The sequence below is a fragment of the Pinus tabuliformis genome, chromosome 8 (assembly GCF_031772625.1).
Source record: "Pinus tabuliformis cultivar Carrire ecotype Pingquan chromosome 8, CPIR1, whole genome shotgun sequence".
Lineage (NCBI taxonomy): Eukaryota > Viridiplantae > Streptophyta > Pinopsida > Pinales > Pinaceae > Pinus > Pinus tabuliformis.
In genome coordinates this window covers 963,672,733-963,961,090 of record NC_142294.1, presented here as the reverse complement: position 1 = coordinate 963,961,090, position 288,358 = coordinate 963,672,733, and the positions used below count along the sequence as shown (strand labels likewise).

Below are 288,358 nucleotides of genomic sequence, written 5' to 3'. Positions count from 1 at the left end.
AAGAGAAAGGAAAACTCCTCTTTCTCTCATTCTTATACCTTGTTTTAAGATATGGATCATAATAGAAATGATCCAATTCTCCTTGTTTAAACCATTTTTCCCCAACTTTTGGGATCCCAGAGGAAGCTGATATTATAGCAAGAGATACAGTGAAGGTAACACCAACAAGGGTTACTTGGTTGTCATGGAGGTTGGTGATGAATAATCTGGTCAACACAGGATGATGTTGGATCCTTTGTACTTTCTCACAAAACTCAAAACAGCCCACATGCTTAAAGCCTGTCACAGTGATGGGAGATGCCATGAGTTCTCTGGTATTGGTTGGCTCATGTTTAATGATAGTTCCTACTCTCTTACATAGCCTCCTCTCCTGTCTATCTTCCTCACTATGGCTTCTTTGCTCTTCTTCTGCCATGAGTTATTAGAGTCAAACCCTAGGGAAATGATGAAATGGAATGTAGGTGTAGAAATGGTGTGAGGAAATTGAGGAGATGAAAAATGGGGATGTGTGATATGAGGGAGGTAACAGGGGGTAGTTTTGAAATGTAGGAATGGTAGGGGGATGCTAGAAAATGAAATTTAGGAATGGGATTATGTTACTAGGGTTTTGAATTTAGTAGGACACCAAAACACAATGAACCACCATATAATTCAACTGTGGAAGAGAGGAGTGATATGATTTCAACCTACTTGTTTGTTGGAGCATGATGGTGGCACATTTTGAAGCTTGGAGATGATGTAGTGCTCTTTGGGCGATCTCTGGACATTTTTGGGAAAACACGCAACAATCTAGTCAAATATACCCTCTCTTAACAGGCGCGCAACGCCCTTAGAAAACACACAAGTTTTGAGGCAAACACGCAACACCAGTTCAAAATGTGCCCTCTAGTTTCAAAACACGCCCTCTGCCCCTGTTTTGCCCAATTTCTCGAAACTTCCCTTTTGTTGAGGATGCTTTGAGAGTGTAGGAGTACAAATGAATGTTGAATTGATGTCCTTGAGGGCTTTTATATTTGAATGGGTTTAATTTATGCTTTGAAAACCCATTTTCTAATGTTTCATGTCACTTTTCAAATTTTCACACTAATGCTCTTTGACTTCTGACTTTTTCCTTTGACAGGTGGATGATGCTAAGCTTTTGGCAATGGAATTGAGTAAACAGCTAAAATGGTGACTTATTACATATGATAACATAAAATTACATAAATAAAATAAAAAATATTACATTTCTCTTTTGAAATAAAGTTACAAACTGGAATGAAATTCTTGCTTAAAATCAAATTTGGAACTTCAACAACCATGGTTACATACTTGTAAACCCTTATTTGACCCAAAAAGGGATATTATTTGTTTTACTCTCATACTTTGTTGGCCTTATGCAGTGATATAGTGCTTTATTGGACCTTGGGAAAATGAAACCTAGGTAACCTAATGGAACCTTGAATGACAGGAATTCAGGTGGACTTGACTAACATAAAACATGATGAAATGAGCCTTTATAGTCAATGGATGCTCAGCAAAACACATGAAGGTGGGCCAGCAAATACAAATTTTTTGAGAGGGGAGTGTGATTTTTTATTTTGGGCTACCATGAGTGAGTAAATTTTTACATGATGACCTAGGTGGATAGATAAAAATTTCAAGTGGGACACTAATGTGATATAAAAGAGGAGTTTTGATAACTGATGGCAGTATGCAAATACTAACTCTAACACTGCTATCATTTATAGCTTCATAATTAACTCAAGACAGATAATTAATTAATTGTTATTAGCTATTCTTTATAGTTTCTCTTATAATTTTATCATTAATGCTTTGTGGAGATATTTTTGCTTTCATTTTCATTGCACAGAGGCATTGCTAAAACAGTTGAAATCAAAATAACCAATTTAAAAAATCAAATGGTTGAAGAGTGTGTGTTGGCATCGAAAAGGGGCATAGAGTTAGTAGTGTGTGGAGAATTGCTTGTGCAAAGCTTTCGAGAAAGCTCTGCACACGAGGTACTTTTTCGCAACTTCACCAAAAGAAAAAAACATTAATGGGGGAGAATTAATAGCTATAATTAAATGCATAATAGTTTATTAATAGTAAAGCTAATAGTAGTTAAATTTAATAGTTATTTCAATGCGAAGTTTAATTCATTAGTTATTAACTATTAATGAAAATGTGAACATTTTTGTTGAATAATAATATTTCTGTGTTTTAATTGTGAGGAAAAGTTATCCATGTAAAATAACTATGAAAATCAAAAAACATTAATGCGAAATAATTAATAGCTATAATTAAATGCACAATAGTTTATTAATAGCGAAGTTAATAATATCAAATGTAATACCTATTTCAGTGTGGACTTCAACTCATTAAAAACAATATTATAGCTTTTTGTGTGGCTTTGTGCTATTGAAATGTGTGGGGCCATGGGCTATAAGACTCACATTTATCAAGTGAAATGTTTTCACATTAATGAAGTATTCATTTTCCAATAATAAAATAAAATAAATAGCTCGGCACAATCCAACTTATGGTTTATATGAATAGTAGTAATATTTGTGTTTTTGTTGTGCAAAAGTGAGAATTTAATAGTAATATTTGTGCTTTCGGTGTGCGAAAAAGTTGTACATGTAAAATAATTATCAAAAATAGAAAGCATTAATGTGAGAGAATTAATAGCTATAATTAAATGCACAATATTTTATTAATAGTCAGATTAATAATAGTTATTGCAATGCAGAGTTTAACTAATTAATTATTAACTATTAATAAGAAAAGTTAATAGTTATACTATTATAATAGTTTTCCATGTAAAATAATTATTAAAAGAAAACATTAATGACAAATAATTAATAACTATAATCAAATGCATAATAGTCTATTAATAGTCAAGTTAATAATAGTTAAATGTAATAGTTATTGTAGTGTGGAGTTTAACTCATTAATTATTAACTATTAATGAAAATAATTAATCACTATAGTATTATAGGTTAGTAGGTTTCCTTGTAATAGCTACAATATTATAAAAATGTAATAGTTTCAGGAAGCTATTGTTGTTGTTTAATTATTATAGTTATTAATAGTTATAGTTCATTTTGCTATCACTATTGTGTTGTTATAATTTATATTTTTTTTGGTAAACATGATGGGACTACATCTTCATCATGTCCAATGTATCACTGAGATTGGAGCGGGGAATTAAACTGATAAATTCACATCAGGGAATGTCTTAACAAAGCACCTAATCACTGTCTATCCAAGACCCCATGGACACTATCATTTATAGTTTCATAATTAACTCTAGACAACTAAATAATTAATAGTTGTTATCTATTCTTTATGATTTCATATATATTTTTATCGTTAATGCTTTGTGTGGAGATGTTTTCTTTCATTTTCATTGTGTGGAGGCACTGCTAGAATAGTTGAAATCGAAATAACCAGTTTAAAAAGTCAAACATGTCAAGCATAGGCATCTCTCTAAAGAGTGAAAGCTTTCTGCACAAGTTTCAACAATAGTTTAATTAACATGAAATGTTCTACGAAATTTTCAAGGGTATGCTTTTGGAAATTGCAATAGTCTTAGCGATATTGTTTGCAGTAGTAGTGCAAAGAAGTTGATTGTGTGGAGAAATGTGTTTTCTCCTCACTCCTGCACAACCATTCACTCACTATGAAATTAAGTTTTTAAAAATTTGAATATATAGTTTAAAGTTGGATTGAGTTACAAGAAATTTAGAAACAATTACGTTTTTAATAATATGAATATATAGTTTTATTTATGTTTTCAAAATTAAAAAACATTATAAAGAAACGATTTCCCATGTCAAGCATAGGAATAATAATAGATAATATATGAATAAGATATAAGGTATCATTTGCAGTAGTAGTGCAAAGAAGTTGATTGTGTGAAGAAATGTGTTTGTGCAAAGAAGTTTATTATGTGAAGAAATGTGTTTTCTCCACACTCTCGCACAACCATTCACTCATGTTGTGCAATTAAGTTTTTAATAATTTAAATATATAGTTTAAACTTGGATTGAGCTACAATTATGTTTTATCAATTTGAATATATATTTTTATTTATGTTTTTGAAATTTAAAAAAATAAATAAATATGTTATTAATAATTTGAATGTAAAGTTGTATTCATGTTTTCGAAATTAAAAACATCATAAAGGAACGATTTCTCACATGAAGCTTAGGCATAATAAAGGATACGATATAGTTTGCAGTAGTAATGCGAAGAAGTTGTGTGTGCGGAGAAATGTGTTTTCTCTACACACTAGGACAAACATTCACTTGTTGTGCAATCAAATAATAATTTTTTAACAATTTGAATATATAGTTTAAAGCTGAATTGAGTTACAATTACGTTTTTAATAATTTGAATATATAGTTTTCAATTGTAATGTGCAAGAAAAAACTTTGTGTTCTAAGTTAATATTTGGAGGCTTTTAATTGTTAGTATGTCTTCGCACAAACTCGGGAGTTTTGAGAATGGTATTGTGCAGGGATGAAAAAGTTGTCTAAAACTAGTTTGTGTAGAGAATTGTAATGTGTGAGAAGCCAATGTGCAAAGCTTTGCTCTTCAGCAGTGTGCAGAGCTTTTCCCCACCCCCCGCCCACGTAAGGGACCTACAACATTGGGAAGAGCATAGAAATGTCAGGAATAGAAGGTTCAGGCATAACAATGTCAGTGCCAAAGCACTCACTGATGGGCTAGCCACTAAGAGAATTAGTTTTTTTTGTATTTTTTTTGTTTTTTGTTTTAAATGAATTGTCAGTGACTGATAAATACCGAAAATAAAATTCTCTCCACCAGGGGAATTATGTCCTATCAAAGTTTGTTGATCCAATAAAAAATTAGAAATAAAATTTCCATCAAATTGCAAAATTATTTTTGAATTTACAGAAAAACAGAAATATTGAACATTTTCATGACAATTTAGTTAAAAGTAAAAAAAGAAAAAGAAAAAGAAGAAGAAGCAAATTATGCAGACTCAATGCACTTTAACCACGAGGGGAATGCTAGAGTACCTAACAAGGTAGGGACTAATAAGAGTGTTACAATGGAAATCATTTTTAAGCTCTTCAAGCATATTTCAGTTCATTTAGGGTTGCCAAAAAATATTGATTTTGATAGGAAAGTGGGTTCCTTGGTATTATTTGGTCCATGATGGACACCAAATAAACCAAGTTGACTACACTCCATGTTATCAACCATGCACCTAAAAAATTACAAGAAACCATAATCAAAGTGCACTTTGAGGGGAAAATGATCTAAAGTTATGCAAGAACGAAATGAAATACAAACTGAAATAGAAACGCATAGCCACAATGAAAATTGAACTTCAATGCATCAATAACAAAATATTGAGAATTGTTTACATGCGTAATGGAAGTAAACTAGCTTAGGTGATGGTACCTTATATTTGAGAAGAGATGTGAAGGCTATATGTCCTTGAACTATGTTACAATGAGGCTCGAAGGCCTTTTTATTAATGAGAAACAAGGGAAAACCCTAAAAATCCAAAAACCTAACCTTAGGAGATTAAGCAGCAAACTTTTGTGGGCCCTGTGAGGGTTCGTTTGTACACCAAATTCTGGGGCCATAAATTTAGCATACAATCTTTGATTGATGCGTACGATACCTTGTTAGAAAGATTTATTCGTGGAATATAACTTTTGACTGTGAACCCCTACTATTAACATTGGGTTTGCTCATTTTCCAAAAACAAAAACGTCTTTTAGCGCTTCAAAATGGCTCTGGAAGTTTATGTCCTAAAATACTGCCAAAAATAGTAAATTGTGCTACAATTAAGGAAACTAAAAGAAATAGCGTTGGGGGTCCATTTGGAATAGGAGGGTGACCATTAATATCTATATATATATTAGAAAAACTCCTTTTACAAGGAATATAATGTATGAGACAAGATAAGATGATCCTAAGACTAGCTTTCCATGGTGTGTGTGTGTGTGTCTATTATACGTGTGTGAGAAAAAGGGTACAGTTAGAACTACAATTACAATTATAGGAAACTTCCTTTAAATAATATAAACAATTGGTGTTTATTAGAGCCTTAATATAGGGGCCCAAGGGCATTAACATAGCCCCCACTCCTTCAAAAAATCTTTTCCCTCAAACCTTGCAATTGATTTGTTTCTCCATGAAATGCTAATTTTCCCATGTATCTTCGTCTAGAGACATATTATTTCACTTGATTATGTACTCCATAATAGTTCTCTTCTGAAGAGATAACAAAAATCAATCCATAATTTTTTTGGGTTTAAGAATTAACTTCCTTTTTTCATTTAATTCTAGAAGTTCTGTTTGCACTAACATAGTTTATTTCACAATCGTTTTTAGGAAAGATACATGAAAACCTTATGAATGCGATAAGAAGGTATGTCTAACTCATACACTACTCCAAAAACCCTATGAATGTGAGCTTGAAGGTAAATATAACTCACACAATACTTAAATATCTTACAAAATTTTGAATATCTTTATTCATTTGTTCCAAAATAATAATAATAATAATTGATCGTTTGATATGTTTTAAGGAACCTTGCATGTCCTCCCATCGCAAATTCACTGAACTGTCTTAACATTTCTTGCTTCAACTTTAATTGGGGGTATAAAAATATTCTACCCTTGTAGAAAAGTATATCTCCTTTCCATTCCCAATGTTCCTAGAGTTCATTCCTTCCTTTATGCATTATATTTTTTGTTTAGTATTGTTGTCATTTTTCTAGTCATGGTGAGCTTCTTCCACCATATTGGAATAGAATATATAATAAAACATAAACTTGAGGCTTCTATTCTAGAAAATGACATCAAATACCACATTGTACTCCTTCCCCTTCTTATAGATTATTTCAAAATCAAACCATTGCATTTTTTGTACCCATTTTTGTTGCTTTTCTAAGGACATACTTTTCTTCAAAAAATACTTTAGGCTTCTATGGTCTATGTAATAACTTTAAGGTGTCTCCCAATGAGACACTATTGGGATTTTTTTATTTCATGTAAAATAATTGCTTCCATACCTTTTTCATATGTTGATTTCACCAAATATTTCCCCTTGAATTGTTTTCTTTCAAAAACTATTGGTCTCCCTTCTTGTGTCAATCCTCTAATTCCTTATCTTGATGCATCACATTCTACTATGAATGTTTTTCCTAAAATCATGTATTCTCAATATTGGTGTAGAGAAAATGACATCCTTTAATAGAGATGCAAGTGGGACTATAATGCATGCATAAGTCTTAAAGAATTTAAAATAATATCTTGTAAGTCCCAGAAATCCTCAAAGGCTCCTATGTTATTATGAATAGGCCATTTTTTAATATCTTGGATCTTTTGAGGGTTGACGTTAACTCCTTCATTTGAAACAATATGACACAAATAATTTACGTTTTGTTTCCTAAAATCAAATTTGGATATTTTTACATATAATTGCTCAGTAAATGAAGAACTTTATCTACATGTTTAATGTGATATTCTCATGATTTGCTACAGGAAGAATATCATTAAAGAAAGATAACACAATTTTTCTATGACAGGGTAAAAAAATTGTGTTCATAATGCTTTGAAAGGTAGAAGGAGAATTATTCAACCCAAAATGCATGACCAAGAATTTATAGTTCCCTTCATGTGTTCTAAAAGTTATCTTGGAATGCCTTGTTTTCTTAATTTGGTCTAGTGGTATGCTACTTTAAGATCAATCTCTGTAGAATAAGTCACTCCACAAATTTCATCTAGTAGTTTGGGATAGGGGATTTATCCTTAATGATTATTTTGTTTAGATCTTTATAATTAGGACATAACCTCCAAGAATTATCTTTTTCTCATTATCACTATTGGAGTTGAAAATGAACTCCTAATATGTTGAATAATACACAAATCTATAATGTCTTGTACCATTTCTCAATCTCCCCTTTTCGCTGGTGAGGATATCTATAAGGCCTTTTATTAGGAGTACTACTTCCAGATATTAATTCAATTTTTTGTTCATGACCTCTAGATGAAGGTTTACCTTTAGGAATTTCTTGGAAGACCCTAAAATGCTTTTCCAAGGTGTTTTTAATTCATTCTTTCATCTTTTTTTCTTAGCTTCCATAGAATATAATATAACCAAAACTCCCTTTTTAAATTTTTAAAATATATTTTCCATTCTATGAGAGATGATGACTTGAGAAGGTCCACATTCCTAATTCAAATCTCATGAATAATTCATTATAGTATGTAAAAATTGTACCCAATGTTCTCAACCATTGAATCCATATAACATCTACACCTCCAATTGGAATGGCATACATTGGTCGCTCCAAATTATATTCTCCCATATTTAGTTTAATGTTGTGAAATTTTCCCACATAATCGTTACTCTCTCCATTGGGAACTAAAACATGAAAATTTGATACTGGATATATAAAATAATTGAGGTGCTTTGTTAATATTTATAAATAAAATTATGGATATGTTGTGGATGCCGCAACACTCTCCAAAATTTTGGCTTGTACTCAAATTTTGGATCCTTCCTTGGTCATTTCCTTGATTGTTGTAAACACTTAAGCTCATTTTAGGAGCTTTCTTGAAGCTTTTTGGCCCCTTTTACATGATGAATTAACTATCGTCTTTGGAAATGTTTGACTATTGTATGATGTTTGTGAGTCTTTTTTTGTAGTTTCAAAGGTTGGTCTTTCTATATATGAGTTGTCCCAGCCTTGTAAACATCTATCACATTCATACACAAAGTCTTGAGCGATGTCGCACAAGTATCATCACGGTCATCCTAAATTCTATCTTAAGTGTCTCATTTGTCGCATCTTGTCATGAGGAAGTCACGCATAGGGGAATGCTTTGTTTATATGTTCTGATTCTCTACGTACTCATGTCACCAAAGTATGATAAGTGTGTGATCACAGTTCAAGTTCATCACGAGCCCACCTGTCTTCCAGCACTTAGCCATTTTCGGAAAATCTTCCCGATCGGGAAACTTAGCTTCACCGGGCCTTGACTGAGCTTCACACTATGGAATATTGACCCTCTTGGATGTGACCTTTCTAGCTGGACATGTGCAGTGTGCAGTCTTTGCCTTTCGGGCTGTTGTTCTGCGTAATTCCTAAGTTCAACAACCTCCCTTAACCTCCATAATTGTGTATGTTCTTCCTCCCAGTTTGTCTTGAACTGAACACTTCGCATATTCAACCCTCAAGCCTTTTACTTACCTTCTGGGACTGTGAAATTCATGGAAATCCCAGCCTCCCTTGGCCTTCAAATCTGCACAGAGACTTCCTCTAGTGTCCTCCCCCTAGACGGAGCTCACTGCCTCCAGAAACTACGCAGTTTTTATCTCCAAGCCTCCTAGCTTCCCAGTCCCCCTTGCCTATTTAAAATGAAAAATCTATCCTCCCAAGGATCCATCCCATAGTCTCCATTGTCTGACTTGAACTACGCAATTTTTCTCCTCAATGAGGCTTGTGCACAAAGATACCTCATCCTAAACTGAGTTCCACTTTACGCAGTCTCAATGATCAGAATATCTTCCCGTCTCCTCGAACTACACAATACGCAGTCATTGGGCCCTATCTCAAAGTCTATGACTTGACCCTGGCTTAGTTCATGGATTATAATGCATCATCTTAGACTAGAAAGTTTTTGGATTGATGTCATACCATCATGAGTTAATTGCAAGAACAGGTACACTGTCAATTCATGGCTAGATGATGAAGAAGGAGAAGGAGGAAGGAAGCATGCGTAAAGACTCTCTTGTAGATGAATTCACAAGTGGACCTATCAAGAGCAAGCAAAGGGACACAAATTTGCAACTACCATCCAAGACTTAAGATCATTGAAGACCCCACATCACCAATCTATGCAGAGGAGAAGAGAAAGCATATCTACGAAGACATCTAGCACTCAACAACAAGAGAGACTTAGCATTTCCACATCATCAATCCAATCCATGTTAGTAGTGTCATTTCAAGTCGTGTCATGAGTTGTCATATGCCACATTACTATTGTGGACCATGTGTATTGTATTCAAATGTATTGTAAAGTGGAATTCCAAGGGACACACATGAATATGAGGAGTCATGTAAGTTGGAAATTCATAGGAAGTTGAACAATCATGAGCGTAGTCAAAGAGTCACAAGGGGGAAGCATCACCCCTTGTTTATATATACCCCCTCATTGTATGAGAAAAGGAATTTTCACCTTGGATCCTCCCACAAGGCATCATAAATATCAACTAGTTCTTTGAGGAGTAAGGTGTGGCTCTAATGTCCAACTATTGTGGCTAGTGATGTACATTGTAAACATGTTTCATGGAACTTTTTATTAATAAACAGAAGTCATTTAAGGCCAACACGTTCTTCATGCATGGACTATGAATGTTTGTAACATTATTTTGTGGACGTTTGTATTTCATGTTTTCTTTCACATGTACTAAAATAGTTGAACTATTTTAGTTACTTTAGTGCTTATCTTATTTAGAATGTGTGGTAATGGTTATTATCATTGTCCCATCCTTGTGGATTATTCTGCGGGATACTAGACAAATATTTCCTTGTTTTTTAGTTGTAACGATCATCGCATCCACTATGGACTATTCTGCTTGATGTTAGATGGGTCCTTTTAGTTCATATGTGTCTCTTCCTAGGTGGTACTATTACCTCTCACTTAGAGGCTCACGTTTCTATTCCCCTTTATAGTAGAAGAACCTCAACACAGTTGCACTGCACATTCACCAAGAACACTCCCCTTTCTTTTTGAAGATACCATTGCATCACTCTCTTGTGTTGACAGCTAAAGCCAAGGAAAATCTTTAAGAATTCAATAACCGAGCCTTTATACCAGATGGGACTCCTACACCAAATAGTGTGAGGTTTGATTGGGACTTCATATCGAGGGGATCCCTTTAATGTTGTCGGATCCAGTACCGTCAACATTTCTGGTGCTAGAAGGAGGGCATCCATTGTTTTATGGTTGTTAGATCCACCGACCCCATCATTCCATTATTTGGTTAAGACAACAACTCTAATTCCACCTCCCCTACTCGTGCTTCTGAAGTTGGTGACTCTTCTCAGCCCAAGCATGAATGTGAAATTCCATATACTCATATCCAGGCCATCCACCCCATCACCCGTCAATTTACAAAAGTTGTTGGATTGATTATTGGAGTCATCCTTCTTCCATATTCTCTAGAGAAGAAAAAGGTATCCCCTATAGGGATATTCGTCTCATCCGTTGAGGAATTGGTTCTTGCCACTTTTGAAGAATTAGCAGACTCTGTGGAAAAGGAAGAAGAGCCTCCACTTTGTCAAGAAGGTAATGGAGGAACATCTTACTCCCTAGTGCAGCTTTCAGCAAGATAGGCAGGGAAGAAGAAGAAGAGGAAGAAGAACCATCAGACACTGACAAAGAGGAGGAGGGTAGTGAAGAAGAATACATGGCAGACCAAACTATCGATTGAATGACTCAGGACCCACTTGCACTTCTGGGTGTCTTGCATAAGATACCAAAGCATTCAGAGAAGTTGTTAACAAAATATGAACATGAGAAGACAGTGAAAGTTGAAGACCATTTGGATAACTTTTACCTAAATCTGCAAACCCTTGAGGTGTGTTACGATGATGTTGCATGCTAACTTTTCCCATGTACCTTGGATGGTAGAGCAGTTGTATGGTATCACAACCTTCTCCCAAACTCCATCCAGAATAAGAGGGGGTTCAAAAATAGATTTCTTGAAAAATTTGTCGATGACAAGACCACTGCCATGTTATTAAAAGAGATGGGTAATCTTAATATGGAGAAGAAGTAAAAAGCGAAATATTTCAACCAGAGGTTCAATCACATCTTGAACAAATTTCTGGAAAACACAAAACCTCATGACTCCTTCACCATAGATTACTACACCTCGGCCTTGCCAAAAAGTATTGCGTAGTTTTTCAAGCAAACTGTGAAACATACTAACAAAAAATTACGAAGAGGTTATCATTTTTTAGGAGAAATTGCACGCTACTGGAGTCATCTTAATGATGAACCAGCAAAAGACTCCAAGGACATGGGTAAGAGGTCTCAGGCCTCTGTGAGCAGGGCTAAAGAGAAAGAACCAAATGATCTGAAAAACCTAACTCATCTCGTCAAGTCCCTGACCACTGAAATGGAAGAACTCAAACAAAGGACAAGCAAGAATTCTATGAGAAACAAACCTCCCAAGTACCTGTTAAAAAGGAATACAACTTTTGTCAGTAGTAGTAACCAGCAGACAAAATTTACGTAGAGTCACAATGTTGTCTTGGATATTGGGAAAATAAGCATGGATTCATATTGCATTTTTCATGAAGAGAAACATTTAGAAAAGATGTGTCCATATTTGAACCAAATCATGAGAAGGATGATTGTGCAACTTTTTGATTCATTCATGGTTAAGGAGCAGACTGGGCCTAATCAAGAGAAGGAAGAAGCTACTGCAGTTGATGAAGCTCCAAGTGTTGGGCATGCAGTAAACATGTTTAACTATGTTCTCACAACCCAAAAGAGTAATGTCGATAAGCAACCTCCAAGTGATGGTCCAATCCAGAAGCAGAACAACCAATATAACTTAAGAAGCCAAGGTTCAACCATTGTCATTGATTTACTGAAACAAAAAATCAAAGAAAACCTATTAAGGAAAATCAGCCCACCGACTAACTCAGTGCAGAACACTCAGAGCGAGTCCGAGAAAGTAGTTTCAATGAAATTGTTTCCGACAGCAGTAAGGACAAGACCATCCCTCTAGAAACCATGGACCAATTTCCATCCCCGGACACCTCGGTCAGTATTCCCACTGTGGAGTATAACATTTTCGATGATATGAAGAAGGTTTATGCAAACATCTCTATGTTCAAACTCACAAAGTTCATGAGCCAGCTGGACATCCTTCTATGGGCACTTGTGTAAACCTCTCCAAGTAATACTTCTTCTTCAAACAAGGGATCTAATAAGACTCTTGATACTCTCGCATCTATACTTAATTCGCTCACAATTGATGCAAACACAATTTGCCCACCGTTCTTGTTAATGTTTGAAATCTTAAATTTAAATGTACATAATTTCTTGGTTGATTCAGGTGCATCAGTGAATGTCATGCCATTGTCCATTGCTATGAAAATCAATGCTAAATGGGTAAGGACAAATGCACAGATTATTCAGCTGGACATAACTCATGTCCAGGCAATTGGTGAACTCAGGAGTGGCATCATTCGCTTATCATCTGACGTGTGAGTTAACTAATGCATCAACATAGTGATTTTGGACACTCCTGAAGCATACAGAGTGTTACTGAGCAGAGACTAGTATAGAAAGATTCAAGGGTACTTTTCCACATGCTAGTCACACTTATGGCTTCCATATAAGGGCTATAATAATCAAATCTAGGTAGAATCAGAGAGATATATGAAACACATGGTTACTCCCTTGAATGAACATAACGAGCCAATGGTTTTCACAGAAATGTTATTTGGAAATTAGTTTTTGGAAACTTAGCTGGGGTGTTATCTTGCCGAGCCATCCCCATTCCCACCATATGCACAATTGGATCTCCTTCCTTGTCGAACTATCGATAATGAACTTTGTACAGTTAGTAGTAGTAGTAGTAGTAGTGCAGTTCACATTCCTTGTACATATGATGTTTGGACTATGTATTTAAATGATTAAAAAACACAGAAGGGTCTGGAGCTAGTTGTGTTTTATTAGACTAGCTACAGAGAAAACATTTGATCTCTAGCCTCTTGGAATTCGAGTGCACGAATAACACTACAGAGTATGAAGCACTCGTCTTGGGCTTATAGAAGGCCATTAACCTCAACGTTACCAATCTGAAAGTGGTAGGTAATTCAGAAATCCTGGTGCAATAGGTATGTAACACCATACATTGTGTGTCACCACATCTTAAAAGTTATCAACAAGAGGTATGGCGTCTCATCTCACATTTCCAATATTTTAGTATTATTTTTGTTCCAAGAATGCGAAATATAGTTGCATATGCCTTGGAAAATGCTGCTGTTAGGATGTCACCCTTAAGGGACAATTTTTCTATTGAAATTTTTTATAAACCTTATGTCCCAGATAATATCACCAATTTACGTGTTTTTTATGACGAACAACAAATATTGTATTTTATGGTGAATGATGACGTATTCAAAGACGCAATGATCGATGAGGACGAGAACAAAAGGGCATTGCAGGATACAACCAATGCAAGTAAAGGGAACCTCATCCCTAAGGGTGTGGTATCATTAGAGAAGTTGTATGATCTACATAACCACTCCCAGGGACCCGTCAATTCCAATAGCCACAGTTCCACTCTGTCACATGAGTAGATCAACTTAGGAACTCAGAAGGTTCCGAAATATGTCAATCTCTGTACTTTTTGTACACCACAAGAGAGGAAAGCCTTCACCCTCTTAATCAAACATCACCCTGATGTCTTCACCTGGATGTACAATGAACTCAAGACATATGACACACAAATCATCCCGCATGTAATACCAATCAAGGAAGGGGCCAAGCCATTTTAACGAAAATTGAGGAAAGTTCATCCAATGCTTGAACCTCTCATATAGAAGGAGTTGATAAAAATATTGGATTCTTGGATCATATACAGAGTATGACACTCGACGTGGATGTCAAATTTGGCTCCTATGAGGAAGAAGTTGAGAGAGATTTCTTGTCTGTAGATTTACGGAATCTCAACGGAACCTCAGACAAGGATAATTACCTCGTGTCATCCATGGAGAAAATATTGCAAACAATATTGGGGTCTAAAATGTTTTCTTTTCTTAATGGATATTCAGGATACAACCAGGTTCTGGTTTTGGCATCTTAACAGACTTAAAACAACATTCAGAATGAAGTTGGGCACGTTCGTGTTTCTATGAATGTCGTTTGGGTTGATCAATGCTTGTACAACATTCCAACATGCCATGGAAATCTCCTTCCACGGCTTCATTGGTCAGTGCATAGCAATCTATCTTGATGGCGTAACAATATTCTCCAAACAAAGATCAGACCACCTACGCCCCTTGAAGAAGATTTTTGAGCGATGTAGCAAGTACGGGATATCCTTGAAACCTAAGAATAGTATCTTTGCAGTGTCTAAGGGTAACCTCTTGGGAAAAATCATTGCTAAAAGTGGGATCAAGGTAGACCTGGATAGGGTCAAGACTATCACGCAGATTCCCTTCCTAGTGAATAAGAAATACACGTAATATTTCTTCGAGAATATCAACTTCCTCCGCAAGTTCATCTCTGACTATGCCTAAATTGTTAACCAATATAGGAGATGGTGAAGAAGGATGTTGCTTACAAACGGGATAGGAGGGAAAAGGACACATTCACCCATATTAAACAGACCATAGCAGAAGCACCTGCATTGTACAATCCATATTTCAGTACAGGCTTCTTGCTCTACACATTTGCTTCTGATACCTCTCTTGTTGTTGTACTCACTGAGAAGGATAAACTTAACAACAAATGACCTATCTCCTTCATGAGAAAAATTCTAGAACGACTAGAGATTAATTACCCTACCATGGAAAAACAAGCTTATGCAGCGTACAAGGTAGTAAAGAACTTCAGACCCTTATTATATACCATTATTCCAATACCTCATAAAAATTCAAGTCCCTTTCTATAAAAATGTGGGTTTACCTACTTGCTATATTCCTACCAGTGCAGGTGGCAATCATATGTATGATTATCAGACACCTCCACTTAATACAAGAATTATTAGCGCAAGTGTGAGTTATGGATACTCAATTCCTCGATGGCTACAAGGGGAAAATTGGACTCAACATATGGAAACAATCCAACACATCCTAATAAACCATTATTAGGTATTCCAACCTACTTGGCTCAAGCAGGGAACTCAACAAGTTTGGGCACTAGAGATTTTGGAGGCCATCAAGAATAGGGTTGTCATATGTTTTTTGTTGTAACCACATTATGATGTGGATTTTGGATGGATTGACTCTTTTTATTGTCACATGAGGATTTTGGCTTATAATATAGATAATTTTATTCCATATTGTTTGTGACATTGTAATCAAAAGCCATTTTAGAAGCAACATTCATAGTTTATTAGAATGGAGAAATCCTAGTTGAGAATGCAAATGGAATTTTTGGTTTGCCTTTACATACCAAATGATTTACAACAACACATTTTTCTTTGAGTTGTTAAATAAATGACAAATGAGAGAATAATGAAATCTTGAACAACTCAATCTTAATAATTTGAAAACTCCATAAAACAATGAACAATAATAGTAAACAATTTTGGTCTATGCAAACATCATGACTCCATTTATTTTGATGGTCATTTTCAACCTCCTAATTTTTCCCTCGCTATTACAAATTGAAAATGCATTCAATTCCAATTGACTATGCTTACAGGGGATAACTCTACTTCCATTGCAATTGGATTAATTAGAACTTATTCCAAGCACATATATATTCCAAGCACAAACCCTCATTTCTGCAAACAAACACAACAAACCAAATTCAATATTATTATTTTCCATTTTATTTAAATTTTATGGATCGAAGATTATGGTTGATAATAAATTGACAAAAACCAATTAAATGTAGGATGGAAAGCATGTAGTTTATCCATAGTGGAATTTTTCATCCCCAATCATCCAACACTAACACTCCATATGCCTAATGATGGATTAAATCTGTGTGTCAAGTCGAGATTACATTGTTGAGCACAATTTTACATCACATTAAGGCACACTCTACAATGGAAACTTTCATCAGTTGAGCATAATTTGGCATTTCTTAGTGATTTAACATGTTCAATTTTATCTAATTGAAGGGATATAATATACTTAGTCACAAACACAACATTGCAACAATGCCAAAAGAAATGTTGAGCTAACTAAATTCTACATGTATTCAATCGATGCAAACACCATGACTCCATTGAATCAAACAATTCAAAACTTTTTAATCAAACAAATTCACAATTGTTTTGTTATAAGCAGAGAATAAATTGTGATGAAAATGCAGTGGATGACAAGAAATAATACCATACAATCAATTTAAAAAGTTGATCTGTCATGACTCCATTGAATCAAACAAATTAAAAAAAAAAAAAAAAAAATTGATCAAACAAATTCACAATTGTCCTGTTATGACCAGAGAAGAAAATGTGAGCAAGACGCAGTGGATGACAAGAAATAATACTACATAATCAATTAAAAAATTTTATTTGTCAAGACTCCATTGAATCAAACAAATTAAAACAAATTCACAACTATCTTGTTATGATCAGAGAAGAAAATGTGAGCCAAACGCAGTGGATGACAAATAAAGAATCCTAGAAGCATTTGGGCATGTTTAAAAGTCACAAACTCAAAATGGAACTCATCCTCAACTTCCTTAGTATTACAAATTCTGCAAATTTGTTTATCCCACGGTGGTTTTAACTCCACAACTCATGTAAATACTTAATAGTTAACTAAATTGTATATCAAGATTCAAAATAGAAACAAACAATAGAAATCAAAATAGTTTAAATGCTCCAAAAATTATATAAAAAAATAAATTAAATATATAAAGTCCTAATGCTATGGAAGATACATTATGGCTTACATGATGAATCATGGAGTGGAATCCCATAAAATGCTAAAATCACTCTCAATCTCATTATGTGGTTCATTCAAAGTAACCCCCTTGCCCCTGTTAGTGCTATTGAGTCTATATTCAAGAATGTCTATTCAAATATTGACACTAAACAGTGATAAAATGTTCACAAATTGGTGCACAATAGTTGTACTTTAGATTTATCCTAGGTGGACATTGACATTTGTACCATCCAAAGGATGGAATATCAACCAAGTTATTAAGGAAGAACCAATGATGCTAGTAATTGGAAACTACTATGGACAAGAAGAAATTACATAGGTTTAGAGATGGTGTGAGAGTGTCGTGACCTATTTATAATCATTTCATATGAATGAAGATTGAATTAAAACATGGCACAAAACCTTCAAGAAGAGACTAGTCTACTTGAACCTAAGGTAGAAGGGGAAGTATAGAGAGAGTTTGACACAATATTGAATGCAAGCCTTGTAATTCTAGTGGAATATTTAGAAGAGTTCAGTGCTAATTCACAAAACAACACTAGATGTTTAAGGATATGTGTAGATTCACACTTTGAATGAAGCTCACGTAATTGATCATTTCCCAAAATGAAATATTGTTATTTGAAGAGAGGTGTACCAAACACTTTTCTTCCCAGAATAAATGAGTATTGCAGGGGGCAGGTTTAGTGAATTAAGATGAACACACATGGGTATGGGTTTAGTGACTCAGGATGAACAGGAAGGGGTGCAGATTCAGTGATTTACTAGTTTATAAAAAATCGTAAGCAAAATTTACAAAACCATTAAGAAAAAATTACAAAAACCCTAGGCAAAATTTTCAGTGAACTGTACTCAAAATTTACAAAAACTCTAATTTCTGACTATCCATAACACCATTTTCCAAAAACCCTAAGTTAATTTACAAAAACCTTATGAAAATTTATAAAAATCCCCTAATTTTCCTCATTTAAGACTACTGCTTACAAAGTTTCCCATAATTTTCAGGGAACTCATCCTCAATTTCCTTAGTATCAAATTCATCGTGACCTTGTGCAAGAACCCTAATAAAAATTTCATTTACAAAAAACCTAAGAAAAATTTACAAAAACCCTAATTTGTGACTATCCATAACACGATTTTCCAAAAAACATGAGTTCATTTACAAAAACCTTATGCAAATTTACAAAAAAACCAAACATGAAATTGTAAATAGAAAGAGCACAAACTCAGTGAATTGTAAGAAAAAATTACAAAAACCCTAATTTATGACTGTCCATAACACCATTTTCCAAAATCTTTGAGTTAATTTACACAAACCTTATGCAAATTTACAAAAAAATCCTAATTTTTAATTGTCCACAAACATGAAATTACAATCAAAAAGATCACATACTCATAATAACACCGAATAGCACAAAGTTCCCATGGTTTAAATGTGTTTACAAACACAAAATTTTCAGCTAGTAGGATTGAAAATCCTACCAGAAAACCATCAACGAAGCCAACATCGATGAATCCATCAAGTTGCACAAACCCTATTGCACTAATGTTGAAGACCCCACCTCCTTTCCATACTTAAAATACAAACCCAATGGAGCTTTCACGCAACACAAATCACAAAAATGTCAAAAAAATTGCAAAAAAACCATCAACCCAAGTGGGAATGCATGAAAAAATTAATGACAAGAGAACTTTCCCTTATGAAACTAGAGCACGAAACCTCCATGTCCATCATTGAACCAATTGAAATTTGGTAGAGGGTCAAAAGCGTACAACTGTACCAAGCACTAGTGCACCACAAGCATGGAGCAACGAGTCATGAAAAACTAAGCCATGAACCACCACAGACGAACCCCTAAACCCCCCACAAACCAGTTATCACAACAAAGAAACCAATGTAGTGTAATGGTCAAGCATTGGGTGACTAACATTACAGTGTCAGGCGAACAATAGTCAGGGCAATATAACTCCCACACAAAGGCCCCAAGCAAAATAGCACTACCTTCCTCGCAAACTTATGGAGAAACCCTAATCGAAGACCAAAAACACTTAAATCGAAGCGAGATTTAATTCCTAATCTACCATGACAGGTGGGAGGGTGAGTCTATTATGAAACCAGCTCGCAAAAAGATAGAAAAGATAGATCAACGCCTTAGAATTTAGCCTCTTTTAGGGGGAAACCTCCTTTACATTACACAAATGAACAATTCTTGGATGATACAAATGAAAAGACCTCCTTTCTATATATAGGAGTCTGAGGGGTCATAATATAATCAAAGCCGACATAACAATAATAATGTAAGGGCACAATAATAACAATAGTGGGTTTCTATGGGGCACAATAGTAACAATATGGTCACTACATGGGTACATCAATATAATAAGGGGGTTGTAATAATAACAATAAGGGGTTACACTAGTAGTATAGGGCCCTAACATGCCCCTCTCCTTCAAAAAGTGTTGTCCTCAACGCTTGAGTAGTTCTTGATGCTTCTGTATAAAATTCTTGTCCTCCCATGTGGAATCTTCAGCGGGTAAGTTCTTCCACTTGATGAGATACTCTAAAATTGATCGATTTCATAGCTGTCGAGTTCTTGTTTCTATGATTGCTCCAGGTTCCAATATGATTTTTCCTTCCTTTTCAATTTCTGGCAATATTATTTGAATTGAGATCTTTTGCAACTTTTGAATAAGTGGCCATACTTCTTCGTCCTTCTTCCATTCATCCCTTCCTTCATTTATCCAATCTGATCGGATAATAGAAATAGCACAAAACAATGCTTCCACATCCTCATCCTTTCTTGAGAGTACATCTGCAACAAAATTTTGCTTCCATTTTCTATAGATGATGTTAAAGTCATAACCCAACAAATTTGTGACACATTTTTTCTGTTCTTCTAAAGATAATAGTTGTTCTAAAAATTATTTAAGATTATCATGATCCATTTTTACCTTGAAGTGTCTTCCCATTCGGTAAGGTCGCCATTTCTTAAGTGCATGTAATATTGCCAACATTTCCTTCTCATAAATAGCTTGCTTGAGATGTAGTTGGTAAAAATACCCAATCACCTACATCAAAACATTTTTCACTATGATGTTGATCTACCTGTTGTTTCATTCAATTTTGCACCAAAGTGGCATTATCCTTTAAAAGTTGGAGAACTTGTTGTTGATGCTCGATGTGATCTTTCACTGCTTGAACCTTTTTCTTCTTGATATGTCCTTCTATCTTTTGAGTTTGAGGAGTGTTAATTTCTTCCAATCCTTTACAAGATATGGTCGGATTCATTTCTTGATGCTCGATATGATCTTTCACTTCTTGAACATTTTTCTTCTTGATATGTCCTTCTATCTTGATAGTTTCAGGAGTGGTAATTCCAGCCAATGAATTACAAGATATGGTTGTATTCATTTCTTCTTTCTCGATGTGATCTTTCACTTCTTGCACCTTTTTCTTCTTGATATGTCCTTCTATCTTGAGAGTTTGAGGAGTGGTAATTCTTGCCAATACTTTACAAGATATGGTCTGATTCATTTCTTCTTTCTCTGGGGTTGGGTCCTGGTGTATATCCTCTTCTTTTGATGTTTCTTGATCATTTTCTTCCTCCTCTTCATACTCTATGTAAAATAATTTATTCTCGGCACACTTATGACCTTTAGTGCATTTGCTATCACAATTGTAACAAAGCCCTTTTTCTCTTTTTTCTTCCAATTGTTGTGGTGTAACCCTTGTAGGTTATGGAAGGCTAGGAGAAACAACACTTCCATCTTTATAGTTGTGAGGCGTAGACTTCCTTGTTGCCATAATTTTACTTTCCACTACGTAACAAAGCCCTTTTACTCTTTCCAATTGTTATGGTGTTGCTCTAACGAAGGTGTTTCTCTTTGTATCCTCATAATGTGCTATCATTTCCTCCGTGAAAATTAACCATGTAACAAGTTATTTACGAGAACAAAGCCCTTTATACCATAAAAATTGATCTGGTTCTAAATATGAAGATGCAATACATACCTTTTGTAACAGTGGTACACCGTGTAGATCAAAATATTGCTCCATCTAAAGTATCCAATTTACCAGATCCTTGCCATCAAACTTGCTCATATCACCTTTTCTTGATTTTAGGAGCTAGATATTGAAATGACTATAACTCTGTAATTTCGGTTCTTCTAGTTCTAAAATTGTGACTAGGACCAATCTGATCGAATTTAGATTCTCCAAGAAAGGGTTATGCACAATCTCCCAAGATGACCTGATTATATACCTTTTCAGAAGAGCGAATTTGTAAGAAGTGCCACATATCACTATTTTGACCTTAGGATCTGAAAAATATACACAGGAAACTACAATCCGTCCTCTTTCTGTAACTTCTTACGAAATTTCAATCTGATGCTCAAAACAAAAGTTATGACTATTTTCCCCAGGTCACCTGTTTGGAATGTAATCCGGGAGTCTGCAAAAATTCCAACTTCCTCAGATCATATCTCCGCAAATATAGTGCAAAAATCTCTGAAATTCGGACCTACAATTCAGAACGATTTCGGCCCAAATGGGCTTTTTTCAGCGTCTAAAATGTCGCAGAAAAAAGATAGCAAAAATGCCACGATGACCTGTTTGGAGTAGCGAAACCCTATAATTCAAAGCTCTGATACCAAATGTTATGAAACCAGCTCACAAAAAGACAGAAAATATAGATCAATGCCTTAGAATTCAGCCTCTTTGAGGGGCAACCTCCTTTACATTACAAAAATGAACAATTCTTGGATTATACAAATGAAAAGACCTCCTTTCTATATATAGGAGTCTAAGGGGTCATAATATAATCAAAGCCAACATAACAATAATAATGTAAGGGCACAATAATAACAATAGTGGGCTTCTATGGGGCACAATAGTAACAATATGGGCACTACATGGGTACATCAATATAATAAGGGGGTTGTACTAATAACAATAAGGGGTTACACTAGTAGTATAGGGGCCTAACAGAATCAACCATGTGTTGTACAAGCAATAAGGCGATTTGGTGGAAATTTGTGGACATAGAAAGGAGAACACGCAACAACTGGCATCCCTCCCCTATATCCCTTAGGTTCCATTAATACAACTAGTCACAAATGGAACATGGAATACAATTTATATAAAACTTTGAAAATGACACACCACGCCTCCACCTACATTTTTCATGATTCCAACTACTTCATCGAATATCATATCTCTTTATATAAATCACAATGTGTTGGTCCAGGTACTTGCCCAACCATTTCATTATGCATTTGTTGCTTTGCACAAGCTAAACCCTTGGTGGCACTCTATTCTGGTAGCTTGAATTGAATTCCATACCTCGATCTCCCCACTAGCCATCGTAAGGGTAATGACAGATGTCAGACCTAACACACATTTTATAGACTTCAAGTTGCAATAGTTTTCCGATGACAATTTAGATAATGAGGGTTAATGTCTGTCTCTATAAATAGAGATAGAGAGGTGGGATCAACCAACCACGTAAGTAGGTTATGAGAATGTGTAATTGGGATAAATAAATAGGCACGAAATGATAGGAAACAATGATACCACAAATTAGAACTGAGATATACTCACCTATGTTATTGTATTGTTTTTCCTTCAAGTTGATTCAAAACATAAATATACCCAATAGACTAGAGCAGATGATACCCTTTGGTCGATCTTGTTGCCAGTTGATCTTCACTCGCCGTGAATTTTATTGTCAACACAATAGTTATTGTGCTTCTGTATCATCATGTAATGCATTGGAAGGAATCAAGTTTGTGACCCAGTTATCCTACCCCAATCAGCTCCCCACATCACCTCTATCCTTAAATAGAGAAACATTGGACATTTAATATTGTGCATCTCATTGCCAAGAACCAGACAGAAAAAATCTTCTTGCAACTCATTATTGTTGTTGAATATGAAGTAGTTGTAAATTTATAGGAGATTACGTAGATGTTCATTTCTGAAATTTGGAACATCGATGCTCATTACCTGCTCCAAGCGATCCTAGTCGTATTCAAAAGGCTCTTGGTGGTGACATTCTAAATGAATTCTTTGTTACACATATTAAGGCTATGTCAAAAGAATGGTAATTGCACCTTCCAGTGTAAAGGGACCATAATACTTCATCATAATAAGGTTTGTTGAATTGTGAATCGTCATCCATAGGCATCTCGATGGAGGCATGCACCATGGCATAAAATAATTGAATGCCTTGTTATCTATGTATGACGTGGGTCTTCCAAGTTGAAAGTTCTTGATCCTCTCTTTTTTGTATATTTCTTACTCTGGTTTCTTTGTGCAAAGTTATTTTCACTCAAGTAAGATTAAACACATCATCAATGTCGAACACCACATCAATATTCTTTCTTATAGGTTTTTCCTAAGACACATATTATTTCAACATTTGTTCGGGAAACATCCAAGAGCATCCATTTATGATATTTCTTCTTGTAGGCATGTCCTTAGTCAAGCAACATTATCACGATCAATTTTCTAAGCAGCAAAATTTTTCTTTGGAAACATCTTTTCCACAAATCTTCAAGTCGCAGATTCTTGATCTTTTTGTAGATTAATCCTTGTAGTTTTTTTCTTCTTGTACGTTCAACACATTCGCTCATTTGCTACTATTGTTATCTGACCAAATGATGGATACAACTATGCCACATGTTGTAAGCTTATATTACGCTTGCATACAAGAACGTGCTACATCATAACAATAACATGAACACATATAAATATACACAAAGAAGAAAAGGAATTTCAACAATTGTGTTTTGGTTGTTGTTGCTAGATTCTCAAAGATGGAAATTTTGCATCATACAATAAGAGGAATAGCTGCAATGCAACGTAGTCCCTGCTTCTACGACTGTTTTAATTGATTTGTTTTACATTGTGTTTTCTCGCTAATTAAGTATTCATTTTCCAATAATAAAATAAAATAAATAGTTGCTCACAATGAGCTAAGTTCCATAAAATAAACTATAAACTCCGAACAATGAGCTAAGTTCTACACAATGAGCTAAGTTCCATGAAATAAACTATAAACTCCAAACAATGAGCTAATTTCTACACAATCGGCTAAGTTTCTCGCTTCTGCACAATATACTAAGTTTTTTACATAAAAGTTACTAGTTGTTTCCTTGGTAATTATGTATTTTCTTTCCAATAATAAAAAATAATAAAAACAACATTAATAAATTTTGGAGCTCTGCTATTGAAATGTGTGAGTTTGTGGGCTATAAGTCTCACAATTATTGAGTACAGTGTTTTCTTGGAAGTGACGTATTTGACATTTTGTGCAGAAGTGTGGACATTTTTATTGAATAGAAATATTTGTGTTTTCTTTTTGCCAAAGTGTGAACATTTTTTTTAATAGTAATATTTGTGCTTTTGTTGTGCATAAAATTTTTCCATGTAAAATAATTATCAAAATAAAAAACCATTAATGCAAGAGAATTAATAGTTATAATTAAATGCACAATAGTCTATTAATAGTCAAATTAATAATAGTTAAATGCAATAATTATTGTAGTGTGAAGTTTAACTCAATAATTATTAACTATTAATAAAAAAGTTAATAGCTATAGTATTATAGTAGTTGTCCACGTAAAATAATTATCAAATGAAAGCATTATTGACCAAGAATTAATAAATATAATAAAATGCACGGTATTCTATTAATAGTCAAATTAATTGATGTCGTCGATTAACAGCAAGCACTCGTCTCTCAACCTTATAGGTTCCAGACCCCTTTAACATTTTTTTTTGGAACGTTTCAGCACAAGAGCTCACCCTTTGCCCTTCACCGATACTTTCTATCGGGACCCTTCAGTCCCTTGAGAACCCTCTCAGGCCCGCATATAGGTGTCTGCCCCTCTTTCCTTTGGTTTGTTGGGTTTAGTGTATAAATCCTTCAAATCGATGCTTTTATGTTCATAAGGCCTTTACAAAGGATTTAAGCACAAACATGCGTAAAATCCAATCACCCCGCCGAATCCCTAGGCCTGGCATAGTTCTCGAGATTTCACTTTATTGCAGTCGGGTGTTGGCCCTTTCACGAGTCACAATACCCAAGCCTTCAACTTTCCCGACGTGCGATTACACTGTCGGGATTCCACAAGCGGGTCATTTTCACTAAAGTTGGTTCCCTTTGTTATATCGGGAATTTAGGAAAACACGGGAATACAAAGAAAATCCCGCTCCAACCGGACCTCAAATTTTATATAGCGGGGCCTATAAGTATCGTCGGGTCCACCTTTCGCCTGCGCCAATTGAATCTTCGTCGTTGATCTTACCGACAGATCCAACGGTCTACATTCAATCGCGATATCACAGTCGACGATCGCCTGAGGGCAGGGTTATTACACCTGTTGATCCAGTCCTACTGATTTAATCTCCGCCGTTGATCTTTCCACAGATCCAACAGTCCATATTCCATTGCTTGATCGCAATCGGCATTTGCCCGAGGTCGGGGTTATGTTGCTCGCCGATTTTCAATTCCACTGATTTAATCTCCACCATCGGTTTGTTGGACCCAACAGCCCCTGAGTGTCACCTCCTTAGCCTTGCGTTCCTCTGTCTTCAGGCCTTTTTCACGCTTTTTCTACATTGTGAGCAAGTTTCTTCTATGGATGTTTGCGCCTCCTTGGTCACGCCGAATTCACCTGCAAGTATATATATATATATATATATATATATATATATATATATATATATATATATATATATATATATATATATATATATATATATATATACAGAGAAGCTATGATTCATATTAATCCCAGTCTTTCAACCATTTGAAACACAGACACACAGATTCTAAATTGGACTTTGCACATAAAAAAAAACAACGAAAATATTTTGAGACTCTATCTCTCTCTATGGTCTGCTCGCCTTACACCAATGTCCTTCTTTACAATCTACCCATAGGCTTACAACGCTTCTCAATTCGGCTAACCTCTGTAACCTTAATTCTTGTTTTCTTTTTAATACATCAAAGGCAATTCCTTTTACAGTTCGAAGAACTATTTTCTCAGTTATGAGACAATTTCTTCAAACTAATTTCCATCTAATCCTATCTTGGCTAATTCAAAAAATAACAATGGTTGATTCAGCCTTCATTTACAATAACACAAAATGAAACTAGAATAAAATAGAAATTAGAGATTTTTTTCTCTCCACTTGTCAAAATAGAACAAGAAAAATAAAAAGAAACAAGAACCAACTCCCATCTGTCACCTCTTCATTCAGGTGCTCCTGCATCAGGCTCCTTGGGTAAATGAAATTCATGGCTCCTATCCATGAGCTCTTAAATAGAGTACCCGGCATTCTGAATCTAGCCAGCATCCAACCAAGAACTATCTTCAATAGGATGACCCTTCCACTTGACTAGGTACTGCAAATATTCCTTCCATCAAGTCCATCTAGCCACCTGGGTATCTAGGATTTGTTCGATCTCTAGAGGCTTTGTTGGGGGCATTTGTTTAATCCACGTATCACTCTCTTCCTGGGTGTCCCGTGTTCGTCTTTCCAAACTGTCTTCATCCTCTACCACAATGTAGTGGTACAGGTCTGATACATTGAAAATGGGTGAAATTCCAATACTTGGGGGTAACTGCAATTCGTAAGCATTTGCAGAAAATTTCTGAAGAATCCTACAAGGCCCAATCTTTTTCCATTTCAACTTGTTGTACTCACCTTTAGGAAACCTCTCTTTGCGTAGGTGTGCTAATACCAGGTCTCCTACGTTGAATTTCACCTCCCACCTTTTCAAATCTACCTTCTACTTGTATCTTTGGCTGTTGTTCTGTAATTTTAATTTCACCTGTTCATGAAGATCGTTGATTTCCTTTGCGAAGTCTTCACCATCAGCACTCCTGCGCTCCAACTATCCCAAATCCTATAACTCATGTACTCCACGTGGGTGCATTCCGTATAGGATCTGGAAAGGACTACTGCCTGTACTCCGGTTGGGCGAATCATTATAAGCAAATTTTGCTTATGCAAGCACACGATCCCACTGTCAAGAATTTTCTCCAACCAAACTCCTCAACAAATTTCCTAGACTTCGGTTCACCACTTCGGTTTGGCCATCGGTCTATGGATGATAAGCTAAGCTGAAGTTTAGTTTGGTGTCTAACTTCTTCCATAAGGTTCACCAAAAATGTCCTGTAAATTTAACATCTCGATCTGAAACAATAGACTTTGGCAAGCCATGTAATCTGACTATCTTGGTAAAGAAAAAATGTGCTACATGTGTGGCATCATTGGTTTTCCTGCATGGAATGAAATGTGCCATTTTAGTGAAATGATCCACCACCACCATGATGGAATTAAGTCCCCGTTGTGTCTTCGGCAAACCTAAGACAAAGTCTAAACTAACTGATTCCCAAGGTCTACTCAGAATGGGTAAGGGTGTATACAACCCTGTGTTTTGGTTGTGTCCCTTTTCAAGCTGACACATTTTGCATCTAGTTACAAATCTTTGTACATCTATGTGCATCTTCGGCCAATAGTAAAAGTGGCTCAACCGATCCAAGGTCTTATCTATGCCAAAATGCCCGGCTAAACCTCCACTATGCTTTTCCTGGATTAAGTTCTCTCTCATAGAACATTCTGGAATACATAATTGCCCTCCTTTGAACAGCAATCCTTCCTGCATGTTATAGTCCAACCATGAACTGTTATCTCTCAACAATGGATTTTGGCAAGCTTCGTAAGCTTCCTTAAAATTTGCATCTGCCCCATACAAATCCTTAAGATGTTCGAATCCTAACACTTGTATGGTACTTTCATGTAGGATCAGATTCCTCCTGCGTAACGCATCTGCCACTCTGTTGGCTTGACCGCTGATATGTTTCAACACAAATGTAAAACTCTGCAAGTAATCCACCCACTTCGCATGTTTAAGGTTTAGCTTATGTTGCTGCATAATATACTGCAACGCAGAATTGTCTGAAATGAGACAAATTCATTGGCCAACAGATAATGTCTCCAATGCTTTAGTGCTTGAACCACAGCATAAAATTCATTGTCATAGGACGTGTATTTTTTCCTACTTTCATTTAGTTTCTCACTGAAATAGGCTACCGGCTTGTCCTCTTGGCTGAGTACTGCACCAATGGCTGTCCCACTAGCATCACAATGAACTTGGAAAAGTTTGTTAAAGTCCAGTAATCTCAAAATTGGTCTTTCGGTAATTTTCTTTTTGAGCAACTAAAAGCTCTTCTCTACCATTTTTGTCCAATGGAAAGGCTGATTTGTTTTCTTAATGGTGTCCAACATAGGTGCACAAATCCCACTGAAATTTTTAATAAATTTCCGATAAAAACTCACCAATCCATGAAAACTCTGTACCTCAAACAAACTTTTGGGGGATGGCCAGCTAACTATAGCTACAACCTTTTCCGGATCCATTTTTAGTTCATTCTCAGTAATCACAAATCCTAAATAAATTAAGTCTTTCTTGAAAAAATAACATTTCTTCAAATTTATCAGTAATTTATTATGCTGCAATCTTTCTAATACATACCTCACGTGCCGAAAATGTTCTTCCTTCATCTTACTGAATATAAGTATATCATCTAGATACACAATCACAAATTTTCCAATGAATTCCTTGAGCATCTCGTTCATCAACACATGAACGTACTAGGAGCATTGCTCAATCCAAAAAACATAACCAACATTCGTACAAGCCTTCATTAGTCTTGAAAGATGTCTTCCACTCATCGCCTTCTTGAATTCTGATTTGGTGGTAGCCGCTTTTCAAGTCTATCTTTGAAAAGTACGCTGCTCCACTCAGACAATCGATCATATCATCCATCCGAGGTAATGGAAATCTGTATCTGATAGTAATCTTATTAATGGCCCGGGAATCCATGCACATTCTCCACTCACCTCCTTTCTTGGGAGCTAAAACGGTCGAAACTGTACAAGGGCTTATACTCTCTCAAATCATTGCTTTATCGAACAACTCCTACACCTGCTTCCGGATTTCTTCATTATCCTTTGGACTCATCCGGTAGGCAGCCTTGCTTAGCAAACTGGCTCCCAAAATAAAATCAATATGGTGACTAATGCTCCTCTTCGGTGGTAATTTGTCTGGTAGATCATCTACCACAATATCATTAAATTCTTGCAGCATGTTTTGTATCTCTTCTAGTAAATCAGTAAGGTTAGTATGTACTAACACTGCTCTTGGTCTTCTCACAACTGCATAACCCATTTCACTCTCCTCAATCTGTCATAGAAACTCCTTTCCTCCTAGCAGTAATGCTTTTGTTCCACTTGTTTCTGTTGTCTCCTCTCCTTCCTTGGCTTCCTTCATGGGTACCAAGGTATGCTTTATCCCATCTTTGACAAACCTGTAACAATTTTCCACTCCATCATGGACTACCTTTCTATCATACTACCATGGTCTGCCCAACAAAATATGGCACACATCCATCGACATTATGTCGCAAGTCACTTTATCCTTGTACTTGCCTATCTGAAAATCTACCTCACATTGTTCATCAACTAACAAGTGGTGTCCCTTCTATAACGATGACACCCTGTATGGATTTGGGTGTCTTACTCTCTTCAAACCCAGTTTCTCCACCATCTTCATGGCTACCAAATTATCGGTATTCCCATTGTCAATAATCAATTTGCAGCATTTTCCATGTGACTTACATACAATCCGGAACAATGCTTTCCTCTGTGTCAGATCAGCGACTTCCTTGGCTAGTTTTAATAATGCCTTGTTCAACACCAAGGCTTCCCCAGTTTCTGGCATATTCTCCACCTCCTGTGGTGGTGCCTCCGCTTCATTTGGCTAAGCAATATATGCTCCCCTCTACCCAGTTTATTCGTTTTCAGGACATTCAAAGGACCTATGTCCCCACTTGTGACACTTGTAACACTGGTAAGCATTTCCTCTGCCTCTGCCATTACCTCTCCCTTGCTGGTATGGCCTTCCTCCTCTGATGTTACCTTCCCTTTCACTTTGTCCTGAAGTCTTCGAACTGCTACCCTCTTCATTGCTGCTGGCAGTCTTACCTCTGCCAAAGGTCTATCCTTGACCTCTACCAGAACCACGTCCCCTCCTAGCATTTTGTTTCCTAGCAATCTTTTCCTCTGCCTTCAAAGCACTCTGATAAGCTTCTTCTATGGTTTTAGGGGAAATAATGTTAATTTTGTCTAGAATCTCCATCCATAGGCCATTTAAAAACCTCGTTGTCTTCTCAAGGGTTTCTTCAACATACCAGCTCTCAGGTTAATTTTATAAAATTCTTTTGGATATTCCTTCACAGTCATCATTCTCTGTTTCAGGCTCTGTACTGATTTCAATAGCTTAATTTCCAGTCCTTCATCATCTGACCCATCTGTCATGACCACGTTTTCCTCCTCACTATCATCTCCATCTTCCAACTCTCTACACCTCCCTGCTTTCAATGCTGCCAAGTGTGAAGTTAAGTTTCTAATCTCTTCTCTTAATCCTTCATATGTTCCTCTTCTAACGACTCTTCCACGACCCCTTCTTCCTACCTCCATATTTACTAAGAGAAAGGAAAAACCTACTCTGATACCAAAATGATGTCGCCAATTAATAGCAAGCACTGGTCTCCCAACCTTATAGGTTACGGCCCCCTTTAACAGTTGTTGTGGAATGTTTCAGCACAAGAGCTCAACCTTTGCCCTTCACCGATACTTTCTATCGGGACACTTCAGTCCCTTGAGAACCCTCTCAGGCCCGCATACAGGTGTCTGCCCCTCTTTCCTTTGGTTTGATGGGTTTAGTGTATAAATCCTTCAAATCATTGCTTTTATGGTTGTAAGGCCTTTACAAAGGATTTACATGCAAACACGCATAAAATCCAATCACCCCGCAAAATCCCTAGGCCTGGAATAGTTCTCAAGATTTCATTTTATCGCAGTAGGGCGTTGGCCCTTCCGCGAGTCACAAAACCCAAGCCTTCAACTTTCCCGACGTGCGATTACACTGTCGGGATTCCATAAGTGGGTCGTTTGCACTAAAATTCCACTCCCTTTGTTATATCGGGAATTTAAGAAAACACAAGAATACAAAGAAAACCCCACTCCAGCCGGACCTCAAATTTTATATATCGAGGCCTATAAGTATCGTCGGGTCTGCCTTTCGCCTGCGCCAATTGAATCTTCGCCATTGATCTTACCGACAGATCCAACGGTCCACGTTCAATCGCAATATCACAATCGACGATTGCCCGAGGGCAGGGTTATTACACCCGTCGATCTAGTCCCGCCAATGTAATCTCTGCCATTGATCTTTCCACAGATCCAACGGTCCATATTCTGTCGCTTGATCGCAATCAGCGTTTGCCCGAGGTCGGGGTTTTCACTCGCCAATTTTCAATTCCACCGATTTAATCTCCACCGTCGATCTGTTGGATCCAACAGCCCCTAATTGTCACCTCCTTAGCCTTGCGTTCCTCTATCTTTAGGCCTTTTTCACGCTTCCGCTGCGTTGCGAGCAAGTTTCTTCTATGGATGCTTACACCTCCTTAGTCACGCTGAATTCACCTGCAAGTATATCTATATAGAGAAGCTATGATTAATTAATCCCAGTCTTTTAACCATTCGAAACACAAACACACGGATTCTAAATTGGAATTTTCTCATAACAAAAAAAAAAAGAAAGTATTTTGAGACTCTGTCTCTCTCTGTGGTCTACTCGCCTTACACCAGTGGCCTTCCTTACAGTCTACCCGTAGGCTTACAACCCTTCTCAATTCAGCTAACCTTTGTAGCCTTCATTCTTGTTTTCTTTTTAATACATCAGAGGCAGTTCCTCTTACAGTTCGAGGAACTGTTTTCTTAGTTATGAGATAGTTTCTTCAAACTAATTTCCATCTAATCCTATCTTGGCTAATTCAAAAACTAACAATGGCTGATTCAGCCTTCATTTACAATAACACAAAATGAAACTAAATAAAATAGAAATTGGAGATGTTTTTCTCTCCACTTGTCAAAATAGAACGAGAAAAATAAAAAGAAACAAGAACCAACTCCCAGTTGTCACCTCTTCATTCGGGTGCTCTAGCATCATTAATAATAGTTAAATGTAATAGCTATTTCACTGCATAGTTTAACTCATTAATTATGGCTTAGTCTAACTTATAAATGGAATGAATTTTTTCACAACCATTTAATTTGAGTTTAAATTATTTAATCTAAATATTGGAGTGCTCCAGGGGTTTTCAATGGTGTTGAATCCATTTATGCATTCAAAAATGTATTTTAAACAACAAAAAATCCTTGAATTGTACAGTCGTATTTTCGTAAATTCTGGTGAAAAATGTTATTTCGTCTATAAGTTAGACTATGTCATTAATTATTAACTATTAATGAAAAGAGTTAATCGCTATAATATTATCGGTTAGTAGGTTTCCTTGTAATAATTATAGTATTATAAAAATGCAATAGTTTTAAGAAACTATTGTTGTTGTTTAATTATTACAGTGATTAATAGTTATAGTTCATTTTGCTATTACTATTGTGCTGCTATCATTTATAGCTTCATAATTAATTCGAGACAACTAATTAATTAATAGTTATTAGCTATTCTTTATACTTTCGCTTATAATTTTATCATTAATGCTTTGTGGAGAGGTTTTTGCTTTCATTTTCATTGCATAGAGGCATTGCTAAAACAATTGAAATCAAAATAACCAATTTAAAAAATTGAATGGTTGAAGAGTGTGTGTTGGCATCAAAAAGGGGCATAGAGTTAGCAGTGTGTGGATCATTGCTTGTGCAAAGCTTTAGGGAAATCTCTACACAAGAGGTACTTTTTCGCAACTTTACCAAAAACTGAAAACATTAATGCGGGAGAACTAATAGCTATAATTAAATGCATAATAGTTTATTAATATTCAAGTTAATAATAGTTAAATGTAACATCTATTGCAATGCAAAGTTTAATTCATTAGTTATTAACTATTAATGAAAATGTGAACATTTCTGTTGAATATTAATATTTCTGTTTTCGTTGTGGGGAAAAGTTGTCCATGTAAAACAATTATCAAAAGCAAAAAACGTTAATGCAAAAGAATTAATAGCTATAATTAAATGCACAATAGTTTATTAATAGCAAAATTAATAATATCAAATGTAATACCTATTGCAGTGTGGACTTCAACTCATTAAAAACAATATTATAGCTTATTGTGCGGAGCTGTGCTATTGAAATGTGTGGGTCCATGGGCTATAAGACTCACATTTATCAAGTGCAATGTTTTCTCATTAATGACATATTCATTTTCCAATAATAAAATAAAATAAATAGCTTCGCACAATCCAACTTATGGTTTATATGAATAGTAGTAATATTTGTGTTTTTGTTGTGCAAGAAATGTGGGGCCATGGGCTATAAGACTCACATTTATCAAGTGCAATGTTTTCTCATTAATGACGTATTCATTTTCCAATAATAAAATAGAATAAATAGCTCTGCACAATCCAACTTATGGTTTATATGAATAGTAGTAATATTTGTGTTTTTGTTGTGCAAGAAATGTGTGGAGCCATGGGCTATAAGACTCACATTTATCAAGTGCAATGTTTTCTCATTAATGATATATTCATTTTCCAATAGTAAAATAAAATAAATAGCTCCGCACAATCCAACTTATGGTTTATATGAATAGTAGCAATATTTGTGTTTTTGTTGTGCAAAAGTGAGAACATTTTTGTTTAATAGTAATATTTGTGCTTTCCTTGTGCAAAAAAGTTGTCCATGTAAAATAATTATCAAAAGTAGAAAGCATTAATGTGAGAGAATTAATAGCTATAATTAATGCCCAATATTCTATTAATAGTTGGATTAATAATAGTTAAATGTAATAGCTATTGCAATGCAAAGTTTAACTAATTAATTATTAACTATTAATAAGAAAAGTTAGTAGCTATACTATTATAATAGTTTTCCATGTAAAATAATTATTAAAAGAAAACATTAATGACTGATAATTAATAACTATAATCAAATGCACAATAGTCTATTAAGAGTCAAGTTAATAATAGTTAAATGTAATAGCTATTGTAGTGTGGAGTTTAATTCATTAATTATTAACTATTAATGAAAATAATTAATCATTATAGTATTACAGGTTAGTAGGTTTCCTTGTAATAGCTAAAGTATTATAAAAATGTAATAGTTTCAGAAAACTATTGTTGTTGTTTAATTATTATAGTTATTAATAGTTATGGTTCATTTTTCTATTACTATTGTGTTGTTATAATTTATAGCTTTTTTTTGTAAGCTTGGTGGGACTATATCTTCATCATGTCCAATATATCACTGAGATTGGGGTGGGGAATTAAACCGATGAATTCACATCAAGGAATGCCTTAACAAAGCACCTGATCACTGTCTATCCAAGACCCAATGAGCATTATCATTTAGTTTCATAATTAACTCTAGACAACTAATTAATTAATAGCTATTATCAATTTTTTATGATTTCATATATATTTTTATCGTTAATGCTTTGTGTGGAGATGTTTTCTTTCATTTTCATTGTGTGGAGGCACTAATAAAATTGTTGAAATCGAAATAACCAATTTAAAAAGTCAAACATGTCAAGCATAGGCATCTCTCTACAGAGTGAAAGCTTTCTGCACAAGTTTCAACAATAGTTTAATTGACATGAAATGTTCTACGAAATTTTCGAGGGTATGCTTTTGGAAATTATGATAGTCTTAGAGATATTGTTTGCAGTAGTAGTGCAAAGAAGTTGATTGTGTGGATAAATGTGTTTTCTCCTCACTCCCGCACAACCATTCACTCATTGTGCAACTAAGTTTTTAATAATTTGAATATATAGTTTAAAGTTGGATTGAATTACAAGAAATTTAAAAACAACTATGTTTTTAATAATATGAATATATAGTTTTATTTATGTTTTCAAAATTAAAAAACATTATAAAGAAACGATTTCCCACATCAAGCATAGAAATAATAATAGATAATATATCAATAAGAGATAAGGTGTCATTTGTAGTAGTAGTGCAAAGAAGTTGATTGTGTGAAGAAATGTGTTTTCTCCACACTCTCGCACAACCATTTATTCATGTTGTGCAATTAAGTTTTTAATAATTTAAATATATAGTTTAAAGTTGGATTGAGTTACAATTATGTTTTATTAATTTGAATATATATTTTTATTTATGTTTTCGAAGTAAAAAAAAAAAAAAAAAAAAAAAAAAAAAAAAAAAAAAAAAAAATTATGTTTTTAATAATTTGAATGTAAAGTTGTATTCACGTTTTCGAAATTAAAAACATCATAAAGGAACGATTTCTTAGGTGAAGCTTAGGCATTGTTATACAGCAAATTGACCCCCTCATCAGCTCAAAGGGGAAAGACATGATAGCTTAAGCAAAGACCAAGATCACATGCCTTGTTTCCACACTAACGTTGGTTATACACTGACAACTTGCTTTATAAAGCTTCTCAGTAAGCCTAAGGGTGTGTTAGTGGCCCTATTAACTCTAGTTGTTAGTTTGGGAAAAGAATTAGTGGATCATAATGAAGTTCTAAAGGTCAAAGGAGCGAATTGACTCATAAATATCTAGATATTTTCTCCTAAATCTACTCAAGAAAAGCAAGGAAACATCTCAAGTTCGACCTATTTAGGGGATTTCTAATCCTAATGGAGCAGGCAAATGGGAAAGAGTTGAAAAGCATGGTGACTTCATTGCTTTTACCCTAAGGAACTCATGGAAAAACTAGGCAACCCTAACTCAATTTCTACATAAGCAAAGCTAGGGCTATGGTGATAGATGTCAGATCATTTGAAAGGATAGCATACTTGATTTTCGAGCATTGTCTCAAATCAGAAGAAGTTGGTAAGAAGGCAGAGAGAGAGAGAGAGAAGCTGGAGGGGTAAGGGAAGGCTGATGCAACAAATGGTTGTAATCACTCTTCCGACATTAATATAGAATTGTAGTTGTACTGTCTACTCCGCGGTGTTGGTATTATCATTCATTTACTTGTTTTTCCAATGCCTTTTAGCGTGAGTAGCTTAGTTATGCGTAAATATATGTTCTTTTATGTATTCATGTATTAGTTATCAAGGTTGTATGTTGTGATTATGCTTGTCTCTTCTATGTGTAGGACTTGATCTGGAGCTGGCTCAGGGGACTTCCACCTAGCTGCATTGTGCTCTCCAGCAAATCTACACGGAGGCTTGAGGTAATCTATTTGTCCTACTTTGATAGTTAGTTATTGTTTATGAACATGCATGTAACTTTGTGACGATTGCAGATAATCTTACAGTCTGCCAAAGGTCCCGAGAAGACCTTTGAGGGTATTCCCATTCTCCATACACAGTGCATTTTATCCTATAGCAAAGTCTACAATATGATGGGCGGGTAAAGCTTTGAACCATTTCTTAACATCCCCAGTTAATGTTTGGGCAAACAACCTCATTTGGACATCTGATTCATCTATCTCATGCAACTCAAAATAGTTAGTCATCTTGTTCACATGTTGTTGGGTAGTGTGCTGACCAGTAGCATCAAACAAAAATATTTTGCTTTGATAATCTTGGGGCATGGCGTGGAGTTGGGTAGGTAAAACTAGAGGTGCGTATTAGTCTACCATGGCTGAGATTCTAGTTTGACTAGGGGGTAAATAAGTGGTGCTTGAGGAAGGGCTCGAACTTAATGGAGATGAACTAGATGAGGATGAGGATGGTTGATGAATTACTGGTTTAGGGGAATGGATTGTGGTAAAAGAAGGTGTACTTACAGTGAGTGAAGATTGTGCAGAAATTTTAATGGCAGCAGCAGTGAGGGCAGCTAGTTCAACAAATTGTTGAAGGTAAGCATCATCTATATGGCTTATCAATGTAGAAGTCAAAGCTTCTAACTTGTCAAAAGTCTCCAAAACAAATTTATCTAAATATAGATGGATAATCACCCTTTTTAATTCAATGAGTTGAATAAACTTAGGGTCTAACACTGTTTCATGGATGGAATTCTCTGATTTAGTTCTAAATAATGAGAGGTCAAATGACAAATCAAAAGGGATTTCCTCTAAAGTTGACAACTCCTCAAAGAGTGAATTTTCTTTGACTAACTAGTTACTACTTGCCTGAGTTTCTACCTTTTTAGGTTTTCTTAAAATTCTGTATGGGTCATCAACTATGGTAGCAGGGTTTGGATCTGGATTTACCCTGGTATAGTGAGTCTTTCGGGGAGGCAGAATTTTAACTTTTTTAACTGTTTTTTGGAAACTTTTCAAGAACAACTTTCGAAAATGACCTTAAAGGGCTTAAGATTAAATTTAAGGTTTCCTTAAAGTTTTATAAGACTGAGGGTCGAAGTCCCTAGTATGGTTTCCAATGATGTTATCACTCCAAAATTTCTTGTAAGTTGTTCAGAAAAAGAAATGATAGAGGTAACCACAAACCAACTTTGGAGATCAGGATCTAGCCTTCCTAATCTCAGAGAGGGCTCTCTCTTTATGATTTAACTTTGTTTTAGTTAATTGATTTTAGGCTAGTTATGATTGTGCTGGGGTTTTTGATTTGAATTTGGGTGGTGGGATCACTTACTTAGATGAACAGAGGTTTGCTTTTACCATTGGGCTATGGGGTCAAATGTTAGACAAACTGGACTGGATCAAGCTTTAAAAACAATGTCTATAGGGCAAGATAGGTGAGTTATTACAGATCTCAAAGGCTGGATGGTGAAATGGTTTCTAATCAGATCCAAGGAGCAATTAAGGGTTCCTTAGGCTGGATTATGAAGAGAATGAAAGAGGTCAACTAGGATGGGAGAGCAATTAAGGGTTCTCAAATCCAGATATCAGAGGAAAACATATAAATGACTAATTGTGCAAAACAAAGTGTACTTAAACAAGTTCTAAGTGATATTTCCAGTTAATTCATTCAAATTTGAATAACATTTAAGTTTATGAAATACATAAGAAAGTAACAAAATCATACAAAGAAGATACTTCACTGCAAATAGCTCATCTCATGAATCCTGTAGTGCAATCTTTTTATTACTTGCTCCAGTCTATTGACTTGAAAATTGGTACAATAACCCTTAGGTTTAAGATCAAAATAACTCTATAAATGTATAGCAATCCACCCTCAATACTTCGAATTATGAAGTATTTATACAAAAAGAATTTAAAAAATATCTCAAACTGCATTGAGAACTAATCTAGGAAAAGGAAATATCCACATGCAAGAAGATAGAGACAACTATTGAACTGTTGTTTGTTGTCCCTGTTATTTAGGTTCTGTTGTCCTTTAGTCTTTGACCTTTTACCCTTTAAGCTACTTGGTTGTTTGGTCTTCACGTTGGATGTCATATTTACTCATGACCTTTCATCTGATACTCTTTGACCTTTTTGTCCTGTCAATACCATTTTACTGTGATTTCTTACTTTTTACTGCACTTTTTTACTTTTTACTATACATTTCATATTTTAACTGTGTATTCCTACAGTAAATCATTGAGTTTTTCCCATGTTTCAGCATCTGGTAATTGGATATTGAGCATTTTTCTATATATCTCATCTGCCTCTGTATACTCAGCAAAAGTTGTATTATTAATAAAAAGGTGTTTTACCTCACGTTGGAGGTAAAACAAATTCTCAAATGTTTGATACAATACTTTCCCTGTTGGTATGCCCTTCGTGGATGAAGTTTTTACCTGATCTCTGGACACTTCCCTGATCTTCTTATTGTAATCCTTCTATGTCATTAGCTTATCATTTATAACTAAGGGATTTGGTAATCCATTTTGCCTCAAAAGTTAGAACTTAACCATGAACCTGGAAATGGCCAGTTGCATGGTTTGACACTTATCCTCCAAGTTCAACATCAATTTCCTCTTAGTGAGGACTCTTTTAACTTCCAAAATTGTACCTGTCCTGTCAAGTATCTCTAATTCTTGCAGCTCATACTTGTTCTTGGAGTTGAGGAAATGAATGATCCTTGTTGCCTCCTCTGGCATATCTCCAAGTTCTTCTTTGACTCTCTGAATGGCTTCTGTAGCCTTCTTTATCAAATCAATTTGTTCAAAAATGACCTGGATGGATGGCCAAATATCATTGATAGAGTTAGTGATATTGGCCCACAATTTCTCCTTAACCTGACCTAGAGGTTCATTTAGTGTCAGTTCCTTTTCTAGGCTTTTGATTCTTTTAGTGATCCTTGTGGCCTTTTGTTGTTCTTCTCTTTGAATGATTTGGGCCAACTTGTAATCGTTTTCCAGGCTAGTGACTTTCTCCTTAAGTCTGTTCATCTCAGTGGTCTGAATGGACATTTCTTCCATTTCTTTGACCAACCTGTTTGCTTCATCACCTATGGAGCCTGTTGTTGTCGATCCTATTGCTGATGTAGTTGGTGTAGATGTCGGTAGTGCAGTGGCCATTGAAGCAGTGGGAGCTAAGGATGCTTCCAAAGTAGAAGGTACAGTAGTGGTAACTGTTGGGATGACAGTTGTAGGAGCATCATCCAAACTAGCTTGTTTAAGATGCATCAAGATTTCCAATTCTTTCTCCATCTCCTTTAATTGATCATTCAGTTGCAGCACTAGGTCCATCATCTCTTCATGATTGTTCTAACTTTCCAAGACCTCCTTTGTCTGTGGGTGTTGTAAATGAGGCAGCTTCAATTGTTTCTTGAGGGTTGTTATGTCCTCGTTCTTCTTTTTGATTAATTTATCTGTGGCCTTAATATAATTTGGGTCATGGCCCAGTGCAATGACCAATTCCTCCAAGGACTTTTTTCTGTTGTCTTTGGCCTGTGAGGAGACCTTCTCCAATTTGTATTGGGCTGTCACATTATCCAATGAATATTGTAGCTTATAGGCAACCATGGCCTTTCCTGTGAGGGTGGAGTAAATCATTTCTCCAGCCTGCTTATGGAACTCTATCTGATCAATGGGATGAATATCCTTGGCCAACACCTCAAAATTAGTTTTCTTGTAGTCTACTGAGGTCTTTGATTACTGTACAGTGGGCTACAAAAATGACACCTGCATTTTTCCTGCTTTGATGTCAAAGGCTAACATCAATCTGCTCTGGTTTGGTGGAGTATGCTTGAAGTATTGGGAATATGTCTTTGCCTTCAACTTCTCATTCCTCATCTTTATCTCTTTGAATCTGTCTTTGATATCCTTTTCCCTGTCAGCTGGCTTGACAAAGGAAGAAACCTCAACACTCTGTTGTCTCTCTATCATTTGTGTGTTGGAGGTTGATGGTTGTTGTGTTTCACCTGATGCAGCTGCTTCTTTACTTCTCTACCCCATTGTCTCAATGTCAGTTATTTCCTCTGATGCAATGTTCTCCTCCTGTTCAGACACAGGATTCAACTTGGGCCTCTTTCTTAGCTCAAACAGCTCATCTGTAGTGTCCATGGCAGAGTTGGATGCCTCCTCCCTGTTCCTCTTTGGATTCTTTTCTTCATTGGCTGGGATCTGTAACACAGGATGAACATTCATTGGTTGTCCTAGTTCTGGAACCTGCGGAAAAGAGTTGTGGTCAAATTACTTTTCTAAATCAATTAGTGTGTTCTCAACATCCACAATTGTGTTGTCCATATCAATCAATGTATTCTCCACCCACTCAGATTGGTTAGCAAACTGTTCAATGTTAGGTCTCGGGTGGTGGATGTATGGTCCCAACTTGACCTTGAGTCTAAGTTTATTTATAACCCCATGAGGGTCATACTGCCACATGAAGTTGTTGCTGAATTTCATCTATTGTAGTAATCTGTTGGCCTCTAGTCCAACCTCTCTATTGTTGCAAATGAATGGGCCCAATTGGTTTTTCACCTTGAACTAGGTTTTGTTCCTAGCAGATAGGAAGTGGACCTCATCAGAATTGATTATTTGTCTGAAATATTCAAGGGAAAATATCCTCATAGGGAGGTATTTTGGCAATTTATAAGGGGCTAACTCGCAGCCATAAACTCTGATCTCAGTTTGGTTCTGGTATAGGTACCAGTCTCCCACCTTATTTTTCTTTGCTAATTGTAGCACTCTCTTGATGTCTTGGCTGATTTTAGGCTGAGTATTAGAAGTCAACATGTTCATGACAGGGTATACAAAGGAATCTATGAAGTCTTTTTAGGTGAATGTTGTGGAAACTTCTGGACCAAGGGTGTCCAGTAGACCACTGATCTCTCCTTGCCCTTGGTGTCCAACTTCTAGATGCTCACAGGGAACTTATATATCTAGTAATACAAAAACATATAAAACAACACTGAAGAGTATTTGAAAACCCTTTCAGTGGGTAGTTTGGTGCATTGTTCATGCATTTTGTCTGTAATGAACTGAGAATAATCATATATGATAGAAAGAGGCTTGCCTGGAGTGAAAATGGACAAGAAGACCGGGATGACCTCATCCACATGCTCATTTGATGTGTATCCTAGGTTGCATGAGAGCATGGTGATTATGTGTCTGCAGTTTCTGAGAAAATGGTGGCAACATAGGGTGGGGTATCTGTAGGAGTATGGCGGTCTTCAATGATAAAATTCTGTAAGATTTGCTTGATTTTCACCTGGTCTAATGTGATGTATAGGTCCAATAGGTTTCCAATGGATAGAGGGGTCTGATTAGGGCTAGATTGGATTTGTAGCATTTGGTTGATTGACTCAGGTGTAATGGTGAATAACAACTGCTGATTTGGGGCAACAATAGCCCTTTGGCTAGGGATATAACATGCATGACAAAAATGTACAATATCTGGGAATGGGTGAACTTCTGGGAATATGTATTTGGGTAAATTAGATTCCCAAAGGTGTATGTCATATACATGGTTTAGAAACCTATCCTTACTCTAATAGGGGAGCTTCAAAAGGTGTGTTGGAGTTGCAGTGTCTTTTATTTGGAAATCCCCGCCTGCTAGATCCAAACGGTCAATGTCCAGGTGAGGGGATGACACAGGTCTGACATCCAAAGAGACCTGGGTAGCCATCTTTAGGATAAAATGTGAGAATTAGGCTTATACAGGTTGTGGAAGTGAAGCTTTGACAACTCTGGTGGAGTGAAAGGGTTGTTTGCAGGTCGAAAAATAGGGGTTTGTGTATTTCAGGGGGGGGAATACTCTCAATTTAAGGGAAATATTAATTAAATTTAATTAATTAATGTTTGAATTGACTGTACGGTTTCAAAGTGAGATGGTCGTTCTGGTATTTTGTCAAAATACCTAGAAATGGTGGTATAGGCTGCTAACTGGTTTCAATGGTAGCTACAGAGGGTACTGTGGCTTCAATTGTGCACTGGATGGCTAAATTAGGCGTCCTGAGCATGTTCGGGAGGTTGGCGATGAAATTCTGTTACAGAGGCTCAGAGTGGCGCAGGAAGGCTTAGGCAACTTTCACAGTGCGAATGAGTGAAAAGAGTGAAAATGAGCGTCTTCGGCCTTTTAACCAGCAAAGGTTAGAATTTGGCGCAGAATTCATAATGAGTAGTGTGTGGTTTTGGCTTTTGGTGGGGAGGCAGTTTCAGGGGCCATCGCACCACTTTTGGCAATCAAGTGGTATTTCCTTGAGAGCACGCGAGTTCACCTAAAGATGCCATGTAACTGAAAGGGGCCCAAGAAAAACCATGAATGTCTGGTTGAGATAATTTCTCACCAGACACACACCAATATAGGAGTTACCTAAACTAACTCCTATCTTAGAGGAACAACCCAAGAGTTAGGCACAAATTCCTAACTTGGAATATTTAATTAATTTATTTATTTTTGGATTTATTATTGTTTTATGAGAGAGTCTAACATCCCCCCCCCTCAATGATAAATCCAAAATAAGAACGAGGAACCATCTTCCAAGTTCTCATGTTGATCCTCAAAAACATTGCCTGAAAAAACCGCCAAAACTGGATGCTGGAAAAAAACTCAAATCTGAAGAGAACATGAATCAGCTGCATGCCTGATTCATCTCTGAATTTTGCTTGACAACTCCATCACGCGCCAAGCCGCAAAAGGATCCAACTGTCCTTTGGTTGAAAACAAGCACAATGGTCTCATCAACAAATTGAGAATGGTTGGCTGATAAATGGAGTAAATCGTAAACCTGGAAGACAACCACTGTTGTGTTCAAATTCAAGCCACTTACTCATAGTTTTGGCTACCAAAATGTAGAGGAAGGGAGATAATGGGGCACCCTTGGCGCAACCTGCTAAAGGCTTGAAAGAATATGGACACTCTGCCATTCACAAGGGGGGAAATCCAAAGAGAACTAACGCAAAGAAAGATCCATTTACTAAAGATATTGTCAAATCCCAATTTGCTCAAACTTTTGCAAAGAAAGTTGTCCCTAACTTTGTCAAAGGCATGAATCATGTCTAGTTTGATGGCCATCCCGTTATTCCCTCGCACTTTGCTAGAGAAAATAACTTCCTGAACCAAAATAATGTCGTTGAATATTTGTCACCCTAGAATAAAGACTCCTTGGTTCTATGATATAACAGCAGGAAGAAGCAATTTTAGTCTTTCAACAAAAATTTTCGATGTTACTTTGTAAGAGACATACACAATGAAATGGGTTGGAATAAGAAACAATTTTAGTCTTTCAACAAGGATTTTCAATGTTACTTTGTAAGAGACAAACACAATGAAATGGGTTGGAATCTGTTAAGGGAGGAGGGATTGTTTTCTTTAGGACTCAGAGCGAGGAAAGACGAGTTGATCCCACCACCCAGGAAAATATTCTTCAGGGAATAACCAATCATTCTACAAAAATCTCACTTGATTAGCTCCCAAAAATATTGATAAAAATGTGCAGAGAAACCTTCAGGGCTCGAGGCTTTCTCTAGGTAAGAAGAGAAAACGATTCTGCGAATTTATTCTTCAGTAGGGAGGAGAGTATTTGTCTATTCATGCCTTCAGTGATAATTTGTTGAATGTGATTTAACATATAAATTTAGGTATGAGGGAGGCTCTTGCTGGGAATAGAGTTTACTATAGAAAGTTTATGCTTCTTCCTCAATTTGTTGGAAATCTCCCACTTCAGTACCATTTACCACAATTTCCTGAATAGTTTTTTTTCCTCTCCCTATTTTTGGCTTCCTTATGGAAGAATTTAATGTTTTTATATCCTCCTTAGGGCCACATACTTCGAGACTTATGTCTCCAATATTCTTCCCCATATTTCAACAACAAAAGGTACTTATCAAACAAGAGTCCATCTTATCTCAGCATTTCCTCTTATACGTGTCAACAGTTACACATGGAAGACATGAATTGGAAAACAACACAAGACGAGCTCATAGGTGCGGATCACCAAGAGCTCCTACAAGAAAATATGTTGCTTGGGCTTCACATTAAACTTCATTAATAAATAGATACACTTAGTTAGGGATGGTAAATCAAAACCCTGAATGATAGGAACTGAATGTCCAAGAAAAGCACAATCATAACTATGTAACAATAATCACCTAATCTCCATTAATTCTAACACTCCCCCTTAATAGAGAAAGGGTTCTTAAACACACCTAATATGTCCCTAAACAAATCAAACTTCAATCTTCCCAGAGGCTTAGTAAATATATCAGCCATATTATCACAAGAATTACAATATTCAACACAAATCTCTTTGGACTGCACCTTTTCCCTGACAAAATGAAATTGAGTGTCTATGTGCTTAGTGTTTTTATGAAACATAGGATTGTAGGCCAGTTTGATGGAACTTTGATTATCACAATTGATAACCGTAGCTTTTGTCTGTTCTTCTCCTGCATCTTGGAGAAGTTTGCGCAACCAAACTGCCTCACATGCTACTGCACACATAGCTTGATATTCTACTTCTGTTGAGGATAAGGCTACAGTATGTTGCTTCTTGTTGCACCAAGAGATGACCCCAGACCCAATGCTAAAGGTGTAACCTGTAATTGATCTTCTATCATCTAAATTTCCCACCCAAAAAGAATCTGTATAACCTGTCAATCTAGCATCAAATGAATCAGAATACAAAATACCAAAGTATGAAGTTCCTTGTAGATACCTCAGCACTCCTTTCACTGCAATCCAATGGTTCTCATGAGGTCGAGTCATGAACTGACTCAAAACACTCACTGCATAGGCTAGATCTGGTCTCGTTGTAGTTAAATAGACAAGACTACTAACCAACTATCTATACAGTGTTGCATCTGCATATTTCGAACCACATCCACCTGAAGTTTGTTGTTCTGTTGTACAGGCATAAATGCAGCCTTGCACTCATCCATTTTAAATTTAGTCAACAAACTCTTAGCATACTTACCCTAGGACAAGAAAGTTTGGTTTGAATCTCTCCAAACTTCTAGACCCAAACAGTAATGCATGTCTCCAAAGTCCTTCATCTCAAATTTCTATGATAATTGCTACTTGATTTCTTCAATGAGATTGTTTGCACTCCCTGTCATGATCAGATCATCTACATATAAAGAAATCAACACTATTTGTCCCTCATCATTAAACACAGTATACAAATTAGGATCATTTTTGCTCTGTTTATAACCATGCATGAGGAAAAATGAATCAATTTTTTCGTATTAGGATCTAGGAGCCTGCTTTAAACCATATAAAGCTTTATTTAATCTACATACTAAGTGCTCCTCTCTCTTATTAATAAACCCCTCAGGCTGCACTAATTATACTTCTTCTTTTAAATCGCCATTTAAGAAAGAAGATTTAACATCTAATTGATGTATTTTCCAATGATGCTTAGTGGCTAAAGCAATAATCAATCTAATGGTATTTAGTTTTGCAACAGGGGAAAATGTTTCCTCAAAATCAATACCTTCTTTCTGGGAATACCCCTTTGCAACCAACCTTGCTTTATGCTTATCAATAGACCCATCTGCTTTAAATTTCAATTTAAATAACCATCTGCAACCTATGGGTTGTTTACCATGAGGAAGATTTACTAGATCCCAAGTATTGTTCTTAATAATATATTCATATTACTCTTTTATTACTTCCTTCCATTCAGAACTCTTACTAGCTTCATAAAAATTAGAAGGTTCTGCAATGTTTAACATACCAGTCATGAGCACACAATCCCTATATCGAGTTGGTAACTATTTCGGCCTACTAGATCTCCTGAGCGGTGGGGGTTCAACTATTCTGTTTTGTTCTCTCTTTGTGGAGTGAACTCGATTTCTTCCTCTTTATCCTATTGTTGTTGTTGTTGTTGTTGCTGCTACTATTTTTGTTGTTGTTTTTGTTGTTGTTTTTGCTATTGCTGTTGTTGTTGCTGATTGATCCCTATTTCAATATACTCATCTGAAAGTAAGGGTACATGTCATTCTTCATTGTTTTGAACAGGATTTCCATCATCAACTTGTTCATGGAATACTACATCTCTACTAACGAACACCTTGTGAGTAGAAGGATCAAACATTTTATAAGCCTTATACTCACTGCAGTACCCAATGAAGGTACATTTAATGGCCTTTGAATACTCACTGCAGTACCCAATGAAGGTACATTTAATGGCCTTTGAATCTAACTTCTTCCTGTTCTCTTTGGGAACATGTGCAAAATATTTACAACCAAATACTCTAAGGTGACTTACTGCATGCTTGAAGCCAAACAATGCTTCAAAAGGAGTTTTATAATCAAGACTTCTAGCGGGACTCTTAGTCTTCAAATACACTGCAGTATTAACAACTTCTGCCAAAAAACCATTAGTTAGATTCTTACCTTTCAACATACTGCGAGCACACTCCACCAGTGTTATGTTTTTCCTCTCGGATACTCCATTATGTTGAGGAGTGTAAGGTGTTGTAAACTGTTGGTGTATCCCATGCTCTTTACAGCATTTGATGAAAACCCCTTTCTTGAATTCTCCACCTTGATCTGATCGAAGAATCTTGATGAACTTTCCTGTCTGCTTCTCAATCATGTTTTTGAATTGCTTGAAATACTCAAAATCGTGACTCTTCTGTTTAAGAAAATATACCCATGTGAATCTTGTACAATCATCAACAAAGATTAAAAAGTAGTAGGCCCCACCTAACGATCTTGTCTGCATCGGGCCACATAGATTAGTGTGTACAAGTTCGAGTATATCCCTCTATTTCCTATGTTGTTTACCGAATGCACATGCTTCATAATCAATATGCAACTTTTTCAAAATAGGAAGACCATCTACCATACCTTTGTTTTGCAACAGAAGAAGGTCACTGAAATTTATGTGCCCAAGTCGCTGATGCCACAAATTTTCAGCAGACTTACCTGATGACATCAATGCTTGTTGTGGTGTAATTTTCATATCCAGTTTGTAGAGTCCTCTTATGCGAATACCTATAGCAATAGGCTTCATCTAGTCCAACAAGTCTTTAATAATACAATGAGATTTAAATAATTCTACCTTGAGATCCTGATATGTAATCTTTGATACAAAAATCATGTTCTTCTTAATACCGAGAACATACCACACATCAGATATATTCCTGATCTTTCCATCAGGCAGAGTAACAAGAACATCTCCATGTCCCTGGATCTCATACCCTCTATTATCTCCAAGGTATACTTTTACTCCAGTGTTGGATCCTCTAAAATTTTTGAACCGTTGCTTTTTAATTGTCATATATGAGGAGGCTCCAAAATCTACAAACCAAATATCTGATTCATCCTCCTAGGTAGCTAAAGAAGTATCAGCCTCAACCATAAACAATCTAACAGCCTGATTATGATTTGCATCTGCGTCAGCCAAATGACCTGCATGTCTCTTCTACTTGTACCTCTCCCCATCTGCCTTTTTTTTATGGAAAAATTTAGCAATATGGCCTATCTTACCATAATAAAAGCATTTAGGAGCAGAGTCATGTTTATGCGAGGTCATACCTTGTGGTGTCCTTTTTCGTGATGCGCTACCTCTCCTATGATCAGCCACTGCTTTCCCCTTTGGCTTAAACTTTGTCATCAATGCAAGATCTAGATTTTGAGGTTTGAGAGACAACATCCTTTCCTCTTCTTATAGCAAAATCCTAGTGAGATCTTCAAAGCCTGGAGGCTTTTCTCTTGCATTCAATCTTGTTACAAACATCTGATACTCATTCGTCATGCCGTTCATGGTAATTGTCACCAGATCATAATTTTCCACGGTGTGATTGATATTAGTTAGTTTATATTTAACTTCCTTTATCTGGGATATGAATGAAGAAACATACTCATTCTCCTCCATCTTGATTGAGAGAATCTTCTTCTTGAGGTACAAGGTTCGACTGGTGTTCTTGATCTCATACTTCTCTTTGAGAATCGTCCAGATGTCATTAGTTGTCTTGCAGTCCTGAACGTGAGGGATGATGCAATCCTTGACTAATAACCTAAGTAGCACCTTTGCCTTCATCTCCCTTTTCTCCCGGTCTTGAATTGTTGTATTCGATCCACCAGTGGCAGTAGTCGGCTTGACTTCATCACCGATGGCAATGCCATAGGCATTCTTCCCCTTAAGCAGAGTTTGAAGCTTAAATTTCCAATTTGTGTAATTAGAACCATCAAGCTTATTACTCTCATTGAGATAAGCTTCAACGATTTGATTATTCATCTTGAATGAATAAAATCTTCAACAATTTAACAGCCCTTGAAAAATACCCTGATCACTGAGAATTTCCTTCACAAAAACAATCGCCCTGAATGATAATAATTCCTCAAATTTCAAAGGAACTCCAGATCTTCTTTTTTTTTTTTTAAAGATCACTCCGAATTTTCTTAAAAGAAAAAATACGCACCCCCTTTCTTTTTATTAAAATAAATAAGAAGCCCTCTAATAATTAACAAAAAACCCACATAATTTTTTTTTTTAAAATTAAATCTTTGAAAAAAACTTCAATTAAAAAATAATTATCTAAACGATAGGTCCATCCCATGCAACAACATTGGGCGAACTCCTCTCTGCCTCGCGGCCTTACGAATGTTGCTGCAGCCTACTCCTTGTTGCTTTGTTGGCATTACTTTTCGACGCAGGTCCAGCGCTCACTGCTTCCACATAGGATCCAGCGCCTTCCTCCACACAGCAAAATGATAGAGCCTCCTTTGCTTCACCACACAGGTCCAAAGGCACGCTTGGTTGCACGCATCCACCACACAGTCCTCTCACGTAGCAACTGGGAGATTCAACCTCCATGCATCTACGCAGCCAACAAAAAACATGTAGACTCCTTCTCGACGCAAGCCTCCTACACGGGTGCAAGCTCTTTTCACCCTAGCAAACTACACAACAAGGTTGGGCTCCCTGGCTAGCTCCTTCACATGGTAGCAAGGCTGGTGCAATCTCCCCCTTCTACAGGGAACCTCCTCAAAATAAAATGCAGCCACCGTTTTCCACACAGCTTCCAAGCACACGCAGCCAGAAAAAAAAAAAAAAAAAAACAACTAGCACAATCATCACAGCTATTGACCTCAGATCCGTAACTAGTCACTAATGTACACCAAAATCTAGCGACGATGTAGAAAATAAAAAATGAGTGTAGTCTCCACGAGTATCAGAGCAATTACTCTTCAGTCCCCACATGACGATGTCGCGTTCCTCAACTTATCGTACAAGCCTCTCCTTCCTACAGCTCTAATACCATGTCAATAGTTGCACATGGAAGACATGAATTGGCCAACAACACAAGAGGAGCTCACAGGTGTGGATCACCAGGAGCTCCTACAAGCAAATATGTTGCTTGGGCTTACATTAAAGTTCAATAATAAATATATACACTTAGTTAGGGATAGTAAATCAAATCCCTGAATGATAGGAACTGAATGTCCAAGAAAAGCACAATCATACTATGTAACAATAATCACCTAATCTCCATTAATTCTAACAATACGAACTCCTTATCTAATGTGGAATGAAGTTGACTGATATTTTGTTCCATTTCCTGATGTAGGTTTTAACCCCGTACATAAATTACTTGCATACGAATTCTAAAACACAGAAAATAAACATTGCGAGAGCATAACACATTAAACACATATACAGAGGTTTCCATTAGATCCCAAAACCGGGACTACCAGATTGATTTTTCATTATGTTCCTCTCAATGTTACAATACATATTTATACATGTCGAAGCATCCAATACCATGGACCGAAAAACCATCGCACCCAAAGCCATGTGCGAAAGCCATGCACAAAACCATAGGTATGTCCACCCAACCTAATATAGGGTCCAAAAAAAATTTCCTTAGGGTGTTGCCCTAGACCTCGTAGAGGGGGCCTACCCGCCCCCCTCAAACCCCTGGAAAGGGGGGGTTGTCGCCCCCCCACTGCGCAATTTTCACAACGAAGGAGGGGCTCCGCCCCCCTCTAACCCCCCGGTTAACTAGGAGGGCTAGTTGTGGAAAGAATATAGCACAACCCAACATTCTCCCACTTGTTGTTTTCTTTCCACAGGGGGCCACAGGACAGCTTAGTCATTTATCCAGCCCTGCAACACCCATTGTTTCTCTACACCAAGACAACTTCTCAGAGCTCGCAGATTTTGTCAATGCATTTACAATATTCTTCAAAGTGTCCACCTTTACCAGCAACACCTTTTTGTCTTCTATCATATCCCTCACAAAGTGATATTGAACATCAATGTGCTTTGTCTTTGAATGGTAAGTAGGTTTCTTTGCCAAGAAAATTGCACTTTGGCTATCACAGTCTATCCTTATAGCTCCCTATACTAACCCCATACTTGAGCACAATCTCTGCAACCAAACTACTTCCTTGCTTGCATGAGTGGCTGCCATGTATTCTGCCTCTGTAGTTGATAATGCAATTAACTAACTGCACTATCCAAATAGGTTAAACACATACCCACTTGTAGATCTTCTCTGATCTAGATATCCAGCCCAGTCTGCATCAACAAAACCACGAATATCCAAAACTCTGTCCAATATTGGTCTTCCTTGGTAGCACAAACCATAATCACTAGTGCCACGCAAATACCTGAAAACCCACTTCTCTGTTTTCTAATGCTCCTTCCCTGGTTTTGACATAAACCTGCTCAATACTCTCATTGCATGTGCAATGTCTGGTCTAGTACAGAGCATCGCATATGTTGGGTATTGAAAATTTCATTCATTTCCATTACACTTTCACTATTATGTCCATTATATCACCTCCATTTCACTACTATTGTCACCACATTCATCCCACTTCCATTATCATTGGGTCACATTTATGTTTTTCCAAACTTTATTAATTCTAAGCCTTTTTAAGTGAATTTGTGGTTAAAAATTAGAAAATAATGTGCATGTGCTTATACTTAACAAGTGGGTTGAAATTGTTGACATGTGTAGGTTAAAAGGAGGCTTCTAGAAGACCTTTATGTGGCACTCTAAGGCCAAATTCGAATTCGAGTGGAAAGAATCATGGGATCATGAACATATGTGTCACAACTCCTAATTGTATTGAAACTCTAAGAAGACATGTGTGTTATCAGTTTCTATTTTGATTAGGACACAAGAAGTAGAGGGAGAGAATCATGGACTCTCATTAATGAGATGGCTTCTCATCTTTTTGTATAAATAGGAGATCTCTCTCTTTCATTTGTTAGCTTGTTAGTCTTAGCTTAGCTTGGCTTTTAGTTCTTTAGCTTGGAGTTTGTAGTTCTTCATTGATGGCTTTGGAAAGCTTTGGAGAGCTTTGTTGTACTTTGCAATTTTGAAGAATTTGAATAAAGCTTTGATATTCTCAACTTGGAAGGAGATGTGAAGTAGATGTCATGGAGCATATTAGAATGTAAGGTAGAGTAGATTTTATTTTGTAATTTTGCTTTGATTTCATTTATGTATGTCATTTTATTGCTTTCAAGTTTGATAGTTTAGATTTTTCATTCATGCAATTTTAATTCATGCAAGTGTGTTCAACCGGTTGATTGTAGATTAGTTTTTCTTTACATGTTTTTGCATCAAATAGTGACATGAGATTTGCCTCTCTGCTGAACTTTTTCTTAAGCTTTTCAATTTCAGTTATGCTTTGATTTCGGTCTTATTTATTTGATGTTGTTAGTTAGTGTAGATATCAAATTCTTCATGTCATTTGACGTTATCTCCAGAGCCATGGCTTAACCCCCGAAAAGCTACTTGGCGAGCTATCGGATTATGAGTGAAGTGATTTGATTTTACTTTCATCTCTACAATTAGATATCAAGGTCTTCATGTTATTGATGTTATCTCCAGAGCCATGGCTTAACCCCGAAAAGCTACTTGGCAAGCTATCGGATTATAAGTGAAGTGACTTGATTTTACTTTCATTTGCATGTAGGTAATTTAGATATCAGGTTCTTCATGTTATTGACATTATCTCCAAAGTCATGGCTTAACCCTGAAAAGCTACTTGACGAGCTATCGGATTATAAGTGAAGTGACTTGATTTTACTTTCATTTGCAAGTAGGTAATTTAGATATCAATTCTTCATGTTATTGACGTTATCTCCGGAGCCATGGCTTAACCCGGAAAAGCTACTTGGTGAGCTAGCCAATTATAAGTGAAGTAAATTGATCTTGCTTTCGTTAGTCTACAATTTTTGGTTTGTTTGAGTGCAATAGTTTAGATTTTATTTCTGTAATTAGATGGGCAGCAGAGATGGTGATTTCATGATCAGTATTTCATCTTTTGTTTGATTTAAGTAGCTGCATATTTACATTCATGTTCAAGTATTAATTTTATCAATAGCATGTTTTGAGATCTTTTGAAGTACTAAGTTTTAGAAGTTACCATCAGGGACATAAACCTTGTCTTGAAATCTACATCCATACTTGACCTTTAAAAGTATTCTTAAGACCTTAGAATAGGATTTCCATTTGCATTAGACACTTTAGGAGATCAACAAGAACAAAACCTCAAAACAAGATAAAAACTATAAAACAACAAAGTAAGAAAAAAGGTTAACTAAGCACATATGATGCACCACACTTCATCAGTTTACGATACCCGGATTGATAATTTATGTAGAGAAATTTAAGACGTTAAATTGACTAGACACTTTGGCGTCGTTGCTGGGGAAGTGTAATTAGGAAACTTTATTTCTTACATCTAAAAAAAATTAATAATTCTTGAGTATGCTCTCCTCCTGCACTTTATGTGATCTGGAGGATCAGAAAAAGAATTGTTATGTAAAAAAAAAAAAGGGGAGACAAAATAAACTTCATCATTTCAATTGATTCAATAAAAAATAAAAATAAAAAAAATGAAACCCAACTGCTTTGATAGGTTCAACTGTCCAAGATTGACTGGTTATGGTTTGTAGTGGTCCTCAAAACACTGTGTCCTATTTTAATAAGATTTTGCAAATTAGTTGTGGAATGCAGTCTGATTCCGCAGCTAATTGTGAATTCCGCAGCTAATTTCAAGGTTTAATAGGTTACAGGCATCCAATGAAGAAACCGACCATATGGGCATCTCCAGAATTGTCCCGACATAGATCCTATTCTAGTCACCCAGCCCAAATTGATAAAAAATCAGCTTAAAACCTCAGTCAAAGTCCTGTTTTTAGTATATTTTACTTGAAGTCTTTGCTGCCTGAAATTGAATATTATTAATCTTTCTTATAAATGTTTTCAATTTCAGAAGAAAAAAAAATAATAATAATAATTCAATGGCTATCCCCAATTCCAGTTTCCATTGTGGCCTCAGTAGAAAATCTCCATCCCTGTTCAAGCTTTGGCCTTAAAACAAACCTACAAAAACATTTAAAAAAAAAAAAAAAAATCTGTAAAAGCCTTCACTTCTCTAGTTGTTTGCTTGACTCTTGTAATCAACAGCAGGCCAATGTTAGTGAAAATCTTCAGCCCTTTGTAAGCAACCCATTTGCATTCATCTGGATCATGTATCTTACTCATATGGAGAGCTTTCAATGGATTACAGAAATTGCTAAACAAAACTAATAGGAAGATTGTTGCTAAGGTGCAAGACGGCCTGCCAAGCCACAAAGAAATCACTGTTATTTTTCTTCCAGATTTATCTACATGCTTTCTTTCTTCAGGAGAGTTGGAAGGGTCAGTGTTTAGAGCATGAAAAGGTTAGAATTGAGAGAGAGTGTGAAGCTGCACTGCAAGTGAAACTTCTGTTTTTTCTTTCTTTTTTTCAATCTGGTATTTCTATGCGGATAGTTAACAGAGCAGAGAGAAAAAAAAAAACCGGTGTGTTATTTAGGAAAAGTCTAACGGACAATTGCTATCTCCGAGCGCATAAAATCAATGCAAAGCTCCATGTGATAGGTTTTTCACTATGGCTATTCATAATACTTCTCCAAGAATTTTCCAAAACGCTCATGAACCTGCAAATAAAAAAAAATCAAACACAGTAATCCACAAAAACGCAAAATAGAGAAAAATGTCAAAATTTGAATGCATGATCTGGCCAAACGGAGGCGAACTTGGAAAAAATAAAATATGGGATTTTTCGGCAATATGGTCAATCAGATAACCCAGAAATTGTTTTAAGAAATTTGAAGCGGTTTGGGATATTTTCATAGTTCTTTAAAGCCCATTTTTGCAGGCCGCGAGAGGAAAAAACGAAATTTGAAATAATAAACTGGCAATTTGATTTAATTTGGCTGCCTTGGGAAGGGAATTCCAATTAGGAATCAATTGTGTGCTAGCATTTAAACATGATTAAACGTCTTCCACTTTTTTCCACCTGTCTGTACCTGTTATGTTACTTCCCATTTAACAACATGATCGAACACGACAACGGTTAATGTGAACAAGTTGAATATGGCTCTTCACAGCCGATGGACGGACATGGAAAAGCATTCAATGCCAGGAGTTAAGAATATTAAGCACGGTTACGTGGCATCTAGCAAAGAAAACTGCCAACTTTACCGCACAGGTTATTAGTATGAATCTAGTTATGCCTCTGTGTTGGATTGCCACACTTGCCACATTGTCGTCAAGTTTAAACCTTTGTTGAGTATCCTCCATTGGGTCATTTTGCAGTGAGTGATATGTATCAAATGATTGCTGTAGGAGTCATCAAAGTTGTTGAAAATATCATACATTTCCATTACTCTGATATATTTTCATCACTAAAACTATTTTGCTTCATATACTATTTACAAAGTTTTTTTCAGGCAAACAATGAAGAAAATTAAAAAAAATATATAGCAAATCATGAATAATTGGTCTTGTGCACCAGCTGTGATTTTAGGATCTCTGTCTCTGATACTTGGCTGCATAAAATATCTTTTCCAATAACTTAAATCAGAAAATTGATGGTTGACTGTCTTTTAGCTATGGAATGCAGCCTAATTCCGTAGCTAACTAGCAATTCCGCAACCATTTTCATACTTCTATAGGTTATAGGTGTCAAGAGACGAAACAAACCACATGGGTAGCTGGGAAAATGTCAGTACATGGATGGTGTCCTATTCATTTGATCCAAGTCGATGAGAAAGACCTCGGTCAAAGGGAATTCAAGGTGTGTGTTATCACTAAGTCGCCACACTAAGTCGCCGCATGTCAAGAAAAAAAAAATATATAATTTTGAATCAATGAAATGAATAAGTTATTTACTCACTTTTCTGAAGGAATTGATTAATTTTGGGCTGATGATGAAAGATGAATGGCTAAATTTTTATTCAAGATTTTTAGCTACAGAAACTGTGCACATTCCGCAGCTAAACATCAATTTGCAGCTGAAAAACCTCATTGTTCAAATCAGCCTATCTTTCTCATACAAAATCAGATTTTGATGATTCAAGTACCATTGGAAAGATCTCAAAAAAATCTACAAAATGAGAAATCCATCATTAGAGTTTGAAATGGAAAATAATGAAATAAATTGCTGAAAAGAAGCAACATTCAACTTGGGGCACCAATTCCAAAGCAGGTATAAATTCTTTTGATTTTTCCTTTGAGAACTTGTTTCATTAATACAAATTCTTAGTTTTGTGTGTAAATATCATAACTAGATAGATTGATCACCTCTCTCCTTTGATAATCTTACATTCCATTATAGAAGAAGTATTAGTTTTTTTGCAGGTTTTAGAAGGAAGGACAAATGACTACAAGAGAATGGTGTCTCCCTAAGAGACCAATTTGTTTCATAAGAGGATGATCAGCAACAAAGAGGAAATATGTTGATGTAAAATCAGATCCAAACACTTGAAAAACTTTCAGATACTATTGTCTCCATCACATCCATACCTCATAATAAACCATTCACCTCATTTCACTTCATATTTTCCATTTACATTCACATACACTTTCCATCTCTTTTTGTCCATTCATAATCCACAAATAAAAGCAAGAGGCTCATTCACATGCTTATTGCCCATTGCCATTTCTGCTCTCCATTGCCATCTTCCATTTTCATCTTTCATTTCCTGTCATTTTCATTTCGCAAATAAGCCATGCTTCAATGCAAATTATTGAGTCCATAGTCCTTTGAGTCTAAGTTATTTGTAAAAACACCTTGAGGCTTGCATGCCTTAATGGCAAGTCCTCATGCTGACAAACAATGGGAATACATTAATGTCCCTTGTTCATTAGATCTTCTAGGTGACTCGACATCGGCAAATTCATTCGTACCTAGCAAGATGTGTTTGGGCATCTTCACTCTCATTGTCATCAATGGTGAGAGTTCTCGTGTTGATTAAGTGGCATCCATCAATGGCAACTAAGTCAACAATTTCTTGCTATGTTCGACATCAGAACATCTTTTCACATAGTAAGAATTGTGCCAACGTTTCGAAGACTATTATTTTCAGCATTTTGGAGCAGATTCAGCAAGTTTTAGTAGAAGTAATAAAGAGTCATCTTAACTCTTTATCCATGAATCCTCTTATTCAGCCACTTGAAGAAGAATATGATCATAATTTTGCAGCCACCACACATACAACTCATCCATTCCAAAGGGTAAGTTAAGGTACGTCATTTTCTAACTTTTGACCATATAATTCCATAAAAAGCTAGAATGATAATTGTTGGAAAAACATTTCTCTTCCTTATTTCATAAAATTTCCAATACCATCAGTTGGGGGGGGGGGAATAAATTCATATTCATATCTTGCCATGTCCATATCATATTAAGGAGCCCACATACTTCCAACATATATTAACTATTACATTGTTATTATGAGCATACAATGGCTTTTCAAAAAATGCTTAAAGGATAAATTGGATACAAACAAAATCATGGTTGTCCCACAAGAATCAACCATCATGCAATCCAATAAAGATATACTTTGCAACAATAATCAAAATATCATTATGCAAAGTTCAAAGATCAAAATGCAACAACAAGAAATTGGTTGTAACACAAGAACCAACCATGTTGCAATTCAAGTAAAACACTTTGAAAAAATATGAAGTTATCAAATGATATCATGCAAAGTCAAGCCAAAGCTCAAGGATCAAAAGAGTTAATGTAATATATATCGCATAAGGACATGCAATAACTTCAGTTGAAGGGTATGTTGGATCCTGAAAATGTCATTCATTTCCATTACACTTTCACTATTATGTCCATTATATCACCTCCATTTCACTACTATGTCACCACATTCATCCCACTTCCATTATCATTGGGCCACATTTATGTTTTTCTAAACTTTATTAATTCTAAGCCTTTTTAAGTGAATTTGTGGTTAAAAATTAGAAAATAATGTGCATATGCTTATACCTAACAAGTGGGTTGAGATTGTTGACATGTGTAGGTTAAAAGGAGGCTTCTCGAAGACCTTTATGTAGCACTCTAAGGCCAAATTCGAATTTAAGTGGAAAGAATCATGGGATCGTGAGGATATGTGTCACATCTTCTATTTGTATTGAAACTCTGAGAAGACATGTGTGTTATCAGTTCCTATTTTGATTAGGACTCTAGAGGTAGAGGGAGAGATTCATGGACTCTCATTAATGAGATGGCTTCTCATCTTTTTGTATAAATAGGAGATCTCTCTCTTTCATTTTTTAGCTTGTTAGTCTTAGCTTAGCTTGGCTTTTAGTTCTTTAGCTTGGAGTTTGTAGTTCTTCATTAATGACTTTGGAAAGCTTTGGAGAGCTTTGTTGTACTTTGCAATTTTGAAAAATTTGAATAAAGCTTTGATGTTATCAACATGGAAAGAGATGTGAAGTAGATGTCATGGAGCATATTAGAATGTAAGGTAGAGTAGATTTTATTTTGTCATTTTGCTTTGATTTCATTTATGTATGTCATTTTATTGCTTTCAAGTTTGATAGTTTAGATTTTTCATTCATGCAATTTTAATTTATGCAAGTGTGTTCAACCAGTTGATTGTAGATTAGTTTTTCTTTACATGTTTTTGCATCAAATAGTGACATGAGATTTGCCCCTCTGCTGAACTTTTTCTTAAGCTTTTCAATTTCAGTTATGCTTTGATTTCAGTCTTATTTATTTGTTGTTGTTATTTGGTTTAAATATCAAATTCTTCATGTCATTTAACGTTATCTCCAGAGCCATGGCTTAACCCCCGAAAAGCTACTTGGCGAGCTATCAGATTATGAGTGAAGTGATTTGATTTTACTTTCATCTCTGCAATTAGATATCAGGTTCTTCATGTTATTGACGTTATCTCCAGAGCCATGGCTTAAACCCGAAAAGCTACTTGGCAAGCTATCGGATTATAAATGAAGTGACTTGATTTTACTTTCATTTGCACGTAGGTAATTTAGATATCAAGTTCTTCATGTTATTGACGTTATCTCTAGAGCCATGGCTTAACTCCGAAAAGCTACTTGGCGAGCTATCGGATTATAAGTGAAGTGACTTGATTTTACTTTTATTTGAAAGTAGATAATTTAGATATCAATTCTTCATGTTATTAACGTTATCTCTGAAGCCATGGCTTAATCCGGAAAAGCTACTTGGCGAGCTATCGAATTATAAGTGAAGTAAATTGATCTTGCTTTTGTTAGTCTGCAATTTTTTGTTTGTTTGAGTGCAATAGTTTAGATTTTATTTCTGTAATTAGATGGGCAGCAGAGACGGTGATTTCATGATCAGTGTTTCATCTTTTGTTTGAATTAAGTAGCTACATATTTACATTCTTGTTCAAGTATTAATTTTATCAATAGCATGTTTTGAGATCTTTTGAAGTGCTAAGTTTTGGAAGTTACCATAAGGGACATAAACCTTGTCTTGAAATCTACATCCATACTTGACCTTTAAAAGTATTCTTAAGACCTTAGAATAGGATTTCCATTTGCATTAGACACTTTAGGAGATCAACAAGAACAAAACCCCAAAACAAGATAAAAACTATAAAACAACGAAGTAAGAAAAAAGGTTAACTAAGCACATATGGTGCACCACACTTCATCAGTTTACAATACCCGGATTGATAATTTATGTAGAGCAATTTAAGACGTTAAATTGACTATATAGCATACATCAAGCTACCAACTGCACGTGAATATGGAACATGGGACATGTCCTCTTCCTCTTCTTGTGTCTTGGGACACTGTTCAACAAATAACTTTACACCTACAGGAATAGGAACCTTCACCGGTTTACTATCCTGCATATTAAACCTCTGCAATATTGTCTCAACATACTTCCTCTGGTTTAACCAAAGCTTCCTCTTTGCCCACTCTCTTTTAATTTCCATGTCCAAAATATAGTTTGTAGCACCAAGATCTTTCATGTCGAATTTGGAGGACAATTGGGTCTTCAAATCCTAGATAATTTCTTTGTCATTTCCAACTAGCAACATGTCATCCACATACAAGACCAGATAAATAACATGGTCACCAATTAATTTAAGATACACATAGTCATCTTCTTTGTTTCTGGTGAAGCCAAGTCCCCATATAAATGTATCAAATTTCTAATACCAAATCTTTGGTGACTATTTTAGCCCATACATAGACTTCTTTAACTTGCATACTCGCTCTTTCTTACCCTTCACCACAAAGCCTTCAGGTTTCTTCATGTAGATCTCCTCTTCCAGATCCCCGTGGAGAAATGTTGTCTTCACATCCATCTGTTCTACCTCAAAATAAAAAATAGCAGCAACAGATAAAAGTAATCTAATAGAAGTTACCTTAGCAATAGGAGAAAAAATATCACCAAAATCAATTCCCAACACCTCAGAATAACCTTTTTCTACCAACCGAGATTTGTATTTCTCCAGTTTTCCTTCTGCATCTGTCTTCTTCTTGAACACTTTTTCTGCCAATGGATTTCCTTCCAGCAGGCAACTCCACCAGATCCCATGCCTCATTTTTGTGAAAAGATGTCATTTCATCAACCATGGCCTCTTTCCAGAGTTATCCATCCTCTAAAGCCATTGCTTCCTTCACAGTTCTGGGATCATCATCAGTAATAGATAAAGCAAAATTTGAACAGAAAGCAGATGGACTATACCTTTCTAGTTGCCTTCTTTCTCGAACTGATCTTCTCACAACTGGAGTTTGTGGCTATTCATCTTTTGATTCCTCTTCTGCTGTAGAGTTTGATTCTTCCTCCTTTAGCTCAAACTCTATCTTCTCATCTTCCTTTGATGGGACTTCATGTTTAATAACATTTTTCACCTCTCTGAACACCACATCTCGATTGTACACAACCTTCCTTGTTACTGGGTTCCAAAGCTTATAACCCGTTAAACCATCCTTATACCCAATAAAGATGAACTTTTCAAATTTTACTATCCAACTTTGTTATTTTCTCATTTGGAACATGTACATATGCATCACATCGAAATACCCTCAGACGTGAAAGAGAGAGTTGCTTACCAGTCCATACCTCTTATGGAGTCTTATCCTCCAACGCTGATGAAGGTGATCTGTTGACTAGGTAATATGTTGTCTCCACCGCCTCTGCCCATAATTCCTATTCTAGCTCGGAACCACTGAGCATGCTTCTTTCCCTTTCCGTTAACGTCTTGTTCATTCTTTCTGCAACTCCATTTTGCTCAAGTGTGTATGGAGTAGTCTTCTGTCGTGCTATACCACACTTCTTACAAAATTCTTCAAATTCCTTGCTGCAAAACTCTCCACTGTTATCCGTCCTCAGCACCTTTATCTTCTTCTCTGTCTGGTTTTCCACCAGAGCCTTAAATTCTTAAAACCTGTCAAAGATTTCATATTTCTTCTTGAGGAAATGTATCCATGTATTCCTTGAGAAGTAATCTATAAATGATATATAGTACACAAACTTACCCAGTGATGGAACCTTCACAAGTCCAAACACATCATTGTGCACAAGCTCTAATATCTGTTTTGTCCTCTTACGACCAAAGGGGAAACTCACCCGATTTTGCTTCCCATATACACAATTTTCACAGAAATCAAAATCCAAATATCTATTAGTCATACCTTCTACCATCCCTTTACCATGAAATATTCGAAGACCCTTCTCTCCAATATGTCCAAACCTTTGATGCCATAGCATGGTATTTTCTCCTGAGACCACTAGATTTTTTGCTCCACTTTCAGGAACCACAGAACTATTGCACCCATCAATAATAGTGCTACCTTGCAGCTTGTACAGAGTTCCAATCCGAACTCCCCGCATCAATACCAGTGCTCCCCGAACCATCTTGTAGGTATCTTTCTCGAACACTATTTTTACACTTGCATCATCCAGCTTGCTTACAAAAATCAGATTTCTGGCCAATGCAGAAATATGCAGAACACCTAGAAGTGTTCTAACCCTTCCACCTTGCAACTTCAACTTTACTTTTTTGCGACCAATGATTCTAGCCTTCCTATCATCCCCTAAGAAGACATCACCACCATCACATTTCTCATACTCACAGAACCACACTCTGTGGGAAGTGAAGTGAAAGGATGCACCTGAGTCAATCAACCATGCCTCATGATCTACATGTGTACTTGAAGAAGCCAAGTATACATCCCCACCTTCATCTGAGGTGGTTTTTGCCTCTGCAAAAGGATCATCATCAGATCCCTTTCCTTTGTCAGAAGCTTTAGATTTACAGTCCCTTTTGTAGTGCTCTTCCTTTCTGCATTTCCAACACACCTTTACAGGTTTTCCTGGAGATTTAAATCTCCCTCTAGATTTAGATCTCCCACTTGATGGCTTATTTTTGTTTCTATTTTGGGACTGTCCTCGTATAGACAAGGCATCACCATTCTGGCTCTCCATATTTTTCTGTCTCATCTCCTCCGTCAACAAGGATGACACTATTTCATCAAACTGTAAGGCAGTTGCATTGCTACCTATTGCAATAACCAGGCTATCCCACGAATCTGGTAGAGAACACAACAAATGGATCCACTTATCTTCATCTGAAAGTCTAATATCAATAGATAATAACTGACGTACCACAGTATTAAATGCGTTCAGATGCTTTGTCACCAAGTCTCCATCTTTCATCCTCAGGTTATACAATTTTTTTCGTAAGAACAGTTTATTCACCAGGTACTTAGATTGGTACAAAATCCCTAACTTGACCTACAAAGCCTTAGCCGTAGCTTCCCCTGATAGATTCAACAATACTAAATCTGAGACACAAAATCGTATTGTTCTCTTTGCCTTTCGATCCAACTTCTTCCATTCTTCATCGGATGCTCCTGTTGGTTTAGTACCCGGATCTACCGTGATCCACTACTCTTTATCTACCAACAGATCCTCCATCTTGAGTTTCCATAACTCAAAACTCTGACCATTAAATTTCTCAATCTCTATCTTTTCACTGCTCGCCATCTTCTTTCAACACCAGAATCGATCCAGCAGATCTCCCACTGAACAGGGTCTACCACAGGCTCGAATGAAAACCCTCAGCAACAAAGGCATCCCCTTGAAGCCAAAACAGCTCTGACACCAAATGTAGGTTTTAACCCCATACATAAATTACCTGCATATGAATTCTAAAACACAAAAAATAAACAATGCGAGAGAATAATACATAAAACACATATACACAAAGATTTTCCCCTGGATCCCAAAACCGGGACTACCAGATTGATTTTACATTATGTTCCTTTCAATGTTACAATACATATTTATACATGCCAAAGCATACAATACCATGGCCCGAAAAACCATCGCGCCCAAAACCATGTGCAAAAACCATGCACAAAACCATAGGTAGGTCCGCCCAACCTAATATAGGGTCCAAAAAAAATTTCCCTAGGGTGTTGCCCCAAACCCCGTAGAGGGGGGCTACCCGTTCCCCTCAAACCCCCTGTGACACCCCCGCTGCACAATCAGCACAACGAAGAGGGGGCTCTATCCCCCCTCTAACCCTCCGGTTAACTAGGGAGGCTAGTTGTGGAAAGAATATAACACAACCCAACACCTGAATAGCGACCTAGCTAATTGACTATGTGGATCTTTCTCGGGATTTAATGCAAGACTTTAACCTTTTTATCCTTTTCTCCCATATCCGTGTAGGGTTACCTTCCACCTAGGGATGCCATGATTAAGAGGGCCCTTCATCGAAATTAGGGGGTTGGATCCAAATAGGTTTGAATACAAAAGGGATGGGGCTGAAGTTGATAGGGGGAGGATATCCAATCTGATATGGCGGTGGTTAGAACCGTTCCAAGGAAGAATAGAGGATTTTATGGAGACATTGCAACAAATAAAGTCGCCAGAGATTATAAAACACTCCAATCTGGTGGCAATATGATTTGGGCCCACTCTTTTGTTATTCTAGGTGTATTTGACGATAGTGGGTTTAATATCCATTAATTTGGCCAGATATATAAAATATTCCATTTGATCTTTGAAAGGGTCTTTGATATGTGATCCCCCTTTTTTCTCCCAACTAAATAAAGTGGTGTTGAAATCACCACCAATTATGCAAAAAGCCCCAAATTCATAATCTACAAAGTTTCAGAGTGAAGCACAACATTCATGTTTTTCTTTAAAGTGAACAGGCATGTAAATGTTAACAATGAATCATACCTGGTGTGAAGAGAGAACAAGAAAGGATGTAGCAAGTCAGTGAACATTTTTATGAGAATTGAGGAGTTGGACCTAAGATGGGTCCCAAAGAGTACATAGGCCATAGGATGCACCTCTAGCATTGACTAAAGATATGCCATTACCATTCCGCGCCTGAAACTATTGCGCTATTATTTCTCATTCATCTAGTTTGGTCTCCTGAAGTAGAACAATTGAGGGCCTTTCTTTCTTGATTAAGGATTTCACTTCTGATCTCCTTTTTTCAGACCCTAACCCTCTACAAGTACAATAGATAACTATCACTATTTACTTTTGGAGTGAGGGGCCCCTTTGGGTGGGGCAGATCTAGAGATTTTCTTGTTTCCTTTGCTTCCCATGTCTCCCAATTGAATATATTTTCGGATAAACTAATGTCCCAACTCTTTCTCCTTTTTTGTTTGTTCAATCCTTATTTCTTGTTTGGTCCTTATTCTGGAGCAACAGGTGTAGTGATCTTTCTCATTGGCTTTGTCTACTTCCAACTCCTCATCTAGTGAACTTGCAAAAGGAGCATTAGTCGTACCATCCCTTGGTGATAGGAAATATTCATCTTGTTCTAAGGATTCATCTTGAGGAGGTTTTGGATCTTCACTAGTTCTTACCACTTTGGTAACAAGCGCAAGGCTTTGAGAAACCAATTGATTAGAGGGCGAATCTATGATTAGGGAATCTTGATGAGGGATCTCCCCTTCTTCATGGATTGCCAGAGCTTAATACCTATTTTTGAGTCTCCGAGATTGATTGATTTACTCATTCCTTCCCCATTCACAGTAGCTTTGTTCTTGGGGGAGGATGGCCTAGATTCATTAGTGGGGCCTTGCTTCTGCTACTGATTTGAGGGAGGAAACTGCTTTTGAGGTCCTTTTTTCTTTTTATCTTGTTGCCATTGATCTCCTGATTCACCTTGCTTCTCAGGATCTCCTAGTCTCTTAGGCCAATTTCTAACTAAATACCCATAATCATGACAGACTTTGCATTTGAATGGTAGTTGATCGTAGTCCATCTCTTGAATGTGCGACCAACTATTCAAATTTAAATTGATTGCGACCGAGAGCCTCTTTTCCAAATCAGCCTCTACACAGATTCTTGCAGAGGAGAACAAACCATCACGAGGTTCAACATAGTCAATGTATTTCCCCAAAGCATTTCCTATCTTCCTGAAGATGGTTCATTCCAACAATGCAGAGGGAGAAAAGGAAGTTTCACCCATACGAGAGCAGTGGGAGGAACGTTGCATTCCATATTGAATTTGGGGTTCCAACGATCCAAGTAAAGCCCTTGAGACTCCATTGGTTTCGTCTTAAAGAATAAGGTGAAAATGCCCTTGCCATAAAAGGAAGAGGTAACTTCACCATTTATCAAGGGTTTCCAGTTGTTCAAAACCCAATGGTGGATAGTTTTTGGGGAGGGTCATAGTCCCATAAACTGTCCCACGAGGCCCCAATATGCTAACTGAAGGGCACAAATTCCGGCTTGCAGGGCAAAGATCTCAACCTTGGGGATCTTATCAAGCTTTTTGATGAAACGGGAGGGAGAAACCTTCTGAAACTTGGGGAAATTCGATACCAAGGAGTTAAATGTTGTAATCTCTTGGCAGAGCAAAGGGGGAGGCTAGATTAGTCATGGTTGACCACCTAACCAAAAGGAGGACATACATGACAGAGGAAAGCAAAGGCAAGAATGATGGAAAATGGATTGAATGGGGGCAAGGTGAAGGGAAATGAAGGAATAACGATTAGAGTGTCAGTCAAGAAGGTAGGTCCCTCGCACTCAGCAAAGTAGGCGGGGCGTGTCAAGGGAGCTCAGGGTCACAAGGCTGCATAGCTATACAGTGGGGAGCATGGAATGTAAATGTCTAACCACCAAGTAAGTTCGATTTTAATTTTGTTTATATCATGCATTTCATTTGTTGGGGATTTGTTTGCATATATCTAATTTTTGTGGGTAAATTAGTTTAACAATGATCATTAATCATTACTATTTATGATCAAATTCATATGATATTTTAGAACAGTGATTTTTTCAATCCAATGTGAGATTTGTAGTCTAGTCTACAAAGTTTTTTCCTTCGAGTCCCTTGTTATTCCTTGCCTCTGTCAAGGACTATAACAATCATTAGGAGAATTTTAAGGCCAAAAATGAGCCTCCTAAGGAGAATATAAAATAATAGTGGAAATTAAGATTAGATTACATCATCAAATTTTAGAGGGAAAAAAAGAAAAAACTAATTTTTCAACTCATATTTTCAACTTATCTCTCTATGGGTTTACTCAAAATTCGAGTGGAAACACTCGTTGGATGCAAAATTTAATTCATCATCCAAAGATTACCCATGTTTCATACTTTCAATGGACTCTGCTAAACGAAAAATGAGAAATACATGAAAAAATGTGATAACAATCACGTTTTTTATGTATTTATCATTTTTTGTGTAGCGGGGTCCATCGAAAGTATGCAACATGGGTACTCATTAGATAATGAATTAAATTTGGCACTCAACGAGTACTCCCATTCGAAATTTGAGTAAAACCTTAGGGAGATACGTTAAAAATACAAATTGAAAAAGTAGTTTTATTATTTGTTAATATTTTTACTCCAAAAGTGGTGAATCATCCCCATGGTTGACATCATCATTTTAAATTCTATTGATTCTTATAAAATTTATTTTGGTTGTACATTTTTCTTAGGAGGTTCATTTTAGACCTCAAAAGTCCCCTAATGCTCCTTGCGGTCAAAGTCCCTTGATCGTGGATTAATTTGTTGAGTTTTTGTAACTTTAACAAAAGTTTTCGGAAAATGCTAAATATTTTCATTTTTCTGTAAATTGAAAAATATTTTTCTAATTTTTTAAAATGTTATTTCTAATTTTCCATTAGCTGATGAAATGCATTTTTATTTTCCTAGTTCACGATAAATCATAAAAGAAAATACTAATTTTATAAATGGTGATTGAATGCTTTTACATTGACATACATTATTATGCCTAACACTGCTAGTCCTTTATGTGAGCCTGCGAGGGAGCATCTAGTATCGTGGTGAGATGTCTAAATCAAGTGCAAAATAGTTGTGCAAAACAATAAGTGTATGGAGCTAGAAATGTTTGTGGAAAAATAGATTTATGCGAGAGAATGAGTGTGGAGAGAATGTAATAAAGTTAGTGCAGAAAAACTGCAACTTGAGCTAGGGTTGGAGGTGGCACTAGGGTTTTGACTTAGGGTACCATGGCGGGACACTCAAGGGGGAGTGCCACTCCCTCATACAGTCAGGTAGTCATAGAGGGAAGTAAGGACGCGGGAAAGAATCATTTCAAAAAACCTCTGGAGAAGGTTTCAGAAGCAAGAATCAAGGGAACATTTGGAAGAAACAGACTTCAGGATCAGGAAGGGGATCAACAGGAAACAAGTAAAGAAAAGGAGAATGGAGGCAGCAGTGGAAAACCGACTTCCATAAGGACAACTGGGGTCTGCAAACCGAAGTTGAGCATTATTCCTCGGGTCATATTGAGCGATCCAACGATTCAAGCACATAGGGATCATATGATGGAACATGCGATCATATGCAAGTTCATGGGATTATGGCTGACGGAGAGGGTGTTACACGTCTGGATAAGGAGCCATTGGAAGCCAAAGGGAGAAATACACTTACATCTAGGTTGTAAGGGCTTCTTCACAGTGGTGTTCACAAGCCTAGAGGAAAAGACAGAGTGTTCGAAGGAGGTCCTTATTTCTATGCTGCGGCAAGACTCTACATGTGGCCATGGATGGTGAACTTCGTCCTGGAACGTGAAACATTCACATCAGTACCAGTTTGGATCAGACTATACTCCCTTCCTCTGGATTATTGGCTACCAGAATCTTTGAAAACCATAGGCAACAAGCTGGGGCATTTTCTAAAGATCTCAGAGGCAACTCTGAAAGGAAAATATACCTCCTTCGCCCGAATATGTGTGGAAATGGACCTATCTAGAGCCCTTCCAGAAGCGATAATTTTAGAAGTATATGGACCTATTTGGAGCCCTTTCGGAAGCGATAATTTTAGAAGTATATGATGAAGAATGGGTGCAGACTATGGACTATGAGCACATACCATTTAGGTGCCGCAAATGCCATGAACATGGGCATCTATTTAGAGACTGCCCAACAATCAATATGGAAGGTAATGGGAAAACTATTGTGGATAGAGATCACGAGGGTTTCACCAAGGTTGGGGGCAAAGGGAAAGGGGGTAAATGTCCACACAAGAAGATAAATGAGGATAGACATACATGACACAACAGTTTCATGATCCTAGAGGAAGAAGAGGGGAACAAGGAGACAGTGAAAGTCATGGAGAATGTAACCAAGGAGCAGAATAAAGAGGCTGAAATGGAGGATATCACAATAGAAAACTAGCAAAAGGATGATCTACCAAGTTGTATGGAGATCAGTAGGGACCATGAGATGACTCCAAGTGAAGCGGGAATGGAGGACCATGAACTACAGGAGATTCTAGATAGGGAAAATCTAGATCTAGAGAAATTTCTGGAACAAGTAAAGAACATAGGAGTGGACTCCCTACCAAAAGAGGACTATGACAGAGTACAACAGCTCTTTCTATGGAGGTCACAACTGAAGGGAGCTGGAGTCAAAAGAAATCATTAAAGCCAGGAGCTAAGTGGGGTCAAAATGATGGAGAATTCACAGGCACAATCTCCAAAGAACTCAGGTAGGAAAATAGGAAGAAAAAGATAGAATGAGATGCTAAACGAATGTGGAAAACTATTGATCAACTCAGGTAAGATGAAAAATCTCACCAGCTATTCCTTTACTAACAATTCTTAATGAAGCTCAGGTACTTAGGTAGGAAAATAGGAAGAAAAAGATAGAATGAGATGTTGAACGAATGTGGAAAACTATTGATCAACTCAAGTAAGATGAAATATCTCACCAACTATTCCTTTACTAACAATTCTTAATGAAGCTCACAACCTGGAATATTAGAGGCATAGGGAATAGAAGGAAACAAAGGAATCTAAGTAACAGAATGAAAGAAGAAAAACCAGATATGGTTTTTGTTCAAGAGACAAAATGTTTGATGGATAAGATAAGAGAAATTCATAATAAGTGGTTAATCAAGTATGAGTCTCTAGAAGTTAAGGCAAATAACTCGGAGGGGGGGATTCTCACGCTGTGGGATCCACAAAAATTTGGAATCCTGGATGCTTATTTCTGTGGTATGTCAACCTGTAGGTGATAAGGAGATATACATGATTACAAATGTTTATGGACCTCAAAAGCAAGCAAATAAACTTAGGCTTCTCACCTCCCTAGAGGGTCTAAGAGCAAGACATCCCAATATGCCCCGGATTATTGCAGGAGATTTCAATATGATAACATCTCTTTCAGAGAAAAAAGGAGGCACTAGACAGCTAGGCAGAGACTCCATGGCCTTCCAGAACTTCATTATGAACATGGGACTAGTGGACACTGAAACAATAAATGGAACCTTCACATGGAACAACAAAAGGGGAGGGGCTTCTCAAGTTGCTTCCAAACTTGATAGATTTATTATTTCAGAGGACCTCCTTCTCACAGGACCCGCCATGACAGCTTCCATTCTTCCCTTTGGAGGATCGGATCACTGGCCTGTACAGTTGGAAGCCACCTTTATGGGCACACCGAAAAAAAAACCTTTCGGGTTCAAAAATCCCTGGCTCTCACATCCTAAATTCACTAGTAACATTGATAAATGGTGGAGAGAGGAGTTGAACATTCAGGGCACTAAAATGTTCATGCTCCAGCAGAAGCTTAAACATTTCAAATCCAGACTTAAAGTTTGGAACAAAAAGGAATTTGGTGATATCTTCAAGGCCAAAAGAGAAACTGAGCAGAAGCTCCAGGAGATCAATCAGATCAACATCACAGACGGCTTCACCGAAGAGTGGCAAAAACTAACTGACTCTTTGCAGGAAGAATGGGAGGATCGATGCTTACAAGAGGAAATTTTCTGGAGGCGGAAATCAACTGGATACAATGGATTAGAGAGGGAGAAAGAAATACAAAGTTCTTTCATAAATCCACTAAGGCGCACAGGGCACACAACAAAATCACAAAGATCAAAGATTCTCAAGGTATTGAGCATGTCTCTCACAATGATATGGAATCGGTCCTTGTACAACACTTCTTCAATATTGCAAAGGAGCCATGAGAGGATAGATCTAGGTTCATTGACCATTTCACTCAGTATATCCCTCAACTGATTACCAGAGAGGACAACCACAATCTTAATAGGCCAGTATCGGAAGAGGAGGTTAGTGAAGTGATTAATGAAATGCAAAATGGAAAAGCACCAGGCCCGTATGGATTCAATGTAGACTTCTTCAAAGCCTGCTGGGAAATAGTCAAACAGGATATCCTCGAGGTTAGGGAAGACTCGAGAAAATCCAAAAAGGTTCTAAAGGCTCTTAATGCTTCCTTCATAGTTCTGATCCCAAAGCAGGAAAATGCCATGACTCCAAATGGTTTCCGACCCATAGCCTTATGTAATGTGGTGTATAAAATCATTTCCAAATTGATAGCCAATAGAATCAAACCCCTTCTACCTTCTCTCATCTCAGAGGAGCAAACAGGCTATGTGGAAGGAAGACAAATCCTCAGCAATATCATCCAAGCTCATGAGGTGGTACACTCTCTCAAAAGCAACAAAAAAGCTGGTATGATCATTTAGTTGGACCTAGCAAAAGCCTATGACAAACTAAGCTGGTCTTACATAAGAGCAATTCTAAAAGCCTATGGCTTTGACCAAAATTGGATAAGATGGGTTATGGCACTAGTCACCATGACCAATTTTTCCATACTACTTAATGGAGCTCCATCAAGAACCTTCACACCCTCCAGAGGACTTAGACAAGGAGATCCACTCTCACCTTTCCTCTTCGTCCTCATGATGGAAGGGCTAGGTAGAGCAATCAAAATGGCAAATGCTGAAGGACGAATCCAGGGTATCAAACTCACCTTGGATGGAGCAGCAAACACTCATCAACAATTTGTGGATGATACAATGTTGCAGGGCATACCCACAGTCAGGGAAGCCAGAGCAATAAAAAACATCTTAAATGACTTTGATATGGCAGCAGGCACAGAGGTAAGCCTCAACAAGTCCAAAGTCTTTTTCTTTAACACTAATATTGCTATTCAGAGAAACATTACCAGAATTCTTGGATTTCAAAGGGAACAGTTACCTTCCAAATATCTTGGCATTCCTCTTACTAACAAACCTCTAAGCAAGAAAGAGTGGGAGCCAATTTTAAATAAACTTTAGGACAAGGTCAGAAAATGGACATGCAGGTCACTAAATTTGGCAGGGTGCCTTGTGCTCACACAGGCGGTCTTGCAGGCCATTCCCATTTTCATTTTTTCAGCTCTTCCTGCTCCTCAAGGCATTAAGCAGTAGATAAGGAGTATACAAAGGGACTTTCTGTGGGGCAGAGGGGAAGAGAAAAAGAAGTGGGCTTTAGTAGCCTCGGACAATCTCTGCAAGCCCAAAAGCCATGGCGACTTGGGGCTTCATGATCCTGAGACCCTTAGCAGAGTTTCGGGAGCTAAGCTTTGGTAGAGATGGATCAAGGAGTCGAATGCCCCCTGGGCTAAGCTTTGGAAACAAAAGTATGCAAAGTATTGGCAGGAGAAGGATCACATTAGAATCTCAGGGAAAATCAGGGGCTCCCATATTCAGAACCTTGCTTGGAAGAATAAAAGTATTGTTCAGCAACACTGTTTCTGGGAAATCCGAGTAGGGGACCTTGCTCGTTTTTGGGAGGACAGCTGGCAACAGGAACCCATCCTTTATAGGGATGATTTAGCAACTCTCAAGTGTGACACAGATAGCAAAGGTCTGGTTTTGGTAAAAGATTTCTGGGACCAGGAAAGGAATAATGGAAAATGGAGGAATTGGAAGGATCTAAGATACAATGATGAGAGTCCTCTGAAGGCCAAGGCGGACGCTCTCCCCATTATCTAAAGCATAGAAGGATTATGGTTTCCTCCTCACCTGACCAATTAAGATGGGGAAAGAATACCAAAGGTAACTGTAACCTCAAAGAGGCTAAACAGGAAGTTACAGGATTTAACTTTGCGAATGTTGATCAAGTCTGGAAGAAACTATGGCAAAGCCCCCACTGGATGAAAATAAAGTTATTCATTTGGCTACTGCATCAAAAGAAGATCTTAACTTGGGAGAATCTCCTAAAGAAAGGCTTCATTGGTCCTTCCAAATGTTACCTCTGTGGCTCACAAGAGGAGACGATAGAACACCTTCTCAACCTCTGTCCTTTCACATCCAAGGTGTGGGACTGGGTGGCCTCAATCTTCAGACAAACTGATAGGGATAGTCTCAGCCTATCCAACACTTTGAAGAGCTAGAGGAAGAACTTTTCAGAGAATGAGATTATTAATAAAGCCTGGATTCTGGTTCCAGGCTTTGTCATTTGGAATGTTTGGAAAGAGCGCAATAGTCAGATCTTCAAAAACAAAACAAGTGAGCCCTAACACATAATTGATCAAATTCTAAGGCAGCTTAAAGACACAGTAAGAAGCTTGTTGAGAACACTTCCTAAGGATCCTCCTCTGCCCCAAGAGGAGAGTATTTTACTTCATTTGGGTCTCCAGTCCATAAGTCCTCAAGGAATAATAAAGGGAGTGAGCCTAATAAATACAGGTGTTAACATTTGGAAGCCCCCTCCTTATGGTTTCTTAAAGGCTAACATTGATGGAGCTTCTAAGGGCAACCCAGGATCAGTTGGCTTTGGAGGTGCCATAAGAGATGATCAGGGGCAGATAAAGAAAATCTTTCATGGCCACTTGGGGAAGGCCACTAATAACATGGCTGAGCTCATGGCACTAGAGCAATGCTTGGAAATCTTAGTGGATTCTAATTCACATAATGGTATAATTGAAGAAGATTCGGAATTTATTATTAGAGTGGCCAAGAAAATATGCAATGGAACCACCCCAGATAAAGTGTCGAAGCATTGGAAGCTTTTGCAAGTCTTTCACCATATCTACTCCCACCTGCAAACCCTTAAAACTATCAGATTTTTCCATGTGAAAAGGAAAGCTAACATGTTAGCGGATCAGTTGGCGAACGAAGGAGTCACCAATAGGGACAGGGACTCTCGGTATGCTTGGGATTCGTTACCTACAGGCAAACTGTGGGAGGACTGTCTCTACCAGGCGACCAAAGATATGGAACTATGGATTAACAGGATGGATCGAAGGGACTCAGGAGATAGGCGGGAGGGTGGAGAACCCTAAACCGTCTGACCCTCTTTGGTTTTGACTGCTTTCCAAAGCTCTGATTACTTTCGGTTGGATGGTGAAAGTACTGACTCGAGTAGTACCACAGGTTTGGTCGTCCATTTTCATTTTGCTTAGATGGGGTTTGACAGAGAATCTTGGAGGAAGGCTCAAGAATTTCCCGTTGGACTGGACTGATGATCATCGCTTGGCGGCAGAGCGTGCTTGCTTTTCCGCAAAACAACCGATTAAAAACCACAAGTGGTATATCGGGCGGGGTCTAAATGGTTTTTTATTTTTTGAAGTTGGCCCCTGATTCCACTCTTCGTGCGACATGTTGCAGTGAGAGGTGAGAGAAAACCGCCCTCATCGGGTGGTTAACCCTCGCGCTTCTCATCCACCCAATATCCACGAAGGTCGTTGGATCTAAGTCAGGTTGTCAACGGTGGCGATTTGTTCGTGCAAGTTGATTGGATGTTTCGGACCCAAAAAAGTTTAGAATGCTAAGCCTATAGTTTTCGTTGAGTTCGTAAGATAGTTTTATAAGTGGTTTGTTGTGGATTTTCTTGTGGACCCTCGGCAGGTCTTTAGTGGCTTTTTGTGGGCCTCGGTTCGGTGGACTCGTCTTCCAAGGAGTTCAAGGTTTCTTTTGGCTTCTCATGGTTTTGGGTGCGTGGCTTGGTTCCGTCCTGTTCTGCTGACTGTTGAACTCTCACAGAGCGGGTGCGGCTTCGTGTAAATTATGTATTATTGGCTAGCTTGATAGAGAGTCCTACTTTTACTTAATAAAAAAAAAGAATGTGGAGAGAATGTATATGCAAAGCAAGGACACGAAGTTTCTTTCACAAACCTGAAATGATTTTAAATTTAAATAGAAATATTAGATTATTCGGAATTTAATATAAAGATGTTAATTTTTTTTATTTAATCTGAAAATAGAGTATCGTATCTTATTCCACTACATTGGGGTAAGGAAGCCTTTTATGTCCGCTCCCAACGTTAAACTTTATCTATAAGAGTATTCTAGTTGGAAATTTTGGAAACAGCTAACCAGCCATATATTGGGTCATTAATGCCCTCAGAGCAGCACGCGACTTAACGCGATAACACGGGAGCGGGCAAATTCGGCATTAAATAATATTTGCCCGCTCCCGTGTTATCGGGCTAAGTGGCGTGCTGCTCTGAAGGCATTAATGACCCAATATATGGCTGATTAGCGATTTCCGGAAATTTTTATGGTGAACTATCCGAAGCTTAGAACGCTGTAGATTTTTACGGTGAACTTCCAGAATCGAGCGGTTATTCATGATCTACAAATAAATGGGTGTCGTTTCACGAAATTTCATATTCGGTCGTTCAAATTGAAAATCAGTGGGAAGGTAATATCGTTGAATTGGGGATGGATTTGCGCCTGAAACTATTAAATGTTTTGGTGGAAAAGTTTCCTTAGCCCTCGGGAAATTAATCGCCTACAGCCTTCTCCAGTTTCGAACCATAGCTACCCATTCTTCATAAGCTTCGAATTTATTGCACGATTTCATAGAGTCAAGATCAGATTGTCCCACTCTGGTTTCTAGTGGATATATATATATATAAAAGCATACCCTACTTCATTTGTGCAATTTATTTCTGGGCGTGTGCTTTTCATACTTCGATATATTTATTTAGATTTTATTGTGGTACAGTTTAGTATTAAAGATATGTGTCTGGCTCATTTTACAGTCTAGTATGTGAGAGATGTCTAACTTTGTTGGTCAGTTTATTCTCTTTAAAACAAAAATAAAAAGTTAAAAATTATGTAGTAGAGTAATTAGAAGTAAAAAAAACTTTGAGTTTATAACTTGGTTATTGAAACCCCAAGGGCTAGGTTAATCAGTCAAGATGGGGCCTCGCCAGATAGGAGGTCACAGGGTCAATTCCCAAAAGCTCTTGGGGTCAGGTCTTGAGGCGTCAAGCCCAAATTTAAATTTTTCTAGTGGACATAGCGCCACCCGTTGACCGAAGGTGTCCGTGAACTGCACAAAAAAAAAAAAAAAAAACAAACAAACAAACAAACAAAACAAAACAAAACAAATAAACAAACAAACATGGTTATTGATAAAATATTTTAATACTAACTAATATGGACATAAATATGTTAATAATAAAAAACTATTTTAATTTGCGTATGACCTGTTGTGTCTTGGCCAGATTTCCTGTTGTGTCTTGGCCAGATTTTTCCAGTGTACATAGCGCCACTCTACAAAAATAAAAAAAATAAAAAAATAACAAACAAACAAACAAACATGGTTATTGATCAAATATTTTAATACTAATTAATATGGACATATACTTAAAAATATGTTAATAATAAAAAACTATTTTAATTTGCGTCAGGTGAAACCCACGAGATGAAGGTTCAAATCTCATTGAGTATATATATGACTTGTTGTGTCTTGGCTAGAAGAGTAGGCAACCCCAGAGCGAACGTCTCGGCTCTTGTTGAGGCATAAGTTAATTGCTATTGTGTGGCTTGTAGGCTGTTGCACCTAGCCTAGGTTTATAGTGGCAGCTAGTTGGATTTGATCCTGGGTCTATTCAGGATAACTCTCACCAGTTAATTTGCGTCATAAATGTATGGATGTACATGTTAATGTCAATTGCCTATATTATATCATTTTTTAAAATTATGTATATATCATGAAAAAATTGAAGTTTTATGGTTAAAATGTTTATTTAGTGCTATTTCTATTTAGCATTCAAAATACAATTTCAACAATAAAAAAATAACACGTTGTATTTTACACTCTAAACATGTTTGCACATGAAGAAATTTGATCCATGGATGTACATGTTAATGTCAATTGCCTATATATTATATATCATTTTTTAAAATTATGTATATATCATGAAAAAATTGAACTTTTATGGTTAAAATGTTTATTTAGTGCTATTTCTATTTAACATTCAAATTCAAAATACAATTTCAACAATAAAAAATAACACGTTGTATTTTACACTCTAAACATGTTTGCATGTGAAGAAATTTGATCCATCTCTAATATCGATGAAATTTGATCCCTCTTAACTTATATTAGATCCCTACTTATAAATCTATACTGGTTTTATATCCATATACAAACTAATAAATCATCATTTATGTAAATTATTAGTGTAAATCCTTCTTAATGCACTCATTAATTCAAATCGAGTGAGGGTCTATGGTTTTATAGTTGATTCCGCAACTTTTTTTTAACTTTTACTCAATGTACAGCGAACAAATCTGATGCGAAAGAATTGAGTATTTACACTCTGAACTACCAAACAAAAAAATATACAATAATGCAATAGCCACAAGTTACTATCCAAGGAGTGGTGATTAGACCAAGAAAACTGGTGTGCTTTGATGCTTCTAGTCAGCTAGGGTTGGAAAATTTCGTTAATTGGTGTGAACCTTTCCAAATTTTTAGAGATGGAAATGGTCCTCCTTCACCCACCTATTTTGGTAGATCTGATCACGACAAAGATGAATATGCAGTTATAAGGCCAATTGTTTTATCATATGATTTAATATATCCTTGAGCATGTACGATTAGATAAACATATAAAAGATAGCAAATCTACTGTTGTTTCAACCAACCAAATAACCTCTGGAACTACTTTAATTTTATTAGAGTTAGAAACGACACTGGAATGGATTGTGTAAAGATTGCAATAAAGCATCCCAGAAATGGATTGTGTAAAGATTGCAATAAAGCATCCCAGAAATGGTGGATGGAATGAAAACAATTTAAAATGCGACGTACAAATGTTTATCTATTTATTAATTTGAGAGAATTTATATTTATGCACCAATGTTTATTATATTAGGTTCCTTATATCGTTATAAGGAGAAAATGATTGGTAGCACTTTAAAAAAAAATTGGCACCTTTGATGAATAATATAGTCATGGATCGATTTTACATGTTCTTAATTTGATGAAGGTTTTGTTATAGTTCAAGTTTCTTGAACTTGATTCTTACCTAATGTTTATTAGATAATTATATGGACAAAATGATTTGTAGCATTTCAAAATGTTTTGGGCATTTTTGAAGCACGTTATTCTCAACTAATGTTGAGAATCAATCTTACCTAATGTTTATTAGATAATTATATGGACAAAATGATTTGTAGCATTTCAAAATGTTTTGGGCATTTTTGAAGCACGTTATTCTCAACTAATGTTGAGAATCAATTGATTTCAATTGGTTTTACATGTTTTTTTTTAATTTGATGAAGGTTTTGTTAAAGGTCAAGTTCCTTGAATTGTATTCTCCATTCAAATTTTTAATTTTTGTTACGAATAAATTTATAGAAATGGGTTGATGTTGGACTTTAAGTAAACCCTTGGTATAAATATATCATCAACTCTTATGGAAACATAAAATATACAACATTTTTCCAATAATTGCACTAATTTCTTTTCGTGTTTGCACTGAGATTATTTGAAGCTATGATTATGTTGAATGAGATAGAAAGATGGTATATTGAGAAAATTTTTGCTTATAATTAGATTTATGGAGCAACCAATCCTCCTGGTTATTTCCAAAATTCATTCCACATAGGTTGGTCATGAGGAAGATTAGATATCCCAATACCATAATGATTTCAATGTGGCTTTAAGTAAGGCTCATAAAGAGTCTTACTTTGCTCACCCCTTGAATGCATGGACTTGATTATGCCATATTTGTTGAAATGGAAGTGGATGCTACTTAGTAACACTATTTTAGAAACGGAGGTTCAAAAGTCATAATACAACATCTATGACAGAATCACATTGTAAAGAAGTTTTATTCAATTGCCCATATAAGCATGAACATTTTCATGAGGAGAAAGCATTACAAGAAGCCATGACTTAAAAGTAGGTGCAACAAAAGATAGTTCAAATATAGAATTCTAAAATTGAAGATGAAGCAAACATAAGAGTTGAAGCTATTCCTAAAGTAGCTAAATTATAGAGTGAAATTGAGGAAGTTCATCTAATGGTTGTTGAAGTACTTGGATACAAAGAGAAGCAAATGAGATAGATGAACAAGATAAATTAGTAGCTAAAGTGATTTCTCTAAACAAAGTTACCAACTTAATAGGAAATATGACCTCAAAATGGAAACTATAGCCCTAAGAACTCATATTTTTACATAAAAAAAACATGAAAAAATAGCCTTAAATCAAAAAGTGGTGCTATTGGTAACATCATTTTTTATAGTGTTGAAATTCGAACAATTTTCATCCATGACATTAAAAACCAAATATCATGACTATGAAAATCTTAAAAATTGACACATAAATCAAAGAGTAGTTGAACTAACAACAAATTTTCGCCTTCTCTTTTTTACTTTTTTAATTGCGCTAAGAGGCACTCTCCAACCTAGTATGGAAGAAATGTTGTAATATCCTGTTATGTTATGTTAATATTTTGAATCAATCAAATTACATAAAAATAAATATAAAATAATAATAATAATCTTGCATGATAGCTTGTAGTTTTTTGCTTTATAATTCAGCAATAGATACTTTAATTGTATTAAAGCCCTAACATTGTTAGAATTTCGGATAAATTACTTTATTTGTAGGTGGTAAAAAACATCTATTTTCTCACTAGGAAGATTGAGGCCACCTATAGAAGAACACGTTTAAATTGGTTGGTCAAAAACATCTATTTTCTCACTAGGAAGATTGAGGCCACCTACAAAAGAACATGTTTAAAGTGGTTGGTTGTCTCATGTATTTGGTTGACATGATTTTGTAATGAAATACAACTTTAACTTCAAAAATAATAATAATAATTTACCTTTGGTGGTTTTGGGGCTCTAGGTTTTGACAAACCATGGTTTTTTAGCATGAATATTTTCACAGGTCCATAACAAGATATAGATGAAAAATTTTGGTAAACTATGTGTTGTGTTCGTTGATATGCCTGACATTTCGGGTGAACACTTCACTCATCTTCGAGGACTTGAAAGCTTTTATGATGATGTGAAGAGTGCTATACCAAGTTAAATCGAGAATGGATTAAGAATATAACCGTTAGTGTAGGTGAAAATGACGTGACCGTTGATTAAATAATTAATATTGACTAAAATAATAGAAATTCAATAGGTGCTTAGCTCAAGTGGTAGGGATGGTGGTTTGACATCCCATCCACTCGAGTTCAAGTCCCAGAGACATGGCCCGTCATAGTAAGGATGGAAGAATGGGTAGCTCGTTGGAGTTTTGGATCCCGACTCTAGTTATGGTGGTCTCCCAACATCTCGATCGTAGGTTGAGATATGAGTTCCTGATATATGTGGCTTGTCATCTATTACATATATCTAAGGAGGTTGTTAGTTGAACTAAATAAATTAATTTGAAAAGTCAAATGGGTAAAATAATATTAAATGACTAAAAGGCTAAAATGAAAGAAGGTCAAATAATCAAATATTTAAAATTAAATTAGTTTGTTAACAAACGAGAATAATAAGCAAAAACATATATTGATTTATTATTAGATTGAATGAAATTTTAATGGATTCATAAATTATATTTAATTAAGGGATAAGATTAGAATGTATTATAATAATAATTAAACTGATTTTGATTTGGTAAAATTAGAATTAATTATTTAGAATATGTCAATATAAAGCTAAGGTAGTATTAATGAATTAGTATTATTATTATTATCCAATTTGATTTGGTAAAATTAGAATTAATTATTTAGAATAGGTCAATATAAAGCTAAGGTAGTATTAATGAATTAGTATTATTATTATTATCCAATTTTAAGGTCACAGCCAAGCCAAACACCAAATTGATGTATGAGACCCCCTTGTTTGTGGGATAAGTGACCCACCTCTGCATAGTGATTTGACTTTTAATTCTACGAAGGCTCACATACTCTACCCCCTCTGGTTTTGAACATGTGACCTCTTAGGAGGAAATACATGCCCTTAACCATTAGGCCCACTCAAGATATATATATATAGATAGGTCAATATAAAGTTAAGGTAGTATTAATGAATTAGTATTATTATTATTAGCCAATTTTAAGGTCACGGTCAAGTCAAACACCAAATTGGCGTATGAGACCCCTTGTTTGTAGGACAAGGGACCCACCTCTGCGTAGTGATTTGACTGCTAAGTCTACGAAGGCATACATACTCTACCCCCTCTGGTTTTGAACCTGTGACCTCTTAGGAGGAAATACATGCTCTTAACCATTAGGCCCACTCAAGCTATATATATATATATATATATATATATATATATATATATATATATATATATATATATATATATATATATATATATATATAACCAGCCTAGATCCATCTTAACTCTAGATCTATCAAGTGTAAGTGTTGAGAGGGATTAAATCTCTCAAAGTGCAAACATTTCCTCAATTATTGCACTCAAAAATAGGTTTAAACCTTGAGAGATTTGATCCCTCTCGGTGTATGATAGATTCAAAGTTAAGATGGATCTAGGTTGGTTTTAATTTTAAAGTTAAATTTATATCTTATTTGGAATCTTAGCATAAGACAATGAGCATCATAGCAATCAAAATTTAAAAACCAACCAATCATAACATTACAACATGTTTTGACTATGGTCTAGAAAATTATCATTAATATAAACTATATATATATATATATATAAAACTGTGATTTTAAATTAAATATATATATATATATATATATATATATATATATATATATTATTAAAAACATTTTTTTCAAAATAATAATTAAAAAATCAAGAGAATTCAAAGTAAAACTAAAATTTTAATATATATATATATATATATAAATTAAAAGAATAAAATAATGAAAATGAAGAAAACATCTCATCACGTGGCATTGCCTTAACTTCTCCATTCTGCTACCCTTGGCCCCAATTTGCCCATGTGAAAACAAGGTTGTCCACATAGAAAAGTGGAGCCACCCCTCTACACAACAAGCCCAATTCACGTTGTTATTGTCGCCTAGTCATGTCAGGAGTTGGAGGCATGCTCCACATCACCTTCCCATCATATATTTTTTTCTTTCAAAGATTATTATTTTTAAATTGTATAAAAAATTTAATTTGTTTATATTATATTTTATAATGGTTTTAGTTTTAAATTTTTTGATAAAAACATATTTATTTATTTATTACATCAAGGATTACAATTGGTCGGTTCATCTCTCACATGGGAGACCAGAACATATAAAAAAATAAATCCTCCTTAAAGAGAAGATAAACAACCGAAAGTAAATAACACCAAAAATATCCAAGATGAAACTGATACACGTGCCTAACTGACCTTGTACAAGAGTAACAAAACTAAGGAAAGCAGTAAGTTTATCCATATCACATCATGCTAAGGGGTTTCATTCCAAGCCTACAATCTAAATGGTCTCATGTGGAACATTTGGAGGTCTTCTTGCCACTAGGGGAATGCCTAGATGGTGCTTAATCCTCTTCAGCCTTCAATCTAGATCTTAGAAGTGCTTATGCAGATGCTCCAATGATTGGAGAATATCCAAGCGAGATTCATGATGATGCCAGATAGTCCTCCCAAAATAGAAACTTCATTTTCTAGTAAAGATCCATTGTCTACATATATTGGTTGAACTTGCCCTTTGTATGACCTATATTTGGGATCCAATCCACCCACTCAGTCAAGGCCTATGTATCTAAGAGGGAGAATGTCAAGGAAATATTCATGATGATCCAAGATAGTCCTCCTCAATAGAATCTTCATTTTCTAGTACAAGTTCATCATCTGCATATATTGGTTGAACCCACCCCTTGTATGAAATGTATTTGAAATTTAATCCATCCATTCAGTCAAGGCATTTGTATCTAAGAGAGAGGCCCTATGAGAGGAGGCCTCACCTTCCACCTAATTGAGTTCTTCCTATATATGGTCAAGAGTTAGTTCCTAGTATCAAGAAGAAAATCCCTCTCTGTAGTGATGCATCCATGTATGTCCTCATTCATCCCTCTCCTGGTAATAGGCTCCCCCCACTCCCCATATAACTCAATACCTCTCTCTTGGAATGACTGACCAACTAGTTGAAATCCTTGACACGAAACATGACTCCACCAATCTAGGCAGACCATGGTAGAAAAGAAAACACCCCAAATTACACAAACTCAAGAGAGGGCTAAAAAAGGAGTAGTGGCATGCCTAGATGAACTTTTCCACAAACAACTGTAGGGGAATATTTGAACCCAATTTCCCCTCACCACCACTCTTCAGCCCCACTCGGGCCCACCGGCCCATAGAAGAACCCCCAAACCTACCAAGAAGGTATCCAATAAAAAATTAGTAGAGGATTAGGAACATAAAACCACTCTTGGATTAAAACAACACCACCCACGATAGAGTTGCAATCCCTCAACCCCCAAAAAACTAACCACATGTTATTTTTTGCAGCATAGATGTGTTCTAGCCTTGAAATTTTGTGGAGAGGCTATAATACATGAGATCTTCAAAACCCAAAAATCGTTTCTTGAAATTCCGCCTAGAAATGAATTAATTAGATTATTAGTCAGTTTTTAAATATTTGATAAGTCTAAACTTATGGAATATGACTAATTAATCAGAATTAGTTAAGTCAAGGTGTGAATGGTCTATAAACTCACACAGATCAACTTCAAGTTAATCCTTGCCATTGATTAAGATATAATATTGGTCGTTGAAGTCTCAACAAAGGATTATAAGAAGATGTCGATGGGGCTTGGAGAATACACTTGAGCAGTTTAATTTCATGATCAAATCGATTTCCTGAGTAGGAGAAATCAGTTGTTGGAGAGAGAGTTAGTGAGATAGAACTAGTGAGCGAGGGGCAGAGATTTTTGAACTGAAGGAAATATTTTCCGAATCCGAGGAATCAACAGCAAGTGAATTGAATTATCCCAAAGAGGTGACGTTGAGGGACTGCACAATGCTTCAGTCAAGAAAATCGATTTGGAGAGAAGGAAATTCGTTCTCAATTCTAGAGGTCGATAAGGAATCCCAAAGGGTCAGAGAGACAATTTTCTCAACATTTGGAGGCAGAACGATTTCATCTGAGCCCAGTCTAAATCAAGTCATCTAGCCAGCTATGCAGAGCAGTGCAAAGGCTGACACAGTGCTCCAGGAGGCCGAGTTTTTGATAGAGAAAGTATAGCTAGAGATTTCCTTTGGGAGAAGGGTAATTCCCTTTAGTATTTTACTCATATTTTATTGTTGTTTGGATTTCCAATTGGGCATCCATAAATGTTCTCAAATTTCATTGATGCATAATAAAGAAAACCCTCACTACTGCACTAATTTTCCCAAGTTGGGTTTTTTCGGGGACATTGGTCAAAAAATAAATGTGTAAATTTATGTGTGTGTGCTAGCAATTGTTCCAGAATTTGTTTCTTCCGCAGTTTTATTTGTGTAGGTTGTAGTGAGATCAATTCATTATTTGATGTAGCAAACAATAAATAAATTGTTAAAATTAATTTAACAATTAGGAGAATTATTTCCAGGTACTGCAATAGGATTCAAGTTTATGAATTTTCACACGGTATCAGAGTGCAGATGATTAACTGGAAAGCTCAGTAGAGAGGAAAGAAGGAGTTTCATTGTTCAGTGTGGGCAGCAAATTGAAGCCCCTGAGGTAACGCAAACACCTTGCCAAGAGGCCAATTTTTTTGAGGAGATTTACTTTTTCTGAGTGTGGGATAGAAAAATTTGGTCTCTCTAGATCGAGGGATTCCAGAGGCAGAAGGAGAAACCCAGTATTTTCGTAGATAAGATCTCTAGATAGACGCAGTAATTTTGCAACAGTTTGCTAGAGGAGAGTTAGCGTCGCGTGGAAGAAGAGCACACACTAAGGGAAAATTTTCCTCAGGGAACTTCTAGTCTCAAAAAGTTTGATTTCCTTTGCATACCAGGAGTTGTTGTGTGCAGATTTTCTTACTCCATAAGGGAATGTGAATAGTTGAGCAACAACTTAGTAGAAGGGAAGAGGATATTTTCAACATTTGTTAAGATGGCCACTGTTGGGCTTCAAGATCTGGACAGGTTGGATGGTGCTTCCAACTTTGTCGTCTGGAAGGCAATGATGTCCTTCCTTCTAGATGATTTTGGCCTAAATACATATATTTATGCAATGGTAGCAGTGACCTAGGATGCAGATCAGCTGACGGCGTACAGAAAGGAGATGGCACGGGTAAAGAGGTTGATCCTATATGGAGTCCCCGATCACATTGTTTCACACATAGCTGGCAAAGGTACTTCCAGAGAGATGTGGGAGAATCTCTCCATGTTGTACCAAGGCACTTTCAAGCAACGGAATATGTACTTAAAGGAGAATTTGAGGCTCATCTGGATGAAGAAGGGTGAAGGCATAGATCCCTTCCTCACTAGGATTTAGGAGGTCTGAGACCAGTTGTTAGTTGTTGGGGCAACACCTCAACCTACAGAGCTTGTGAGATTGGCACTCAACAATGTCTTTGAGGAATGGCAGGTCTTTGTCCAAAGCATATTGGGCAGAGACAAGTTACCAGAATGGCACAAAATTTGGGTTGACTTGTAGCAGGAGGAATTGAGGTGAGCTCTTCTAAATAGCTCCAAGAGTCGCAGTAGTAGCGGACAGAAGCAAGTGAAGGAGGAGAAGAATGTAGCCCTCGCATCTAAGGGTCCTAGTCACGGGCAGGGGGAGAAGCAAAAGAAGAAGAAGGAACTGTCAAGGGTCAAGTGCTTCAGATGTGGTGAGATCGGTCACTACAGTACCCAATGTCCTCTCAGGAAGAAGGACAAGGAGGAGAAGCAGGACCAGTATCCAACATCAACAGAGATCGATAGGTTTTCCTCCAAGTTGGAGGAAGACTTCACCATGTTTGTTGACATACCTCCAGGAGTGAGGTGGGGATATTTGGTGTTGTATCCCAAGAGTGCTAAAGATGGGATGGATCCTTGAGGAAGTCCACCTATTGGATCAATACCTGGATACGGGGGCCCACAATATTCAGTAGTAGGATGGATCATTGGCAGTTGAAGTAGTCAGATGCCAGAGTGACAGATGCAGAGTCTAGTAGCAGTCAGATCTTGGGGAGCACAGTGCAGAGTTGGCAGCAGTGCAGAGTTAGTAGCAGCGCAGATTCCTCAGCGACAATGCAGATACTAGGAGTAGTCAGAGACTCGGGAGACAGATGCATCATATTGATCACAATTGATTCAATATTTAGGATGCTTTTCAGTTGCAGATGTTGCAATTGCAGCAACAACAGATAGAGAGGGAGTTGTAGTGTTGGTAGTAGTTCAGCAAGGTCAGCAGTCACACAAATGCAACACATATCAGATTTACACAGTATTTGGTGGGAAACAACAACCAAACATCAACAACGTGACAGGAGATGATGCAGAGATAGGGTGTGGTCACAGGATGTGCAATAAAGCACTAGAACATAATCCTCGCTAAGAGCGAGTGTTAGTTTCTGTAGCATCAGAACTGTTCTAGCCTTGAAATTTTGTGGAGAGGTTATAATACATGAGATATCCAAAACCCAGAAATTGTTTCTGAAATTTCTGCCTAGAAATGACTTAACTAGATTATTAGTCAGTTCTTAAATATTTCCTAAGTCTAAACTTAGGTATGACTAATTAATCCGAATTAATTAAGTCAAGGTGTGAATGTTCTAGAAAATCATATGTATTAACTTCAAGTTAATCCTAGCCATCGATTAAGATCTAATCTTGGTTGTTGAATTCTCAATAAAGGATTATAAGAAGAAGTCGATGGGGCTTGGAGAATACACTTGAGCAGTTCGATCTCCTGAGTAGCAATAATCAGTTGCTGGAGAGAGAGCCAGTGAGATTGAAGTAGTGAGTGAGGGGCAGAGATAATGAATCGGAGGAAATATTTTCCATATCTAGGGAGGCAGCAGCAAGTGATTCGAATTCTACCAGAGAGGTATCGTTGAGGTACTGCACAGTATTTTAGTCAGGTAGATCGATTTGGAGAGAAGGAAATCCATTCTTAGTTCCAGAGGTCGGGAAGGAGTCCTAGAGGGTCGAAGAGATGATTTTATCAACATCCAAAGGTAGAACGACTTCATCTGAGCCCAGTCTGAAGCAAGTCATCCAACTAGCTACCTAAAGAAACGCAAAGGCTGACGCAGTGCTCCAAGAGACCGAGTTTTTGATAGGGAAAGTCCAACCAGAGATTGCCGATGGAAGAAGGGTAATTCCCTTCAGAATTGTACTCATATTTTCTTGTTGTTTGGATTTCTAGTTGGGCATCCATAGATGTACTCATATTTCACTACTTTATAATAAATAAAAACCTCATTGTTGTGCCAGTTTTCCCAAGTTGGGTTTTTTCGAGGACATTGGTCCAAAAATAATTGTGTAAATTTATGTGTGAGTGCTAACATTTTTTCTAATGTTTGTTTCTTCCCTAGTTTTATTTGTGTAGGTTGTAGTGAGATCAATTCGGTATTTGGTGTATCAAGCAGTAAATAAATTGTTAAAATTAATTTAACAATTAGGAGAATTATTTCTAGTTGCTGCAATAGGATTCAGGTTTATAAATTTTCACACCACCACCCAACCACACAAAGAAAAGAATCAACAATATAGACAACGTAACCATAACCCAAAGCCAACAAGATAAAACAGAGAGGGAGTCACTAACTGAAAATGAAATGCACCACCAAAACTACCACTTAACAATCTCACCACCAATAATTTGCCCAACCCCACACCAAAGAATTACAAAGACCCCCCCCCCCCACCCCCTAAATTACCATGCAATTACAGTAACAACCTGAAAAAGAGAATAATATTCACGACACTAATAGAAAAATCCAAACATATTTCTCCGTGGATAAAGGAAACCAAGAACAATACCTCTATTTTCAGTCAAGGAAAGTGCCAAAATCCACATCAAACACCAAAAAGGGGAGGTTGTTGACAAATACCAAGAGTAAGAAGGAAAATTTGTAGGTTTTTTTCACACTTGATTTCCCCTCTCATTCTCTTATAAGTTAACCAATTAAGTTGAAAGAAAATTAATAATAAGATGTCATTTTTTACCTTTTGGCAGTTGAATCCACCAAATCTTGGCACTGGCTGCAACCTCTCCTGGGTATATCCTATGTTGGACTAATTGCTCCCGCGTTCTAATTCCTTGTAGAAATTTGCATCCTGAGACCTTTCAAGGCTAGTTAGTTCCTTGAAATATCACAAACATGTCTCACATTAGTAATCATTTACTAGTACAGTATCCATTGTATACTCTTAGACATGAAACATCAAACGAATATGCTTAATGAACACACACTCCACACTCTTCATCTCCTTGAACATACCACAAATGCCATGTCATTGCCCCTTCATCTGCACATAATGTTCGCTCGTAATGGCCACACAAGCTTTCATGTATGTTCATTCGGGGTGTGTTGCTTCATCCCCTAACTCATTATCTAAGTGGGGTAGTGGCAACCACCCTCCCCCTTCATTATCACATGTCATCCCATCTAGGGAAATTATTTAATTTGATTATTATTGATATTATTAATATATAATTTTGAATCATGTATTTATTTTTATTTTTTTATTTTTATATTTGGGTTAAGCTTTATTATTGTATTTTATTAATGTTTCTAAGAGTTTTCCCTTTTAATTGTTTTTCCTTCATTAAAAAAATAAAATAAAAATAAATAAATGGTGTTTGCATATATATATATATATATATATATATATATATATATATAATCTTGAAAAGAACTTTATGTATGTATATATAATCTTGAAAAAAACTATATATATATATATATATATATATATATATATAATCTTGAAAAAAACCTTTAAAAATCAATATTTAAAAAACAAATACAGATACTTAATATATAAGAAGATTTAAAATGTCAAAAAATAGCTTAAAAAAGGGTGCTACTTTTCAAACGAAGGTAAAAATCATAATTAAATGTGACTTGTTTAAAAAAACTCAATAAGTTTATCATTTAGTTGGTAACTTTGTTTCAACTCTTTGCTAAAAAGGAATATGAAGAAGATAGGAAGAAATTCCAAAAGACTAACTTAAACAAAAAAACAAAAAAAGAGGTGAGGCAATGCCAAAGTTGAGAAAAGGAAAAAGAATCTATTAGAAAATTTGAAAAAGATCAAGCAATTGGAGAAGTATGACATTTTATAGCTTTGTAATAGTAGGCTCATTCAAAATGATAACAAGAGGTGATTTACCTTTTCCCATGTCCATTGATGTTGTAGACATAAATAATTTTACTTTTGATCAAGAAACTAAGCAAATTGTAAGGCAATCCCATAAAAGAAAGAAAATTATAGTTGAAAAGGAAATTGTATTGACATCCCAAGTAGTTGTATTAAAATTAACGATACTAGAATAGAACCACTAAGCTCCACATGGTTTGCATTTGGAGAAGCAATTGTAGATGTTATCAGTTTTTTTGTGAAGTTACAACAAAAGAAAATAAAAAATGGGACAATGAAGCGAATTAATATTAGGCCACTCACTTTGTTCCTTTTAATTTTGTGAATTATTCTTTTATGATTTAAGATTAATTGAATTTTTTTCAAAGGAATTTTTATGAATGAGTGCAGGTATTCTAGGGGCACATTGATACCATGGTCGTCCTTGAGTGACCTCTTCTATCATGGAATATTTAATGAGGAAAAATCTAACTGCATTTTGACTATATCACAAGATGGTAGGACTTAGCAAAGGATTTTGATATTGATATTGTTTTCTTGATTGAAAAAGAAATTGTTGCTAGTGATTATGGTCTAGATTATTGGAAAAACCTAGCCCAAAAACCTTGTGAGAATAGGGATTTTGAATTGGATAGAGCAACCAAGATATAGAACTTGGTAGAAAAAAATTATTTTGATGTAATCTCCCTAACCTAGGTTCTATCAATGAATTATTTGAATGAGAACATGTATTGATGGCATTAGAGGACACTATTGTTGATGACAAACAATATCTTCGTGTTTTTTATACTATCAAAAAACTCATGGAACCTGTTGAAGTTCTTGTAAATGATAGTTCTCTATTGAATTCCACTTTACACAAAGTGGACAAATATATTAAGAAGTTGAAGAGAAACATTGTGTTGTTGAAGGTGCCAATCGACCAACATTGATTTCTATAAATCGATCACATTAATGACACATTTGAAGCTTGGAAGTTTTATAACAATTAAGATAAGGCTAAGAGACAATAAGCAATTAATGAAATAGAAAGCCCAAGTGGTTAGTAAAAGAATCATTTCAGTTTTCTATTTATTGTATTTGGTATGGATGAAGATGATATTGTTAAGGATTTTTGAGACAATGATATAGAACTAATTTTTAATTTTTTAATCGTGGAAACATGCTTGCCATTTTTTGGAGAAATCAATTTGATATGTATATAAACGTTTAGATTTATTTTTTTATTTTTTATTTTCTTCCTATGAAATTGGATTAATATGCTATAGACTATTCTTATGCTATTTATCTTGTCTTGCTTATTCTAAATTAAATTGATGTCAAAAAAAGGGATAGAAGTTCATATCTTATCATTTCAATATTAGGCTAGCATACATTCACACTAAGCTACATGTAACTTACGTACATTAATTCTAGTGAACTATTTCATGGTTATGATTACATATATTTTAGTGAACTTTAGATCCATTTTTTTAACCCTTAACCTAGCCAAGAGTCATAGATTGGGATTGCATTTGCATATTGCATTCATAGATAGATTTAAATATTTTTCTTTTGTTTTTCATTTCATCAAATTTATAAAAGTAACCAAGCTATACTCAAGTAAACTCCATATTATAAATGCATTGGAGTCTAATTAGGACTTTTCTTTGTGTGAACTCTTATAGTTGACAAGGGATAATAACCCATGTCAATTTTTTGGGACTAGAAGGAGGATTGCTTGTATGGATGAATGTGGTATTGATTCTCTCCCATGGGATTTTTATTGTAAGTAAAACAAACTTAGTCATAATCTAAGCAACTTTTTCTTTCTATTAGCTAACTTGACTTTGAAGGTGAACTAAAACCCATTCCTAAACAAAATTTCCAAGATCCCAAATTTGAAATTGAAAATACAGAAATTTCTCATCTCATTTAGACATTGAATACAAAGCCATTTGTATTGTTCTATAGTTTGAATATTATGGCATATGCTTGAGAGATTGGATAAAAACTTCCCTTTTGCAGCAACTATCTAGGAGTACTAGAGATCACTGAAAGAATGCTCAAACAACTTAGTTTTGAGTCTAGACAATTTGGTTTATATTTCTATAGAAGAAAACATTGAACCTCTAAACCAAAATCCTCCTCCCATTTCATATTTGAAACCCAACTTGTGAGAAACTAAATCCATAGATGAGGTTGACCATAAAAATATGGTTGAAAATTAGTAGCCTGGTTGGCTTACCCATGACGTTTTGGCTTTGCTAGGACAACTACATAACTTACCCAGACATCTTGAAATACTATTATGTAAATTAGACCTTGATAAGTTTGGTCTATCTAAATTCTTATTAAATATTTTAAATTAGTAGTTGGATTAATGAATTCCAAACATGAGGATGTTATTTTTCACCTTTTTTCATACAATTCTAGATATAAAGCTTTTACATGGTATTCTACTCTAGCAACATGATCTATTATTATTTGGGAATAATTTGAAAATGCATACTTAACTAAATTTGGTGATGAATCAACTCTAGCCATATTGGTTTTATACTTATCAAGAATGAAAATGGATAGCAAACATATTAAAGATTTCAACCAATGGTTCACTATGATTTTGAATAACATACCAAAGTCCTCTAGACCTTTTATTGATATTCAATATGAATTTTATGCATCTTCATTGTTTTATTGCATTGCTATGTTTGTTAAACACGCCATAAAGAATACCTTGGCCAAATTGTTTCTTGGAAGCAGTGAGTGTGGAAAAGGATATGATTAGTCACAAACTAATTCTTGGATTCGATGATAAGAAAACATCACCCACCACTAAAAAAAATGTCTGGCTAGCTAAACCATTATGAAATAAGAAAAAAGATTTCATATATATGGAAAGTTTCTAATGCACTATGAAGAAAATCTACACTAATATGTCTTGTGACTTTTGATAGGAGGGAATCATCAAATCCATTTGGGGGATCAAATTTGACAAAGTGCTAGGGCATTTTATTTATCTTCTCATATCCTTCAGCTCAAGATTTTCCAATATTATGAAGAAAATCAATCCAAAGATAGAATGCATGTACCCTCGTACTCAATATTCCTATTGAAGTAGATTCAATAGCAACTAGATCCAAAGGAAATTTGTGAGTATTATGTTAATGCATTGACAAGTATGTCATATTTATTGACAAGTATGTATATTCAATGATTATGTTGTATTTGTTGATTGAATGAAATAGTTGGTCTTAAGAAAAATGTACTGAAGAAACTTCTTCTAAAAAGCCATTCAGACAAAAGAAAATCTCAACACCTCATAAAACTCCTATAGACCTCAACAATTTCAAATTTGAACATAAGAGAGATTGTTATGGACAATTTTTTGTGTGGCACACATGACTAAACATTTGGTAGACTTGTATTCAATCTAATATTATGTTTAAATTATTTGTTTCCTCACACAAACCATATAATGATCCATCCTAGGAGGATGAACAAAAAATGAGGATGAAGGAAGTGAACAACCAAAAGAAACAACAATGTTGTTATATGATGTCCTCCTTGATCAAGGAAATGAAGGTGATGAGGATTATGATATTGCATAAGAGACTCATACTACCCCTTTTCCATCTAATATTTATAATTTGAGGATTAAAGGAATCATTTCCTAAACAACAACACCATCTATTTTGACACTTGACTAGAAAATATTTTCCGCTTGTCTAAAAATACAATTATTTCCTCTCCCAAACTTGAATTTGAATACATTATCATTGAAGATGAAAAGAAAATGGAAAAAATATCATAATGTGTGATATTTTTAATATGAGTAAACAAAAAGAATTATTTTTAAAAACCCTTCATGACAAAACAAAAAATATATAGAAGTCAACTACATTTTGCTAACCAATAAAAGCCCCCAACTAGCACTATTAACACCAAATATAGATCACAACTTCTGTAGTGATAATTAGCAAGAAATATGTATCTTAAACCCAATTTTTCTTTTGAATTTGAAACTTTTAATTGAAATACTCAACCTCATAAAATGTGACTCAATATTCTAAATGTAGAAAATTAAATGTAGAACTAAGTAGATCTTCTACTCATATAACCTAATTAACTCAATTAGAAGTAAATTAATTGATGAATTAAAAAATGTTCTTTCATATTAACTTCAAATCCCAAAGTCCACCAATTAATTGGTATTATTGTTAATATTCTTAATGCATATGGATTGTTATTGAGTAGAGATTGGTCTCAAAAGCTACAAGGATATTTCACAATAAATTAGTCGATGTGTAGTTTCTTTAGAAGGGCTAACAAAACAAAATTAGGATAGATCCAAAAAAATACATGAAGCATATTGTTAACAACCATGAGGATAAGAAGCGACCAGTGTTGCTTACATATTTGTTCTTCGAAATTACATTTTAAAATATAATTTTGGAAAAATTTGGCGAATATTTCACCTTTCAATTCTAAAAAATAACATGAACTTATTATATCCATATTGGTAAACCCCATGGCAAAAAAATAGCATGAACTTATTATATTCATATTGGCAAGCCCCATGGCAAATTAGCATAAGTAGATAAAATTGCCCTCACAATGGTTTCTAACCTTCGGTTGTTTTATTTTAATAATTCTAATTTAAGGAAGGAGTATGAAGGGGCAATATCCTTATTGATCCTACAATATCTTTTTTATTTCCTATAGATTGAAATTTGAATGTACCAACAACATGGTTAAGTATGAAGCTTTAATGTGTAGCCTCAATAAAGCTATAGACTTAAAATTCAATATATCAAAGTTATTGGCGTTTCCAAAATCATAATAATATAAGTAAGAAATTCTATACATTAGGCGTTTTCAAAATCATAGTAATATAGGTAAGGAATTCTATACATTATTTTTTTTCTTAATTGAAAAAATGCCAACACAAGTACGAACAATGTAAATTTTGAAATGGGAACTGATACGATTACCTGTTTTTTTGAAGTAGCAAAAAAATCAACCCATTTTGAAAAGTGGTGATGCAAAATACACACACACACATATATAGCATAGTTTTTGACACTTCAATTTTTTTTACGTACATTATTTTTTAGAATATTAGTGACTTGCATGTTGATTTTAAAAAGTGTTGATTCTGCTTTTTTTTAGAGGCTTATTTTTTGACTTCATATTTTCTAATGTATTAAATGTGAATAATTATTTTTAAATTTAACAATTTTTGAAGTAGTCTTCTTCTTCATATTTTCTTGTTTTTCTTAAAAAAAATGTAGTGAGGTCCTTTTTTTTTGCATAGTTAAATAAAAAGGTTGATATTTTAAAGTTTCAATATTCTACATATTTATATATAGTTAATTAATTTTTCAATGCACATCAAATAATTGTCTCTAAAAAACAATAATTTTTAACAATTGACATAAAAATAAACATTTTGAACATAAATATAACAAAAAAAATTACACATTTTGATATTTTTTTTGTTAGAAATGACATGTCAAAATCACAAAAATTTAACAAAAAATAGTTAAATAATAGTTTTTTTTATGAATTTCATGTCAAAAAATAATAATAATCACAATTTTTTTCAAAAAGTAATGATTCACAAAAATTGAAGGAAAAATCACATAATTACAAATATTGAATATATAATAACTTTAACTGAATACTTATTCTTCTTATAAAATGTCAAAATCAAAACATTACATGTATAACTAATTAATAGTTACAAAAATTGAGTTTGGTTTCCACGCATAACTTAAATTTAATCAATAATATCACATAATCCAAACTCTTCATCCTTTAGAGTTTCATCATTGTCTTCTTCCACAATATTTTCTACTTCAGTTTGCTCATTTTCCTCTTCTGATTGATCTTTGATGTCTGCGAATCTCCCAATGTATGCTTTTCTAAGCATTCCATCTAATGGTGGTTGAGGTTCCTTTGCCTCTTTTGCCACACGTGATTCATTAAAATCCCCTTTCCTCAACCTAATTTCTTGCATTGCATCCGGAAGAAATTAAAGATCATTAATTATTTGCTTAATAAATTTGCACTGTACTGTGTCTTTTTCAATGGCAATGCAATTTCTTCTTTTTTGTAGGCAACATGCTAGTATTGTACCTCATTATCAAGCACAAAAGAAATAATGAAGTAAATTAGTATAATGACATATAAATTAAGAAATACGATATTGAAATTCAACTCTATATAATAAAACTTACCTGAGCCTGAGAATAAATCCAAAACTCAATCTCCTTCATTTGAACATAATCCTATAAGATAGTTAATCAATGACTGTGGTTTTTGATAAATGCTAATTATCTCTCATTTTGCTTCTTTATCTTCATATGTTAGTTTTTTTACAACAGCATTATAAACCAGTACTTGATTATGACTCTTTCCATTTGCCCGATTAAGAAGCATTATAGTTATCATCTTTTGTCTAACTTTCAATATGGGTGAACTCACAATCACTTATAATTGGTTGAACTTCACAATTAATAAGATTTGACTTTTGCTTGTAACATAAAATAGTAAAAGTTCAATTAACTTGTACATAAATGAATTTATTAACATTAATCAAACATACAATTTCAATTTCAATAACATTGCCAATTATGTGTCTGAATGAAATGTCACAAATCTTCATAATGGTGATGACGTGACTTCTACAAATCTTGCAACCAATTTACTAAGAGCTTGATAAGTATAACGGTCACTATCATAGTTAGTGTTTGGGATATTGAAACCATAGGAAATATCTACAATAACTAGGGAATAATCTCTTTTAGGTATGAGTTTAGCAATGTCTTCACAGTCACCTTGTATTATTTGATATTGAATAGTGTCAAGTTCATTCCAAATGAAATGAGTAAGAGTTGGATCAAGTTCAACATTACTAATATGTTTCTTTCTCAGTCTTTCGATCTTAATTTTTTCAATAAAGCTTCTAAAACTATCTGGTGCTCCATTCACATCCTTCTTCATGTTTAATAAAATAAACAAATATATGTGTAAGTTATTATATAGATAAATAAAAATGAATGTATAAATCAACATACCTTTTTAAATGCAAAATTAAAAATCTTTTAGTTTTGATGTAGAACTTGAATCTGGGCAGTTACATACAACGTCATCCCAACTATCTTTATTCAACAATTTAACCATTTGTTCTTGTATTTTCATGTAAACCTTGTGACTGAATAAATAAAGTAAAAAAAATTAATATAATGGTATGTATAACAAATACTACCAACAACAATATGTTATATTTAAAAGAAAATTGTAATCTAGAAATAAGTAAAAATAATTCAACAAACTTACTTTTGAAATTCCTCACACATTTCGTCCAATGATAATTCTCTTGACTTCAAACGAGATAATATTGTTTTGACGAGTTTTTCATCCTTCACTCATTGCAATGCTCTCCAAGGTGTGATAGTCATATCTTTTAGAAGTTGCTTCATTTCAGGACCTAATTTACTACTGTTACATGTAAAAATTCCTGCAAATTCTCTACAAATCTACCTATGAGATCTATGTAGAAAATCTAACTGTAGATTAACTCGATAATGAAATATACCAAAGCAAAATACTATAATCTACTTCTACTATCAATTTGCGGAATCTTAAAGATTGAGCAAGATCGAGTTGAACTCGTATAATCAGAAGAAGAATCAATGCACATGAAACACAGAAGAATACTCTGGGAAAGCCTCAGCTAAAAACCCCACTATTTGTATTATCATATAAGGTGGAAATATCTCAGAATTACACAAAGATTTAGCTCTTACAGCTAGCCAGCTCTCAGTACAATCCTCCTCGATGCTCACAGACAACCAAATCTTCTCACAAGCCTTCTCCTTTGCCCTCCAAGCTCCTATTTCCTTGCGCAATTTCTCCTGGGTGATCTTATTGTTACCAAGTGTAACATTGGTCACTCACACTAATCTCACACCCTATAAAACTGTGCAATCCTCAAGGAACCTTATTCCTTCTACATGGATGAGTTTCCTTTATTGGAAAATTCCTCCAACTTATAGTAAAATGTCCCTGTCTTTAATCTCAACTGGGTATTTCTCCAAATAGACATGCATGAGTTATTTATGAGAGAATCCTCAATTATCTGGAGTACACTAGTTTCATGCATGCATGCATTAACAGAATGAACTCACAATTAGTTCCTCAAATAGTTTGGAACTAATTTAACTGGACTTAACTTAGTTAATTGAGCTAACTAATTACAACTCAAATACAACTCATCCTTAATTTAAGGGATAACTGTTGCATGACTTCACAAAGACTTCTAGCTTGAATTTCTCCAACTAATTAACTCAAGATGAATTAATTAATTATTTTTTCGAGCAGCTGGTGAGACTAAATTCAAATTTTACTTCTCAATTTTAATTTGAGGACAAATCAAAATTGGAATATTCTAAATGCTATTTTTAACATTTCTTGTTTCTATTTTCAACACTACATATCAATGGTTTAGACTTTTTGACCTTCTGGTTTTTAATGCCAATGTTCTCCCGCATGCTAAAAATCTCATTAATCAATTCCCATATCTCTCCAATTCTAAATGCCAACTGGAAAATGTTATCAATACTTCTGAATATATCATAATGTACTTTTCCGCCTTTTGAATTGATTTTTTCCTCAGTTTGATAACTTATTTTCATACAACATTCCTTCCGAAATTCTAGACTAATCTTTTCCTTATCCCCACCACATTTTTCTTCAAATTCATTATGAATAAATCTAACTCTTTTGATGAAATCCATAGCCATCATATACTCATTATATGTATTACTATCCCATGCCAATAACTTTGTCTATGTATCTCATAAACTAGTGTAAATGATACATTTCATTATTTCAAAACTTGGGTTATTGGGATATTCCTCCATCAATTGCATTTGAGCTTCTACATAATGATTCCCCCCAAGCACATAATAATTGTATTCAAAACATTTTGACTTATCAAATGCTTCTTTGTTGAGAACTTGAACTGGATCAACAAGAAGCACATAATCGACCACATGAGCATATGGATTGTACATCATCAATGTCTTCAAGTTGTGAACATGCAAGTGGTGTGGCTTTCTGAATTGATATTTAAATTGTCCTTCACTTGGCTTATATATTTTTTTGACATTAAGCTGAAATGTACGACCACCCTCAATTAAGTTTGTCTTTTTCATGTGATGTCGAATGACATTTTGTTTTGTTTTAACAATGCCATCCTCTAAATCAACTCCTAGTGTAATGATTTCCCTGCTTTCTTTTGAATTTTCACTAGGATATTCACTATTGGCCTTGACTATTTGAGAATGATCAACTTTTATTTTCTTCTTCCTCTTTTATTCTAGATAAGTAACATCCTCATCATCAACTAGAACAGAGACATTCTTCGACATTTTTACTTTTGTTCTTTTATGGCTCCTTTCTAACATCAGTTCTAATGTCATCCTCAGTAATGATGACATATTCTTCAACATCGGTTTCAACTTCCTCATCTTCAAAAGTAACATGTCTACCTTTGTTAGATTTATCCACTATAGGCATTCTTTGTCGATCCCTTGGATGTTTTTTTGTAGTATCATGACTTACTATTTTTTTCTTGTTTGCCATATCTTCTTCTGGCCCTAAGTAGAAACTGCTGACAACATTCATAATATCTTGCTCTATAAAATAAATGTCTCCCAACATAATTGAAAGGTTTTCAATAAAATTCTGTCAAACAAAATATCATATGTCAATAAAAATTAAGTTATAAAAAATATAATGATACAGTTACAATAACCAAAACACATAAATATAAATAACAATACTTACGAGATCTTGTGAAATCTCATTTATGGTTTCTTTACACATCTTTGTATATTCATCTATCGTGTCATACATTGACAATGCAAACTGATATAAAATCTTGTCATGTGACTTGGGTAGTTTTGTAAGTACTTAAACAACTTCAATGTCAAGTATCAAACACATGTGTTGTACTTTTCCCAACACCTCATAACTTCCACTATCGTTAGGGATATCAACATATAGATATATCTACAGATGCTTTTCGCCTTCTCTATATTTCAAAAACCATATATTTGTTCTGTATGCTTCACTTCTTGTGGTTTCTTCCAATAAGAAATCAACTTCTTATCCTTTGAGACACTTGATTGATTTGTAGTTATTAACTCAGGTTTGGTTCATTCAACAATATTTTTTGAGGATCCACCTCTAGTTTTAGCAGTCTTTGGTCCAGAAATATTCAAAGAAATCTTCATTGATGCCATTTTCCTACAAAAAATATACTCATATATATAAATCAGTAAATTACAAAAAAACCAATAGCTTAAGTAAACAAACAAAATGAAACAAAATCTCAAAACAAAAAAAGACCAAAAACATGCACATCAACCCCCATGACAAGTTGGATGTTAGGTTCATAGCAGGTTGATTGGATTTTTTTTCTTGCTAGGGGGTCTAAGCACGCCCGCCGGTGGTACCCACCCTTGTGGCCTAGTTCGCCGAGGGTGAGGGTTGATTCTCAGAATCGGTCCTCAACTTTGGTGGGTTGGGTCGCGGGGAACAAAACGAAACAAAATATAAAAACGAAAAAAGAACAAAAACATGCACATCGACCCCCATGACAAGTTGGATGTTAGGTTCATAGCAGGATGAGTGGATTTTTCTTTTGTTTCCTGCTAGGGGGTGTGGACACGCCCACCGGCAACACCCACCCCCGCGGCCCAGCCCGCCAAGGGTGAGGGATGATTCTGAGAATCAGCCCTTACCCTTGGCGAGCTGGGCTTCGGGGGTGGGTGTCCTTGGCGGGCGCACCTGGCCTTAGGCGGGCACAGCCGCAGTGATGCATGCCCGCCTATAGGCTTGGCTTGTGGGTGGGCGCACCCGGCCGTGGGTGTGGCCACCCGTGGCAATGCAATGTGCTTCACGTCGCCCTGTTGTGGGCGGATGCGCCCACCCACAGGTTTCAGGCATGTCCGCTAATGACACACACCCCTGTGGCCCAGCCCGCCAAGGGTGAGGGCCGATTCTTAGAATCGGCCCTCACCCTTGGCGGGTTGGGCCGCGATGGTGGGTGTCGTCGACAGTGTGCCCATGACACTGCTTGTAGGCAAGCGTGCCCTCCCGCAGCAAAATGGCCTCAAGGTAGGCCAACGGGGGCGATTCTGAGAATCGGCTCCCTAGCCTACAAGGGGGTTGCTTTGCCTAGGGCAGGCACACCCACAACCAGGAAGCCCACGACTGGGCCAACCACACCCACTACTGACATAATGGCCTCCTTCCTACCAGGGGGTTGTCGGGTAAGCCTACTCATGTCAATTTTTAATTTCTAAAAGAAATCTAAATTTCATTAATAAAAAGTTAAATATTATTTTACTAGAATGTGTTTTTTGTTTGGTATTTTACGCGAAGATAACAACCCAACTAACACATAACTACTAGTAAACCTATGGGAGTTTAAGACCTGCACTCAACAAATGAGAAACTAACTTTTCAAATGCGATAATATTCCATTGAATGTGTTGCCAATAACAATGTAGTTGCTCCACAAATTGCTCCAAGTCTTTTAACGAACCTCGAAAAGTCTTGATGTAACGTGAGGAATAGTGATAATGAAATTTATGATATAGCGGAAATTACAGAATTGTTTTACCACATGGTGAATGTGGTATTACTTTTTTTTTATAAAAACTTATAATATAAATCGTGTTATGGCAATATATTAATTTATTTTAAATGTGTGATAAAAGATATAATAAAATTTAAAAAATATATATTCAATTGTCCAGTAAATACTATATAGTTTAAGTAAAAATTTAATTTAGCTAAAAGATTTAGTTTACAATTTTAATTTAAAGATTTAGTTTAAAATGTTAATTTCATAAGAAATTTTAGTTAAAAAATTTCAGTAAATTGTAGAAGAAAATTTTGGAAGGAAATAAATGAAACAAAATTTTTGGAGGGAAATTTTCGGTGAAAAATTTTAGAGGGAAATTTTCATTCTTTAAGGTATATATTATCATTAGGAGAGACTGAATTTGTATCATTCAACCTCTTATGTTTGGAAGACATAGATTCTTTTGATAGTGAAGTTTTGCTTTGTGAAGCATCAACATCATCGTCGTGTAACAACTCTATTCATATTGATGAATATAATGCAAATTATTTCACTATGAATAGAGAGTCAAATCTTCCACTTAGTCCTAATCCTAAGGACTATAAGAGAAGCACTGATGAAGATCAAGATGAAAATTTTCAAATAATAAAGAGTCACAGTTTCCACTTAGTCGTAATTCTATGGACTATGATAGTAGTAGTGATGAAAAGCATGATGAAGAATTTCAAATAAATAAAGAGTCATGGTTTCCACTTAATCCTAATCCTATGGACTATGAGAGCAGCAGTGATGAAGATCATGATGAAAAATTTCAAATAAATAGAGAGTCACGGTTTCCACTTAGTCCTAATCCTATGGACTATGAGAGCAGTAGTGATGAAGGCCAGGATGAAGAATTTCCAATAAATCGAGAGTCACAGTTTCCACTTAGTCATAATCCAATGGACTATGAGAACAACAGTGTTGAAGGCCAGGATGAAGAATTTTCAATAAATTGAGAGTCATAGTTTCCACTTAATTATAATCCTAAGGACTATGAGAGAAGCAATGATGAAGGTCGGGATGAAGAATTTTCAATAAATCGAGAGTCATAGTTTACACTTAGTCCTAATCCTATGGACTATGAGAGAAACAGTGATGAAGGTCGGGATGAAAAATTTCCAATAAATTGAGAGTCACATTTTCCACTTAGTCCTAATTCTAAGGACTGTGAGAGCAGTAGTGACGAAGGGTAGGATGATGAATTTCCAGTAAATAGAGAGTTACATTCTCCACCTAGTCTTAATCCTAAGGACTATGAGAGTAGTAGTGATGAAGGGCAGGATGAAGCACTTAGTCTGAATCCTAAGAACTATGAGAGAAACAGTGACGAAAGGCAAGATGAAGCACTTAGTCATAATCCTAAGGACTATGAGAGCAACAGTGAGGAAGGGAAGGATGAAGAATTTTCAGTAAGTAAAGAGTCACATTTTCCATGTATTCCTAATCCTATGGACTATGAGAGCAGCACTGACAATGAAAATGATGAAGAATATCCAATAAACATCGAGTCAAATTTTCCATTTAGTCTTAATTCTAAGGACTATGAGGGTAGCACTTAGGAAGGGCAAGATGAAGAATATTCTCCAAGTCAGTATTTCAAAAGCACAGATGATCATAATGAGGATAATATTCCTCCTAATGATGATGAAATTGCTTATACAGATGATGATTCAATAATGGAGACGTTGCCAACAAATATTGTATTGAGGAGTAGGAGCATAGCTTTCGTATCAATCCAAGATGTTCCAGTTATACAAGGGGTAGCGCAGAATACCTCACAAGAAGAATTTCTATCAGTGCTCTCATTTCAAGTGAATTTTGTCAAAAGGATTGCTTGAAACATATGGATTTCAAGTTTGCATTGGAGAAAAGGAAGAGATAATTGTCAATGAATAAAAGCATGCAAAATTCATATTTAGTGGGGTGCATGCAATCTACAGTGTCAGGTTATGATTATCATATTGGATCTTTATTTATCTATAGAAATACTTTCAAAATGTTTCATTCAATGGGTAATTTTGGTCTGTCAAGAATCCAAGAAAATTTGGAAAAGGATCCCACATTTTATTCAGAAGTACGTCATAAACGACAGTTTGGGCCATTACCAAATATTGCAATGTCATGGATGAAAGACTTCTTTTCAAAGCTTAGAGAGTGTATGCCAAATAGAGAGACAATACATATTCCAGATAATTTCTCGAGATGAGAAATCTAAAACTTATACAAAGAATATGCAGAAGGTGTTGAAGGAAATGGTTGATTTATTACATATCAATATTTTGCGAAGACATGGAAGAAAGAATTCAACAATGTCTGTATTCCTAAGAAGATAAGGATGGGGGTTTGCAATACATGTGCTTTTCTTAAATAAAAAAGCGATAAATGTAAAGGGCCAAAAAGAGGTAAGCATTCATAACATTAATTTTTTAAATTGTATAGTCATCAACTATGAAAACGTATTTATTAATGACTTTCTTTCATGTTATGTAGATTCCATTGTCAAAGCGCTTCAAGAGCATCAAGAACAAAAAACATGTCCGACTTTCGAATAGCCTATGTAACCATATTCTATCACTACTGACTCTACATATACAAAGGGCAACATCTCCATATTAGATCTACTAAAAGGAAAAAGTTGTACAAGCATCAAAAGAAGTGTTATGATAATCCAAATAAATATTTGGGTTTGATAATTGATGGTATGGACCAGAAGAAAACACTTCTACCACATTTTGTTCGCACACCCAAAAATTTATAGGAGGAAAATTTTATTCAATATCACTTGGTCGGTTGTATGGTCTTCAATGGTAAAATGTTGCCAAGCGTATACTTCACAGCTCCAAATATTCATAATGATGCAAATTTGACAATAACCATAATTCATGATGTGCTTTCTCATTGGTCTAGTAATCTTCCTGAAGTTTTGTATCTACAATTGGACAACACTCGTCGTGAAAACAAAAATCAGATTGTTTTGGATATCTAAACATGCTTGTTGAATTGAGAATTTTTCAGCAGGTAAAGGTTGGTTTCCTTCTTGTTGAGCACACTCATGGCCATATTGATCATAGGTTCAGTTGTTTTTCAGTCACATTGAAGAGGAAGGACGTTGGGAGTTTTCCATCATTAATTGATTGTATTAAGAAATCATACATGCCATAGCCTATTTTTGATGTGTTGGAAGAAACTGTTGACATGAGAAGGTTTATTCTGGGATCGCATGGTGAGGAGAAATGCATTGAACAACTTAATGACATTAACTTCTAATATCAATTTCGTATCAAAAAAATTGATGGAAAAACACTAATATAGGGCAAGAAGTATTCAACTATTGCAGAACGGGTGTCGTCATCAAGTTTGGCATTTTAGAAGTTCATTTCAAATCATCCAATATTTGAGTCAAATATATTGTTATTACAACTAGTCGTTGAATTTCATAATGCACGCAGGCAGAATAGAGATATAAATTATTCTGATTGCCTGGAAGAAATTAAAAAATGTATTAGATATACATATGAGTACTTTGATATTGTTGATTCAGTTTTGTGGGAGTCTTTTTTCAATAATCAAAGTGATATCATTTGAAGAACAACAAATCAAGATATACCTTTGAAAACTCCATTTATTTGGCCACAAAATGTGTCAAATGAACATGAGGAAAGAAACATTGTTGAACAACAACAATCTCAATGTATTATTAATTCTTCACGGGTAGAGGAAAGAGAAATGTATATTGGTTCCAGAATATCTCGTGCACAACGTGAATCCATGAAAGACCTTTATAGGGGTTTAGTACAGGATATTAAGGAGGGTTGCAGGATCGTAGTGCTAGCAGATGGAGATGCCAATGGCTATCCATTCTGGGTTGCTAAGGTTATAAAGGTCATTATAGAAAATGAAGATGTTGCAGGTGTTGAAGTACATTGGTATGCTACAAATACACACCCATTTAATGGTGTGTACAAGCCAAAGATGGTAGTTAATAAAAAAAATCGCAGAAAGAGAAAAAGAAAGGGTACAAATATAAATCGTCACCGCATAAACCTCTTAATATTGGAGGATGTTGACATATTTGTTTATGAATTCAATATAACAAAGAGAGAAACTCTTCACTTCAAGACAACGAAGATTCTGAAGAGGTTGTTACCAGAAGAAACAATGTTGAGATAGGAGTCTGTTGAAACTAGTTGTGGATCCAAAAGAATTTTGAAACCTGAAATTGTAAGCATGCATGTGGACTTAGATGGGACACTAGTTGAAGAAAGAGCAATATGGAACATCTTCATCTGCATCCAATCATTCATCTGAAGATGTGAATTCTGATGATGATGATGATGGTTCACGTCCACTGAGACCAAATTGGTCTATCAGACCTATAATTTTCTTAGTTTTTAATTATCTAGCTCCTCGTCTTTCTTGGCGAGATTGGTGTTGTAGCTTTCTTTTTTTCTCTACGGTCTTCCAGCTTCCTTTATCTTGCATCTCCTTCATCTCTTCTGGTTCTTGGGACATTGCTGTCTTAGCTTCGCGATCCATTATGTTCGTCCTTTTGAAGGTAGTCGGATAAGAAGTTTGGTCTAGGAGATCTGCTTTGATGTTAAATGAAGATTTATTTTGTGCGGTATTCGAATCCTCACAACTGTTGATGCTTGAGGGGTTGTCGAGTTCACTTTTTTGTTGTTGGGCGGGGCTTTCTCCCTGCTTGTCTTGAGAGTTGTTTCTTTCTTGCCCGATTTCTTGTGATTCGGAGTTTTCTCTAGAGTGTTCTTCTTTGATGACAGTATAGTGTTCTTTTTGTGCTCCTTCCCACCATGTAGATCTGTGGTGGTTTTTTCTAGCAGAATTTTTCTTAGAGGCTTTTGGGCAATTTTTGGCTAGATGGCATGTCTCAAAGCAGGATCGACATCTGAAGAGGACACTTTCATAATCGAGTTTTTGGTTCCACACATAGTCTTTACTTGTTAGGTTTATTTCAGCTGGGAATCCGGCATTGAAGTCCATTTCCACACAGATGTGTGCATAGGTGGTTCTGGCATATTCCTCTGTTTCTGGGCACCTGCAGTAAAATTGCCCGATTGCATTTCCAATGGCTTTTAGCGAGGAGAGATTCCAGAGATGCAAGGGTAGACTTGGAAATCTCACCCAAACTGGTGCTGAGGTTATGATTGTTGTTGACAGATCGAATGATGGGTTCCATGGCTTCATGAATAGGCTTGATTTATCCCAAAACCAAGGGCTGGAATCTAGAATGCATTTTTTGCTTTCAGGATTTTCAAAATCTACTATAAAGAAACCCCTAGCACAGGGATAGCTATTAATTTCATCAGAAATGACAGGCTTCCATACCTCCGAGATCCAATTATGGAGAGCTGTCAGCCACTGCCAAAAACCATTGAACCGGAAGATTAGGGCACTTTCAGAAAACTTCAAAGCCTCATCGAGTGAGGCCTGGGCCACCTGGACAGTGGGAGCTGGGGCTTCACTGACGATATGGGTAGGAGCTTTCCCTCCAAAAGCAGACGGAAATGAGCCAGCAGCTATTTTCGCGAAGCTGGGAGCCATATTTTACTTGCCCATAGAACTCAACCACAGAGAAATAAATCAGAAGATAAGATTAGATCTAGATCTAGCCGCAAAGAAGATTAAATCTAGAACCTAGCCGCAAAAAAGATTAGATCTAGATCTAGATCTAGCCACAGAAGATTAGATCTAAAACCCAGCGTTAGAATCTTAGTAAACCTTTTAATCTGCAAAAAACCCTTAGCATATTTTGATTGCATGACCCATAGACAGATCTATGGATCTCAACAAGCACTTGTTTCCAGTCCTGCTGAGGAGGTTACCGTAGCAGAGAAAACAGTCGATCAAAATCAAAACCCCGGTGCAGATCAGCCACAGAAGTACCGCAGATCAGCCGCAGAACAAACGAGGGAACCAAAATTACACAGGCTCAAAGTTTTAAATAAATTATTTTTGAATCATCTTTTTGAATTGATATGATGGTGTGCAAGAAAAAATGAGTGATTTTGAATAATTATCTAAGATAGTTTATATCACTGATATAAACCCCGGTGCAGATCAGCCACAGAAGTACCACAGATCAGCCGCAGAACAAACGAGGGAACCATAATTACACCGGCTCAAAATTTTAAATAAATTATTTTTGAATCATCTTTTTGAATTGATATGATGGTGTGCAAGAAAATATGACTGATTTTGAATAATTATCTAAGATAGTTTATATAACTGATGTTTGCATTGTATCTTGAAATAAAAAAAAAATTATTTCCATATGATGTTAAATGAAGTTATGAGTCATTTTTATGTTTGTTGGATTATATGTTTTAATTATGATGAGTTTTATTATTTAGAATATCTACAATGCAACAATAACTGAGAGATATAATTGATGTTTCAGTCAATCTACAAGTATTGACATTTTGATTAATTTAATCATGTAATTTGTTCATAATGTCATGGTTTAAATGTGTTGAAAACTTATAGTTTTTTAATTCTATCATGTAAATTTTCCAATTTTTTTTATCTTTAATGTTATGGTTGAAAACAATTAGAATTTTAGAGATCTTTAGTGTCATGTTATCATATGTTTGACAACATGGATCAAAACTGATTGAATTTTAATGTGTTTCAGATCCCATTATTTTATCTTTATCATCATTACTAAAAAATGTTGAAATTATAAATGGGAAAGAAAAATGTTATTCTACCAAAAACATTAGCGTGTTTTTTTCATTTATTCTGCACAAAAAAAATTGGTTTTACTGCCATTTTTTAAATATGTTGAAAATTAACCCTAAAAAAAAATCATTCCAAAATACACACTTTTCGTTTTTAGCATTGTTTTTCATGTTTTTTGGGGGCTTTTTGGCTAGAGTTCCCATTTTGAGTTTATAGTTCTCGTTTCAAATTTTATGTTGTTTACAGAATTTGGTTGAAAAATTTGAAGAATTTAGTATAATTTCCATAACTCGAATTCAAAAATAAGAATTGGGGGCTTCAACTAATGTTGCTTCTCATCTAAGCCTAATAGTTATATAACTAAAAGGTTTCCTATTGATGTGATTTACAAGACCTTTGTCCTTCATAATATTACAAACCTTGGACTCTTCAATTATGATAAACATATTATTGATTTTATAACTTACGGGGATAGTTTTCAAGGAGATGTTATTGATGATGAGGAACGTGAAAAGAATTTGGACCCATGTTAGGAAGAAATGGGAATATTAAGTCAAACAAAATTCATAAGTACTTGTTAACTCTCAAGGAGTTGTGTTCTCTAAAATATAGATTGAAAAATGTAGAAATTTCACCCGTAAAACAAATTGTTATATGCAATGTCCTAAAGCATAATACTTGTTCTACTTCTACAAAACATTAAGCGGAAGCATAATCAAATTCATGAGCAACATTAAGTAGAAACATGCATAACTGATCAAGAGAAATAATCACACATAACACAAGAGATATCCAGGGGAAAGCACCAGCATAAAACCCCAACCATGTATTATCAATCAAGTGGAAATCCTCTTCACAATACAAAAAGACTCTCGAGCTATTCAGTTCTCAATGAACTATGAAGATATGAAGATATGTCTCATGAACCAACCAAGCCCTGTTTATATAGGTTTTACCTATGGTCCTTGCATAGTTTGCTTAGGAAATAATAGCAAAAGCATATGCTATTAATTCCAACATACCAAAATTAACCAATGGTCCAACTACGCAATCCTTGAGGACACTAGTTCCTCAACCATGCAAAAACTACTTACTAGAAATAGTCAAGCATCCGATAGTACACTATCCCACATCTGATCTCAACTGGGTCTCTGACAGAACTGACATGCAACAGTTATCCATGAGTGAATCTTCAGTTATCTAAAATAATGGTTGTCACATGCATGCAAGCATTAACAAACTATATTTTATTATTTTAACAACTAATTAAAATAATCTAACTGGACTTGACTAGTTAGAACTAAGTCAACTGATTCTCTCATTATAGAACTCATACTTATTCCCTCAATCAGTGGAGGAAATTAAGGATAAATTCCTCAATCAGTGGGACAACTCATGTGCATGTTCACAAAGACTTCAAATTCGAATTTCCTTAACTAATTAACTCAACTGAATTAATTAATTAATATTTCCAACTGTTGTTAAGACCAAAATTAATTTTACTTCCTATAGATAGACTAGAGACTGCTATAAATAGGAAGGGACCCAGAAATAGTATTTTTAGAACTTTCTATTTTTAGAAGTTTCACCTCTCACCCAATATGGCCAATGACCTCACTGGCCAAACTGTTATTTTTAAACATGTTATTTCTAGCATGTCTATTTTTAGCACATTCTAAATTTAACATTTCTTGTTGCACATTTTTCAACACTCCCTCTCAACAAGAAAGACTTCCTCTCGAACCCGATCCTGTAACTCTAGAATGTTCTACATGCAACACATCTACCCGGTCCACTTGCTCCAACAACACTTGGAACAAAAACACTCCCAACTGACCACTATGTTGGGCTAGGAACATGCTCTGATGCTGAAGCTCTACTTGTCGTTGACAACTGCTCCCTCTCTGACATATGCACTACTGCAACATCTTCATGCATCTCGCACCATTGCACACCTCTCTGTGCCACCTAGCACTGTGCAAAACACTTGTGCCTCTCGCATTGCTACAACCTGCTAGCTATGCGTTGTCCTGGGATTCCCTGCACTATTGCTCTTTCTGCCGCTCCGTCCGCATCTGTCTCTACCCAATCAGTGAGTTCCTGCTACTCCACATCGGGGCTCTTGTAGCAAGGTCTCATCCAAGAGGTTGGGCACCTCAAGGATCCTGCCCCTCCTCCTTGGGACGATCACTCTATATCGCCCCACCTCCTACCTGGGGGTATGGCTGCATGTGATCCCTCAGCCCACCTGGCTTGAAGTTTCCCCCTACTGGATGTCTTTGCATGAATAGATGTCTCTACTCAATCTCCACTCAGCTTCCCCTGTTGTGGCTGCTCCACAACCATCTGAGACTGCTTCTGGCTCTGCATGTTGAGAGGTAATATACTCTCTCTCTCAACCACCAAGTCTCCATCAGTTGCCTTGCTGTTCAAGGCTTTGCATGCATCTTGAACCTCAAGAGCATACAGGTTCTTGACCCGTGAACCAATCTACTTCACCTGTCTAGTGATGATGTGTCTAAGGAAAACCTTTCCCTTACTGAAGACTACATCATAGCCTATGTCTTCCAGCATCGCGATTGACACCAAGTTTCTCTTTAGTCCTAGTACATACTTGACATCGGTCAAGGTAAGGTGAGCTCCATGCTCCCTCTGAAAAATAACCGTGCCTACACCTGAGACACTATACTTCTCATCATTACCCATCACTATGAGTATCTAGAGATCTTGCTCCTCCAAAGTACTGAACAAACTCTTGTCGTCGGTCATGTGGAAAGAAGCTCCACTGTCAAGAAACCAACCACTTCCCACCATGGATTAAACCATGCATGCGAAGAGTGTGAAATCCAACTCAAACTGTGAAGCCAGTGCCTCACCTTCAGATCCTTCCCCGGGTCCCTTCTTGGATTTCCTCCGTGGACAATTTGCAGCATAATGGCCCACCTCATGACAACGAAAGCATTGCACTTTCGATTTTTCAACCTTCTTTCCATCATTGGAAGAACTGGATTCAGAAAGAGAAACCTTCTCCTTCCCCTTCTTCGCCTTACTCGCTAAGGCACAGTTCTCCTCATCATACATGGATGAAGAACTGTCTCTAGTGCTCCGTTTGATCTCCCCCTGCATCAAATCCAACCATAGTCGTTCCCAATCTGGTAGTTTCTCCCTTCCATTCACCGAGTCCTGGTAGCTATGCTAGCTCTTAGGAAGGCCAAGGAGTGCTAGACTCACCATTTGATCATCTGATGTCACGACCCCTACACTTGCAAGCTCATCCTTGCATGTGATGAGCTTGGTCATATACATAGAGATCGTCTCATCCCTTTCACACTTGATCTTTCGAAGTTTGTCCTTCAGTGCCAGCTTCCTCTTATCACTGTTATTTTGATATAAATCTTTCAATGTTTTCCACATTGCATGCGAAGTCTCCTTCCCATGGAGGCTCGAGACAATGTGATCTTGCACTCCCTCCAAGAGAATTCTCCTAGCTTTAGCCACACACTTCCTCCATTCCACCTGCTTAGTCTTGTCAGTAGGCTTAGGAATTTCTTGATCAATGAAATCATTAAGGCCATTATCTTCCAAAACTGCCTCCATGCAATCCTTCCAAGCTATATAGTTTGAGCTGCCATCAAGGGCATACTCAAGCCTCAAACCATAGAACACCATTAATGAAATAGATGTGATAAGAATTTGAGATCTATATCAAGAATAAGAAAATTCGAATTCCTCCTACTAGTATACTGTTCTTGCTTGATCACCTGTGCTCTGATACCATGTAGAATTTTTCTACAGATCAGCTAGCTCTGATACCATGTAGAAATTTCACCTGTAGAACAAACCAATATATGAAATGTCCTAAAGCATGATACTTGTTCTACTTCTACAAAACATTAAGCGGAAGCATAATCGAATTCATGAGCAAAATCAAGTAGAAACATGCATAACTGATCAAGAGAAATAATCACACATAACACAAGATATATCCAGGGGAAAGCACCAGCATAAAACCCCAACCATGTATTATCAATCAAGTGGAAATCCTCTTCACAATACAAAAAGAATTAGCTCTCAAGCTATTCAGTTCTCAATGAACTATGAAGATATGTCTCATGAACCAACCAAGCCCTGTTTATATAGGCTTTACTTATGGTCCTTGCGTGTTTTGCTTAGGAAATAATAGCAAAAGCATATGCTATTAATTCCAACATACCAAAATTAACCAATGGTCCAACTATGCAATCCTTGAGGACACTAGTTCCACAACCATGCAAAAACTACTTACTAGAAATAGTCAAGCATTTGACAGTACACTGTCCCACATCTGATCTCAACTGGGTCTCTGACAGAACTGACATGCAACATTTATCCATGAGTGAATCCTCAGTTATCTAAAATAATAGTTGTCACATGCATGCAAGCATTAACAAACTATATTTTATTATTTTAACAACTTGTTAAAATAATCTAACTGGACTTGACTAATTAGAACTAAGTCAACTGATTCTCTCATTATAGAACTCATACTTATTCCCTCAATCAGTGGATGAAATTAAGGATAAATTCCTCAATCAGTGGGACAACTCATGTGCATGCTCACAAAGACTTCAAATTCGAATTTCCTTTACTAATTAACTCAACTGAATTAATCAATTAATATTTCCAACTGTTGTTAAGACCAAATTTAATTTTACTTCCTATAGATAGAATAGGGACTGTTATAAATAGGAAGGGACCCAGAAATCCTATTTTTAGAACTTTTTATTTTTAACAGTTTCACCTCTCACCCAATGTGGCCAATGACCTCATTGGCCAAACTGCTATTTTTAGACATGCTATTTTTAGCAGGTCTATTTTTAGCACATTCTAAATTTAACATTTCTTGTTGCACATTTTTCAACAAAAAAGATTGCCAATGTTAAGAACAATAGCTTTTTTAATGAAATATGAAGTGATAAATCTTGGTATTGAAAAATATTTCAGAAGTGTAATTTGGGATCTTGTTGTATATAATTTGAAAAGCAATCTTACATAAAAAATTCAAGAGATACTAAGAAGTTTTTGTTGGGACATGTAGCAATTTAAAAAATATGGCTAAGGTCATTCAACATATCATTCCCTTAAAACATGATGCCAAGCTTATCCACAAAAAATAAGGAAGATTCATCCAACATTACAACCTTTGATATAAAAGGAACTGAAAAAATACCTTGATGATGGAATTATTTTTCATGTATGGTATTCTTCGTGGGTAGTCAATTTGTTCATAGTACAAAAGAAAAATGAAGATATTTGTCTTTGTATAGCTTCTAGAAACTTGAATAGATTATTTGAAAAGGATAACTACCCTATACAATGGAATGAATTTTGTGGTTAGTAATAGCATTAGAGAAGCCATCTTTGTTGGATTTTTTTCAAGTTACAATCAAGTGTGAGTTATCGATTGAGACAATTTGAAGACTACATTTTGTACTAAATGGGAAACCTTCACACATAAAAAATAATTCTTTTCAGATTTATTAATGCCATAGCTACTTTCAATGGCTATGGACGTTGCTTCTAGAGGTTTAGTCAAGCATAGAGTAGTGTTCTATTTGGATGCTGTTACTATATCTTTCAAGAAATGATATGAATCATTATTCAACATTTTAGACAAGAAGTTTTGAAATATATAGGAAATATGGGATTTCTTTGGACCCAAAAAAGAGCATCTTTGTAGTGATTGATGGTAAAATGGTTGGTGATATTGTCTCTAAGGATACTATATTGATTGGTAGATTGTTAACAAACTAACACTATGGACATTACTTTTAGAGGTTTATTCAATCATAGTGCAGCGTTCAATTGGTTGTTGTTACTATATCTTTAAAGAAATGATATGAATCATTATTCAACATCTTAAACAATAAGTTTTTCAATGTGTAGGGTATATGGGATTTCTTAGAACCCCAAAAAGAGTACCTTTGTAGTAATTGATGAAAAACTGCTTCATCATATTGTCTATAAAGATGCTATATTAGTATGATCATAAAAGAGCTAAGGATACTAGTCATATTCCTGTGCTCAACAATAAGAAATCGATGTAATCTTTCTTTGGTAAATGTATTTTTATAAATCATGTTGTCTAAGATTTTGGAGATGTTGTTACACCCTTATGTTGGGAATCACGATTGTCGTTAGACCAAAACCCGCAGGTGTTAGTCAACGATCACATTGCCAGAGATAAGGATCCATGAGAGGTGGTTATTCCATGTCATGAAACACATGGGGAGCGTCGATTTATCCAATGTCCGATAATCTCCCCCCAACCAAGTCGGGTGTGTATCGAACTCGTGACCTACGCTCTGATACCACTTTTGGGAATCACAATTGTTGGTATACCAAAACCCGTAGGTGTTAGTTAACGATCACATTGCCAGAGATAAGGATCCACCAAAGGCAGTTAGTCCATGTTGCGAAACACACGGGGAGTGGTGATTTATTGAGTGTCCAACACCTTATAGAAAATTATTAAGAAGACACAATTTTTAAATGTACTCAAATTGAAAATGAAGCTTTCGAGAAGAGAAAGGCTATAATCATTATTTAACCATTGTTAAGTAGTCTAGATTGTGACAAACATAAGCAATCCCTACCTATTGTGCTCACTCAAAAGGATCGTAAGGGAAATTATTTCATACTTAATTTATGACTCTGAGTTTATAAGGTTGGTGGTGACCAATTATCTAATGATTGAAAATCAATTCCACAATGTATTTGTGACTTATTTGAATCACTGAAATAATTTGAGCCTTATATTTTGAAAATACACACTAATATAGTAGTCCCTCACTTCATTGTTAGATCCCTTTTTGTTAAAAAAGAACTTGGTGAAAGGAGAGCAAATTGGATGGACTACTATCCAAGAGTGTAATCTAGAGTTCAAGCTAGTCATTATGGTCTCAAGCCAAAGGATTTACAAATTAGTAGTTGACACATAGGATCAGGTTTGATGTGGATGAAACAATATGAGAAAATGAGATTTCCATGTATAATAATGATGTATGTTACATCTATACTACCACTAACTCATGGTATGGTGATTTAAAACAATATTTTCCATATGGATCATATCCTAGATACAAGGAAGAAAATAGCTCTGAGACTCAATTCTATAAAATACAATCTCATCAACGATATTTTTTTCATGAAAATTGCGAGGGAATACAAGTTAGATGTTTGGGAAAGGATGGTATTTAGAAACTATTGAAGGATATGTTTGATGGGCCACTGGAATTTATCAAGAGATACCACTGATCATAATATTCTTCATTCAACATGGTTATTAGTGGTCCACATTAATCAGGGATGCATACACACACATGTTAAAATGTAAGATCTGCCAATCGTGTGTTGGGAAATATATAAATCTGCTTGACTTTATTAGTGAGTGATTATAAAATAAAAAAAAAAAATTAGCAATGGGTATTGGACATAATTGGATAAATCAGCCCCAATTTCTCTAAGGAGATACCACTGATCATAATATTCTTCATTCAACATGGTTATTAGTGGTCCACATTAATCAAGGATGCATACACACACATGTTAAAATGTAAGATCTGCCAATTATGTGTTGGGAAATATATAAATCTGCTTGACTTTATTAGTGAGTGATTATAAAAAAAAACCTTTTCAGCAATGGGGATTGGACATAATTGGATAAATCAGCCCCAATTTCTCTAAGCAATAGAAGTATATATTTACTATCATATATTTTATCACTAGGTGGGCCATATATTATACACTTACTAGCAAATGAACATATTGTAGTTCAATTCTTTGAATGACATTTAATAACCAAGTTCGATATACCTTCTATGCTAGTTTTTGATAATGCTAATCATTTCTCTTCACTAAAACTTAGTTTGGTAGCTTTAGAAAGGGAAATATACTAAAATGCACTGCTAGTTACATACCCTCAAGGTAATGGTGTAGTTGAATCTATAAATAAAAAATTGATCTGAATTCTTGAGAAAAGTATAGTTGATCACCATTGGAATTGACATAAGGTCCTCTCAAATTTCATATGCATAGGCATAGTCACACTTAAGGCTACCTTAGGTATTTTCTTATGGTTCATGGGAAGGAAACTTCTCCCTTCAAGTATCTTTTAACCTTCTCTACAACTTTCTCAATCCTCCAGGGGAAAAAAATCATCAATTATTCAAAATTGAATTAATACATCATTGAAATTAGACACAGATTAAAAATTTACTAGCAAAATATTAAATTATGGTTTGACAATGATTAATCAAGTAATAAATATTTTGTAGTTGGAGGCCTGGTTTCAAAATGGACAAGGAAAATGAACCCAAAGGAAAACATACAAAATTTTAATAGTTTTAGCTAGAACCACTTTAGGTCGTCAAAAAAGGGTTTGGCAAGTACATATTGTAAGCCTTAGAGGGATAAATTGAAATAATTTCTAAGATGCTAATTCTCAAAAATATTGGAATTTTAGGCATGGGTATTTCTGGGACCCCTCTCTACTTTCCTTCAATACCAAGACTAGAAATGCCTAGCCCTCCTCATCAAGGATATCTTCAGTCACAAATATCAATTCTTATGTGCCATGCCCCGCCTTGGGATGACAAAGATGATCACTTCATAAATTCATGTTGATCCATCATATTAGAGTAACAAGTGATTGAAAATTTCTAGAGCACACTAGTGCAATATGTATAAGCTCGCCATTACTTACATTGGGATCCTTATCATTAGTACCACCCTTTGCCTCTACCTCAATCCTCTATGGATATCAAACAATACCACCCAATTTTGATGAAACTACCGAATTCAAGCTTTAAAATATGATATGAAAAGTGTAGCATGCTTGATCAATGATTTTGGTTCGAGTAAGGTTACATTTTGATAAGGAAATGACAGAGGATTCCAACAAGTAATAACACTAACATTGAGGCACATAAAGGAATTGGTGCTCTTGATTAACTACCAATTCCGTACCTTCATACATGATAGAATCTAATGAAAATAAACCTAATTTTTTGAATATTGTTATGTCTGTTGAATTTTGAATAGGATATGAATTTCTACTTTCTCCATATGAAGATCGATGAGCTTAGAAATACTCTTAAACATCCTGAAGCAAAAAATGGTAATATTAAAAAATTAATTGGAAGTGACATTTCTTTTTGTTAAATTATGGTATGTTCTATTCTTAGAGAAGTTTACTTCTTTTCTTCTTATTAGCCACAAATTAGCAATCACATATACATTAAGTAAAGTGCAGATAGAACATTAAACGATCAACAAAAAACAAGCCAAGACAAGAGACACGAGATGTGGCGGCTAGCCAATGACAAACCCCAATGCGGGGAAACCCTTTGATCAAATCTTCTTTTATCTTCAATAGTTCAGCAGAGAGAAATAATACAAATTAGAATTCTATAATTTTATATCAGCAGCAACAAACCCTAGATCAGCAAAGTCAAACTTGGTCAAACAAGTTGAAATTGACCTCCAATATGCTTGGTTAATTTCCGATCAACTAACCCTTGAACAACCTGAAGAAACAACCCTTGAACAACCCCAAAAACACAGTCAAACTGCTATTGACTGAAGTCAACCTGCTGCCCAAAACTAGGGCAGTGAACGCTGGTCAAACCAGAGGTCAGATTCCCTCGGTTTCTGCGCCAAAAACTGCAGCCTGCCTAGGAGAGGCAGCCACACCAAAACCGCACCCTTGATGAGTCAATGCTTGGTCAACACAGGTTAAAGATGCCTTCTGCTACCTCAGTCAAACTCGGTCAAGGCAGTCAACAATTTTTGCGTCCTCTTTTAGTCTACATCTTTTTGCTTCCCACGTGTGAGAGATCCTCTTCCTTGTGTATACCCAATCATACACAGACAGAGAAAAGAATGAGAGATGATGAGATGATTTGAAATGAATCAACCTTACTTGTATGTATATGATTTGTGCCACACATTTAGTTGTTGGCCGACCTTGACAATTTGTCAAGTAATTACAAATAAATCCATATCTCCATAAATACTTGTCGAAATCGGATGATCTTTAGATCAATCCTACACCTCTCGACAAGAGGAATCTAGGAAAAATATAAGCTTCCATAAATGAGGTGACCCACATGGAGTTTGGACCTAGTTGCCAATTTTAACATTCCATCTCAACTAGAGGGAACTCCATCTGCAATCCATCTAACCGTCGCTACTATCCCAACCATCAAATGCACTGCCCTGCACTGCTTGGCCTTGCTCTGCTCGAACTATGAAGAAGAAGAAATGATCGAGGATGTATCATACCATCCTCCACTAACCCGAAGTCAGTCTCAGAGTGTGTCATACCACTCTCACTGATCCCAGATCAATAGAGGTCATACTAGAATAGGGAGTATGGTAGATACAACAATGCGTCCATCAATAGTACTACTAATGGTCCCTAACCTCATTTCCCTACTCATTGATCAGATGAGAGGTACTTCCCATGAGTCCCAGACTGCATGGGTAGGATGCCTTGACAGGAAAACTAATCATCATGTCCACAGGAGAACGAATCATCCTGTCCAATGGTCGCCACAGGAGAACTAATCATCATGTTCCATAGTCGCCACGGAGAACTAATCATCCTGGCCCACAGGAGAACTAATCATCATGTCCTATAGTCGCCACGGGGTGTCACAGGGGAAGGTTGAACCTTTCACCCTGTACATAGTGCACCACTAGAGGATGGTGAGTCACCCTGTGGTTGCATGTCGCTCCAAGAAGTACCACTACATACATCATACTCGACCCTCATAAGAGGGTTTCTGAACGACACAAAGTCGTTCTCGGAAATTCAAGAATTTGACCTTTGCCAGGGGCTCCGTCAAAATGTCGGCGACCTGTTCATCTATACCGATATGTTGGAGCCTTATTGCTCATCGTTGCACCATATCCCGAATATAGTGGTACCTAGTATCAATACGCTTGGAGCGATCATGAAATACAGGATTCTCTGATAAACGAATCCCACTCTGGCTGTCACACAGGATCATGGTGGCATCCAATGTAAATCCAAACATCTCACTGAAGAGCTTTTGCAACCAGACCACCTCACAAGAGGCCATACTAGCAGCAATATACTCTGCCTCTGCAGTGCTCAAAGCCACCGACTTCTGCTTCCTGCTCATCCAGGATATCGAGGCAGATCCAAAAGAGAAACAGCACCCGGAAGTGCTCTTTCGGTCCACCACATTGCCTTCCCAATCAACATCGGTATATCCATGTAGTCTCACATCTCCCGCAGTGTATCTCAACCCATGAGTGATTGTGCCACGAAGATATCTCAACAAATTCTTGGCACCAATCCAATTTGAGTGGTGAGGCTCAACCATATGTTGACTCAACATGTTGACTACAAAACATATATTCGGACGAGAGTTCACCAAGAACATCAATGCTCCGATGAGTTGACGATACTCAATAGCATTTCGTAAAACGAGTCCGGCTGCACTACCACTTAACTCCTTGAAGTCAAGCTCCATCGAGGTAGTCACAGGGTTGTAGTCCACCATACCGAATCTCTCCAATATCTTCACCACAAATTTTCCTTGAGATAGGAAAATCTCCCCTGGCTTCTGCCAAACTTATATTCCTAGGAAGTAGTGCATCAGTCCTAGGTCCTTCATCTCAAATTCAGAAGCCAACTCCCTCTTACGTTTGTGAATGATAGGGTCTGCACCTGTTAGAAAGAGGTCGTTAATGTATAGCATCAGTATGAGAGGATTGTCATCTTCAACCTTAAAGTAAAGGTTAGGGTCAGCTTCACTCCTAGTGAATCCTAGCTTCATCAAGTAGCTATCGATCCTCTCATACCACGCTCAGGGTGCTTGCTTCAGCCCATAGAGGGCCTTCTTCAACCTGCACACATGAGATTCTCGATCATGAATCTCGAATCCTTCAAGTTGCTCCACATAGACCTCCTCCTTGATCGAACCATGCAAGAACACGATCTTGACATCCATTTGATGTAGGTTCCATCCTTGCGAAGCAACAAGGGCTATGATCGAGCAGATGGTGGTATATCGGGCAACAGGTGCAAATATATCGTCATAGTCTATACCTTCCTTCTAAAAAATGCCACAAGCGAAAAAACGAGCTTTATACTTTTCCACACTTCCATCAACTGCATGTTTTATCTTGTAAAGCTATTTCGAAGTGACAACTGCTTTGTCCTGGGGTCTATGGACCACATCCCAGACATCGTTTTTCATGATGGACTCATATTCCTCAGTCATAACATCCTTCCACACTCGATGCTTGACAGCTTCTATGAATGACGAAGGCTCATTTTGGATGATCGTGCTCATGATGGTCAAGTATCCCTGATACCTGGTCGACTTCTTACTTCCCCGAAAGGTTCCCCTGGATGCAACATGCCCTTTAGCATCATCAAGTGTCCCCCCTAAGCCATGAAGGCCTCTTCCTAGAAGAGGAAGGCTCTTATGGAGGGGGATCAATAGGATCCATAAGTTCTTCCACATCGGGCATCGTCTCATCTTCCTTTTCGTTTGGTTCCCTGGGGTCAGCTTCTTTAGATCCCCTTTGAGTAGGAAGATTGTCAACTTTGCTAAGAGCCATATCTTCGTCAAAGGTGACATCATGGCTAATCTCGATTTCCCTTTGTCCAGCCACATAGATTCTATAGCCCATAGTGTTTTTGCTATAGCTCACGAAGATTATTTTCTTTCCAGATGCACCCAATTTATTCCTCTTCTCCTTCAGCACATTAAAATATACCGGACTTCCAAAAATTCTAAAATGAGATACATCATGTTTCTTACTAGTGAACATCTCTTCGGGAGTCTTGGAACCCAATGCTTGACGAGGGCATCGGTTTTGCACATATACGATAGTATTCGCAGCTTCGGCCCATAGAAACTTTGGAAGTCTTTGATCGTGAAGCATAGCATGGACAACTTCCACAATTGTACGATTCTTCCTTTCCGCGACACCATTCTGCTCAGGAGTATATGGTGTTGTAGTCTCCCTCTTAATGCCCACCTCTTTGCAAAAGTCATGGAACTCATTGGATTCATACTCAGTCCCATTATTAGTCCTTAAGATCTTGATCTTCTTTTCGGTTTGATTCTCGATCAAGGCTTTGAAGTGATGAAACCAAGTGAACACTTCATCCTTCTTTTTCAAGAAGTATATCCAAGTCTTGCGAGAATAATCATCTGTAAAAGTGAGGTAATATAAATATCCTCCCAAAGAGTTCACAGGCATCATATCAGATATGTCTGAGTGAACCAATTGCAATATATCGTAGGTCTTGCTTTGGCTTGAGGGGAATGGTCCCCTTTTGAGCTTTCCTTCGACACATCCAAGACATACACCTTCTTGTTCTACTCGGAACTCGAGCATCCCTGTCACCATTTGTCTTGCATTGGGTAGAGCTTTATAATGAGGGTGAGCAAACCTTCGATGACATAGTTCGGACTGAAGTGATGTGTCACAAGACATGACACCCAGGGGACTTCCTTCGACCTGATATAATGAATCGACTTGAAACCCAAGAGTGAAAGCTTCCTTAAAATTATTTTTCCATACACGTACCTTACCATTGATGAAGGTTACCTTGTATCCTTTGTCTTCTATTGCCGAAACAGACACCAAGTTCTTTTTGAGATCAGGTACATATAGGACTTCTTACAAATGAATTGTATTACCTTGATTCAATTGAAGAGTAACATTCCCTACGCTTTTCATGGGATATTTTGCATTTTCCCCAAGAACAATTTCCAAGTTGGTCTCCTTTTCTATTAGATTGGAGAGAGCTTCTTTGTAACCAGTGAAGTGCCTTGAGGCACCACTATCAATAAGCCAATTTCCCAGCGAGTTTGGGGGAGCAGTAGTAGAGAGGGCCGCTGGTAGACAATATTCATCTTGCTTATTGTTAACAACATTAGATTCGTACTTGGAGTTTCTTGCCTTCTTGAAGGGTTGTCCTCTTCCTTGATTTTCGGCCTTTTGCTTCTGCCATTGGACCTGCCATTCCTTTGATTACCTTGAGAGTGATTTTGGTCATTGTCATGGTGTGAATCCCTTTTATCAAGGAACTCCCTCACATAGTGGCCCATTTTATTGCAATTGTAACATCGACCTTTTCTTCCACCCTTTGGTCTAGCATTTCCTTTGGATTTAGCCCCAAAATTGTTTCTTCTTTTTGCATGAGAAGAAAAGGCAGAGGGGTGGCCTTTAAGTGCGGGCATTTCTTGCTCTTCCATCCTTATCTCTTCTTGAATACATCTAGTCATCAATTCCTCAAATCCTGGGATGACATTATTGTTGAGAAGAGTAGTCATGAATATATACCATTCAAGTGGCAGTCCTCCAAGAGTTTTGATAGTCATTTCCCTATCAGGGACTACTTCCCCAATAGATAGGAGATCATTCTTGATCTTGGTGATCCTTAAGAAATATTCTTGCATACTCTCATCTTTTCCCTTCTTAATTTCCTTCAGCTTATTTCTAAGGAATAGAACTTGATTTGCATCATTAACTTTAAATAACCTCACCAGTCTATCGTAGATTTCCTTGGAGGTTGTCAGCTCGGAAACATAGGCCACCAAGTGCTTGTCAATAGAGTCCCGGATGATCTTCCTTGCTTTGACTTCTCCCTTGGACCACTTGCTTTTGGCAGCAGCGGATGCATTCGATGGAGGGGTAACAATATTGCCTCTCACATGGTCCAACACCTCCTGATCTTCTAAAGTCAGATCGAGAGACATCTTCCATCCGTGATAGTCAGACTTATCACAGAGCTTGTCTTCGACGGGGTAGAGTGTTGAGGACCCCATGAATTTTTTAGGATAGCCTTGCCAACCTTCTCTTCAATGATTGCTCTTGCTCTTGCTCTTGCTTGGGCTTCATCTTCACCTCAGCTCTGATACCATGCTAAATTATGGTATGTTCTATGCTTAGAGCAGTTTACTTCATTTCTTCTTATTAGCCAAAGATTAACAATCACATATACATTAAGTAAAGTGTAGATAGAACATTAAATGATCAATAGAAAACAAGCCAAGGCAAGAGACACAAGATGTAGCGGCTAACCAGGGACAAACCCCAATGTGGAGAAACCCTTTGATCAAATCTTCTTTTATCTTCAATAGTTCAACAGAGAGAAATAGTACAAAATCATAATTCTGTAATTTTATATCAGCAGCAGCAAACCCTAGATCAGCAAAGTCAAACTTGGTCAAATGAATTGAAATTGACCTCCAATATGCTTGGTCAATTTCCGGTCAACTAGCCCTCGAATAGCCTGAAGAAACAACCCCAAAAACACAGTAAATTGTTGCTCACTAAAGTCAACCTGCTGCCCAAAACTAGGGTTGTCAACGCCAGTCAAACCAGAGGTCAGATTGCCTCAGTTTCTGTGCCAAAATTTGTGGCCTGCCAAGGAGGGGCAGCCACACCAAAACCGCACCCTTGATGAGTCAACACTTGGTCAACGCAGGTCAAAGATGCCTTCCGCTGCCTCAGTCAAACTCAGTCAACGCAGTCAACAATTCCTACGTCCTCTTTTAGCCTGTGTCTTCTTGCTTCCCACGTGTGAAAGATTCTCTTCCTTGTGCATACCCAATTATATTGTAGAAATTCCCACTGTAGATCACCTGATAATGCAATGTACTAAAGCAAAACACTTGATCTACTTCTACAAACAATTTAGCAGAAGCTTAATCGAACATGAGCAACATCAAGCATTAACAGATATAATTGAGAATGAGAAGTAATCAACCATAACACAGAAGATATATCACTGGGGAAAGCACCAGCCTAAAACCCCAACTCTGTATTATCATACAAGTGGAAATCTTGTTCAAGTTACAAAAAGAATAAGCTCTCAAGCTATCCTGCTCTCTTTGCACTCAAACAATACTGCTCACAGACTCAATAGGCATAGAATATATCTTCCTCAAGCCCTCCAAGCCTCCTATTTCCTTGCGTAGTTTTGATTGGGGTCCAATGATATCACATGTGTGAATTGGCCTCATCACACTCACTGTAACCTCAGGTCCAACTGCGCAATCCATAAGGAATAATATTCATTTTGCATGCAAGGAACATTCACCAAGGAATATCCTAGCAACTGATAGTACACTATCCCTCCATCTGATCTCAACTGAGTCTCTGACTTAACTGACATGAATGAATACTCAGTTATCTGAATTATAGTAGTTACATGCATGCAAGCATTAACTAATTGAACTCTCATTAATTAAACAAACTCTTAAATTAATCTAACTGGACTTGACTAAGTTAAACTAAGTCAACTGATCAACTCAATATTACAACTCATCCTTATCTCTTTAACTGAAGGTTAAATTCCTCAATTAATAGAGAAACTATTGCATGTCCTCACATAGACTTCAAGTTTGATTTTCCTTAACTAATTAACCCAAGATGAATTAATTAATTAATTTTCAAACTGTTGTTGATATCAAATTCGAATTTTACTTTCTATGTTTAGTCCAGGAACTGACTAAAACAAGAATCCATCCTGAACTGCTAAAAATAGAACTTCTATTTTTAGCACTTCCATTTTTCATTCTCTGTTGCCCAATCCAGCATTGGTACCCAAACTGCTATTTATAGCGGTGCTATTTTTAGCACTTCTATTTTTAGCATTTCTTGTTACCATTTTCAACACTCCCTCTCAACAAGAAAGGCTTCCACTCGAACTCAATTCTGTAACTCTAGAATGTTCTGCATGCAACACTTCTATCAAGTGTGGTTGCTCCAGCAACTCTCGGAACAAAAAACTCCCCACTAACTTCTCTGTTGGGCTAGAAACATACTCTGATGCTGAAGCTCTACCTGCTGCTGAAAAGTGCTCCCTGACCTCTGAGCTGTTGCAACACTCCATGCATCTCGCACCATTGCAGCCTCCTAACTCTACACAGTCCGGGGACTCCTGCACTGTAGCTCTCTTTGCCGCTCCATCTGCATCTGTCTCTACCCAATCAGTCAGTCATGTTACTCTTCGTCGGGGCTCTCGTAGCAAAGTCGAATCAAAGAGGTTGGGTACCTCAAGGATCCTGCCCCTCCTCCTTGGACGATCACTCCACATTGCCTCACCTCCTACCTGGAGGTATAGTTGCATGTGATCCCCCTGCCCATGAGAAACCTCGGGCAACAAACTTTGCCTTGTGTTTCTCAACACTGCCATCAGGTGCCTTCTTTACCTTATAAAGCCATCGAGAACTAACCATTGACTTGTCCGCAAGTCTAGGGACATCCCCCACACTGTTCCGTATGATAGAATCATACTCTTCTACCATTGCATCAACCCAGACTGGTTGTTGCACTGCCTCCTGAAAAGAAGAAGGTTCGGTCGCTACACACTCCCCAACTAGGGCCATGTAACTAGTGTATCTCTCGGGATATCTCCTCTGTCTGCGCTGAGAGGATGGCTGCCCCACATTCTCTCTCGCATCCTGCATCAATCTGTCAGCTTCCCGCGAGCGTTTCCGCCCGTCTCTGGAAGACTCTCCAGGAGTGGTGGTCTCCACTATTGGATCCTCTACATGGTTGATCCACATCATCAGGAGGCTCCTCCTCCTTTGGAACTAAAAGTTCATCATCACCATGCAACTTGAGCTCCCTCTCAAGTGACACTCACATGGCTCTCTGCTCGTTGAACTTCAAATCCCTGTGCACTACGGTCTTCTGACTGGCAAGCAGAAACACACGATAGTTGTGGGGTGTATCTGCGTACCCGACAAGTATCCCCAACTCAGCTGTTGGGTCTAGCTTCTTCCGAGCATCTTTGGTCACATGACAGAAAACTGGTGATCCAAAGATGCGGAAATGACTCACATCTGGTCACTTCCTCGAAAAAGCCTCCATAGGTGTCTTCATCCCCCAAACACGATGAGGACTTCTGTTCTGAAGATACACTGTTGTATTGCATGCCTCAGCCCACAGATGAAGTGGTAGGCTTTGGTCATGCAACATCGCTCAAGCTGCTCCTACAATAGATTTGTTCTTCCTTTCGGCCGCCCCATTCTATTGTGGGTTATGAGGTGCTGTTAGTTCCCATTCAATTCCTTATGCAGCATAGAAGTCTTTAAACTACTGGGAAACATACTCTCCACCATTGTCGCTACACAAGGCTTTTACTTTCTTCCCAGATTATTTCTCTGCCGAGGCTTTAAACTCACAAAACCTCAAGAAGATCTGATCCTTCTTTTGCATAAATTAGATCCAACATCTACGAGAAAAAATCATCAATGAAAATAACATAGTACCATTGTTTAGAGGTGGAGGCTGTAGAGAATGGTCCACATACATCTGAGTGAACTCGCTCCAGGATTGCTCCAACTCTACTAACCCAATCCTAAAATGAAGCTTTCGCATACTTACCCAGAGTGTATCCTTTGCATGTATCTGTTTGGTCCAGTTTTCCCTTGGGTAACCCGGTAGAAATTTGCTGCATGATCTTCAAGGTCCCGTGATGCAAGTGGCCCAGTCTCCTATGCCACAGCTCGCCAACATCTTGGCTTTGCTCCACCTCTGCTTTGGAACTTAGTTTAGCACAGTCATCTACCTCCAGCTTGTAGAGATTCTTTACTCGAATCCCTATTCGCTTAGTCTGTCCGGTGCCAATATGCTTCAAGAACACTTTTCCTTTACTAAAGACTACATCATAGCCTTTATCTTCTTGCATAGCAACAGACACAAGATTCTTTTTCAAACCTGGGACATATTTAACAGCAAATAGGGTGAGAGGAGCACCATGCTCCCTTTGAAACACAATTGTACCTTCACCTGAGACAGTATTTTCCATCATCGCCCATCTCGATCTGCATCTAGAGATCCTTCTCCTCCAATGTACTGAATGGATTCTTGTCACCCGACATGTGGAAAGAGGCTCCACTATCTAGGTACCAGACAAATCCCACCATGGATGAAACCACGCATGCGATAAGCGAGAAATCCAGCTCAAATTGTGAAGCTAATGCATCACCATTAGATCCCTTAGAGGAACCCTTTTTGGATTTCTTCTGTGGACAATTCATAGCATAATGGCCCACTTCATGATAATGAAAGCATTGCACCTTCAACTTGTCAACCTTCTTTCCACCATGAGAAGATTTGGATTGGGACGCCTTCCCTTTCCCTTTCTTAGCTTTACTTGCTAAAGCTAGATTTTCTTCATCATCTTGTTTTGATGAAGATCCATCCCTAGTGCTCTGCCTTATCTCCTCTTGCATCAGATTCGACCAAAGTCATTCCCAATCTGGTAGTTTCTCTCTTCCACTAACCAAGTCCCAGTAGCTATGCCAACTCTTAGGAAAACCGAGGAGTGCTAGACTCACCATGTCATCATAAACAGTCACGAATCCTACACTTGCAAGCTCATCCCTGCAGGTGGTGAGCTTTTTCAGGAACGTAGAGATTGTGTCACCCTTTTTGCACTTGATCTTTCGAAGTTTGCCCTTCAACGCCAGCTTCCTCTGATCTTTTCTATTCTGATAAAGATCTTTCAATGTTTTCCACATCGAAAACGGAATCTCCTTCCCATGGAGGCTCGAGACAATGTGATCTTGAACTCCCTCTAGGAGGATTCTCCTTGCTCTAGCCACACACTTTTTCCATTCCGCCAGTTGAGTAGCATCGGTTGGCTTTTGGACTTCTTGATCAATGAATTCCTTGAGACCGTTATCTTCCAATATTGCCTCCATGCGATCCTTCCAGGCTATATAATTTGAACTGCCATTAAGGGCATATTCGAGTCTTAAACCACTAAACGCCATCGGTGAAATAGATGTGATAAGAACTCAATTCAGTATTCAGAAATCAAACTTCGTACTTCTCCTGCTTGTATACTATTTTTCCTTGATCACCTTTGCTCTGATACCATGTAGAAATTCCTACTATAGATCACCTGGTAATGCAATGTACTAAAACAAACACTTGATCTACTTCTACAAAAAATTTAGCGGAAGCTTAATCGAACATGAGCAACATCAAGCATGAACAGATATAACTAAGAATGAGAAGTAATCAACCATAACACAGAAGATATATCACTGGGGAAAGCATCAGCCTAAAACCCCAACTTTGTATTATCATACAAGTGGAAATCTTGTTCAAGTTACAAAAAGAATAAGCTCTCAAGCTATCTTGCTCTCTCTGCACTCAAACAATAATGCTCACAGACTCAATAGACATAGAATATATCTTCCTCAAGCCCTCCAAGCCTCCTATTTCCTTGCGCAGTTTTGATTGGGGTCCAATGATATCACATGTGTGAATTGGCCTCATCACACTCACTGTAACCTCAGGTCCAACTGCACAATCCATAAGGAATAATATTCCTTCTGCATGCAAGGAATATTCACCAAGGAATATCCTAGCAACTAATAGTACATTGTCCCTCCATTTGATCTCAACTGGGTCTCTGACTGAACTGACATGCATGAGTTATCCATGAGTGAATACTCAGTTATCTGAATTACAGTAGTAACATGTATGCAAACATTAACTAACTGAACTCTCATTAATTTAACAAACTATTAAATTAATTTAACTGGACTTGACTAAGTTAAACTAAGACAACTTATTACAACTCATCCTTATCTCTTTAATTGAAGGTTAAATTCCTCAATTAATGGAGAAACTGTTGCATGTCCTCACATAGACTTCAAGTTTGATTTTCCTTAACTAATTAACCCAAGATGAATTAATTAATTAATTTTCAAACTGCTGTTGATATCAAATTCAAATTTTACTTCCTATGTTTAGTCCAGGGACTGTCTAAAATAAGAATCCATCCTGAACTGTTAAAAATAGAACTTCTATTTTTAGCACTTCCATTTTTCATTCCCTGTTTCCCAATCTAGCACTATTACCCAAATTGCTATTTATAGTAATGTTATTTTTAGAACTTCTATTTTTAGCATTTCTTGTTGCCATTTTCAACACATACAAGGAGAGAGAGAAGAATGAGAGATGATGAAATGAATTGAAATGAATTAACCTTACTTGTATTTATATGATTTGTATCACACATTTAGTTGTTGGCTGACCTTGACAATTTGTCAAGTAAATACAAATAAATTCATATCTCCATAAATACTTGTCGGAATCGGATGATCTTTAGATCAATCCTACACCTCTCGACAAGAGAAATCTAGGAAAAATATCAGTTGCCATAAATGAGGTGACACACATGGAGTTTGGCCCTAGTTGCCAATTTTAACACTTCTAGTTTAAGAATTTAACATTACCATTAGTTAACAACATTTTGGTGCAAACTAAGAGTGAAACCCTTATTAAAGAAGAAATCTTAGAGGTTTCTAGAAGTCTCAGTAATTCATAATTAACTTTTGATTAGGCAATAAAACAAAAAAAAATTAGATCCCAACAATTAAATCAGGACAAGACAAGATCATTGTCGAAATGCATTGTACAGATGTTGAAATGTGTTTTAGTTTGTAGGAAACACATTTCCAACATGTAAAATGTGTTTCATATGAACTGAAACATGATTCAGTGGAGTTTTAGAATTTTGAAACAACAACACGACTAATACGCAGGGGGGTACGCGGGGGGGAGGCAAGTTTCTTGCAACATAGAGACGAATCAAAAGCAGGGTGTTTCTCATTCATCATATTACCTCTCAATTCCAGAGGAGCAGCAATAGATCTATCCAAATATTTTTTTGTAATCCCAGATGCTAGGAGTATCCCTTGTGTCTAGACCCCCCTAGAATCATATAGTTAGACCTATTGATGGCTCCATAAGACTTCGATAACTAGCCAATGCCAAATTTTCCCATCAAACCTAGGAGACCTTGACATCATTGGCTCCATCGAAAGATCTCTCCCACACTCTGTCTCTTTACAAACTTTGGTACACGGGAGCTTCGCTTAATGAACCTCTGACATATCACGTGTGATCATGGCATATTAAATAATACCCTTAATTTGAATACATATTGGAAAATACCTCTAAAAATCACATTATTTTACCCCCTACCAATATAAACCCAATACACCTTACCAATTTAAAAAGCCCCTACTTTCACTAGATATTGTTGGTATCCATGTTTTCGTTAACATTTTTTATACCCCTTTATATTTTTTCATTAACTTTGAGCTCCATTTTTTATACCTATCAATATACAAACCCTATACCCCTTATATATCCCCCAATATATTGTCACTTTTTCTTCATTATATATCCCCCAATATGAACTCACGTGCTATGGTATTGCTCCCGCAGTGAAACCCCCGTACTTTTGTATCATTACACCCTTCTCATGATATATACATATGTTTTGAGACTATACTACTACATGTATTTTTCAATATATTATTTTCAACATTCTCTTGGAGTTACATTCACATTCCCATATTTTATTCATATGGATTGTATTTTCAATTTTATTGACATATTTTAAAAGTCATTTGTGAAACATTAATAAAATAAATTTATCTCACCGATCAATCCTCTATTAAAAATTTTCAATTTTATTGACATATTTTAAAAGTCATTTGTTAAACATTAATAAAACTAATTTATCTCACCGATCAATCCTCTATTAAAAAAACCAACAGTTCAATCACTCATTCCTCAAACCAAAAAAAAAAAAAAAATTGAGTAAGAAAACCTTCATATGGTAACAAGAAGAATTTTACACCACCATATGACAACAAGAAGGATTTTACGAATTTTACACCACCATATGACAACAAGAAGGATTTTACTTTTGTTTTAGAGCATTGGGAGCCAGGTTTGGGGCATTTTCAGCTAATATACCATCATGTTGATTTTGGAATCCTAGGCGTATAACTTCATCTCCAAAAACTAATTTTGAATTTTACATGGCTGCAAAAATTAATATAAAGACATGGTTTTCCATACATTCCCAATTCGGAAACTTCGAGAAGTTTCCACGTTTCGTGCTACTTAGATTTCCAGTGATAAACAAGCATCAAGCTACCGAACATTGCAATTATGTGCAATAATTAACCCCAAATACCAATCACTGATGGAGTGAGAACCCGATGATTTGGGCATATAGATTCGATTCAGTATCCTAGATTGGCACGTTTAATGAAATTGGCCCTATCTACGGACAATTTGGGACTGGAACTTAAGTTGAAGATTCGATTCAGTGCCCTAGATTGAGACGTTTAATGAGATTGGCTTTATCTACGAACAATTTGGGACTGCAACTTAAGCTGCCCATTTATTTACATTGTCACAGTGACGTATATGCCTGAACAACCACTCCATAGTAAATACAACTAAAGAAAAACAGAAGAAAAATCGTAAAAGCACCAAAGCCAAAATATCATTATCTGCTGTCTTGTACGAATCATCTGTTGACAGGATATTATGATTGGAGACAACACAACATAAAATCAAACAATAAGTTTTAAGGGCACTCAGTCCCAAGGATATTCACGCTTCTGATTTGTTTATCAGTCAAGGATCAGTTATGTAAAACCCGTACTTTGAAGTCTGATGAATGAAGTCTATTTTATACAAACGACAATTTTTAAACTGCTAGAAGAAAAATGAATCACAGAATACACTAGCAGTAAAACATAACTCTCTTCACATTTTCCTTAATAGCTGGTAAAGGCCGAACAGCAGCAGCTCCAGTCCCAGAACGCGTGCTGCGGGTACCCGAACTACTAGGACCAGCGCTACTACCACGAAGTCCACTATGTAAAGATCCGTTGTCCGATGTTTCTGGCTCTATGTAGAAGCGAGCTCGAAATGCAGCCAGATGCGCATAATATGCTGGGGGAACTGCATATTATGAATGAACATGAATGTCAACAACAGCAACAAGGCATGCTTAAGTTAAACTATCTCATTTTAGAGGCTTACCGATTGAAACGGAGCGAGTACACCGAGCATATCTGAAAGCAAAGCAACCAGCTGACAGTCAGTGCCAAAGACTGCAACTCCCACAAAACTACAATCTTTGCATTTTAATACTAAATATCAACATATTCGAGACATTTCAGTGTACTCCAATTAAATTATAACACATTAGGACCATGCTCTGTAGAATGTACCCCAACAAAAACAGAGCAAATGTACTCCAGATAGTTACAGAGAATGCAAAGCATAAGGAGACTTGGAGCAGTACAGTGCTCAAAGAATGAACCATCTTCATTTGGCATTTACCAAGAAGAGCTGTATTAGATAATTTTTCCAGTTTATGTGTCTATGTCCAAGCCACGTGCATCCATAAAAGATCTTCGTCATCCATATTTCACACTTTCCAACTATGATATACAGGAATATAGACAAAAAATGTTCATCTGTGCTTGTATGTAAAGCATGAAATAACAAATGTTCACGAGTCAAATCTAAAATATAAATCAACCTGGGTCGTACTTGCAACAAGGGAATCAAGTCAAATCTGAAGTTGAAATTGAAAGTATCCTGGTCTCCAAGTTGGGCATTATCAAAATTGAATCAACTTAGTTATACTCATACGAATCCAGAATGTCAGATGTTTTCTTACTTTGGCTACAAGGAACAAAAATGAAAAAGATCAGAACAAAAATCCCATTAGAAGGTTGAAGCTTCAAAACCCTTGTAAATGCATATTTCTGTTTGCTTTGTTGGCATCCATCGATTTCATTTGTGAAAGCAGTATTAATTATATTTCTTATTTGTGACGGGATTACTGCAAAAAAAAATAGAAAAGTTGGTTTTTTAATTGAGATTTAGCAACTCAACATCAGGAACAACTGGTGATGCAGAGTCTCGTTGGGAATTTGGATGAATAACTTTTTGAGAGAGCTGAATCAGCATTTATACAGCCATAATGTTCTCAACCTAAATGATTTTAAGGGATGAAATAATTGAAACATTGGACATAAACAGGTAGTGTGCCTACAATGATAATATGGTTACATATTTTATTTTTTCACTGTGTTTCCATTTCCTAAGCCATTCTAGTGATTGCAACTACCTAAAATAATGTGTCCAGTATAGCAGCCAGTCTTGTGGCATCCAACATTTGCACTTTGAATCAACTCTTTGAGAGCTCCCCTTTAACCTTTAGTCTTGGAATTCTCCTTATCTTGTCAATCACCTGTCTCTCAGTTGTCCTCAATGTAAGGTACATAGTCTCCCTCATCTTCTCAGCCTGGAGAAGTTATAAATGAGATGTTGCAAACTTTGTTTTTTCCCACGAAGCGAGAGTTTAACAAAGAGGAATGGAAATTTCAGGGACTGTCAGGAATGGAAATTTCAGGGACTGTCACTTTAGCTTAGCCCCACTGATTCAGAGTGGGGAAATACCACCATGAACTCCCCAAAACCATTTCCAAATAAACAGAGAGAGCAGTGCTCAAAGGTGTTTGTGGGAAACAACAGACTAACCAAGGTCTTTTATTCCATGTTGTTAGTTTTTGTAGCATCGGATATGTTCTAGCCTCGAAATTTGGTGGAGAAGCTAGAATACATGAGATCTCCAAATCCCAGAAATTGTTTATGGAAATTCCGCCTAGAAGTGCCTCAATTGGATTATTAACCAATTTTTAAATATTTCCCAAGTCTAAACTTAGGTAATATGGTTAATTAAAGAGTATTAATTGAGATAAGGCAAAAATCATCTAGAAACTCACACAAGTCGATCTAGAAATGATCCTAGCCATTGATTAAGTTTTAATATTGGTTGTTGGTGCTCTAACAGAGGATTATAAGAGGAGATCGATGCAGTGATGGAGAATGCACCAAAGACACTTGCGCAACTGGATTTCCAGAGTAGCAGCAGTCAGTTGCTAAAGAGAGAGCCAGAAGTTGAAGCAGTGAGTGAGGGGTAGAGACAGTGATCCGAAGGAAGTTTTCCAGATCCGGAAAGTCAGCAGCAAGAGGGCTGAGTTATCCCGGTGAGGCAGGGCAAAGGACTGCGCAGTAGCTTTAGAGAGGGCAATTCGATTTGCTAGAAAGAAATTCATTCTCAAATCCAGAGGTTGGGAAGAGGTTCTAGAAGGTTGGAGAGACGAATTCCTTAGCAGCAAGAGGCAGAACGACTTCATCAGAAACCAGTCAGAGGCTTGACATCATAGTCACTGCACAGTGCAGTGCAGAGAGGTGACGCAGAGGCTTCAAGAGTTTGAGTTTTTTGTAGGCAAGTTGTGTCAGGATTGCTTGCAGAGGAAGGGTAAATCCCTTCAATAATTTTGCCCAATTTTTTCTTGCTGTGAATTGCCAGTTTCAGGCATCTAGATTGTACTCAGATTTTCGTTGTTGCATAATAATAAAGACCCTCATTGCTGCATCGGATTTCCCAAGTTGGTTTTTTTCGTGGACATTTGTCCAAGAATAACTGTGTTGATTTTATGTGTGCGCTAGCATTTCTCAACTTCCAATGTTTTATTTTTTCGCAGAATTTTATTTGTGAAGGTTGCAGTGTGTTTATTTCGATATTTGTCATAGCAAATAAATTGTTAAATTAATTAACAATTAGGAAAAATAATACCAGTTGCTACAATAGGATTCCAGTTTAAGGAATTTTCACATCGTATCAGAGTGCAGTTGACTAGTCGGGGAGTTTAGAAGCAAAAAGAAGGAATTTCGCTGCTCAGTAAGAGCAACAGGCCGAAATTCCCAAGGGCAACGCAGTGGTTTTTTCCAGGGGGCTGAGTTGCTTGAGGAAGTTTGATTTTTCTTAAAGAGGGGCAGAAAAATTCGATCCTTTGATCGAGTGATTCGAGAGGTAGAGGGAGCAGCTCAGCTTTTTCGTTACGCAGATCTCTAGCTGGACGCAGATGCTTTTGCAGCAAATTACTAGTGCAGAACCAGCGTCAGGGTGGAAGAGAGAAGAGCAAACATAGAGGGAAAATTTCTCTCAGGGAACTTTGAGTCTCAGAAGTTCGATTTTCCAGGCAGATTGGTAGTAGCAGTTAGCAGGTCCACGCATTCCAAAAGGAAGTGTGAGTAGCAAAGCAGTGGCCAGGCAGAAGGAAAGAGGAAGTTTTCAACTTGTTCAGAGATGGCCATAGTAGGGCAGTAGATCCAGGCGGAGGAGGAGTATGATGCTCCAATGTGCCAGATCGGCAGGGTCCATCGCAGTTGCAACAAGGAGATCAGTGAAATCAGTTATGGATTGTTGCAGTGGGACCATCACCTTTGCTACAGGGGCCCACAATATCATTGTAGCAGGGTCAGTGTCAGCAGACGCAATCTGTCATTGGACATTTTTAAATCTAGTTGCAATTAGTACCCGAAGACAATTGCAAAGCTAGATGTAGTGACACAGGAAGTGTGAATTTCCCAGTTGCAGTATGCAAGTGAAGCTCCAACTAGAAGATTCCTAGCACAGAACTTCGCAGTCTAGTTTCTAGTGCAGTAGGACAGTGCAAGTTGTCAGGTGGGAGCAGAGAGATTTCCCATAGGGAGATCGAGACTCAAAGGGAGTCTAGTTTCAGAGGGAGCAACCCTGTGGAAACTATTACTTCAGAATCTGGGGAGATCAGACTCATTATTGCAATAGTTGCAGCAACAATGCCGTAGTTGCAACAATATGAGTAGATCAAAGGTCAGAGTTGCAAATTTGGGCATGGTCCTTGAGGAGTCCACCTCATGGATCAGTACCTGGCTACGAGGGCCCACAATATTCAATAGCACAATGGATCAGTGGAAATAGATGCAGTCAGGTGCTAGAATGACAGTTGCAGAGATTAGTAGCAGTCAGATGCTAGGGAGCGCAATGCAGAGGTGGCAGTGGTGCAGGTGGCATAATGCAGAGTCAGTAGCAGCGCGGATTCTACAGTGACAACGCAGATGCTAGTAGCAGTTAGAGACTCGGGTAACAAATGCATCACACTGAACACAGTTGATTCAGTATTTGGATGCTTTTCAGTTGCAACAGCAACAGAGTTGTAGTGCAGATGCAGTGTTGGCAACAGTTTAGCAAGGTCAGCAACAACATAGATCTAACACATCAGAGTTGCGTAGTAGTTGGTGGGCAGCAGTGGCCAAACATCAGCAGCGTGACAAGAGATGATACAGAGACAGGGTGTAGTGACAGGGTGTGCAACACTAGAACACATTTCTCGCTAAGATGGGAGTGTTAGTTTTTGTAGCATCGGATGTGTTCTAGCCTTGAAATTTGGTGAAGATGATAGAATACATGAGATCTCCAAGACCCATAAATCGTTTCTGAAAATTCTGCCTAAAAGTGTCTCAATTTTAAATATTTTCTAAGTCTAAACTTAGGGAATATGGTTAATTAATTAGTATTAATTGAGATAAGGCAAGAATCATCTAGAAACTCACACGAATCGAACTAGAAATGATCCTAGGCATTGATTAAGTTTTAATCTTGGTTGTTGGTGCTCCAATAGAGGATTATAAGAGGAGATCGATGTGGTGATGGAGAATGAATCAAAGACACTTAAGCAGTTCGATTTCCTGGCAAATCAATTTCCAGTGTAGCAGCAGTCAGTTGTCGGAGAGAGCCAGAATTCGAAGTAATGAGTGAGGGGCAGAGACAGTGATCCAGAGGAAGTTTTCGAGATCCAGAGAGGCAGCAACAAGAGGCCCGAGTTACCCCAGTGAGGCAGGGCAAAGGACTGCACAGTAGCTTCAAAGAGGGCAGTTCAATTTGCTGGAGATAAATTCGTTCTCAAATCCAAAGGTTGGGAAGAGGTTCTAGAAGGTTGGAGAGACGAATTACTCAACAACAGAAGGCAGAACTAATTCATTAGAAATTAGTCAGAGGCTTGACATCATAGTGACTGCACATCGCAGTGTAGAGGGTGACGCAAAGGCTTCAGGAGGCCGAGTTTTCTGTAGTCAAGTTGTGTCGTGATTGCCTGTGGAGGAAGGGTAAATCCCTTCAATAATTTTGCCCAAATTTTTCTTGCTGCGGATTGCCAGTTTCGGGCATCCAAATTGTACTCAGATTTTCACTACTGTATCGGTTTTCCTAAGTTGGTTTTTCCTGCAGACATTTGTCCAAAAATAATTGTGTCGATTTTATGTGTGTGTGCTAGCATTTCTCAGCTTCTTGTGTTTTATTTTCCCACATAATTTATTTGTGAAAGTTGCAGTGTGTTTATTTTGATATTGCCGTAGCAAATAAATTGTTAAATTAATTAACAATTAGGAAAAATAGTACCAGTTGCTGCAATAGGATTCCAATTTGAGGAATTTTCACACTTGCTATTGATTTTCATTTCTTTCTTTGCAGACCATTCCCCAACCCTCTCTCTCCATATATTTCTTTCCCTAAGTGCAAATTGTTGATTCACGAGTGTTAGCAAGGATGCCACAGCTTTTCAGACACCCCAATTCCAATACCAAGACAGAGGCACCCCACTGTTGATTTAAACGAGATTGGCAACTCTCTGTAGACTCCTACCTGAAAGTGGAAAACCCTAGAGGAGAAACAATGGGAGACCTTACAGGAGGTTGACAACAACTCACTTCTTCAATTTCAACGTCATCATCTACAATTAACTTGTAATGTCCCTTCCTAAATTATTTAGTTACAGGTTTAATTTCCCACAATTTTGGAAAATTTTGGAGGCCATGGAACCCACTCAATTTTGACATAGGGACTTAGGGAAGAAAAGGAGGTTGAATTACTTTGTTAGTGGAGTGTGGTGACCACCCACATGGGAAAAACACTCTTAGTCAAGTGAAGAGTTCGAATAGCCTTGGAGGGAAGTCGAATGGCAAGGTGGAGGGGCCCATGTGGGAAGGAAGGCCCACGAAATTATAAATATGGAGAGCTCAACTTCACAAAGGGGTCTTTTGTCAATTGAACTCACTCTTGTTGCTCGAGCTACTTAGCTAGGTCACTTGTTGTTTAGCACCGAGTTTTCCAAGCGGAGAACTATCCCTTTCTTCAGGGACTTCGAGTGCCACCCTAGGGATGTCAAATTGTACCACTTTGGAGGAGAGATGGAGGGATTTCAAAGCCTATCTTTCATTCTTTGCTCAATTAGTGCGTGTTCCAGGAGGACGCAAGAAGGGAGCACATAGAGGTCATTTCGAGGTCTTCCGAGTAGCACATGCCGGGAGAATTTGTTGATTTGGGGTAGCATCAGATGTGCTCTAGCCACAAAAATTGGTGGAGAGGCTAAGGCACATGAGATCTCCAATACCCAGAAAGGGTTTGGGAAGATTCTAAATAGTTTAGGAGATATTAAAATAATTAATATTTTTAATGGAGTCCCTAAGTCTAAACTTAGGGAAAATAAAATATTAATGTGAATCAATATAAACCTGTGTTAGAATGGTCCAAAAGTCATGGATCAAGCCAGATCTAATCTTAGCCATTGATTAGAGACTTAATCTCGGCCGTTGATTTGTCAACAAGAAAAGTATAAGAGGAGGCTTGAGGGTCACTTGGAGAACACACCAGATGATCAATCATTCTATTCTCTAGAGCGGGGTTTGCTAAGAGAGATAGAATCAGTGATCGGAGTTGCAGCTGAGGGGCATTGAGTACAAAGAGACAGAGAAGCAAAGATAGTGTCGGGAGATCAACGCAGGAGCCAGAGAGAGTGACACAGTAGCAGCCAGGGCTCACGCAGGGCCATGCAGAGGCAGCCAAGAGCTGTGCAGTGCTTCAGAGAGGTCAGCATTGCTGACGCAGAGGACCAGAAGGCTGACGCAAACCCATTCAAGGTGACGTAGGACCAGCGCTGGGCAGAGAGAGGCTGACACAGTCCAGAAAGGCAAACGCTGGGGTTTCTGGGGCAGATTGGAGTTGAGGAGCTGTCAGAAGGTTTATCTCGGGTTTCAGTCAGGACATTTGTCTCAGACTGAGAGGCACTACTGCTAAGGAATTCTCTGTTGAGTAAGCCGGATTTGGCACCCAGATTGTACTTTGAAATTGCTTAATAAGAAAACCCTCAGATAGTTGCACCAGTTTTCCCGCATTGGGTTTTTCCGGGGACATTGGTCCAAAAATAACGATGTCATTTTGTGTGCTTGTTTCTGTTTCATTCAATTGATGATCTTAATATGTTGAGCATGCACTAGTGTTTATTTTCAGTATTTACAATGTAAATAACTTGTTAAGTAATAGAACAAGTAGGTAGGAATAAATCAGTAAAGTGCATGGAGGGTTTCTAACTGGTAGACTTAGAAACTTCAACATGGTATCAGAGGGTAGTTGTAGATCACAGGAGAAATGACGACATCAGTCTAGCGGAGCAATAGCAGCAGAAAACAGCTGTCCCGAGTGATAGAAGTTGTTTCTAGCAGAGCAACAACAAGGGAAGGGTGACGCAGTGCCTGCGTCATCAAGGGTGAGCCAGGAACAAGTAGCGCAGAGGCTAAGGGAGGAAAAGGGAGACTCACGCAGAGCCACACAGAAGCTAGGAGGGCTGACGCAGTTCGCTGAGGAGGTCGGTTTGCTGGTGCCGGGATTTCGCAGAGCCTAGGAGCTCTCACCTTCAGGTTGTTGGGGTTTAGGAGGCTGTGGGAAAGTTGCAGAGTGGAGCTGGTGAGGTACTATACTCAGAATAGTACCTGACAGGGCAAGGCCAAGAGGAGGGAGTTGCTACCAAGGGTTTCTAGCCAAGAAATCCGAATCAGTGGTGTGGCTGCATTGACAATCAGAGTAAGGGGCATCTCGACATCGACAGAAGGATTTACAGGAGGGAAATCGAGACTCAAAGGGAGTCACATCGAGAACTTCCAGGAGGGAAGTAGAAGAGCATCATGGCACTACACGGAGTAAGAGACCAGGACAGGTTGGATGGAGCGTCAAACTTCGCAGTCTAGAAGGCCAAAATCTTATCCTTACTTGACAGAAATTGTGTCAAGCACTTTGCCTTGAAGACGATAGCGGTCCCAGTTGACCCTGCTGACAAGGACAGGTATGAGGAAGCAATGGCGAGGGCCAAGAGTATCATTCTTGATAGGGTCAAGGATCATATAGTACCACATATTGCCCAGAAGAATATGACACAGGAGATGTGGGAGGCCTTGACCAAGTTGTATCAGCATACTTCCGTGCAGAGGAAGATGCTCCTAGAAAATCAGCTGCGGTCATACTAGATGTAGAAGGGAGAATAGATCGACACCTTCCTCGGTTGATTGAAGGAGATCCGAGATCAGTTGACTTCCATAGGGGCCACACCAAATCCAAAGTTGATGGTGAGAACAGCCCTGAATGTAATCTCAGAAGACTGGGAGGTGTTTGTCTAGAGCATACTGGGCAGGGCGACCCTTCCAGATTGGGAGGAAATGTGGGCGGCTCTTCGCCAAGAAGAGATCAGGAGGGTGACCAAGACGGGAAGCAGCAGCAAGGGGATCAGAATCAAGGAGGAGGAGGTGGATGTTGCCCTAGCATCTAAGGGTAAACAAGAAAAGAGGAAGAAGAGCAAGGGAGAGGCTTCCGAAACCAAAGCAGCGCCAGCAAGAGCAGAGAAGGAAGTGGAGACAGACGATGATTGTGCCATGAGTGCTCATGTGCCACTTCAAAAGAAGTGGGGAGACATCGAGCTGTAGTCAGGCGGACTATAGGCGATGAGGGGTAGGATCCTCGAGGTACCCAGTCTCTTGGATTAGACCTTGCTACGGGAGCCCCAAAGAGGAGTAGCAGTACTAGCGATGTCAGTAGAGACAGATGCAGATGGAGCGACAGAGGGAGCTACAGTGCAGGATTCCCAGGACAGCGTGAGGCTAGCAGGCTGCGACAGTGCGAGAGGCACGAAAATGTTGAACAAGTGCAGGATAGAACAAAGAGGTGTGCAACAGTGCGAGATGCATGGAGTTGTTACAGTAGCGCAGAGGTTAGAGGGTGCACTTGTCAGCAACAAAGGGAGTTTCAGCATCAGGAGTGTTTCTAACCTGACGGAGATGTCAGAGTTGGGAGATCAATTACTTACTTCTCAGTAACTGAATTGCAGTGCAACAGTTAGTAGTGGTAGTAATATGGGCAACACGATGTAGCATGATGAGAGGGGTTGCATTGCAGATGCAGCAGTGGCAGTGGTAGGCCCATGGGCAGCAGCACAAATGCAGAGAGAGTCGCAGTACGGATGCAGTAGTGGAAGTGGCAGGGCCATGGGTAGCAATACGGGATGCAGCAATGCAGAGGATGTCGGGCAACAGGCCTAGCATCAGCACAAGGACCAATGCCAAATGCTCAGTGAGGAGGATTACTAGAGCACATTCCTCGCTAAGAGGGAGTGTTGATTTGGGGTAGCATCGGATGTGCTATAGCCACGAAAATTGGTGGAGAGGCTAAGGCACATGAGATCTCCAATACCCAGAAAGGGTTTGGGAAGATTCTAAACATTTGAGGAGATATTGAAATAATTAATATTTTTAATGGAGTCCCTAAGTCTAAACTTAGGGAAAATAAAATATTAATGTGAATCAATATAAAATTGTGTTAGAATGGTCCAAAAGTCATGGATCAATCCAGATCTAATCTTATCCATTGATTAGGGACTTAATCTCGACTGTTGATTTGTCAACGAGAAAAGTATAAGAGGAGGAGGCTTGAGGGTCACTTGGAGAACAAACCAGATGATCAGTCATTCTATTCTCTAGAGCGGGGTTTGCTAAGAGAGGTAGAATCAGTGATTAGAGTTGTAGTTGAGAGGCATTGAGTATAGAGAGACAAAGAGGCAGAGATAGTGTCGAGAGATCAACGCAGGAGCCAGAGAGAGTGACACAGTAGCAGCCAGGGCTCACGCAGAGACAGCCAGGAGTTGTGCAGTGCTTCAGAGAGGCCAGCGTTGTTGACGCAGAGGGCCAGAAAGCTAATGCAGAGCCTCCTGAGGCTGACGCAAACCCATTCAAGGTGACGTAGGGCCAGCGCTAGGCAAAGAGAGGCTGACGCAATCTAGAAAGGTAGATGCTGGGGTTGTTGGGGCAGATTGGAGTTGAGGAGCTGCCGGAAGGTTTATCCGGGGTTTCAGCCGGGACATTTGTCTCAGACTGATAGGTACTACTGCCAAGGAAATTCTTTGTTGGGTAAGCCGGATTTGGCACCCAGATTGTACTCTGAAATTGCTTAATAAGAAAACCCTCAAATCGCTGCACCGGTTTTCCCGTATTTGGTTTTTCCAGGGACATTGGTCCAAAAATAGTGATATCATTTTGTGTGCTTGTTTTTGTTTCCTTTAGTTGATGATCTGTAATATGTTGAGCATGCACTAGTGTTTATTTTCAGTATTTATAGTGTAAATAACATGTTAAGTAACAGAACAAGTAGGTAGGAATAAATCAATAAAGTGCATGGAGGGTTTCTAACTGGTAGAGTTAGAAACTTCAACAGAATTTTGGCATAATAATAAAGCCCTCAACTACTGCACTGATTTTACCACATTGGGTATTTCCGGGAACAATTGTCCAAAAATAACAGTGTCAATTTTGTGTGCGCGCTAACATTTCTCAATTCCTATTTTTGCTTCCGTAGTAAATTTTATGGTGAAGAAATTGTAGTGTGAAACATTCGTTGTTTGTCGTAGTTAATAAACTTATAAATAATTAACCGATTATAAGAATAATTTCTAGTTGTTTCATTTCAAAGAAATTTTCATGCAAGCCAACCCTTGGCATAGACCGAGGTCAACCCCACTATGTTGATGTTGGGCTAGCACTACTGGAAACCTGATGAATTGCCGACCTACATCTCACTGCCAACTGAAACATGCAGTATCCCTCACATGTAAGGGTCCCTGCTACAGTATGGCCCTAACTAAAAGTATCACCCCATCAATAGGATACCAACTCATGATCTCTCGCCAGTCCATCCTATGGGAGGGATTGGATGCATGGGTACCTGTATATGGAACAAGATCACTATGTTGCACAATGCTCAACTCATGCAGCTCCGTCATGTCAAACAATAGGACCCATCTACAATACCATGCCTCTCTCTGTAATGGACACGACCATGCTGCAAGCCATGTCTATGTACTCCTGGAGAATGTTGTGTTTGAAAATACTACAACTCTGCGAGTTGCCTACGCATTTTTTTGTCCCTAAACAATGGCTAACCTGAAATATATTTATTCATCTTCCTCTATCATGGGCTCAACATGATCCTCCAATTGGCTCTCAAAAGATGGCTCATCATTCACATTGTGCATATCATCCTCCTCAAATGACTCACACTCCTCTATGTGCTCTCCATGCTGAATCACCAGTCGCTTATCTTGCAAGTCTTCTCCCTAATCTTCTTCCCTTATGGGGACAATTTGCTGCTCATCATACTCCATCACACAAGAACACATATCTGGACAGATGTAACAACTCCACATGACTACCCATTCTCCTCAAAGGATTCCTCATAAACACCCATGGACTCAACTATAGAAGAAGAATCCTCATCTAGAAAGTGAGAAGGAGTCTCCTCCTGATCTATCCTTGTCATATCCTTGGTATCTCTCAAACATGAGTGGGTAGGCCCCCAAGGTTCTTTGAACATGAAGCAGAGAACCTTCCTCCTTAACTCGTTCTTGTTGCATGGTCCACAAATATTCAACAGTTCTTCCTTGGTCAACTATTTTCTACGCCATTTTATGTTTTGTTTAACCAACCTTTCGGCTCGTTCATGAGCAATAGGTGAGACTATTTGTTCTTTTCTCCAAATGGCCAACAACTTAAACTGCAACTTCTTGCAAATGGTATCATGGCCTCCCATACATGAAGACGAAATGGACTGCATGTGTGTTTTGACCATGTCTGGATGATGTTTATTAATGTTGAAAAAGCATAGGAACATTTGAAGAATCAGGTCGTCACACTCTAGATCAAACATGATGTGATATGATCTGACCATGGCCATTAGTTCTAAGGTCTTGAGCTTTTTCCCAAAGGTAGGACCCACGGTGTTATTCAAGTCTCGAAAGGATTCTACCATCAGTCTAAAAACTCCCCTCATAATATCATCATTGCATAGCAACTTTGCTCCATTAAGGAGATAAATGATGACACCAACAACTACAACTCAGCCTCCCTTGAAAATACGATGAGCGAGACTCTCCAATAAACTCAAATCCTCTGATCTAGAAATAATATCAACCTGCTACTTGGCTGTTAACCCTTCATTTGATTATACCTTGAAAGACAAATGGGCTTCCCCAAAAATACCATACTCGCTGCCTCCAACTGATATTTCTTATAAGAGTGTGCGCTCAGTCCACAATATGGAAATGTCTCAGCCTTATGCCCGAGTATTTTTGGACAATTTTATTAGTTAGTTTGGAATGATTACAATGTAATATTGAATTCAATGACTGTGCTTCATCTTCGTAATGTGAAAATTTTAACTATTGCAGCAACTGGAAATTATTCTTCTCACTGATTAATTAAGTAGTTTATTTGCTACAACAAACAATGAATAAAATCCCAATTGCAATTTTCAACATAAAAATATTGCGGAAAATCAAATGTTGGAGACCGAACACAAAATATTTAAATATATGACACTGTTATTTTTGGACAATTGTCCTTGGAAAAACCCAATGTGGGAAAACTGGTGCAGCAATTGAGGGTTTTTATTATTATGCAGTAGTGAATTTATGCCCAAAACTAGCAATCCTCTACAAGATAAACTAGACAAAAATTTGAGAGACAAATCTTGCCTCCCTCGACACTGATCCAACTCCAAATCTAGCACCAACTGGCCTAATCGAAACCCCTGCCTCAGCGTCTGCACCAACATTGCATATTCCCTCATGTGCATTGCCTGGAAGTTGCTTTGATCAAGCCATCTAGCACAACTTAGCCTTTGAGAATGGCTCACTAGCCCCTCCAGAAAATCTCTCAGCTTCTAGCAACTTAATCGACCCTCACTCCAACTGAATCGAACTCTGCTACTAAAGCTACCTACGTTGTCTCTACACAACATCATTGAGAAAACTCGGTCCTCCTGTAGCTGAATCTTTGGAACTAGAAAACCTCCACCGAATTCACTGTCTTTGCCCTTCATTGTCTCTGTGTCCCCTTTCTGGCTCGAATTTCTCTTTGTTGAATCACTACAAGTGGGAAACTTGATCTCTGCAAAGTAACTTGTCCTCCAAGTGTGTTCTCCACCAACCACATCGACCTCCTCTTATGATCTCCAATTGGATCACCAACGGCCACGATTAAACCCTTATCAATGGCTGAGATCACTTCTGAGTTGATCTGTGCGAGTTTCTAGAGAAATCTCACCTTTCTCAACTAATTCCTGGTAATTAATCATTTTTCCTAAGTTAGACTTAGGAAAATTTTAATTGCTAACTAATTAACTTAATTGAGTTGTTTCTAGGTGGATATTCCAGAAATGATTTCTGGGTTTTGGAGTCCTAGTGTTTCTTAGCCTCTCTGACCAATGTCACGACTAGAACACCATCCGATGCTACAAAAACTAACAGGTATCACACCAAATCAACCTTAAGAAAACGGTTTCAACTAACTGGAAATATACTCGACCCACAAGAATTAAGTTTGGCAATTAAGAGATGATTTTGTCCCTCCACAATGAACTCGTGTTCTATTATTTGGCCTCCATATAGTTACCAGAAATTCAGCGTACAACTATGAGATTAGCTTCTAATGATAATGAACCAGCCTCCAAAAGCAGATTCTAATAACTCGTAATAGAAAACACGTCCCCTAAAATAGTTTATTCAAAACATATTCACCCTCTAATGAAAATAATCTCAATTTCCACAACAACAAAGAAACCAACTTCAAATTCTAGCCGATTTCAGCCTTATAAGTTGATTGCTTGTTAGTCAACGCCTTACTATATTACAATTTGACAATGTCAATTATAATATTGATGCTTAAACATGGCTTATCAATCCAAACTCTTATGAGAATATTTCAATTTGATTATCCTTGTATCCCGTTGCGTAATTATGAATACCTCCCTAGTTAAGAGGGAGTGTTCAAAAATGTAACTAGGTCCAGTCTTCATAATTATCTTTGTACTTGTATCAATATGTATTTCAAGTAAAAAGCAAAAGCAATAAAATGAAATTTTATTATTATTATTTTTTCTAGTCAAAGCATTTTCTTCATGCTTCTAGGGTTTACTGAGTCAAAAACAAAATGTCATGTGTCAAAGTCCCATTTGGACAAATTGCAATAAAAACAAATATTTTTGAGTCAAAACATGTCATTTTGGCCCTACCTTATCAAGTTGGCCTTGAAGAGGCCCTATTCGACCCCCTGGATAACTATATAAGGAAGAGACTTCAACCTCATTTGATCACTCACACACAATTCGATTTCTGAGCGAGAGAGAAGAATCGAAAAAAGAGAAAAAAAGTTTGAATTTTGCTCATCTTTGTCCACATGCAAAGTTGCTAGGGTTACTCTACGAATTACAGGCCAAAATTCTAATCTGTGAAGGTGTTGGGGCAACTCTGTTTTTGCGGCGGTGTTTGGGCAACTCCTGAGAAGGTGCTGGGGCAACTCTGTGAAGTTGCAGGTCTGAAATTCTTGTCTTGAAGAAGGTTGACCAGCTTTGACTCTTGACTTGGTTTGGTTGGAGGAGATCTGAATGGAGGGTTGACTTGGTTCCTTGTGGAGGTCTTAATCTTGGATCTTGGATGTCTCACTTTGATATGATTTTATAAGAAGAGAAGATGTTTGAGTTTTCCCCTTTGTGGGGTTTTTCCCCGGCTTGGAGCCTATATCTTGTGTTCATTGTTTCATGTGATCTTCATGCACTTTATGTTTTTGGTAATTGCTTGATGAAGAAGACATAATAAAGTAATAAAAACCAACAAACTCTCACAAGTAATTATCAAGTAAGAGGAATCAACCCTAATCTATAAGAACATTGATTTCTCAACATTTTCCCCTTAATTAATCTTTTCCCCTTTTAATCAAATGACTAATTAAAGTCATTTTTAATCTGGGAAAATGGTAAATCACCCACCATACTCTCTTTGGCCACTGGAAGTCACTTCTCAGCATCCCATCCTATAGATGTTCTTGTTCCGGTTCCAACAAACTATTAAACTAAGGTGTTTTGTCAAATATTTCTCCCAAAATCCCACCATAAGATGATTAATTAAGTTGTGCTCAATAATAACCCCATTTTACGGGAATTATCAAAAAGCAACGGAACCAAAAACAAGTTGTGCGAAACTGCTCATGATGATGAATATGCCAAGCGAATGTCGTCGGATCCCATCCTGATGACATAATCCTGCTCCTGTGACATGGCCATCACATACCATGAAAATCCATCTTGGCTGTTCTATAGAGGAAACTAAAAATGGAGATATTAAACAGAAAGTGCTCTCATCTAAGGGGATTGTGTGCTCATTGACCATTCGAAAAGCAACTTACTTTAAAACTGTGCAAAAAAAGGTACCTTGCCCAATGGCAAGTTCATAAATCATAAATTCCTAAATGATGAAACAACGCAAATTCTGACTCTCACATTAGCCATTGGAGACACTAAACAAAGATGAGGAATTTATCCTCATATGCAGATATACATGCACATGTTTAAAATCACAAAAGCATATTAATTATTAGTGCATCTATGTGTAAGGATGAGTATGACAGAGAATGCAAAAGCAAGCATGCATGAGAGAGAGAGAGAGAGATCTACGTGTAACAGAGATTATTTGTCAAAGACTGTAAAGCATCTGCACTGAATCTATTATCATCCCACAAAACATGATAATGAGCTGGCCTGCTTGTTCCCTGAAAAAAAAATTTGTTTGTTATACTTGCAATCATATAAGTAATGAATTTTGCAAAAACCTGGAAGACAATTCAGGGAAACTAAATGATATTGCCATCTAAAGGAATAACATTTATAAGATACCTGAATACCAGCATGACTGCAAAGGTAGAAATCAAACTCGGTTGGATGACAAATTGTGGAATCAACAACAGTACCTGCCCAATCATTGAAAGATTTTAGAACTCTCAAGAAATGCAAAGAACTTTTTGATTTAGATGAAAAAACTACGTGATCATAGAAACACTACAAAGCAACGACTACACTGATACAATTTTCATACCTGGCAATATGTTACCACTTCTTTTATCAACACTATTCCTGTCACGATGATTATGAGCAAATAAACGTGTGTGATGACGTTTTTGAACAACTATAAAAGTCACAGGAGGCTGATAATCCTTGTCAATTGACATGCAAGCCTGAAATTGTCAATATGCAAGATGTTCAAAACTACAGAAGCAGTAATGTAACATACAAGCTTAAGATCAAAAGGAAAAAATCTCTTGAAAAAGTCACCCTGCGTATGGCCTCTAACTCATCCAGCAGGACTTGGTAAAACTGCCCCTCACTTACACCATCTCTGCTTTACAGTACGAGATGCAGATTAGAAGTTTCCAAAATAATAGCATATTGTCAAAATTTATCTCTAGCAGAAATGAGGCTATAAGCAGTTAATAAATATCAAATTACCTGTAGAAGATGATCCTCATAGGTTTCCGACCTGTTGCAGTGTAGAAGGAACGCAAAAGATCTCTGCAATATAGAAATATGCAATAACTTTTTAAATTGATCACATAAACTTCACCAAGCTATGAAACAATTTTCTCATTATTTAGGGGAAAAGGACAAAAAAAATGTCTAAATAAGGATCAAATACTATCAAAACCAGTATTCAATAACACAAAGCCCTTAATAGTAGATTATAATGTCCAGATTCCAAAACCCCCACTTTGGAAAACAGAATGAAGTATGATTCAGCAGATTCATGAGAGATTGTGCTAAAAGCAAGCTGAGAATCGAGATATGGATAAGAAGCACACTCGTAATGTTCGACCCTTGCAATTATAACTAGAGACCATGCGACAAATTCTGAAAGACCTTGCTTCTTAAATTTGGGAACTGTTGAATTAGACCATGAAAACATCCTCTTCGCCCAAAGAAGTTATCTATACTGGAATTGAGATAGGCTGTCCCTCAATGCTTATTGTTGTTTTCTCTCTCTCTCTCTCTATAGAGAATTGAGTATATTATTTATTAGAAGGTGTATTACATAAGGACATGGCTTTATGTGAAAAGTCACCTTAAGGCCTATAAATAACAAGCCACTCATCATTGTAAATGATCATCTCTCATATCTTATTTCCAGGCATTTCTGTTTCAGAAACTTCCAGACATTTCCACGTTTCGTGCAACTTAGACCTAAGTAAAGCAAAGGAGCATTTAGCATTGAAGAATATTGATGAAGGAAAACTTGGATAGGTTCATAACCAATGGTGGTGGAATCAATGATTAGTTCCAATCTCACAAGAAATGGTAGTAGGGATGAATGCATATAGGGTTGTAGGATTCTCTAAGGAAAAGCAAGGTGACATTGATGTTACTCATGATAGCTAGTGTCATGCTAAGCTATTCATGAATCTTTCTAGGTCATCTTGTGCATTTGGATTGTACTTTGTTTTTATTTTTGCAAAGTGGATCATTTCATGTTATATTCTTCATGTGGTTATACATTGCACTCTTGTTTTGAGATGCTTGGGTTTGAGCAAAACCATAGAAAGACAAAGGACCACTATGATTTGGATCTACCTAAGTAAAGGAGCATTAGGCATTGAAGAAGGATAGTGAAAACAAACTTGGATAAGTTCATAACCTATGGTCGTGGAATCAATGATTGATTCCAAGCTTGCAACTAATGGCAGTAGTGATGAGAACTAGTGATAGGGTTTTTGGAATCTCTAAGGAAGAGGGAGGTGATGTTGATGTTACTCATGCTCCAAGATTCTCCTAGAAAGAGAGTAGTGACCTTCCTGATGTTGTTGCTTCATTTGTTACAGGTTTTGCGGTGCATTAGACAAGACAAGATAATTTTATTAAAGTCCAATAAATGACCACAAGATAAGGTCAATAGGACAAAAACAATGTCTAGTGCGAGTACAATGTTGAAGTGTAGAAGCAACTCCTATAAATAATAAGAGCAAAATGAGGAAATAAGTGAAAATAACATATTATAAGAATCTAGCTAAGTGAATCTCTAATTCTGATCAAAGAAACCTAAAAGGTACAATAGTGGCATATGTGCAAAGATATTAATGTCTAATAAATGACCATCCAATAAACGACAACAAGATTACATCAATGGGACAAAAAAAAATGTCAAGTGTGAGTACAATGTGGAAGTATAGAAGCAACTCCTATAAATACTGAGAGAAAAATCAGGAGAAAAAGTGAAAATAGTACATCATAAGTAAGCATCTAGCTAAGTGAATATCTAATTCTAAAAGGAAACCTAAAACGTGCAATAGTGTTATAGGTGCAAAGATATAGAGGGAGGATCCAAGGCTGGAGCTCTCCATGCTAGACAAGACAAGAGAGTCGTAGATGATGTCCAGGCCTCCTAGTCCTAATAATTGAGGGTGAGGGAAGCAATAGAGAAACCATCTCACTATCGAAGTCCTATAGTGCCATGAAGTACTTCAACTGCATGAACCTAGGGGGGCATATGAGCAAAGTAACCTTTCTCTCCTACCATCCAAGGATGAAGGAATGAAGCTCTAGATAGAACTCCAGGAGCTTGACTAAGTTTGCGAGGTAGCATCACAGTTAAGGTGTACCCTTCTCTCTGCCCATCTAGAACTGTTCAAAAATGGTTGTTGTGGTCGATATTTTCATTGTCAAAATCAAAAGAGAAATGATTTCTTTTCTTGTTGTCCATGTCGGCCTCAACTTGACAAGTCGACCCCACCACTTGAAGGGGTTTGACCCCAAGGTCAAAACCCATCTCTTGTCACACATAAATTGGCATTCGTCAGACCGAATCATAAACTGTGATTGGCGGCCAAATATTCTCGAGATCGTTGACTATTCGTTGACCAATTTTTTTTCTCTCTTTCGAGCCTTTCACCAAGGTCTGAGCATAGGACAAACTCTAAAGTTTGACCGAACTTTCTGTCGATTTGCAAGACCAAATTTCGGCCATTTGACCAACTACCTCAAGCCAAAATTTCGTCCCTTGTGCAAACTTTGACTGTGAACAAAACATTGACTTATTCTATCTCTTTTGACTGGTTTGACATGGCATTTATTAAAGTCAAAGGTTGGCATTTTGATCGGAATATTTTGATGTACAATTGATGAATTGAATTCTCTCTCATAAGGAAAGGTTACTGGGGTTTTCCCCTTGGAGTGGGGTTTTCCCAATGTAAATTGTTGGTGTCTCTTGTCTCATTGTTTCATTGTGATATCTACTGCTCTACTGAATTTTATGATTGAAATTTTCATGTATAACTGCTTAATGATTGGAATGCTCTAAAAGAAGTTAAATTGTATCATTGGAAGTAGTTATCAGTTTGAAAATTGTTCTAGTCTGGTTTGTAACTTGTAATGTTCCTTTGCCTAATGTTCCTTATGACATGGTTAGGATGGACATTCAGAATTGGGGGCATATAGGTCACAGTAGCAGGGTGGTGTCATCAGTGAGCCCAACGGCTTTTGGAGGAGTTTTGAGGAGTTTCTATGAGGTACAATGGCATTCGCTTGGTATATTCCATCATCTGCGCAGTTTTCCTTTCGTTTCAGTGCACTCTGACAACTTTCGAAAAACAAACTTATTATTGGGCTTGACTCAATTAATTATGCTTAAGGTGGCATTCCAGGGGGAATACTTGACAAAACACCTTAGTGTAATAACTTATTGGAACCAGAACTTCAAGATCTACAGGATGGGATGGTTAGATATGAGTTTCAATGCCCTGAGGAAACATGGTGGCCAATTTACCCTTTTCCTGCATTAAAAAGAATATTTTAATTGAAATAAAAGAGGGAAAAGTGCTCCATGATTAAAATAATAATAAAATAGGAGGTTCTAGAGGGGTCCATCAAATCTATAAAAGAGGAGGAGGATGCCATTGGAGGACATTTTGGATTTGATATTTCTTCTCGTATGAGAGGTTAGGAACTCGGTTCTCTACTTCCTTGGTAGCCCAGGACAGAAACCCTTGGGGGATTTAGTGAGATTGGGTGAGCACCCATCTCCCCTTGGTGAATTCATCCAGAATTCACAGGAGAGCTTGGCAGTGGCAATTCAGTTTTGGAGGCCGGTGCAATGCAACAGATTATCTTGGAGGCTAGCATTCATCTCAACTATTTTGGTTGCATATGCATGTAACCCCAGTTTATCCATTATAATAAAAGCTAAGAACTTCTTGTTCATTGTGTCATTGGATTGCAATGCTTTGTTTTTTTATTTTACATAGCAATCTTTTGTTAAATGAATGATAATTTAATAGTGAAATTTGGGTTGAGATAGATTTCTCCAAATTAGGCAAAATATCCTGTTTGGGACATCACAATGGTATCAAAGCTGGTTGGCAGGACATCACAATGGTATCAAAGCTGGTGTTCCTGCCAACCTGAGGGTTTTAATTGCAGATTGTTCAAGTGTTTATATATTAGAGGTGCCGAAAAAAATTATTTCCAGATAAAGCAAGATCAAATCCCTCTATTTATCGAAGCCCTAATTTTGATGTGTGAAATAAATTTCACCAAAACATTCTACAAATTTTCTGCTACAAAATGCTAGCCAAATTTTCTTGAATTTGTCTACTGGTTAATAATCATTTGACATATTAGCTAAGCTTAAGTTTTCATTAAGGGATTCAGACTCTAATTTTTGGCCCGAAAGCAAGTGTTATTGAAAAGTCGTGGAGCAAAATTAATGAAAAAAAAGGGAGCCGTGTCATTATTTTGAAAGAGACCGTAGTAAAATTTAAAGGCCAAACTGAAAATTTAAGAGGGGCCGCATCAAAATTTCAAAGTGCGGAGACATTTAAAAGGGTCGCATTCCTCTGTAAAACCAATGCCGTGAAACTATTGTGTGGGAAGGGGCGTATTAAATTTCCAATAGCAAAAGCATGCAATCTTTTCAGTTTCAGGCTGACATATTTTCTCCAAAAGGAGGGTTTCCAATCATAATTTACAGTAGAAGGATGATATTATATCTGCTGCCAGATCGAGGGCCGAGCTTGCATTTCTCTTAGACCGATTTTTATCATATCAGAGGGTCGCGTTCATGATTCTTCGTAAGCCATTGCTCCATTGCATCCGCTGAATACAAGATGAATTTGAGGTTTCCTCTGCCGACGAATTGTATGGTCACAAAGGCGAGTTATTAAGCCTCAATCCTTGATGCCGAGGGATATCTCTATGTTCGGTGAATTTAATTTGCATGATTCCTTCGACTTGGCCGAGCAGGATCTCCTGGACATAAATTTTCATTATACCAGGATGTGTTCCAGGGTGGATTGACGTGATCCATGTTGAATTGATCCTGTAGCAGCCGAATTTATGTCTGAATCCGTAGCAGCAAAAGAAGTGGGCCGGCATCTAATTGCTTGCAAAACTGGACTGTTGCTTTATTGCAAGGGCGAAAGTTGTCGAATCACATCAGTGAAGCCAATTTCTTGATGAAGTCGCTTGGCATGACACGCTAAGAAGTGATCGAATTTTATTGGAGGCAGAGCCGATTTCATTTTCAAAGATCGCATTCAATCATCTCTGAAGGGACAGATATCAATCTTTGAATCGATAGTCTTGATCGAGTTTCCCTACTGTGTATACAGTGCATTATTGGATAATGTACCCCCTCAAAATATGTGTTTTTATTTAGTGGGTGGAGCAGACATCGTCCAGACAAGTCGTGGTTTATTTTTTTTGTTGGATGTGAGAGTTAGGGCCGCAGGAAATAGATCGAGGATCAAGCGGTGCAATGGTTATCGGTATGTTTAAACGGAAAATTATTTGTTGTGTGAATTGGACAGTGTAGCTGAGTTTATTTCTGTGGGACGAATTTTTCCAGAATTGCTAGACCGAGTTCCATTCCAGGAAAGAAGATGTTGTCATCTCCATTTCTGTAGGCCAATTCCTGGGGTGTATCTTTAAACATGGAAGGTTGATATATTGTTCACTGTTGTACGTGGGAGGATCGTTATCTTTAACCTGAACGAGTTCACATTATTAATGTTGGTCAAACACGCTGGAACAACACATGTCCCTCTACTCTTTTCTAATCTTTGTTTTTCGTCTTGAAAGGGGTCCTGTTGTTTGAATTATCATAATTGAAGTCTCTGTGTGTTGAAATGCTCCTTATTCCCAAAGATGAATATCACAAAGCTGAGTCTTTATGTTGTTGAGACCATTAGCTTGTCTGAATAATGTATATTGTTGAAATGACTGAGTATGAAATCTTGTGAGGTCAGGATATTTGATCAAGTGTGAATGCTGCTATAACAGTCAGATTGAAGCGTTGTAGTGTCTCAAGATGATGTTGTGTTGTTTGAGCAATGCTTATTGAGTTGTTTGATGAACAAAGTTGTTGTTGCTAGGGTTTAGTGGTAGAAAGAGTCTACAGTTGTTAGCCTTGTATATGTTGTTAAATCATGGAGTTCTTGAAACACCTCATAAATCAACACAATAAATACCTTTGTAAACTGCAATGTGGACCAGAAAACAAGACTGAACAGTAGACATTTTTCAAGAGGTAACCAAGACTGAACAGTAGATATTTTTCAAGAGGTAACCACGCGCTCCTTTAGGAAGAACCGCCAAAAGATTCGTATAAAGGGCAAGAAATAGGACACAAGATTTTTGCTCTTGGGACAGATTTGAAGCACGTGAGGGTCACATGGAAAGTTCTTTTCAAACTTGATGAACTAGATGCCCTCCTTTCCAAAGTGAGCCATTCAGAAGGGAAGAAACTAATTTGGGCTCTAAAACCAGCTATGCTTGCTCTCATACAACACAAGTTCTTGGACAAACCTTGTGAAGAGGTTAGACTTCTAGTTGCATCTTGTCTCAGTAACATCATGAGACTAACCACCCCTATAGCTCCTTACAATGATGATGTTATGAGGAGAGTTTTCACACTGATAGTAGACTTGAACAACAATGCAGGGTTTACCTTTGGGAAGAAGCTTGAGATTTTAGAAGTCATGGCCATGGTCAGAACATATGAAGTCATGTTTGATTTTGAGTGTGATGATCTTTTCCTGCAGATGTTCTGATGCTTCTTCAACATTAGGAAACATCATCTGACACAGTCATAGCACACATGCAGTCCATCTTGTCATCATGTATGAGAGGTCGTGATGCCATTTGTTGGGAGTTGCAGCCTCAATTGCTATTCGTTTGGAAGAGAGAATAGTTGGTCTCACCTGCTGCTTATGAACTAGCCAAGAGGTTGGTTGAGCAGAACATTAGGTTGTTCAGGGACAGTTAACCAAGGAGGAGTTGTTCAGGTTTGGGGGATCATGCAGCAAGAATGAGCTAAGGAGGAAGGGACTTTGCTTCATCTACAGGGGACCTTTGAGACCTGACCACTCATGCTTGAGTGAAACTAAGGAGATGACAGAGGTAGAGCAGGTGGAGATTCCTTTTGGCCTCAGGGCGAGGATTCCTCTTTGGACGAGTCCATGGGTTCATACGACGATGCCTCCGAGGAGTATGAGTCATGTAGAGTCATTGACAGCAGGCATATTTATATGATGAGCAGTCAGTGGACCCTATGGGAGACATTCAAGATGATGAGTCACTAGTGGTGATTTAGCATGAGCAGCATATGGTGTAGCATGAGTCAGTTGAGGAGGATGATGTGCATAGTATGCATGATGAGCCTTCTGGGGAGAGCCAATTGGAGGTTCATATTGAGCCTATGATGGTGGAAGATGAGCAGCCACCCTTGGGGTCAGCCATTGATGAGGAGCAGACAAATGCAGAAAAAACTTGCAATGTGGCAATATTTGCAGACACTTGTCCTCAGGAGGTGTTGGACGCTGACAGGGTAGTTTTGCAGGAGGCTAATAGACGGCAGGAGCGTGGAGTTCCCGATCAGAAGAGGGAGTAGTTGTTGGAGATGGTGGTGCATCCATCTTTAGGCCTACCCATTGACGCGGTGCAGGTAGGTGCAGTGGCAACCAATAGAGTTGTAGTATTTTCAGGACGCGACCCTCTCCAAGAGTACATAGACAAGGCTTGTAGCACATCTTGCCCACTTTCGCCTATTATAGTGAGAGGGGCAGGTTTCCTTAGATAGATCTGGTTAATTGACCAGATAAAGCATCATTAGTTGAGCAGGGACCCATATCAGCCTAGTAGACTTGTTCCTTACAAAGGTGTCCATGCATTGGATTGTCGAGAGGTCATGAGTTAGTACCCTATTGATGGAGTATCATTTTTAGTCATAAGCATTGTACTGCAAGAGCCCTTAGAGATGAGGGATATTACATGCTTCAGTTGGCAGCAGGATGTAGGTTGGCCACTCATCAGTATTTCACCACAGCATTAGCATGGTGAGATTGACATTGGTCTATGCCAAGGATTGGAGAGAGGTGATGAGTTGGTACGCGGTGGATGGAGCAACATTCATGGTTGGAGTTAAAGCACAGCAGGAGCCATGGAGCCTTCATACTTGTTCTTGGTGGCATTGGGATCCAGGAGGATTCGCTGATGACAAGTTCAATTAGAGATTAGTTTGGGATTGGGGTAATGAGGGGTCCGTTCATGGTGGGTTGATACAGAGGCAGAGCATCACCCAATGGTTCGTATGGGATTTGAGCATTGGGTCTCAATTGTGTTGGGCCACCAAATTGGTCCACGGGTTTGGATTGCTTGAGGGCAAGCAATCTTAGGGTGGGAGGATTTCTAATGTTCCTTTTTCTGGTGTTCCTTATGACATGGTTAGGATGGACTTTCAGAGTTAGGGGCAAACAAGTCACAGGTGCAGGTTGGTGTCATCAGCGGGCCCAAGGACTTTTGGAGGGGTTTTGAGGAGTTTCTATGAGGTTCGATGGCATTCGCTTGATATATTCCATTATCCGCACAATTTGCCTTTTGTTTCGGTGCACTCCTACAAATTTTTAAAAACAAAGTTATTATTGGGCCTGACTCAATTAATTACGCTTAAGGTGGCATTCCGGGAGGAATACTTGACACATTACCTTAGTGCTCCATGATAAAAATTTAATAAAATAGGAGGTTCTAAAGGGGTCGATCAGATCTATAAAAGAGGAGGACGAGGCCATTTGAGGACATTTTAGATTTGATATTTCTTCTTATATGAGAGGTTGGGAACTCGGTTCTCTACTTCCTTGGTAGCCCCGGGACGGAAACCCTCAGATGATTTAGTGAGATTGGGCGAGCACCCATCTCCCCTTAGTGAATTCATCCAGAATTCACAGGAGAGCTTAGAAGTGGAAGTTCAGTTCAGTGTTGGAGGCCAATGCAACGCAGTACATTATCTTGGTAGCCAGCATTCGTCTCAACTATTTTGGTTGTATATGCATGTAACTCCAGTTAATCCATTATAATAAAAGCTGAGAATTCCCTGTTCATTGTGTCATTGGATTGCAGTGCTCTGTTTGTTTTATTTTACATGGAGATCTTGTGTTAAATGAATGATAATTTAATGGCGAAATTTGGGTTGAGTCCGATTTCTGCAAATCAAGCAAAATATCCTGTTTGGGACATTACACAATTAGAAAATCAACATGGAATTAGAGCTTTGATCAATGATAAGAGCATAGAGATCACCTTGAAGTGCATTGAAATCCTACATCTTTTGTCTTGATTGATCATCTTCATCATGAATTCCTTCATAAAGACAGATAAAATGCTTGAAGGAGCTACAAACTTCAGAGCACGGAAGCCTAGAGTTGACCTTGTTCTTGCAAGGCATAAGGTCTTGGGTATAGTGAAAGGAAGAGTTATTGAACCAGCTGATCAAGAAAGAAAAGACAAGTTCCAAGAAAATGACATCTTGGCTATGAACATCATTGTAGAATCTGTTAGAAATCATCTAATTCCTTATATTGTTGATCACAAATCTTCTAAGAAAATGTATGATGCACTCATTGGATTATATACCATCAACAACACTAGTCAATCTATAAGTTTAAGGAATCGGCTTTGTGATGTTAAGATGACAAAGAATGATATTGTGGCATCATACTTCGAAAGAATATCTCAATTAAGAGATCAACTCAAAGCTATTAATGAAGAGGTATCCTGATGCAGGAGCATCAAGACCATTTTTTCATTTGTAAATATGTGATAAAGGGGGTGTGACAATTTTAATATTTTATTAATTAATTTGTTATTAAAATAGGAGAAGGTGAGGATTTTGTAAATATCCTTTTATTAATTAAGAGGATATGAGAGAATTGGTTAAGGATATGAAGGGATAAGATTCTAGATAATAGGGTTGTTGAGATATTCTAGTGGTGTGGAGATATTAAGGGGATTGAGCATTTAATTAGTTCAGTGTGTAAATAGGAATGGGTTTTTGAGAGGAAAAAGTGTGAGGAGTGAGTGTGAGAAGTAAGGAAGTGTTCTCAGCCTTCGGGCAGTTTGTAAGAGGGCCATAGATTTGCATATCTGGCCATATATGTGTATACTTGTTTATGTAAATATGAATATGTGAATTCAGTCATGAATGAACTTGGTTGCCTTAATGAATTCTGAGATGAGTGTGTTTGATGGTAAAAATTGATGTTATACAGCTTAAATTTGAATGAGGTGCTGATGGCTCTTATTTTCCTATGCGCTATGATCCTGTATATTGATCATTAAGGCTCTTCCCTTTCATGCTCGTTTATAATGGGTTGAACCTTAATTTATTGTGGTGTATATGTATTCTGGGTATAGCGTTTTATGATTGTGGATATATATTCTGATTATGGCGTGAAGCGTTGTAGCTGTAGCAGCGTTAAAGATTCATAATGGAGTGCTGAACATTACCGGTCAGAGACCTTATAGGCGTCCAGAATACAGTTGAAACCATATGGAAGGCGCTTTACAAGCGAACAGAGATACGGTAAAAGAGTGAACTCTGAATTTGGAAGCCGAAATATATAAACTGTGACCTAAGACCAAACCCGTGGCATGGAGACCTGTTCATACAACCTGTGTACAGCGTAATCAAAAGACAGCAAAGATATATATTCGTGTCTATCGCCGAGACAGCAAAGGGAACGATTGTGTCGATAATAAGGGTATCGGGTCCAGCATAGAAGATATTGCGATCGCCGGTTTATGTAATTAACCACACATCAAGAGCAGAGGCATAATTGCGATTGGCATCGACTTTAACATATACGTGGTTGCGGTCCAGGATTTAAAAGCCTGCACTTATGACTGAAACTCAACGCATACAGCCGGTGTGAGGTCTTTATAAACGGGTCAGCATATGGTAAATCCGTTATCTCGGGTAAGGAGGATGTATTAACGAGCCTTGTTGGTAATGAAAGCACCGTATATTAAAAAGTATTTGTTTTATAGCATTGAATCCGCCAAGTGGCCACCGCCGTTACGCCTTCACACCAAGAGGATGCGTAGACATATATAACGGAGCATATATATATGTATGTTATAAGCCGTGAGCTGTTGCTGGTTAAGCTCTTGCGACTATCCGGGAGCAGCATCATAGATGTCAATTCATAATTCGGTTAAAATAAGGCAGATTATAGATGTTGATTGCATCTTTGTTTTGAATGAGGGCCAGCCAGTAACCAGCGTTGAGGGGAGAATTTGGTGTGACCTTCTCAGTATGTTGCTTGTAAGAATTTCTTGAAGAGCTCGAGTTGCGTAGGAAAGATCCTGGAAGAGCGCCCTGGAGTGGCTGGGCTGCATCAGGTGGTATCAGAGCCCGGCTCTGTATGAAAGTTTATTGAGAAGTGTTGAAAACTGGAGATCGTCCTTTGGGAAAGGACGCCAAAGCTAAACTCTGTTGCATCACTGGTTATGAAAAAAACAAATAGTATTTGCGCCAACGTGTTATGATGGCTCGGCGATCTGAATGGAATGTATATGACTCGTGTTAATGACATGCAGACTTATCCGTTGTCAATTCTCTAATCAGCTCGAACTGTGGTTTCATGATCCCTAAAATCTCGCAACCAATCTTGGAAGCTGTTGAGTGTCAGTTGTGGTTTTAATTAATTGATTGGAACTGCTGTGCAGCAAGGAGTGATCGGTGGCGATAGAATAGACGGAGTACTCAATAGTGGCGGACAACAAATTCCAGCAATTAGATTGAGGAAGCGCGCAGGATTCCAAGTTAATGGACGCCGAAGTTTGGTACCACGTGTTCCAGGCCAGCAAAGATACAAAACCGCAAAACTACAGATGTTTGAGAAGTGGTGTTAAAAAAATTACATGTGTGGAAAGCGTTGTCTAGACGTGTAATATTAGAGCGGTTCACGGATTGATATTTTTTTTATGTTGTGACAGATGTAAACAAAATGTATCGGTTGATTCAATGAGAAATGGTTGTGTTTATGGGTTAATTGCAACAACACTAACGCAGTTGAGAAAATTGTTTTCTGTTTTGTTGAAACCGATGGGTGTTACCTTTTATGCGTTGGAAATGGAATGCAGTGGGCTGCGCCAAGATGGAACAAGGAAAAACCCAGTTTGATGTTAAGAGAAACAGAGGTTTTATTTCTGGTAGTTCGGCATTTTAACAGTAAAGAATATTGATTTATATGTATATTGAAGACTGTTGTTTGAGATTCGGTGGATTGAGCTTAGTTGCAGGTGCATTATTATGCATTCGAACAGAATAGAATTCTGTAAAATTCGATATGGGATGTATGAGTGATTGAAAATTTGCAGGCGATAAGTGCAGAGATAAATTATGACAGCAGATGTGCATGCAGACAGGGAATATCAGAACAGTCAAGCAAATTAGAATACAGCTGGGAGAATGGAGAATCGTGCAGAGAAAGCATAAAAATTGCTGGAATAGATTTGCAGAAATGCAATTTGTAGCAAGAGGTTGTCAGAGATTGGTTCGAAAACAAACAGAAGCCAAGCGCAGGAGTTGAACTTGTGGGAAGGATTGCTGAGAAGTGGATTAAATGAAGTCCACACGTGAACAGATGCAGTTCACAAAGGAGGGGAAGATGACTGTTGATAGTCATTTTCAGAAATCTGATGAAGAGTACGAGTGGGAGAAGGCCAAAATAGCAATTCAGCTTGAATTGTTAATGGAGTTGTTGCAGGAAAATGTGAGAAACCAGACGCATGGTTGGACCATGAGAAAGAAGGTAAAGTGGCAGAAGTTGCATGCAAGAAGAGAAAAGCAGGTAAACATACAGTTGATGGAGGAGCTGAGGAAGCTCGAGCAGATGTTGAGTTGTAGAGAACTCAGAGAGGCTGAGTTGAAAATGGATGTTTCCATTTGTGGCCCGGAACATGGCGAAATTCTGGGTGAAGAGATCAATGAGGAAGATCTCATGAACTATTGGGATAGTTCAGAAGCATCTGAAGAGGTAATGATGAGAGAAACAGGTAAGGCTATGAAGCCTTGTAAATTTTCTCACAATTCATGTATGTTTGCAGGATGTGCGATAGATGGTGAGCAGTCTGATGGAACTGTCACAAAGGACAATGAAGTTCTTGAGGTAAAGTCTGGTAGAGGATTCCTTTCAGAGAAGGAATGTGATGATTGGTCAACAGAAAATGAAGGTATGGAAAGTTGTGTAAAATTTCCGAGTTCTACTCCAGGTGAGATTGTTCAGTTGTATCTGAAGTTAGATCTTCAGAAGAGAGAGTTGGAAAAGCAGAGGATCTATGTTCAGGGAAAGTTGCTGAAAGACACAGAACAGGGGAAGATTTTCCAAACAGATGATGTGGAAAAGGGACTAACTGATAGTCTCACAGAGGAATTGAATCAGCATACTGATGTGCTGATGGATGAAGGAATTTCAGAGCAGCATACTGAAATGTTGCCAGCAACAGAAGAGGCACTAAAGCCTTATGTTGTTTATTCTAACAATTGTTTTGTGAATGCAGGTATTGGTACTGAAGAACATTTGACTCAGTTGAGCAGTCAAATGAAGGAAGAAGTTTTCTGTTCCAGAAGACAAGAGGGTATGGATGATTGGGTGGCAGTAAGAAATGAGAAAGTCAGAACAGAAACAAGCATAGAAGCAAGAAGTCAACAAGTGACAATACCGATGGAAAGAGAGAAAACTGAGCAAGCCGTCTTAGCTCAGCAGACAGCAAGAAATCAACAGCCGGCCGATTTATTGGACCGAGCAATTGAGAGCATCAGAAGACTGATGATGAAAGTATCCCGGAAGAGGCCAGCCGCAGTGAAACAAAGAAGCAGCAGCAAAAGAAAGACAACAAAAGATTGCAAAAGCACAGCCAGTGGAGCGATGCAGCATAAAGTGTGGAAACCTGGAGAAGAATATCAGAAAGAAGCAGCGACAAGTAGAAAGTTACAACACAAGATATGGGATCCAGGCATACACAAATCCGAACACATGATCAGGTGATCATGTTTAAATTCAACGTTGGGAGTCTGATGCAGGAGCATCAAGACCATTTTTTCATTTGTAAATATGTGATAAAGGGGGTGTGACAATTTTAATATTTTATTAATTAATTTGTTATTAAAATAGGAGAAGGTGAGGATTTTGTAAATATCCTTTTATTAATTAAGAGGATATGAGAGAATTGGTTAAGGATATGAAGGGATAAGATTCTAGATAATAGGGTTGTTGAGATATTCTAGTGGTGTGGAGATATTAAGGGGATTGAGCATTTAATTAGTTCAGTGTGTAAATAGGAATGGGTTTTTGAGAGGAAAAAGTGTGAGGAGTGAGTGTGAGAAGTAAGGAAGTGTTCTCAGCCTTCGGGCAGTTGTAAGAGGGCCATAGATTTGCATATCTGGCCATATATGTGTATACTTGTTTATGTAAATATGAATATGTGAATTCAGTCATGAATGAACTTGGTTGCCTTAATGAATTCTGAGATGAGTGTGTTTGATGGTAAAAATTGATGTTATACAGCTTAAATTTGAATGAGGTGCTGATGGCTCTTATTTTCCTATGCGCTATGATCCTGTATATTGATCATTAAGGCTCTTCCCTTTCATGCTCGTTTATAATGCTTTGAACCTTAATTTATTGTGGCGTATATGTATTCTGGGTATAGCGTTTTATGATTGTGGATATATATTCTGATTATGGCGTGAAGCGTTGTAGCTGTAGCAGCGTTAAGGATTCATAATGAAGTGCTGAACATTACCGGTCAGAGACCTTATCGGCGTCCAGAATACAGTTGAAACCATATGGAAGGCGCTTTACAAGCGAACAGAGATACGGTAAAAGAGTGAACTCTGAATTTGGAAGCCGAAATATATAAACTGTGACCTAAGACCAAACCCGTGGCGTGGAGACCTGTTCATACAACCTGTGTACAGCGTAATCAAAAGACAGCAAAGATATATATTCGTGTCTATCACCGAGACAACAAAGGGAACGATTGTGTCGATAATAAGGGTATCGGGTCCAACATAGAAGATATTGCGATCGCCGGTTTATGTAATTAACCACACATCAAGAGCAGAGGCATAATTGCGATTGGCATCGACTTTAACATATACGTGGTTGCGGTCCAGGATTTAAAAGCCTGCACTTATGACTGAAACTCAACGCATACAACCGGTGTGAGGTCTTTATAAACGGGTCAACATATGGTAAATCCGTTATCTCAGGTAAGGAGGATGTATTAACGAGCCTTGTTGGTAATGAAAGCACCGTATATTAAAAAGTATTTGTTTTATAGCATTGAATCCGCCAAGTGGGCACCGCCGTTACGCCTTCACACCAAGAGGATGCGTAGACATATATAACGGAGCATATATATATGTATGTTATAAGCCTTGAGTTGTTGCTGGTTAAGCTCTTGCGACTATCCGGGAGCAACATCATAGATGTCAATTCATAATTCGGTTAAAATAAGGCAGATTATATATGTTGATTGCATCTTTGTTTTGAATGAAGGCCAGCCAGTAACCAGCGTTGAGGGGAGAATTTGGTGTGACCTTCTTAGTATGTTTCTTGTAAGAATTTCTTGAAGAGCTCGAGTTGCGTAGGAAAGATCCTGGAAGAGCGGCCTGGAGTGGCTGGGCTGCATCATATCCAATAAAGAACTAGTAGTTGTAATAATCAATGGTCTGCCTCGCACTTGGGATTCTTTGCATCATGCATTAGTGGCAGAGAAAATTCACCTAGCTTTGATAAACAATGGGTTGCTTGCACTCAAGAAGAATATAGGCTCATGTCCAAAGGCAAGATTCCAAATCCAAGTAAATATTCTCAAGCTTTTGCAACACACTCAAAGAACAATAAGGGAAGAAGAAATTTTGGAAGATTTCAAAGAAGTACAGGAAGAAAGCCTATTCCAAGATCTGCTCCAAGAAGAGGATCTGCTCCACAAAGAACACCTCCTCCTCCCTCTCAAGAAAGAAGGGACATCTCAATTGTTCAATGTTTACATTGCCAAGCATATGGTCACTATCAAAAAATGTGTCCTCAAAGGAATGAAGATCGAAAAAGGAAAGGGAGGCAATATGCTTCTGTAGCCGATCTTAACGAACCTTCATATAAGAGGAAGCCTATGAAGAAAGATTTTAATGATGAATATTCCTTTTATTCTGCTTTTACAAGTTCTATTGCAGGTAATGAAGAAGTTTGGTTGGTGGACAGTGGTGCCTATAGGCACATCACTGGAAGTTGCGAACATCTTTCTGAATTGACTGAAAAGAAGATAGCTCAAAGGGTGGAACTTGGAGGCAATGGCAAGTACAAAGTCAAAGGCATTGGTTGATCATCCTTCCAATTGGAATTAGGAGGTAATGTCTCTATTAATAATATTTTATATGTTCCTAGTTTGAAGAAGAATTTATTATCCATTTGTAGCATAAAAACTATGTTGAAGCACAAAAACTGATAGCTTGTAGGCTTGAATGTAAAAATACACACAGGTATTTAATAATAATAATTTATTATTTATATAAAATTGTATAAGATGTTATAAGATTACAATGAGGACCCTGCTTTTATACCTCAGCAAGTGACCTTTTGTGATAGGCATGTCTTTTAGACATGCCTTTTCACTTAACTTAATCACTATTTAACTTAAATAATATTTAATTATTTAATATTTATATTTATTTTATTTATCTAATTGTTATGAATTATATTCGTAACATGGCCTCTTCCTTCGGAAGCTTTGTCCTCAAAGCTTTAACGTTGGGGGTTTTCTTCACACGTGACCTTCTTCTCGTCTTATAGCTAATCAGTGATATTCCTTTGGATTTTTTTTTTTTTTTTTTAATATAGTTTCTTTTATGCCTCTCATTTTTTTTATATACTGATTTTTTTTTCAATAATAATAATTCTTTTAATAAGTCCTATTTTATTTTTAATAATATATATATATATATATATATTGTAAATTTAATTAATTAAATTACCATTATATAATATAGTTGGTGTATATATAGTCACATCCCTCTGTCGAATGGTCACGTTGATCCTACTATTCGCTGACCGTGGCCGATGTCGATGGCTCCATGGCTGTAACGACCAACGACAGGACAGTCAGTGGTGGAGGCAGATGTTCGGGAGTGACGACAAAATTCAATGGCGAAGTTTGACTATTGCAGAAATTGGACACGGTGGTGGCCACTGTCACTGACGTCGAGTGCGACGGTGGGCCTGTCCGGTGTCGTGGCAAGGACAGGGAACTGACGCATAAGACAGCAAGGCACGACGGAATAGCTATTATGGGAGCGAATCGAGGGGCAACGTAAGGGCACTACTTCGGGGAACAACAGAGACAGGGAAGCGGAACATATGTCATGACACCTTTGGAAACCAATTCAGAAATAAGGGCCGAGCATGACAACGTTTCTTTGTTGTTCGTTTTAGGATCCAAACTAAATCCCAAAAGTCTGGCCATTCTTAAACTCCTCTCCTCCTCATTTTTCAGTTCAGAATGGTGAGCTCCATGCTGCTTGTGATCGTAGGGCATAACAGAAATGGCTGCCAACAAGACAGATGATGCCATCAGCTACAAATCCTTGTGGGTCAAGTTTTTATTGTATCTTTTTTGAAGGATAAACAGCTTGTACCATGCATAACCATGATACAAATGACTTTCTGATATCCAAAATATCTTTGTTAGCTTTGAATAGTAAATCGCCATCATTTGGGGCTTGGGAGTCTTCTTAACCATGCACATAACACCATGAATATCTTCTATCGACCGAAAAGCTTCCTGCCAGAGCTCAAGCTCGGTTGCAACCTTCAGTTGCTCAAACCTTGTATCAAGGTAAAGCTACAAAGTCTCAGGTAGATTGAGATCAGGCATGTCTTTTTGATCCCTGTACTTAGTCAAATTGACTAGGTGATTACGAATTATTTCACAAAGCCGGCGGAACTCTGTTGTCCGCTTATATTGCAAACAGAAATGGAAGGCTCGCTGTGCAATCATCGCGTATAATGCTTCATTGGTCTCTATCTGATTCACACGCAGTTGTCTCTGTCTTTCTTCCAACTGTTGCTCTAACTCATGTATTTGATGGTCTCTTTCTTCTAGTTGCTCCTGAAGGTTCGCAACAATGTTAGCGTGCTATTTTGCTTGCTCGTCAAATCCACTTTGGATTTGCACCACCTCAGCCCTAGCAATAAACTGTGTTCTAAGATCTATTTCTAGTTGTTGTAGCTGCTCCCTTTGCCTTGCAATATCATGCAGGCGTTGTTGTATCGACTCCTCAGAATTGTTCATCTCAGAATCAATGGATAAAGAAGCTAAATCAGTCCCCAGTTGTCTATTAGACTGCTACACATGCTTTATCTCATAAATTGTGGCGTCATCAGGCTGGCTCATATTCTGCCGCGGAGAAGCGAGCCCGCCGACCCCGCTAATCAAATTGGCTGGCCCGGATTCAACAATCAGATGATCGGAATCACTTGAATGCTCGCTTCCTCCGCCGGAATGAAACATCCTGTGGCCGCTGCTATTGTTAATATTTTTGCCGTTGTTGATGTCTGACAAACAACCATGCAACAAATCCCTACTTTGAAGCTGGATTAAGAAAACCTGGTCCTGATCAAAGCTTAACAAGGAATCTAGCACATAAAATGCCATTGCTTTCCCTACCTCACTTCCTTGGGTTGCATCCTTTGTGATCACTTCAAAAAGGGTTGTGGCTTCTCGCTTCAATATTGAGAAATTCATTTGGGCCAGTTTTGCATGGTCTTTGTCTATCTTCTGAAGTTCTACATCATCTTCTCCATCCTGTCCTTCAAGCAATAAATTTCTCTTTATAGCCAATGCTACATCTGAATCATCATTCTCATCCACATCAAGATCAACTTCATCTTCAACATTATAATCATCTACTGCTTCATCAAATATATCATCATCTATTACGTCTTCATTTTCATTATTTTGATCAAAATCTTCTCCATTATTATCAATTTCCTTTATACCTGCTTTAATTTTAGAATATGATTTTTCTAGATGCTGAAATACTTCTTGAATTTCATTAAACTGCTCAATGTAATCAAGATGTGAATGTAATGGCACATTGTGCGGCGAACTACGTTCAAAGGCCCGCATGATTATATCGTGTGCCATGGCTCCAATACCAATGTAGCATAAAAACTATGCTGAAACACAAAAATTGATAGCTTGTAGGCTTGAATGTAAAAATACACACAGGTATTTAATAATAATAATTTATTATTTATATAAAATTGTATAAGATGCTATAAGATTACAATGACCCTGCTTTTATACCTCAACAGGTGACCTTTCGTGATTAGGCATGTCTTTTAGACATGCCTTTTCACTTAACTTAATCACTATTCAACTTAAATAATATTTAATTATTTAATATTTATATTTATTTTATTTATCTAATTGTTATGAATTATATTCAGAACACCATTTCATCTCTTGAAGACAAAGGATATATAATTGCCTTTAATGAAGGTCAAGTTCTAGTGTGGAAGAAAGACCCCTCCTTTGAATCTGCTAAGGTCATTGATGTATGACTAGGAGGGCTATATTGTCTCCTTGGACGGTCAATTCAAACCTTGATACACGACACCTCTGATCTTTGTGAAATATGGCATGGAAGGTACACTCATGTTCATTATAAATCTTTGACTAGAATAAAGGATTTTGTTAAAGGTGTACTTGAAATCAAGATTGAACACGATAGAGTTTGCAAAGGATGTGCTCTTGACGAAAATGTCAAAAGATGATTTAGTAGCAGTGATAGTAGATCCAAAGGAATTTTGTATCTTGTGTATATTCTAATGTTTGTGGACCCATATCTATCAAATCCTTGGGTGGTCAATTGTACTATGTCACTTCCATTGATGATTACTCTCATAAAACAAGGATTTGAGAGCAGACAGTGCAGTTTTCTAGGGAAGCGCAGGGCATATTTGGAGTAGCTCACTCTCTCATTCGGGCATTGTATTTTCTCACCTGGGTCTTGTCAAGCTTGCCATTGGGGCAAGCCTAGGTGCAATCCTTCCATACCATTGTACTCTTTCTCCAAATTTTTAATTAAATGGCTCAGCTGGATGGTGTTTTTGGAGATTTCATGGGTGTTCACTTATTTTTCTGTATTTTGTGCTTACATGTATAATTTTGCTTCGTATATCACTATTTTTTCCTATTTAGGAATATTACACACCACCATAGGTTCCAGACACTTGGGTCGTGCCTACTAGAGGATCAACTTGAGACTTTGATGATCCTCATGCAGAGGATGCTCACGACAATCGCAATTTGGGAGTGTGAAAATTCCACAACCAGAATCCCTACTGTAGCAATTGATGATATTACTCCTATTTGTTAAATTCCTTTAAACAAATTACTTGTGGTTTCCTACAACAAATATCATAATGCATACATTGTAACCTTCAATTAAATATTATGCGGAAACAAGAGATTGAGCAAGAAAGAAAATAAAACACAATTGATACTGTTATTTTTGGACAAATGTCCCTAGAGAAACCCAATGCGAGAAACCAGTGCAGCAGTTCTGAGGGTTTATTATTATTAAACAGTAGCAAATTCTGAATACATCTCTGAATACCTCTCTAGTTTTTCAGCTACAGATAGAAATACTGGCAGAAAGATTTGTGAGATTACCTTACACGATCACTGAGAAAATCTCGGTTGATCCAGACTCTAGATGAAATGCCTTTGGTAGGTCCTACGCTGCCTTTATGCAGTCCTCACTCAGTCCTTGCGTCAACCTCTTTAGGCACTACGTCAACCAGTTCCCTGATCGATTTGCTGCCTAGAGTCTCTGCTCTAAGCCTTCCGGTCTCACACCCCGGCTTCTGAAACTGACTCTCCCCAGCAAAATCTCGGACTCACTCTCACCCTCTACACTGCCTTTGCATGGCCCTTTGTGGCCCTGTGTCTGGGCTACTGGATCACTCTCTGCCTCTCTCTGTTGATGATTCTCCGACTGAGAAAATCTCTCTCTCTCTCTCTCTGGATGTTATTCCTGCCCTTCAACTGCAAGAAATCTCCTTGATCAGAACTTCCTCTTGAGAACTTCTCACTTCAGAAATTCAATCTCTTGATCTCTCGGTGTGTTTTCCAAATGACCCTAAAGCTCCCTTAAATAATCTTCTCGTTGACATTCAATGGCCTAGATTAGAAGCTAATCAATGGCTAAAATCATTCTAGCTTGATCCTCATCTTCTTCTAGAAGTTACACCCACAATTAGATTAATACCCATTAATATTTTTAATTTCCTAAGTTTAGACTTAGGGTCCCATTAAAAAATATTAATTATTTTAACAAAATTGTCTTTGGGTAGAATTTCCCAAAACACTTTCTGGGTTCTTTGGAATACATGTGTTCAAGCCTCCCTGCAACATTTGAGGCCTAGAGCACATCCGATGCTACCCCAAATCAACAAGGAAATGATGTACCTTATATGTAGTATTTTTTTGTGCTATGAAGAATGATTGTTTTTGTATCAGAGGCCATTTACAGCCTAAATGTTTATGTATTTCATTCAAAGCTTCAAATATAAGAATTCTAGCTGGCATTTTGCTACATTCACCCTCACATGCTATATACATTGGAATAAATTGCATATTTGGAGTCTAATGATTTGAATTTACATTAATGTACGTGTCATTAATATATACTAATACTTTATTTTATTAAATTTGAATACTATGTGTTTGAATTTTGTTATTAGACCTGTTTTTCAGTCAGTTCCCGTTAGTGACTATGGGTATCCCGATGCCAATTCTGATATCTTTGCGAGCATGCACAGAATGGACAGGCCTGCCTCTAGTCAATAATGAAGTTCTCAACTCTTCCCAACTTTATAGGTGTGATAAGGATCATATGGACTTGGCATTTACATCAACAACTTCAGATTTTCTGCCAAAAGAGTTGAGGCTCATGGAGGTATATCAAAAAGATGAGAATAACAACCATTAGAAGGTTTAAGTGTCCACTGAACATCAAAAGAGTTGAAAGATGCATAAGTTCATTAAAAAATTGAAATGAGTTTGAGGCTAAAAGTAACTTCTAAACATGGGCCACCTAGGAGGGAGTCCAATACAATTTGGAAATTAAATTTGGCTCCAAATGTAGGAAAATCGCCCTTACACAATTTGACACAACTCATCTACTTGATCAAACTGGTAGCTTTCTAGGAACAGGATTGACCAAATGCTGAAGTTGCAATCTGTATTGTCTACACAACAGAGGATTCACATGAATGATCTAAAGCAACAGAAGCAGAAATGGTTTTACAATTAGATTTGCACATCAATGTAAAAACACTGCAATTAAATACTGCGTCAGACAGTGATTTGAACATGGGTCTTAATTAGATTTTTGGATATCATTAAGAAACTCAAATTCAATCATACTAGGTGAAATGGAATTTAACTGTTATGACCAAAATTACAGCTGTAATATATAAACTATTGGATTTTGGAAACTAGGACCACTAAAGATATTTAGATGAAAAGCAGAAAAGCACCAAAAACAGTAGCGAGAGAACCTTAACAGTACAAATTAGAGTTGAACTTGACTGTACAAATTTTCCAGTTCATGCATACCTTATCATGCTTCGAACGACATCACCTCTTTTAGGATCTTTTACAACCTTAAAAAGGTCTTCAATCATCTCTTGACGATGTGCCTGAGCAGAAACTAGACCAACATATTTTGTGACCTCTGGCCAATCTTGAGAAGCCACAACCTGAATTCGAATCAATCAATGATAATTTAGATGTGCTTTCAAGGTAATAGGCAACATGATCTGTATATAATAGTCAACACGAACACTAGGAACTCTCATCAAAAGCTCCAGAATGCAGTACCTACTCAAAGCTACTCTTATGTCTGTTGTTTTTATATTGATACCCAGGACTGCGTCCTTAATTTTTGCATTCAAGTGCAAGTGGAATAAAAGGATATCATATAAGATGCAACTCATCCAGTGAATTAAGATACAAAATCATTTACTCACGGCTGCTATGGATGGGCTAGTGTCTTCTCCAGGATGAGGATGAGTTACATCTGCACCAAATATTATTGTTGGTACATCACTCACTAGAGATATTCTCCTTCTAAGAGCATCAACAAGTACAGTGTTCCTGCCTCCGGCCTATAAGAAATATGAAACAAAATAGATAATTAACAGCCAAAATTATCGCATTAGTTCTAGTAGGCTTGTGCAGCATCTTTCAGTTTTCAATATGCACACAAATTAGGCTTTTTGAATGCTAGCAAGATCATCAAATTTTAGATTGTATTGCAATGCACCTTAACATTTATCTTTAAGGCTACATTCGCCATGTATTGTTTGCTCATCTTCAATACATGCTTTTCTAAACAGCATTGAGAAACTATACCAAGGTCTGTTTCACAGATCCTCTTCAGGTCTCCTGCACAGAGCAAATGTGAGATTGAAGAAAAACTCAAGGTGATCCTCCTTTGGTTCTCCTACCCAAATGATAGAAAAAACATTATGGCATAAAAATATGGATTCGATTGAAAGCAGTAACGGGAATGAACAAATCAAAGAATGTCAATAACTGTCCTGTGAGATCAGTTTATTGTTTCCTACATTCTCGTACTATTGAACTCACTACAGCAAAGAAATGTTGACAGACCATATAAAGAACCATTATTAGCAGGCAAAACTGCAATAAGGAGTTCCAGTTCCTTTTCTTTGAGTTTTCTCTTAGCCTCTGTGTATATGCGTTTCAAAGCAGACTCAACTTGATCAGGGCGTGACATCTGCAATGGAACTATAGAACGTGGATTGAATTCCTGAAACAAAGAAGACCAAAATAAATTCCCTTTCCATATTCGTACCATAAAAAAATACAACATAAATAATCAACTTGGAACAATGAACATCTATCTTATTTGAAGAGCAGAATGTTTTCTCAGCACTTTGAGGGCTAGAAATATCATATTTGATTTTTTCCATTACCATGCCAGACGTCTGGCACATTTGAGCAAGCTCCTGACAAAATCTACCAGCAAGATTCTCCTGAACACGTGAAAAGTTGATACAAGCCCAGTAATTTACTTTGCCCCCATTTACCATTTTCTGTAGAATTAAATGTGTTGGATTAGTTTTTAGTACTGAATGTCCAAATCTGAGCAAAACCCTAAAATCTTACCCATATGAAATTATAATATAGCATGAACATATCATCATCTTCAAGAAGATGACCTGTGGTAAACAATACAAACATGTTCACCAAGGTCAAACAAACCAATTAATGTCAAAGCATGGAAACGCAGTGCAAATCAGAAAAAAAAATTACATATTCAAAATATTTTATTCAATCAAATTAAACAAGTACATACATGTATGCAGGAATAGTCTTTTATTTATATCTTTTATAGTGTCCACCCACACATTACTAAAATTAGTTGCATGAAACTCCCCCTATATTAGAAATGCTTTCCATGAAATGCAATGGGAGAGGACAATACATCACCAAATAATACATGATATAGACATACATCATCAAGCCAAGACATGAATATGTGGAATACCCCTCACTGCACAGGTAAGTTGAGGTGGAATCTCTGCTTTAACACCAATTTCAAGAGTCAAGAGTGGTGACATCTTTTCTGAATAATCCTAGTCTTGCTAAAAACTGTAGCTAGATCTGATTTGAATACCGTGGATTGACCCATGTCAAGTAAACCTACTTTCCTATTAAAAGTAGCCTGATAGGATGCCTTAGCTTGTGTGACATTGTGTAGAAGACATTTTTTGGATCATACTTCAAACGTGAGGGGAAGTTCTAGAAGGGACCATCCCACTCTTGAGAATGCTTATGGAAGTTCCTGCATGTGTCTAGTCTCAAAGTCTCATCATTCAAACTTGTTTTGCAGGGATCCTAGCCTTGGCTTGTAATCAAGTCACATTTATTTAAACCATTTACTTCAAACTCTTGTGCTCACATTGATTCTATTTTGCTATTTAGAGAAGGATGATGATAGCTAGACAAGGAGGAGAGTTCTACTCGCATGCCTTGATCTAGCCTTTGTAGATTGCTTGTAGATTACCATTCCAAAATTTCTTATATTTTTCCACTAATTTTGGATCTGTTTTGCAGGCCTGTTTTGAGTAGATTTGTTAACTCCTTTTGTGGCAGGTTTAAGGGAGCAGATTCTGTGAAACCACTAACACCTCCTTGCAGGACCTTTAGCGTGGGATTGGAAGCCGAGAGCACTTGAATGCTGGTTTTTGCCTAGGCCAAGAACCCTTTGAGAGGCAGCCTTATTCTTTGCCAAGACTGAGGGTTAAAAGGAGGCTTACCCTCTCTTCCTATTGTGCTGATTGCAAAATTTTTTTGGGTGGCTGATTGGTGCATGCAAAGCAACCTTCTTACCTGGCAGATTTGAGAGCTTTTGTCACTTATTGAGAGGCTCGTTTTGAATGCAAAATAATCCTCTAAATTTCAGATCTAAGAATCTATCTTTGCACCCCTCATTTTGCTATTAGTTTGACTTGCCAAGGAGGAGATCTAGTGCTCATAAGCAGCCATTTTGTAAAGACTCCCTTGGTTTCATTTGAGGTCTTTGAGAGGCTATTTTTTTTGTAACAAGCTAATAATAAAATCCAACTTTTTTTGGAGGGAGCTTGAGAATTTTTCCCATGGCATCCCGCCTCCTCATTTAGAGGGAGGACCATTCTTGTGTGGATTGACTCTTTCTTAGCTTAGTTTATAATTTGCATGATTAGCTTACTTGCATATTTATTTGTTTGATGATCTAATCTAACTCATGCATGGTCAATTCATAAACTGAACACATAGCACTCACATTCTCTTGACTTTGCAATCAAACTTGCCATTTCATTTGCTAGTCTCTTGTATTGTGTAAATAATTTTTCATGGTTGCCTGAATGACAACATTTACAATCTTTTGGAGCAACTTATTTTTATTTGCTACAACAGTTTACAAGCAAGCACTTTATATTTCCTTGGCAAATTTGATTTGTTCATTGATCTAATTTCTCTTATTTGGAAATTGTTTCACATGCTATTGGTACATGCTCCATTATCTCCTTTTGTGTTTAAAATATCATCTTGATTATATTACTCACTGATACATCTTTTGGAGCATCATGTAGCCATTCTTTAATTCAAACAAATTGCAAGTTAACACTTACCTCATTTATTTACAAGCAACTTGTGAAGCTTATGATCTCATGCAATTTTCATTTCAAAGCTTGTGAGTTGGCATTCCACTTTAGATTTTTCCATTTGAGTTGTTGGCACATGCTCTTTTGAGCACTATTTCAATAGTTCATTGTTATCAACACTTTTCTGTGGAAGCGCCTCATTAACATTCAATCTTTCCACTAAGCATTCTAGTAGTTCCAACTTGTATTTCTAAAAATTACCTCCAAGCATAAGCTCAGTTGTATAGACATCTTAGGACAAAAAATTTCCCAATTTTTCTTCCATCTGGTACAAAGCAAGGTTCCAACATGTAACCTCACAATTATCTTGGTGGCTTTGACCCCTTGTAGGAATGAAGGCATGTGAATTTGTAAAGATTATGGGAAGGGTATCATTAATGACAGACTAGTGCCTCCTCAGCCCATCTTCCTTGCAAGTTGCCCCAATCTTTTCCCTTTGGTAAGAATTTGGAAAGGGAATTTCTCACCTTAGATTAGACATTTAAAATTAACCAAGATAATTGCACTTCATAGTTTAGTTTTGATGTCATCCTATCAGGTTGTTTTATGAGTATTTTCCATTTTACTTGCAATATTGTTGTATATTTCATGTACTTGTCATTCTAAGATTTACTTGCTCGTGGTAATTTGATGTATATTCCTATTTGAGCATTTCCTTTACAAGTGCAAGTCCTATGTACCTTGCAAGTTACATTTCTTGTTGCTCATATTTCATATCTTGTTTTAACATTTGTTTTGCATGGATACTTGTCATTGTAACTTGAGCTTTTATCTCTATTTTGCAAGTACTTGTTATTTTTATTTGAGCAATTATTTACAAGGCATTGGTTTATACTCTTTATTCTTGAATGTCATATGGATCATCATTGAATATATCTTTCATATTGCTCATACATTTACATACCTGCTTATATCTTGAACCAAGTTACCATTGAGAAGTAGTTCCATTAACCATAGTCTCCTAGAACTTGTTTCCAACAAGTTTCCTCTTAGCAACCACCCCCATTAGCTCAACTGGGAGAGAGCTTTAACGAAGAGAGTTAGGAATAGGTGACAACCCTTTCTCTGATTTTTTCCACCAAGGCCACACCTTGTAGGGTTCAGGATTTTCCCCACATTAAGATAGGTGTGTAAGCAAGGCAGCGACAGACAACAACCAAAATAAAACACACACAATATATCAAAACACACTAGAAATTGCACGAAAATTCTGAGTCATTTTATTATTTTTTAGCATAATGGAATACGAATAGATAGGAATAGAGGAACTTGGGTTTGCTACAACAAGCAAGGAAAAACCCAGGTGGTAATAATGATGCTCAAGCGCTTGAAAGCTCCTCTCCAAATTATGCGCTGACCTAGAAATGTTTTGTTGCTGGTATTGGATAGGAAATGGGAAATCTTCCTTCATTTGAGCTTACAAAATTCCAAGGAATTAGTTGGTTCCCTTTCTCAACAAGACCAACAAAACCCAGAAAGGGTTTTGCTCCAAACTAGCTCTCTGGAAAGCACACAAAATATGATAGTATTTATGCTTGCATTTTAGGGTTTAACATTCTATTGACGGTGCTGGAAATCCATCAACCAAGGGGATCTCCCCGGTGTGAAGTCCCAACTAGACTTCACAATGTTTAGTGTAGGAGTACCATCTGTTATAAAGGCCCGGTTGCCATATACTTAGAGATCTGCCTTGGCTCTAGCTGTCAGCACATGAGAGTGTTACGCTGGTATCTTCGAACAGCAAGGTAGGTGTGGCTGGTGAGTGCGTAATGTAACTGTGGCAAGGTTCTCTTACTGCAAAAAGGGAGAGAAGTGAGCCTTTAAGTGAGAGGTAATATTACCACCCAGGAAGAGACACACGCGAACCAAGAAGCTCTGTCCAACATCCAGCGGAATAGTCCACAGCGGATGTGATAGTCATTAAAACCAAAGTACAAGGGAATATCCATCCACTGTCCAATAGAGTAGTCCACAACTGATGTGACGGACATTATGACTAGTAAGAAAGGAAGATTTGTCTAGTATCCTGCGGAGTAGTCCACAAGGATGAGACAACAGTGATAACCAATACAGCACATTCCCAACAAGGTAAGTACTAAAACAATTGAAATAGTTCAATTATCTTAGTACATGTGAAACAAACATGAATTACAAATGCCAAAAGAATAGTCTTACAAACATCCACAAGACATGCATGAAAATGTGTTGGCCTAAACAGGCTTTTGTATTAAGCAAAAGTTCCAAGACACATATGTACATCATACATCACTAGCCCTAGTAGTGGGACATTGGAGCCACTCCTCGCTCCTCAAAGAACTGACTGAAAACTCTCTATGCTTCGTGGGAGGAGCCAAGGTGAAAATTCCTTGCTCATACAATGGGAGGGGTATATATAACCAAGGGTGATGCTTGACCCTTGTGACTCTTGGACTACCCTCATGACCGTTCAACTTCCTATGACTTTTCAACTAACATGACTCTTCATATTCTTGTGTGTCCATTGGACTTTCACTTTACATTACATTTGATTTACAACAGATATGGCCCATAATAGTGATGTGGCCTTGACAGCTCATGACACAACTTGACATGACACTGCTAACATGGACTAGCTAGCTGTGGTGGCAATGTCAAGTTGTTGTTGCTGTTGAGTGATGGATGTGTTCTTGGATGTGTTGTCTTTTCTCCTCCGCATGGCTTGATGCTGCAGGGTCTTCAATGATCTTGGTCTTGAAAAGTGGTTGCATGCATGTGTTCCCTTCGCTTGTTCTTGATGAGCTTCTTTTGTCCATCCAACTGCAAGCAAGTCTTCTAGCATGTTCGCTCCTTCTTCATCTCCTTCATCGTCTCGCCAATTCCTGTAATTCACTCATGACGGGACGACATCAAATCCAAAACCTCCTAGTCTAAGATGATGCATTGTTAACTATGGACTGGGGCCGCGACGGACGACAGGCTGGGAAGTGGGCCTAGCAATTGCGCATTGCACAATTCCAGGTGACAGGTAAGGAGACGAGTCACTAAGACTGCCAGAGAGCAGCTCAAGCTTGATTGAGGAACTTCGGCGCACAATCTTCACTGTCGAGAAAAATTGTGTAGAGGCCACTGGGAGGCAAGATTGCGCAGTTGAGATCATCAGAGGTAGCTACAATGTGAGACCCTCGGAAGAAGGTCTGCGCAGTTTTCTGAGGGAAGACAGGGTCGGGCAGCAGAGGGGCCATAGAAGACAGATCTACGCAAATTTTGGGATCAGTGAGTCCCGGCTGAGGGAGGACACTGGGGGGACACCTCTGCGCAGTTCTGGGCGGCAAAGCAGGCTTGGGTCTCTACACATTGCGAGGTTCTAGCAGGCAGGGAGGAGACCTGATGACTGATCTTGCGAACTGCGCAGTTCAGGTCGGGCTTAAAGCAGGTTCTACGCAATTCTGGGAAGGAAAGCACATCGCTCAACTCTGGGATTATGCAGTGCAATTGCCCTAGGGGACAGTCTCTGCACACTGTGCAGTTCCAGGCAACAGAGCAGCATCACTGAGGGCTGAAACTACACAGTGTGCAGCTCAGTCGAGGTCTAGTGAGAGAGAGTTGTCCGGTCAGAAGGATTTTCAGGAAAATAACTAAGTGTGGGCGGCATGTGAACTCGTGAGGAACTTGACATTGTGATTACACACTTAGCCTGCTTCAACGACACGTCAACATAGACCACCGGGACAACAAGACAAAGCATTACCCTCTGTGAGACTGTCTAGAACTAAAAGCGGCAAGTGTGACACTTGAGATAGACCTTGGGACGACTGTGGCGACACTTGTGCAACAATGCTTAAAACGTTGTGTATGAATGCAACATATGTTTACATGGCTATGACAACTTGTATACACAAAAACCAACTTTCGAGGTCACCAGAAAGGTTTGCAAGCCTAACATAACAACCAAACATGCCAAAAGACAACAATTTATCCAACAAGCGAATGAGAGCAAGACACTGAGAGGAAACAAATGGAATGGTTGTCAGTGCTTGCAACCATGCATGTCATTGAAGACATAATGATATGAAAATTATAAGCAGTCCTTCATGTTACACTAAGAGGTTTATTTCAAATGATGTGCTTTGTCTTCCATACGTACCCTCCAAAAGGTTATGCATCAGATGGAATCTTCATGCGGTCCTCATCTTCTATTATACCCTAGGTTCCTTGGTGTCCTTATCTTTTCTCATCAACTCCTTGAGAGTCATCTAGCATGTCATCCTTGTTGAAATTTGGTACCGGATGACAGGTGGTTCCCTTAGGCTTTGATCTTTGGCCTAGGGAAAAGTGTCCAAAAGAATTTAATTTTTCTCCTAAAGTGACTTTATAATTTTATAAAGTTAAATTTAATTTAAAAGTGACTTTAAGTGATAAATTTACTAAGTCTAATTTTAAAGTAACTTTTATAAAGTAAATGAAAAATTAGAAAGGAAAAGTGACTTTGGAAATAAATGACTAAGTGGGTCTTTATTAAAGTGGGGTGAATTAAAAAATAGAAAGTGAGATTTAAATGAGCATTTAATCTCAGCCATTGATCTAAATCTATTTCAGCCATTAGATTTAGAGATCACCCAAAAGTCACTTGGAGTTATATTAAAGGAGGAAAAGGTCATTCATTCTTTCATGAGCAGATTGGGAGAAGGAGAGCAAGAGAGCAAGAGAGATTTCTGAGCAGGGAGGAGAAGGAGACAGCAGCTTGGCACACATTCCAAGGCACCAGTTGAGCAGATTTGTACAGCTGATTCAGCACATAGTGAAAGACAGATTTTTGCACAAAAATCGAGGAGCAGTTTGCTGATTTTTCTGCACACAAAACAGAGGCCGTACAGCATTTATTGCTGTCCTGTTTGCTGTAATTTCCAGATTGCTGTGAGACACGGGAAAGGAGATAAGTTGTAAATTTGCTTGCTGATTTTTTGCTGAATAATTCTCACTGTAAAAAGGCAATTTTCAGAAATAAAGAAGAGCTCTCAAACTGGTTTTCCCCAAGAGTTGTAGGGAGTTTTTCCAGGGTCAAGTTGACCAAAAATATAAGTGTTTTAATGGCTGTTTTTGATTGCTGATTTTTAATTCTGCAATTTCCAGCATTCTGAAAAATTTCCAGAATTTGTGTTTTCAGCAATATTTATTTTTTTTCAGTCTGTTAAATGTATGGTTATGGGAATGGGCATTTAACTACATGGGAGAAATAAGGAGAAACTGAAAACCGGGGTGGGAAAACAAAAAATTTTACAATCCTTCTTCGTGGTCACTAAGAGACACATCTGCACAGTTCATTGGGTAGTGACTACTGCCGGATGAGGCCCTGGGAGGACACATCTGCGCAGTTTCAAGATGCAAGGCAAACTGGACACCTGAGATGCCTGAGGGACAAAACTGCGCAGTTTCTGGAGATAGTGGGTTCCGGTTGAGGGAAGGACATTGGAGGAAACCACTGTGCAGTTTTGGATGCCAAGGGAGGCTGGGCTTTCTATGCATTGTGCAAATCCAGCAGGCAAGGGAAAAAGCTTGAGGGTTGCAGTTGCGATATTTGCAGTTCATGAAAGCTGGATGAGGTTAGGTTGCTAGGGAAACTTCAAAATTTGGTTAAGTGTGGGATCAGTGGAACCGATGTGAACAGTGATAGAACTTGACTACGATCACACACTTGAACACTTATTGATACAACATAGACCATCTAGAACATATAAAAACATACTTTGCTTAATGCAACAACCTTTGTGGCATCTTACGACAAGTGCAGCTCCGATGATAGACTTTGGGAGGATAAAGGCGACACTTGTGCAAGATTGCGTGAAATGAGTGCGCTCTATGTGATGAGAACAACCCATTCTCACAAATATTTCCCCTTGAAGCAAAACAAGCTTCCCTTTGCATGACAAGCGATAATCCCCATGCCCAAAGATGACACATACTATATAAAGATAAAAGCGTGAACGACTCTTAAGATCAAAGAGGGGAGCTTGAGATCATCAGCTTACCAATAAGTGACTAAGGAACGACCGATCATAGGATCCACAATAGGCTCCGAAATTTGGATGCACGCCAAAATTTTGGAGGGTGTTGCAGCCGCTACAACACTTGGCGACACACTGGTTGAATACCAGCTTCTCTGTCTTGGTTCATTTTAGTGCAGGGCCTTGGTCCTTTAGGGAGTATTGATTCATCGTGCAAATTAATTTGGCTTCCCCACTTGCCCCTGTGAAAATTTCTAAAAAGAAATCCAACTGTGGTGACTGATATTATTTCTTCTACTTATTAATTCAGAAATAAGTTATTCACAGTGTTTCTACAACAAATATCGAAATAAATTCTATTGTAGTCTTCACAATTAAAATACTTCAAAGGGTAAATGCAAGGAAAAATACTAGCACTAGTATAATCACAATGACAGTTATTTTTGGACAATTGTCCCCGTAAAAACCCAATGTGGGAAAACGGTGCAGCAAATGAGGGTTTCTTTATTGATCTTCAGCAAAAAATCTCATGTACAAGATACAAGCAGCAAAATAGAAGAGGAATTTCTATGATAAATATTACAGACGATATTCTCACACATCTCAGCTAAATTCCGACTCTGGAGAGGACCTGTTGCCCCCTCTACGTCTCACTCCGTCAGCTTCTACGTAGGGACTACGCAGTCCCAACATCACAGCCTCAGCCCTGTCCCTCCTCTACTCTGCATCTTCTTTCTACTCCTGCACCCCTGACTGATGTTGATGCCCTCTCTCCTTCTCACTTGCAACTCTCCCTCTGATTCGATTTCCTCTGTCCGAACTTCGACCAGTGAGAAAATCAATCTTACTTGGGTAATTGAGTATCTACCCGGTGTGTTTTCCAAATGCCCATTGAAGTCTTTTTTATAATCCTCCAGTTGAGTAATCAATGGCCCAGATTAGATTCTAATCAATGGCTCAGATCATATTGACTTGATCCTCGTTTTCTTCTAGAAGTTTCACCCACAATTTGATTAATACCCTTTAATTATTTTAATTTTCTAAGTTTAGACTTAGGCACCCATTAAAAATAATTAATTATTTTAATAACACTGTCTCCGGGTGGAATTTCCCAAAATGATTTATAGGTATTGTGGAATACATGTGTGTAAGCCTCCCTGCAAATTTTGAGGCTTAGAGCACATCTGATGCTACCATAAATCAACAACCCCATGGGAAAACATGGTCCCCCTTGTATCTTCTCAGTTTGAACACAACATAAGATTCAGCCAAATCACAGTGTTTCGAATTGGGAAGGGTAGTTTAGCTCGCAAGCTTAAAATTTTCTGAGTATAGCTTTTTATCTATAGTGTTGCTCCACTCCCAGCAGGCCTAGATAGTACCCCGGTAGAGTCACGCAGGAACACAAACATTGCTCCATTGCCAGTGAGCCTGGACAATACATCAGTGGAGTTGCCTGCTTCACCTCTCTGCACAAAAAGCCTTTCTCTTCTTTCGCCTTTATTTATTTTGATAGAGAATGTGAATCAGCACTTATTTATTTTGAGGTGGAAGAGGGATCCTGACTTATTGAGAGCAGGAGAAGTTGTTCCTTTAGAGAAACATATAAAGACCTTTGATTTAAGTTTGCTTCTTTAGATTTTTCCCTTCTCCATTTCTACTAGTTGGATAAGCTCGAAAACACCAAAGCAGAAAACTAAGTATAGGCATGAGGTTCCCAAAGTGGACACAAGGTCATGGTTGGACCAAAACTCTACTTACAGATGGATTGTATTTTCCGTCAGAACTTCATCGGCCAAAAGATACAACCAATTACAAGGACGCTGACACAGGACTTGCCAAATGTTGAAGTCTCACAAGACTCTTTGAACTTCAGCCACATACACACTCGGAAGCCACAACAGGCCCAGGCACAACACTTATTCACGTAATGGAAACTAAAGGAAAACTCAACAAGGAAGGAAACAAAGCAAAAGAAAGAAGACACAAAACCAGGGGACAAAATCAAAAGACGAGAATAAAATGACTAAGCAAACATGATGCAGATCCAGAATAAGAAAACCAGGACGAGAATAAAATGACTAAGCAAACATGATGCAGATCCAGAATAAGAAAACCAGGACAAACTACAGGGAATGAGTGCAGGGAAGGAAAACTAAGAGGCAGTTAATCCTACTTCTATCCTAACAGCTAGAAGGTCGGGTTATGTGTAATGAAATTTCCAATGAAGCCACCGTAGTCGTTCCCGACCTGCATCCACATAGATATGAACGATTAAAACAGATAAAAAGTGACTTGCAACATAAGATATAAAAACTTGCAAAACTTGCACAGGAAAAGGAAGGTCTTGCCTGTGGATAGAAAGATGGGTCACAACCACTACTTTCACCCAATCCACATGCTTACCTTTTTTATGAATACCGTTATTCAACAAACCTTGGAAGCCTCTCGCGAGTGTGTCCTCATTTGCACAGAGCTTCTTAGAAAGCACAAGGAAGGATTGAAACTTGTTGCCTGCAACAAAGCTTTCCAAGTAAGATTGTTCTAGCCATTTAGCGATTGGATCATAAAATTCATGATGGTCATCTTGAAAGCCTCGTGATCTTTGAAAAGGTGAATTTTCGATTCGAAAAGCAAGATCATGATGGGAATCTTGTAAGGAAAAATAGATCTGATCATCCTCAGCGGTCATGCCAAGACAGCGAGGACCTGCCATAACCATCAGCGAAGGCTGAAATGCCTCACCTGTTTGACAGAAATCTGAATAGAAAGATGTTGAATAGTGAAGACCAAAGAGTGTGAAACAACTACCATCGGATGTGTTGATGGGAAAATGATAAGCCGAATGATAATCATCAAAGGCAAAGGATTGGTCAAATGAGCTGATTGAAATGTCAGATTCCTAGTTTGTAATGAACGAAGAAAAATCAATTTGAACAATCTTGCAAATGTTCTGAACAATCGAACCAAGTTCCTTGCGAGCCAGATATGACAAACCACCTTCCTGCAACTAGTAACCAATTGTACAAGCATCATATCCATCAAAACAGTTCAAAAAGGATGCTTGCACCGCGGATGCATGCAACCAGTCGAGGCATGGTAAGTGGAGAAGAACTTTATTTGTGTGGCAACCTGTGTGTCCATTATCACACATGGAGATTTCTGGTGTGATGAGAGGACATATTTGAAGTACAAGATTCACAAGAAGACCGAGGAGCTGACCATTAAGGGAGAAATTTGATAAGTATGATTGTGGGCAAAGATAGTCTTTGAGATGATCAACTTCACAATTCCATGACCTCATGAGAGATGAACATTCCCAACCCGAGTTTGATGTGAGAGATTTGCATGAAGACGGAGGAACTGCAACATATTCGTGAATTTGATCATAAGTAAAATCTTGAAAATTTGAGAGATCACACTTGAAATACCAAACGTTTTTTACAGGGGAATTCACATAGAGTGAAACCATGCAGATGAACGGATTGTGCAAAAGACACCAGATTTGATTTAGTTCAAAGGGCTTACTAGAGTCACGAGATCCTGACATAACCATCAACAGAAGTTGATGTGCCTTGACTCCCTCCCTGGCAAGTCTCGAAATTTTCCGAAATCGTAGAATCACATTTTGAATCTTGAACCAAATCATGCATGGTTTGAGGGTGGCTGTTGTTGCTAATTCCAAAACTGCTCTCCAGATGGCAGCCATATCTGTCATAGGTTTCACCATATTTTTCAGCGTCAACAACAACCAAATTACTCAATTGAAGAGGCTCTTTTGATAGTACATTCAAAGATAAATGTGTTGGTGAGATTTCATGAGCAAGTTGATTTGAAGAGTTGTCTTCATGCAAAAGAAGAGATGATGAGGGGTGGAAAGAGTTCTCTACGATTTGATTATTTTCAATTTCATCATGTACAACCTCATTGCCGTGTGTCAATCGAGGAGATAGCTCCTCGGATGAAGAAGCAAGAGAACATGAAGTATCTCCACCACATGTAGATGCGTTGTGAATGGTAGGACACAAGGGAACGTGAGGTGAAGGGGAAGTTTCGATAGGAACATCTTCTTTAACCGAAGCAGATTCTAGATCTAGATTAAAATCTTCATGAGAAACCAAAAGATCACATGATGTGCTTGGGCATTCGTCAAGGTATATGGAAATAAAGTTATCATCATTGGGATGACTACCGCCCAAGGCTGGGGGTTGATTGAAAGAATTAATTGTACTGGATTTTCCAATTAGAGGATTGAGAATCGCTCAAGAATGGAAACTCATTGTTTTGATGCGGACAATTTTGAAACAGAGAGGGAAAATTGAAAGTGTCCTCACCTTTTTGCTCATTTAGCTACGTAATCTGACTTCTTTGTACCTAATCGCAATTTGAGTCAGCAGCTTGAGAACCAAGAGAATGTGAAAAATTGGCTGATGAAGCAGATTGAGCAAGTGGGTCATGGTACAAAGAGTCTGTTAAAATTGGAAACTAGGGCCAAACTCCATGTGGGTCATCTTATTTATGGCAGCTCATATTTTTCTTGGATCCCTCTCATCGAGAGGTGTAGGATTGATCTAAATATCATCCGATTCCGATTAGTATTCATGGAGTAATGAATATATTTGCGTTATAAGACAATTCGTCAAGGTCGGCCAGCAACCAAATAAACCCCACATGTGCTCAACGTTTTAGTATAAATAGAGGTAGCCTTCAAGTCATTTCAACACATTGGGATCTCTTCCTTTCTCTACTTGTCTGTGGGTTTTAGTAGGAGGAGAGATCCTAAGCAATAACGTTTCCCTGATCCAGAGAGCAGAAAGCCGGAACTGCCAGAAAAGTCGGAACTGCCGGAAATGCCGGAAAAGCCGGAAATGCCGGAAAAGACGAAACTACTGGAAAAGTTGGAACTGCCAGAAAAGCTGGAAAAGCTGGAAATGTCGGAAAAGTCGGAACTGCCAAAAAAGCCGAAAAAGTCGGAACTGTCAAGACTACTGGAACTGTCGGGAACAACCAGAATTGCCGAAACTGCCAGAACTACCAAGAACTGCCAAAACAGCCAAAACATCTGTCTCTGAAAGAGAGCAGCATGCAAGGGACAACTCACTAACATTGGGACAGTTGTATGATACTTAGTAGCAAATACACCAAGCATGCAATGTTACAGCTAGCATGCAAGGGACAACTAGCATGCAACAACAAGCATGCTAGGGACAACAAGCATGCTAGGGACAACAAGCAAGCAAGGTGTAGCCAACACATAGGTCAAGATGGCAACATGGTGCAACAATGGCACATAATGCAGTACAATGATGGGTATAGTCATGATTAATGAAGCGTGATGAAATGCAGCATAGTGATGATGGGTGCAGCATGATGACGAAATGCAGCACAACGATAGGTGAAGGAGTCACCTTGGAGAATTAGTTGAAGCAGCATGTCTTCAACTGATCTCATGTATCATCTTCTTAGAGATGATCTATGCTCTTATCTGGATAACTCAAAGTGTTTACTTCTGTTGTAAACGTACTCTCTCTCTCTCTCTCTCTCTCTATTGAACTATTGAAGAACATATAAGAAGAATTGATCAAGGGTTTCCCCACATTTGGGTTTGCCCCTGGCTAGCGCCACATCTTGTGTCCTCTTGTCTTGGCTTGTCTTCTGCGATTTATGTTTATGTTCTATCTGCAGTTTACTTTGATGTTGATGTGATTGCTAATCTCGAAAAGATATGGAGCTAATTGTGAAAATTGAAATAAATTGCTCTAAGCATAGAACATACCTAAAATTAGCAGTCAGGATGTGAAGATAGAGGATAATAGAAATCTGGATCAACCTTGAAATTAGAATTGTGAAAGGTGACATCCTCTCGCGGGCTGGAGGAGTGAGTCTTCGGTGTAGGCTTCCTGAGCCATTCTGGAATTTCCTCCATTGAAGCGGGAGAAGAATGAGAAGATGGACTGGAGATTTGATTCACAGATTTCCCGGTTTCATGATCACCGCAAGGAGGCACCCACATCGAGACCGGAAAAGGAGGAGGACAAGGAACAAACGAGGTAGTAGGCTCCTCCTCTGCAATTTGAGGTGCCTCATGATCCTCAAGATTTGGGAAAGCAAAAACATCGAGAGGCTCAGGTTCACCATATGAAGAGAGAAGAACTAAGTGCTCAAACTTTAGTTTCAAGAAATCCCAGTTCAAATCATGTTCTGGAATTTCACAGCAAAGGTGAAGGAATCGATCAGAAAAATTCTCAACTGATTCATTAGGTTCCATTCTTAAGAGATTGATCCTTCCACAAACATCTTGGTAGTTATACTTACCGAAGGCTTGATGGAGCTCCCTAAGGAAAGGATGAAGAGAATGGACGGATGCAGGTGGCAAAGTATGACACCACCGATTAGCACCACCTTCAAGGGTGAGGAAGAAAAGCACGCGAGCAAACTCTTCATTATCAATTTCGTAAGGTTCGCAAAATTGAAGAAAATTAGAATGTGCTTGGTTATGGACGTTCTGTCCTCACCATCAAAATTTAACTAGGACAAGTGATCAAGAAGCTCATCGAGGGGTGAAAATTGATCAAGGGAAAAATTGGAGAAACACCCCGGGAGTACGATTTGTGTATGAGCCATTAGATAAGAGATTCAAACCGGATGCAATGGGCTCAGATTGTCATCTGGCCCTCCTTCTAGCACCATTTTCGTGACGGTGCTCGAAAATTCGTCAACCAAGGGGATCTCCCCAGTGTGAAGTCCCATGTATACCTCACACCACTTGGTGTAGGAATCCCATCCGGTATAAAGGCTCGGTTGCCATATACTTAGAGATCTACGTCGGCTCCAATTATCAGCACATGAGAGTGTTACGCTAGTATCTTCAAACAACAAGGTAGGTGTGCCTGGTGAGTGCGTAACGTAATTGTGTCAAGGTTTTCTTGCTGCAAAAAGGGGGAGAAAAGTGAGCCTCTAAGTGAGAGGTAATAGTACCACCCAGGAAGAGACACGCGAACCAGGAAGGTCTTTACAACATCCAGCGGAATAGTCCATAGCGGATGCGACAGTCGTTAAAACCAAAGTACAAGGGGAGATTCGTCCACCATCCAACAAAGTAGTCCACAATGGATGTGACGGTCATTATAACTAGTGAGCAAGGAAGATCTATCTAGTATCCTGCGGAATAGTCCACAAGGATGAGACAGCAGTGATAACCAATACAACACATTCCCAACAAAGTAAGTACTAAAACAACCGAAATAGTTCAACTATCTTAGTACATGTGAAACAAACATGAATTACAAATGTTGAAAGAATAGTCTTACAAACATCCACAAAACATGCATGAAACGTGTTGGCCTGAATAGGCTTCTGTATTAAGCAAAAGTTCCAAGACACATATGTACATCATACATCACTAGCCCTAGTAGTGGGACACTGGAGCCACTCCTCGCTCCTCAAAAAACAGACTGAAAACCCTCTATGCCTTGTGGGAGCCAAGGTGAAAACTCCTTGCTCATCTAATGGGAGGGGTATATATAGCCAGGGGTGATGCTTGACCCTTGTGACTCTTGGACTACCCTCATGACCATTCAACTTCCTAAGACTTTTCAACTGACATGACTCTTACTTTACATTACATTTGATTTACAACAGATATGACCCATAATAGTGATGTGGCATTGATAGTCATGACACAATTTGACATGACACTACTGACATGGACTAGTTGTCTGTGGTGGCAATGTCAAGTTGTTGTTGCTGCTAAGTGATGGATATGTTCTTGGATGTGTTGTCTTTTCTCCACCGCATGGCTTGATGTTGCGGGGTCTTCAATGATCTTGGTCTTGAAAAGCGGTTGCATGCATGTGTTCCCTTCATTTGTTCTTGACGATCTTCTTTTGTCCATCCAACTGCAAGCAAGTCTTCTAGCATGTTCACTCCTTTTTCATCTCCTTCATCGTCTCGCCATGATCTAATAGTGTACCTGTTCCTGCAATTCACTCATGACAAGACAACATCAAATCCAAAACCTCCTAGTCTAAGATGATACATTGTTAACCTTGGACTGGGCCTGGGACGGATGACGGATGGGAAGAGAGCCCAACAACTATGCATTGCACAATTCCAAGTGACAGGGAGGGAGACTAGTCACTGAGACTACGCAAAGCGCAACTCAATCTTGACTAAGGAACTCTGGAGCACGGTCTTCATTGTCGAGAAAAATTGCGCAGAGGCCACTGGGAAGTAGGATTGGGCAGTTGAGATCATAAGTGATAGCTACAAGGTGAGACCCTGGGAGGCAAGTCTGCGCAATTTTCTGAGGGAAGACAGGGTCGAGCAGCAGGGGGACCAGAGAGCACAAATCTGCGCATTTTTTGGGATCAGCGAGTCCCGGCTGAGGGAGGACACTGGGGGGACACCTCTGCGTAGTTCTAGGAGGGAAAGCAGGCTTGGGTCGCTGCACATTGCGGGGTTCCAGCAAGCAAGGAGGAGGCTTGATGGCTTATCTTGCGAAATGTGCAATTCAGGTCGGGCTTGAAGCAACTTTTGCGCAATTCTAAGAAGGAAGGCAAGTTGCTCAACCTTAGGATTGCACAATGCAACTACCCTGGGGGACAGTCTCTGCGCAGTTCCAGGCAGCAGAGCAGCATCACTGAGGCTGAGACTGCGCAGTGTGCAGCTCAATCGGGGTCCGGTGAGAGAGAGTTGTCTGGTCGGAAGGATTTTCAGGAAAATGGCTAAGTGTGGGAGGCAAGTGAACTCGTGAGGAACTTGACATTGTGATCACACACTTAGCATACTTCAACGACATGACAACATAGACCACTCGGACAACAAGACAAATCATTACCCTTTGTGAAACTGTCTAGAACTAAAAGCGACAAGTGTGACACTTGAGATAAACCTTAGGACGACCGTGACAACACTTGTGTGACAGTGCTTAAAACTTTATGTATGAATGCGACAGATGTTTACATGCCTAGGAAAACTTGTATACACAAAGACCAACCTTCGAGGTCACCAGAAAGGCCAGCAAACCTGACATAACAACGAAACATGCCAAAAGATGACAATCGATCCAACAAGCGAAAGGGAGCAACACACTTAGAGGAAACACATGGAATGACTGTTAGTGCTTGCAACCATGCACGTCATTGAAGACATAATGATATGAAAATGATAAGCGGTCCTTCATGCTACATTAAGAGGTGTATTTCAAAAGATGTGATTTGTTTTCCATACCTACCCTCCAAAGGGTTATGCATCAAATGGAGTCTTCATGCGGTCCCGATCTTCTATTATACCCTAGGTTCTTTGGTCTCCTTATCTTTTCTCCTCAGCTCCTTGAGAGTCATCTAGCATGTCATCCTTCTTTGTGGCCACTAAGAGACACATCTGCGCAGTTCAGCGAGCAGTGACTGTTAGGGGATGAGGCCCTGGGAGGACACATCTGTGCAGTTTCAGGATGCAAGGCAAACTGGGTAGTTGAGATGCCTGAGGGACAAAACTGTGCAGTTTCTAGGGACAGTGGGTTCAGGTTGAGGGAAGGGCACTGGAGGAAACCACCGTACAGTTTTGGATGCCATGGGAAGCTGGGCTTTCTGCACATTGCACAGTTCCAGCAAGCAAGGGAAAAAGCTTGAGGGTTGTAGCTGCGAAGTGCGCAGTTCAAGAAAGCTGGATGAGGCTAGTTTGCTAGGGAAACTCCAGAATTTGGTTAAGTGTGGGCTCAATGGAAACGATGTGAACAGTGATAGAACTTGACTATGATCACACACTTGAACATTTAGTGATACAACATAGACCATCCAAAACATATAAAACCATACTTCGCTTAATGCAACAACCTTTGTGGCAGCTTACGACAAGTGCGGCTCCGATGATAGACTTTGGGAGGATAAAGGCGACACTTGTGCAAGAGTGCATGAAATGAGTGTGAAACATGTCTATGTGATGAGAACAACCCATTCTCACAAAGATTTCCCCTTGAAGCAAAACAAACTTCCCTTTGCATGACAAGCGATAATCCCCATGCCCAAAGATGACACATATTGTATAAACTTATAAAGATAAAAGCGTGAATGACTCTTAAGATCGAAGAGGGGAGCTATAGATCATCAGCTTACCAATAAGTGACTAAGGAATGACCGATCATAGGATCCACAATAGGCTGTGAAATTTGGATGCAACCCAAAATTTTGGAGTGTTATAGCTGCTACAACACATTCCTACTTCCCTCCCAACCACTCCATTTCACACGTATCTTTTTTCCTCCATCAGTGCTCGACTGTCAAGATTGAAAAACACACATGGAATGGTACAAAGCTCTCCAAGTCAGACTCATAACTATGACCTAGAACTCGATGAGTATGGCAAGTTTCCCACGAGTCCAGTGATTGGCAAGTTTCAAGGGCAAGGAGTTTTAGGTGAGTACTTACATGATCCAAAACTCAACAACACTCCAAAACTAGCAGAACTCGCAAGTCTTAGCCAAGTCAAATTTCACTGACCACAAAATCACCAAACACGCAAGCCTTAAACCTTCTATGAGCATTTGCACAGTCCTTATAATCTACACTCTTCTCTTTTGGCCTATTTTGGACTTGCACATACTTTTTCCGTCTTTTCTACAAATGGTTTTGTAACATCAACGTTATATATGTCAAATGACAAATCCATTGAGTTTTCAACTCCATACAGATCTCTTCCATGAATGATATTGGATGATATCTTGTTTCCAACTATACACATTGTTTGGATTTTGACTTCAATGAACCACTTTTCTTTGTCCATATATTGAATGGTGAGAAGTTGAGCTATGCTCCATCTTCTTCCATGGTAACCTCAAAAAAAGACTAATAACCCATTATTCCATTCTAATATGGTCCATCTTTGACTATTAATGCAATTAAACTACCTCCTTGACTAATAGTTCTACATAACATTTAGCACCATTGGCTTTCTTACAAGGTATGAAATGTGACATCTTCGAAAATCTATCAACCATGGCAAACACCACATGAAATCCATGATGCATTTCAACAATCCAAGAATGAAGCCATCTTCAAAAACTTATCAACCATAACAAACACCACATCAAATCCATGTTGCATTCTTGAAAACCAAGAATGAAAATCAATATTTCCTCTCAAGGCAACTTCAAAATTGTCAATGATGTATACAACCTATTACATTTCATATTGTATGAGGTTTCACATTGTGATTTTCATTGCATTGATGGACACCGCAACAAGTTCATTTGAAGCATTCAACAAAACACATTGTGATTCATCCACATGAATATAAGCAAACTAGAAAGCATGACATAAAGCAGGAAGACAGAACGTTTATTGGAATGTACCTTAGAAAAACAAGCACTGACATAGCTCCATAGAGGAACTCACAATATTACTATTCTATTCAGATGCTGATGTAAACACAACACAATCTCTATATCACATTGTCTTGTCCTTCATTAGAATGAAAAGCTTGCCAGTTGTTACGCAAACTACATACTATTCCTATGAGACAGTAAAACCAAATTATTAAACTAATGTCCTGGTGTGATGACAGAAATTTACCTTATTGAGCATGTTCCACTGCCCCTCCTCAGGTTGGCAGTCCTTCTCCTTGCCAGAATCATGATATTTAAGCTGCTCAAGCTCACAATAATGCCAAAGTTAATTCCCAACAACGTTTGAAACAACATGAATATATAAGTTATCTTAAAGCACACTTCTGATGCATCTTCAGGAGCTGCTCAAAATACTTAATGCAGAGTAGCCTGCTTATTATTACCCGAGGAGCAGGCAAAATTCGTGCTTCTACAGAGGCAAGCTTATCACTGATCTTGATGCCAAATTCTTTTGCATATGGGTCCTTATTATATGCATTTTCATATACTGTCTGCAAGAGAATTATTTAAATACATTATCCCCAAACCAAATCCCTAAAGACACTTATTTTCCTCATTTTTCTATGATACTAAACATGAGGAAAGTTATCATAAAGAATCTTGTGAATTACTTTGAAGAGCTCCAGTTAATATAAACAAAACACTGGAACCAAGATTTTGGATATAATTGACAAGCTTGATCAGTCCTATAATCAAAATGAAGGCCAAATATTTCGTATTATAGAACGAAAAACCTGCAAAATGCACCTGCAATATAGCATTCTCCCTATCTTGAGGCCGCTGGCATGTAACCCTCAGCAATGCACTGATTTGTCTGTCATTTAACTTCTTTGAATAGCGCTGCCCTGCCACTATTTTACAAACCTGACAATTACAAGAAGCAATATTCAGCTCAAAAAATTATTTACAACACAAATCAACTGCAGAGCCAAAAAGGGCAAAACTTCTAGTTCAACTCTTACTGCACATAAAAATAATTAACAAGGAAAACTAACGCTCCACCTCCATTGGCAAGTAATTTGGCCTCTGCTGATTTCCAACCTGGAGGCATGGAAGTTGAGTTTGCTGTAACGAAATATTATAATGCTCCCGAAAATATTCAACTACTGATTTCATAGTTGAATTGTCATCCATGGGGAAGCTGAGAACATGTATATCAATGACAGTGAAGTTATGAAGCCATTGTCAAAACTCAACTCAATAGATTATCAATTAATAAATCTGAGCATAGGGACTGCACAGATCTGCAGATGAATTCACTTAAACAAATAAAAAACTTACGTTAGCTCCTGTGTAGGTTGTGATGTCAATGTAACAATCCGGTATTTTCGACGCATCTCTCCCCTGTGGGTTACCTCAACTCGAACACCTCTTAAGGACTTTTTAATCTGATTTTGGAAAAAAATACCAATAGCCCAAGATATCAGACTGCTTGCCCAAATAAATCTGCAAAATTTACTTCATACAAAACCATCTCATACCAAAATTTTAACTATTAAAATTTAATAGTAAATGGAGGAGAACATTTAAAAGTCAGTCAGTATCATGAACATTTGGAAAAATACATCATTGGGACATCATTGCATAGATGATGGCATCCATTATTAGATATGACTGGCATTTTCTATTTTGATTCCCATTTCTGGATGGAATCACTAAACTCATCAAAGGTTTTGTATCTAGGCAAATGTATGAAATGCCTTAACTATAGTCACAACTTTTGTATGATGTGTTCAGTATTGTAGATGTCACACACCAATAATAAATGGTTGAACAAACAAACACAATAGATATGGAAAGAAAATCGATAAATTACAAAATGTTATAAATGTAAAATTTATAATAATTTCATTGACAATATCAAAATTTTGCATAAGAAAATCATGTTTGCAACAAATTTTGATTGCTTAGTATCACAATACCACATGGCATGAATTATGAGCAAAAAACAAAAGTTTTAACTCTAATTCCAAGCCCAATATGGTCAAGAATTGTTGACTTGCCTTTGCCATTTTTTGTTATTTTGAAAGCTAGATAAATATTATAATGATCGTAATAATTACAGAGGAGTTTTTGTAGTGTACTGTTTCGTTATTATAATGTTAGGTTGCAATGTAATCATGATATGATTTAATGCTGAGTTCTGAATTGAGTAAGAAAGTCATTAATTAGGTGATTAGGTGTTTGGGGAGTTACATAATCTACTCAACATACATCTTCCACCTTTTAAAGAAGACAAGCTAATAAGTAACGTGGCATTGCAATAATACATCATCCAAGTATATTTTCCCTCCTTTGCATTTATTATTTTCCTTTTGTAGTTGCATGAAACTTTGACACAATATCAGAACCATGAAAAAAAGAATTTGCAAAGGAACGGTTAGGGAATATAAGGGATTGTAATGTCCCCCAATTTTTGGATTTTCTGGTGATGAGTTTAGGAGAGATTCCCAGAACTTACGTCAGCCAGGTCACAGGAACGGAATTGCACTATTGTTTGGCCCAAAGGATTTTGAGGAGTTGTTTATTGGGATCCAACTAGGATCACTCACCATTTTTCATCATCAGGATCAGTTCGCACAGTTCAATCTTAGTTTCGCTGCATTCCGACGATTTCTGTAAAACGGAGTTATTAACAGGCATATTTCAATTAATTACACTTAAGATGTTGTTTAAGAAATCATACATGTTTTCCAATTGTGCTAAATTGCAGGTAATCTGGAGCAGATATTTGGGAGGGCCAAATTCATATCCATAGAGACCAAATTACAATTGCCGAAAGATTATTGTAGCCAAATTCATCATTGAAGGAACGTCGAATTTCTTCTACCTGTGGAGGCCAAGTTCTGTTTTCTTTAGCGGATTGAGATAGTCTACTTTGGAGGCCGAGTTTCATCATATTTGCAGGTCGAATTATTGCTTGATCCATCGTCATTCCAAGGGTTCAAGTTTATTGTTTGGGAGCCCGAGCAGATAATTGGAATCTATTCTTTCTAGTAGGTCGAGATCATAATCTTCTTACAGGCTGAAGGTCGTTTCTTGAAGGCTGAGTAACACCATATCTAAGGTCGGATTCCTTAATAACTTGAAGGCTAAGATCCTTCTTTAGCAGGAAGCTGAATCATTTGATCATTGGGGGGTCAATCCATCTAATTAAGAGGTTGAGTTTCTTTTGTACCAGGAGATCAAATTGCTCTCTTTTAGGAGGTCAAATCATTGATCAATCTAGAATTCAAGCTGCTCAACTATAGGCCAAATTACTTATTCAATTTGTAGGTCGAATTATCTAATGCTTGGAGGCCGAGTTTATTCTACCCTTGGAGGATGAGCTCGATGTCATTTAGCAGGCCGAATTCACCTTCTCTTTAGGAAGTCGAGATCTATTATTAAGGATCGAATTGATGGAGCCTGGTTATTTTGCATAGAGATATATTAATTGTGGTCATATCTATCATTTACCAGGAGACCGAGATTGTTCTTTGGGGATCGAATTCCATTGGGCCGAGTTCCTTTTCAGTGGACCGATTTCATTATATTGGAGGGTCGAGTTGGATTTTTCTCTCCTACTGGAATCTATCACAGGTCTACAAATTCTTATTGCATGTAATCTCTCCAATTGAGTTAATAAAATTGTTGGTTGTGCCCCTAAATTACCTGTGTTCTCCATGTCCATCTCCTTGCAAACAAAATGTTTGACAAAATGTTTGTTCACTATATGTTTGACGAAATGCATTTTAAAATTTTGTTGAGTTGCATTAGCATATTTTAGCTTTGGTACATTACAGGGGTCTTGATAAAGGATAGCAACAGGGAAGTTAGAGAAAAGTTGACACTTTGTAGGGATAATGAGGGCATACCAAGAGACAAGATTTTTGTAATTTGTAAAATAAAATACAATAAAAAGAGAGGAAAGTATTTATTATTTATAAATTTGTTAAAGTTTGGTTACTTAAGGAAAATGAACAATGAAGTCTAAGATCAAGAGAGAGAAATTTTCTCATTACTATGACAAAGAAAGATCACGGAGAAAAATTGTTGCTCATTTTTTCTTATTAAAGGCAGACACAACCAAATCTTGTAACTTTGCATTTAAAGTTCATGAGAATCCTGAGAAAACAAATAGAGATAAACGTGAAGAGTTCACTAGAAAGGTAAAAGTGTCAAGGTTGCATGGCACAACAATGTTCATAGATGCCATAATTATCAAAATTGGCTGAAATTTAAAAAACTGAGTGGAAATATAAGCATGGCATAAAAAGAATCTAAGTTGGACACAACAAGCCCTAAATTGGCACAATATAGAACAATCAATGCACCAATCAAAAAACAAAAGTAAGTTTGATTTATTTTAATTTGATGAAGCATTTTTCTACGACAAACTTCGTTTTTATAAGAATATTGTCTAGCAAAATAGTCTAGATATTCTGGTGGTACTGGTACACTATAATTGTTGTGTAGAACCACTAGGTTGTGACAATGGGAATGAACAACATATGAGGGAACCTTATTTGAAGTCCTTCTTGAAAATTAGATGTTTGACTATGGTTCGGTACTCATGGCTAGTTTGTCAAATATCATGTTAGAAAGTAGTTAGAAACTTAGAAGTTTAATGGATGTAAACTTAATACATGGAAGTGAAGATTGATAGCCAATTCCCATTATAGATGCCTATTTGAGGTTGTCACTGGAAAAACAAGTGACAAAGCCTGAAGACCAAGATGTTAGAATTTTGCACCTCAAGTCTCGTCTATGCTTTAGCTAGAAAACGCAAACACATTGAAAATACCTAACTTCAAAAAATTTTGCACAACGGAATATACCCGAAATCAGATCAAAGTATAGTACACAGAATTTTTCCCAAATTTGTTTTCTTATAATTACAGTAACAAGAAAATCCACACGACTCTCATACTAGGCACAATGGCCCTTTACAATCCCTATACATTGCTAAAAACAATACAAAACACTAAACCAAAGTACATAGGTTGAGAATGAGTGCTTTAGTCTCTAATTTGCCTTGACCAGTGGTTATCCTTTTCCACCAAAACCTGCAGGCACATGTTGTAGCACATAAGGCACTCCTTGCCCTCCTTAAACAGACCAGTCAGCTCTCTGCCCACTTGGCAAACCTCAACCCTTATTTTCCTCCAAAACTAACCATTTAACAACCTTTAATCATGCGGAGCAACACCTCAACCTCCTTTTCTAGCCTCCATCCCTATGGCACAACAATCTACAAGGCTACAGCCCTCTCCTTTTGACTACAACTTGCCCTAACAGACTTCCTTTAGCCCTCACTACTAAACTTTCCTTGTTGTGGGTCACTTCAACCCGCTCCTTAAGCATTGTTCAAGCCTCAACCCGCTTGTTGTCCCTGCGACCTGTTTCTTAAGCCTTAGATCTTCTGCAGCCAGTACTTTTCCTTGTTGCGGCCAACCTCTCCTAGTTGTGACTTCTTCAGTAGCCCTTGGCCCTTCCTTCTTGCCTATGTCTAGCTTTACCAATCCTAAAATAGAGCTGTCCTACTTCCTTTCTCCTAAGGCTAGGTCTGTGGTTTCCTCAAGACATGAACTCACCTCTCAAAAAGAATGATCCTTTATGCTTCTTGCCATCAAGCCTCTCCATTGGCTCCTTATTTATACTTGTCCATAGAGGTTTGTATAGAAACCCCCTTTTCCTTCAAGAAACCTCCAACATCAACCTTAACATTAAATTAGAATATTAAGTGTTTTCCTTGAGCTCAAAACCCCGTCACTTTGGGTACAAATCCCACAACTTGGATGCAGAGTCCATGTACTCTACTCATACTTTGTGGGTGTTTCTTTCTCATGAGCCTAGCACCAAGGGCATGTGAGAGTACCTCCTAATGCTAACTAATTTCAACACTCCCTCTCAGCGAGGGAGGTACTTTCCTCCCTTGGAAATCTCTCTAGTTCACTCTAGAATACAATCCTCTTCAACGACTGCTCTCCAAAATTTTGTCATGTCCCTCCCTAAATTAATTTGGAACAAGATTAATTTTTATATTATGGGGGCAATTTTGGAGATAGTGGGTCCCATTCGATTTTATTAGGAGATTAGACTTAGGAAAAGTTTTTTTTGTTCTGGTTAAGTTACACATGGGGGCCACCCACACTAGGGAAATAAGTACTCCCTAGTTCGATTTACATGGAGGTGGTTAAGTTTTGCATGGAGATGGTTAAGTGAGGGCCCACGATGGAGGTAGAATTGGAGGGAAAAGTGCTCCACAAAATCTATATAAGGAAGGCACCTCTCCTCATTTCATTCATCTTTTTGGCATATCGATTTCTCTTTGGTTGCTCGAGTTTCTTAGCCGAGTCACTTGTTGTTCAACATTAGTTCTTCAAGCGAAGAGCTCACCCTTTCTTACGGGGACTTCGAGTGCCACTCTACAAAGGTTTTTCTTCATTCTTCAAGAGGCGGATCTCATTGTGATTTCCAGCAGTTGCATTCATCTACAGGTGATGCGTATTACTAGAGGACGCAGTGAAGAGGATGTTGAGTTTGCTTGTGGTGTATTGCAGTGGAATTTGGTTGGGAGATTTTTTGAAGAGGAGGCATAAGAGGTTCGCTGTCATTTTGGAGAGTTGCTTCTTTGCAGGGTGATTTTCGCACTTGCTGGGCCAGTGCATTTGCAACACTTGGTGCTCACGTGGAGGGTAGAGTATCATTCTTTGAGGCTGAACTTTACCAGGGAGGTTAAGGGATACATATGGAGAGGAGATTGCTTCATTTTTGGAGCTTGGAGGAGGTTTTGGTTGGAGTTCCTTGCAGGCCGTATTCTTGAGGAATTTGGAGGGCGTGGGGGATATTGGAGGCCGAATTTTGGAAGTTGGATTCAGGTCAAACCCTTTCTGGTTTTTTGTGGGTTTTGGACAAGGAGCTTGGAGATAAAGTTTCAACATTTTCTGAGCCAGGAGACGGGGTATCTTGCAGTCCCTTTCCAGTCAGCAGTATAGTTTCTCGGGGCAGCATAGAGCATCAGAGGAGCAGTCATTTTCCAGCTTTGAGATTATTGTTTATCACTTGGGTTTTGTCAAGCTTTCCCTTGAGGCAAGCCCAAGTGTATTTCTCCATACTACTGTACTTGCTCCATTTCATTAATAAAATGGCTCAGTTGGTTGTCACTTCTCGAGTTTATTGAGCATTTGCTAATTGTTTTAATTTTCTGAGTTATAAATCAATTTTGTTTTGCATATCACTGTTTGTTTAATTTTGGAACATTACAATGGTATCAGAGCTTAGATTTTGGCTCAGTCGTGGGAAAACTTTTCTGTGGGTGAGGACTGGAAAAATATTACTTACAAGAGGCAAAGGTATCGAAGCAGGGAAAGGGAGTTGGAGATTACTCCAGACACAGAGGATCATGGGAAGACTGTGGTAGCAGAAGATATGGGTGAGCCTAAGAGTAGGGAAGAGATGGCTTTCGACAGTCTCTTGAAGGCATTGAGTGATTTGGCAAAAGGGAAAAAGGAGATACTAGACGAGATCAAGATGCAAAACCGGGAGCAAAGCACTCACTGGGAGTTTATGGTTGGAGAGACTTCAGGGCCTCTCAACAGCTCAATCACCTTTCACCAACTGCACGATGTCCATCCTCGAGTGAGCCAACTCAAGCTACTTTACCCTCTTTTATACCTTTGGCGCAAGTTGAAATTAGTGCAGGAAAGGATCCATCGTTGATGAGGGAGCATTTCCGGGAGTGGCAGTCCATAGGGGTAGACTTTAGAGAGGCTCTAACTTTCAGAGACTTTTACAAGCTCAAACAGAATGAAAAGGGGAAGGGCTATGGCAAGCAGAACTATGAGTTGCATCTTTCTATTGGGAAAATGTATTTTCCTACCTATGATGGCATTACCATGCGCACAGCACGTGCTTGGGTAGAGAAGTTAGACACATACTTCCAACTCAATTGGATGACAGAGGTAGAGGCCATCAAGATGGCCACATCGCACCAGGAGGGGGAGGCACACGAATGGTGGTTTCATGGTTTCTCCACTCTGGGGCATGCCAACATGACCTCCTATGAGGAATTCACGAGGAGAGTAGTAGAACACTTTGATGAAGGGATCCAGAGGCTCACTTCAGGGAGTTGACCCAGCTCAGACAGACAAGGCATCTGGCGGATTATATCTCGAAGTTTTTGTGGGTCTCAGTCATGGTACTTGATTTGTCAAATGCGAGGAGAGTATGCACATTTGTGTAGGGGTTGACAGAGCCATTACGGGGACTGGTGAAGTCACGTAAACCATCTACTCTTTTGGAGGCGGTATCTTGCACTCGAGATTTGCAGGGGGCTATCCCTAAGACCTGAGCTTCATTTCCTTCACGCACTCCCTACACTCAGAAGGGAAGTGACACTAGAGTGCCCGCAACACAGAGAGCAACCCAAGGGTGGGGTCAGTTGGATGACGAAACTAGGAGAGACCTCAGGAGGAGGAAGTTGTGTTTTACATGCCGAGAGCCTTGGGCACTAGGCCATCGGTGCACAATGGGCAAGGCCCATTACATTGAGGTCTTCTCAGACAATGATCAAGAGGATGATGTGGAGTTGGAGTTTGGTGGAGGAGACAGCGAGGATCCAACAGGGAAGGGACCACCACCACAGGGAGGAGTATCTTTTGCACCAGCCGGGGGAGTCCTAGCTTCTTTGTGCAGGATTCCCAAATTTTTAACCATGAGGATCAAAGGTATGGTGCAAGGGCAACGTGTCTCAATGTTAGTAGACAGTGGGACCACCCACAATTTTATTGATGCTCAGATGTTCTACAGGAGGGGCATCACCACTACAAATTTTGAGGGGTTTTCAGTCCTAATTCCAAGAGACAGGACTATGCAGTGCACTCGATATGTTCCTACTCTGACAGTAACCATGGGGAACTATTCGATGATAGACCACTTTTTCGTGGTGGATGTACCAGACACCAATGTGGTGCTAGGTGTCCAATGGTTGTATTCCCTTGGTCGGGTTACCACTGATTGGAAGCAGCTTGTGATGGAGTTTGTTGGACCGAATGGCAAGCTGGTGCTTCTTCAGGGCATGCATCCATAACCCCCTCAGACAGTTTCGACCCACAGGATGGAGACCGATTTGAGGCATGGAGACATAGCATGGACAGTAGAGCTGAGGATTTCAGAGGCTGCGAGGAAGACCATGCCACCACCTCCAGACATACAGGCAGTACCAGATAGATATCCGGTAGTCTTTGGAAATATACCGCCCGGGAAACCACCTGACAGGGGGTTTGAGCAAACTATAGAGTTGGAGTCTGGTGTGCAGGCAGTCATTACTACACCCTCTAAGCATCACAAGGCCTATAAGCAATGTCACATGGTTCGGGTTCGAGTTCGGATTCGACAATGATTAGGTTCAGTTTGAGTTCGAGGTTCGTATGAGGTTCCCCATATATATATATATATATATAGGATAAAATAGTAAGAGATCAACATCAGTAAACATAAAAAATGCTATCACGGACATGGAAACTACAAGGATAAATTACAATCTTGAGTTTTGACATGAAGTTATGAATTTTGATCTACAGATTTGGTCAATGGTTGTGAGGTTCGATGAGGTTCGCTGAACCTCAAAATTTTTTAAGGTTCGCCAAAATTTGAATCTAAAGGTTAAAGTTCGACAAACCTTGTGACATAGCCTATAAGGACGAGATCTAGAGGGCCATCAGGGAGTTATTGGCGTTGGGTCACATTAGACCGAGTTCCAGTCTGTTTGCTTCTTCGATTGTGTTGGTGAAGAAAAGGATGGGTCTCTCCGCATGTGTATTACTATAGGGCCCTCAACAAGAAAACGTTGAAGAACAGGTATCCCATTCTGCACATTAATGAGTTGATGGACGAGCTTAGAGGGGCCAAGTACTTTTCTAAGATAGATTTGTGGTCGGGGTATTACCAGATTTGAGTGAGGCAGCAGGACATCCCAAAGACAACTTTTAGATGTCATTATGGGCATTTCAAGTTCCTGGTCATGCCTTTTGGGTTGACCAATGCACCAGCTACTTTTTAGTTGTACATGAACCATGTGTTCAGAGGACAATTGAGGAGGTTTGTACTAGTATTCTTTGATGACATATTGATCTACAGTAGGGCATGGGAGGATCCAACAGGGAGGGGACCACCACCACCACCACCACAAGGAGGAGTATCGTTCACACCAGCTGGGGGAGTCCTTGCTTCTTTTTGTAGGATTCCCAAATTTTTTACCATGAGGATCAGAGGTACAGTGCAAGGGCAGCGTGTCTCAGTTTTAGTAGACAATGGGACCACCCACAATTTTATTGATGCTCACATGGTCCAGAGGAGGGGCATCACCACTGCAAAGTTTGAGGGGTTTTCAGTCCTAATACCAAGAGACAGGACTATGCAGTGCACTCGATATGTTCCTGCTCTGACAATGACTATGGGGAACTATTCGATGACAAACCACTTTTTCGTGGTGGATGTACCAGACACCAATGTGGTGTTGGGTGTCCAATGGTTGTATTCCCTTGGTCGGGTTACCACCGATTGGAAGCAGCTTGTGATGGAGTTTGCTGGACCGAATGGCAAGCTGGTGGTTCTTTGGGGCATGCATTCGTACCCCCCTCAGACAGTTTCAATGCACAGGATGAAGGCCAATTTGAGGCATGGAAACATAACATGGGCAGTAGAGCTGAGGATTTCAGAGGCTGCGGGGAAGCCATGCCACCACCTCCAGACATACATGCAGTACCAGATAGATATTCGTTAGTCTTTAGAGATATACTGTCAAGGAAACCACCTGACAGGGGGTTCGAGCACACTATAGAGTTGGAGCCTAGTGTGTAAGCAGTCATTACTACACACTTATAAGCATCACAAGGCCTATAAGGACGAGAACGAGAGGGCCATCAAGGAGTTATTGGCGTTGGGTCACATTAGACTGAGATCCAATCTGTTTGCTTCTTCGGTTGTGTTAGTGAAGAAGAAGGACGGGACTCTCCTCATGTGTATTGAATACAGGGCCCTTAACAAGAAAACACTGAAGAACAGGTATCCCATTCCGCGATGAGTTGATGGACGAGCTTAGAGGGGCCAAGTACTTCTCTAAGATAGATTTGTGGTCAAGGTATCATCAGATTCGGGTGAGGGAGCAGGACGTCCCGAAGACAACTTTCAAATGTCATTATGGTCATTTCGAGTTCCTGGTCATGCCTTTTGGGTTGACCAATGCACAAGCTACTTTTCAGTTGTGCATGAACCATGTGTTCAGAGGACAATTGAGGATGTTTGTACTAGTATTCTTTGATGACATATTGATCTATAGTAGGACATGGATGGAGCACCTGCAACACTTAGAGATAGTCTTGCGTATATTGGAGGAGCAGTAGTTCTACGCCAAGCTATCCAAGTGCGAGTTTGGGCTAACAAAGATGCTTTACTTAGGACACATCATAGGTGCAGATGGGGTCAAGGTGCACGAGGAGAAGATTTGGGCCATTCGAGATTGGCCAGAGCCCCGAGATGTGACAACATTGAGAGGATTTTTGGGCATCTGTACCTATCATCGGAAGTTCGTGAAGGGCTTCCCAAAGTTGGCAGCACCCCTTATTGATCTGACTAAGAAGAGGGATTTTGCATGGACAGAGAGAGCTCAAGAAGCATTTGATTGCCTCAAGGAGGTGATGAGTTGTTGACTAGTATTGGCACTTCTAGATTTTAGTCAGCCTTTCACATTGGAGTGCGATGCATCAGGTGTGGGGATCAAGGCAGCCAAGGATGAATAACTCCATGGATTAAGTATATATCAAAGAGACCCATATATAACTACAATCAGAGATGGCCTTTGGTTTCATCTTCCCACAAGTTCATTGGCTATTCCTATTCAAATTTATCCTGAACTAAATATTTACAATATAACACCAAGGATTGCATGTCTTTCATTCCACCCCTTAATCTAAAGGGGTGTTTGTAAGTCCAAGCATCTTCCTAAACTATCTAAACTTTTCTCTCCCAACCACTTAGGTGAAGGTGTATGGAATTTGCTCACTAGTGAAAGAATGTATCAACTAAATGGTCTTGGCCTCTATATGACTTTGAATCAAATGGTACTTCATGTTGATGTGCTTTGTTCAATCATGAAATCTACAATCCATTGTGCACATGATTGCATAAGTGTGGTAAATCAAAAGTGGATCAACGTTCACCTATCTCTCCTGCAAATCCTCTAGTATCTTCATGAGCCATACAATCTCCTTTGTTGCCTTTGCAGCAACCACATATTCTATCTTTATTGTGGAATCTACTAGAACAGATTGTTTGCATGATCTCCAACAGATAGTTATTGATCCAAGATTCACGAGGTATTTTTAAGTAGACACTCTATTTGCCTTATCCCTATCAAGCCTGAATTTGTATGTCCAACTAGTTTGAAGTCCACCTTAGAGTATTTGACCCTAAACTCTTGAGTTCCCTTCAAGTATCTTAGAACCAGTGTTACTTGGGAGCGAGAGTGATAGCGGGGAGCAAGAGCGAAAACGGGTACGGGAGCGACATTTTCAGAAGCTCCCGGTTTGGGAAAGAATCCCAGAGCGTTTTTTATATAATATATATATTTTTTATATTTTGATACATATATGTCAACAAAAACATGTAGAATGATGAATTAGATATAAATAACAAAAAAAAAAAAAACACATAGATTGAACCTTATAACAACAATCATCTAGAAGTTATAATCTTCATCAACCACGTCCACAAGTTAGTAACATACAACATATTGAGTCTCATGATTCATCAATCTTAAAGTTTCAAGCTTTCAAAATTCAATATATAACATTTATCATCATTGATCACCAAAGTTGTGCTTGAAAGCTAAGTGTAACCATTACAACAAATAATATCTAACATGAAATGAAATGTTATAAAATGAAATGAAATGAAACAACTTTCATGAAGCATCATATTGTTTTAAAAAATATCATAATAAATATGAAAGAGTCAATAGTTATAAAAACTACTAGAAACTAGAAAAGACAAGTAAATCTATTATCTATTGCTTATGCTTGGGCCTCTTGCAACCACGAGAAATGTCTAATTTTTTAGTCTTGTTGGAAAATCAGGATCTTTGTCATTAATACCACCCTTTAAGCATTAATATCCAGAGGTATCTTTGTCATTACCTTTGTATCTGTATAGGATTCTTTGTCATTAATATCACCCTCTAAGCATTAACATAAGATAGAAAAAGCATAGCATGTCAAGTCAAGATTTTGTTTGAGTGATGCGTACATTTTTAGGAGGGTCATGATAGAGAAGTTCGACAACCAATGTCACTAACATCAAGGTACATAGAGGGATTGGTGCTCTTGATTAAATATGAGTTATGTACCCTAATACATGACAAAATTCAATGGAAACATTCCAATCCTGAAATCCTGATAAGTCTGCTGGATTTTGAATGAAATCTAAAATTCTACTTTCTCCATATGAAATCCAATGCGGTTGGAACCATGTAATATCCCTTATCAGAGATATCCCTCAAACACAAGCAAACTCCAACCAGAGAAATAACAGTAGTGCAACATACAATAATGTATACATGGAATATAAGCAGATACTCGGGAAATGCAGAGAGAAATGCTAAGCCATTTTATTATACTGAGTAATGGAAAGAGTACAAGGGGTGATCAGAAAGATAGCACCTCGACTTGCACAAGGCAAGTGAAGAAATACACTCAGAATAGTAAGGAAATGGCCTCTCTCTGAACTGCGTCCAAATTGTCGAAGAACTGTTGTGTTGTTGCTACTGTTGAAATCAAATGAGGATTTGGAGTTGTTCCCCTCCTCAGAAAATGTCGAAACTCTGGAATCGGCCTCTGCTCAATAAACCCAGAAAAGCCCAGAAAGCTTTTCTAAAATAGTTGACCCCCGAAAATCACCCCCTTAGGGATCTACGCTATCCCTCAAGGCTCTGCACTGCCCCTGAAGAGAATCCTCCAAAACTCTACCTGAAACTCTGCCAAAATCCTCCAATATGCAAGGGCTGATCCCTTGCTCAATCACCAAGATCAAATCCTCCACACAAACCCAATCTAGAGCTCCTACCACAAGAGACTGCGTCCTCCCCTCTCAAGACCGCGCAGTCATCAAAATGCTTAGCTCCCCCTCAACTCCAGAAATCGCTCCTCCTGCAAAATACTGATGAAACTACCTTGCCCGAGCAGGCACTCGAAGTCCCCCAAGGCTAAGGGTGAGATCTCCGAACAGAGACATTCGATGCACTAAACAGTGCTGCAGACAGGCTAAACAGCCAGCGTGCTCTAAGCCGAAGTGACTAGCTCAAATGCAACATAATCGAATGATCAAAATGAGGACGCTCCTCTGTCCTTTATAGCGTTGGCCTCTCTCAAAACCCTAAGGCCCACCTCCTCCAACGTAGCCTCTCTCTTGCCACGTGTTCCTTCTCTATCTACGCAGTCCCTCCAAGTGTCTACGTGGGCCCCTTCTCTATGTGGTCCTTGGGCCCCCTTGGCTCCCCTTTTAAGTTACAACGTTGTGCTACTAGGGAGTGACTTTATTCATAAAAGTGAGTTATGTCCCCCTTTCCTCACCCTTTTATTTATAAATAACTATAGAAGGAAAAATTGAGCAAAATCGAATATTCCAATTAGCCATGGCTAATTAGGAATATGACAGTCTCCCCTGGCAAAATGTTGCTTGTCCTCAAGCAAGTGAAGTGATGGATGCTGCAAAATTTCCTCACTCTCCCAAGTGGCATCCTCATCCGGTAAATTCTTCCACCTCACCAGCAATTCCCGGACCGTCCTGCTCCGTAGCTGCCTCTCCCTGGTATCAATAATAGCCTCTGGCTGCAACACCAAATGCCCCTCATCATCCGTGGGTGGTAGCTCATCTATCACTGTCACCTGCTGCCCCAATGCCTTCTTCAAGCATGATACATGAAAAATGTTATGAATCCTGCTGCCTTGGGGCAGCTCAATTCATACGCAACCTGTCCAATCCTACATATCACCCTGTATGGCCCATAAAAGCGGGGCTTGAGCTTATCAGCTCCCTTCTGCTTCAGTGACGACTGTCGGTATGGCTGTAATCGTAGGTAGACCAAGTCCCCTACCTCAAACTGTCTCTCCACCCGAACCTTGTCAGCATACAGCTTTTGCTGGTTCTGCGCTGTAGCCATATTATCCTTGAGAGCTCGGAGGATATCCTGACTCTCTTGGATGCAAATCTTGGCTCTCGGAGCCTTGCTAGCACCAAACATCACGTCAGCAAAAGATAAAGGATGATATTCATACAAAGCATAGAATGGTGACATACCAATGGATATGTGATGTGTAGTGTTGTAGCAGCACTCCCCCAGATGCAACCACTTCAGCCATGCTCGTTGCTGCCCACTGACATAGTTACGCAAGTAGCCTCCAGCCACTTGTTAACTATCTCTATCTGCCCATCCGTCTTGGGTGATAACTGGTACTTGGTGTCAACTCCGTCCCCACCAACCGGAAAAGCTCCTGCCAAAACCCGCCCATGAAACGACTGTCCCTGTCACTAATGATGGTCTTAGGAAGACCATGTAGCCTAAAGACCTCTATGAAGAACAGCTCGGCCACCTGCGCTGCTGTGTAGTGTGCGGATATGGTGAAAAAGTGTGCGTACTTTGTCAGTCGATCAACGACAACAAAGATACAATCCTTGCCCTACACCATGGGCAACCCTGTGATGAAGTCCATCGAAATACTCTCCCATTTCCCCTCTGGAATGGGAAGAGGCTGCAATAATCCTGCGGGATGGCTCATCTCCCCCTTGTTCCTCTGGCAAATATTGCACTCCCGGATATGCTGGAGTACGTCCTCCTTAAGGCCCTTCCATGAGAACCTCTCTCTAATGGCCCTGTAGGTTTTGGTAAACCCCTGATGGCCGGCCAATGGTGAATCATGTGATGCCTAAAGTATCTTCTTCTTGAGTTGAGATCCCTTAGTCAAGAAGATCCGGTCCCTATAGTAGATGATCTCATCGATTACCCTGTACCTGTCATCCGCCACTTGCCCATCCAGAACCTCACATGCAAATCTGTCCTTGGAGTACTCTACTAAGAGTCGAGCCCTCCAGTCTATGTCCAAGCTCATAAGAGACAACGTGGCTGGTCTACGTGAAAGGGCATCTGCTACCACGTTGTTCTTACCCTTGACATACTCAATGTCAAAGTCATACGCTTGGATCTTACTGATCCACTTTTTCTGCCTCTCCTGTAACTGTTTCTGCTCCAAAAAGAACCTGAGGCTGTTGTGATCAGTCCTCACCCTAAACTTGTTACCCACTAAATACTGTTGGAATTTGGCCAATGCATGCATAATGGCCAGCATCTCCTTGTTCTATATAGAATACAACCTCTCATGCGGAAGGAGCTTCCGGCTCTCAAAGGCTATAGGGTGACCTCCCTGCATCAACACTACGTCGATCCCCTCTCCTGACGCATCACACTCCAAAACAAATGGCTGCGAAAAATCCGGCAATGCAAGCACTGGGCAGCTGCTCATAACCTCCTTGAGCCTGTCAAAGGCTCGCTGCGCTGTATCCATCCAACTGAATGCCCCTTTCCTCGTCAGATCTGTCAAGGGTGCAGCAAGTTGTGAGAAACTCTTGACGAACTTCTGGTAGTAAGTACAAATGCCAATGAATCCCTGAAGTTCTGTCACGTTTCTCGACTCCGGCCAATCTCTGATGGCCTTGATCTTCTCCTCGTGGACTCTCACTCCGTCCACCCCTATGATGTGTCCCAAGTACAACATCTTCGTCAACCCAAACTCACACTTGGAGAGCTTGGCATAAAACAGCTGCTCCTCCAAGATGCGCAACACTGTCCCAATGTGCTGGAGATGCTCCTCCCAAGTCCTACTGTAAATGAGAATATCATCAAAGAACACCAACAAACTTCCTTAAGTGACTGTGGAAGATGTGATTCATGCAGGACTGGAATGTAGCTGGGGCGTTGGTTAGCCCGAAGGGCATCACCAAAAACTCAAAGTGCCCATAGTGACACCTGAAGGCGGTCTTGGGAATGTCCTGCTCCCTCACGCGAATCTGATGGTACCCAGATCTCAAATCAATCTTTGAGAAGAACCGTGCTCCTCTCAACTCATCCATCAACTCATCGATCCTGGGTATGGGGTACCTGTTCTTCAGGGTCTTCTTGTTCAGGGCCCTATAGTCAATGCACATCCTCAATGTGTCGTCCTTCTTCTTCACCAACACCACAGAAGAAGCAAAAGGACTCGTGCTCGGCCGAATGTGCCCAAGAGCCAACAACTCCTAAATGGCCCACTCAATCTCATCCCGATAGGCCTTGGGGTGCCTATAGGGGGTAGTAATCACTACCTGTATGCCCTGCTCAAGCTCAATGGTGTGCTCAAACCCCCGGTCCGGTGGCTGTCCCGGCGAAATCTCCCCAAACACTGTGGCATACTAGTCAAGGATGGACTGTATCTCTGGGTGCACTGTCTGCCTTGTGGTCCCTGCCTCTGATGCACACAGCTCCACTGCCCACTCTACGTCTCTCTTCCGGAAGACTGCCTCCATCCGATGAGCAGAAACAATCTGAGGCGGATATGTGTGTTGTCCCCGTATCTTCTCATGCCTCCCTATCTTCTCATCATCCCACTCCATCTCTAGGGCCTTCCAATTTGTCGTGACCTTCCCTAGAGTGATAAGCCACTGAACTCCCAGTATCATGTTGGTGTCTGAAATATCGACCACAAAAAAGTGGTCAGTCAATGTGTAGGTGCATCGTCACTGATAACTCTGGAACATAACGAGCACACACCATGGTCTGATCTCTTGGGACCAAAACTAAAAATCCATCGAAGCTCTTTGTCTGTATACCTCTCCGCTTAACCATCTGTGCATCGATGAAGTTGTGGGTTGCCCCACTGTCAACGAAAACTGATACTCGCTAGCCACGTACTGTCCCCTGTACACGCAGTGTCAAATACTTGGGAACTCCTCGCAATGCTGCAAGGGCCCCTCTGGTAGGTGCAAAAGCTGCACCACCTACTGCTGGTGGTGGAGGTGGCAAAGGATCCTCAATAAAATGTGCTTTGCCAGCAGCACATCTATGTCCCGGTGCACACGGCTCCTGACAGGTAAAGCACAACCGCTTCGTCTTCAGCTCCCTCCTGGCATCATCATCAATCTGTGCTCGCCCTGGATTCCCCTTTGGAGGCAGAATCCTCACATCCTTCCCCTTAGGCTGGAAACCCTGTCTCTGGGAGTAAGGTGTCCAGGTCCTGGGTAAGGCATCCTGTAAGTCCCGGGTCCTGCTAATAGCATCCTGGAGTGTGGTTGGTCTAGTGGATCTGACTAGACCCCAAAGTGGCTCTGCTAACCCCTCAACAAACATGTAGATCCGCCGTGTCGCGAATAGATCTGGCACCATCACTAAAACCCTCAAGAAGTCTGCAATGTAGGTCTCTGGGTTCCCGGTCTGTTTGAGCCTCGTCAGCTCCACAAAGTGTTGTTCCGGATCCCTTTGGTCAAACCTCTCTATCAGTCTCCTAGTGAACTCGACATATGTCGTCACTGTGGAGTGTCCAAGTGTAACCAACCCATGGAACCACCAGTCCTGGGCCTCACCATCCAAATGTAATGTCGCCACCTTGATGGCCTCTATCTCCGACATCTGGTTAAGCTGGAAATAGATGTCCAACTTCTCCACCCAAGACTTTGCCAAACTATTTGATGACCCATCAAACGTAGGCAAGTGGAATCTACTAGCTGTGCAGTGGGTGTCTCCATCATGATAATGCCGGTATCCTCTGTGATGGTCACGGGGTCTACTATCCCACTGAAGCTGAACAAAGTCTCTGAATGAGAGGGCATCCCTGAACTCCTGCCCATAGGCCTGGTACTCTGCAAAATAATCGCCCATATGACCGGGCTTTGCCTCCTGCTAGGCTCCGGCCCCCGTGTCTGCTCCTAGGAAAGTGGGCATCGTAGAGCGTGTAGGGGCATGTGAGGCCATCTGTTGAGTAGTATCACGCTGAGTGGCACCCTGCTCTGGCAAATGGTGGGATGTACCCGATCCCTCACCAACATGGAAAACCCGTGGGTTCTCAAGCTGTCTAGCCTCCACCGCCGTGAATCTCTGCCCCATCACCTCAATCTGCCACGACAAATCCTGCACTGATTTGAGGAGCATGTCCGCAAATCTCTTCCCGTCCTCATCTACCATCGGATCCTCCTGCTCTGCGTCCACCACAGGCTCCTCCTGTTTTGTGTCCACCACCCAAACACAATGTCCCTCTCCGTAGGTGTTCTCCAACCTACGCTCAATATCTCTGTATTTCCTACCTTTGTAATAGATGTAGGGCTTCTCCCTCGGTGTCATAGACTGCTAGCTCCACAGGCTGAGCCAGATCTCTATTCTGATACCACTGTAATATCCCTTATCAGAGATATCCCTCAAACACAAGCAAACTCCAACAAGAGAAATAACAGTAGTGCAACATACAATAATGTATACATGGAATATAAGCAGATACTTGAGAAAAGCAGAGAGAAATGCTAAGCCATTTTATTATACTGAGTAATGGAAAGAGTACAAGGGGTGATCAGAAAGATAGCACCTCGACTTGCACAAGGCAAGTGAAGAAATACACTCAAAATAGTAAGGAAATGGCCTCTCTTTGAACTGCGTCCAAACTGCCAGAGAACCGTTCTGCTGCTACTACTGCTGGAATCAAATGAGGATTTGGGGCTGTGCCCCTCAGAAAATGCTGAAACTCTGGAATCAGCCTCTGCTCAATAAACCCATAAAAGCCCAGAAAGCTTTTCTAAAATAGCTAACCCCCGAAAATCACCCCCTTAGGGATCTACGCAATCCCTCAAGGCTCTGCGCTACCCTTGAAAAGAATCCTCCAAAACTCTACCCGGAACTCTTCCAAAATCCTCCAATATGCAAGGGCTGATCCCTTGCTCAATCACCAAGCTCAAATCCTCCACACAAACCCAATCCGAAGCTCCTACCACAAGAGACTGCGTCCTCCCCTCTCAAGACTGCGCAGTCATCAAAATGCTCAGCTCCTCCTCAACTCCAGAAATCACTCCTCCTGCAAAATACTGATGAACTACCTTGCCCGAGCAGGCACTCGAAGTCCCTCGGGGCTAAGGGTGAGATCTCTGAATAGAGGCATTCCATGCACTAAACAGTGTTGCAGACAGGCTAAACAGCCAGCGTGCTCTAAGTCGAAGTGACTAGCTCAAATGCAACATAATCGAATGATCAAAATGAGGAGGCCCCTCTCTCCTTTATAGCGTTGGCTTCTCTCAAAACCCTAAGGCCCACCTCCTCCAACGTAGCCTCTCTCTTGCCACGTGTTCCTTCTCCATCTGTGTAGTCCTTCCAAGTGTCTACGTGGGCCCCTTCTCTACGTGGTCCTTGGGCCCCCTTGGCTCCCCTTTTAAATTACAACATTGTGCTACTAGGAAGTGACTTTATTCATAAAGTGAGTTATGTCCCCCTTTCCTCACCTTTTTATTTATAAATAACTATAGAATGAAAAATTGAGCAAAATCGAATATTCCAATTAGCCATGGCTAATTAGGAATATTACAAACCACTCTCAAAAATCCTGAGTCATTTCATGGTAATGTTAAAAATTTAAGCAAAAGGATGAAAATGAAGATCAAGGAGAATGTCACTTTTACTTTAAGAATTTAACATTACCATGAATCGTATATCAATACTAGGGCCATAGGCTTGATCATTAAGCTGCCCCACTCAAAACTTATTTGTTTCTTTGAAAAACAATTGCATTTGGAACATTACTGCAAAAAAAAAATTGCAAAAAAGGCTAAATGCTCCCAAAAGGTAGGGAGCATTTTTTTTAGGGAGCGCACTCCCGAGGCGCTCCGAAGCCGCTCCTGCTTGGAGCGCGAATTGGGAGCGAGAGCGAGAGGGGGGGGTGTGCTCCCCTGCAACCCTGCTTAGAACTCTCTTTGCAACACATCAATGCCTTTCACACGAATTTTTGCATGAATCTAGAAAGAATCCCAACTACAAATGAAATATCTAGTTGGTAGAAGGAAGATAAATAATAGTCCCCACAACATGTCTATATTTAGTTGCATCTGTGAACATTCCACAATTGGAATCCCTACTGCAGCAATTGATGATATTACTCCTATTTGTTAAGTTCCTTTAAACAAATTACTTGTTGTTTCCTACGGAAAATATCGTAATATATACATTGCAACCTTCACTTAATTATATTATATGCAGAAATAAGAGACTGAGCAAGAAAGAAAATACAACACAATTGACACCGTTATTTTTAGACAAATGTCCCCGGAAAAACCCAATGCGAGAAAACCGGTGAAGCAGTCTTGAGGGTTTATTATTATTAAACAATAGTTCTGAATAGAACTCTAGATGCCCTTCCGACAATCTAGTTACAGAGAAAAGACACTGGCAGAAAACTTAGTGAGATTACCTCACTCCACTCTGCAATCCCGACTGATCCAGCATCTAAAGCCTAAACTGATTGTCCCCGACTACAACTGCGTTGCCCCTTCGCAGTAATTGCGTGGACCTATGCGGAGCTCTCTGAGGCTCTGCGCCAGCTCTAGGTTGGGTCTCCTTACCTCCTGGAGCTCTGACGTCAACCCTCCCGGTTGATCCAGCAGCTCCCCAGCAAATTTTGGACTTCTACTGGAAGACAGCTCCGCACTGGCCCTTCTCGCTTTACGTCAAGCATTGCGTGAGCCCTCCTGGCCTAGTGTCAGTCCTTCCTGGGTCTGTGCCGCCTCCACTGGTGCTTCTCTGCTGCTCTGCTGAGTATTCGGGGTTCCGAAGAAGATACTCCAACTCAACTATCCTTACCCCTCAACTGCAAGAAATCTACTCGATCAAAATTTCGTCCTAAGAACTTCTCACTTCAAAAATTTGATCTCTTGATCTCACAGTGTGTTTTCCAAATGACCCTCAAGCTCCCTTAAATAATCTTCTCGTTGACATTCAACGGCCCAGATTAAAAGCTAATCAATGGCTAAGATCATTTTAGCTTGATCCTCGTCTTCTTCTAGAAGTTACACCCACAATTAGATTAATACCCATTAATATTTTAATTTTCCAAAGTTTAGACTTAGGAATTCAATTAAAAATATTAATTATTTTAATAAAATCATCTTTGGGTGGAATTTCCCAAAATGTTTTCTAGGTTCTTTAGAATACATGTGCCCAAGCCTCTCTGCAAAATTTGAGGCCTAGAGCACATCTGATGCTACCCCAAATGAGCACTCCCTCTTAGAGAGGAATGTGCTCTAACAATATATGTTGTTGCATACTATTTGACTCTGAATCATCGTCCTATGCACTACTGATGTCTGACATGCTATCCACCAACTACTGCGTTGCTGCTGTAACTATACTATTGCTGACACTGCCACTGACAACACTGCATCCGTACTACAACGCCCTCTCAAGTGATGCATTTGTGTTGCTACTAGCATTGCCACTACCAACTGCTATTGCACTGCAAACTAGTGCTTATAGCAACGGAAAAACATCCAAAATTACTAACTGGGTTCAGTATGATACCAAGTGAATGTTGGAGCTTGACTGCTGCTAGTCTCTGCATTGACCCTCTGAATATACTGCGTTGTTGTTGACTTCTGCTCTGTGTCATCTGCATTGTTGTCAACTCTGCTCTGCGCTGCTCAAACTCTGGCGCTCCTAGCCACTGCAATTGTCTCCCCGACACTCCTCTGCACCAACCGACTCTAGTCCATCCTGCTACTACTGATCTGGGCTCTCGTAGCAAGGTATTGATCCGAGAGGTGGACTCCTCAAGGATCTTGCCCATCTGTAGTTCTTTTGAACTACAGCTCCAAATCAGCCCACCTCCCTCCTGGAGGTATCTCAGCTGTCATGGCAAACTCCTCCTCTTTGATCTTCGCAGGCGCAGCCTTCGGATCATGTTTCTCATCCTTGTCCTTCTTCTTGAGAGGACACTGAGTAGCATAGTGACCCATATCACCACACCTGAAACACTTGATCTTCAAGATGTCTTTCTTATGTCTTCGTTGCTCCTGTTGTCCCTTTGATGCAAGGACTGCATTATCCTCCTTCTCCTTGGGCTTCAACCCACTACTGTGGTTGCTTTAGTCAAGTTTGACCTTGACTAAGTCTCTCCTCAGCTCCTCTTGTTTTAGAGCTTCCTGCATCTCATCCCAATTTGGCAATGCTGCTTTGCCCAGGATACTCTGGACAAAGACTTGCCACTCATCTGAGACAAAATTGAGGGCTAGTCTAACCAACTCTAAATCCTGAGGTGTATGCCCCGCAGCAGACAACTCATCACGGGTTTCCTTCAGCTTCATGAGGAATGGATCCACACACTCTCCCTTCTGCATCTGAGCAGATCTCAGCTTCTACTCCAAGTACATCTTCCACTGCTTGGAAGATCCCTGATATAAAGTGGCCAAGGCATCCCACATCTCCTTAGCAATCCCTCTGCTAGCAACGTGACACACCACGTGATCCTTGACTCCATCTAAGATCATCCTCTTGGCCTTTGCCATCTCAGCTCTATACTTCTTCAACAGATCTGCATCCGGAGGGACAACCACCACGCTGAGGGACCAGGACAGGTTGGACGGAGCATCCAACTACGTCATTTGGAAGGCAAGAATGTCTTTCCTTCTAGATGAGCATGCCCTCAAGACAATGGTTGCCATATCTGCCAAAAATGTCGAAAATCCCCTCTGCTTCTCACTGCTACTGCTCAGCCAATGAGAAAACGGACTTCCCGACAAGAAGTCTACTGAGGAAAAGTTTCCTCAAGGTGCTTCTCTTCCTTCTTCTGACGTTTTTCAGCCCAACAATCTGCCTGCTGAAAATCTGCATCCCACTAGCTCTCTCACGCTGAGGCTTCAGTGTTGCTCCCTCTGCCCCGGCAAAAATTCGAGCTAGAAATCTTTCTCTCCGTCAACTCACTCGAAGAGAGACTGCCTCGAAAATCTGCCCTCCCGGCTTGGAACTACGTCAACCCTCTGGGGTTTCAAACTGCTGCCTCCTGCAGCTTTTTCGAACTCTCTCTTCTGCTCAACGCTGGATCTACCAGCTCTGCTCTTCTTGCTTCACCTGCAACTCTGGTACCGTGTGAAAAATCCTCAACACGAACCCCTACTGCAGCAATTGATGATATTACTCCTATTTGTTAAATTCCTTTAAACAAATTACTTGCAGTTTCCTATGGCAAATATCATAATACATACACTGCAGCCTTCACTCCATTAAATTATATGTGGAAACAAGAGACTGAGCAAGAAAGAAAATACAACACAATTGACACCGTTATTTTTGGACAAATGTCCCCGAAAAAACCCAATGCAGGAAAACCGGTGCAACAGTTGTGAGGGTTTCTTATTATTAAGCAGTAATTTTGAATAGAACTCTAGATGCCCTTTCGGCAATCCGGTTACAGAGAAAACGATCCTGCCAAAAAACTTAGTGAGATTACCTCACTCCACCTGGAAAATCCCGGTTGATCCGGCAACTGAAATGATTGTCCCAGGCTACAACTGCGTTGCCCCTTCACAGTAACTGCGTGGTCCTACGTGGAGCTCTCTGACACTCTGCGTCAGCTCTACACTGGGTCTCCTTGCCTCCTGGAGCTCTGACATCAACCCTCCCGGCTAATCCGGCAACTCCCCAACAAATTTAGAACATCTGCTGGAAGACATCTCTACCTCTACGCTGGCCCTTCTAGCTCTACGTCAAGCACTGCGTGGGCCCTCCTGGCTCAACATCAGTCCTTCCTGGGTTTGTGCTGCCTCCATTGGTGCTTCTCTGCCTCTCTGCTGAGTATTCGCAGTTCCGGAGAAGATACTCCAACCCAACTATCGCTGCCACTCAACAACAAGAAATCTACTCAATCAGAATTTCCTCTTGAGAACTTCTCACTTTATAAATTTGATCTCTTGATCTCTCAGTGTGTTTTCCAAATAACCCTCAAGTTCCCTTAAATAATCTTCTCGTTGACATTCAACGGCCCAGATTAAAAGTTAATCAATGGCTAAAGATTATTTTAGCTTGATCCTCATCTTCTTCTAGAAGTTACACCCACAATTAAATTAATACCCATTAATATTTTAATTTTCCTAAGTTTAGACTTAGGAACTCCCTTAAAAATATTAATTATTTTAATAAAATCGTTTCTGGGTGGAATTTCACAAAATGCTTTCCGGGTTCTTTGGAATACATGTGCCCAAGCCTCCCTGGAAAATTTGAGGCCTAGAGCACATCTGATGCTACCCCAAATCAACATCATCCTCAAATTCATTCCTTCCTTTTAACATTAGCTTCAAAAGTTGCTCAACTGGAGTACAGAGAGAATCACAATCAGCCATCGCAAATTTGTTCAACAACTCTCTAATATACTTCTTTTGGGAGATGAATAAATACTTTGGATTCTGAGTTACATCAATCTAAGTAGTATTGAATGTCTATCATCTCAAAACTCTTCTTCAATTCTTTCTTTATGTATACAACATATGTTTTATTGCTCCATGTTATCAAAAATTAATCTACATACACCGCAAGATTTACAACAGTTTTGCCAACTTTCTTCACGAAGAAAGTTGCAACATCAAGATTAAAATGTTTGAAATTGATCTTTAAAAGATGTTTAGTTAGCTTTTCATATCATGTGCTACATACTTAATTTAGAAAATACAGAGATTTGTTGAGCTTGCATACCTTATGTTATTAACCCTTCACAACAAATCCTTTTGGTGGAGACAAATAAACATTCTCTTGCAATTCTCCATTCAAGAAATTTGTCTTCACAACCATGTGATGAATGTTCCACCTACTCTGTGTTGTCATAGCTAACAATGCATGAATGGTAGTGCATTTTGTTGTGGGGGAAAAAGTTTCCTCACTATCTACGCCTTCCTTTTGTGCATATCCTTTCACCACAAACCTCACCCTATGTTTGTCAAGTGAGGCATATGATTTGTACTTGTTCTTGTACAACAAACAACAAACAATTTACGCTGCAATTTCTTCACCATAAAAATATTGTGGAAGCAATAGGAACTAAGAAAATAATGCACACACAAAATAAATATTGACACTATTATTTTTGGACAAATGTCCCCGAAAAAAACCAACGTAGAAAAATCGGTGCAGGAAATGAGGGCTTTATTATTATTATGCATTAGTGAAATTTCTGAGTACAATGTGGATGCCAAACTTAGTAATCCTTAGCAATAAAATCTAAAAAAAAATATTGAGGGAATTTTTCCCTCCACGAGTAATCCCGCCACAACCTGCCTCAAAAAAATTGGTCGTTCAAACCCTTGCGCAGGCCCTCTGCACAGTGCTTGCGCAATCCCTCACACGTGTGGCTCGAAACTACCTTTGATCAAGTCATTCTGCCTGCTACTACTACTGGAAGTGGCTCTCTGACCCTCTGGAAAATTTTCCCAACCTTTGAAAATTGAATCAACCTCCTCCACAACCAAATCAAACTACTCATTGAAGTTGTCTACACAGTCCCTACGCAGCCTCTAGTGGAATAACTTTGTCTCTTGTTGTTGCCGCTCTAGAACTAGAAACTTCCTTTGAAATCCCTTCTCTTGCTCCTTCCTAGCCTTTGCGTCCCTTCTGGCTCAAACTTCTCTCCCTATTAAATCACTACAACTGGGTAGCTCGATCTACCAAGGAAACTCGCTTGCCAAATGTGTTTCTTCTCAAACCCATCGACCTGCTCTTATAATATCTCTTTGGTGAACCAACAACCATGCTTAGATCTTCTATCAACAGCTAAGATCATCTCTGAGTCAATCCACGTGAGTTTCTAGAGAATTCTCACCTTTCTCTAGGTTTTGGAGATATAGTGTTTCTTAGCCTCTCTGACCAAAGTCGAGACGAGAACACTTGCTTGATGCTACAAAACTAACACTTTCATGTTCCACTCTTGATGAGAGCACCATACCCCTTCTGCATAACTTGTGTCCACTCATCATAGAAGCAACTTCTTCAAAGGAAGTTGGTTAAAAGTTAGTATATAAATTTAGCTCACAATGATATGAAACATCTATATGATTGTTGTCGCCTGAATTTGAATCATCTATATCACCTCCATCATCTTACCTTATCAGCTTTAGAATACCTTTACTTTATTTTTTTCCAAAAGAAACCTTCTATATAAGTACTAGGAATATATATTAATTTATCCCCTTTTAGCAAGGACTTAAATATGACATTCACGTAGATGTTGGCTTGATTATGCAACCTTCATTATACTTTCCATGTTGGCTTGATTATGCATCAACCCCTTATAACGTTTTGGCTTATCTTTGTTGTATATGATGGTTGGGAAAATGTTACAGCAAATTAGTGGGTTGGATGAGGATAGTGATGGATGTGGCACAAGAAGGAATGTGACAATTCAACTGGTTGGTAGGTAAACCGCGACGAATTTATTTCCAGTGGCGAAGAACTGTATGGTGGCTGGTTTGGTGGCAGTGAAGTACGAATGGCAGTTGGGCCACAGATAGATATGGTGGCGCAGTGATACATTTAATATAATTTAACAATCACGGCCATACTGACATGATGGTATGGAAAAGTGTGGAAATTAATTAATCATATTGAAATTCATGGGCTGTACTGATGAGATTTCCCTGATTATTGACACAATTTTGCAATTTTTGGGAGCTTTGGTGGCAGTAATTAACAAGTGTAATATAACCTTCACTAATTTCTTGTCATTTTTGTCTGCCTGTAACAACAAAGGTGACAGCACAGTGGTTTACTTATTAATGTTTGGTGATTTCAAACTCTAATATTTATGCTATGCAATATTTGTAACGGAATACGCTTTTCTTCACACCAATGGCCTGATGTGGTCAATGACCTGGAAACCAGAAAAACTCAAAAAAATAGGGTTTGGCTAGAGGTTGTATCAGACAAGATCCGATAAGCAAGGTGGCCCAGAGGGCAGAACAGAAACAAGGCTCTGATACTAGTTAATACTAATGATTAATTATTATTTATCATTTACATTATCTATATTATTAATTTATTTATGTTCATAACATTGCTCCTTGCTCACTTCCTATTGTCAAATCAATATTTATGGAGCACTTGCCTACGATTAAGAAACATGAGTGACACCTTATATGCTCGAGGGTGATGCAACAAAACCATTGTCGCATATACCTTCTGAATTTCAAAAACAATTATGAATCGATAAACCTTCTTTCACATGGTTTGTCGTGGGATTACAAATATGGCACAGTTGGATTGCAATGGCAATCTCTTGTTCTTCGATTTGGAGTGTGTGGCTTGCATTCAACAAGGAACTCAACAATTTTTGTGATTGGCGTTTGATATAGTGGCAGTTGGACCCCTGGCTTTCAGATTTTGTGGCCCGCACTCCCTCGCATTTCAAGAATCTCCTCTCTAGGTATTCAGTGATTCCTTTGCTCTTATTGTGTCCTCCTCCTTCATGTGCAGGTTTTTTCATGGGCATCACGTCGACAGCTCTCCTAACTAATGTTGAACTAAGGGATGAGGAAAGCCCTTCCCAGGTTCTTGGTTTTTCATTTCAGTACCCTAGGCCTCTGGCATCTAGCGGGTCTCTTACCCTCAGGCTTTTTTTGTTATCGGATTAGGATTAAAAGAGGACCCTCCCAGCCTCCCCCTTATAAGCTTTCCATCAAATGCCCTCCACTTCCAGTAGGTCTCCCTTTCTTCTTGTCTGGAAATCAACTTTTACTTCATAGACCATCCCCTGGGGTCCTAATGGGCACAAGAGCAGATGAAGTGAAAAACTTCTGGAGAGACAGAAATATATATGGAAATATTTTATTAAAAAGATGAATTACAGATGATGATTGATTACAATGGGGTTTCTAGCTTATATACCGCCATGGCACCCTTTGGGAAAGGGCATGATCTTATGATCGTGCCCTTTCGTCTAATTAAAATTAAAATTAAATAATAAACCTAAGTTAACTAATTTTTTACATAACATTGCCTTCCTCTCGAAAGAATGCTTTGTCCTCAAAGCATAAGTAACGACGGATGTTGTTGAAGAATGATTCATTCTCCCAGAAAGCGTCTTCTTCGGGTAAGTCCTTCCACTTGATCAGATATTCCAAGATGATCAAGGTCGCACACTTTAAAAGGTCTTGGATTAATCTCTCAAGTTCCGTTTTTTGGTGATGTGGATATCGGTATGGCTTGATGTTGACAGGGTCTGACCCTGCCTTGACTTCTATTGTATGCTCAATTTCCTTATTAGGCGGCATCTTCATAGGTAGGTCTTGAAATACTTTTTCATGCTTCTGAATCAGATCTTGTATCTCTGGTGACTCTTCTCTGGTCATATTTGCAGATAACATTTCTAATTGGTGACATTGTATTGCATAAGCAGGTGCTCTTCTTCGACTCAGCTTCATCATCTGAGATGATGATACAACTTGATTTTCTGGTGCTTGGAATCCGTGTAGTTTGTACTTCTGACCTCCCCATTTGAATTTTATAAATTGTACTTGATGGTTGGCGGCATAAGTACCTAAAGTTCATAGCCATTGGATACCTAAGACTACATCTACTCCTCCTAACGGTACCGTGAAGAATGGAGACTCTAAATTAAAGTCTTGAATCTGCAAATTGACCTTATGGCATTTCCCTACCTTTTCAATCTTCTTACCATTAGCTACCATCACTTTCATATTTGGCAAGGGAAATGAAAAAATATTGAGTCTCTTTGCCACGGTTGCATCTAAAAAATTGTGTGTGCTACCCGAGTCGATGAGAACCACTACGTTGTTCTTCTTTATGTGTCCTTTTAACTTTAAGGTCTGAGGTTGTGATATACCTGTCATAGCTGATAATGACACTTGCGGAATACTTCCGTCATCTAATTCTGGTGAGAATTCTGGGGCATCTTCTGTGTCTTCTATTTCATAATCTTCACTGTTTGAATCATTGGTTGCTTCACAATTATATAGGTTCTTTGGTTCTTTTCCTTTAGCACATCTATGTTTGGGGTCCCACTTCTCACCACAGCGCTTGCATTTACCCTCCTTTATCCTTTGCACTTCCACATTAGATTTTTCATCTTCACGACGATGTGGTGGAACATATCTTGTATTATTTGAGTCCACATACTGGGGTATCCTTCGTCTTGCATAAGTTTTTTCCGCTTTTGACCAAAATATTGGTTCGGATTTCTTTTTCGACTGTTTTTGCTTTTCGTCTTGCTACTTCTATAGATGTAATGTCATGCATCTCAAGCTCTGCTTGTAAATGGGTTTTGAGTCCCGAGATGTATGACTGAATTAGACGAGATTCTGATAACCCAGGTACTCGTGTTACTAAGGTCTCCCATTCTTGAGTGTATTCGTCCACACTTCCTTTTTGTCATAACTTGATGAGTTTTGAAAAGAACTCTTCTTCCTTTACACCGTGGAATCTTTTGAAGAATGCATCTTTAAACTTTCTCCAGTTAATGACGTGTGTTGTCTTTTTCCACCACATATACTAGTTATATGCTTCTCCTTCCATTTTCATGGATGCATGCCTGAGCTTTTCGTCATCGTCATTGATGTCATATATCTCAAAGTATTCTTCTGCTTTATTTATCCATGCAACATTGTTTTTTTCGTTTCCATCGAATTTAGGCATCTCGACTTTTGCCCTTCGCTGTTATGTTGCTACTGGTTGAGCGAAAAAAGGGTGTTGATTGGTAAAGTTATCCCAGAGTTGCTTGTTTGTAAACGCTGTGTTACTCGCTTCTTGGTGGGGTGTCGCTGATTTTTTTGGGGATTCAACTTTTTCATGAGAGTCTGTTGACTTTGTTGAATCTGACGAGATGTGTTCTTGATTCTCTTCACCTTCTTTTAGTAGTTGTTCGGGTGTACAATTCGACCTTTTACACAGAATTTTCAGCATTGTTAAGACCTCTCTGATGCTTGCTTCTGTTTGGACATGGTAATTTTCTATCTTTATTTCTATTCGATTTGTCGTATCGTGAAGATTTTTTATTTCATCAGCTTGCTCCCCAAGCTTGATCTGGAATTCATTTAATCTTTTATTGACCTCATCGTGGTTGCTATTTATCTTATGCTCTGCATCCAACAATTTTTTTTGGAAATCTGCCATTGTCATTGTCGACATTGAGCGGCTTTGCGGGGGCGTGTATTTATTTGCCAATTAAAATATTTTTCCTCCCTTCTTTTTTTGTTAAATTAGCTAAAATAAATTTTATACATATAAATTTTAATTAATTAAAATAAATTTAATTAATTAAATTAACTTATATATATATATATATATATAAATTTTAATTAATTAAAATAAATTTAATTAATTAAATTATATATATTATATATAATATATAATGTAATTATATATATATATATGTTATATATATTATATATAGATTACCGTTATATATATATATATATATATATATATATATATATTTATATATACACCGTCACGTCCGCTGGTGGGGGTCACCTCCGTTGACCGGTCGAATCTTCCCGTCGGACAAGGATGCCGCAGATAATTAAAAAAAAACTTGAGCTTACAGCGTTATCACCACAACTGGACTCTCAGCGCACGACTCACCGCAGGTATAAAACAAACGCCAGAATTCGTTGGTTCAGCGCAGACAAATGACAGGACCTTCTACACTGTTACCCGCAAAGCCCACGCAGTCGAACAGGGATCGGACTTCAACGTTAATTATTGAGGCTCTCTCCGTCAACGCGTAAGTCACCGCAATGGAAAAATGAATCGGTGGCTCAAGGATTTTCGACGGTTGGGTGTGCGCGTCGGTGGAGTGGATGTCGGGTCGATAAGAAAAACGAAGTTGGGGCACGGTTGGAACAATGACGGGGCTATTTGGCAAGCGCGCGGTCGGAGCAAGCAACACTGTCAGGAGAGGAGGGATACGTTGACTGTCGGGGCGTGGACGGAGGCAAGGCGTGTAGTTAGCAGATGCGTAGCACAACACTTGTGATCTGTGCGGAAAATGGGTGCTGACAACGCAATGGGGGAAACCTGATAGTTGATGGTTACGGTTAGTACTAATGCCGGGGAATAGGGTGTTGACAACAATGAACAGTGAACGACGGCGTTGAGGACAACGGCTATGCAATAGTTACACAAGAGTGAACCCTCCCTAACACCAAATGGAGTGGTTGGTTGTAGACAGGGAGGTGGAGTCAGCAGATGGAAAGGGGTGTGCATATGGAAATCGCAATTGGCAGCGGATGAATATAGTCTGAGGAGCGAACGCGCTCTGATACCAATGAAGTGAAAAACTTCTGGAGAGACAGAAATATATATGGAAATATTTTATTAAAAAGATGAATTACAGATGATGATTGATTACAATGGGGTTTCTGGCTTATATACCGCCATGGCACCCTTTGGGAAAGGGCATGATCTTATGATCGTGCCCTTTCGTCTAATTAAAATTAAAATTAAATAATAAACCTAAGTTAACTAATTTTTTACATAACAGCAGATTTGAGGAATTACCATCCCATGGGGCCCTCATCAGAACGAGCCCAGATTTGATGATTTTAGTTTACCGCCAGGACAAGAAATAGAAGACAACAGAATCTCCATGCAATCATTCTCTCAGCAGCTACATGACCATGATGCAATGCAGCAAAGCACATGGATATTGTCACCGATATAGAGGTCAGGCAGAAGAGGCACACACACAAACTAAAGGAGGAATGCAAAACCCTTCAATTCATCATTAGTAAACTGACCCAAGGCAACCCGTTTGGCCCCTCAATTCTCAAGGAAATACTGTCAGCAAAACAGAGGAAGGAAGCAGCAGTGCCTGGTATACTAGAGTTGAATGTGAAAGGGCAAGATCCAGTCACTGCAGTGCCATTTGGAGCTGCAGAAGGCAGTGGCAACAACCTCCCACCCAGTTAGTATATGTTTGTGAGAGTTTTATGGCTCTGAAATACACTCTGTAGTTTTTTGTTAGAATTTTATATATTAGTCTGCTGGTTTTTGTCACCTCGAGTCATGACTCTAGCCTTTTAATGCCATCTAGCTATAAATAGTAAATACTACAGACTCTTGGAACAGTTATGTAGCTGATTGATTGTAGTCTCAGATTTTTGCATGATATAATATATCTTCCAGTTCTTAAAATAAATAAGTAAATCAGATTGACAAACAGCAGCCTAATAAATCTGCTTCTGAAAATTCTTTATAAAAAGATATCAGAAACTTAAAAAAGAATATATCAACATCCCTACAGAGTATATAAAATTCTACCTAGAACAACAAAGTGACAGTCCCCGTCAACATGGTTGGGAAAAGACACACAAAAGCTAAATACAGCATTAAGAAATTGTTGACACGCGCTTATACTTTGTAGTCTACTAGACCAGGAGCTCTTTGTGAATATTAAGTCTTAATCCTACTCAGAAATTCAAGAAGGATAGAAACATTCTTTTTGGAAAATTAAGTTAAAGGCCAGCCTGTAAAATTGGGTTATCTTGTACCTTTACACGATCAGCGTCAGACAAAAGTACTGCTCTCACATCCTTACCCAACAGTTGCGAAACAAAATCAACCACAGGTAATGGTTCAATGAATGCAGTTGAAGACATATCTGCAGCCAAAAAAAGGCAAATACCTGTCAACTTCACTTATATAAAAAAATGTTGAAAGTATCGTCCAAATGCAATTTCACGTTTAACTACAGTAAGCATAGAACAAAGGCCTCTCAATAACAAAACAATGATACTCATCCAATAGTGGAAATTTTTCATCAGAAAATATTTGTGCCAGAAAATATACAAAAAGTCTAATAGTCACCACAAGCAATTTTGCATTCTAAGAGAACATCCCCATACCAAGATTGAGGGATAATCCCATTTGGGTTGGCCTTAAACTTTGGTAAAACCCACGCCAGCTTTCCAATCCCTCTCCAAGGGACTGCTTTGCCGCCAGGTCACCAGAATAAAATGATCTCCCAACAGGAATGTACCTGAAACCAAATACTCGTAGAAGTAAATCACATAACCCACACTGTAATGACACTTTTCCAAGTCCGATGAAGAGATGAATCATGACACCTTTCAGTTGGTAGCTCCCGGAGAACAATATCAAGAACTTGTAGGGCTTCATGCGGACCATCAGCTTGCCTCCCAGTTAGGAATTGGCCTAAATGGTGTAAGTCAGCTTGGGCTGCAAAATTTATAACTACCTTGAACTGACGCTCTCTTCTGTGAAATCCATATAATTAGATATATTTTCAGGATCTATGAAAATCAATTGTAATGATCATACAGAACGCTAATTTCCAGACTCCAAGAACTTGGGTAAAAACAATGTTTAAACAATTGATCAATAATGTAGTATTCAAGGCTGCACAAGATGTCAGCAACACTGAGATTCTTAAAAAAGAAATCAATTAAGATTGATAATCTGATAGACCTAAGAGTAATTGTTGGACAAAACATCTATGGGCATAGAAAGTAACTCTAATTAAGAAACCAAATGCAGTCATGAAACCTGCCATGATAAACTGTTAAAAAAGTCAAAGCCCCAAATAATTATCAAGTCATACCTTGGACCACCAGGTCCATCGTCCCCCTCAACAAGCAAGATGTTAAATTCTTTTGAGGTAAAGGGCAATGGCCCAGCTGTGTACAGACTTCTTCGACCATCATAAACAGGAAGCCTTTTACCCAAATGGGTATCTCTGTATTGGTTGACTAGTTGTCTGATAACAGATCTGTTGACACCTCGTGAAGTCACCTCAGGTTTTATAGTCACCTACATATCAAGCAGTAAAAACAATTTCAAGGAAAAAAACCAACAAAACTTATTTACAAACATATCCACTCAGTAAAAGATTTCCTTCATAAGTTATCTTTCATTCAATGGAAACGTTAACACGTACTTCATAGTTCTAAATACAAAGTTCAATTGCCAAATTTCCCTTTGATACTACTAATGGATAGTAACGGAGCTAACTGAATGTCCACTTTGAAACATGCTACACCGTAACCTATTTCTGGATGTCTCACAGAAAATTAGTTTCACAGTTGGATATGCTTTTGTTTTAGCTAACAAAATTCTTTTGGAAAAAAATTTAATTGTCCTTGGAGAATAATCTCACAGTATATCATGCAGAAAATAAGATCTCAGATGAGTTGCATTCAAACAATTTTTGCTACATATAACTAGCAAACATAATAAAAAGCCATATGATCTTGGACAGGACTTGATGAACAAAGTTTCACCCCTTCAATGAGCCCAAAGCATAGACGTTTTCCATTTTAATCTTTCAACAGCAAGTAGAAATTCACTCCACAACAATAATCACAGCTATACTTTTATGTAATTTAACATGAAATTATTTTTTTAATCATAGTCAAGCTAATCTCAAATCTAAAAAACCGCACCAACGGCATGACCTCCTACAGACAGAATGACTCTTATCTGGCTGAATAATTGAGATTTCAATTAGGTTAAGATAAATTAGGTGCTTATCCATAATGGTCTTGACTCTTTACTCTTTAGCTGCTCACAAAGCTTTATTATATTCTGCATGTTTCAGAGTTGTCTTATTAATGAAAAAAAAAAGTTAAAACAATTGAAAAGAGGGATGTTCACAATAAGTTACAATGTACAAATACATAAAAAACGGTTGTTGTCATGATATTCTTACAATAACACACAAATACAACATCTATGATTCTATCATCTATGCTAAGAGAAATGGAGGTGTTGACCACTACCGGTCAACTACCCATGCAGTCCCCCCCTTTTCTTGGCAGAAAGGGGTTGCACCTGAACGACGTGTCCATGCCAGCCTGCCGTCATCAGCAGCTTGATCATTTTAATTGTAAACCCAGTCTGCATGTATAAATGTAAATAATCTTAGCAGATCAGAGTCATGTATGTAAAATTGCCTAGGTGGACCTAACTTTCTAATGATAATCTACGTCCCGGAAGGTTTTTCGTCTCACCGATCTACGATCGGCAGAGTTTTCCTTCAGCCTGACCCCAAAGCCGGGATGCATTTTGTTATTAGAACTTTAGGAGAATCCTAGTGTGTTAATCTGCTAGATTATAGTTGTGTCGCAGAACTGGGTGGTTTATGAGGGTCTATGTTAAGTGGGTTTGTCCCCTTAAGATGTAAATTGTAAAAGTCATGATGTAATGTGTCTTGAGGGTTGAAAAATGTTTTAAATCCCCTCATGAGTCCTAAGTCCTAGGTCCTAGGTGATGTTTCCGAAGGCTTAGTTCGATGATCCATTTGAGAAAATAAATAAAAATAATAAAACAATAAAATAAATAAAAATTAAAAATTAAAAAAAATTTAAAAAATGAAATAAATAAAAAATAACAAAAAATTGAAAAAGGTATAAAAATATTGTGGAAATTTTCTCTTTTGCCAAATCTAGCTATTTTCAGGAAATTATCATGTTGAGAATTCAAATTTATCGATGCAGAATGAATGTTTATATGTACATGAATGATCATCTTAAGGATTAGCTGCATATGGTATCTGGTTAATGATTCATGATTTATAATTGCGTTGTTATTTCCTTAATTGCTGGGTATCGTTATTGAGATTTGGTCATTTCAAGATCTTTGCGGTTTTAGCAGAAAATCTTGCGTTGTTTCGAGTCATCTAATGATAAATGATTGCTACACATGGTTTACATTTCTGAAATATTTACTAAGTGATCATTTAAATTTTAATCCCATAAGGCACTGGTCTTTTAAACTCCTAAATCCATCTAGTGCTTATCATATCGTGTCTCCCAACCAGCTGGTCCACAGTTGGTTTTCGTCATATCATAGGGTCTACCCCCCTTAGCCGTGGGAGACAGGCTTAAACGGAGGGATCGGGGATCAGCGTGACAGCCCCCGGTCTGAGCGTTGTCGTGTCAATCTGCGCGACAACAGGAGGCATACAATATCCATAAAAAATGATGCTCTCCTTGATGTTTTAAAATCATAACACACCTGAACTAGTTTAATTATAGTATAACTATTTCTAGTTTTTTTGGAGGATGACTTTCATAATATCAAAATATTTACAAGTACTTTTATGATTTATCACACACAAATGTTTTTACTTTCGTTATTTTTTAGCATTATTTAAAGATTAGTTATTGTGTATTGACTGTAAGATTTTCATGTTATTATCAAATAATTCTATTTATTGTCAAGGGAAAATGATACAAAATTTAAGGGGGTCTTTACATTGAGTTACAATGCACAAGTACATAACAATGTCAAATAGTCACTGTTATGATATTTCTACATTTAACACCCCATCAAGAGTGGTCAGGTTAATCTTGATTCAGTCAACAACGGGTTTACCATTGGCAGTTTACAAGACCATGGTGCTGGGTAACCCATGGTCATTGATATGATGGAGCCTATTCCACACTTTTTATAGAATCCTACAAAACTTTCCATCATTATGTGTTCTCAACACCTTTATTTTCTTCTCCATGAGGTTTTTTTTACAAGAGACTTCATCTCTTGTTTGTTTTTGGAACTTAGTTTATTGAGATGTCATACTGGGCGCAAGTCATAATGGTGCATTGATATCAATTTTATATCGCAATTACCGATTATGTGATGGATACGTATGCCTGTCTGGGATCAAATACACCATTAGTTCAGTTGTTTTCTTGGCGGCAGTTACAGTTTTAATTTTTAAACAAAGCATTCCTACATGGGAATCTTGAAGAAGAAATCTACAGGAAACAACTAGAATGTTTTACTGTGAGGAAAGGAGTTGGTTTGCATGTTAAAAAAAGACTATAGTCCCTGTATGGATAAACCAGTCTCCAATAATGTGGTATCAACAGTTTGATCTTCATATATTGGAATTTGGTTTCTTGAGGAGCAAAGTTGATCACCATGTATTCCAAACTGGCTGGTGATCATTTTATTTTTGTGGCTTTGTACATTAATGATATGTTGTTCACTGGAAACAACACTACAATAACACACAAATAGCATATTGTATCTTATAGTAGATTGTATATTGTGTAACAGGCCTAATTCCTTGTGATTCGTGCCAAGTCTGTCAGTGTAAGAAACAGGTAATTACAACATTCTTTAGTGGTTTCTGCTTAGTTTTCAATGGGAGATGAAACCTAATGGATAGACCATGTTATTATTTTGTTTAAAGTGCACATGCTGAGGCCAAGGGAAGTAAGGAGATGGTTTGCAAGGTGAAAAGGTCCCTGTATGGAGTAAAACAATCTCCAAAAAAATGCGGTATCAAAACTTGAGAATTATATAATGGGACTTGGTTTCTCAAAAAGCAATGCTGATCACTATGTGTATTCTAAACTGGCTGGTGATCATTTCATTTATGTGGTCTTGTATGTCGATGATATGCTGCTTATTCGAAACAACACTACAATAACACATAAATACCATATCTATGCTGAGAGGAATGTATGGATATAATGTCCATGAGAAACTATAGTGTCTTTGATATATTAAAATTGCAATATGTCCTGACTCTTAACCAGTTTAATCATATTAACTATTTCTAGCTTTATTTTAATATGATTTCATAAATATCAAAAAATGTACAAAGTACTTTTATCACACCGAAATGTTACTAATTTCATTATTATTTAGTGGTATTTAAGATAAAGTATTGATTATAAGATTTTCATGCTATTTAGTATGACATAATATTATTCATTGTTAATTCAACTCAATTATTCCCCGAATTACTATTCTAAAGTGCATTAATCATGTGCAAAGCAATAATCCTGTTCGCACATTTAGCAAAAATAAAGCTTGCAAATGATAGTTCAGGCAGGAAAGTAGCTTACATCGTATTGGTGAAGATCCTTTTCCGGTAACTCTGTAATAAAGTGATTTGCCTTCACAAGGCACTTGATGCCTGTTTGACCTTTCCCAGGACGGCGAGGAAAAACCAATTTTTTACTGGATATAGGAGGAGCTTGAACCTGAGATGGACCTGCTACCTCAGGTTTGGAAGCTTGCAATGTAATTTTCTGAAAGTGTTCTTCTAGTGGAGGGCCTGCACTTTCTGGAGGTAACAATGATGGACGCCCCAGTGGAAAAGTTCGGGGACCTGTGTCAGCACCTACAAAAGCTTGCTGATAAGGAGTAGCATGAGATAAAACAGCTTGGCGCAGGTCGGGAATGGACGGTCCCACAGTTGCAACAGGAACGTAAGAACCTATAGAAAGACCAGACACCGGCCCGGTACCTTGAGCCTCTCCAACTCGTCCCTTTCCTTTTGCAGCTTGCCCATGATAAGGCAGAGGTGGGCCACAGCCTTGTTGATGTTGCAGTGATTGAATATACTCTCTCCCTTGTGCAGCCTCAAGAGTCTGTTGCGGTTGTTCTAAACGTTGTAATGATCCAGGTGAACCCTGCAGCAGACCTTCTTGTGAGACCGTTTGCACATGACGCTGATGGCTTTGCTCAGTTTGCTGTAAGTGTGGCCGAGGCTGTGATGTTTGGCCATGTTCTGTCTGCTCTGGTTGGCCATGTCGCTGCTGCTGCCCATGAACTCGTAGCTCAGAAGGCTGTCCTTGGGCTGAGGAACCTTCTTTAGGTGTCTTCCTTTTTCGTGGCATGGTTATAATTTAATTCCCTGTTAAAATACCATGGATAATCTCTAGTGACTTTATTTGGAAGTTTGCAATCTGGAGAGTGCTTCACCAAATCACTGGAGTTCTAACTTTTTGCCAGGCACAAGCTACAATGTCAAAAGCATGCAGGTCAGGGAATAAGTTGAATGTAACGCTAATTTAAACACCCTGAACTGCTTGCACATGAAAATAAGAATTGCCTGCAATAGGCACAGAGAAAAGATAAATTCCAGCAAAACATATAAACATCCTTAATAAATAGTAGGGCAAAAAACTCAATGAATGAAGTGAACTAATTTCACCTCCAACTTAATCATTTCATCTCTCTCTCACTCACACACACACGTCAAAAAGCAGATGGAGTCAAATCATGCTGGTGGAAACAGACCTGCAACCCACTGAATTGAAAACATTAAAGCTAATCTTATAAAATCAGAAAGTGACTCCAATGGACAGCATGAGAATCACGAATAAATTAGCAAGTGCTATAGAGGCAGAAGAGAACACGGGAACTACAATGCGGAAAATGTTTACTGTTGGAACACAAATGGAGAAGACTGGCCTCTAGACAAGCGGAAAATGAAAAAGCACATACAATCATGTTACAGGAAGAGAATATAAAAAAAAATACAGATAAATTTAAAAAAAAACAGTGATACTACAATGACCACCTTAGGCCAAAAGGCGAAATGAAAGTCCAAGAGTACTAAAGCTAAACATTGATGAGATCAGATTGTAGATCTATAGTGAACAATTCAACAAACCTAATCCAGCCAAGCAAATCAAAGTAGAAAAATATAACAGTATTTTAAAAAAGTAAAAACTTGAATGAATTATCCACAAATGAGGGTGATGTATTTATACACTTTCATTAGGGTTCATGTGCTAGCCCCAAACCTTAGCCAAAAATAGGAAAAATACAATAAAGCGTAATAAACTAAGTAACAAGACCTGGCCCCCAAGGATCTTGTGTCTTTATCCTATGTGTCGGACATTGATATGCTAGGACGTGTACGGCATGAGTCATGCTTTAATGGACCATGTCTATATCCCACATGTCAGACACTAAAATGCTAGGAAATGTGTCAAACACAACCTATAAGTGTTCTACTTGTTCTAGTACTAGATACCTAAAAGTTGTTGAAGAATGTAACTAGTGTTGGTCTTCATAATTGTATTTGTCAAAAAAAAAAATTATTGCAAAAGAAAAATATTATTGAAGCATGGGTTTCATGTTTTTTTAGCTCATAGCCTCCATTGAAGGCTTTTAGGTTATGTCAAGAGTCAAGAGAGTCATTGTCATATTTATTAGACCCATCTTGGGCTTTTGTATCATGTAAAGAAATTTATTTTTGAGTCAAAACAGTCATTTTGTCTCTCCTCACCGAATTGGCCCTGTCCTAGAGAAGTCGGCCCTATTGGAGGCAATTCGACCTCATAGAAGCAGCATGAATAGAAAGAGTTAAACTTACTTGGAACCACACACACATAAATTCGATCTACAAGAAGAAAGAGGACGAAAAAGAGTGAAGTGTGGGGTAAAAAGACCTAATCCAAAAAGAAGGAAAATCGAAGTTTCTAGGCATCTCTCTCACACATGCGAAGTTTGCTAGGGTTTCTGGACAGAAGCTGGGGCTGAAATTTTGAAGTTGGGGAGCCAAAATTCTGGATTGAAGCTGCATCTAGGAAGCTGACACTTGGAGACTTTGGCAGAATATATCTACTTGAAAGAGGGGCCGACTTGGTGATTTGAGGAGGTCTTTGTCTAGGGTCTCGGATTGTCTCATCTTGATTTGAATCTACTAGTGGAAAAGTTGGACTGGGTTTTCCCCTAGATAGGGGTTTTGCCCTGGCTGAGTGCCTACGTCTTATGTTCTTTTCTTGTGTTCATGATCTTCATTTGTTTGGCATTTATCTTGATGATGAAGGAATATAATAATAACAAAAAGAAAGTAATATAATATCACAAGAACTTGTCAAATCAAGAGAAATTAAGCTAAAAGAAAAACCTAATCATACTGCCCTAGATTTCTCAACATGGTATCATAGCTTGGTTCAATGACATAAGGGCAGTTAGAAGGTCACTAAAACAGTAGAAGGGTTCAAGTCAAAAGAGAAAAGTTAGTTACCTAGAACCGAGCTCCTAAAGGAAAGAAGAACGAAATTTTGAGCACTCAATTACCCAAGTCATCCATCTCTGCAATTGAAAAGGAATACAAAGAGTAAAGAAGATCGAAGTACAAAAGGACAAGGAATAATTTGTATGGCCTCGTCTAGCAATAATAGAAGGTCAGAGAACAATCTAAATCTCTGTGATGTGGAAAAGTTTGAAATTTGAATATTACAATCCGAATTTCTGTGGGTTTTTGTGATGAGGAACCGAATAGCATATTTGTGAGCTTAGTCAAGACCGAGCTCCTTATGAAATAGAGAGAAATTCTTAATATATGAGATTTGTACCTCAATAATCAACTTGGAAGGATCATAAATGCCTGACGTAATGAAGTCTATTTTGAAGTCTAATTCAAAGGAACATAATCTGTCTTTGATCAAATTCAAGGACAGATATCTCTCTGTCTACAACAGCAAAACGAGAACCTTGTTTAGCACCTTCTATATATATTACTCTAATGAAAGGTCAAGAATGAGCAGTAGAGTTGTCTTTCGAAAAGGAGAGTAAAGAAAGAATTAGGTACACAATCTATCATTGGAGAATGGAAGAGCTTGTTAAGTAAGTATCTCTGAGAAGGAAGCAGTCTAAAACATAACACCTTGAAAGCCTCTACTACAGTCAAAAGAAAGCATCTAACATTTTGGACCAGTTTGCAATCAAAGTCAAGTAAGTGTTGCTTTTGTTCTTTATGTCTTTATCATCTAACAATATGTTTCAGTTTGCTAGAAAGAACAACAAATGGAACATCAAATCAAAGGTATGTAATTTTGAGGTATGTATAGCATGTTTTTAAAGTTTGGATACCTATATGACTCTAGGGTTGGCTAGTTGTTAATATTTAGAGATTGTTGACCCTAGATAGTACATATAAAGAAACCCTTATCTTATTTGCTTGTTCCCTCTATGAATCTCTAAATCATGATATCTAAGGTCTATAGGTATATGACAATTCTTTGTGAAAATAGAATTGTATGATATTTAGATTTTGACATAATACCTCTAGAAGTAGTTAGAATCCCTTGGAATTCATTCATTGGATTTAGATCTGAAAACCCTAGTTTATTCTTGGTAGTACTTGTGAAGAAATATTGCAGCTATATCATGACTCGGTAAATCAAATCCTTAAAGCACAAGTTGACAAATAAGGAGATGAACTATGAAGATGTCATATTTCAGAGGGAGGCCTTCATTAAACACACCAAGTTTGTAAAAGGAGTAACTTAAGGTATGTATAAAGATTTATAGTAAATCTTCTTCATATTACACAAGGTACGGTCATTTTGAAATTTGTTCTATATTACTAACTCTTTCATGTATAGGATTTTGAATCATAAGGATTCTTGTTTGGGTGATTAATCTTTAGACTGAATCTACCCTGATCATCTCTTGTTGTTTGCTCATTTTGGTGAAACTCTAACCTTTAGGGTTCACTGTAAAACCCTAGTCTCTTGTTGCTTAGGGTATGTTGACAATGAAACCCTTAATCTACTTAGGGTTTGTACATAAAATCTAGAAATGAATTCTATTCTTAATGTTTATGGTTTGTTAATGTTATGAAACCCTAGTCTTTTAGGGTTTGTTATTAATGTTTAGTATATATAATGAAACCATGGATTCTTAGGGTTCGGTAAATTAGGTTTTATAAACAAAAACCCTTTTAATTGTTAAAAGTAATGTCCTTGGAATGAAACCATAGGTGTATAAGCTTCCCCATAATTGAAAACCTAGTGTTGTCAAAAATTGTTGAGGTCTGATGTTTGTATCTAGGGTTTACAATAAAACCCTAGTAGAGATTGATATAAGAATGAATCCCTAGATATTAAATGTTAATATGCTAACTTGATTGTTGATATCTTCTCATTGATGAAAACTAGGGTTTGTAACAAAACCCTAGTAAAGCTTGATATAAAATTCTAGGGCATAATATTGAAAATGTAAAGTGTTATGATTGGATTGCTAACTTGATTTAGTTGTTCATTAAGGCTTTAAGTCTCGATGATGGAATATAGGGTCTATGACAAAACCCTAGTAAATTGTTAAAGTCTAGAAAAAAAAAATGTAACATTTGTTGACTATTAACCTAACTAGGTTTAGGTATCTAATGTCTAAAGCTTGATTATTTTGATACTTCTATTGTAAATGACATGATTTTGATATAGTTGACTTCATGCTTTTGCATATTTGTACTTGGTTTTACTTCTTGTTAAAGAAGTGCAGGGACATAATCTTCAAGATGTTGCAGATGTTCATAATTAAAGATAAATAAGCATGATGGAAAGAGGAAGTTGTAAGAAAGACAATGACATTAAACATGAATAGATGTTCTTGTTGCCTTAGAAAGGATGATGCTCCTAAAGGACTAAAGCTTTGAAAGACTGAAGTTCTCTGATGTAATGATGATACAAAAGAAAGAGTTTGTGTGGCTGAAAGAATAAAAATTGTTGATGGACTTATTCCCTAGTTGAGAGGGAGCTTAATTGAAAAGCTAATCTCTTCGAATTAATAACTTGATGTAGAGATCATAAGAATGATTGAGATCAAAGAATAGCTAAAGCACTACAGACAGGTTGTTAATGATTGATGAAGTTGCAAAACAAAACATGGTTACATTGAAAAGTGTTGAGGCTGAGTTTGGTGTTGTTGGAAAATTGATGAAGGAAACTTCCAACAAGATGTATTCGGATAATATGATGAACGTTTGAAGCATGCTTGGATTGGTGGATATATCTGGTTTAGTTGACAAGGAGAGATGGAGCATCTTGGGGCGACAAGATGCTTGGGAGGAGATCTGGCCAGCCTGTGATGATGTCTAGATCCCTGGCATTGGTCTTGGAGCTCTGACCTTGGATACGCACCTAGATCCCTGGGTTGGTGTTAGAGCTAGAGCCCGATGATACCTAGAGAGGCTAAATCTTGGAACACGCTCTAGTTCCACCCAGTTAGATACCCTGGTCAGGTATCTAATATGTAGCACTATGTGTGTTGTGACTCTTCATAGAGTATATCATTTTGAGATCTTCCATGTACCTCTGTATATATGTAATTATGAATACCTCCCTATTTAAGAGGGAGTGTTGAAGAATGTTATGTAATATTCCTAGGGAATTTTTACAGTAAATAAAAAAGCAAACATACACAAAAACACCATAAACAATGAACACACAATCGGACCATAAAATTGCACCAAAAACTGCGTTGTTGAGCTCTTTTTACTAATAAAGATGGGTGTACAATAAGGTGTTGGAAGGAAGGCACTTGGGCTTGCTCAAGGCAAGCTAGCAAAGCCCCAAATGACAAATAACAAACACGCCCTCCACCAAAATTTTGCTATGTTGCTCAAGCTCTACGCTGAAGATGCCTAGAAATATGTTGTTGGCTAAATGGATCTGCTGCTAGGACCCTCTCCGGTGCTCAGAAAATTCTAGGAAATTAATACCGACCTCTTCACCAAATACCCAGAATAACCCACAAAGGAATTGGCCAGTGCTTGACTTCAGAAATTCGGCCCTATTTCCCCTAGCTCCTCTAGTTGTTGGCTGAATTGGGACCCCTATTTGACCCCTCAAATCTGCCTAGAAAATTCTACCAAATTATTTCTAAGGTCCTTGTCAAAAACCCAGAAAAGCCAAGAAAGGGTTTATCCTAGTTTTGACACTCCAAAATTAACCCCAAATTCTTGGCCCTCCTCCACAAGCTAAAGATGTAGCCTATAGCAGATGTTGCATTTACTGCTCCGCCAAAATGTTGGAAAAGCCCCCACAACACTTCCCCGACCTCCACCTTAAGTTTTAGGCCCAAGCTCCCTCGCTCCTCAACTCCCAAGTGCGTCTCCTCCAAGCATTGTGCAGTCCCTGCGCTGCTACAACTTTCCCTGCTGCTGTAACTCGACCTCCCTGCTGCTACGTTCCCTGATGCTGCAACTCGGCCTCCCTACTACTACTTTCCCTGATGATGTAACTCGGCCTCCCTGCTGCTGTAACTCAGCCTCCCTCTACTACTTTCCCTGTTGTTGTAACTCGGCCTCCCTGATGTTGGTACGATTTGGGACTAAGGAGAACTCCCTCCTTGGGCTGGCACTCAAAGTCCACCGAAGCAAGGGTTGAGATCTCCACTCGGAGACACTCGTGTGTTAAACAACACTTGTAGACTTGGCTTCCGTTCAAGCGTGCTATGTCAAAGACAAGTTTCAAAATAAACGAATGAACGACCAAAATGAGTGTCTCTTGCTCTATTTATCAAAGAGTCTACAAGATGCCCATGTGGGCCCATCTCGACTTTCCCCCACCAACTTCGCTCCAATGAGAGTGTACTCCACATGTGGGTCATAATTCTCCATGGGGTGGCCCCCATGCTCCAATAGAGCAACAATATTTCCCTTCCTTCCTAATGTTTGGGCCCCCACTTACTCCCAAAATTCATGTGGGACCTCTAAAGTCTAAACCCACATCTCCTAAGTGCAAACATGAAATAAGACAAAATTGGGCAAGATTGATATTTTCCTTAGCAATATTGCTAAGCAGGAATATCACAGTCCTTCCCGCCAAAATGTTGCTTGTCCTCAAGCAACTGCCGACCAAGTGCTCTCTCCATGCTGACCCAATTACCACTGCGAGCAATACCAAGGTCCCAATTATGCCACTCAACCACTCCCAATCCCTGTGGTGACCTGTCATAAAGGAGTCCCAATGGAAAATCTGGGTGACTTCCCCCTGTGGGAACCCACTCTCCCCAATCCGTAACGCAACTACTCAACCATGTAGCTCTCGAATCCCAAACTAATCTCAAAGTGAGTCCATCAAGTGGATGTTGTCCCGGCCTGGTCATAACTGCGACCCACTCGCGCTCCTACAAAGTCATCCACTCTGATAAACCTCCGCTACACACCCAATAAGGTAAAACTCTATTGCGCGCAGGCCATTCCTGCCAGAGCACCCCGCCAAGGTTACCATCTACCGATGCACACCCAGACTCTTGTCGAAATAATAGCAAGAAGGGCCTTCCTTGCCTCGTAGTGATCATCCTGATGGTCTCTGACCTGTCATCCAGAAGAAGATGCAATCCCGTCTCTGTCATCCCCGTGATCCTCCCAAAACAAGGTAGTCCTCTAACCCAATGGATCCCTCGATCCCACAACCAGATTGGAGGCCCATCACTCCCAATTCCTGTTGCCTGCCATTGAGTAGTGCCAATGACCACCAAAACCCATGCATGTCAATTTCCTGCCATATCAGCACAATGCCCCAAGTCATCAATGAATCTCCAGGGGACAAACTACTCTCCATGCAACTGAAACCTAATGGAAGACCTATACGATCTTCCCCTATAGAAACTAGCACATCCCTGAATGTGGTTGAACTGCCAAGCCTTGAGAGGCTGAGATCCCGTGCTAATTGCAAAAGGAAACTACCATGCTGACGTTGCGACTCTCTAGCCATAACTAGTGGTGCAACATGCTCATATTTCCCACTTTGTGCAGACTGTATCCTCTTCTCCTAAGGCCTAGTGGCGAAAAATCTGTGAGATCCATGCTCATCCTATCCGGGCATCCCCATGATGCCGATATCTATGCCTCTACTACCAATCTTGACCCTAAGCAACAACGGGATAAATCTGCCTTGCCATGCAGTGGAGGTCTCAGTGATCCCCCATGTGTCAAGCCCAAGGTGAACTGGATCACCCTCTGCCATGATCCTCCTCATCACCAAGGGAAGTGATCCACCCACCAACCGGATCCCTAGATCTCCCAACCATACTGGGATCTCATAACTGCCACTCCTCGCAGAATGTCGCTGCATAGCACTGCTACCTACTAGAACCCATCTGGCCCTATAGGTATCCCATGGGTGGACACTAGGTATCAGGAGTCTATCCCGCGTAAGACAACCTGCCCTGTTCCTGCCAAACCACGCAGTGTAGTCCGCTATCCCAACTCCTAACAATACATCTAGATACTTCTCAGAGTATGGGTGCCCTCTTGTAGACTGTCTCACTCGAAGTGCATCATGCAGTTCCCTCACAATCAACTTCCCCTGTGTGAGCCCAGGAGTGGAACCTATGCTACCTCCGCAATAAACCAAGTGGTCCCTAAACCTGCATCCGTCAGCCTATGCCTCCACCTAAACGCCTCAACTGGAGAGTCATGGGTGGGTAGGTCCCCAAGGGTAGGATCAAGAATATCTCAGGGTACTAAAGAATAACCTTATGGGTGCCCCTCTCTCGATCTCGGATATGTTGATAAACTAGGCGAAGACCTATCTCTGTACACCATAGGATATCCCCGACTACCTCTATACCACCATGTGTCATCGCGTGCCCTGTCTGTGTCAAGGTGCCAGTCACTCCCCGCGTGTACTCAATGTGATGTAAGACACTCCTACTCCACAACGCAATCTAGCACACTATAGTACACCACCATGCACCTCCATGTCCACCAGTAGTCCACTGCTCAATGCTAGATGCTCCCACACATCCCTGGATGTGATGGCCTATCGTTGTGTCTCTACGTGTTGGGCCACACCTAATCAGTGTCATCACCTCCACCATAGCATCACTATACTTGCTGATGAATGGATCTTCTCTCCAAATCCCCCCAGATGGATTCGAGAAGTGAATCTCCCTATGTGTCAACAGTGATGCCACCATTGCTCTGCTCCTTTGCGTCCTTTGTGCTACTGCTAGGTCAACTGTACCATCCAGGTTGTGTAGTCAATCAGCATATCTGGGAAATGATAGGTGGTCCCACCCGGATCCCCAGTGCCTAGAAGCTTTTGCTGAGCTACACCTAGGTCCACCACCATCTCCACAGCCCACTCCACAAGGTACCAACTCAGAATCTCTCGTCATCCAACCCCAAGAGAGGGATCGAATGCACAAACTCCTGCACATAGAACAACCCCAACATGCGGATGTTGCACCCTATGCAACTCCAATCGTCTCATCCCGCTACATAGGTCAACACATGATATCTGACTAGGTAGCTTTGTCATTTTCTCTCCAATGGGCAGAGGTGACCCAACAGTGTTGCTAACTTGGTCATCCCCTCTGGTATGCCTAGACAACTCCACCTCTCTCAATCCGATATGTAGGGATGGGATGATAATGCAATAGATCCTGTCAGTGTTCCTCTGAAGTGAACTGTGCTGGAATCCCAACGTGTGGTCTCTATGATGCCCCTCATCAATGGCTAGCCAAAAGGGTGGCTGCACATCCTCCTCCATCATTGGCTCGACATGAGCCTCCAAATGCTCCTCCATAGACAACCCAACATGCACGATATGCTCACCTGTCCGTTGTAGGTGACTGTCGTTCGGCAACTTTGTCATAGTTCTGGATGGCCCTACACCTATTGGCTCCTCATCAACAGTGGAGATCTCTCCCGACACCTCATCAATGGATACCTCAACAACAGATGGCATCTCATCAACGGGTGTATGCTCAACTGTCTCCTTGCCAACCATGGCTCCTTGAACTACTCTCTTGTCTTCTTCCTTAATCCTCCTCATCATCCCCGCAAAATTCCACTAAATCTCCATTGGTTTGTGCATGCCTCTTAGTTCACAGAACTCCCAAAAAGAGAGGGACGCTTGAATGCCATGACCCAATGATTGGTATGCCCTCCAGTTTGCTCCCAATAACTCCACATCAGTTGCAATCATGTCCGGATTCCCAATTGCGGAATGAATCAACTTCTCCCCCACATCAATCATCATTTGTTGCATCCTAATCACCTCATTCAAGGTTACTGCCATGTTGTTTGATTCTAATCTTTCTTTGGATCCCATGATTTCCTAGCTTTTTATTTTGGTCTTGTCGTAAAACGAAGGGTTTCCAACAAGCTAGGCCAAGATTATGGCTATGATCCCACTGTAATATTCTTAGGGAATTTTTACAGTAAATAACAAAGCAAACCTAGACAAAAACACCATAAACAGTGAACACACAATCAGAGCATAAATTTGCACCAAAAATTGCGCTGTTGAGCTCTTTTTATTAATAAAGATGGGTGTACAGTAAGGTGTTGGAAGGAAGGCACCTGGGCTTGCTCAAGGCAAGCTAGCAAAGCCCCAAATGAAAAATAAGACACCCTCCACCAAAATGTTGCTATGTTGCTCAAGCTCTGCGCTGAAGATGCCCAGAAATACGTTGTTGGCTGAATGGATCTGCTGCTAGGGCCCTCTTCGGTGCTCAAAAATTTCTGGGAAATTAATCTCGGCCTCTCCACCAAATACCCAGAATAACCCACGAAGGAATTGGCCAATGCTTGACTTCAGAAATTCGACCCTATTTCCCCTAGCTCCTCTAGCTGCTAGTTGAATTGGGACCCTTGTTTGACCCCTCAAATCTGCCCAGAAAATTCTGCCAAATTATTTCTAAGGTCCTTGTCAAAAACCCAGAAAAATCCAAAAAGGGTTTGTCCTAGTTTTGACGATCCAAAATTGACCCCAAATGCTTGACCCTCCTCTACAAGCAAAAGATGTAGCCTGTAGCAGATGTTGTGTTTACTGCTCCGCCAAAATTCTAAAAAATCCCCCACAACACTTCCCCGAACTCCACCTTAAGTTTTAGGCCCAAGCTCCCTTCACTCCTCAACTCCTAAGTGAGTCTCCTCAAGCACTGTGTAGTCCCTGCGCTGCTACAACTTTCCCTGTTGCTGTAACTCGGCCTCCCTACAGCTACATTCCCTACTGCTGTAACTCGACCTGTTTGTCGTTGGTACGATTTGGGACTAAGTAGAACTCCCTCCTTGGGCTAGCACTCGAAGTCCACCGAAGTAAGGGTTGAGATCTTCGCTCGAAGACACTCATGTGCTAAACAACACTTGCAAACTGGCTTCTGCTCAAGCATGCTATGTCAAATACAACTTTCAAAATAGATGAATGAATGACCAAAATGAGCTCTATTTATCGAAGAGCCTCCAAGATGCCCATGTGAGCCCAGTTCAACTTTCCCCCACCAACTTTGCTCCAATGAGAGCATACTCCACATGTGGGCTGTAATTCTCCATGGGGTGGCCCCCATGCTCCACTAGAGTCGCAATATTTCCCTTTCTTCCTAATGTTTGGGCCCCCACTTGCTCCCAAAATTCATGTGGGGCCTCTAAACCCACATCTCCTAAGTGAAAACATGAAATAAGACAAAATTGGGCAAGATTGATATTTCCCTTAGCAATATTGCTAAGCGGGAATATCATATGTTACTAATGTCGGTCTTCATAATTGTATTTGTCAAAAGAAAATTTATTGTAAAAGAAAAATATTATTGAAGCATGGGTTTCATGCTCTTTTTAGGTCATAGCGTCCATTGAAGGCTTCTAGGTTTTGTCAACAGTCAAGAGAGTCATTGTCATATTTATTAGACCCTTCTTGGCTTTTATATCATGTAAAGAAATTTAATTTTGAGTCAAAACAATCATTTTGTCCCTCATTGCCACGTAGGCCCTGTCCTAGAGAAGTCGGCCCTATTGGAGGCAATTCGACCTCATGGAAGCAGTATAAATAGAGGGAGCTCAACTCACTTGGAAGCACACACACATAAGTTCGATCTACAAGAAGAAAGAGGATGAAAAAGGGAGTGAAGTGCAAGGGAAGAAGACCTAATCCAAGAAATAAGGAAAATCAAAGTTTCTAGGCATCTCTCTCACACGTACGAAGTTTGCTAGGGTTTTTGGAAAGACGCTAGAGCCAAATTTCTAATTAGTTGTAGGTCCGAAGTTCTGAAGCAGGGGGACGAAATTCTAAAGCTGGGGGGCCGAAAATCTGGATTGAAGTTGCATCTAGGAAGCTGACACTTGGAGACTTTAGCAGAATACATCTACGTGAAGGAAGGGTTGACTTGGTGATTGGAGGAGGTCTTTGTCTAGGGACTTGGATTGTCTCATCTTGATTTGAATCTACTAGTGGAAGAGTTGGACTAGGTTTTCCCCTAGATATGGGTTTTGCCATGGATGAGTACCTACATCTTGTGTTCTTTTCATGTGTTCGTGATCTTCATTTGTTTGGCATTTATCTTGATGATGAAGGAACATAATAACAAAAGGAAAGTAATATAATATCACAAGAACTTGTCAAAGTAGGAGAAATTAAGCTAAAAGAAAAACTTAATCATACTACCCTAGATTTCTCAACAAAAGTAGACCCATTTGTGAAAATTCTATCACTGCAGCAACTGATTTATTTTTCCTACTTATTCCACAATAAGTTATTTATGAAATTTCTTCAATAAACATTAAAATAAATATTGTTGCAGATATCACACCGTAATACAGAAACAAACATATGCACAAGCATTAACACATTGACATAGATATTTTGGACAACAGTCCCCGGAAAAATCCAATATGGGAAAACCAGTGCAGCAAGGGAGGATTTTATTATTCAACAATTTTTCTGTACAACAGGGTGCCAAACTGGCTTACCCACAGAGAAATAATTCTCCAGCACTTCTCCCAATCCCAGCGTCAGCCTGAATAACCTCTGCGTGGCTCTCAAGCCCTCTGCGTCACCCCTACTTGGATGCGTCAGCCCTGGGCCTCTTTGCGTCACTCACGCAGCCCCAACAAGTGACTGCGCAGTCTTCTGCTGCCTCTGCGTATGCTTGAAAAGCCCTACGTCTACCTCTCCTGCCTCAGCACTGATCCCGCCTCTCTGCTTAGTACTTGCTACCTCCTAACTGCTCACCAGACCACTGGTTCAATTTCTCAGCTAACCCCGCTGCAGAAATTGAACTGACTAGTCTCCCTCAGTGTGTTCTCCAAGTGACCCTCAAGCCTCCACCTATACTTTTCTCGTTGACAAATCAACGACCAAGATTAAGTCCCTAATCAATGGCTAAGATTAGATCTGGCTTGATCCATGACTTTTGGACCATTCTAACACAGTTTGATATTAATACACATTAATATTTTATTTTTCTTAAGTTTAGACTTAGGGACTCCATTAAAAATATTAATTATTTTAATATCTCCCAAATTGTTTAGAATCTGCCCAAACCCTTTCTGGGTATTGGAGATCTCATGTGCCTTAGCTTCTCCATCAATTTTCGTGGCTAGAGCACATCCGATGCTACCCCAAATCAACATAAGGCCTTTAATACCCCAAATAGTAGGTTGGCATGTAGCCTTAAGTGAAGAGTAGCCACATAATCTCAATAGCCTCCCTTAAGCTAAGTGAGAGGCCAGAAAGATGGTATTACATCCATATATCATCATAGTAGATCACGACAAAAGGCCCCACTCAATGTTCATTTGTGGGCCATCAAAAACCATACCATACCACTTGTTACCCCTATTTTAGCATGGTTACTCCAAAACTTTTGACCACACCAATTTCAAGCTCAAATGTGTGCAATTTATAGCCTGGTAAGTCCATGTGTGATGAAGTGAAAAAGTGTATCCTAGATGCCCAATGTTGGACGGCCACAGTCAATCTTCTTATCTTTGTCTTCATGGTAACTGGTTGTATGGTTTTGTTGATGACCCCATAGTGGACAACAATTCCCTGTTTTGTGGGGAATTCTTATGTAATGGGTTGTTTTGCGGGCATCGTGGAGGTGGACCTATTAGAACACATGATTTAATGGAACACTTATCTAAAGCAATTCATAGGGAATTGCACCATGTAAGGGCGAAAACATCCATGTTCTCATTATCAAAGCGCACCTATTTGTTCCCCACATGGGCCATTTTATTGTGTATGCATACCTCTTTGGCCATGGCCATTGTTATTCATGTCAACCTCACAATTCAAAATTCATTTGCATTTTCAAAGGCAGCCTCCCACATCCTCGAAGGCAAGGATAAGGTTCGTTGCAACCTCCAAGTCAAACCAAGTCATCTCCAAGTTGATGCACTCAAAATACCTTCCTAAACGTACTTTTACAAGCATGTATTCAGCTTCAAAAGGGGGTAGTCGTGAGCAATTAAAGGAGCAATGTGGCACCTAATTTGAGCAAAGAAAAGGTCAAGGAAAGTTAAAGATACTCACATGGACCAAAGCCAACTCACAAGCAAGCAAGATAAAGCCTTAAAGCACATTTCAAGCAAAGAATTAGACCTAGATAAGGATCTCAACCACCTTATACTAGTTGTTGATGGTCTCCAAGGTCAAAAAAGAGGAACATTGAACAAGTTAAGCAAGTCATTGGGCCTCCCAAGCACTCCAAGAAATATTCAAGTAAAGGCAAGCCATTTTAAAAGAAAACATTGGAATTTTAGCCCAAATTGGCCCCTCCAACAAGCAAAGCTAGCCTCTTCAAATGGGACGTGAAGGGTTTTAAGCAATGTAAAATCAAATTTTTTTATTGACTTCATCTCCAAGCATTTTGTGGATCACAAGTCACCTTTTTCAAAGGAGAAAAATGGGGAGAGATGTTGAGAGCTTGATCTATAAATAGAGAGTTCTTCCTCCTTCCAAATGGTTATGGATTATTTAGATCATTATGTTATAATGTGAATATTTTTAGGAAGGGCTTTGGTGTTGACATCAGAGTCTCTTTTTCTTGGTTGTTCTAAATAACTTTTAAACTTTGTCACTTGGAGAGGGATGTCTAGGGTTTTGTTTTCTCACTTCTCTCTTGTTGATGCGAGGTAAATATTGAATCTCCTTGTTGGGCTATACCTAAGGTTCCTCAACAAGGGTTCCATTTTATTTCATGTCATAATTGATCTTGTCATTGAAGCTTTTCCCATTGAAAAGGATCCTCTCTAGTAGGGTTTGGTTTCATACCTTATCTTGATTAAACAAAGAGGAAATTTAACTTCTAGGGTTCTACCTCTTTTCCCTAATTCACACATTGGACAGCCAACTTAAGAGGGGCATCTATCTTGACCCCAATAGCCCTAGTGGGATTACATTCTTCAATATAGGCATTTTTCTTGGAAATCATGTCATATTGAATATTTAAAGGCCCAAGTAAAACAACCCTCTTTTTTATTGCTTTAAAGGTTCATCTAACATCAATTTGACTATTTTGAAGTTGTCTTCACCAATCTGAATTTTATTTTCTACAACAATATCTTCAAAGATTGGTGAGGCTCCTTGCCTAGGGTTTCGTGAAAGGTTATCTTTAACCTTTTAAAATCCCTAGTTATATTTCTGAAGTGTTTTGTTTCAGATATTCAACATTTGAAAGTATTTAAAGCTGCTCTAAGTACTGCAAAAGGTTTTATGTTGATTAGGGCACTTTCCAATTTTAACCGCTTGGGGATTGCATGCTTAATTCATGCAAGTTTGTATCAGATTGATGTACCTTACTGTTTATTTGTATATTATTCATTATTGGGCTGTTTATTCACTCCTATTTCAATCTCCTAGCTCAAGCATCCAAGGACCCATCATTCTACTGTGTTTCCACATTCTTCGGTTGCTTCAAAAACACTCAAAATCTAATTTTCCTGCGTTTTCTGGGTTATTTTGCAAATCTGGAAGTGTTGGACATCAGCAAGCTTGTTCAAATCAGGCTACAAATCAAGTGGTAATCAAGGGTAAATCATCTCATTTGAATTTTGCTCCTTTCTCTCACTCCCAATCCTCCAAGGTAACCTTTTATTGAGTATTTTACGTGAGTTTTGCTTGCTGGTTTGTATTTTCTACAGTAGAATATTAAGCGTTTATAGGCATTGGTATTTTAAGATCGTTGGTGGAGTGTGTATAGATTGGGATACCCCCCATAGCAATCTAGTAGTTGGCATAAAGTAAGAGGAAAGTGCATTGAGAAGACAGTGGGTGCATCTCCTATATGCTTAATTGATGAGGGAAGGATTGAAACCCATTTTTTTCAATTGGGTAGTTTACTCTTGCATACTCTGCCCTTGCATCTTTTTTAAGTGATGTCGATATATCCATTGTCCTCTACATGCTTGGTAGAGTAGAACTGTAACTTGATGGTGGTTTAAAGTGCATCCCACTTAGTTACTGAGGGATCACCCTCTAGCCTAAGTTAGGGCATGGTGCTCTAATTTTAAGTCGGGAAAATGAATTATTTTTCCCTTCTCCTATATTATAGACACAAATAAACTTCTAACAATTGTGTCCAATGATTCGACTTGCCAACTTCAACCTCACCTTGGAAGGGTTTGATGTCCTCTTTAACTTCCATTTTAAACAAAGATTGTGAAGAGGTGACGACATTCGAACTCGGTTGCTTTTTCTCTAGCTCTTTTTTTGGCTCCTTATCATTATCTCTTGATTTCTTGTTAGATCTAACTTTTGAATTAGAGCTACCAATCTCTCCAAAATGTCCAATCTTTAGAGCCTTGATGAGGAAGGATGTAATGGCCCACCTAAAACTACAAACAAAATGTGGATATTAACATACATATGGGGCATCCATATGATAGCTACATATGCATGAACCGCATGTATTGCACTAGTACACACACTGGCTAATACTAGAAAGTGCCTAAGTTAGGGTAATGAATTGATTATCGAAATAAATTTCTATCTCACCGGAATATAATAAATATATCAAGTTAGGTACTTGATATGTATAACACCCTTATATACCAAAAGAAAATATAATTTAAAAATTGATTCTTGCGTTGCTTGTTGAAGGAGTTAGCCCTAGCCAGCAAATGCAGCAAGAAGCTCGCAGTTGCCCCTTAGCGGCCTCCTGTTGCTAGGGTTTGAGCACCATGGACGCATCAGAGGACGAAGAGCCTCTCTCAGATCAACAACAAGAAAATGAAGGAACAACAAAAGCTTTTGCCTCTCTCATCTTTGCAATGGGCCCGAAAAAGAACAGACCATCAGTCACCAAGTTTGTTAAAAGATTGGAAGACATTCCTGAAATCTCACTCCCTCCTGCCCTTCCCTGTAGAGCAGCACTTTCTCTGGCGGAGCATGGATTAGTGGGGCAGTTTACGGGGTTATGGCCATCGCCCAAAACTGTGCAAAAATGGGTAGAAAGGAACTAGACTGCGTCAATAGATGGAAAAATCTCAATCAGGTTTTGTGGAAGAGGTTACTACACCTTTTACTTTGAAACCAAGGAGGATCGAAATCTGATTTTTAGGAATGGACCTTATTTTATGGATACAAGGAGTTTGTATATAAACAGATAGACACCGGATTTTGACCCAGAAACGGATGTACCCAATGCCGTCCCCATCTGGTTTAGATTGCCACACCTTCCCCTTCATTGTTAGGGGATGATTCAGTCAAAGCCATAGGAAATGCAGTTGGGAAATATATAGACAGGTGCGAGCCAAAGGAAAATATGCATGCATGCGCCAAAATCTATGTAAAAGTGGATCTTGGGAAAAGGCTACCAGAAGCTATCAAAATCAAATTGGATCAATGGACGCACATACAACAGCTGGATTACGAACAAATCCCCTTCAAATGCAAAGTATGTCACGAATATGGTCATTTTGCAAATAGATGTACAAAAAAAAAAGAAAATGAAAATGAAAAGAGTGAAGATCTGGAAAACAAATGGAAACAAGTTAAAAGAAAGAAGACAATCCACAAACAACCAAATCTATCTTCCTCGCAACCCTCCATATCCTCTGATCTCCATCCCTCATCACCCAGAAAAGATAATAATCCTCTTGCTAGCTTTAATCTTTTTGATCTTCTGGATCTTCAGCTCCCCCATCCCCTAGACCAAGATCCAGATCCCCACAACATACCCCCAACCCCCCTTCATCCCCTCTGGTATCAAACTCTCACACCCCTCCCCCTCTCAGTGGACAGAATTCTAACCAGAAAACAGTCAAAGGAAGCACCCCCAAATGTAGAATATCAAAAAAAAGCAGGAAGAAAGACAAACAAAGAACTCAGGGATGAAGCAACATGTTGGGTCCCTATAATACTAGTGATTACCCCATTACTATTGTAGTTATACCCCTTATTTATATTGTTGTGCCCCTATTACCCCCATATTGTTATTTTTGTGCCCCTTAGAATCCCTCTATTGTTATTTTTGTGGCTTTATATTATTATTGTTAGGTCGGCTGGATTATATTGTGACTCCTTAGACTCCTATATATAGAAAGGAGGTTTTGTCATTTGTATCATCCAAGAATTGTTCATTTATGTAATGTAAAGGAGGTTGCCCCCTCGAAGAGGCTGAATTCTAAGGCGTTGATCTTTCTTTTCTATCTTTTCTTGAGCTGGTTTCATAACATTTGGTATCAGAGCTTTGGATTCTAGGGTTTCGCTGCTCCAAACAGGTCATCGTGGCATTTTCGCTATAACTTTTTTTCTGTGACGTTTCAGAAGTCGCAAAAAAAACCCATTTGAGAAGACATCGCGCTGAACCTTGGGTCCGAATTTCAGAGCATTTCGCGCGATAGTTTCGGAGATATGATCTGAGGAAGTTGGTCTTTTTGCAGACTCCTGAATTACATTCAAAACAGGTGACCTGGGGAAAATCGTCATAACTTTCTTTCTGAGCATCGGATTGAAACTTCGTAAAAAGGTGCAGAAAGAGGACGGACTATAGTTTTCTTGTATATATTTTTCAGAGTCGAAGGTTGGAACAGTGACACGTGGCACTTCATACAAGTTCGCTCTACTGAACTAGTCTATAATCAGGTCACTGCGGGAGATTGTGCATAACTCTTTCTTGGAGAATCCAATTTGGATCAGACTAGTGGCATTGGAAAGAGGACATAGAAGGCTACTACAGGTCACAGTTTCAGAACTGGATGATTTGAAATTATAGAGATACATCAAATTCAATATCAGGCTTCTACAAAGTAAAAAAAAGGTGTGTAGTTTTTTTTTTTAATTTTTGCATAAGCTTGGTTTGAAGGAATTCAAAGGGCATAGTAAAGCATTATTATCGGTAACTGATGCCCCGAAGAAAGAAAATGCAAACACCTAGTAAGGAGCCTGAAAGCTCTAGCATGACTCATGAAGAAGAGGAAGAAATGCTACATGATATATCAAAATTACAAGAACAAGTGCAACAAATGTCACGCTCACAAAAGCTAACAGATGCTAAGATAAATGGCGTGGAATCTATGATAAATGGCGTGGAATCTAAGATAAAGGGCATGGAAGCTAAGATGGATGATTTGAAGAAAGATTTGAGGACAGATTTGAAGACAGACATGGCAGATTTGAAGACAGATTTGACAAATTTTCTACAAGAAATACTTACTAATGGTGAAAAGGTTGTAAAGGAAACTCATGATGTGAACAAAAGAAATGTTAATCATGATTCCATAGACTCTAATGTTGGATCGAAAACCCACCATGTTCCAAAAATCGATATGAGGAAGTTTGATGGCAAGGATCCCGCCACATGGATATTACAGATGGAGCAATTCTTCGATCTCAATAATGTGCAAAACACACAAAAGGTACGTATGGCAACTTTATATTTGGAACCAAATCAGTTTGTATGGTATCAATGGCTTTGCTCTCGTAAACAATTTATCACTTGGGCAATTTTTACGGAAGAATTGATAGCACATTATGAGGATACAAAAAGCAACACTTTTTTTAGCCAATTGATAAGTCTCAAACAAAAGGGTTCAATAATGGAGCACATTGAGGAGTTCCAAAAATTGAACATAAGGGTAAAAGATATTCCAAAGGAGCATAGGATTGATGTGTTCATAGGGTCTTTAAAGGATAATATCCAACATGATGTGCGCCTTTGGGAACCTGATTCATTAGAGAAGGCATTCAGGTTAGCAAGAAAAATGGAAAGCAAAATTATGGCAACTAGGAAGCATACCATTCACAACTATAAAGATGGAAGTGTTGTTGCCCATAGTCTTCCACAACCTACAAGGTTGACACCACAACAATTGGAAGAAAAAAGAGCAAAAGGGCTTTGTTACAATTGTGATAGCAAATACACAAAAGGTCATAAGTGTGCTGAGAAGAAATTATTCTACATAGATTGTGAAGAGGAAGAAGAAAAGGAGCAAGAAAGGTCAAAAGAAGAGGATATATTCCAGGAACAAAGCCTAGATGAAGAACAAATAAATCCGACCATATCTTGTAATGCATTGGCGGGAATTACCACTCCTCAAACCATCAAGATAGAAGGACAAATCAAGAAGAAAAAGGTAATAGTGTTGATTGATTCAGGAAGCACCCACAATTTTATTCATTGTAGGGTAGCAAAAGAATTGAATTGCTTCCTATATCCAGCACCAGAGTGTCAAGTGATGATTGCAAATGGAGGAAAAATAAATTGTTCTGGAAAGTGCCATAATATCAAGCTATCCATGGGAGAATATGTATTGACTAGCCCAATGCTTTCCATTCCAATGGGAGGTGTTGATGTTGTACTAGGAGTCCAATGGCTACAATCCTTGGGTACAATAGCTTTTAATTTTCAAGAACTTTTCATGAAATTTTCTGTGGAAGGAAAGGAAGTTGAATTAAGGGGTATTGCAGGGAAACCAGGAAAGATAATCAGCTCTAATGGCATGACAAAGCTTCTAAAAAAGGAGCAAAGAGGTGTAATTGCACAATTATGTTCGCTAGATGTTTCCACATTGGAATCATCTATTTCTCCAGATCTCCAAAAAGTCCTGGACAATCATTCCAAGGTATTTGAGACTCCCAAAGGTCTCCCACCTATGCGTGATCATGATCATGCTATTCATCTGATTCCAGGAAGTGTTCCTCCAAACATCAGGCCGTACAGATATCCATATGTCCAAAAAAGTGAAATTGAACGTATGGTTGCAGAAATGCTAGAGGCTGGTATAATTCAACCGAGTCAAAGTTCTTTCTCAGCTCCAGTAGTATTGGTGCACAAGAAGGATGGATCATGGCGCATGTGTCCAGATTATAGGGAGCTCAACAAGCTCACTATTAAAGATAAGTTCCCCATTCCTGTCATTGATGAATTACTGGATGAATTGCATGGATCAATTTACTTCACCAAGTTGGATCTTCGTTCGGGATATCATCAAATCAGAATGAAGATTGAAGACATTCCGAAAACGGCATTTAGAACTCATGAGGGTCATTATGAATTTTTGGTCATGCCTTTTGGCCTTACCAATGCACCTTCAACATTTCAAGGTTTGATGAATTCAATTTTCAAACCATTCCTTAGAAAATTTGTGTTGGTATTTTTTGATGATATACTAATCTACAGCAAGTCTTGGAAGGATCATGTTGAACATGTTGACAAGGTGCTACAACTATTGGAGGAGAAACAATTATATGCAAAAAGATCCAAATGTTTCTTTGGAGTCCAGGAGGTGGAATATTTGGGTCATATTGTATCTCATGAAGGAGTTAAGGTAGACCCTAGCAAAATTAAAGCCATTAAGGAATGGAAAATCCCCACATCCATAAAGCATCTGCGAGGATTTCTTGGGTTGACAGGGTATTATCGCAAGTTTGTTAAGAATTATGGGAGAATAGCAGCACCTCTAACAACATTATTGAAGAAAGATTCATTTTCATGGACTCCGGAAGCAACAAAGGCCTTTAAACATCTTAAAGAGGCAATGTGCCAAGCACCGGTCTTAGCTACACCGGACTTCACAAAAACCTTTATTGTGGAATGTGATGCTTCAGGAAATGGAATTGGTGCTGTTCTAATGCAAGATGAAAGACCCATTGCTTTTGAAAGTCGTCCAATCAAGGGAAAGTTTTTAAGCAAAGCTATTTATGAGAAGGAAATGTTGGCAATACTCCATGCACTTAAGAAATGGCGACCCTACCTAATGGGAAGACACTTCAAGGTAAAAACGGATCATGATAGCCTTAAATACTTTTTAGAACAAAGATTATCCTCTGAAGAGCAACAAAAGTGGGTCACAAAGATGTTGGGTTATGACTTTGAAATCATCTACAAAAAAGGGAAGCAAAATGTGGTGGCAGATGCACTCTCAAGAAAGGATGAGGATATGGAAGCATTGTTGTGTGCCATTTCTATTATCCAACCAGATTGGATAAACGAAGCAAAGGAGGAATGGAAGAATGACGAAGAAGTGTGGGCACTTATTCGAAAGCTACAACAAGATTCCAGTACTTCTGATACATTTAGCTGGCAAAATGATTCGTTATGGTACAAAGATCGCTTATACCTCTGTAAGAATTCCCAGCTAAAACAAAAGATTCTTATGGAATTGCACACTTCTCCCTTAGGAGGGCACTCAGGATTTTTAAAAACTTACCACAGGGTTAAGAAGGAATTTTTTTGGGATGGCCTTAAATCAGATATTCAAAAGTTTGTGGCGGAATGTTTGGTTTGCCAACAAAATAAAGTTGAAACAATTAAGACACCGGGTCTATTACAACCTTTATCCATTCCAAGCCAACGTTGGGAGGAGGTTTCAATGGATTTTATCACAGGTTTACCCAAGTCTGAGGGAAAGAGTGTCATCATGGTGGTAGTTGACAGACTTACCAAGTATGCACACTTTTGTGCATTATCACATCCATTTAAAGCCAGTACAGTTTCTACTGCATTTATGGAAACAGTTCAAAAGCTACATGGAAACCCAAAGATTATTGTAAGTGACAGAGATCCCATTTTCACTGGAAATTTTTGGACAGAATTATTTTCTTGTCTTGGTACTCAGTTAGCTCATAGCTCATCTTATCATCCTCAATCTGATGGGCAAACTGAGATAGTAAACAAATGTTTGGAAGGATATCTTCGTTGCTTTGTATCTGATAAACAGACACAATGGGTCAAATGGTTGCCTCTGGCTGAATGGTGGTATAACACTTCCTTCCATACAGCAACAAAAATGACCCCATTTATGGCACTTTATGGGTACCAACCACCATCAATCACATCATATTTAAGAGAAAATTCTAAGGTTCAGGCAGTGGAACATCACATCGAACATCAACAACAAGTCCTCCAACTCTTAAAGGATAACCTCGTGTTGGCACAAAATAGAATGAAACAACAGGCAGATCAACATCGCAGTGAAAGAAGTTTTGATGTAGGTGATTGGGTATTCCTACGGCTACAACCATATAAGCAAATGTCCCTAAAGCAAGCTAAGAAGGATAATAAATTATCACCAAAGTATTATGGTCCGTACAAGGTGTTGGAAAAGATTGGTACTATGGCATACAAATTGGAGCTTCCTGCAGCTTCTCGATTGCACCCAGTTTTCCATGTTTCATGTTTAAAGAAGGTTATAGGCGACAAGCTCCCAGTTCAAACAATATTGCCAGAACTTGACGAGGAAGAAAAAATTATATTGCAACCGGAAGCAGTCTCAGAAACAAGAACTCGACAGCTACGAAATCGATCAATTTCAGAGTATCTTATCAAGTGGAAGAACTTATCCGCTGAAGATTCCACATGGAAGGATGAGAATTTTATGCAGAAGTATCCAGAACTGCTCAAGCGTTGAGGACAACACTTTTTTGAAGGAGAGGGGCATGTTGGGTCCCTATAATACTAGTGATTACCCCATTACTATTGTAGTTATACCCCTTATTTATATTGTTGTGCCCCTATTACCCCCATATTGTTATTTCTGTGCCCCTTAGAATCCCTCTATTGTTATTTTTGTGGCTTTATATTATTATTGTTAGGTCGGTTGGATTATATTGTGACTCTTTAGACTCCTATATATAGAAAGGAGGTTTTGTCATTTGTATCATCCAAGAATTGTTCATTTATGTAATGTAAAGGAGGTTGCCCCCTCGAAGAGGCTGAATTCTAAGGCGTTGATCTTTCTTTTCTATCTTTTCTTGAGCTGGTTTCATAACACAACAACAAAGGAAATGGCATTAGGAACGCAGCAACCTATGGAAACCTTCTTAGGAAGGAGTACAGGAAACAACGAAAAAAGCCAGCAAAGAGGGAAAGGAGCCATGCACCACCCAACAAGTAAATAATGATAGTGGTCTCCTGGAATTGCAGAGGAATGGGATCATCCGTCAAAGAAAATGCCACAAGAGACATTCTGGTAAAAGAAAACCCACACATCCTTATGATTCAGGAGACAAAAACAAACAATCAAGAAACTGAAAATATCAAAAAAAAGTCAGAAATTATGAAGGGGAAGCAATACAGGCAACAGGAGCGTCTGGAGGTATTTGCACAATATGGAAAAAAGGAACCTAGGAATTAATAAAATACAAAAAAGACCAGCATTGGATCCAAATGGATCTAATGCAAATCAGTACAAAAGAGAGGTACCATGTTATAAATATATATGCCCCAAATCACTACAAGGAAAAAGAGCAATGTTGGGCTACCATAAAAAAAGCACTAAAAGAAATACAAGCTAGGAAAATAATTCTAGGAGGAGATTTAAATTTGGTAAGAAGTATAGAAGAAAAATTTGGAGGAACATACCACACAGAGCCATCCAGGGATATTCTAGAAGAAATAATGGAACAACACAATTTAATAGACATCCCGCCAACCAACAGGAAATACACTTGGAGCAATAAAAGAGTGGGCAAAAGCAACATAAAAGAAAGGTTGGATAGAATTTTGATACAGAAAACATAGTAGCAGTGCACAGCTCCATAAAATCAAAAATTTTACACACCACAACATCTGACCATAAACCGGTGACAATAGTCATGGGAAAAATGGAAAACCAGGAACCGCTCCCTTTTAGATACAGCTCAATTTGGGACAGCAACACAGAAACTAGCGAACTATTCAAGGAAGCATGGTAGCCAAGAGTAACAGGATCACCTCAGTATATTTGGGAAACAAAATTAAAAACAGCAAGAACCAAATTAAAGGAATGGGAAAGAGCAAATGAAAAATAAATAAAAAAATAAAAGAAGAAAGAGTTACAGCAGAAAATGGAAAGCATGCACGCTGAAAAAGAAAACAGAGAAGAAGACAAGCAAGATTATCTAAGAGAGAAGGAAATCCTCTGGGAAATATATAGGGAAAACAGGAAAGAAGAAGAAGAGGCAAGATTGAAATCCAGAAGTTTGTGGCTCAAGGCAGGGGACAAAAACACATCTTTTTTCCACAACACAATGAAAATAAGAATGGCAATAAACCAAATAGAAAAAATTCAATTCGAAAGCCAAGAGGTCAAAGGTGCGGAGGAACTAAAAAAGCAGCCTATCAGCACTTTAAAAACTTACTCTCAGCCAATGGAGAAATGGCTGAGAGTGAAGATTTCTTAAAGCACACAAAAAAAAAATTAAAAAAGAACAAAATGTTGCAATGTGCAAGGATCCCACAGAAGAAGAGGTAGTGGCGGCCATATGGAGCTTGCATCCAGACAAAGCCCCAGGGCCAGATGGTTTCACTATAGCATTCTACGGATCTCATTGGTATACAATCAGAAAGGATTTCTTAAGAATGGTGAAGAATGTCTTCAAAAAAAAAAGGAGGCAACACAAAATCTTCCTACCTTGCTCTAATCCCAAAGGAAGCAAACCCCTCAACTTTCAACAGGTTTCGCCCTATCTCTCTTTGCAATTCATCTTATAAGATAATAACAAAAATAATTGCAAATAGAATCAAGGAAGTACTTCCAATAATCATATCTGAAAACCAAGGAGGATTCGTGCCCAACAAGCAAATCATAAATAACATAATTATTGTACAAGAAGTTGTACACTTTAGTATGCTAAGGCAAGAGAAAGGCCTCATAATCAAGCTAGATATGGCTAATGCATTTGACAAGGTCAACCATCCATATCTAATGGTTGTCCTCTAGAAACTTGGTTTCTCAAGAGATATAATGGAAGTCATACAGGCATGCATTTCTACTCCTTGGATTGCCCCCCTCATAAATGGAAGGCCCAGTGACTTCTTTCAAAGCACAAGAGGCCTTAGGCAAGGTTGTCCTCTGTCTCCCTTCCTATATATTATAATGGCGGAAACTTTAAGCAAGGCTTTGGAAAATCAAAGGAAAGGAACATCGCAGGGATCAGAATAGCAAAAGGAGTAAAAACAATAAACCACTCACTCTTTGTTGATGACACATTGCTTCTGGGAGGGGCTTCAACAATAATAGCAAGGAAGTTCAAAAAAGTTCTGGATGATTTTTTACAGGTTTCAGGTGGGCTATTAAACAATACAAAATGCAGGATATATGGATGGAATACCCCCCCCCCAGAACTATGCAAAGGATCTCACAAATCTTAGACATCCCTATACAGGAAAAATGGACACACTTTTTCTATCTGGGACTTCCAATCTCAAAAGAGAACATGAAGACAAAAATATGGACTAAACAAATTGAAAAAATGAAAAACAAAATACAAAGCTAGGGTATGATGTGGTTGAATATGGCAGGAAGGGTAATACTAATCAAAGCACTCCTTGCAGCACTACCTATCTACCAATATGCAATAATCATGGCCCCAACAAGTGCCCACAAACAAATGGAGTTAATCTTAAGAAGCTTCTTGTGGCAGGGGGGAAGCAAGAAAACAAAAAATTTAGCCTGGTTAGGTGGGAGCAAGTAGTACTACCTTATGAACAAGGAGGACTATCAATACGGATACCTGGGCTCATGAATGCAGCACTGGGAATGAAAATAGTATGGAGACTAATTACAGGAAAAGAGAGCTGGTGGAAAAAGACTCTTTTATCAAAATATATGGATGGCACCAGGGAAAGATTGCTTAATGGAAATATCCCAATAAGACAATGTACCCAAGTTTGGAAGCTGGTTAAAAAAACAATTCCATTAATGAGTAGATACATTTCTAAAATCCCAGGCAATGGAAAAACAATTTCAATTTGGGAGGACAGAATCATGGGAAAAGAACCACTTCAGACTCATCTAGAAATTGAAGACATACAAGAGTGGATGAAAGGTAAAGGTTTCAATACTTTACACTCAATCTCTCTATGGAACCAAAAGGAGTGGCAAGACTGGAAAATCTCAGCGATTCCGACAAATCTAGAAGGGAAATGGAGCAAAATCAGGCAGCTCCTAAAAGGGGCAGCGTCAATCCACCATGATGAGGAAGATGAATATCTTTGGGGCCCAAGCGGTGGACATTATACAGTTAGGACTAGATATAAAATCCTTCAAGAACAACCAAATCAACAAGAGTGGGATTCTTGGAAAATAGAATGGAAATCAGAAAGTTTGCCTAAGATAAAAATGTTCATCTGGACTCTTTTAAAAGGGAGAATATTGACCAGTGAAAACTTAAGAAAAAAAGGCTTTCAAGGTCCAACACGATGCCCATTATGCATGCAGGCTGAAGAAAATATACAACATCTTTTCCAAGAATGTATCTTTGCCAAAGAATGTTGGCAGCAGCTGATAAGTCCTTTGGAAATAAGAATAAATTTCGAAAAGCCCTTGCCGGATTTTCTTCAGACCTTTGAGAAAGCCTACCCATACACAACAAAGAAAAAAGCCACAATTCAAAGAATATGGAAATGCATTCCAGTGGTTCTATGTTGGCAAATTTGGTTGACACGAAACAAGTGCATTTTCAAAAATCAAATCCCAAGGATAGGGAAGACCCTTTCAAAAACATGGGGTCTAACTTCTGAAATACTCAATGTCAAAGGAACAGCTCCAACAGACTATAAAACTCTTCAACAGGAAGAGCGAGATTGGCTCAGCAAAGCCATAATAAATAATAATGGGCAAAAAGGACAGAGGAAGACAAGCACAAGAGTTATATGGAAAATAAGAATGAGTGAAGAGGAACTGACAAACTGGAGGAAAAATCAGAATAGATATTGTCTATACTTTGATGGGGCTTCAAAGCATAATCCGAGAAAGGCAGGGACAAGGGAATAATCCTCGATCCTAATGGGAAAGAAAATGTCACTTATGAATGGGGATTGGGACAAATCTCAAATAATAAGGCAGAAGCATACAGCTTGTTGATGGGAACAAGAATAATAAGAAAAAGAGAAATCCAAAATCCCATCATAATAGGAGACTCAAACATAATAATAGAGGCAATGGCAAGAAACAAAAAACCAAGCAATGAGTACATGAACAGAATCTTTAGAAGAATCAAGAAGAACTTGGAAGGCTCTAGCAATGTAAACTACAGACATGTCTTGAGAATTCACAATCAACAGGCAGATTATTTTGCAAACCAAGTAGTGAAAAAAATGAAGGGCTTGTTTGTGAAAACCAGGAGGAATACCACAACTCAGTTCCTTAATAACCAGCAAAAACCACAAGTTTAAAGCTAACCAATTCCAAAGGAAAAATCACAATGATAAAAGCAATAAATCAAAAAACAACAGTTATAAAACAACAAAGGACACATCACTGCAGCAACAGCCAAGAAATCATGGGAAAGCAAAGGAAAAATCATGAAACTTCAGACTCTCGTATGAGCAACAGCAGGAATGAAGATTCTGATCCTAGTCACAAGAACTACATTGCAATCTATCTCATCGAAGGCAGGTTTCGGGCTGAGATAAAGCACTATAAGAATAGAGGGTACATTCACAAAAATCGCAGCAGCAATTTCAGCGAGGAAATCTCCATTTTCCATGTTATTATAGTGATACTTTGGTTTCAAAGACCCTCCCTGTCCTCTCTAATAGCCAGCAGTGTTTCCTCTATTCAGCGCGCAGACTTCATCTTAAGCCCCCACCCTTCTACTTACCCAGCTTGCTCACTTCGTATCTCTTCTCTCCCTTCTCTCCCTCCTCTCAGCAAGCGCAAATCCCTTCTGAGCACCCACGCCCTCCATCTGCCCCTCTCATTATATCAGCCCTCCTCCCTGACTGATATAACCAGACGTTGGCCCTCCTTCAATTCTGTCGTTCGCAGGGACTTCAGCTCTATCGGTTTACAAAGAAAAAACCCGTCTGAGCACTTTATCCGAACTTCAAAAAATCATTCATTTGCATCTATTATTATCATCGAGCCCACACTCCAAACCCTTTTCTGCAGCGCTGCTCCCTCCTTTCTCTGATCTCCGATCAAATCAGGACCGTTGATCGGGCACTCGATCCGACGGTCGTTGATTAGCCTGATCAATCAAATCTGCGCAACTCATCCCCACCGTCGATCTGTACTCATAGGATCGGACGGCTCCCACCAATTTCGGGCAGACAACAAGCACGGAGATTACCCGCCCGAAAAGCGGTTTTCTCTCTCTCCTCCGATGCTACGTGTCGCTCGGTCAGTGGAATCGGGTGACCCCTCCCTTTTACCACTTATGGTTTATAACCTGCCCGAAATACCATCTCCGCATTTAATCCCGCCTTTCTTCTCGGTTAACATGCGGACTTGTTCGTGCCCAATGACCGTAGATCTCAACCATCGATGGTTGCGACAGCTCCTCCAATCTCCTCTTCCATCAGCGCCTCTGGTTAATCTCCACCGTCCATCCCCTGATCCCAATCTTTGCGAATTAATCTTGGTCGCTAATCTTCTGACAACCTCATCTGTTGACACATCCAACGGTTCCCGTTTATGCCAAAAGGAAAGTGGTCAACAGCAGCAAAAGAAGAAGCATCTCAGGCAACACAAAATCAAAGAAGCACAACGAAATTCGGAGCAGAAAGCAGAGACAAAGGAAGAACAAGCAAACAAATCACATGGAATTCAACCCACTGAAGCAGAGAACTCTTCGAGCAACGAAGGAGAGAACTCGGACAATTATGACAAGAAGAACCAGTCAAATTAGGAACAATCAGTCTACAAGCCTTGAAAAACTGTCAGAGAGCCCATGACATGCAAATTTCTCTTTCTAGTAGGTCAGTTTGTTAGGCAGTACACTAGAATACACATAAAAATACATGAAGTCCTGAACACAAGCCTAGGAGAAGAGACTGCATTCCTATCTCATGGCTTAGATGTTTTTCATGGTACAGTGTTTTGTAATAGGAGCTTGCTCCATCAAAGCTTTTGGTAATATATAAACTACCCGACCTTGTTAGAAAATATATATATATATATATAATTTAATTTACAAATTATATTGGAGTAAAATAATAATGTAATTTAATTAAAATCATAAATAAGGTGAATTAAATTAATTAAAATTCAATTAAATTAATAAAGTAATGTTAACCCTAATTAAACAAATCAAATGCATTCTATGTAGCCTATCCTTAAAAAAAAAAGAGAACCTACACAATCAAATCTATAAAGATCATTAAAAGTTCAAAGGCATGTAGAGTTCCATGTAACAAGGAGTGACAAAGAGACAAGAAAGGGAAGAAAGGGCGGTGACTCGGAGAAATATAAAGGGAAGGGCGTACGACTGAGAAGGGAGCTTTTGTTGTGGGGGAATGAAGTGCAGGGAAGAGGAGTTTACTTAGAGAGTCACAAACTGAGAGAAGTGTTGATTGGTCTTGAAGCTTTTGGGCACGGGGGCCAAATTACTTCAATTTTTGAAGTACTTTGGAGTTGGGTATCGAGATTGTGCCTAGTTTGGCAGGGAGGTTTTGGTCTTTTGGTAACAAGAGCAAATTGGGCGCTACAACAACGCAGAATCGACTTCAAACTCAGTAGCTAGGTATGTAGCTATGTATTTAATTAGTTATTTCGCTCAAATTTTTTATTGCCTGTATTATTAGCATCAAATTCTGAAATTTTCCAAATTCAGTACCTTACAACCCATGTTGCCTGAGATATCAATGACTTGTTCTTCTAGGTTTGAATACCTCTATTTTGCTCGAACTTGAGGGTTGTTATGACTAGACTCATCTTCCATGGCAAGTTTTGAGACTTCCTTCTTTAGCGAATTTTTAGATCCTACAAGTACCCCAAGAAAGCTACTCTTACACCAATATGATTTGTAAATTGCCATAGATATTCCACTGGAATAGTTCATCACAACATATCTTTAAAACATCATGAAATCTTTTATTATGTAGTCTATTATCTTAGATCTGATTTAATATTATTAATCTAATGTTCAAAATTATGGAAATAATTAAAACTAAAATGAAAGTTTCAAGCAAATGTATGCACCATCCACACGAATGAACACAAAATGTGACCTAGGATACCCAATATGGGAGAAAACCCAGTTACCAAGTGAGCTTTGTTTAAACAAAATCTAGCACCCTAGTGCAAAGCCTCACTAGGCAACCTAGATCAAGTACAACAATGGGAGTATTACCACTATCACCTTAGCAACAACTCCCCTCATTTTAGCGATGGACACAATCCGAAACAAGGTAGGATTCCCTAGTAGATCTTAGGGGTCATATAACCCAATTACCTTAAGTTCCCCCTAAAGGTTCTACGTTAATTTCCACCCAAAGATATGAATAGACAATAGAGTTTAAGGTGGATTAAATAACAACTTCCATATTTTAGTTCAAAGGTTCCTATGGCTCAAATAAAGTCTTAGGTTAACCAATAGAGACTCAAATACGTTCACCAACACACACGATCAAGATATTACACTTGAATGCCATAAACTAGCTCTTTAAATCAAAACTAGCAGCTATACAATCGTATATAACAACAATGAATTAGTCCCGGAAACTATGATGATAAAATGTAAATTGACAACTTAAATTATGAGTAAATAAGAGAACAAATTACAACACTTTTCTATGGCTTCAAAGTCATGTAACACTTAAACCCTAGAGGTCAACACTATTTAATGGCTAGAAATGGCACCCTCAAGATCAATGATTTGTTAGGTCAATTTCAATTTGGAGTATGCCAATTACTTAAGTTGGATCTCAAATTAGGGTACCACCATGTACGAATAAAGAAGAAGACACCTGGAATACCACCTTCAAGGCCAGGCAAAGTTCTATATGAACAGGCGGTAATGCCTTTTGGTTTGTGTAATCCACCAACTACATTTATGCATTTGACGAGTGATGTTTACATTCCTTTCTAGATTCATTTGTGATGGTGTAATTAGATGATATATTGGTTTATGACTCTACATGGGAAGATCATATCTCACATCTTATGCAAGTGTTATAGACTTTGAAAAAACTTAGATTGTTGGCTAACCTTAAGAAAAGTGAATTTGCTCAATATTGGTGTACTTGCAGTATGTGATTGGTAGAGGGGAACTCAAGATAAAACCCATGATGTTGGAGGTCATTCACAAGTGGCCAGATCCTACCAATGTCACTAAAGTTAGGAGCTTTGCAACAACGTAGTACCTATGGAAGTTCATATCATCAGTTATAACTATAGTCCCACCACTTCATGTCATAACAAATCAAGTGGTAAGAGCTTCTAGTGTGGGAAGAATCAACAGAAAGCTTTTAATGAGCTAAAATAAAAAAATTAGTAAAGCACCAGTTCTTGCATTGCCTAATCTGCAAAAGCCTTTCAAAGTGGAGACAGATGCAAGAGGATATGCTATGGGAGCAGTGTTCATGCAAGGAAGTAACTGTTATGCTATCACTTTGAAATGTTTCATGATAGAATCCTAAACCACCCTACAAACAATAAGGAAATCTACGCCATGGTTCAAGCTATTAAGAAGTGGAAGCATTATCTGATGAGCAAGGAAACCATTATCCACATGATCACCAGCCACTACAATATTCGTGGCCTCAGGGTAAGCTTCAGCGAACTAGGCACTATAAATGGATGGCACTAGTAAATTCGCAACCATTTTTGCATCTAAGCTTATAGCTTTGAGAACTCTTATGCACATGGAGCTTTTTACCCATGACACATACAAATAGCCTGACATGAAGATGAAGACTTTATAAAGGTGCTTCAATAGCTACAAAGCCAAATTCATGTACAAGAAGGTGACAGAAAGGAGAATCTCATTTCTAGAATGTGTTGCTCTATAAGCTAGGCATGCTTGATGTTCCCCTCAGTTAGTAAAAGCTTTCGGGGACCAAAATCCTCCCTAAATGGGGTAGTGTTATTTGAAATGAATCATTATTTAATTTATCATATCTTCGTATTATCTAGTTGGAAATTTGGAGGAAATAGGTTGTAGGGCCCATTTAAAGGGCGGTTCCAAGTTTGGTGATTTGGAATCAGAAAATTTTCAAACCCAATTTGAAGCGTTAAACAACACTTTTGGGGGCCAAAATTTTGGGAGCATAGATCCAAACCTCTCAACACTCTTCTACACCTTAGAAGCTTTTCAATGGTGTGAAAATCACCACAATCAAAGTTCATACGTAAAAGTTATGCCTCTTATAAGTTTACTTACCCTATTGACCACCATGGTACTCACTAGATGCCACGTTGATGCCCATTACTCATAATGTGGGGCTAGTCACACATGGACTTTCAAGAATATTCTAGAGGGTCCAAATCCCTTACACTAATTGAGGGTTGAGGCATGCAAAAACCCCAACCCTAACCTTAGATGGCTATCGGGATATGTTTAATATTGGTCCACTTGGTAAGCAAGGGATTCCATTCTTTTGCCATTGTTATTCTTCCATGTTTGAGCAAAGCATCTAGGAGTGGGACATTGAAGCATAACAAAGGAGGTAAAATATTTTCTAGCGACCATTCAAGACATAGTGTCCATGGGAACTCCACAGTGGGTGTCCCTTTCTTTGTATTTGCATTTTATAACTAAGAAAAAAATAGCATAGCATAGGTCTCACCTTCTCATTGGGATCTCTCCCATATTGGGTTTTTTAGGTCACATCTCATGTTATTGTATGTGGATGGTGTGTTCATTTGCTTGTTTCTTTCATTTCAATTTTAGTTATTTCCATAATTTTGATATACACTAGTAATATTAAATCTAAAATCTAAGGTAATAACTTGCATAATAAATGATTTTAGAATATTATAAGATTTGTTGTCGCGAACTATTCCAATATAAAATCTGTGACAGTTTACAAATAAAGGAGGTTTGATCTATGGAATACACTCAGATAGGGAAAGATGGTGCATGTGTCTCAAGGATACATAATTGGTGAGGCCCGGATGAAAGTGCCATAGCTTAATGTTGTCATGTGCATTGACCACCATTGCAATGAATTTATTTGAAGGAGGTGAGGAAGAGTTCCCCAACTTATATGGATGTTTAGATTCATCATAATATCTAAAAGCAATGACATTGAATCTATATTAGATATCTTTAATAATCCATCTATCCAGCGAAATTCCACTGTTTTATTGGTGTGTATGTGTGTGATGCTATAAGCAGATAGTAAATTTGGTCGATGTCCATGAACATAGGCAACATCTCCATGCTTAAAATTATATGACAAATGTACCACATCCTAAAACTAGGAGAGTTGAAACAACACCAATAGTTATATGCTCACATTTATGCTAATCATTGTAGTCGAAAAGAAGGCATTTGTACCTCATCATATGTCAAATTTCCCCAGAACTTGCAATCCAATACTGTGAGAAGGTGGAACACCATAATGCAAAGTGCACAACTAAATGTGTAGAATTACTAACCTTCTTTGAAAAGGGAATTTTCGCTAACTATTCGTCTAGTAATATTTTTACTCTATTGAGAATAGAGAAGACTATTATTTAAAGTGTGTGCCTCTTTATGAATATATGAGTACGTCAATGGTGGCAGGAGCAAGAGGGGCTATGCTCTACCAGGATGAAACAACATAATTAACCTACTTTTGGGGCCTAAGACATCGACCCAATAATTATGTTGAAGCTTGCACCCTTCTTCAGGGCTTAATACTTTCCATGGAAAGACAAATTACTTGTCTTTTGATTGTTGGGGATTCACAAATCATTATTCATAGTTTAATTAAGGGGACTCTCCCAAAAGCTTTGGGCTGAGAGGCAATCCTTAAGAAGATTTGAAGGATCTTGAAAATGTTAAATTCTTATGAGATTCATCATATAGTGAGACAACATAATTCTTTAGTTGACTCTTTGGCGAAAAATGGCACCTTGTTAGCACAAGAAACATTAAGAATAATGAAGTCAAAGTTCTGAAGCCCCTTCTATAGTATTTAATGGGCAAATTTATCTCGGGTTGGGTGTTCCATGTGGCACCCAAGAAGAGGTTGGGACATGCATAGGCCGTAACGAAACAAGAAGATCTGTAGGGAAAGGACAAGCCTTTGGCTCAAGCTCTATTTTGGCGCAGGTGTGGAATGTATTGGGTGGAGATGGGTTTCAATCTTTCCTTGGTTCAATTGGCATCTGCCATAATGTCAATGTTCAAAAGATGTGAGATCTGGGAGATACTTCAATACCCCAACAAAGCAAATGGGATAATGAGTTCTAATGGCAACATGTTTTCAAGTTTATGGCTCAATCTAGGCACACTACTACCATGTGAAGGTAATCAGAGTGATGTAATTCGCACAATGAATAAGATTTTGGCATAACATCAGGAGTGTACCTGTAATCATGCAAGCAAGTGTTGAGTTAAAATTCCATAAATCTTGGAGGGTAAGGAGAGGACCAACTATGGAAACACTTGAAGTTGGCAATTTGCATGGAAGGTGGCAAGGTAAGGGTGAATTTTTCTTTTTATGATTAGTAGTCTCCTGCATTCCATTGGTTTCTATTTTAGTTGAGACATGCACATGGTTAAATGTAATTTCTAGAGTCTCGAGCAAGAGTTATGGTACTAGGGATGGTATTAAAAATTTTGTTACAGTTGGGTCAATCTCAATCTAAGAGGAATAAAGGATCCTCGAGGGAAAAGGTGACTTTTATCTCTTAAATTTGAATGCTCCAGGCAATGTAATAGTGTTGGTTGGAACATAAAATTGGCTAGAAGTGGTATCCAAAGATTTGGTCCAATTCTTTGGTGTTGGAGATGGCAATGAACCAATCGAAGGGTATAATTGGATTACATGTGACATAAGAGGGAAGAGTGGTCTTCGAGCTCACTTAGACTCTAAATTGCTCCATATCTCAGTTTGTCCTAAAGGTAAACTTGTGATATGCTTCCCTTGCAATTAGTATTTATCCTTTCAAGTGAATCATCTTATCTTTCTCAAGGGCATCTTGTGGACTTTTGGCAATATATTGTTGTTGGATGCAATAAGTAATTAGAAAGAATGGGTATTCAAAGAACTGGTCCAAATCTCAAGTGTTGGGGGTGGCAGTGAACTAGTTGGAGGGTATAACTGGGCTCCATGTGATGTGAAGAGAAAAAGTAGTCTCCAAGCTCACCGAGACTCTTACTCCCATTGTTAGGTCATCTTGAAGGTAAATTCATGATATGCTTCTCTTGCAATTAGTACTTACCCTTTCAAGTGAATCCTCTTATCTTTCTAGGGAGCATCTAGTGCAATAAGATTAATATTGGGTTTCAAATTTTGATAATTTGGATAAGGATACAAATAGTTGCTAGGATGAGGCAGTTAATAGTTTGGCTAGTTATAAAGGTGCTTCGTCTAGTGAGACACATTGGGTGAAGGAAAAAAATGAAGTTTCAGTCTATAAAGGCTCAGCTCTACTCCTTATCGTTTAATTGAGGTTGGGAAATATTTAAAGAAGTAATTATGGCACCTTTCAAGGAGAAGTTAGAACAGTGAATGATTGCATTTTCCTTCTACGGATGATTAAAATAGTCAAATCCAAGTTAACCAAATTATAGCCAATGTAACCAAATGTATGGACTTGTTAATTGAACGAATAACCACCATGCAAAAAGTTGAAGACAAAGTGTCCAGTCTTTGCCAGCAAGTGGAAGAATTGTAGTTATCAATAAATAGGACCAGTAAGGAACACTCCTCCAACAACTCTAGAGCACAAGAGCTTCCAGACTTAAATGCCCCCCCTCCTTTCTAGTTTAGAAGCACGGGTTTCGAAAATAATTCCCCTTCCTAGATGAATTAATATGCTTTGCAAGTATTGTAAAATTTTGAAAGTGTTTTATCGTATATTCCCTGACCAACATAATAATTTTGATATACCAAACATTAGAAATTTTGAGGAATCAATTACTTTTTGGCTGAGAATGTTTTACGAATGACTACTTGAATCAACCCAATGTACATGTTCCACTCATCACCCATATTTTCAATATTACAAATTTCTAGTTTTGGTTAAAAAAATATGAGTAGGTCATCCTCTTCTTGTTTAAGGATTTGTAAGTGTCCCCCATAGACTCATGTATAATGAAAATGCCTTACAATGAACTTGATCTGTAGAGGTCCATTGGATAGTTCACCCAAATTTCTTAAGGTGACTGAATAAGTTTAGAAAATACATACTCTAAAATAGTTGAAACAAGCTCCTTGAGGAAAAGATGCATGTTTTAGAAGATGATAGCACAATTAGAATCCCTTAAACCTTGGCCACCCGATTGAACAATGTCAAAGTTCAAGTTCTTCAACCTGCCAATGTATTGCTCAATAGTAGAGAAATTTTCCATTTTAAGATTGGAGAGCTCAATTCTAACTCAATTCACTTGGGTAGCATTCACTACACAAAAAAAAAGTTGTGGAAAGCATCCCAAATCTACTTTGCATTCATGTTATCCTTGTTGTGATGAAGAAGCTCTAGCTACACATAAATACTGATCAACCACAAGGCCTCATCCTTCTTTAAAAATATGAGGTCATAGTTGTCATCACGTTTAGGTAGAAGTAGCTTCCATAATTCCTTGTAGTGAAGAAGAGCTATCATTTCATCACCATAAATATGATATTTGGGCTCATTAAGTTAGTGAAGCAACCATTTGCCATACATAATAACAGTGATGCGAAGCTCGCGATAAAATCGCGATTTATCGTTTTATCGCGGTTTTTTCAAAACGACGATAAAATAGCCCGATTTTTATGTGAGCTTTTTTTTGGCGGTTTTTTCTGAAAAAATCGCAATAACTACGATAAAATCGCGATTCAATGTGATTTAATCATGGGGCCAGCGTAGAGCGAGTTATAAACACCCAAAAATCGATTTTTTTATTCATTTGTTCATACAGCGGCAGCGGTGGATTGGGAGTCCCCTTGGAGAAAAATCTTGGTCGATTGGGCGCTGATTGGAGGAGAAAACGACTCAAAACCCCCAGTGGATTGAGAGTTGAGGAGGAGAGGATCAATTTTCTCCGGCAAACCGGTATGGGCACCAAATTTATGTGTTTTGTTTTGGTTTTTTTTTGTTTTTGGTTGGGTTTGGATAACCCATTGGTTTATCAAATATTTTTGAGTTGATTTGATGGTGTTTTTGTTTGTTAAATTGTCAAAAATTCAATGTGTTTTGTCATGTTACTCATGTATGTAATTTTTTTTTTTTTGTAAAACTGCAATCCTTATTTTGCCAAAGGTTCACCATTCAACTTCAAAGTTCAAAATTCATCTTACAAATTTAAAACTCAAGAGTCAAGATTTTAACCAAGTTACAAACATGCCAAGGAAATTGGACCCTCTGTGGGAATTTGGTGAACCTGATGGAGGGTTTGATAGAATAAACTTGTCTTGCAAGTTGTGTGGGCAGCATATGTCGGGGGGGGTTTATAGATTGAAGTATCTCCTTGCACAAATCCCTGGATTTGATGTAAGGCCTTGCAGAAATACAAATCTGGAAATCATCCGAAAAGCCATGAGATCATTGGAAAATTTAGAGCACAATAGAGAGGTCAAAGCAGAAATGAAGAAGCAACTAGCAAAGACTATGTTAGGCTCAGGTGAACAAGGAAGTGGCACTGGTTCTACTTCAGCATCAATATCTACAACCAACCCGATAGTTGCCTCATCATTTTTTGTTCCTAGAACCACGCCTGATTCACAACCATCTATCACTTCAATGCTTAAAAAAACTAATAAAGAACAAGCTAACAAGTTGTTGGCCAAATTTTTCCTTTGGAGTGATATTCCTTTCAGCGTTGCAAGGAATAATCCATTTTTCCAGCCTGTTGTTGATGTTATTGCAACTATTGGCCCAGGGTACAAAATCCCTTCTTATGATGACTTTAGAGGTCGGATTCTTCAAAATGAAAAGGTTGACTGCACCAAAAGATTGGAGGAGTTTAGGGCATCATGGGCACAAACAGGATGCACTATGATGTCAGATGGTTGGACCGACCAAAAGGGGAGAACCCTTATAAACTTCTTGGTTAGTTGTCCCAAGGGGACAATGTTTATGAAATCTGTTGATGCATCTTCACATATCAAAGATGCAAAAACTTTATGTGATTTGCTGGATGTGTTTATTTTGGAGGTGGATGCAGAACATGTTGTCCAAGTCATAACGGACAATGTTGCAAATTATGTTGTTGCTGGCAGGATGCTTATGGAGAGGCATCCTACTTTATTTTGGACACCTTGTGTGCACATTGTATTGATTTGATGTTGGAGGACATAGGGAAAATTCCTTTGTCAAAGATATTGTTGAGTCATCAAAAAGCATTACAAAATTTATATATAATCATACATTTGTACTTAGCTTGATGAGAAAATTCACCAACAACAAAGAGTTGGTGCGCCCCGCCATTACACGGTTTGCCACTAGTTTCATATCTCTTCAATCCCTCTTGAATTCTATGTGGGATGTGAAGAGAATGTTTCTTTCAGAGGAGTGGCGTGCTTTGACAATGAGCTGCAAACCAGAGGGAGAGGCCATATGCAAATTAGTTTCATACCAGGAAGACTTCTGGGTGGGAGTGCAGGAGGTGTGCACCATTACTGAACCTTTGGTAAAGGTTCTTCGATTAGTTGATGGTGAGAAGCCCGCAATGGGCTATTTGTATGAGGCCATGGACAAGGCCAAAGAATCCATTCGGGCCTACTATGATGATAAGGGAGATGAGGGGTTTCAGAGACAACTCCTCCTATGGGAAGTGATTGATGAACGATGGAACAACACACTCCATCATCCCATTCATGCTGCAGGGATCTACCTGAACCCCGCATTTTCTTACCCATGTGGGTTCGTATTTGATGCTGAGATCATGGATGGATTCTTAACTTGTGTTCAGAGGATGGTGCGATCTCCAACAGAACATACAGAAATCTCCAAAGAAATTGAGACATACAGGATGGCAGGTGGCACATTTGGCTTTGACATGGCTGTGACTGATAGGACGACTAAAATGCCAGGTATTTTTTAGTTTGTTTCAAATTTCATTGTCTCTTCAAGTTCATAACTTCATACTTTGCTTCAACTTTCAAATTTCATTTTTTCTTATGTTTATTTAAAATTTTATTTGTAATTTTGTTGTAGATGCATGGTGGAGAATGTATGGTGCCAGGGTACCCCTTCTGCAAAAGCTTGCCATTCGAATCCTCAGCCAAACATATAGCTCCTCAAGATGCAGCGCAACTGGAGTGTATTTGAAAAAATACACAACAAGAAGCGCAACAGATTAAAATTAAAACTTAAAACTTAAAATATTGCAAATTTCCAAATAATTTTTTGAATTCATTAAACAATATTTTTTTTATAATTATTATTTCATGATCTTTGTACAAGTTGGAGTCCCAACGACTTAATGACATGGTCTACGTCTACTACAATCTTCGATTGTGGGTGAGGCAACTTGAGAGGATACCTGATATGGAGGCCATCTCATTGGATGGGATTGACACCACTGTTGCATGAAGGGTTGAGGCCGAGAGGCCTCTCATGGAGTCTGTCGATGATCGGTTAGAGCAGGAGGTAGTGGACGGGGAGGAGGAGGAGGAGGCGCAGCAACAGGAGGAGGAGGTGACACCACCTACCCGGGCTACCCCTGCCACCAGTAGAGGACGTGGTCTACCTCCTATAGCTCCTAGTTCTTCAGCTTCTATAGCACAGTAGAGTCCACTGCCAACTCCACCAGCGTCTACATCTAGAGGGAAAGGGAAAGCTATTGCATTTTATCGCAAGAGGGGCAGAGGAAATCAGTAGTATTAGACTTCAGTTATTTGGTTCATTTCATTGTATATGACATTATGACTCATGATATGAGATACATTATTATATTTTTTTTTTATATTCTGAGGTTGAGTTGGGACTCAAGAGTCAGGACTTACTATTCAGGACATGATTCACTGTTATGTGTGATGTAGCACTTGAAATGATATTACACATCTTATATATTAGTTCTTTTATCATAATTATGTGTCAATGTATTTATTTTATGTTGTAGATGTTTTAGATATTAAAAAAATGAAAAAAAAAATGAATATTTTTGTATTTTACGATTTTTTCCCGATTTTTACGAATTTTTCCAATTTTTTCCCCTCACCGATAATATCCTGATAACAATTACTGCAACATTGCATAATACCAATACTAGGCTAAAAAAATTGTAATAGATTGGCTACAAGAAGAAAAAGGTGAGCCACCTTAAAAGAGGATAAAAATTGCAAAATAACCCATCAAACATGTTAAAGAACCCAACCAATAGCAAAATAAGGAAGATAATTCCAAAAGAAAGGGTAGGAAACCTTAAATTATTGTTGACGTCCGAGAAACGAGTGGTGAAAACACATTTTCAAACCTAACACAGTTTAAAAACAAGGCAAGATTGAGAAGGAAGTGTCACATTAGCTCTAATACCATGACGATATCATAAGATAAGATATTTTTATTAGAGTCCAATTTATGACCACAAATAGGTCAATAGAACTACTAAGTACAATAGTGTCAATATACAGTGCAAGTGCAAGGGCCACTCCTATATAAAGACAAAAAGTAGATCTAAACTCCAATAGCTAGAAAAGAAAAGAAAGTGTTGTTGGAAAAGCTAGAGCACTACATGGAGACTTGAGGGCCAAAAATCAAAATTCCTTAGAAGGATTCCTTCAAAGAGGGTACAAGGGAAAGGAAAGAAGCCTCAATGCTTGTTGGACCCATCACCTAAAGAGGATGGAAACACTACTCTCTTGAAGGTCATCTACTTCTATAAATGCTTCTCCTACCATCTGAGGGTGAAAAGAAAAAGTTTGTGATAGAGGACTATCCCAAAGCACTAAAATAAGAAACAGTCCATCATATCTTATTGTCTCAATGGAGATGTTGTCTAGGAGGGGAGGTTTGGCTACTAGAAAGGCATGCCCTGTCTTGAGATCTAAGTCGACAACTTCTTGAGGGTTTTGTCAAAGTGGGGCAAGAAGCCCCCCCTTGGACTCAGATGTCTATACCTTGCTAGCATGGTATTATTAGTTGTCGTACCTATGGTATCCCTATCTACTCGTTGCACTAGAAAAGGATGTAATCATTTCGGTGATGCCTGACCAAAGGGGTGATCTCAACCTAGAACAATGAAGCCTCAAAGCCTCCCTCATAGGCAAGGCTAAGCATCACTAGTCAAGTAATGGAAAAAGATAAAAAGATAGTTCTGAGACTCAAAGAGGAGGTAAAACTTCCCCCATATCTTAGAATAGATAGGGTGCTCCTCCATCTCAATTTCTACAAAATTACAAATGACATAGCTAGTATATTTTGTCCTCGTGTGGAATTTGATCCCTCTGCCAAGTGAGAGATCAAATAATCCTTCACTACATCAATAATAACCCACTAAGCCCTAATGTCCGTTTCATGAGATGCTAACTACATTGGGTTTGTCGATGAAGGAATTAATTTATCCACAATTTCCCAAAGGTCATTTTCCTTCAATGACCCTTGCCTTCTAGGGCAATAAGTTTGAAGCCCCATCCAACCTGTCCTCAAATCTAAGACTTGTTGCTGCCATTTCTACATCTGAACAAAAACTGTCATGTGCTTATTCCTTCAAGTACCCGCAAGCATTTTACTGTTAATTTATATATCTACTAAGATCTCACTGCAAATTGAATAAATCAGCTGTAAACTAGTGTGAATCTTGTTTGGTCCTTTAAAAACCCACAAAAACTTTACAACTACAAACTGTTAACTTTCAAACCTGCCTAGATCTGTTGCAAATTTGATTAGCCTCCCTCTTAGAGTGCAAGCTCTGATACCATGTTAAACTTCCTAACCTCAGTAAACTGGAAAATTATTTCCTAGTAATTTCCTTGCTAAAAATTAATTTAAATTACAGCGTATGAATAAAATGCATTACTGGGGTTTTTAACTGGTAAAAATATAATTTATAGTTGAAGCAAATTAATCAATTTCCACGACAACATATGGAAAAATACTTTTCCCTTCGAATAATCCTTATGTTAAATTTCTCAAGACCCGAGGACGATTAGGAGCAAATAGTTCCCCGTAAGATTCATCCAGCCCTAAAAGATGTTAGGAACATTATGCAAGTTGTCTAAAACAATCCTCAACAAATCAAGAAAATTCAGAAGTCACATATTGCAGACTGACAGAAGGAGCTGTGGACGCTTCCCAACACAAAGTTCATAAAATATACAAATCTTTCTACACATGGTCCATAGCATAGAAAACCTTCTAGATAACCTTCAACCAAAAATTAAAAAACCTAGAGCTCTATAAAACCCATAACAACAAATTTACAAACTATAATTCGGCCTTGAGCAACTCTTAAAAAAACCAAAAAATTCTCAGATAAATTACAAAAGAAAGACTCAAACTCATCAAAAAAAAAAAAGCTAAAAGCCCATCATGCAAACTGCCTAGAGACTCGTATACAATACACCAAAAGTTAAAACCGCAGACTCCAAGCATTCTCTCAAAGGTAAAGGAGAATTTTCTACAAAACCCTAAAAAAAAATTTAACAATCTCCTCCAAACATACCAAATCACATTCGACAAATAGAAAAGACTAAGAAAAAAAAGAATTCATTCTAGGCCAGTGACAACAGCAAAACAAAAGGCCAGTCCCATTTTAGAGTGGTAAATGCAATAAAGTGTTGTTAGGAGTCCTAATATTAGAGGGTCAATATAATTGTTAACGGCTAAACATTAAATATAGGTTAAGCTGAGAAGGTACTTCAATAACGTATTGCTCTTGTATAAAAAATGCTTGTGATGATCTATCTGATGACTCCTTTGTTAAATCAATATTTAATAACACATTCTTTGTATGTCTCCTTCTATCATGTTATGATCATGTATTTCTAAAATACCAATAGTGGTATCAAATCAATAACTAAACAATACATTCTTTGTATGTGTCTCTCTCATGTTATGATGGACTGATATTAGGAAAGTCCAAGTTTCAAAAACTGACTGAATTTAAAAGGGAGTACTTTATTAAATAAACTCTTTATAAGGCTAAAGTTGTAGAGTTTGGAAAATTATGAGAATAAGTATTATAAGAAAGCAAAACGGTCGGACAACATAAAAAGAAAAATCATGTGAGGAAAAAATATTATTCCAATGCACAACAGCTAAGACAGAATACAAACTTCAAACGTATAACTCAATCTACAGGCCAACAGAAAAGTATATGGCAAACAAATTGGAACCAAATAATGAATTATATAGTGGCAGGACAAGGCCATGCAGTGAATCATTTGGCAACAGCAGACCAAGCTACCTCATAGACCTCTCAATGGCAACGTACAAATTGACTTATCAAAATAATCCTCGATCATCAACTTGTACATGCAGTAGCAGCATCATTCCCTTGAAAGCATAAGGCAGGATTATGGTGCAGACATATATCACGATTTTAAGCATTGCATACAAACAATGCTTTCAATAGCAGTTTCACACTGTAAGTCTAGAACTAAGATGCTTGAGCTTATCATTGTTGGAAGCAATGGCATTGAAAGTTTGAAAATGCTTGCATAGCACGCAGCCATATAATACCATGAAACATGAGAATATGCCCTGTTAGAGCAAAAGCCTGACGATACAGGGCAAGAATTTTGCAGATGTAATCTCCCTAGGGCATGTTATTCAGATGCACATGAGGCAAAGAAAAACCTGAGGGTATTTATGTTTGTCTCAAAGATCCTTTGTAAGTTCCAAATAAATTACAAACGGCTTAAGACGGTTGTTTGGGTCAAAAGCACAGAGCATCAATTTTACTTTTAAGAAGCATATATTTGGTTTAATGATGGCCAGCAGGAAACCATGCCTAGTCATATAAACATCTTGAAAGGACTGATGCAATTAGCTGAAGTAAACATTGAGGTTGAAAACGATTAAGACAAAGCAACATTACTGAATAAATCTTCCCATATATTATAACAACATAGTGTTCAGTCTCAGTCAAGTTCCCTCACAATCCTCAGGGAACACAATCTCAACCCTCATGGCAGAAAAAAAAATGAGTAGGAAAAGAGGAGGTCAAAGAAAGTCTCCTTTTAATAAAGATAGCATCACTAAGGTAGAAAAACTAAAGGCAATAACAATAAGAAATCAAATCAGGACATGGAATCTGGGATCGCAAAATATGAGAAGCCGGTGTTAAATTGATCGATTGGTTAGGGGAGTCCAGACTAACTCTACCTTAAAAGAAAGAAGGTGATGGGAAATATCTTGGATCATTGATTTTCTATGGGAGTCCAATGGCTAGCCTAACTTCAGATCGAGAGTTATGCTAGTGAGATGGAGCACTGAGAAGAGTCCTAGAACTCAGTGGCATTGGGCTTCTGATGACAAAAGATGAACATTTAAAAAAAATGTTGAATCTAGTTGTTTCAAAAGTGTTGATCTGAATTGTCTTTGAAGGGGGTAAACATAAAAAGTGTTATTTTGTGTTAAGAGAAGTCTGAGTGTTGTTAGGAATTGTAATTTTAGAAGATCAAAATGAACGTTAATAGCCCGACACTATATAGAGGTTATTTGAGAAGTTTGGGTGTTGTTAGGAATTTAATCTTAGAAGATTAAAATGAATGTTAATAGCCCAACACTATATAGAGATTATTTGAAGAGGCACTATAATATTTTAATACTTGATGTAAAAAAAAAAAAAAAAGCTAATGGTAATGTATTTGATAACTCCCCCATTAAGTAAACAATACTTTCTTCGTATATGCCATGAACATGTACTTTGAAAATGCCAACATCCCAATAAAGTCTCAACAAATGAAAGCTAAAACCCTACATAACTTTCGAAAGGAAGTTCAACGCTCAAGAATTGTCACAAATGGAATCCAGAAGACACAGAATGCCCTATATAGATATATAAATGCAACAAAAGCACAGACTTCTCAAGAATCGAATAAGCCGGACCTTAAAAATTTCATCCAAAAGAAAAGGAGTAATTTTCACAACCATAATTCATAGAGCCAAATAAATCTTCTACAAATAACTCCTTTACACGGCAAGAAGTTAATAAAAATCTGCCAAACAATTCTAGCTAAAACTAATCCAAAGCAATTCTGAAAAAAGAAAAGCTGAAAGCCCCTTCATAAATTTCGTGAGGGAAAAAGAAAGAAGCACAATGCAGACTTTCTAACATATTCCTTGAAAAAAATAAAAAGAAAATCGATGCAGAATGTATAAAAGATGTCTCAAAAAACCCATGGTTTTCAGCAAAAAAAATTCGGGGAACCTAAAATACCTTAGAGAAAGGGTAAATGTTCAGTGCAGTTAACTTCATCACACCCAGACTTCCCTCATAAAAAAACACAAATCTTCACCGCAAGTGACAATAAGAAAAGTAAAATTCAGTCCAAAGAAATAAAAGAAAACCTCAAAACGTGCATAAAGCTCAAATGGTTTCAAATTTACATGGTAAAATGAAGATCCTTGGAATCATATCCAAAACCATGAAATAATGGTAAAGATAAGACCAGGAAGCCTCAGCCGCGAATCCTGATAAATTCTAGAAAAAACAAATTTGATCATAAACTTATTGCAGCCATAACGAAAATTAGAGAAACAAATGCTCAAAGATGGATAAAGCTCAACGTAAATAAGATGAAATCGTGCATAAATCGATTGAACAAAATGAGGCAGGCTCCCAGAAAAAGTAGCTTACAACGAAAAGCAGTTTCCTAAACTTCCAAAAACGAGACCTTAAAATCCTCCTATTCAAAATTCTCGAAAACAAAAACTAAACAGAGGAAATTATATGATCTCGTCAAACTCTGAACAAAGAAAACTTGAAATGCCAAGTAGATTTCAACCAACAACTCCACTGAACTGAACTCCAAACAGAGAAGTCAGCACGCCTTACTGAATTTTAGCCATAATTAATGAATAAAAAAAAAATGCATAAAAGCTACACCAGGCAGAACAAGAGATGGCATGTAGAAACATACTCTGTGAATTCTCAGCAAACAAGAAATCATCAAAATCATTAACACAAAACTGAACAGACCATAAAATTGTAACACGTGACTCTCACCCGTACAATCAAACGCAGATGCCGTACAGCTCAGCGGCCAAAAAGGTTAGCTTCCAAGTTCTCTCCCAATCTCCAATATATTTTAAAACCCTGGAAGCAATGAAAACATACTATAAGTAATCTTCCATTTCTGTCTACACCACTGAAACTCCAAAGACAAGTTCAAATAATTGTTATAAATAAAGCTGAGACCATAACAAATATTAAAAAACGCAAAAATAAGCCTCTGAAATACTGCAAATGAAGTTGAAACGAATTTTCTTACCCGCTGGATTTGGACTTCGTGGTGAAAGTGACAGCCTCAGTTTCCAGTGACCTGAGCCGTGCGACTACGACGTCCAATAACTGTATCGCGAGTGTAGATGCCGTTATATCACAATAGATATATCAAACACACGTTTAGTCAAACACACATTTTTTCACGTCGAATTAAAACTCTTCACATTTAGTCAAACACACATCTTTCACAGCATTTCAAATCCATACTCTTAACGAGATTCACTTTGATGTAATAAAGGCCATTAATTTTTCATACTAAAATTATTGTTGGTATCGTATCAAATCAAAATTCTTCACATTTTTAAAGAGATTCTTCAGATTTTTAAAGAGATTTAATTATTTTCAAGGATTTCGTTTGATGCATGTTCACATTTTTCACCAAAATAGTCTATAATGTGACTTTTTGAAAGGCTTTCCCGCGGGTTTTTCCGGTCGAAATCCGGCAGGAATTTATTGGAATCGGAAGTTTGATAGCTAGTTTCTGCACGATGAAAGCGTCCTAGGGGTTTTCGAGGGTGCTGAATCCAAATATGCAGTTAAAAAACCATTTTAACTGCAACAAATCAAGATTTAACCTCAATTTCTTCCGCCGGATTCCATCACCGCAATCTCCAAAAAGTCGCATTATAGACAACTCCTTTTTCACCAGATTTGGTAAGCCAACAGCATTAAGATCATTAATTTTTCATAAAAGCCAACGACCTTGATCACATCTTAACAAAGTTTTTTACATTTCTCTTATCCAAATATTATAAATATAATATTTTTTTACTATTTTTATCAAAATTATTAATAAAAAAAAAGGTTTGATTATACCAAAGCTCTTCATATTTCTCTATAATTACATTTTTTTATAGCTTTGGTTTGTTGTGATCAAGGTCATTACTTTCTATAAAAAAAAATCAATGGCTTTGATCACATCCAACCAAAATCCTTCACATTTTGTAAAAGCCAATGGCCTTGATTACATGCAAAGGGCTTTGTTCACATGTTCACATGTGATCAAAGTCAAACCACTGAAAATAATATTATATATATGGCAATCTTTTAAGTAAGTCATATAGCTGTTAAAATTAAAATTAAATAGATATCAATAGTATTTTACAGATAAATAAAATAGGTAGTATTTTACACATAATTAAAATGGGAGTATTTTACGGTTAACTAACGTCATAATGAATAAATACAATGGTCTTGATCACGTCCACACAATGTCTTTCACATTTTCCGTATCTAAATATATTATAATATAATAAAATATATATATATATATAATATTTTTTAACAATTTCAATTAAAATTATTAATAAAATTAATGTTTTTATTACATCGAATCAAAACCCTTCACATGTTTTGGGGGGATTTGGTCAAATGCACATTTTTCAAGGGAGAAACAGATGATTTTTCACTTCCTTAGATACATGCACATTTTTCACTAGATTTGGTCACATTAATCAAAGTGGCTAATTTTTCACAATACAATTAATGCTTTTATCACATCGAATCAAAACTTTCACAAGATTTAGTTCGATACATGCACATTTTTCACCATATTTAATCAAATATAATTAAGGCCCTAATTTTTCATAAAAACCAATGACATTGATCACATCCCAACAAAGCCTTTCACATTTCTCATATTTAAATATTATAATAATATTTTTTACAATTACTTTTATCAAAATTATTAATAAAAATTAATGGACTTCATCATATCATACCAAAGCCCTTCAGATTTCTCTAAAGCAAAATTGAACTAGCTTTGGCCTATAGTGATCATTCCCCTAATCTCTGTAAAAAAAACTCAACGATCTTAATCACATCAACCCAAAATCCTTTACATTTTCCAAAACCCAAGTGCCTTGATGAGTTGCAAAAATGTGATCAAAGGTCAAATCATTTTATATATATATGTATGCGGAATTTTTGTATTTGTAGTGCACCACACACGGTGGTTAAAATTAAATAAATATCATTAAGTTAATTTTCAAATTGTTAGTATTTTAAGGTTAAATAAGATCAAATTGAATAAATACAATGAGCTTGATCAAGTCCACATAATGTTTTTTACGTTTTCAGTATCTAAGTATAATATAATATTTTTTCAATGGGTTTTAATGAAAAATTATGGTAAAAACTAATTGCTTGATTATATTAGACAAAGCTTTTCACATTTAGCTAAAGCACGTTTTGGTCCAATGCAATAAAAGTTATTGGTTTCTATGAAAAATCAATAGCCTAGCCTTGATCAAATGGACCAAAGACCTTCACATTTTCCAAAAACCAACGTTCTTGATTACATGTGAAGGGCTTTGGTGCATGCAGGGTTGGAATTTCAAAATAAACTTACCCATCAAATTTGTGTATTTTCACACATCCCACCCCATCTTTACTATTTTAACAAAAAATCTCGACGGTTTTACAAAAAATTTGATCGTTGCTTATTTTCACGCTTCCCACTCTATCTTCACATTTTTAACAAAAAATCGTGACTGTTTTACAAAAAATTCACATTTTTAACAAAAAATCGTGACGGTTTTACAAAAAAATTGACTTTATTTGACGGGCTATTTGCCCGTCAAATTCCATCACTGGGTGCATGTGATGAAGGCCATAAATTTTTATCAATAATATTGTTTAAAAATTGTTGAAACAAACAGTGTTTCATAGTTAAATAGGGTAAAAACTAGTAAATCTCTATTCAATACTATTGATTTTTAATAAATCCACGACTTTAATAAAAAAATCATTTGTCCATGGGGTTTTGGATAGATGGTGATTGAGTGCTTTGTTAAGGCACTTTGTAATGTTCCCCACCTCCATTGAGGTAATATATATTGAACATGATGAAGATTATAGTTTTGTCAAACTTACAAAAAATTATTGATATACATTTATTTTTTCACAATTAATTGTACTATATATATAGTCTGATACAAAGTATTTGTGAATTAATTTATTTTATTTATTTTTTGTTTTAATTAATCGTTAGTGTTAGAGGAATTAAATTTTAGAATGGATGGAACTGGATAAGTGGCATTAATTCCTAGAAACTTGCATCAACAATGTTTTATTAGTCCCTGTCAAAGCATGGTTAAGACTATAATAATCAAAATGGTAGGCATTAATATTAGTTTACCCATAGTTTTTTCATTTCAACCATAATTTTGTCATTTCATCGTCTTATTTGGCCTCTTCCAGAGGAAAACCAAAACAAAGCATATATTATGTGTATTTTTTTGTTCATATATTTCAGGAGTGTAAACTAATGCCAACATTAATTCATTGGCATGAAATGTTTGGTTTGCATTTTAGATATATCCCGTTACACATGTGTCTCGCATATTTGTATGCTACATATGTGTCTGGTAAATTACGTAGCACGCCACAAACCTGCCACCAGACCACCAACCTGCCAACAGACCACACAGAGACCAAACCACATGGCTTTGTGCATGCTCATCTTTCAACGTTGAGCTTGATGAGCTGAATGAGTTTGAGCATTAAAACTTTCATAGTTTTTATTAGCACCGGAGATCAGTCTGAAGGAAATCTGCAACATGAATTTATTATCCATACAAGCGTGATCGATGAGTTTGAACATCAAAAGCTTCATAGCATCGGAGAGCCATAATTTGCAAAGTGAATGACTACAAAGTGAAAATAAATCATGAAGAAAAAATACAGAAGTTACCTAAGCATAAAGACCTTCTGCTTCTACCCATCCCAACGCTCAATTGTAACTGGAATTTGTGAGTATGCTTCCGTTGTTGCTTCAGTATTTGCCTCAGCTTCTGTAACAAGTACCGCAAGACTGGTTCAAAATAAGTGGTTATTTTTCAAACAAAGAAAAACATAGATGCAGAAGACGGGAAAGGGAGCTCCCGGTTCCATCCTATTCTCCCAGCCCAGCGCAACTAACACTAGCAATTGGCTATGTATAAATGCCTATGACCCTGTATGAATGGAAATGTAGCCATAGATCCTAATTCCGCGCTAGATGGAGAAGCTGACCACACGAACCAACTCACATTCATTCATCCCTGGTTTATGTAAGGGAAACTCTCGAGGGAATGGCCATGATTCAAGGGCTCCCTTGGGGTTTCTATTATTTAACGGTTGCGTAACAGGCTCGATTACCTAGACCACGCTCTGGCCATGAGCCCGCTACTGCAATTCCCTAAAGAAGAGCAGGAGAAGATCACTATTTCTTCTGGGTGTCATATGACCACTGCCATGAGGCGAGAAAGGGCATGGAACCTGCGACAGTGGACATTAAAGAAATGCCCAAGGATTACGTGTTGCCACAGTCTTCCTCACCCTGCATTCCTAGTTTGGTCACTTCATCCTGTAGTCCTGTTCTGGTCTAATCATCTCCTTTTGAACCTTCTGGAGGCCTTTTTTCTTTATCCGTGAAAGAATCGTTGGCGGTGGCAGAGGAAGGCATGGGCATTGAGGAGCAGGTATATCTCATATGCTCAAGTTAGGCGGGATGCGAAGGAAGTTGTAAGAGATTATTAGAGATAAATCCCAATTCACATTCAAGGAGAGATCTCGCAGACAAAGGAGAGGCAGAGGAAGGCATGGGCATTGAGGAGCAGGTATATCTCATATGCTCAAGTTAGGCGGGATGCGAAGGAAGTTGTAAGAGATTATTAGAGATAAATCCCAGATCTCGCAGACAAAGGAGAGGTCAAATTGCCTGGGGATGCCAATGTCGAGGGCATTTGAACATCATGTGTGGATGCAGTTTTGACTGTTACTGTGCTCAGGATTCTTGCCATGAAGTCGAAGACAGTTCAGATTTCTTTAACTGACAATAGAAGGTGTTTCCAGATAGCTCTAGATGAACACACATTTGAACTTGTGAATCAATACCTCTAACACCTAGGAAGCATACAAGGGCACGACAACCTCTCCTTTTAATTTAATTTAATTTATTATCTATTATTTTTTTATTTTCCAACATTCTCATACATTCGTATGCATGACAAATCTGTTTATTTGTGCATCATTAGAATGTATGAATGACAAAATCTATTTATTTGTGCATCATTAGTCATTGCAGGGTGATCGTAGTGTTGATTTCACCTGGTTAGAACCTCGCCACATATTTTTATGTCATGTTTCACTGTATTCATGAATTCACTCTGATGCTTTAAATCTATCTAATCTAGATAAAGGATTTTATTTTTTTTATTTAAGGAGCGAGGAAACTTTTGCCTATACATGCTACATCTACATGTATTGAATTTTGTAATGAAAAATTCTAACCCGATGCTCTTATCAACATATCTATTGAAATTATTATGTTGTTCTCTGTTGGTGGCTATACTTTTTTTCCAATTTTTTATAATCATTTTTTGGTAGCTTGGACACTTAATTATCTTCCATGGCAAACTGAATTGTGCATATTTTATTTTGGGCAGTTGCAATTTGCAATTCATAGACATCTAGAATTACCAGTTGCTCACTAATGCGACCAATGATGCCAACACCCATCACAGCCATACCAACCGGCAAGACCATCCATCCCCTCTTTGCGTCTATTTCACCACGATTGCCCGATGAGTTGTTTCTGGTGGGGTGGGATTTTCATGGAAGTGAAAAAGGACTATATTTATAGATAGTGCATTTATTATCTGACTGAGCTACAGGTTGGGTACCTAGGAAGCGAGAGTGTCATGTCCCTTCCCAAATAAATTTGTAACAGGTTTTGGTCTCTCCACAATTTTACATAAATTTTGATGAGTAAAGGAACCCAAGCTTTTTTTACTTAGGAGCTTAGGAGAAAGGAAGGTTGAATTAGATTGCTACTAGAAGGTGGGGGCCATCCACGTGGGAAAACGCACTTGGGAAATTTGAATTTCCTTGGAGGGGAATCGAATCGATTTGAGAGGGGCCCACATGGGGAAAGGAAGGCCCACGAAGATATAAAGAGGAAGAGCTCCCCAATTGAGGTATTCATTTGCACATCGAATTTACTTGCGTTGCTCAAGTTGCTTAGCCGAGTTACCTGGCTGTTTAACTTCGAGTTTCTTAGGTGGGAGGCTCAACCTTTTCTTCGAGGGACTTCGAGTGCCACCCTAGGAAGCCATTTCACACTACCTTGAGGAGAACTCGAGGAGATTTGTGGCCATACCACTCAGCCTTCGAACCAATAGAGCGTATTTCTGGAACACACAGAAGGGGAACACACATAGGTGATTGGGAGTTCATCAGGGCAGCACTTGCCAAGAAAGTTTGGAGAGTTGGAGTACAACAAAGGATCAACCTTTGGGAGGAGTTTGGGAGCAGGAGGTTGCTGCATTTGGGCAGCTTAACTTACAACTTTGGTGGACTACGCAGAGAGCTATTTTGGGGCTCACGTGGAAATTGGTGGAGAGAGCTACAGAGTTGGGGTCAATTGAGGGAAGGGAGGAAATCCATAGGGGATAAGATCTCAGTGTTTGGGGCAAATTTGGAGGGCTTTCCCAGCCAATTCCAAACAGGCTGAGATTTCCAGCGTGAGGAGGAGGCGTGGTCCTTGGAAGTCGATTTTTAGGGGTCTTAACTAAGCCAAAGCCTTCCTGGGTCTTGGTGGGTTTTTGTTGAGCAGCCGAGAGCTGAAGTTGTAGAATTTTCTGAGCATATGAAGCAAGGTTTCCAGCACATCCTTTCCAGCAAGCAGCACATTTTTTTAGGCAGTGTAGATCACCTCTGGAGTAGCAGTTAGGAAGCTCTAGGATCGTCATTTTCTCACTTGGGTTTTGTCACGCTTTTCCTTGGATACAAGCCCAGGTGCACCATTCCATCACTATTGTATTTGCCCCAGAGATATTTAATAAAATGGATCAGATGTTCTCTATATTCAATGCTTTCATGGGTGTTTATTGATTGTATCTCGTTTTTGGATGTTGGTTTGTCTATTTTCTTTGTGTATCACTTAATTTCCTAGTTAGGAACATTACAGTGGTATCAGAGCCCAAATCTTGGCTCAGCTGTGGGGAGTTTCTCCCATGAGTGAAGAGGACCGGCAGATTATTACGTACAAGAGGCAGAGGTACCAAAGCAGAGAAAGAGACCTGGAAATCACTTTAGACACGGAGGTCAAGGGAAAGGCAGTAATAGCAGAAGACATGGGAGAGCCCAAGAGCAGGGAATAGATGGCCTTTGATAGCCTCTTGAAGGCTCTGAGTGATTTAGCAAAGGGTGAAAAGGAAATGCTAGAGGAGATCAAAACACAGAACCGGGAGAGAAGCACTCCTAGGGGGTTTCTATTTGGAGAGACTTCAGGGGCCTCTCAACAATTCGATCATCCTTCACCCACTGCAAAGCCTCCATCAGGGAGTGGGCCAACTCAAGCTACACTGCCCTCTTTCGTGCCTTTGGCCCAGAATGAACCAGCAGGGATCAAAGATCCTTCACAGATGGGAGAGCATTTAAGGGAATGGTAGTCTATGGGAGTAGACTTCAAGGAAGCACTCTCTTTTAGAGATTTCTGCAAGCTTAAGCAGAATGAGAAGAGCAAGGGCCATGGAGAACAAGGCATGTAGATATATGAGTTGCAGCAGACTATAGGGAGGATGTACTTCCCCGCATATGATGGCACTACCAAGAGCACCGCTCAGGCCTGGGTAGAGGAGATGGACACTTATTTCTAGCTCAGCCGGATGACGGAGCTAGAGGCCATCAAGATGGCCACAATACACTTGGAAGGGGAAGCCCACAACTAGTGGTTTCATGACTTGGCTACCTTGGAGCATGCCAATGTGACTTCATATGAGGATTTCACTAAGAGGGTGGTGGAGCGTTTTGATCAGAGGGATCCGAAGGCTCACTTCAGGGAGCTAACCCAACTCCGATAGACAGGTAACCCAGATCAGTACATATTGGAGTTCTTAAGAGTCTCAGTGATGGTGTCAAACCTATCAGATGCTCAGAGGGTGTACACTTTCATAGAGAGCCTACTCGAGGCCCTACGTGGACTGGTGAAGTCACACAAGCCCTCCACACTGCAGGAAGTAGTGACATGTGTTAAGGATTTACAAGGGGCCATCCCCAAGTCATGAGCACCCTTTCCTACACGAACTCCCTACCCCCAGAAGGGGAGTGATACTAGACCACCACCACAAAGAGCAGCCCAGGGGCGTGGGCAGATGAATGATGAGACACGGAGGGACCTTAGGAGGAGGAAGTTGTGCTTTACTTGTCGGGATCCCTAGGCACCAGGCCATCGATGCACAGCTGGAAAATCCCACTACATCAAGGTCTTCTCAGATAGTGATTAGGAGTATGAGGTGGAGCCGGAGTGTGGGGTGGGAGATGGCGAGAGTCCAGCAGAGAGGGACCTCCATCAACACCTCCATAGGGAGGGGCATCCTTTGCTCCATCCAGGGGAGTCCTTGCTTCTTTATGCAGGGTCCCGAAATTTCTGACATTGAGGATTAGAGGTACGATACAGGGGCAACAGGTCTCAGTCTTAGTTGACAATGGGGCTACCCGCAACTTCATAGATGCCTAGTTGGTACAGAGAAGGGGCCTCGCCAAGACCGAGTTTGAGGGATTTTAAGTCCTGGTGTCGGGTGACCGGACCATGCAATGCACTCAGTATGTACCTGCCTTGATGATGACCATGGGGAACTAGTCCATGACAAACCATTTCTTTATGGTTGATGTGTTGGACACCAATGTGGTGATGGGTGTCCGCTGGTTGTACTCCCTTGGACGAGTTACCACTTATTGGAAGAACTTGGAGATGGAGTTCACTAGCTCGAATTCCAAGTTGGTGGTCCTCGGAGGCATGCATTCATACCCACCATAGGCAGTCTCAACGCATAGGATGGAGGAAAATTTGCAACATGGAGATATAGCGTGGGCAGTAGAGCTGAGGGTTCAAAGGTTGGGGGTCAAGCCCAGTCACCACCTCCTGACATACATGCCTTGTTAGACAGGTACTCAGTAGTATTTGGAGATATTCCACCAAGGCAACCACCAGACTGGGGTTTCGAGCACACCATCGAGTTGGAGCCTGGTGTTCAGGCAGTGATTACAACCCCTTATAGGCACCCCAAGACCTATAAGGATGAGATTGAGTGGGCCATCATAGAGTTGTTAGTGTTGGGCCACATCAGGCCAAGTTCCAGCCCATTTGCTTCTTCAGTAGTGTTAGTGAAGAAGAAGGATGGAACCTTGTGCATGTGCATTGACTACCAGGCGCTCAACAGGAAGACATTGAAGAACTGGTATCCCATTCCTCGCATCAATGATTTGATGGATGATCTTAGAGGAGTGAAGTACTTCTCTAAAATATATCTTCATTCGAGGTACCATTAGATTAGGGTGAGGGATCATGACATCCCCAAGATAGCATTTCGATGCCATTATGGGCACTTCGAGTTTTTGGTCATGCCCTTTGGGTGGACCAATGCCCTGGCTACCTTCCAATCGTGTATGAACCATGTGTTCCAGAAGTAGTTGAGGAGGTTTTTATTGGTGTTTTTTGATGACATACTGATATTCAACAGAACTTGGGAGGAGTTTTAGAAATTTCACCGTAGATTAAACTAATTATGCAATATACTAAAGCAAAATACTTGATCTACTTCTACAAACAAACTTGCGGAAGCTTAATCGATTTTGAGCAAGATGAAATAGAACACATGTAATAGAGAAGTAGAAATCAATCACACATGAACACAAAAGAATACTCTGGGGAAAGCCTCAGCTAAAAACCCCGCTATCTATATTATCATACAAGTGGAAATATCTCAGGATTACACTGAGATTTAGCTCACAAGCTATCCAGATCTTAATACAATCCCTCACTGTTGCTCATAGACAGAATAGACAACACATATGCCTTCCTTCAGTCCTCCAAGCGTCCTATTTCGTTGCACAGTTTCTTCTGGATTCTCCAGTTGCAACCTGTGTGATTCTCACCTCACACACAATACTGGCCTCTGAAATAACTGCGCAATCCTGAAGGAGATAATTCCTTCTGCATGGATGAGTTTCCTTTATAGGAAAATTCCTCCAACTGATAGTACATTATCCCTTCCTTTAATCTCAACTGGGTCTTTC

The 288,358-nt window shown here is 38.3% G+C and overlaps 1 protein-coding gene across 4 annotated transcripts; it reads right to left on the bottom strand.

Moving 5' to 3' along the window:
- Nucleotides 1–130,911: 130,911 nt before the first annotated feature.
- LOC149238674 (protein argonaute PNH1-like) lies at nt 130,912–278,368 on the bottom strand. Of its 4 annotated transcripts, none has more exons than XM_089373145.1 (24): nt 278,283–278,368; nt 278,018–278,107; nt 230,201–231,192; nt 225,943–226,151; nt 225,449–225,598; nt 225,227–225,360; nt 224,873–224,982; nt 192,575–192,681; nt 192,296–192,434; nt 192,041–192,157; nt 191,677–191,784; nt 191,460–191,531; nt 171,674–171,793; nt 171,348–171,507; nt 170,998–171,119; nt 170,702–170,839; nt 170,289–170,431; nt 147,783–147,845; nt 147,609–147,672; nt 147,373–147,511; nt 147,174–147,247; nt 146,955–147,049; nt 131,279–131,310; nt 130,912–131,197 (listed from the first exon to the last, which is right to left on the bottom strand). In XM_089373145.1, exons 3-24 carry the CDS (start codon nt 230,975–230,977, stop codon nt 130,977–130,979), a joined length of 3,294 nt encoding a protein of 1,097 aa, XP_089229271.1. In that variant the 5' UTR covers nt 230,978–231,192; nt 278,018–278,107; nt 278,283–278,368; the 3' UTR covers nt 130,912–130,976. The 4 variants fall into 4 exon arrangements, with proteins under 4 accessions (XP_089229271.1, XP_089229269.1, XP_089229270.1 ...); XM_089373143.1 differs by having other exon boundaries at nt 230,201–231,099; XM_089373144.1 differs by lacking the exon at nt 278,283–278,368 and having other exon boundaries at nt 278,018–278,248.
- Nucleotides 278,369–288,358: the final 9,990 nt, after the last annotated feature.

Excerpts from the sequence above, each read along its gene's own strand:
- LOC149238674 (XM_089373145.1), bottom strand. The coding sequence starts at position 230,977 with ATGCCACGAAAAAGGAAGACACCTAAAGAAGGTTCCTCAGCCCAAGGA. Across the intron at positions 226,152-230,200 it reads AGGATCTTCACCAATACGAT|GTGACTATAAAACCTGAGGT; the intron begins GTAAGCTACTTT and ends CTTGATATGTAG. Across the intron at positions 147,512-147,608 it reads AGTTAGAGGCCATACGCAGG|GCTTGCATGTCAATTGACAA; the intron begins GTGACTTTTTCA and ends TGACAATTTCAG.